The 282,574-nt window shown below is 46.4% G+C and overlaps 10 protein-coding genes and 1 non-coding gene across 23 annotated transcripts in view; 6 read left to right on the top strand and 5 right to left on the bottom strand.

The window, feature by feature from the left end:
- SAMD4A (sterile alpha motif domain containing 4A) overlaps positions 1-58,304 on the top strand; it is a 98,824-nt gene extending 40,520 nt beyond the window's left edge. The window contains exons 3-14 of one of the 5 annotated variants that reach the window (XR_008840577.1): positions 21,820-22,338; positions 37,313-37,576; positions 42,381-42,490; positions 43,260-43,346; positions 45,900-46,191; positions 47,563-47,648; positions 48,981-49,099; positions 50,342-50,543; positions 51,272-51,398; positions 52,852-52,935; positions 54,820-56,966; positions 57,140-58,304. Coding sequence is in view for 4 of the 5 variants with exons in the window: in XM_056492168.1 (XP_056348143.1) it covers positions 21,820-22,338; positions 37,313-37,576; positions 42,381-42,490; positions 43,260-43,346; positions 45,900-46,191; positions 47,563-47,648; positions 48,981-49,099; positions 50,342-50,543; positions 51,272-51,398; positions 52,852-53,051 (2,006 nt within the window). In the remaining variant the exon portion in view is untranslated. Of the gene's footprint in view, positions 1-21,819; positions 22,339-37,312; positions 37,577-42,380; positions 42,491-43,259; positions 43,347-45,899; positions 46,192-47,562; positions 47,649-48,980; positions 49,100-50,341; positions 50,544-51,271; positions 51,399-52,851; positions 54,015-54,819 lie in introns of those variants that run through there. The other 4 variants (XM_056492170.1, XM_056492172.1, XM_056492168.1 and 1 more) reach the window with 4 other exon arrangements.
- Positions 58,305-64,745: 6,441 nt separating this feature from the next.
- Positions 64,746-166,153, bottom strand: GCH1 (GTP cyclohydrolase 1). Its single transcript, XM_056492006.1, has 7 exons — positions 166,140-166,153; positions 85,453-85,775; positions 74,557-74,666; positions 72,401-72,456; positions 69,392-69,423; positions 68,434-68,518; positions 64,746-67,004 (listed from the first exon to the last, which is right to left on the bottom strand). Exons 2-7 carry the CDS (start codon positions 85,739-85,741, stop codon positions 66,878-66,880), a joined length of 699 nt encoding a protein of 232 aa, XP_056347981.1. The 5' UTR covers positions 85,742-85,775; positions 166,140-166,153; the 3' UTR covers positions 64,746-66,877.
- On the bottom strand, positions 93,938-120,284 carry WDHD1 (WD repeat and HMG-box DNA binding protein 1). The gene is made up of 26 exons (XM_056492001.1): positions 120,241-120,284; positions 119,371-119,469; positions 118,301-118,412; positions 116,213-116,364; positions 114,163-114,274; positions 113,574-113,624; positions 112,365-112,460; positions 110,971-111,063; positions 109,959-110,065; positions 108,863-108,998; positions 108,511-108,700; positions 108,145-108,335; positions 107,365-107,549; positions 106,009-106,250; positions 105,432-105,569; positions 104,362-104,518; positions 102,603-102,717; positions 101,226-101,357; positions 100,497-100,735; positions 98,884-99,014; positions 98,179-98,238; positions 97,315-97,358; positions 97,018-97,176; positions 96,491-96,630; positions 95,384-95,519; positions 93,938-94,818 (listed from the first exon to the last, which is right to left on the bottom strand). Exons 2-26 carry the CDS (start codon positions 119,445-119,447, stop codon positions 94,618-94,620), a joined length of 3,396 nt encoding a protein of 1,131 aa, XP_056347976.1. The 5' UTR covers positions 119,448-119,469; positions 120,241-120,284; the 3' UTR covers positions 93,938-94,617.
- On the top strand, positions 120,338-128,634 carry SOCS4 (suppressor of cytokine signaling 4). Its single transcript, XM_056492003.1, has 2 exons — positions 120,338-120,451; positions 126,798-128,634. Exon 2 carries the CDS (start codon positions 126,897-126,899, stop codon positions 128,205-128,207), a length of 1,311 nt encoding a protein of 436 aa, XP_056347978.1. The 5' UTR covers positions 120,338-120,451; positions 126,798-126,896; the 3' UTR covers positions 128,208-128,634.
- On the top strand, positions 149,683-161,995 carry MAPK1IP1L (mitogen-activated protein kinase 1 interacting protein 1 like). Of its 2 annotated transcripts, none has more exons than XM_056492004.1 (4): positions 149,683-149,851; positions 157,554-157,581; positions 158,095-158,808; positions 159,330-161,995. In XM_056492004.1, the coding sequence occupies exons 2-4, from the start codon at positions 157,558-157,560 to the stop codon at positions 159,339-159,341; spliced, it is 750 nt and encodes a 249-aa protein (XP_056347979.1). In that variant the 5' UTR covers positions 149,683-149,851; positions 157,554-157,557; the 3' UTR covers positions 159,342-161,995. The 2 variants fall into 2 exon arrangements, with proteins under 2 accessions (XP_056347979.1, XP_056347980.1); XM_056492005.1 differs by lacking the exon at positions 149,683-149,851 and adding an exon at positions 151,428-151,555.
- Positions 166,154-170,406: 4,253 nt separating the features above from the next.
- LGALS3 (galectin 3) lies at positions 170,407-174,842 on the top strand. Of its 2 annotated transcripts, XM_056493259.1 has the most exons (7): positions 170,407-170,523; positions 172,418-172,470; positions 172,596-172,618; positions 172,860-173,333; positions 173,470-173,558; positions 173,819-173,990; positions 174,588-174,842. In XM_056493259.1, the coding sequence occupies exons 3-7, from the start codon at positions 172,601-172,603 to the stop codon at positions 174,741-174,743; spliced, it is 909 nt and encodes a 302-aa protein (XP_056349234.1). In that variant the 5' UTR covers positions 170,407-170,523; positions 172,418-172,470; positions 172,596-172,600; the 3' UTR covers positions 174,744-174,842. The 2 variants fall into 2 exon arrangements, with proteins under 2 accessions (XP_056349234.1, XP_056349233.1); XM_056493258.1 differs by lacking the exons at positions 170,407-170,523; positions 172,418-172,470; positions 172,596-172,618 and having other exon boundaries at positions 172,685-173,333.
- Positions 174,843-175,783: 941 nt separating this feature from the next.
- On the bottom strand, positions 175,784-194,797 carry DLGAP5 (DLG associated protein 5). Of its 3 annotated transcripts, none has more exons than XM_056493255.1 (20): positions 194,726-194,797; positions 194,408-194,465; positions 192,074-192,323; positions 190,663-190,871; positions 190,096-190,200; positions 189,587-189,671; positions 187,809-187,907; positions 186,972-187,042; positions 185,152-185,438; positions 184,663-184,781; positions 184,459-184,579; positions 183,996-184,081; positions 183,307-183,467; positions 182,481-182,573; positions 180,906-181,125; positions 179,699-179,921; positions 179,283-179,340; positions 178,059-178,212; positions 177,653-177,702; positions 175,784-177,009 (listed from the first exon to the last, which is right to left on the bottom strand). In XM_056493255.1, exons 3-20 carry the CDS (start codon positions 192,312-192,314, stop codon positions 176,887-176,889), a joined length of 2,505 nt encoding a protein of 834 aa, XP_056349230.1. In that variant the 5' UTR covers positions 192,315-192,323; positions 194,408-194,465; positions 194,726-194,797; the 3' UTR covers positions 175,784-176,886. The 3 variants fall into 3 exon arrangements, with proteins under 3 accessions (XP_056349230.1, XP_056349232.1, XP_056349231.1); XM_056493257.1 differs by having other exon boundaries at positions 178,092-178,212; positions 194,726-194,775; XM_056493256.1 differs by having other exon boundaries at positions 184,459-184,576; positions 194,726-194,775.
- A 6,599-nt stretch (positions 194,798-201,396) lies between these two features.
- Positions 201,397-239,866, top strand: FBXO34 (F-box protein 34). 5 transcript variants are annotated; one of them, XM_056492519.1, is made up of 6 exons: positions 201,397-201,510; positions 214,873-214,951; positions 226,780-226,879; positions 227,686-227,736; positions 229,270-229,464; positions 237,172-239,866. In XM_056492519.1, the coding sequence occupies exons 5-6, from the start codon at positions 229,388-229,390 to the stop codon at positions 239,264-239,266; spliced, it is 2,172 nt and encodes a 723-aa protein (XP_056348494.1). In that variant the 5' UTR covers positions 201,397-201,510; positions 214,873-214,951; positions 226,780-226,879; positions 227,686-227,736; positions 229,270-229,387; the 3' UTR covers positions 239,267-239,866. The 5 variants fall into 5 exon arrangements, with proteins under 5 accessions (XP_056348494.1, XP_056348493.1, XP_056348495.1 ...); XM_056492518.1 differs by lacking the exon at positions 227,686-227,736; XM_056492520.1 differs by lacking the exons at positions 214,873-214,951; positions 227,686-227,736.
- A 4,638-nt stretch (positions 239,867-244,504) lies between these two features.
- Positions 244,505-263,758, bottom strand: ATG14 (autophagy related 14). The gene is made up of 10 exons (XM_056492522.1): positions 263,541-263,758; positions 258,900-258,962; positions 258,722-258,764; positions 258,232-258,313; positions 253,861-254,098; positions 252,363-252,592; positions 251,036-251,153; positions 249,871-249,961; positions 249,671-249,756; positions 244,505-246,567 (listed from the first exon to the last, which is right to left on the bottom strand). The coding sequence occupies exons 1-10, from the start codon at positions 263,756-263,758 to the stop codon at positions 246,258-246,260; spliced, it is 1,479 nt and encodes a 492-aa protein (XP_056348497.1). The 3' UTR covers positions 244,505-246,257.
- Positions 263,759-266,414: 2,656 nt separating this feature from the next.
- Positions 266,415-275,211, bottom strand: TBPL2 (TATA-box binding protein like 2). Its single transcript, XM_056493265.1, has 7 exons — positions 275,161-275,211; positions 271,963-272,351; positions 271,142-271,229; positions 270,817-270,908; positions 269,564-269,731; positions 268,508-268,602; positions 266,415-266,494 (listed from the first exon to the last, which is right to left on the bottom strand). The coding sequence occupies exons 1-7, from the start codon at positions 275,209-275,211 to the stop codon at positions 266,415-266,417; spliced, it is 963 nt and encodes a 320-aa protein (XP_056349240.1).
- On the top strand, positions 275,023-275,094 carry TRNAG-UCC (transfer RNA glycine (anticodon UCC)). The gene has a single exon. It is a non-coding gene; the product is annotated as a tRNA-Gly (tRNA).
- Positions 275,212-282,574: the final 7,363 nt, after the last annotated feature.

The following is a 282,574-nucleotide window of genomic DNA, read 5'->3' as shown; positions in this document are numbered from 1 at the left end:
CCAGGCTGGACAAACAGACTTTTTATTTTAAGAGCTGGGAAAAAAAGAAAACCTCCTTGAATGCAAACTTTGCACAGAATACAGCAGCTGCTGGGGCTTTGGGTACTTCTGATTCAATGGATTTACCCAGAAAATGCCTCCAACAAAATGAAAGTAGAGGTGTTTTCAGAGGCTGTCTTGTTTTCATCTAGCATTTAAATGTTGTTTTCCTTTCTAATCCCAAACCACCCATGTCCCTTTGCTACTTTTGCATTCTTCTCCTTGGGTAGATGGTTTTTGGTCCATGGCTGGAAGGGATGAGTTGCTGCAGGAGCAATTTTGGCTGCTGAGCACCTGTGTTAACCTGGGCAGGGAGGCTGCTTCCCAATCCCAGTGAAACACCAGTGGTGAGTGACACCATGGCCAAGGGGAGCTCCTGGATGTCACCCCCCTGGAGACAGGTCTGAGTCACAGGGAGATGATTCTCCACTGCCTCCTTCCTTGCACTAGGGAAAGTTGGGCTGGTTGGGGGTGAGGGGATGGTTTTTTAAACCCAGTTCTAATTTGTTTGGTGTAGTAGAAAATCATTGGGGTACAGAGCAGTGGGAGATGTCAACCTTGATGTCCAGGAGGACAGCAGGGCTGGAAGAGCTCTGTCTCAGCCACTCATCTTCCACTAACAAGGTGTCCTGCCACATCCCCTAAAGGTGCAGGAAGCTTTAAACTCCTGTCAAAATTCCTTGGAAGAGAGGAAAGGCCAGGCTGAGGATAAAGGGAATGCTGGGGAGCTCCAGCCTTGCAGCTCCATGGCTTTTGCAGAGGGATCTGTCCATCTCTGTCAGCTCCTGCAAGGAGGAACCCTCCCTGCTTGTGCTGAGCTCCTGGTGTGGTGGAGGAGAAAAGACACCTGGAAGTCATGCAGGGAGTAAAAGAAAGTCCTCTGGGATACTGGGAGAAAACAAATTCTATTCTATTCTATTCTATTCTATTCTCATTCTATTCTATTCTCATTCTCATTCTATTCTCATTCCTATTCCTCATTCTCATTCTATTCTATTCCTATTCCTATTCTATTCTATTCCTCATTCTCATTCTATTCTCATTCCTCATTCTCATTCTCATTCTATTCTCATTCTCATTCTATTCTATTCCTATTCTATTCTATTCTATTCTATTCTATTCTATTCTATTCTATCCTATCCTATCCTATCCTATCCTATCCTATCCTATCCTATCCTATCCTATCCTATCCTATCCATCCTATCCTATTCTCTACCTTGCATTCAGCATCCTGATCCCATGCAGGTTGGTGTCAGTGACACAGGCAGGCACTGTGTGACACAGAGGGGCAGGAGAGGGGCAGCAGGCAGTGCCAGCACTGTGGTTCAGGAGCTCCCTGGCAGCTGCATCCCAGGGAGAGCAGTGAGATGCTTCTCCTGGCCTTTGTGCTGCTGCCCTGGGAGCTGATCAGGTTTCACCCCAAAATGATTTCCTTCTGCAAACAGTGGTGGCTGTTGTAAGGCCTGAAAGCTGAGCATGGCCTCACATTGGTTGCTTTATCAAGCCAGGAATTTACTGCATCTCTGATCTCTCCCCCAAAAACTGTTTTCCAAGTTTTTCCCAGGGGTGTGTGGTGTGACTGGGAAGCCAGGGCTTCTCACCACCTCCTCCCTGTGCTGCTGTGAGCTGGTCCTGCTGAACCTGGGGAGCTTTCATGCTCTGAACCAATTGCCAGCATCTGATGGAGGAGCATCTCTGGGAATAGCACTCCTTCCTGCTGTGTTTCCATATAAACCCCTCAGTGTTTACTTTGCAGCTTTCCTTGTCACGCTGTTCACACTGAGAGCTGCAGTTTGTTGTCCCATATTCCACAGTGGCAAAGGGGCTGTGGAAAGTGGCAGGGCAGGGAATTTGTTCCTGGTGCCCAACTTTCTGCCTTTAACAAGTCTCTTGCTGTGTTGCTGCTTGTAAAATGGCCCAGAGGAGGAGCAGAGGCTTTGCAAGCATTACCTGTGTGAGTGTTTGTCTCTAACACATTGCCAGAGCAGCCTCCATTCCTCTCTGCTTAAGACATTTCCCTTCCTAATACCAGGAGGGGACACAGTGGGGAAGTGGAGGAGGCAGAGGATAACTCAGAGTTGTGTAAAACCCAAAATCCTGAATTTTCCCTTCACACCACACAAAGAGAGTTGGAAACTCAGAGTGTCTGAGCACTTGCAGGAATCCTTTTGAGCTGGGGACTTCACTTTTCCTGTGGGGAGCTGGGATATAAAGCTCCCCCTGCCCTGGAGGTTGCAGATGTAGTGCTGAGTGGGATGATGCTGTTGGTGTATCATGATATTCAAGCCTTGTCCAGGCTCTTCTGTGTTGGATGGGTGCAGTTTGCACCTCTCCAGACAGGGTTTGAATTGCTAGAGGTATTCAGCAATCAGGTCTTTCTGCAGGATTTACCTGCAGCAGAGCCCAGATGCATGGGGTTCCATGAGCATGGAAAAAATGAAATAGAATAGAATAGAATAGAATAGAATAGAATAGAATAGAATAGAATAGAATAGAATAGAATAGAATAGAATAGAATAGAATAGAATAATAGATTGTTTCAGTTGGAAAGACAAGGAGTAATGGCTTTAAAGTAAACAAGGTTTGAATTAGATAATGGGAAGAATTTCTTTGTAATGAGGGTGATGAGGCACTGGGACAGGGTGCCCAGAAAATGTCCCTTCCAACCCAAACCATGTTGTGAATCCGTGATTTCTTCACCAAGTCAGTGGTCAAACACTGGGACAGGCTTCCCAGAAAGGTGACTAATGCCCTAAACCTTTTCAGTGTTGAAAATGCAGTTGGACAATGCCCTTAACAACATTCTTTTTCTTTTTATCATCCCTGAATGAATCAGGCTGTTGTACCCCAGCCAGTGCTGTGTATCTCTCCAAATTTACTGGATTTCTGCACACTTATTTCTGTGTTGCTGTTGACTGGCTCAGAGCCACTTGAGGCTCCAATTAGCTGGAATCAGTAGCCTGGAGGGTGAGAGAGGGGTCATCATCTTCCAGAAATCCTGTCACTCTTCCTCTCCTCTGAGTTGTGGAGGTGAATCCTTCTGTGTGAGTAACTGCAATGTGTGGCTGCCCTTCAGAGCAAAATAAGATGCAGGGGAGAGAATTTTCTTCTGCAGGGAGGTCTGTTCCTCCCCCTCCCTCCACAAAAAAAAACTCAAATCACAAGGTTTTCATTTTGTAGGAAGATTCTTCCAAAGTGAAATCTCAAATTCTCCTTGTAGCTTTTTTTGATAGCTGAAAACAGATATTTTAGCCATCCAAGGGGAGGATGATGATTTTAATTTAGAGAAAACTTGAATTAGTTGGGAAAGCTTTTCGTGTTTCAAGCACTAAAAAGTGTCAAACTCATCATTGCTCAGAGCTGGGATACTCAGCATAATTTTGGTGTTTTTGATGGGCACCAGCAATTATGGGAGAGGAGCCAGGCATGGCCAAACCACCCAGGCAGGCAGTGGGAATGTGTCATTGCCAGGACCTGTGTTCTTTGTCCTTTAAGTTCTGTGTCCACATTCACCAGGTTCTCAGTGGAAAGGGATCATGAAAACCTTCCCAGTGAAAAAGCTGTGACTGGGACACATCATTTCTTTACAGCTCCTAGGATGTTTTTGTGAAATACCAATAAAATCTGGGCAAACAGGGGTTTTATTCTGCAGGAACAACGTTGCTCTTTGTTTCGAGGTCCTGCAGCGCTTGGTGGGTATGTGAGAAACAAAATGTGAGGCTGGGAATAAAGGAAGGACAAGCCAGCTGCTGTGGGCAGCACTGCAGCACAGTGAATTCCACAGGGAAAGGTGAATTACCCAGGGAAAGGTGTGTTTTAACTGGATTTCTGCCTTAGGAGTTGGGAAAGACACAGCTGAGTGTTACTGCTCTGCTGCAAGCTGGGGAGAGTCAGCTCTATGTGTCACTTTTTTGTGGGGCTTTCCTAAAAAAAGAGAGGAGTTTCACTTTGCTTTGAATGTCTCTGTTGTAGATGCTCAGATTTTCCTGTCCTCCCTGACTCAGCCCCAGCTCTCCCCTCCCTCCTCTTTGACGTTGGCACTTCAGGGCAGGATCAAAGGGGTGAAATTAGGAAGTCTCCTCCTCACAGTGACTCATCACAGGCTTTGGTCAAGTGCTTTTACTCTGGGTGATGTGAGCAGCAGAAAAGGGAGAGGGGAGGGATGTCTGCATCCCCTAATTCCTCCTGGGAATTCACCCCAGCCTGGGGGTGAAGCTGCTTGTCCTCACTTCACAGCTACCGGTGCAGTTTTCTGTTCTTTGTACCTCCAAGCCAAAGAAAAATGGGTCTGTTTTTCCCCAGGCAGAAAATCCTGTCAAATCTGAGATCTGATCAGATCCATTAAGTTCCTTTTTCTTTCATTTACTGCAGAGAATTTGAAGCAATGAACAACCAGGTGTTTCCCCAGGCTCCTGCAGGGCAGAGAGTTGTGGCCAGCCAAAGCCAGGGCTTGATTTTAACACCTCAAATATTGCACAGAAATTTTCTTCTTTGAATTCCTGGGTATGTTTTCCCTGTGAGGGGCTTGGCAGCATAACAGGCTCTTGCTCTTCAGCCTGTGGGGTGCTTGCAGTGAGGGGGGCTCCCCTGTACACGTGTTCTTTGGTGTCTAACACTGATTTCCAGCACATCCTACAGCTCCTGGAGGTTCATAACAGATCTGAGAACTGGCTCAGACCTCAAACTGAGTAACAACCTTCCTTATCTTTGAAAAAAAAAAAAAAAAGGTAGAGCTGCACAAGCTTTGCACAACCTGGATTCGTGCAAAGAAGCCACATCTGGAATGGGTTCCTGCAACCATTCTTCCCACCTGTCTCAGACACTTGTGAAAATCTCAATAAAAGGAGGAAAATCAGTGATTTTGTGGCTGGTGGATGCACAGATTCAGCCTGTTAGCTCACCCTGCCTGCATCCTCCCAAGGGATGCCTTTGGCTGGGATGTGCACACATTTATCCCAAGAGATGGCTCCAACATCCATCCCCAGAGATGAGCTGAGCCCCTGGCGTGCTGGGGCTGCCCATGGCCTTGCTGGGATCTCAGGAATTATCCACGTGCAGCTTTGGCTGGCAGCACCCAGCTGGCCACCCCAGCCAGAAGCATTTCTCTCAGCATTTCTATGCAGCATTTTGCTAATTACTGTTTTCCATAATTGTGACAGTGACTTTCATTCATAGCACTTAGATGTGTATAAAAGCAAAACTTTCCTCAAAACTCCCTTTTTCTCCAGGCATTGCTTAATACGTGGAAATTACACTATTGGCCACTGCGGTTCCAACATTTATTTTTATTTTTACCATTTCCATGTCTGCTGTGGGAAAGGAAGCAACAGTAGCAGTCCTCAGCATCCAAAGATAGGAACCACTTTGTTTTAGCTTTACTTTGGCCATGTTGAATTTTGCTGAGCACATCTTGGCCCAGCTCCAGGGTGCTGGACCAAGCCCACCATATTCAGAGAGAAGTGAATAATTACTGCTTGGTGGTGGCAACACTGGGGAGGAAGGAAAAAAGTGTTTGCAAAGTGCTTTGAAGATAATGACACCCCCAATTTGATGAGTGACAGCAGGGCAGAACATCCTCTAGATAGCTCATTAATGCCTGGTGATTAGAGGGCCAGACAAGGAACAGTGCCTGGTTTGGACTTCCTTTAAGGAGGGAGTGGTGAAAGGGAGGGCTCAGCCAAAAATAAACCAGCATCTCAAAGGCAGATGGTCCTATTCACAGACCTAAAATTACACCAGCAGAGGGGCAGGCAGGATGAAAGGAGTTAGCATCTGGTGGCAAAGGGAGGGCAGTGTCACCCAGGGTGGGTGACCAGATGGCCCCTGCACAGTCGGATGTCCTCCTGCAGGCAGTTGCAGCTTTCCCCACTTGCAGACCTCAATATATTATTTTTATGTTGGGTTTTTTGGTTTGTTTTTGGTTGTTTTTTTTTTTCCCAGGGAGGTGCAGATTCCTCCAGAGCAAATGTAGGCTTACTGGCAGGAGGCTCAAGTCTCCAGTTCCCTTTTATGGACCTGCTCACACCCTGTTCCTGCAGCCACTGCAGGCTGGAGTGAGCCACTGCTGAGCTGGAATATTCCAACAGCACAGCACTGGGGATAATCCCAGGGACAGGCACAGTTCCCTGAAGGGAGCTCCAGAAAGGTTGAAGCACCCAGTTTTCCAATGAATGTGGAGCTGGTCACTGGATTTCTCCTTGTGAGAGAGGATTCACTTGGTAGCTGAAGGGAGGTGCAATGGCCACAACTGGTTGTGGCCACTCTTGGATGCTTGGGGTACTGTCCTCCTGCACCCCAGGTGGGTCATGGAATCACCAGATTGCTCCAAGCCCTGTCCAGCCTGACCTTAAACACTGCCAGGGATCCAGGGGCAGCCACAGCTTCTCTGGGCACCCTGTGCCAGGGCCTGCCCATCTTACAGGGAAGAATTGCTTCCCAATATCCTATCTTCCCAATCTCCTGGCAGTGGGAAGTCATTCCCCATTGTCTTGTCACTCCATTTTTTGTCCCCAGTCCCTCTCCAGCTCTCTTGGAGCTCCTTTAGGCACTGGAAGTGGCTCTGAGCTCTCCCTGGACCTTCTCCAGGTGAACACCCCCAGGTGTCCCAGCCTGGCTCCAGCCCTTGGAGTATCTCTGTGGCCTCTCTGGACTCTCTCCATGTCCTCCTTGTGTTGGGGATCCCCAGGGCAGCACTTTGGAGGGTGCAGAGGTGCCAGCTCTTGTTTCCAGGTTTGTTTTCCCTTCTTAGGTGAAGCACCAAAAGCCTTTTGAGAACTGTGCTGTGACTCCCAATCCAGGTTAAAATTACCTTTTTAAATTTATTCTTCCCCCTCACATTGTTATTTCTTGGCTTGAAGGAGGGCAGTGACCTGGTTCATGGCACAGAAGGGGTTCATGTGTTGAAGGGGTGGGATGCAGCTCCTGGTGCTCATCCTGGCATAAGGGGAACCCCTGGCACCCCATTCCCTGTGAGTTATTCCAAGTGCATTCCTGTAACATGACTTCAGACAGTATTTGAGAATATTAAAGCACTGTGGCAATGCAAGAGCAAACCTGAGAGCTGAGATTTCAATCCCTCCCCGTGTACACGGGGGATTTGGGGAGGGACTGGATTTAGTCCAGGGTTTCTCACTGTGAACTCTCCAACATCTCCTACCATTCTGCAAAGAGCAGGACAGAAATCTCTGGAAGAAAACGCTGGCTGGTGGAGGGGCTTTGCCTTGCTACGTAGCCACATTTATTTTTATTTTACTTTGGAGCTGGTGTTCCAGGAAAGCCCATTAAAATCTGGCAGCTGCTGGGGAGCCACGATGAGGGTTGGGATGACTGATGGTGTGAGGTGTTGGTGGGAAGGAGGGGAAAAGGGGGATGTTCTCACTCCCCTGAACTTCCTTCCTTTGTGTTTCCTATTAAGCTGAGGGAGCCACGCTGATGCTGCTGCTTTTTGCAGCTTTCCAAGCTCCCATTTCATTGTGGATGATTTCATCCCTGCCTTTTTTTCATGCTGAAGCCAGTGGCCCGCGTCATGCAACAGTGAATTTAGGCAGATTTTATTTGCATGTGAGTCATTGAGCTTTTCCAGCTGAATGTCACCAACTTGGAATTTTTGTCTGATTTTGTTGTTGTTTTTGTCTCTTGGTGTTTTTCCACCAGTCTTTTTTCCCCTGCCCTTTGCTGCCTGCACCCCCTCGTCCCTCCACGAAAAAATAGGAAAAGACTAAATGGGAGTTTGGGTTGGCAGTGCAAAAGGACAGGATTAGGAATGTTCGAGGAGAGCAGGGGAAAAAAGGATGCTTTATGTTGCTGGGAGGGAAGGAGCAGAGCCAAGTCAAATTGAGGGCTCTAATTTGGGAGCAGTGTTATTACAGGTCAGAGGGAGTCAGTTACTGGCTAAATTGGGAGAGCTGTCACATGCCAGGGCTGGAAATGCTGCTCACATGGCTGGGGCACACAGGCTCCTGGGCAACTTGGTTTGATTTTGTTGACAACATTTAAAAAAAAAAATAAATAAAATAAGCTTGTTTATTTTCCCTCAAGTATAGGCTCCTTAGCAGTATCCCTCTGCCTCCACTGCAGGCTCATCCTGGCCCTTGCTGCCCTTTGCACAGAGAAGTTTATAAATAGAGCAACTCCTCCATTATGTGCAGCTTCAGTCTCTTTATTTTTATACTGGAATCTGTTCAATGATTAACAGTTTAAACCATGTGCTGTATATCAATACCTTGCATACTCTTCATAACTTATTTTTAGTAGTATTTTTCCCCCTTCTAAATCCTTTATCCATTTTAGGCAACACCGTTATGACATTCAGATAATTTTTTATATATTTATTTTAGCCTTTGAAGGAACTTATTTGCATTTCAATTAAGCTTTTGGTAAAAGGCTTTTTGCAATTGAAATTAAGAAGTCAGAGGAGTGTTTCCTCCATGCCTGTGGTTGTGCCTGTAGTCTCCTCATGAAAGTCAGGAAGATTCAGGTGTTTTTATGGATTAGGCTCAAAGAAGAGATGCAGAAACTGCAAGTTTTATTTCTTTGGCTTCCTGCATCCTAGGAAATTCCACTGGAAATCTGGATTTGAGGGCGTGTGGAGGCATGTGAGCAATATAACCCTGGTGTAAGTGAAAGCAGGCAGTGAACTCAATTCCCACCTTAGCCCAGGTCCCAGAAGCAGCAGAACCAGCAGCATTTTCCCCTGGCTGAGCTCACGGGCTCCAGGGAGTGATGGGGTTCTGGAAGCAACCTGCAGCCCCTGTTTCATTGTGCTTTTAATCCTTGCTGACCCATCCCGTGGCCATGGGCCGGGCTCTGGGGCTGGCTGAGCTCAGCTGGCTTTGCACAGCTGCCAGCAAAAGCCACTTGACCCAGGATCTCATCAGGATATCTGTGTCCATCAGACCTGGCAGGGCTGCTCTGATGTCCCTGGCTCCTCTCTGCAGGCACAGGGGCTGATGGATTCCCCTGCACAGGGGACAGGTTTTGGTGTTATTTCTGCCCTGAGAGCCTTCTCAACCCACCCTGCTTTCTCCTGCTCTTCTGCCACAGTGGAGCAGCACCTCAGCTGACAGTGTCCACTGTGCTGATGGGGCTTCTGCACCTTGGCATGCTCTCTGTGGTCAGGTGGGACCCTGCCATTGTTTTCTTGGGCTTCCCAGAGCCCATCCATCCACCCATCCGTCCGTCCATCTGTCCATCCATCCATCCATCCATCCATCCATCCATCCATCCATCCATCCATCCATCATCCATCCATCCATCATCCATCCATCCACCCATCCATCCATACACATCCATCCATCCATCCATCCCTCCACCCATCATCATCCATCCATCCATCCACCCATCCATCCACCCATCCATCCATCATCCATCCATCCATACACATCCATCCACCCATCCATCATCCATCCATCCATCCCTCCACCCATCCATCCATCCATCCATCCATCCATCCATCCCTCCACCCATCATCATCCATCCATCCATCCATCCATCCATCCATCCATCCATCCATCCATCCATCCATCATCCATCCATCCATCCATACACATCCATCCATCAATCATCCATCCATCATCCATCCATCCATCCACCCATCCATCCATCCATCCATCCATCATCCATCCACCCATCCATCCATCATCCATCCATCCATACATCATCCATCCATCCATCCATCCATCCATCCATCATCCATCCATCCATCCACCCATCCATCCATCCACCCATCCATCCATCATCCATCCATCCATACACATCCATCCATCCATCCATCCATCCATCCATCCATCATCCATCCATCCATCCCTCCACCCATCCATCCATCCATCCATCCATCCACCCATCATCCATCCATCCATCCATCCATCCATCATCCATCCATCATCTACCCATCATCCATCCATCCATCCATCCATCCATCATCCATCCATCCATCCATCATCCATCCATCCATCCATCCATCCATCCATCATCCATCCATCATCCATCCATCATCCATCCATCCATCCATCCATCCATCCATCCATCATCCATCCATCCATCCATCCATCCATCATCCATCCATCATCCACCCATCATCCATCCATCCATCCATCCATCCATCCATCCATCCATCCATCCATCCATCCATCCATCCATCCCATCTGAGGTTTGGGAACAGGATGCCCGTGGTGCCCAGGAGTTTGGGTGCTCCAGTGAGTAAAGGGAAGCTGGCACTGGGCATTCTTGTGCAGTGTCAGGTTGGCTTCACTCTTCAGGACAGCTTTTGTAGGAGCTTGGTTGGTTTGTCTGCCAAGCATCTGTTCTCCTCCTGAGCTTGGGGTGAGGAGCAGGAGGTGGCACCTCATCCTTGTTCTGTCTCTGAGCTCTCATTTCTGACACTGAGCCATTCCCCACATTTCTCTGAGCACTTGTTGGGTTTTCACTCTCATTTCCCACCCATTGGGCACTGCTGCCATCAGTGTAGACATCCCTCCACGCTGGCTGGACTGTGGCTTGTGAAATCAGTGAAGCAAATCCCTGTTTCCCAAGGTGTTCTCTGTGCCATGTTGTGTTGAGAAGCTCAGATGCCATCATTCATGTGCTGTAGATTCCCTTGGCACCCGTGGGGCTTTTGATAAGGTTTCCCAGCGTGTCATCTTTGCTCTGAGTCAGTGAAATGCTCTCAGCATTGGAAATCTCTGCACTAAATTAAAGTCCTGTTGCTAGGGAGTGTTGTGATAATACAGGGTATTATACTCAGTAGCAAAAGTGTGCAACAGTACAGCCTAGAAAACAAATCCATAAAACCTCCCATCGGATGCACTGTGTGAAATTCGAGTGTGCTTCAGCTCAGTATTAAATATGTCATGGAAAAAGGCTCCCTCTCCTCCTGAATTTCCTGAAAGTCTGCTTTGGGCTGAAAACTGTAGTGGCTGGAGCCAATTTAGAGAAGGAAAAATCCCTGCTCTTGTTGCTGTCTGCAGAAGCTCCTTAATGATCGTGCCATGCAATTCTCCAGTGCTAAAAATACATCACTTCTGGGTTTGTACAAACAGCCTCCTAATGACTGGAGCTCTGGCAGGCTCAGGAGGCAGAGGGGGAAAATAGTGGCAAAAATATGAAAATCTTACTCATTTCTACTCACAGTGGAGCTGGGCTTTTCTGTCCTTGTGGATCTCAGTGGGAGTTAAGGGATGTTTTGGTGAGAGATATTCCAGTTTGCTCTGCATCTGACCAAAATAGTGGGCATTCTGCTCCCATTTGGTGTTTACAAGTTGGGTGGAGGGTGCTGAGCTGCTCTGTCTGCTGGTGGGGTTTCATCAGCCTGTTTGGGGTGACAGGATGGGAAGATCTGATTGAATTCCCAACACCTGCTAACTCTTGATGGGGCTGCTGTTGCTTTGGAGAACAAAATGGAGAGGGGAGCTGGCAGTGGTAGACAGCTGTCTCACTGCCCAAGGAGAGCTGCCTTTAAAAGGACAAGTAGTGCTTGTGTCTTATCCCACACAGGGGTTTTGGAGATGGGAGCAAGGGGTTGTTTGCTTTTTTATTTCCCCAGAACTAATATGTCACACAGTCACCTGCCCCTTGCCTGGCATCCCAAGAAGAATTGGGAGAAACTGTTGAAAGAGTTGCCCAGAGAACTGTGGCTGCACCATCCCTGGAGTGTTTAAAGCCAAGTTGGATGGGGTTTGGAGCAACCTGGGATAGTGGAAGGTGTCCTTGCCCAAACCAAACCATTTCAGAATTCCATGAAACCAGCTGTTCCTCCAAAAGGCAGTGCAGCAGCCCATGTGCCTCCTGCCACCCAGCTGTGCTGACAAACCCATCCCTCCTCCTCAGCCCTGGGTGGTGAAGGACTCACCTGTGCACACAGGGAGCCATTGCAGCAAGGTAGTGTCTTTGGGACAGAATTGGTTTTGGTGGTTAAATATTCACTGCTGCATCTAACAAGGAATACTGTGTAATTTACATGGAGCTTCTTAATCTTGGTAATTTAGGAATGGAGGAGATGCTCCTTCCTGAATTCTTCTGTGCTCTTGTCAGTGCTGAACCACAGAATCACAGACTGGTTTGACTTGGAAGGCACCTTAAAGATCAGCTCATTCCAACCCCTTGCCTGGACAGGGACACCTTCCACTCAACCAGGTAGCTCCAAGTCCTGTCCAGCCTGGCCTTAAATGCTGCTCTGTAATGAGAAACACTTTGATTTTCATGGTCATGTGGCTCTTGCCTTCGTTTTTCCAAGGAACCAGTGTTGCCTGCAGTGGGGATTTCCCCAGCCTCCACCTTTTGCAGGACGTGCTGTGCTCATTGCTCCTTTTTTTTTTTTTTTTTTCCTTCCCTGCATCCACTCTGCTCTGTTCACCTCCCCTCCCACTTGGAGCTTCTCTGCAGCAGCCGCTGGGGTGGAAAAGAAACATTAAGTACTTTCCTAATGTATTTTTAGCCTGTTAGAGTGTGATGTAGCTGCTGGAAACACGGAGGGGAGCCAGCACCAAGTGAACCCAGAGGCTGCTGTGCATCGCTGGCGGATTTTCCATCACGCTCTGCTGCTCTGCCAGGGTGTGAGGTGGGATGTGGCTGCTGGAGAAGGGAGATGGTGCATGTGCCTTGTGTGATGTCTGTCTGTCCTCTCCTCGTGGCTGCTGGTGGGCAAAAGGTCCATCTGTCCATCAGAGAGGTTGTCCAGCCTTTAATCTGCCCAGGAAAGGAAAATATCCAGTCAGGGAAAGGGGAATTCTGTGGTTGCCTTTTTATATCTGGTTATAGACCAAAGATGCTGGGGTAGCACTGAGTGTGTTGGAGGCTCACAGCTGTGGGATGGGGTGCTCCAGGAGGGGAAGTGCAGAGCCCTTAATCCCACACACAGCAGTCCCCAAGCCCTCCTGGTGCCCAGGGCTTTTTTGCAGGCTGTTCCCAGCTCCTAGCAAAGGCTTGTTCCAGGGCAAGAGCTTCACCAGTGCTCCCCAATTCCTCCCAAGCTGGGCTGTTAGACCTGAATGGAAGGGAGTGACAGCAAAAAGCCATCCACTGGGATTTATTGGCTGTTCCTCTGTCTCATCCTGCATTATCCAGTGGGGTGAGCAGTTTTGGTGTCCTGTGAGGAAGCTGTTCCCAGGATGCAGAGCTGGGAGCTGCAGGAGGTGCCAGGCAGCAGTGGGTCCATCCAGCACAGTGCTGTTTGGCACAGCTCCTGCTGCCTTCAGATGTGTGGGATTAGGTCCTCCTGCCCCTCTGAGGTCAGCACCAGCACAGGCATCAATCCAGCCCTGCAGCAGGGGAAGGCTGGTGGGGTTTCCACAGCACATTTCCCTCCAGCCTGGCGGGTGTGGAGAGCCTGGAAGTGTCATCAGTGTCTTCTACCCTGGGGTTTTGCATCTGGAGTCAGTGAGTCAGGGGTCTCTTTTTTTTTTAATTTATTCTAATAGGTTAATGAATGGTAGTCCAAGTTTGCATTTTAGCTTGTTAAAAAAATCCTATATAAGAGTTAGTATTGGGGAGAGTTGTTGCTTTTAGCCATCCTGGCTTCTAGCCATTCACTTATTGCTACTGCTTTTGCCATTGCTTTGCCATTGCCTTTTAAGACTGATGTGCTTTGTAATAAATAACATTTTTAACTATAGCTGCTTTGGTTATTTAGAAGATAACCCAACAAAGTAAAAGCCAAAAGCTCAGAGTAGAAGCCTGTAAAGCTCCAGAGTTGGTTCCATAGAGCACCAGAAGTCCAGGAAGCTCACAGCATCCATCTCAGGGAGATGAGGAGCAGCACTCAGGCTCTCAGTGCCAGCCTGCCTCTCTGCCTGCTGCAGTTGGCAGCTCTGCAGTAACCTTTATCATCGAGATGTTTTTCCTTTTAATTAGCGCCGGTTGCAATAACGAGGAGGAGCACGCTGAAATTCTGATTATTTCGCCTCTGGTGGAGGGAGGAGGCTGCCAGGTTTAACAGTGAGGGTATTGATGTGCTCTGGATGGGGTACAGAGTGTTTCCAACAGGGTTCTTGCTTTGTTTTCCTTAATGTTGGCCTTTTGAGTGAGGCTGATTTACAAAGGGAATGATGTAAATTCGCCCAAACAAAGTATTGTGACTGGGCCAAGGTGCAGGTGCTAATTACTGCAAATAATAATTTAAATCCCTTTAGCTGGAAACACTTTGTGCTTCACCTTCAATCAAGCTGCTGCAGCAGGAGCCAGGGCAGAGGTTTGTGTCTGCAGTGCTGTTGGAGAGTGGGTTTCTGTGATGGCTGGTGGGAGCTGGACCATCTCACACACCAGTAAACCCAGTTGTGGGAATGCTGGGACTGGCAGCAGCCTGCCCTTGGTTGATACACTCAGTGCAAATTCAGACTTGTGGGTGAAATCTCTTGATTTTTTTTTGCTCTTTTGCTTCCTCTTTGCAGCAGACTGCCCTGTGTGAGGTGGGGTGTGGTTTCTCCACCCCACTCATAGAATCACTGAATGGTTTGGGTTGGGAGGAGCCTTAAAGATCATCTAGTTCAGAACCTGAAGTCAGATGAACTCAAGCATAAAACCAGATAAATTTAACTTGAAATGAAGTGCTTGGGAGAAACTGGAGCAAGTAGATAGAGAATTCAGGTTTGTGTGGTGGTGGTCACTCACTGGGGGATGATGTTGTGGCCAAGCAGAGGTTGTTGGGCTGTGTTCAAATGCAGGGTCAGGTTTCTTGACCCCTTTTGCCCTGGTGAAGGCATCCAGGCTGCTGGATAAGGGTGAGATCCCAGGGCTGGCTGGAGATGACTTCAGTTAACTCAGATTTGTGGATTTTGGTGGAAGTGCAGCATCTCCCATGGATGTGTGGAGCAGCTGGTGGCCAGGATGTGCTGCTGGGTCTTTGCACAGCAGGAGGAGTCCACTGCTGATTTTTCTGCCTCTGACAATAAAAAGTGGGTGCCCTCCACATAGCTCTGCCCATCACCCAGGTTCAGTTTCACATTCATAATCCAGGAAACAGCAAACAATGGGAACCTCTTCTGGGAGCTGCTGAGGAAGCCTCTTGAAAAACCTTCCTGCAAACCCAGAAATAGCCATCTCTGCTCTGTGGCCACTGATTCCAGGCTCACTGAAGCAGTTGCCAGCTGCCTAAGCATGGGTTGGATTTCTTTTTTGCTGTTGGCCATCCAAGACATGAGAACCTCAGTGTTGTCCACCCCTAGAAATGCTTGATTGCCATCCAGGAGCCTCTCTCCAGTCCCTAATTATGCAGTATGTCACTTTTACAAGGATCCCAGCCTGAACTTTTAGTACAAATTCCTGTTTTTTCTCCCCAAATACATCTGAGACTGCAGTTCATATCAACCCTTCTGGGAGGGTGCTTGGTGCCCTTCAGATTTGAGCATCTGGTTAATGGTTGGACTCAATGATCTTAGAGGTCTTTTCCAATCTTAATGATCCTCTGATTCCCTCTCTTAGTCATTTCTTGCTTGGGCAAATTATCTGAATGGGCTTTTGAGAACTTTTAATGGAAAACTGAAAACAAGGGCATAATAAAACAGTAATTTAAGAGCAATTTGCTGACAACTGGAGCCCTTAAGTGCACTGACTTAGCTTTGAGGGGCAATGATACCAAGCCTCCTGTGTGAATGTCCTCTTTGTCACTTGGAAGATCTTTGGGCAGTTTTTAAAACACTTCTAGTCTTTAAATTGGTGTCCTTGTTGCTCAGGATAAGCTGTTGTCTATTTCATAAGTTACACATCACTCATCTCACTGGCTTCACCAAAACCACAGTCAGCAAATTCATGGAATCCCAGGATGGTTTGGATTAGAAGGGACCTGATTTCTCATTCAGGGACACCTTCCACTGTCCCAGACTGCTCCAAGCCCTGTCCAGCCTGGCCTTGGACACTGCCAGGGATCCAGGGGCAGCCACAGCTCCTCTGTGCCAGGGCCTCACCACCCTCACAGCCAGGAATTCCCAATTCCCACTATCCATCCATCCCTGCTCTCTGGCAGTGAAGCCATTCCCTGTGTCCTGTCCCTCCATCCCTTGTCCCCAGTCCCTCTCCAGCTCTCCTGGAGCCCCTTTAGGCTCTGGCAGGGGCTCTGAGCTCTCCCTGGATCCTTCTCCTCTCCAGGTGAGCATTCTCAGCTCTCCCAGCCTGGCTCCAGCCCTTGGAGCATCTCCATGGCCTCCTCTGGACACTTCACTTGGGTTGTGCTTCACTGTGAAAGAAGCTGTATATAGTAACAGGAGGAAAACCCAATTTCTGCTTTCAAAGTGAAATGGTTTGTCTTGGAATGGGTTTGGTTGTTTTTTGGGTTCCTTCAAGTGCTTGAGAGTTACTTGGCATTGTCATTGTTCCTTGAAGAGTTGTCACCTGGTGAGACCCACTCTTCTTTCCCTGTGCTGACAGCTGCTCTTGGCCATCCCTCTCAGCAGGGGGGGTGTTTTTAAACGGGAATCTTCTAGCCCAGAAGTCTGTTTGCAAAAATCAAAACCAGAATTAAAACCCCTGCAGTTTGGTCCTTCAGAGTTTGTAAATGCAGGCACCAGTGTATTGCTCATGTTGGTTTTTGCAGGGTCTGTGTCCATCCCTGCCTTTGTCCATCTGGTCTGGCTTTACATTTGGAAAACTGTGACGGTTCCCAGGACATCATAACCATGAGCCCTGCTGGTGGTTGAAATAACCCCTTCATCCCTCAGGAAGCAGGTTCAGAGTAAAGGCAGGACACATTAGAGGTGGATCCATCACTGCTGGACATGGTGGCAATTAAAGGTTTGCAGGGATCCAGCAGTGATTAAGCAGATTTGTGACAGAGAAATCCCTTAATAACTTAATAAATTTACAAACATCACCTCTTTTTTCCAGCCAGAAAGTGCCAGTTTTGGGGATGGTGTTGGTCCTATTCATAGCACAAGCACAGGTTTCAGTCTTGGAAGCAGGACCCAGCTATATTTGGAGCTGGATTTATCCACAGGCATGCTGCACATGCATCAGCTGGGCTGTCTAGCAGCAAAATCCTCTCAGTTAAGTAATCCTTCAGCAGAAGGTAGTTTCACATCCCACCTTCATTCAGCTTCTGTGCCAAGAAAATGTCCCATCATGAAAACTGGGATTTTCTGCTTGGGGGTTTCCAGCAGCTCCCATCCCTTCCCAGTGCAGGGCTGGTCAGTTGTTATCTGACCTCATCTCCAAAAGGGATGGCAGTTCAATGGCAGCAGTGGCTGGGCAGGGATTTTGGGAGGGTTTCAAGGCAGCAAAGGGAGGGGATTGTAACTTTGGGGCTCTCTCTGTGCTGAGATTTGCCAGTGACATTCCACAGAGCAGTGAAATCCTGGTGGTGGGAAGCACCAGGCATCCCTGCAGCAGCATCCAGGGGAGCTGATGAGGCTCTCAGGTGGTCAGAGCCTGTGACCACCACAGGTATCCTGTCAGGACCCTGGGGTGTGGGATCCCAAAACACATCCTGGTCTCAGCTGCCCTAGAGTGCTTGTTCTGGCAGTAAAGGGTGAGATATCCTAGATGGCCAGGAGTGCCTGGGAGCAGGTGAGGGGCTGAACTGGGGGCTGCTGTGCTCAGGGAGAGGGTGGAGAGGGGTTTTGGGGAGTTGCCAGCCCCTCTCCCCCTGCCCACAGGCAGCTCCAGCTTTCCCTCTCCTGCACTGCCCTCTCCAGATCCCTCAGTTTTCTGGCAGAGAGGATTAAGCCTGACCTTCTGCCCCATCTCAGAGAGAGCCAAACCTCTTTCAGATCTAATTATTTCCCATTTTTGTTTAATTGTGCACATCCTGCTGCTGGCTGAGAAGGAGACCAGCTCCTGCCTGGGCTGGGCAGGGAAGGGCACCCAGCCCTTCATCAGCCACAGGCTTTTGGGTCAGTGCTCCATCTTTTGGGGCTGTGGTTTAAACCCCCAGATCTCTTGGAAATCCCAGGCAAAGCTCCCAAGAAGCAGCTCTGGCGCCATCCTGTGTTTCTGAAATTGGGACCTTCGTGCTCAGCTCTCCCCCATGAGAGGAGGAGGAGTCCAGCCATGGCCACCTGCCTTCCTCCTCCTCCTCCTCCTCCCCTCCTGCACCCAGTTTACACCAGGCTCTGCTTTTTCTGCATGTATTTTCCTCTTGTTTAAGTGGCACCAGCTTCTTTGAGCAGTGCATTGCAGGACTTCTTTTTTTTTTTTTTTAATGATCTTTGATTTCTCAGTTTATCTGAGCTGCTACAGAATCCCAGCTGGTGCCAGGCTGGGGTTTGGCTGTGCCAGCCTGGAAGTGCTGCTGAACCACCATGAGAGTGATGATAAAATATCAGGGGGTGACATCCCTCTCTGCAGGAGAATGGGAGAAAATAAGACATATTTTCAGCTCACCAGGCAGCTGACTAAGAGAGAGGGGACAGATAAATCAGATTCATCCCAGCAGGAAGCCTTGCCTGGAGCAGGGACACCTGCATATGGAAAATATGGATATGCTCTGGTGAGCCTTGAGTCCTGCCACGCTCGTGGATCCTTTACAGCATCACTTATGCTGAGTGTTGCTCTCCCAAATCCCATTTTTTTAGCATTCCCACGGGCACAGGAGCACACCCAGAGTACCAAAAGTCTCCTCTGCTGCCATGCAGCAGTTCCTTCTCCACCAAAGCTGTGCCATGTCATGTCCTTTGCTCCTTTCAGCCCAGGGCACACTGTCACTGGCTCAGGAAGTGGCTCTGGAGGAGGGGCAGGTCTGTGGAGAAGTAAATACCAGTGCAGAGAGTTCCAGGGAGAGTTGGCAGTGTTTCCAGCAAGCCATCTAGTGGTTCCCTATTGAAGCAGCTGCATGCCTTGGAACTGGGCAGGTGAACCTGGAGGGGTGAGTGCTGCTCAGCACTGCAGGTGTGTCAGGGCACTGATGTCCAGAGTTTGGTCCTGGCTGGGGGAAGGTGCTGCTTTAACAACCCTCTTCTGGTCAGGGGTGGTGGGAGGGTTGGGTTGGCTGCTGGCCAGCAGCATGGGTCATACAGAATCACAGAATCATGGAATATCCTGAGGTGGAGGGACCCATGAGGGTCATAGAGTCCAATTCCAGGGTCACAGAATATCCTGAGCTGGATATTGATTTGCTCTTGTGCCTTGCCTGGAGCAAACCTGATGGATGATCCTACAGCTGGAGATCTGGGTCTGCATTTCAGTGGTGTGGGTTCAGCTGCCCTAGCTCACAAACACACAGAGCCACAGGGATAATCAATGATTTAGAGCAGCTTCCTGTACAGAATGGGTTGAAGACAGCAGAACAGGCACAGAGAACATAACATTTTGGGGGATTTTTTCAGCATTTCACCTGATGAAGTTTTGGCAGTGTGTTTAAGGCAAGCAGGAGGGAGTGTTCTCCACACATGGTTCAGTTGTGGCTCCTGTAGCACAGCCTAAGACAAGGGGCTGAAAGTTTGAAGGCTTTGCAGAGGGGCTTGGCCAGCACTGGAGGAGAGACTGCCCTGGGGCTGGGCAGTGTCAGTGGCTGCTCTGGGTAGGTTTGGTACATGTTGGAGTTTGTATCAGATCTTCAGAGAGAGCTCTGGTGATGGAGATCTCACAGTTTTGGTACATGTTGGAGTTTGTATCAGCTCTGCAGAGAGAGCTCTGCTGATGGAGATCTCACAGTGTCCTAGAAGGCAGTTTCATCATGTCCAACCTCATTCACCTTTGCTGCAGTTCAAGTCACAGATTTATAGAATTGTTTAGGTTGGAAAAGCCCTCCAAGATCATTGAGTCCAACCATTCCCCAGCACTGCCAAGGCCACCACTGACCCCTGTCCCCAAGGGCCACATGGCTGTTAAATCCCTCCAGGGATAGGGACTCCACCATTTCCCTGGGCAGCAGCAGATGTGGAGAGCATCAGTGTTCACCTCTCAGCCAGGTGCCAGGCTGGCTGTGCAGCTTTTTTCAGCTCTCAGCCAGGTGCCAGGCTGGCTGTGCAGTTTTTCTGAGCAGCCCACTATCTGACTGACTGGTGCTTCCCAAGCCAGGCTCTTGCCCACCTCGTTTGTTCCCACCTGCATGCAGATGTTTGCACCTGCTTAATGCAGATGTTCTTTCACATCTCTCCAAGTCTCATACAATCACAGAATATGCTGGAAGGGACCCACAAGGACCATCCAGTCCAGCTCCTGGCCCTGCACAGACACCCCAGCAATCCCACCCTGTGTCCAAATTCTCCTGGGACTCTGGCAGGCTGGTGCTGTGTCCATTCCCTGGGGAGCCTGGGCAGTGCCCAGCACCCTCTGGGGGAAGAACCTTTCCCTGATACCCAACCTAAACCTCCCCTGACACAGCTTCATGCCCCACCTTGGAGTCCTCAACACTGTTTGACCTCTAGTGCAGTTTCCTGGAGTGTTTTGATTTCTCTTAGCACAGTCCCTGCGTGCTGATCACGTTTATCACATCACCCTTATCACCAGTGCCACACTGGGGGTGTCAGGGCCAGGACAGATCTCCTTGCCCAGCACATCCTCCCAGTCTGACAGTGAATCAGCACCACCAGCTCCCTCCCTATGTTTTTCAGATGAGTTGTGTGCCCACATTAGAGCAGTTTCTCTGCTGTGCTGCTGAGGGAGCCATGTGCAGCAGCACCTAATGAATATCAAGATACACAGCACTGCCTGTTCCTGCAGCTATTCACAGGCCAGTTGCTCTGTCACAGAAGGAAATCAAATTGCTCTTGACAAATGGGTGTCAGCAGTCACTTATCATCTTGTTATCTTCTAAGTGCTTACAAATAGGTTGTTTCATTATTTGTTCCATCAGTTTTCCAAGAGTTCCTGTTAAGTGACCGGTTTGTAATTCCCTGACTTTTCCTTCTGCATATTTAAATCTGACCCCTAGGTTTCCTTGTTTCTCCCTGGTCTTCTGAAACTTCTCTATTTGCTGTGATCTAAGAGAGGAACAGGAGCTCTGGGGCTGCTTCAGCTGATCCCCTCCCTCCTTTGGGGCTGGTGGATGCACCAACACCTTTGTTGGATGAGTGTGTTCCTGCTGGAAAGCTTCTTCCCTCTGTGGCTCTCACCTCTGTTACCTCCTTTGAATCTTGACCTTTTCAATTTTCCAGCCAAGTTCTTTTGAAAGGTCAGCTTCATCCACCGACTGCTTTTGTGTGCTATTTTCTGTAATCTGCAACAATACAAAAAATTTGGACCAAATCACGATTTTGATTAAAACAAGCACAACAGCAGTGGAGCAGAGTTGGGTGTAATTTAGCTTTTTTTAGAGATTTCCAGGAGCATCTGGTAACTTCTGGTATCCAGTTTGCACACTTTACTGGCAATGGTTTTGGAGGGTGGTACCACACATGTGGAAATCCCTTTGGCACCACACATGTGGAAATCCCTTTGGCACCACACATGTGGAAATCCCTTTGGTACCACACATGGAAATCCTTTTGGTACCACACATGTGGAGATCTCTTTGGCACCACACATATGGAAATTCCATTGGCACCACACACATGGAAATCCCTTTGGCACCACACATGTGGAGATCCCATTGGCATCACACTTGTGGAAATCCCTTTGGCACCACACTTGTGGAAATCCCTCTGGCATCACACATGTGGAGATCTCTTTGGCACCACACATGTGGAAATCCCATTGGCACCACACATGGAAATCCTTTTGGTACCACACATATGTAAATCCCTTTGGTACTACACATGTGGAAATCCCTTTGGCATGTTGTGTTTACCCTGCCAGGACCCTGTTATTATTATTATTATTATTATTATTATTATTATTATTATTATTATTATTATTATTATTATTATTATCATCACTTATCTTCTTTCTTTTTCTCCCCGCTCCCTATCCCTTCAACAGGAATCATTAACCAGTGGCAACAGGAATCCAAGGATAAAGTGATCTCCCTCCTGCTCACCCACCTGCCTTTGCTGAAGCCGGGCAACATGGAGGCGAAAGTCGAGTACATGAAACTGCTGCCCAAGATCCTGGCGCACTCCATCGAGCACAACCAGCACATCGAGGAGAGCAGGCAGCTGCTGTCCTACGCCCTGATCCACCCTGCCACCTCCCTGGAGGACAGGAGCGCCCTGGCCATGTGGCTGAACCACCTGGAGGACCGCACCTCGGGCTTCGGGCAGGGCCGGGGCCGCTCGGACTCGCTGGACTACGCGCAGCCCCACTACTATCACCAAAGACAGAACTCGGACGACAAGCTCAACAACGGGTGGCAGAGCTCCTCCCGGGACTCGGGCATCAGCGTCAGCGCCTGCAGCTGGCAGGACAAGGGCCTGGCCTGTGAGAACGGCCACCTGCCCCTCTACTCCTCCTCCTCCGTCCCCACCACCATCAACACCATCGGCACTAGCACAAGCACCAGTGAGTAGCCACTGGCACGCCACTGACAGTCCCCCATCCCACCAGGAAGCTTATCTGGGCCATAGCAAATTCCTTGATTTAGTTATTTTTTCCTTTCCTCACCTGCTTTTTTTATTTCCTGCTTGCCTTGTTGGGTTTGTTTGTTTTTGTTTTTTTTTTTCCTTTAGTGCTGTGAGATTTTAAAAACCTGGGAGGTGGAGAGAGGGAAAAAGAGCAAAGAGTAAGAAAAAGACCAAAATTGTGTTACTGAAGGGAGCCCCATGTATTTCATGTAGCTTTGTGTTTCAAGAGTGCCTAAAGCAAGCAGAAAGCTGATGCTTCATGTCCAAAAGTGAGCTGGCAACCTTGAGGCAAGTCCAAAGTGTGCTGAGGACTTCCTGAGAAGAAATGGGATTGGGACCCTGAGTGCAGGCATAAGTTTTGGAAGCAGAACTGGAATCCAGAAGCTTCAGGGTGTCTGAAAATGTTCCCTTGTGTTTGCAGTGCAGAGGTGAGGAGCTGGTGGTGGTTGAGGGTGCTCAGTGTTTTCCAGGAGAGCTGGGTTGTTCCTTCCCCATGGAGACCTTGCCAGGCTTTGATGGATGGTGCAGAGCCCAGCCCAAGGCTTGGACACATGGAGAGCTCCATGTCTGGAGATCTAATACTGATTTTTTTTGTGAAGCTGTAGTGCAGCTACAACTGGTGTTCAAAGCAGCCATTGATAGCTGTGAGCAGGACCTCAGCATCTTCTCAGTGGGATTCAGAATGGAAATCCCATTCTGCCCACCCACTCACCCTGTGGAGGGCTGTCACACCTTTGGGTGTCACCTGCAGGGCTGCATGTCCTCCTTCACTCAGATATTCCAAGATGCTTTATCAGCATCTCCTAGATATCAGGGATGCAGAGAGCACTTTGGGGAGGGGAGGCTTCTTGTGGCAGCAGCGCTGGTTTCTTTGTCAGAGTGTGGAAAACCACAATTAAATAGCTGAAAGCTTTAAAATGGTCACTTAAGGCTTCTGGGCTTTTCTCTCTCCTGTAAGGATTGCTCTTTTTTTAAAGTGGTGTTTCAAATCAGGAGAGAAACAAAACACAGCTCAGGGTTTATTGCTGTAGCACCTGGGTCCCTGCCTCTCCTCTCCATCCTTGCAGGCATGTGGGGATTTAGCAGGAGGGTCTCAGCTTCTCCATAGGCTCTAAACCATCATTCCCTTCCAGTCCCCTGTCTGTGAAGCCCCCAGACCCTGCTGCTGTGAGATTGTGATGTTCAGCTTCTCTGAGAGCCAGACCCTGTGCTGTGAAGCTGTTCCAGGGTGACTGAGCTGCATGGGAAAGGTCTAACAAGGAAGCAGGGTGAGAAAAACCCCATGAATTCACTTGCAGTTGATCTGTTAAACTTCTCCAAGGATTATTTTTTTGGGGGTTTCCATGTGGTTATTGCATGCCTGGTGGTCCAAAGGCTTTGCACACCATGGAAGCAGTGGGAAGAGAGGCTGCAGAAGGGCTCAGGTTCCTCATGTCAGGATCTGGAAGCAGGAGGTGCAGCAGGTTCATCACTGACAGTGGCTGGAACTTTGCAAGGGTGTGTCAGGTCTTGAAGGACTCTTTCCACAGAGAGCCCCCTTGGTGGTTTTTTGAATTTTTCTGTGCTCAGACTCAGCACTCAGCAGCAGCATTGACCCACCCCTTGCCCACTGTGATCCCCAAGTTTTGGCACAAGATGGCAAAAAACTTAGGCAACAGCTGAACTGCTCAGCAGTGCCTGAGCTGCTGCAGTGCTGTGGTTTTGCCCAGATTCTCCCAGAATTTGGTGTGTTCAGCAGCAGCTGTACAGGAACACCTGTGGGTCTGCCAGCAGCCCTACACTTTACCCAGTTTTGCTTGAATTCCTCCTCAGTGTCTGCCCCTTGCTTGGCTGCATCCTCCTCTGCCCATGTGTTAAGCTGCTCTGACTCCTGCAGACATATTCTGGTGGCACCAAGCTCAGACAGCCGTGGGCTGAGCTGGAGGTGACCCAACCACACTTCATGTGTCAGTTCATAAACTTCCTTAACACAATATTTGGCTTGGGCAAAAGCCTGGTGAGTCCACAGATAGATGCTAAAAAACAAACACGGCTGTCAGCCTTTGTCCCAGCCCCTTGACTCAATCAATATGTTTATTAATCTTTTATTCCAAAGCAAAGCCCTCAACTCCTTGCTGTTTGTTTAGGTTTTAGCATTGTTATTAGTTTTAAGTTCTCCCTCTCACTCAGAGGTGTTTATCTGTGCAGAGGCTTTAATCCAGCACACTCAGGGAAGGGCACAACCTTCCCTGAGCCATCCCTGCAAAGGCACTGCCTGTTCCTGACACCAGAATGGGGCAAAGTCTTTCCCAGAGCAGTGGTGTGGTGATTTTACCTGAGCTGAGTTCTGCTGCTGCTGTGGCACAATGAGGTTTAAAGCTGTCAGGCTTAAACATGGGTGGCTGAAGCTCATGTGATGTTTTGCTTTGTGCTGTCCTTGACTTGGACTCGACCCAGACTCCAGTTTCGAGATTTGGTTCAGGATTGGTTCATCTCCAGCTCTCCCATGGCTGCACTGACAGGGTTAGCCCAGGCTTGAGGAGATGTTGCAGGAGGCAAGTCTGGAATGTTCTGAGGGAGTCACTCTGGATTTACCACATTAGTGGTGCTCCAGCAGTGGGAACAGTGTCCTAAGTGATGAATTTGTGTCTGGAGTGATTAGAGGATATGGACTCACCCCAAACAATGGAAGCTGGCCAGAGAAGCTGTGGTGTCTCATCCTTGGAAGTGTTCAAGGCCAGGCTGGATGAGCCTTCAGTCTGGGCTAATGGAAAGTGTCAGGCCCATGGAGGGGAGTGGAACCAGATGGACTTTAAGGTCCTTCCAACCCAAACCATTCTGGGATTCTGTGATGTTCATGTGCTCCTTCCCATCACTGCATCAGCAAATCCTGCAAAGCTTGAGATGCAGCTTTAAGCCCAGCTTGAGCATGCTGGGAGTGCAGGCAGCCTTGGCAGGGGCTCAGCAGAGGCTGGAGCTGCTCCAGCCTGGGGATGGGGTGAAGCCCAGAGCCCTGACTCTGCAGCCAGGGCAGGCAGCAGTTGCAAAATGTTGGGGTTGCACAATGCCTTTGTGAGGAAGACATGGCCTGGAAACTGTGAAAGGACAGAGGAAAGCAGCTGGTTTGTGTGGGGCTCCTGCTCCTTCCCTGCTGCTGTAGCTGGCTCACCTGAGCACGGGCTGATGGCATGGCAGGGTTTGTTAAATGGAAGCACAGCTCAGCCCTGTGCTTCCACCCTCCTGGAAGGGAATCTGTGCAGAGAGGCCAAGGAGGGTCTGTCACCAGCTGTGCTGAGCAGGAGGATTGGAGAGTCACTGGTCTCATTTGGACCAAAACATCTCAGGTCAGTGACAGTGATACAGTCAGAGACCTTGCCAGGGGATGTCCTGCAGAGCAGGAATCCCAGGTGTTGGCACTGTGCTCAGACTGGAGGGAGTTACACTCTTTGGTGTTTCAGTGCCTGGGTTCCCTGAGAGAGAACAGAGAGCTCCTTGGACCAGCAAAGCTCCAGTCTGGAGCCACCCTTCCTCTCCTGCACAAATTCAAAAGATGCTGGGTGCTCAGGGCTGCTACACCCTTCCCATGGGAGTGCCTGCCAGAAAACTGGAGTGTGTGTCTGCAAGGAGGAGGAGAAGGAGAAGGAGAAGGAGAAGGAGAAGGAGAAGGAGAAGGAGAAGGAGAAGGAGAAGGAGAAGGAGAAGGAGAAGGAGAAGGAGAAGGAGAAGGAGAAGGAGAAGGAGAAGGAGAAGGAGAAGGAGAAGGAGAAGGAGATTAAGCAGAGCAAAGGAGGAGAAATATTCACCTGTACAATTTCTTGTCCTGAAAAAGAAAAATCTCCAGTTTGTCCTAGAGCTGAAGAGGAGTAAATCAGGTTTCTTCCTTCCATGCACCCCAGCTCAGGTTCAAACTGACAGAGGGCAGGGTTAAACTGGATATTAGGAGGAAATTCTTCCCTGTGAGGATGCCCTGGCACAGGGTGCCCAGAGAAGCTGTGGCTGCCCCTGGATTCCTGGAAGTGTCCAAGGCCAGACTGGGCAGGATTTGGATGGCAAGGGATTGTACTAGATGACCTCTGAGGGCCCTTCCAACCCAAATTCTGTGTTTCTGTGATCCTGCCCTACAGGCAGGTCTGCATCTGCAGGACTGTGTGTCAGAACATGCGTGTGACATGGCTTGCAGGATTTTGGCAGCATTTGCTCCAGTTGTGGAGTCCCCAGTGAGAGGGCAGATGAACCTGCTGGAGCTCTCCCTGAAGCATCAGGGAATTGAGGTGGAACAAACAAGAAGAAGAAATCACTTGCCATGAGCAGAGTGTGGGTTTGACTTTTCCTCCCCTGCCCTGCTGTGCAGCAGCTCCCTGCCTACCACTGGAGACAGCCCTGCTGCCATTGCTGGTACCCAAACTGAGCTGGGTGATGGGATAACTGCACATTTTAACTCTCAGGACCACCCTGATCTGTGATGGGTTTGATGGGCAGCTTGAAAGTTGTTGTCCTGTGTGTAGATTTCAGCAACACCTGAAGGGAGGGCACTGTGTGTCCTCAGCCTGTGTTTGCCTCACACAGGGGAACACATTTCCTCCCATGCAGACTTTGCAAAACGTGGCATGAGAAAATGAAAAAGTCTTGGTGAGGTTACAGCAGTGAAGCAAACAAATGTGCTGTTCTTGCCACGAGTGGATTAGCTTTTGGAATTGCCTTCAGAAGATTGCTCCTCAGTTGGCCTTGCTGAGACTTGGCACCCTGGCACTCATCCTGCCACCTGGGGCCACCTCTCTGCTTTTCTTCTCTTTTACTGATAGACTGAGAAAAGATCTTGGCCTTTATTGCACTTGAGCTTCTCAGTGGTGGCAGACAAGGGCATTTGTTGTCTTGCTCATGCCCTCTAGTGTCACTCACCATGGGCAGAGAGCACTTCCAGAAGCCTCACACTTTGTCAGGTTCCCAGTGCTACAAAATCTTCCTAATCCTCTAGCTGGAAATGAGAATTGTTGTGTGAGAAGATCAGGTGTGAGCTGAGTTATTTGCTGAGATCCACGTGCATCAATACAGCAGCAAACAGGACTGTGAGTGAGAAAAGCACAGAGTCATGGAATCACTTGGGTTGGGAAAGACCCTTAGGGTCAAGTCCATCCATAATCCCCTATTCCAGCACATACAGATTTTCTGCCCCTCTGTAGATTCAAGCTCTTTGTCCCTGGGAGGTGCTCTTCAGACCATCACTGAGATGAGTGGTCACCCACCTCATCCTGGAGGCCATCAAGCACTGGGGGTGGATGTGGTGATGGAGAACAAGAGCAATGTCCTTTTGAGGTGTCAGCAATGCTGGGAAAGATCTGATGCTGCTCTTGGGTGTGTTTTATAGCCAGTGACCTTTCCTGTTCTAACCTTGAAACTTCAGGTTAGCTGAATGCTCATTTGGATCCTCCTTTGAGCCTGTTTGGCACCTTCCCTTCACTTCTTTGCTCCCAAAGGATCTCTTTTCTCACTGAGTCTTTGGCTGAGTGACAAAGGTCCATGTGAGGGGAGGTCCCACCTCCAGTCATCTCCACAGGGTTTCTAGGCTGGCACCCAAACTCATCAGCCTTTGTTGTGTTCCAAACATCAGAGCCTGCGCTGGAAGGGAAGAACAGACAGATTCTCAGGGTGACTTAGAGTAACCCATCAAAGACTGAAGAACACTCTGCTCAGGATATTTGGGAGGGTGATTCTCCTGATTTGTTCATTTGGACCTTGCAGATCACAGGGATGCTCATAGGGATGCCCAGCCATGGGGCAGGAGACTCTTTCCAGCAGCTGCTGGCTCTCAGGGCATGCAGGTGGCCCTGGGGATGTGGATGGCTCTGGGGAAATGTGGGTGGCTTGAGGGACACAGTTGGCTCAGGGGGATTCCAGTGCCTCTGGCAGGATGTGGATGGCTCTGGGGAATGTGCTCAGGGAGGGTGTGGACAGCTCTGGGGGGGTGCAGATGGCTCTGTGGGGATGGGGTTAGCAGGGCAGAGCTGATTTACCTGCCTGTGATTCTGTGCTCTTACAGAGCACTGCTCCCAAATTCACTCACCCTACTGACAGAGCCATGGCTCTGCAGCTTCCTGCCTGGAATGAGCCACCCCATGTGGGAGTCTCTCTTCCAGCAGCACCCAGGGATGTTCCCACCCTCCCAGCCTGTGAAATCCCAATGCAATCACCAGCTGGGCACTCAAGGCAGGGAATGCCTGCCATGGTTTTGCTGTTGATGTGTTGCTGTCCCTTGACAAGAGGGATTTGCAAGTTGGGATGGGGGGAGATTGAAGCTTGTGGCTCTGATGCCACCTCCACTTTCCTTACAGCAGCCTGGGTGTCTCAGGGATGGATGTTAGGAAGCAGCAGCAATGGTTTAGTGTGTATCCTACAGTCCCTGGGATTCCTGTCACCAGTGAATGGTGCTTCTGACCTGGAAGTGGTGCAGAAGCCACCAGGGCAGCTGATTGATGCTCTCTGGGTCGTGGAGCAAAGTCAGACAGCCCCAGTAATTCACTCAGACCCCTGGGCAGTCTCCTCTCTCTGGGAGGTTTTGCTGATGGGTGGACCCTCCCAGACCTGGCTGTATTTTTCCAGCTGCCCTGGAGCCTGTTGGACACAGGCACAGACCACAGCAAGCTCTGGTCACTCAGTGCATGGGAGCTTTGTTCTTCCAATCACCCCATGAGCATCTGTGGGTTCCTGTCTGCACTTTGCATCACCCCTGGAGCCATCAGCAGGGGACTGAGGGTCTGTCTGGGAGCCAGGGATGTTCCTCAGCACCTCCACTATTAACTTACATCTGTTAAGGGCCTTATGAGTAATTCCCTGCTCAGACCTTTCTTGCTTCTCCGTGACCTCATCCCAACACCACCATTCCTTCTCTCAAAGCATGGCTAAAATCACATTTGTGACGTTTTCCTGAGCATCTTCATGCAGCAAGAAACCCCTGGAGAGAATCCCCTTCCCCTTGCTCATCCTTTGAATCTGTGCAACCCCAGGCTTTGCAGGTGGAGGAATGGAAAAAGATGAGCTCTGCTTCCCCCAGCATCACACACACACATCTGCAGAGAAATGGCAGGAGGGCACAGGGGGATGGCAGTGCTGTGGTTTGGATTCATCCAGAGCATCTCCAGTCTCCTTCCCCTCTGCACTGGGACTTGCTGTGTTCTCCTGACTCAGTAACAGGCTGCTGTTTAATTAACTTTTGACTTCTGGTTTAAAGGAGCAGTGCACAAAATAGTTATTTACTTCATTTGGAAATTCTTTTATTCGTTACCATAATTATAGCTTCCTCCCCCTTTTTTTTTCCTTTTTTCTTTTTTCTTTTTTTCTTTTTTGGATATTTTAATTAGCAGGGGAAGGGAGGGAGGGAGGGGGAATATCTGCTGCTCTCCTTGTGGTTATCACATCCTTCAAATTACTAAAAGAGGCTGGGATAATAGGTCTGGTGATTATATATAGGCACCATCTGCTCTGTGGCTGCTTCCTATCAAAGTGCAGTTAGGAGAGTGCAAGGAGGATATTTTCTCTCCAGCTATATTAAGACTGTTTCCATCTCAGCTCCAAAGCAAAGCTCTCTGCATGCAAATGGATCAAATGCTCTGTAATCAATGGCTCAGTTTTGGCAGCCTTGAAGCTGATTTTTTTAATTTTTTTTTTAAATTTTGTTTTATTTTCCCCTCAAGTTTTGCTGTTCCCATCCGTTATGCAATTTAATTTCTGCATTTGATGTTTCCTTGTAACCACAGTCCCCTGTTTGCTGAGCAATGTGGTCTCATGTTTGCTGGCACAGGGATCTGTGCCACAACTCGAGTGCAGGGCAATATCTGAGCAGTCAGGAATGTTTTGGAGGATGATGAAGGCAGATTTTTAGGATGCATCTGCTGTTGGCATGTAGAGGAGGTGGAAAGCTGAGCTAATTTGGAGCAGTAATGGGAAAGAATTAGTACTTGGGTTATGATACCAGTGTCTGTCCCACTGCTGCTGGGAGCATTGCAGGGCTCAGGACTTGGGAGTTATAAAATTGTAGAATTCCAGACTGATTTGTGTTGGAAGGGACCTTAAAGAACATCCAGTTCCACCCCTGCCACAGGCAGGGACACCTTCCACTACCCCAGGTTGCTCCAAGCCCTGTCCAGCCTAGACTGGAACAGTTCCAGGGATCCAGGGGCAGCCACAGCTGCTCTGGGCACCCTGTGCCAGGGCATCACCACCCTCACAGGGAAGAATTTCTTCCCAATATCCAATTTGACCTTGCCCTCTGTCATTGAGAAGCCATTCCCCCTGTCATGGGGTGTCCCTGATGGGCACCATATTTTACATCTTCTCATGGGGAACTGGATGCTCCCCCTTGGCAACATCAGAGACCCAACAGGCTTCTCTTTTCTCCTGGAGCTGGTAAGATTTTATACTTTTGAAAGAGAAAGAGGAGAAGGAATAAGGCATGGCCAGCCCAGGTGGAAGGGGAAGGTGCTCAGGATGGGGTGTGTGAGTTCCCAAGAGGTGGAGGCCAGGGGAAAGCTGAAATGCTGAGGGATTTGTCTTGCAGAATTTGTGCCATGGTGCCTACAAGAAAGGGGGATTAGGTGGCTTTTTTCAGTGAGTGAAAGTGGCTAAAAAGAGATCAGGGAGGAGAAAATCCAAAATGAGTTGGCAAAGATGGAAAAGGATGCAGGTTTTCAGTCTGGGTGATGACTGTCAAGTAAGAAGTTCATTGTCCTCATGTATTTTGCCACTGCTGAAGACACTCTGCCTTCCTGCTCTCACTCCACAGCTTTTTATTGACTCTGGGGATTATTGGATCCCAGTTTCTTGGGGCAGTTCCAGAGGTTTCACATTCACCCCTTTCACCTGACTGGTTTAAGGCCCTTCATTTCCCACTCCTGGTTTTCCACAGGTTGTACATTGCTGTGTAAAGGATGCACATCCTCCAGGTTACCTCCTGAAATGGCTGTGGGGGGTGGGGGGTTTCTCCATCTGTAATGTGTGGTGGAAGCTGATGCTGTTGGAAGTTCAGCAGGGAGATCCTCCCAGACCAGGGATTGAGGCAGTGGGGAGCCCTGGCTGCTGAAAATGTTCAAAGCAAAGAAAATGTTCTTGGACATCCCTTTTAGGTGGAAAAGGACTTTGGGAAGGAGAGTTTCTGCATCCCAGTGCTGTTTATCTGGCTTCATTCGTGAGCAGGGGAGGAATTTCTCCCAGGAGCTCATAGCAAAAGCTATTTTCTGGGATAATTAGGGAGGCTTGGTTCAGCACAGCAGCATTTGATATTAATGGACCAGGATTCCCCAGGGACAAGCACTGATTTTCTGTGGTTTGTGTGTAGATTTAGAAGAAAAAAATCATTTATTGATCTGGACATTGGGGACTTGTAGTTTAGGGCAGCACCTCCTTGCAACACCTCCCTGTGCCACCATTCCATGCACTCTTTTGTCTGTGAGTTAAATCCTGGTTGGATTCACATCTATTCTGTCCTGCTCCCACCTTGCTGGATGCTCTAGAGGGAATCAAGGACCTTTCAGTACTTAGAAGGGGCCATAAAAAAAAAAAGGAAGGGACTTCTTACATGGGCTGATAGTGACAGGACAAGGGGGAAAGGTTTTAAATTAAAAGAGGGGAGATTTAGATTTAAGAAATTCTTGGGTGTGAGGGTGGTGAGGTTCTGGCACAGAGAAGCTGTGGCTGCCCCTGGATCCCTGGAAATGTCCAAGACCAGGCTGGATGGGGCTTGGAGCAACCTGGGACAGTGGAATGTGTCCCTGCCATAGCAGGGGATGGAACTGGATGTTTTTTAAGGTCCCTCCCAGCCCAAAGCATCCCAGGATTTTATGAAGAAGCTTGAGACAAGCTGGGCTCCCTTCCAGAAGCACATCCCATCGGATTGCTGCAGCCACCAAGGTCTGAATTTACACATCCTCAGATGCAACCCTGCTCCTGCTGCCACACAAATGAGTAAATAACAGCCCCAGCAGCTCCTGCTGGAGCCAAACAGCAGGTCCACCTGTGTTTGTGCCATGCAGGGAATTTCCAAACCCCCTGTGAGGTTTCCTTCCCTGCTGAGCCTGGATGGAGAGAGCAGCAACAAACGGGTTATTGTTTCTCTCTCCAGTTTCTTGAACAGGAAACTGTGTTTAAAAACACAATTTCTTAAAAAAAAATTGCCTGACAGTCTTTTCTGCAGTCTGTGCTTCTTCCCATTTCTCTGCTGGAGGCAGCACTCTGCTTGTATGGGGTTTTTTCCTGATGCAGGGGGTTAATACCACTAATTTCCTAATACCACTGTTGTTCTTGTACCCAGTGGCTTCTTGCATTTAGGAGCCTGAATTTCACCCTGCATGGGTTATATCAGCCAGGACATGGATTATCCAGCTCCTGCAAACACAGAGTCACAGCCACAGAACACAGGGAGATTAAAGGAAAAAAGGCACAAAGAAGCTCCAAGGGTTAGGGGATGTTGAGCTGAAAAATGTTGCACCAGGTTCTGCTCTGGCCGTGCTGGAGCTGCCTGGGGCAGCGTGGGGAGAGGGTGAATGAGGTGCCCAGGAAGGAGGCTGGGTGCCAGCTGGGCAGTGTGACCCACTGGCAGCTCTTTCCAAGGATTCTCAGCAAAGGAAAGCTGGAAAAGCCCTGGGCATTGCTCTGCCAGCACGGGGAAACCTTCCTGGAGGAGAGGATGTGCCGTGACTGGGATGGCAAGGAGCAGGCTGAGGACTGAGCTGAACTTGGGGTTTGCTTTGTGAGGGGATTGCTCAGTGTTCCCTCTCATGGGGGAGCTTCCAGGCTGCACAAAAACCTTGTGTGGATTAAAGGCATCCCCACTTTTTGGGGTCAGGCTGCTGCTCCAGGTACCAACAGATCAGGAGAGGAGCTGTGTGTGATCAGATGCTGCCTGAGGCTGCACCATAAACAGCTCTGCAGCCAAGAAGTGCCATTTTAAAACCAAACAAAGAAGTTCCCAAAGAGTTCAGTATGCACCTTGCAGTGTATTTTCCTTTCTGCAAGCACGAGGAGGATTTTATTTGGAATTGTAACCTGATGGATGGACCCTGTGCTGGTCCTTTGGGTGTCAGGGGCATGGTGGGGACTGGAGAGATTCTGGAAGCTCCCAGGGGTGGGTTTGCTTCTCACTGGAAACTCACAACTTTGTCCTGTCAAAGACTTTTGCAGCACTCTAAGCCAGATTTCATGAAAGGCAGAGGGAGAGTGAGCACCCTGTCACCCATCCCATGCTGTGTGGAGGAAGGTCTGCCTGCAGTGCCCAATTCCTCAGCTCTAATTACAGGAATGGGTGGCTTTTCCCTTCTCAGGCTGAAAAAAAATTGGCCCAAAACCCTGAGAAACCACAACACAAATGTCTGACGCTGTTCCACATGGTCCTCAGTGAACAAAAACCCTCTTGAAATCAGCCCTTGCCTCCCAAAATAGGCAGCACCACTTCAAAAGGGAAGAGGGGGGGAGGAAAAAATCCCAAACCCAAGGCTTCAGGGGCTGAGAGCACTTGCAGCCTCAGAGTTTCTATAAGTGTGTTGTGGTGCCTGCCAGCCCAGGCAGGGTTTGGTCTGAGATAAATCTGGATTTGCCTGGGGAGGTCCCACAGGGATGCTCCCAGTGATGGGATGCCTCCTGTGATTGGGAGCTTTGTTGCCATCACTCCTTCTCCATCCTCTATTTTTATTTTTTTATCTGGGAATATTACCCTGAGCTTGATCCCAGTGTGGAGGTCACGGAGAGGTTTCTTGCAAGGAAACCTGGTCTGGCAACACCAGCCTGCTTATTCCAGGGAAAACCCTGATCTGCTCCATCCCTGTCCCACTGACACCAGTTTGGAAGGAGCTGGACCAGGCAGTGCCTGTGGAGTCCTGCAGCACATAGAGGGCAGGAAAACACTTCTAAACCAGAAGTGGGACACACTTACAAGCTGTAGGGGATCTGTGTGCCAGTGTGGGATGCCCTTTTGAGTTGAGGTTTCCCCTCTTTATTTGCCCAGCTCACAGCACTCAGAACAGCAGCTGTGCCCACCCACGCCCTGAGAGCTTATCATGCCCAGAATAACATTTTAGATTTCCTTTTTAAATTAAAGCTTAATATTTTTGTAGTAAAAGAAAAGGAGGCTTGAGTGTGAGGTGATAAACTCACTTGGTGCTCTTCTGCTGAAGTTAAAACCCATGTGGACCATTTATTTTAGCCAGGAGCAGCCCTGGGTTCACCTTGGACCATTCAAAAAGCACACAGAATGGTCAAATTCAGGTCAGGACCTACAATATACTGGTGCTTGGGAAATAATTAGCTACATCCTCTTATTCCAGCATTAATAAATAGTATTAATAAATATAATAAATATGGGCATTTATTAACACCCTGGGGGATCACAGAGTAAAAGAGAGTTGCCATCCCAGGATTCTCAGTGTTTTTAGGGCTGGTGGAAATGGGTAAGAGGGTTTACAAAAAAACACATTATCACCAATGTCTGTTAGAGGCAGAAAGCAGAGCCTAGAGTTAGGCAGTGCTGAGATCCCTTAAATCATCTCAGGTCCCCAGAGTAGCTGGGGGGGTGTCAGAGCTGGGGACTCACAGCATCCTCTGCAGAGGGATTATCCCTGCTGCAGCTCAGGGGGTGTGTGCACTGACTCACAGCTCAGTAAAATCTGCCTTAGTAAAATGTGTTCCCTTGGATCCAGCTCTGCTTTATCCCAGGGAAAGAAGTGGAACTGATTTTTTATCTGTTGCACTGGATGGTTTCTAATTGTCCCTGGCCATCCTTTGGAGTTCATTATTTCTCCTTCAGCCAACACCAGCTTCTAATTAGGGGACATGAAATTAAGATGGAAGAGCAGCAGTTTGCAGGGGTATTGCTGCTCCTGACGGAATCTGGGCTGGGTTTATGCCAAAAATTCTCTCTAGTGTGCAAGGTTTTGGTGGGGAGAGGGTGATGTGAGCTCTGTAAGTGCAAGTGCCTGCACACACCCTGTAGGAGCTGGATTAGCAGAGCAGCCCTTCACCCCCTAGAAGGGAACAGTTAGCTCCAGTCCTCCTTGTCCCTTCTCCTGCTTCTCTCCTTCATCTGAGGAATTTTTCCAGAATTTTTCCTACTCCAAATTCAGGGTGGATTCTCTCCCCATGGCTGGGGGCAGCAGGCACAGAAGGGCTCTGGGTGATGTGGAGCCCATGCTCAGCCCTGGTGATGCATTTTAACCAATTTATCAATTTTCCCCCTATATTTTGGAGGTTTTAAATCCAGATATATTTTTCTCCTGGGAGGGTGATGTGGCAACTACAGATGCTGCTTTGGGGGTACAATTGCAAAGCCAAGAGCTGAAAAAGCCTGGCCAAAACCTTCTGAAATCCATGTATTTCCTCACCAGGATGCATCACATCACAGCTTTAGGAAGCATCACACTGCTCTGGAAGCAATCTCAGAATTTCATTGACATCTTTTCTGCCAGGGGACTTCTGGAAGATGTTTGTATAGTTTTTAAATGGGAAGGGAACAAATTCTTCCCCATGAGCCACCCCAGTGCTTCCCTGCAGAGCCTGGTGTCAGTGCTAGGTGTTGGCACAAGAAAACCCTTTCAGAAGAAGGAATTATTTAAACATTACAGAAATCCACAGGTTTTTTTGGCCTCATCCAGCAGCTGCCTGTGGTACCAGCTGCTTTTTGCAGGTGGTTAATAAATGCAAATGTGCTCTGGTGTTTCTCTCTCCCCTCCTTTTGGAACCCCACTGCTGCCCCATTTTCATCCCCCCCTGGTCAGCAAGAGGGCTTTGATGGTGGGTTTTCCCCCAGGCTTGAGCTGGGAATTAAGCCTGGCTTAACCTTTACAGCACAGTGCACCTGGCTGGGGGTTTTCCACCAAGACTCATTTATATTAAATAATAACACCAGAGCAGTCTGAGTGGTTTTGGTGAACTGCTGTAAATGCTAAAAAAGGGGATTAAAGAGCTTTAGGGCTTTGGTGCTTTAGATGGAAAAGCCATGAGAACAGTGAATTTCCCCCAGGTTTTGTACAGTTTAAAAGTCTGGTTTGGGGGAAAGAAAAATTGAGAAGTTTTTGCTTCTGTTTCTTGTAGGCTGAAAGGTCATTCTAACCCCTCTGCCCTCAGATTTTCCTGGAGCAGGGAAATTTTCCCTGGTTTGCATCCTAAATCTGTACATTAAATTACATACACTGTGTTTCTGGTTAAACCAGTAGTTCAGTGACTCTGAGTGATGGAATTTGAATTTTGTTAAGCAAGCAGAACAATCTTTTAATCCTTTTTTCAGTACTTAAAACAGATATAGTCCTTGCAAGTGTTTAAGGGCAGGTTGGACAGGGCTTGGAGCAACCTGGTCTAGTGGTAGGTGTCCCTGCTCATGGCAGGGGTTTGGAATGAGGTCTGTGAGGTCCCTCCCAGCACAAACCATCCCATGATCCTGTGATTTCAGTGGGACTCAGACATTCCTGTGGATGAGCAGTACCCTTGCAGTGATTTTGGGTGATGTGCAAGTGCTCCTGCTTCAGAGCACAAGCCAGGTCCTGGTGCCTGGAAACCCACAGGGAGAGCCAGAGCTGTTTCCCTTGGATCTCTGTGGGGACATCCCCATCCTGGGGATTTTTACTTTTGCAGAGCTGCTCCAGTGATGTTTTTTCCCTAGAGATGGAATCCACAGCTCCTTCCCCTGAGCAGCCCAGTGTGTCCCCATCTCCCTGCAGGTACTCCCATCCTTTTTGCTTCCCAGAGAGCTCAGGGCAGGGCTCAGGGGCGCTGCAAAACCATCAGCCAGGCACCATGGCCAACCACCACCACACATTTTATAGTTTCATTTGATTTTTTAATTTTTTTTCTCTCTCTTTTTTTTTTTTTTTTTTGTCGGGGGACTCTGCTGCATCCCGGGCCGCGAGGGGGGAATAACCTCTTTGATTTTATTTATTTATTTCATTTTTTTTTTTCAGTTCTCTCAGGCCAGACACACCACAGCCCTTTGAAACGCTCTGTGTCCCTTACCCCACCCATGAATGTGCCAAACCAGCCTCTAGGACATGGATGGATGTCTCATGAGGACTTACGAGCTAGAGGACCCCAGTGCATCCCTTCTGACCATGCCCCCCTGTCTCCACAAAGCAGTGTAGCCTCTTCAGGAAGTGGTGGGAGTGAACATTTAGAAGATCAGCCTTCTGCTCGTAACACATTCCAGGAGGAAGGGAGTGGGATGAAAGGTGAGTGACAAACCAGACCCCGACCCCCCAGCACCCAGAGCCAGCTGGGGGCTCTCCCTGGGTGGTTTTGGGGTGAGGATCCTCCTGACCAAGCCTTCCCAGCCTTTCCTTCCCTCCTGAGCACTTTAGGTTTAGGGGAACACGTTGGGTTTTCTTTTAAGCTGGTCCCAGTCTGGTGTCACCCTTGGGTGCCAGTGGGCTGCTTTTGCCCCAAAATCCTGTGAGCTGCCAGCTTTTTCCAACAAGCTGGATTTTTTCCATAGCCTGTGGCTTTTGCTGCCAGTGGTGCTCTTTTTTTTTTGTTTTTCTTTTTTTTTACAACAGTAAAAAATAGCTTAGAGCAAGCTTAGCAAGGCATGTGTGATTTACCATTGCAGTATTTGGTACCCACCAAGTATCTGGGGAAGTTTTGGCTTGGGATAGTTGTTTGCAGTGAATTTAACCTTGTTAACCTTGTTCAACCTTGTTTTGGTTGGTTTTGCCATTATTACCTACATTTCACAGAGATTTTGCCAATAAATATATGTGGTTCTGGTGGTAAGCAAGGCAGAAATTAACCCCACTTGCTGCAGTCAAAGATGGAGGGCAAACTTTAGGCTGAGGAGGAATAAATAGGTAAAAACTGGGCAAACACATGGACTGTGTGTTCCTGGGAACAGACTGAAAATGACCCTGCAGCTCTCAGACTGATTTAAACAACTCCAATTTACATTACTGCAAAGCAGCTCGATTGTTTACAAACCAGTGGTGTATCAGAATAGGGAAATAATTGTATTTTTTAACTGTCACAAGGTCTGATTTTAGTCTAATTGCAGACAAATTGAAATATGGATAAATCTGTGTGATGTGGGGCTGTGTTTGGCTTGGCTCTGGATGGCTTTGATGTGCATGAAATAAATGCATGAAAACCCCTCACGGTTCCAAGGAATGTAACAGAGGCAGGTTGGGTCCTGCAGTCTGTCTGGCCAGGGAGAACTTTTTGGGAGCAGGTATTTCTGAGGAGAGGCTGTTTAACACTGCATTTCTCCAGGTTTCTACCAGAGGAGCTGGGGAGGAGACCATGGGGAGCTTGGCTGATGATCCACAGCTGCAGCTCTGGGATCTGCATGGACAGAAACTCCCCAGTGCTGTGCACTCAACCTGTGTGGCCAAATCCACAAAGCCCACAGGCTGATCAATTAGATAACCCCCACATTTTAACACATCCCCTTGCTGGGATCTGGACACCCTTCCCAGACTTCCAATCATGATCCCCCCATTGCTAACTCAGCCAAATGGCTTTTGTCCCCCTGTCCAGGGACGTGCAGAACAGATGTTCACAACCTCTGGTGTCTAAGCCTGCCATGTCCTCCCCCCTCAGCTGGGTTTTCTTCAGGCTGAATCGACCCAGTGCCTTCCCAGATGATGTTTTCTAAACTTGGGGTTGTTCCTGCTTCTCTGCCAGGTTTTTTTTTTTTTTTCAAAAAATCCGCGTTTTATTGAAGGTGTGTTGCCCAAAACTGGATTTGGAAGCAGAGCAGAGGCTTGTTTGCCTCCAGACAGCATTCCTGTGGCTGTGTAGCTCATGGTCCTCAAATAACAAAGCACTCTGGGCTGCATATGACCCATTGTATCCCCACAGCTTTCCTGAAAAAAAAAATAAAAAAAAAGAGGAGGAGGACTGCCCGTTCCCTGCACTGGGATCGTGCTGTTTGCTGTTCCTACAGAAACACAACTCGCTGCATTTTTATTGGGTTGCCTCCTATTCCATCCAGAGCAGCTGCTCTGGCTGCCAAGTCCCTTCTGTGAATTGCAGCCACGTCTCCCTGAGTGCCTGCAGGCTCTTGTGTCACCCCTGCTTCTGCTCAGCTGGTTCCTCCTTCAGCACCCTCCAGGGCACCCAGGAGGATCCAGACCCATGGAGGAGCCCATGGCAGATCCCCACCTGCACTGCCAGTTTATCTCCCCCACTGTCACCTGTTCTCTTTATCTTTATGCTCTCATGTCTCCCATTTATTTTCTTCCCATCTCTCTTCATGCTGAGGGGAAAATGCCCTTTGGCTTTGTCTTAGCTCTTGGTTTCTCCAGGGGAAGATATGGGCACTTGGTTCTGCATGGAGCCTGTCTGTCTGTCTGTCTGTCTGTGCCTTCCCATGTCCCTGCCCATGGCAGGGGGTTGGAATTAAATAAACTTTAAGGTCCCTTCCAACCCAAACCATTCCAGGATTGTGTGATTCCTGGGGCACAGCTTGGGGAGCACCAGGAGGAAGGTCTGGCTAGAGCTGGGGCTTTCTGCTGGGAGTATATCCAAGGTGTCCTGTGTGTAAATAAGGCAGGGTGAGCTGTTTGCCTTCTAAATTTCCTGACAGCCGTGCCATGACTTTGCAATTAGCTCCTGGTAATTGCTGATTAAAGAGTAGCTCTGCAGGCAGGTGGTTCACCCATCCGTGGAGAGCACTGGGGAGTTTGACTTTCCAAGGACCATGGAATCACCCTGGATGTCCTTGCACCTCCTGGGTGCCTCTTCCCTGTGGGAAAGCAAAGAGCTGCTTCTGGAAAGGTTGGAGATGGGTTTCTTGCAAGATTCAAGTCTGCATGAAGTTGCATCTCTCTTCTGGATCTATCCCTGTGGGCTTTGCCATTGGCACAGATCAGGGAGATTTTTAATGTGCTGTTATTACAATGGTGTGGTTTTGTGTTAAAATTATATTGAGCTTTGAGCCTGTGCTGGAAATGGGGCTTTTTATTTATTTTAAACAGAAATCAGTTTAAGAGGGTGCTGGTAGCAGACTTCGGGACTGTTGCATGTCAGAACTTTTGGAAAATGGTGAATTTCAGCCTATCTGTGCTCAGTAATTGCTTTTCCCCATGTTTGGTGTGGAGTTGAATTGAGGAATTTCACTGACACATGAATCCCTGTGTGTGTCTGGGATTTGGAGAGTGTGGGCAAGACACAGCATGTTGGGATTGTTTGCATCCCCTGCTTGGCTGCAGGGTGGGTTTGGGGTCAGCCTGGGCAGCAGGAGACTTCTGGCAGATGTGTGGATTCCTCAGGGAGCCAAACCAAGGTCCCTCCTGCCCCTTCTAGTGATGAGGTTTAGGAAGAGGTCATGGGCAATCCTTGGTTGCATGTGACACTCAGCAGGGTGGGACTGTCAGGACCCACACCATGAGAAATATGTCCCAGCAGTGGGAATGAGCTCCTGAGTGTCTCACTGGTAGGGAAGGGAACAAGGACTATGGACAAGGGGCTGTTGGCATCAGAGCATGTCAGCTGGAGGGCAGAGCTCCTGTTGGGTTGTGGGTGCTAAATAAAGCAGGTCTTGATTTGACAAAGCATTTGAAGCCTTTACAAAGGAAAAGTGTCATCACAGACACCTGCAGAGCCTCCCTCCCTTGTGGGGTGTCACCCCAAACCTGCAGAACCCTGCCTAGCTGCTGCTTGTCTCATTGCCTTCTCCTTGGAGGACACCCCATGGTGGAGTCTGAGGGGTTTTGAATGTCACAGAGGAAGGATTCCCCTCCCAGGTTCCTCACTGAGAAACCATGTTGATGTCAGGAGGATAAATGTATTTTTGGGTACCCATCCAGCTGGGCATGGAGGTGCTGCACTGCAGGTAACAACTGGGAAGGGAGAAGTCATTTCAGTCAGTGCACTTTAGGTCCCAGGTCACCCTTTGAAGCAGGGTGTGGGGCCATCTTATGGCACATCATTTTTCCATCCCAGACCCATCTTTCTGTTCAAGCAGCTGGTTCCATTTTCAGCACATGCCACCATCCCTCATGCCATAGATCAGTGTCTACCATCCACAAAACAGCCCTTTGCTTGTCCTAAGCTCAACCACTCCACGAGCTTCAGCAGCTCCCATGTTCCTGGGAAAACAGCACTGAGGAGCTTGGTGTGTGGTGGCACAATGGCAGCTCCCCATGGGCTAATTCCCAGTGGCTTTCCCACAGAAACCTGGCTCCTGAGGAAGAGTTCTCATCCAGGGGCTGGTTCCCTGTCCCATCCACATCCACAGCCTGTGTCCTCACCCAGGGGCTTGTTCCTTGTTTCATCCACATCCACAGCCCTATTTCCTCACTCAGGGGCTGATTCCTTGTCCATCCACATCCACATCCCTATTTCTACACCCAGGGCTGGTTCCTTATCCCATCCACATCCACATCCCTGTTTCCTCATCCAGGGCTTGTTCCTTTATCCCATCCCCATCCCCATTTCCTCACCCAGGACTGGTTCCTTTATCCATCCCCATCCCCATTTCCTCACCCAGGGCTGGTTCCTTTATCCATCCCCATCCCCATTTCCTCACCCAGGGCTGGTTCCTTTATCCCATCCACATCCCTATTTCCTCACCCAGGGCTGGTTCCTTTATTCCATCCCCATCCCCATTTCCTCACCCAGGGCTGGTTCCTTTATCCCATCCACATCCCTATTTCCTCACCCAGGGCTGGTTCCTTTACCCCATCCCCATTTCCTCACCCAGGGCTGGTTCCTTTATCCATCCCCATTTCCTCACCCAGGCTGGTTCCTTTATCCCATCCCCATTTCCTCACCCAGGGCTGGTTCCTTTATCCCATCCCCATCCCTATTTCCTCACCCAGGGCTGGTTCCTTTATCCCATCCCCATCCCTATTTCCTCACCCAGGGCTGGTTCCTTTATCCCATCCCCATTTCCTCACCCAGGCTGGTTCCTCCTCCCATGCCCCTGAAGCTCAGCCAGGTGTCCATGGGATGCCCCTGGTGTCGGTGCTGATGCTGTTGCTGGTGGCTGTGCTGTTGCATGGACTCAGCAGAGCTCTCCTGTCCTTGCTGTGTCCCCAGATGTCCCAGCCTGGCTGAAGAGCCTCCGGCTGCACAAGTACGCCGCCCTCTTCTCCCAGATGACGTACGAGGAGATGATGGCCCTCACTGAATGCCAGCTCGAGGCACAAGTATGTCCCCTCTGTGGTCTGGGGAGCAGGAAAAGGGAAACTGGGTCTTGGGGAGTGAAAACATCTCAAATTGCACCTGAAAAAAGTCCCCATGTTCTCACTGGAATCCTGGCATGGAAGTCCCATCACTGCTCTTGGGGTTTTTTCCCATTCAGGAGTTTCAGGGGTGCAGCCAACTCCCTTAAAGTCAGTGGGGCTTTGATGGCTGACTGCCTTTGAAAATGCCATAGAATCATAGAACATTGCTGGTTTTGCAGAGTGGGCCCTGCTGCACCTCCCACACCTCACACAGCTGGGATGGATGTACCCTGTAGGCCTGGCCAGCTCCAGGGTGCTCAGAAACACTGGAGCTTTCCTGGAGTCTCAGGGGTGCAGCCAACTCCCTTAAAATCCGTGGGGCTTTGAGGCTGACTGCCTTTGAAAATGCCATAGAATCACAGAACATTGCTGGTTGAGGTTGGAAGTGACCCTAAAGATTATCTGGTTCCAGCCCCCATTGCTCTCAGCTTCACCTCTGCATTATCCTTGGGATAAAGAGGAATGGGAGCACTGTTGCTTTCCATGTGTGAGGTGCACCAGGGAGGGACAGCCTAGCTGGAAATCTCTATTTCAGCAAGTCTCTGGGTGATTTTCTATGTCCCCCACAAATCCCTGCACTCAAAAATGTGATTAATTTCTAGCAGTCCTTTCTGTTTAGGAGAGGAAGGGTTTGGGTTGAGCCAGCTGCCCTGTGGAAGTGTTAACACCAAGTTTTGTCCTGTTTTTGCAGAATGTTACCAAAGGTGCAAGACACAAAATAGTCATCAGTATCCAAAAGCTAAAAGAAAGACAAAACCTGCTCAAATCTCTAGAAGGGGTAAGTATTCACAACCATTTCTGTATTTCTTGTGTCTTTAAGAAGCCAGGAATTAATTCTGGGGTAAAGAACTCATTGCTTACATGTATTGTGGGGATCTCATGCAGGTTTTATTTCACAGAAAACCTTAAAAACCATCCAGTTCCAACCCTCTGCCATGGCTGGGGAGACACCTTCCACTAGACCACATTGCTCAAAGCTGTATTTTGCAGAATGGGTCCTAATGTACCTCCCACACCTCACACAGCTGGGATGGATGTACCCTGTAGCCCTGACCAGCTCCAGGCTGCTCAGAAACTCTTGAGCTTTCCTGGGACATCATCTGGGCACCCTGTCCCCAGATAAAACACCCACATCAGTGCCTGAACAACATCTTGAATTTCCAAGGAGAATAAATAGAACTTTTTTATCACTTCAACAGAAGCTTAAACCCTGCAGAAAGGGCTTTTGGGGAAGTAGCAGCACCACAGCCCAGCTGGGAGCAGCTCACCCAACCTCCCCCTATTTATTATCACTGTATTATATTATATTTAATTGCACCATCTTCAAACACCAACTTGCAGAGCCTCCCACTAGGGGCTTTTAAATACTTCTGTGGTGTGCTGCTATTTATTGGTGTTTTCCTTAGCTCACTGCTTCACTATTTATTTATAATATGGGCTTGTGCTCAGAGTATGGCAGGAGCTAATAAAGCCATATTTACCTCTGTTATTAATAATAACTATTAAATCCAAGGAGCTGGATGGAGCTGGCTGCAGCTCTGTGTTTTCCAGGCCGTTGCACAGCCTCTTCCTCCACTCCTCCACTGGGATTTGGGAATGTGGTATTGATTGAGTGGTGCTGTGCAGGAGCTGGAGCCCAGCTCAGCTGGCCCAGCCAGCCAGGCACGCTGTAAAATTCAGGAGGGGAGTGGCAGGGACTGGTTTGGAGCCCTCCAGGGGTGGGTTTGGGCTGTGGCACTGTGACCCTGTCCCACTCTGCTGGGGCTCAGAGCTGCCTGTGAGCTGCTTTCCCTGGGAGGAGGTGTCTCTGGTTTTCCTGGCTTCCCATCCAATTTTTTGCTAAACAAGAGCATGTGTGGGACTTGGTGTTTTTGGGCAGTGTCTCGCTGCTAAATGCTGCTGCTTTCTTGGAAAGAGCTGCTCCACCCCTCTCTGTTAGTTAGCAGGGTAAGATTTTCTCCCAAAAAAATAGTGCCCAGCAGGCTGACATCAGATCTTTGAGAGAAATGGAGCTGAGATGTCCAAGAGTGAGCTGGGAATGCAGCAGGAATGAGAATCAACAGCTGTTCCAGGGCTTGCACACAACCCATGTGCCCACTTAGTGTCCCTTCCTTCAGTGCATCAGGATTCATTCCAAAAGTTGCCTCTTTCCAAGCAGTGTCCCATGAGCCAGGAGCCTGCAGTGAGCTGCTCTGGTCCAGGCTACATTAAAAACAAAATGCAGTTATTTCCCATCAGTGGGACAAGGATCTGACCATAGAACTGGAGTTCTTGATCCACACCAGGAGCAAGGCTGGGGTGCACACAAATTCTCTCCCTCCTGGGTGGATTTGCCCCAGGATCTCCAAGCTGAATGGTTTTGCTGTGGGAGTATCAGTTCACCTTGTGGTGTCCCCTTCTGTATCTGACCACAAACCACTGCTCCCCTTGGAACCCTCCCATCTGCATCCACTCCCCCAGCCCATCCCAGAGTGACTGGGGTGTCCCCACTGCTGCCACAGGACAGGCTCCTGCATCCCAGCATGGTCCTGGGCTCCCAGAGAATGAGGATGCCATGGAAAGCAGTTTTGGGGCAGAGCAGTTAATGGGAGCCAGGCTTGAAGGCAGTGCTGGAAATGGAAAAGGAGCCCATGTTAATGTAATTCCAATGAAATAGAGCTGAAATGTTGGGATTGTAGGATTGCTGGGGAACAAACAAGATATTTGCTGCTCTGGGCATTGAAAATTCTCAGGCTCAGTCATTTTCATGGACTTGCCATTTTCCTGGTGGAAATGTGGAAACACTGAAGCTGGATCCCAGTGGTTGATGGGGGCACTTTTATCTCTGGTGATTCTTGTTGGGTTTGGGTCCCTTTGGTTGATGGGGGCATATTTATCTTTGGTGATTCTTGTTGGGTTTGGGTCCCTTTGGTTGATGGGGGCACATTTATCTCTGGGGATTCTTGTTGGGTTTGGGTCCCTGTGGTTGATGGGGGCACATTTGGCACATTTATCTCTGGGGATTCTTGTTGGTCTTGGGTCCCAGTGGTTGATGGGGGCACATTTGGCACATTTATCTCTGGGGATTCTTGTTGGGTTTGGGTCCCAGTGGTTGATGGGGGGCACATTTGGCACATTTATCTCTGGGGATTCAGGTCTGAGCACATCCATGGATAATCAGACACAGTCCCTGCAGCTCTCCCCTGATACAGGGAAGACTTGAATGAATGAAACGTGGCTGTTGAGTGTGGAAGCAGGAGCAAAGCTGGGAATTCTCAGGGGGTCAGAGGGGAGGATTCGCAGCTGATGCCCTGCAGAGACAAACCCTCTCCTCTCCACTTCCACCCCTCAGGACATCCTGGAAGGCGGCAACTTGCGCGTCCCGCTGCAGGAGCTGCACCAAATGATCCTGACGCCCATCAAAGCCTACAGCTCGGCGAGCTGCAGCCCGGAGGAGGCGGGCCGGGCCGGGGACTCGCAGCACGCCTCCTCCCTGCTGGGCTCGGCCGGCCAGAGCTCGGGCTGCAAGGAGCCCGCGGCGGCCGGGCTGCAGCAGCACCTGCCGGGCTGCGAGGGCGAGTCCGGGGGCGCCCCCCTGCCCGAGGGGGACCTGCCCGGCCAGTTCACCCGCGTGATGGGCAAAGGTGAGCGCTGCAAAGGTGGTCCCTGCGGCTGCTCTGGGGCAGGGCTCTGTGCAGCCTGGGCTCCTGCAGCTCCCGCTCGGAGGGGGATGGTTTTTGGAGGTAGGAACCCCAGGCAGGTGGGCTGTGGTTTTGGGGAGGGGCAGCAATGACCCGAGCTGCCTGCCCAAGGTTCAAGGTGGATGGCATGCGTTGCAAGCCCCAGGTCCAAGGTGGAAAGCATCCTCTCCCTGCCCCAGGTCAGAGGCAGAAATCACAGGTTTTCCTGAGGTCAGGGAGTGGAAGATGTCCTCTCTCTTCCCATCCGGAGCCCTGGGATCATCCCACTGCTCCTGAGGGGTTTTGAGCAGCATCCCCTGGACTTACTCTGCTTGGAGCAGGGTAGCAGTGGTGTGTGGGCTGGACATGAGCCATTTTGAGTGCAAATCAGTGGGTCCAAGCCCCTTTTGATGCCCCAGTTTGGATGCAGGACATGCAGAATACTCTGGTGCCATTCCATGTCTAGTGCAGGGTGTGTGGCTTTGCATCAGGGATAGCACACTGGGAGGTAACAGGACTGACCTCCTGTGCAATATTCAGGGCTCTTGGAGCAAATCTCTGTGAGCTTGGCTGTGCCCTAAGCCTTGCTGGAGGCACCTGGGGTGTCAGTGCTGGCTGCATGGAGGGAGATCTCTCTGGGGAAGAGGGAGGTCTCATCTGCAGGAGTCTGGGAACAGAAAGAACCTCCTTGGGATGCCACGAAGAAATACCAGCCTTGTCCCTATTTCCAACTTTTTTTGCAAAAAAATAGCTGAAAAAAGTTTTCTGTACAGAAACCTGGTGCAAAATTTGTCCCCAGCTGATTCCCTGCAGAAAAAGCCACATGTGGGGCTCCAGCCTCATTTTATTCCTGTGACAGATGCCAAAGTGTGGCACAAGCCCTGCCAAGATGAGGTGCCCTCCTGGACCCCCAGGGGGTTGCAACAGGAGAAACTCATTCCTCTGTGAGCTCATTCCCACCTCCTTCAGTGACATTCATTCCAAAAGAGGTTAAAATTCATCAGGGAAGGTGGGAATCTACCACTCTGCAGTGGGGGCAGATTTTGGCCTATGAATAGGGATTAATCCTGTGCCCCTGAGCTGCTTAGGTCTAATTTTGGGGACTCCAGTGGTGTTACTCTGGATTTGCACCATCATAACAGAGAACAAAGTCTGGCCCTAAATATAGGAAGGCATGGCAGGAATTGGGGAAGGGCATTTTTTCTCACTGATGAAAAACCTGCTCGTGGTTACAAGGGAAACAGGATGTCCAAGGTGTTTGTGGGACCCCTCCTGGGCCCCATCTTGCTGTCCCCATCCCCATTTCCCTTCTGTTGTTTTTTGTTTTTTTTCCAGTCTGCACACAACTTTTAGTTTCCCGACCCGATGAAGAGAATATAAGTTCCTATTTACAGCTCATAGACAAATGTCTAATCCACGAGGTGAGTCGTGTCAGATCATCTAAAGCTGTTGTTCTCATCACTTGGAAACTGTTTCCAAAGTGTCTGTTTATATAAACCTTTCGGTTTCTAACACAAATATTTTTGGGGGGTATTAATAGTAATTGTGACAGAGCAGGCTTGGAGCAGGCAGTAGCTCCAATGCAAGTGCATGGAAATATTGCTTCCCCCCACACATTGGTTTAATTGCCAGCTGGGAAATTCATCTGGCTCATGACAGTGCCATCAGCAGCTGGATGAGAGAAGGAATCCTGGGATGAACGTGCAGGCAGTTTCCACCAGACAGAGCCTCCTCCCGTCCTGCACCACGTGTCCTTGGGATTTTGCAGCAGGGATTTCACATCTGTGTCTGCTCCCAGCGGATCTGCCTGGGCAGGGTGATGCTTGGGATGGCCCAGGCTGTGCCACAGGGCTCTGGCACACTCCTGCAGGGAAGGATGGCTGGTGTCCCTGGTGTCCTGGAAGAACGAGCTGCTTCCATCACCTTCCCATGTGGTCAGTGAGCAGAAGTGGTGAAGCTGCATCCTGGGACCAGAGAGCAGAGCCAGGAGGACATGGAACTTTTCCCAAAGTGCCAGCACTTTTCCCACCAGAGCCAGCCCATGTCCCAGCACCACCCTCTGCTCTGGCTGCAGCATTATCAGCACCAGGAGGGAGCCTCTCCTCCAGAGTGGTTGGGAGCAATCAACTCAGGCACTAATTAGCCCCAGATTGTCCTCTGGAGACTGCTCCTCTCCAACAGAGACCTTGGGTGTCTAAAGTTAGCAGTGGTGGCACGTGGGTGTCCCTGTCACCCACAGCTCCTGCCTGGGAGCAGGTCTGTCCTGCCAGGGTGACCTTTGCAGGGAGCAGGGTGGGTGACAGGCTCACCCTGGGTGACACCCACAGAGCCTGTTGGTGCCAGGATCACAGCCCAGCTCTGCCCAGACCCAAGAAGGGGGATAACATGCAAGATGCCACAGGACAGCTCAGCTTTCCAGATCCCAGCTTTGCCCACCCTGGCAGCATTTTCTAGAGCCACACCCAGGTGACAAGTGTCACCACCCGTCAGGACCCACTGTCAAACCCTACTCTGCCAAAACAGGCAGCCTTGAGACAGAGCTGGGCTGTCACTCTGGGCACAGGGAATGCTGCCAGAGCATTTTCTCCACCTGAGATGAGTAAATCCTGAAGGAAGGCTGCTGTTTCCCCCTGGATTTTTTGACAACATCACCTGCTCCAGCTGCTTTTCTTTACCCACACACCCACATTCACACCTTTGCCCAGAAGAATATTCATGCATTTGCCGTTTCTCTCTGTCTGTTTTTTGGGCAGGCGTTTACAGAGATCCAGAAGAAGCGGCTGCTGTCATGGAAACAGCAGGTGCAGAAACTCTTTCGGTCTTTCCCTCGGAAATCCCTCCTGGAGCTGTCAGGCTACCGGCAGCAGAGGAGGTATGTGGGATCTTGGGAGGGATCAGAGCACAAGAGGGAACAGTGCCTCCCAGAGGGTCCTGCTGGCTCCAGAGCCGTGTTTAGGGAAGGCAGAGGGTTGGAAAAGTTTCAGCACAGCAGTGTCCTTGTCCTCCTCCGATCCCACCCTGTCTCCAAGGCTCCAAACCCAGCACTGCCCAGCTGTGCAGTGTATCCCCAATCCTGGGCTCTTTCCCTGCTGCCCTTTGATGATGGCAGCAGCACTGGAGTTTCCTCAAAAAGCTGTCAAGTGGCAGAAAAAAATTCAGGAAGCTTTCAGGAGGTGCAGTCAGAGAACCAGGCAGGGCTGTGTTGGGAACACCACGTTTCCTCACTTCCAAGGTGATGCTGGATTTCAGGTGATCCTAGAAAGCATAAGGGTTGTGCCAAGAAAAAAGATTTTAAAATCACTTTTAACAACATCACCCTTTGTTTCGTTCTACTTTCATTCCCAGTTTGTTGCAAGTTCTTTATTCCCAAAAAGGACGGTGTTTTGGAGATAACTGGGAAAGTAGGAACTTTAAGGATGAGATTTCAGGAAAGCACCTTTAGCTCAGCTCTCCCTAATAAAACTTGGATTTGTTAGGTCATTCTAACCAAATTCTACAGAACTTGAGAAGTCTCAGAGGTGACCATTTTTGTAAAAATGAACCTCCTGGAAGGGGAAAGAGAAAACCCAACAGCATAAGCTGAACTTAAATTAGACACTAAAGAATCCACTCATGAGAAATCTCAAAGAAATCAAGTTCCTGAGGCATTACCTGAATTCTTTTAGATTGTATTTAAGAACAGACCCATTTTTCAGTAGTAAAATAAGCTTTAATGAAAACAAGTGTGGCTCTGAGAACTGCAGAAGGGCGGGAAGGCACTGGCAGATGGGAGGAAGAGAGGATGCTGCACATCCAGACTGCCCCCTTCCCACTGCCTGTGCAGGATGCAGGGACCACCTCTGGGTGGGATGGGAGGCTCAGGACCCTCCCAGGGCTCAGTGTCTAATCTTGGGGTGGGATGGGAGGCAAAGGACCCCTCCCAGGGCTCAGTGTCTCACCCTGGGGTGGGATGGGAGGCTCAGGAGCCTCCCAGGGCTCAGTGTCTCACCCTGGGGTGGGATGGGAGGCTCAGGACCCCTCCCAGGACTCAGTGTCTAATCCTAGGATGGGATGGGAGGCTCAGGAGCCTCCCAGGCTCAGTGTCTCACCCTGGTGCTCTCTGTCTCTCCCCCAGCCGAGGCTTTGGCCAGTCCAACTCGCTCCCCACCGCCGGCTCCGCGGGGGCAGGGCTGGCCCGGAGGAACCCCCGCCAGTTCCAGATCCCCTCCCGAAACCTCCCCACGGCCAGGCTGGGGCTGCTGGGCCCCACGGGGCTGCTGGGCACCCCCCAGCGCAGCCCTGCTGCCAGCCCTGCCATCCTCAAGCAGGGCAGACAGGTTGGTCGACATTTGTGGCATTTCCAGCTCTTCCATCCCTTCCCCGTGAGCATCACTTGCTTTTCCTTCTCTAACTTCTCCAGATCCCCTCTCTTCCAGCAGTTTGCAGGCATTTGGGTTGCTCTCCCCCATGATTTTCCTTCTCTAACTTCTCCAGATCCCCACTCTTCCAGCAGTTTGCAGGCATTTGGGTTGCTCTCCCCCATGATTTTCCTTCTCTAACTTCTCCAGATCCCCACTCTTCCAGCAGTTTGCAGGCATTTGGGTTGCTCTCCCCTCTGTGCAGTGGGAGGGGGATGAGCCAAGCAGCAGAAGGGGAAAAGCTGTGTCCTTAAAGTGGTTTATAGAATAGGAAGAGGGGATTTTGACAAGAGCAGATAGTGATAGGAGAAAGGGGAGGGTTTTAAGTTGGCAGAGAGGAGAATTAGATGAGATGCTGGGAAGGAATTCTTCCCTCTGAGGGTGGTGATGCCCTGGCAAAGGGTGCCCACAGAAGCTGTGGCTGCCCCTGGATCCCTGGAAGTGTTTAAGGTCAGGTTGGACAGGGCTTGAAGCACTCTGGGACAGTGCAAGGTGTCTCTGCCCATGAGAGGGGGTTTAAACAAGATTATCTGTAAGGTCCCTTCCTACCCAAACCATCCTGTGATTCTACAAGCCCAGAGAGGTTATAACCCCATGGCACAGAGGGCTCTGCCTTGCATCCCACACCTTGTGTTTGCTGCCCACAGAACCTGTGGTTTGCCAACCCTGGGGGCAGTAACAGCATGCCCAGCCGGAGCCACAGCTCGGTGCAGAGGACGCGCTCGCTGCCGGTCCACACGTCCCCGCAGACCATGCTGATGTTCCAGCAGCCAGGTAGGCAGCACAGCTGCTTCTCCACTCACCCACAGCCAGGTGAGGTGAGGGGAGGTGAGAGGAGCCGTGCTGGTGAGCCTCCCCACAGACAGCAGGGGTGTCTCTGAATTCCTGGGTTAACCACAGGCATGGCTTGGAGGGGTTTTTTCCCGTGTTGTGCCATCGTGACTCTGTTACAGTGCTGCTGCCTTGCCTAGCTCACTTCTGAGGGGCTCATGGCAGGAGGGAAGGCAGCTCTTCCATTACTTTTCCCCATGGATGGACATGGAGCCCTGGTGCAGAAGGACTGCCTTCAGGCACTCTAGGGAAATTCTTTCCACAGTGCGTGTGAAGGGAAGTGCTGCTGTGTCAGTGCTTCCTTCCCCAGCACTGCCAAAGTGCTCCTGTACAGAGGAGCATCCTCTGACTCAGGGAGGATCCTGCTGACCTTGGACCCTGGACTTGGAGCATCCTGGCCCTGAGGAAGCCTGTTTGTGTATCCCTTCCTCAGCCTCTGAGCCTGCCTTTTCCTCCCAGCACACCAGAACCATTTACACCTCGGGACAGGGAATCCATCCCGAGTAAACTCACCCTCATCCCCACACTGCTGCTGGTCTCACACACCCTGAGTGTTAAACTGCAGCATTTGGGCAGCAAATGTTCTGTGCAGCAGGAGCAGCAGCTGTTCCTGGGTATTGATTAAACACCAGCACAAGGGCACATTTCTCAGGTGTTGCAGGAGAATAAATGGGTTTCTCTTTGCATGTCAGCCTGTGGTGGATGAGGGCGTAGGAGGGTTGGGGAACCAGAGACGTGGGTTAAGTCGCAAGGAAAATAAGCAATGATGTGATGCTGGCCTTACAACTAGTGTTTGCCAGGCTGTGGGGGGCCCTCAGCCCTCCTGGATCTCATCCCCTGTTCCTGTGAGCCAGTGGGAGGCGGGAGATGCCGTCCAGCACAGTAGCACAAAGCTGTGTTTGCAGGTTTTGCTGCAGGGTGGGGAAGGTTTGCTGCTGTTTAGATTAGGATGGAGGTGCTGGAACACTCCAAACTTCATGTGTGTGTCCCCTTTTTTGTGCTCATACCTCCAGGGATGTGGTGGGTGACTGAGTGGGAGCCAAGCTGTCCCAGACAAGCCAGACAGTGGCTCTGCTGGTCTGTGCTGCCATCCCATGTCCAAGCACTAGCCCTGCCTGCACGGACAGTATCCATCCCCAGGAGATTACCAGGGCTGCCCCTCCCTGGGTGGGGTTCTGCTCTTGCTCCAGCTGCCCCTTACAGCTCTTACAGGCGCCTGAACCCCCTCACATTCATCCCTTATGGGTAGCAGGGGGTGATGTCTGCTTTTGTGAGTGTGTCTTGCCGAAGATGAGTCCTGTCAGACCCTCCTGGGCCATTTCTCAGATGCTTTTCCCACACGGAGCAGGCAGGCAGGGTCCCTGACCAGGATCTCCTATTCCCTCTCTCCCTGCAGAGTTCCAGGTGCCGGTGACTGAACCTGACATCAACAACAGGCTGGAGTCCCTGTGCCTGAGCATGACGGAGCACGCGCTCAGCGGTGAGCATTCCCTCCTGCTGGGGCTCTTCCAGCACGTCCACGCCGCCTCTGCTGAGCCCCCCAGCACCTGCCCCTGCCCCGTGCCCCCCAAGAGCTGGGACAGGCTGTGGCTGTGAGAGCGGGGATGTGGGGGTGCTCACCTGGGAATTTTGGCTTCTCTGGGCGAGGTGCCCGGGGCAGGGGGTAAAGCTGAACGCAGGGATTGCACCAGCACTAGTGGAGTCTGTGCTAATCAGCCACTCGTCAGCTTGCTAATGATCATTAGTGTTAGCGCTACTCTCGTTAGCTCGGTAAAGCCCCTGCCGGATGGGCACGGGCTTCGGAGTGTTGTGCCCTTCTGCCACTGGATCCCCGCAGCTGGGGGCTGAATCCCTGCCAGGGGCTGTGCCAGGGGCTGTGCCAGGGGCTGTCAGTCCACACACAGCCGGGGGTGCCAGCGGATAATGGGCACGGGGAGGGAGGAGGACCGGGGCAAAAAGAAGCAGGGAAGATGGAAAAGGCGGCAGCAGCAGCAGCAGCAGCAGCAGCAGAGCGATGGAGAGGCTGGTGCAGCACAAAGCACCAGCACCAGAAGCTCCCAGTGCCCCTTGCCACACCCTGGAGCCCCAGGCACGATGGGATGAGCACGGCCGCCGGCATCGCCCGGATCCCAAATTCCTCCTGCGGAAATCCCGGACTGACGGATGCTTGAGGACAGAGCCCTCGGGGAGGACCAGTGCCACCAGGCTCCCTGCAGATCCAACAGCCCTTCCCAGGGACAGGAGCAGGAGAACAAGGACTGTGGGAGCAGCAGGGCCCTGGCAGCATCGCTGGTTGGGAAAACAAGGACACTTCTGTCACCCGAAGCGTTTCTCCGGCGTGTGCCCAGCTGAGGCTTAGCTGTCTTGTTCCTCTGCAGGGTACTGTTCCTCCAAGTTATTTTTTTCCAGGTCGCATTCCCCGAGCCTCTCCAAACCGGTCGTTGCTATAAATAGCTCTTAAAAAAATAAACCTTTCGGGGGAGAAAAAAAAAAAAAAAAAAAGGCGTAACAAACCTGTTTGTTTTTAGTGTCCAGGAGGGAGGTGGCTGTGGTGCCCCAAGTGGTAACAGGGAATTCTCTGTTCCACAGCACTCTGGGAGCTGCCTCCTGCCTCTCTGCATCCCTGGGATGGGGTTTGGGATGGGGGCAGGGGGTGGGATCAGGGCTGGAGGGTTGGAAGTGCTGTTGGGTGCTGATTTCTGCCCCGGGGGTGGGGCAGGGGCTGCTGGTACTGGGGTCAGTTGTGAGGCTTTGGGGTGGGTCAGGGACCCCTCGCTCCTGGGATTGGGCTGTGCTGGATGCGTCCCTGCTGTCACAGGGTGCTGGGAACAGGGGCTCTGGGGGGACAGAAAGGACTCCTGGGGGCTTTTTGTCCTTCCATGATCCTCAGATGGAGGAAAATTTTGCATCCTCTGCGGTGCAGGTGTTGCAGGGCTGGGTGAACTGTGGGCAATGCAGCCCCTGGGACCAGCTCTGTCCCTATCCCCTGACTCCTGGTCAGGGGCACATGAACTTGTCCTGCTGTAGGGGAGTCCCAGATTGTCACCTGCCTTGTGCCCAGAAACCCCCTCTGCCCCTGGGAAAGCGGTTGTGGGTGGTGGCAGAAGGCCTGGACCAGCGCTGGGACAGAAGCTGCTGTGGGGTGGGGACAGCTGGTGGCACAGAGGGACCAGCAGAGCACTGACACCCCAAAACCCTTCTGCACCCCTTGGGGACATGGGAGGTGGTGGGGGCGGCCCTGACACCACCTCTCTGTAGGGGCTGTGGGTTGGGGATGCTCTGGGGGGGTCCGTCCTCCAAACCCCCAGCTTGGGGGGTACCAGGCTCACTGGGGCTGCTCCTAACTCTCCCTTCCTGCTTGCAGATGGTGTGGACAGAACCTCCACGATCTAGAAGGCGTCGCCACGGGGACAACAACAACTGCTGCGGGTCCAGCGGCGAGGTCGGGGCTTGGGGGAGCCTCAGCGATAGCTTGCATCCTTTCTCCTCTCTCCTCTCCTCTCTCTCTCTCTCTCTCTCCTGTTTTAATTTTGTGAATGTGTAGATTGTCCTTGTGAACATATCATTAGACTTGGAATTTGTGTTGTCATTTATTACATCCATGCTAAAAGGGGGGGATGGGGAAAGATGGCAAAAAGCAAAAAAAAAAATCTCAGCGACGATGATGAAGCAGCATGGGGAGGTTGGGGGGACATGGAGGAGGAGAGTGCTGACAACACAGGGTTCACCAGAGCACCGTGGCAAAGCCTGTTCCTGGAGGAGGATACCAAGGAGCACGGAGCACCACGTGGGGCTGTGTGACCAAAAACCCTCTGGGGAGGATTTGCCTGCCCTGCCAGGAGCTTCGGGCACAGACTGACCCGGCGAGCCCAGACTGAAACAGAAATAATAAAACAACCCCAAAATTCCCTTTCAGTTTAGCCAAGAGATCTGCAGTGTGGAGGCAGCGTTGTGCTCAGGGCAGTGGAGGGTCAGTCCCATCCCTGTGCCCCCCTAGGACCAGGAATCGGGATGGAGCGGGGGCATCTCACCCAGAGGAGGGTCCAGGGGGAATCTGCAAATTCAGGGACACTGGGAGAGTTTCAGTGTCTCTTGCCTTGCCTGTGCAGGTGCTGGGAAGCTGCTGCATCCTGGCTCCACACATCTGGCCCAGCCTGCCCAAATCCAGCTGTTGGAGCTTTTCCAGCACAGCCAAAGAGGGATGAAGGAAACCCCAAATAAAGCCCAAGCTACAAAGGGCACCAAAATGCAGCTTCACAGCCTTGTTTCCTTGGCATTAACCTGTGCCAGCAGGAGATGGGGATGGCTGTGGCTGGGCTGCCCCTCACCTGCCACTGCTTTTTGTAACAGGAGCTGAATTTGGTGTTAAATTGGTGAGTCTCAGATCTGCAGTGATGCTCCCGCCCGTCCTGATGCTGCCCCGAGTCCTTTGATGGTCTAATAACAAATGTAAAATTAATTAATTGAGCTGATGGGTTGCAGCAATATTTCCAAAATGGGCTGTGAGGACATGGGCAGGATCAGAGGGAGCAGGGCTCAGGGGGAGCCCGAGCATGGGCAGGGCTGGGACATGTGTGAATCCTTTTGTCATGCAGCGTTTTTAAGTTGTTTTTCTAAAGAAAAAAAAAAATATATATATATATATAATTATATATATATATACACATACACGAAAACCCAAGTGCCAAATGCAATGTTTTATGTTTGCTGTTCCTTGGTGTCCTGCTTCCCAGCAGACAGGAGGTTGAGGGGGGTGATGGGGAGGGTGGAGAAGGGAAAAGCTGAAGGCCAGGGAGGTTGGGAAGAGGTGTGAGGAGGTGAAGGCAAATCGGGGTCAGCGCTGGGGACCTGGGTCACCCCGAGCACCCCCAGCTTGTGAGGTGTGAGCAGAACCACCGTAGCAGGAGCCTCCCTCAGGGAGACTCCAGTGTATTTACAGAGCTGAAATTCTATTTATTCCTTCGCTGACTATGGGCACGGAGGTTTTCTGATTGTTCAGAGAGATTATTTTGGATATTTTACCTATTAACTTGCTATGGCTGGGAACCATGATAATGTCTGTTATTAACAATCACCAAATAATTCAATTGTTTTATCCTTTCGATGTTTAAAAAAAAAAAGCTTATTTTCCATTGACAGTGTAGAGGTTAATAACGACTTAGTTGTGTTTGCTGTTTCTTGTTTTGGTTTTTTTTTTTTTGAGTAAAAACAACAAAAAAGTGGCTTCAGTTGCGTTCGGGAAGTGCTGCCTGGCTCTGGCTGCCGGTGCTAAGTGCGGGCGGCAGAGCTCCAGGGAAAGAGGCTTAAAAGGGAAAGAAAAAAAAAAAAAAAAAAAAAAAAAAAGCTTGAATCCTAAAAGAAATAAAAATTATTTATAGAAAGAAAAAAAAAAAAAAAAAAAAAAAAACCAACAGTTGCATGAGCGAGGCTGTGAAGTCAAATATTCAGTAATAAAGCGGCAGTGCCTTTCTTTTTGTATCCCCGCTCGCCCCAGTGACGCTGTCCTGTCCTGTCGGGATGTCCCCTCGCTGTCCCGTCTGGGATGATGTCCCCTCCCTGTCCTGTCGGGATGTCCCCCTGCTGTCCTGTCGGGATTTCTCCTCGCTGTCCAGTCGGGATGAGTCCTGTCGGGATGTCCCCTCTCTGTCCTGTCGGGATGTCCCTCGCTGTCGTGCCGGGATGAGTCCTGTCGGGATGTCCCCTCGCTGTCCAGTCGGGATGTCCCCTCGCTGTCCCGTCGGGATGTTCCCTGGCTGTCCCGTCGGGATGTCGCCGCTGTCCTGGCTGTCGGGCGGGCGAGTTCCCCGCTCGGGCTGCTCGCCCAGCTCCAGTTCGGGCTCCCCCAGCGCTGTCGGGGATTTTTTCCCGGTGCTGTTGTCCCCCGGCCCGGGGAGCCCGGCACACCCACCATGCGACACCCACGGCGACACAACCCTGTCCCTTGTGTCATCCCCACCCCAGGGACAAGCCCCGAGCTCGGCTGGGCTGGGCTCAGCTCGGCAAAACCCCCCGAGGGGTTCAGCGGGGAAATCGGGCAGCACCCGGCAGGAAAACCCCTGGGTCAGCGCTTCGGGAAAGGATTTTTGTTGTCACCTTTTCTCCATGTCGGGTTTGGCTTTCGGAATGTGCCTGGTGGAAAGTGGGTCCCGCAGACGTCTATAATTTGCACACAGCGACGATAACACTAAAGTTGATTTTATACGAGTCATCAGAGTTTGCAAAAGTGAGTTTTATTTTTTGTATTCCTTTATCTTTACTTAAAGGTGAATGTGTATTCCTCTGGGAGGAATAGGAAGAAAAAAAAAAAAAAAACAAAGAAAAATACATTAAAAAAAACAGGAATGTTAATAATGTTAAACAGAATACTTCCTCCCTTATTAATATATATAACCCTGATGTATTTATGCCTATTGTAAGCTGACTTTAAAGAGCTTTGACCTCTCTTCTGTTGCATGCCGTTCCCGGGCAGCCTCTCCTTGTCCATGCATGCCTTTTGTCCTGGTTTTTCTGTACAAATTTAGTGCACAAAAGAACTATTTTTGCCTAGTTAATGTTGCCGAGCAATGCCTATTTTTTAAATTTTAATTTTTTTTTTTGGTCATATATGGCAATAGCATGTTTGTTACATGTAAAAGCTTCCTGATATAAAGAAATACTAATGTTTGGAGATGCCAGTCTTTGCAAGTGTACAGTTTTCCAATGTTGTTCCCAGTGAAACACCCTCGTGATTTCCACTTGCTCCGATGTATTTATTGCTCATTTCCTCCCGTGTAACTAGGAACCATGGCTATATTTCATATCTGCTATATTGAAAGTGAAGGGAGATGATTAATACAAGGTTTTGTAACACTGGGGTGTGGCGCCTCCTTATTTATCCCCTTCTTGGCAGGCGGCTTTGGACTTCTTAAAGCAAAAAAAAAAAAAAAAATTGGAATTCAATAGATGTTCGTCCCGTGGGCGAGAGGGGAGGAGCCCTCCACACTTCCACAAGGGTTGGGGATCTTTATTTAAAGCCTGTGGCACAGCTTCCACATCCCTGGCATTCCCCATGCAGCTGCTTCACTGTCCCTTTGGGATGCCCCAGGAGCTGTTTAGACACAGGATTTTCCTTTGAAATCGGCAGGAATTGGGGCTGGAGCAGCTCAGAGGCTGCAGAGCCTCAGAGTGTGTGTGGAGACTTTTGGGATGGATTTAAGGCAGGGTTTAGAACCTGCACGTTTCAGACCCTCCAGGGGCTGGATCAAGCAGGGAAGGATGCTCAGAGCTGGTGCTGCCACTTCTTGTGGATCCTCTGTGCCAAGGGCAGGACCTTCTGCCCCTGGTTTTTCCTTATTTTCTCAAACTGAGCCTCCACATCTCCAGGCTGATCAAGCCCAGCTCTGCAGGCTCTTCTCTGCCTCATCAGCCATTCCTGATTCAGGTCCAGGGATGCCCTCCAGAGATGTCCTGGGTGTCCTGCTCACTGTCCCCCCACAGGGTGGCTCAGGTCCCCCATGAGGAGCAGGACAAACAAACACAGAGTTTATTCAGGTTGTTTGAACACTTCATCTGCTGCTTCTCCTAGGATGAGGCTCCTGGTGAACTCTCCAAATGCTGATGGTTCCCAGACCCCAAAACCATGTCCTCAAGCTCCTTCTATTTAGGATGCTCCCAGGTATCTTGGGCTTGGCCACCCCACAAGGAAAATATTTGCCATGGAGAATTTCCCTGTCCATGAGAATATCCACATCCACAGCTGGCCATGGCTCCCTGCACTCGTGGGGAATTGGCCGCCCAACACAGCTCAGACAAACCTAAATCCCAAAAAAAGCCATTTCCTTCCATGAACAGTTTGCCTTTCCAGGTCCCTGTGCTGCTGTCAGGGTCTCACAGCACAAGGCTGTTGCACTAACACAGAATGGAAAGAAAAAGGCAGAAAAACCTGGGTTGTAAAATGGAGTTGGAAGAGCTGAAAAGGCTCCAAGGAAAAGCCCATGGCAGCCACACATTAGGGAGAGTCTGTGGCAAAAGGAAAAGAGGCTTCAAAAAAAAAGGAAAAGCAGGAGGAAAAAAATATAATTTCCATGCTGCCAGAAGCTGTTGGATGAATCCATTCTGGGCACTAAAGGCTTTACCTGCTGGTGCACCCAGATTCCACCAGAGCTCAGCCCTGTCCAGCCTGGGGAAATCAGGTCCCTTCTCCTGCCTGGCAGAGGCTGCAGCCCACACCCAGCTGGGAGCAAAGCCAGCAGCTGGTGGCTGCTGCTCCAGCAGCTTCTGGGCTCTCATGATCCCAGCAGGGGCTGGATAACCCCACATGTGTTAACATGACCTTTTATTCCATCTCTGCCTATTCCAAAAGGTGATGGAGAAGCAGCTCCAGCCCTGGGGATGCTCCTGTCCCTTCTACCTGACCTTTAATTCCTAGTGTGGGGACAAATTCCTCATTTAACAGCAAGGGGAATATCCCAGGGAACAACCTCTCAGTGGCAGGAGGCAGGGATTTCCCACTGCAGGGAAGTTTTTGTGCAAGATGGAGAGGGCTTTTCCAGCAGAGCTCCTCGGGATCAAGGAATAATTCATTCCCCACGTCTGCTGGCTGCTGCTCCTCCAGAGAGGCTGAGTGATGCTGCTGGCCTGGCTGCCAGCCAGGAATGCTCCCAGCATGGACAAACAACCTGATCCTGCTGCCCTGGCCAGCAGCGTGGCCACCTCACCCAGGCTGGGAGCTGCTTTAGCTGGGATCAGCAGTGCACACCTGGAATGGGCACTTTGGGGCAGGGATGGTGTCCCTGCAGATCAGGGATGCTGGCATGGGATCAGCTGGGGTACCTGATACCCACAGAGCTCCCCATGGCTTCTCCCAAAGCACAGGCAGAGCTGTGGCTGGAGGAGCAGAACAGCAGGGGGAACGTTTTAAACTAAAGGAGGAGATTTAAATGGGATGTTATGAAGAAATCTGTTATTCAGAAGGTGCTGAGGCCATTGGCACAGGTTGTCCAGAGAATCTGAAGCTGTCCCATCCCTGGAAGTGTTCAAAGGCAGGTTAAACAGGGCTTGGAACAACCTGGGGTAGTGGAAGGTGTCCCTGCCCACAGCAGGGGACTGGACAGTAAATCTCTTTTTTGCAGCCAAAACCATTCTGTGTTTCTATGATTTTCCCTCTTTTCTCCACTACAACATCCCACTGACAGAGCCTGGTCAGAGGAGATGTGGTGCAGCTCAGCCAAAATCCACACTTTTCTAAAGAAAATAGATTTTTGGACTAATTTTAAATAATAAAAATAATTTTTAATACCTCATCCTGGCATGTAGCCTCTGCTTTTGTACAAACCAGCATCCCTGTCAAGAGGCAGCACAGGGGGGTTTGCAGCATCACCCGGCAGTGGGATGCAGTGGAGGGGCTGGATGCCCTTTTCCCACCCCCTCGCCCCCAGTGTGGTACCGGGGTGATCCCTGGCACTCTGGAAAATGCATTTCCAGCCCCACGGGAGCCCCTGCTCCTCCTGCGGCCGGCAGAGCTGGGGGCCGGGCTCGGCAGAGGGAGCCACAGACTGTGCGAGCCCCGAGCCGGGAGCAGCCGAGCCCCGGCATCCCTGACCCGGCCATCCCTGATCTCAAACATTCCTGACCCCGGGCATCCCTGACCCGGGCATTCCTGATCTCAAACATCCCTGACCCGGGAATTCCTGATCTCAAACATCCCTGACCTCGAGCATCCCTGACCCTGGGCATTCCTGAACTCGAGCATCCCTGACCCCGGCATCCCTGACCCGGGCATTCCTGATCTCGGGCATCCTTGACCCCGGGCATTCCTGATCTCAAACATTCCTGAACTCAAACATCCCTGACCTCGGGCATTCCTGAACTCAAACATCCCTGATCTCGGGCATCCCTGACCCGGGCATTCCTGATCTCGAGCATCCCTGACCTTGGGCATCCCTGATCTCGGGCATTCCTGAACTCAAACATCCCTGACCTCGGGCATCCCTGACCCGGGGCATCCCTGACCCCGGGCATTCCTGAACTCGAACGTCCCTGACCCGGGCATCCCTGATCTCAAACATCCCTGCCCTTGGGCATTCCTGATCTCAAACATCCCTGAACTCAAACATCCCTGACCCCGGGCATCCCTGACCTCGGGCACCACCAGCTGGAGCAGAGCCTCTGCAAACCCCCTGCCAGCTCTCACTGCCTCCCTCCCACCCACTGCTGCTTCCCTACAAATCCTTTCCTCCAGCTCCAAGAGCATTTCCAGCCTCCCAGTGATGAAGAGCAATGGGGAAGAGGCTGGAGAAGGTGAGCACAGACCTGGGTGCAGCCCCCAGAGCCCAGGGCTGGACCCTACACAGCAGAGATCACAGAATGAACTGGAAGGGACCCACAAAGACCACCCAGTCCCACTCCTGGCCCTGCACAGCCACCCCAAAATTTCTCCTGGTTCCTTCTAGGAAGGTGTGTTATGAAAAGTTCATTTCTCAGCACCTTTTGAACTCTATTCCCTATTTAAGCAGTCATGTGGCATCTCAGTGCCTCTTTCTAGAGCTCTTCAAGACTTCTTGAAGCAAATGACATACCCAGAGCATCCCCTTCCTCAGCAACCTGAATCATTGACTTTCTGCAGTAGAACAAGCCCTTTACATTAATGCTTTTATAGCCTGGCTCTCTGTATTGCCTAATAAATTCCTGGTGCCTTTTTAATACTCAAAGGCTGCAATAATTTTCTGGTTGCTTGTCTGGGATGTTCTCCCTAACTACAGCTACCTGTAAAGTCATCACATTAATAAACGTATAAGTTGTCCAAACACTTCTGCTCTTCTGCAGGATTGGTGCAGTGACCATTTCCTTGGGGAGCCTGTTCCAGTGACTGTATCCTGAATTTTTGCCTTTTTCCTACACACTGATGCAGTGTGTCCTGGCTGGAGCAGTGGCTGTCACCTCCTCCAGACACTGCTGCAGCTCTCCAGCAGCTCCTGCCTTGTTCCAGGACAAGGCAGCTAAAGAAATGCCAGCTGAGGGATGAGCTGGGGCTTCCCTGGTGGCAGCAGGGGGTGCTGAGAGGTTCCCAGGCACCCACAGCAGGGCAGGAGGGAGCTGGAGCACAGAACCTTCCCACAGCACCTGGGCAGGGCTCCCAGGAATCACCCCCTGTGGCCAAAGCAGCACCACTGTGTTTTGCCTTGGCACCTCCAAAATCATTTTCAGGCCTTTGCAGTGGAGTTGGTCCCTCTTACAGTGGGTTTTTCACCTTTGCTTCACTTGTTGCAATCCTGGTGTGGAGGAGAAGAGCAAACAGAGGGAATGTGGTGCAGCTCACCTGCCAAAACCATCCCAGCACCAAAAACACAACACAGAGTTGTTAAAAACTACAAACAAATTCCTTGTGGATATTCTTTGTGCATTTTAGCAATATTCTTTTGAATACTGTGATTTATTTTCTGTCCCTCCCAGGCCAAGACTTATTAACAGCAGCTTTAATATTTTATGCCCCCTCAACTCCTAAATCATGAGTGTAACTTTAAAAACAATTGGAAGGCAAAGCTTTTCCTAGAAGTTGTTTCCAGGAGCTGGACAGAAGGGCTCAGCCAAGGCTCAAAGGGCACAGCTGGGCTCTTTCCCAACTCCAGCAGAGCTCCAGGGAGCAGGGGCAGCTAAAGGGCTGGTAGAGCTCATTAATCAACTCTCCAAAAATGTGGAAGGTTGTGAGGGCTGCAGGAAGCCTCTGGGATGATCCCAGCTCTTTCCTGCAGCCACTCAGTCACTGGAAGGCAGATTTTTGCCTAGAAATAACCTAATTTGAGGTCCAGAGCTGGAGGAATTGCCTGAACTGAAGCATCCTGGTGGGCTTGGCAGTGCTGGGATAACTGCTGCCCTCAGTGGCCAGGGAGGGCTTTCCCAAATTTAATGATTCCATGATAAAAACCTGCACTTAGAGGTGGAACACAGGACCAAAGGCTGGATATGGCACAGGGATTTATGGGCTGGTCACTCCACAGCACAGGGGCAGGAGGTGATGGGAGACACCCAAAATAACCACAGTGATAGAAAAAAACCTCAAAGAAACTGCTCAGATGTGGGACCCTTGAGAAAATAAAACTGATAAGCAACACACAGCACTGGAGAGCATCAGGAAAGGAATGGAGCACAGGATAAATTGAAAGGAATGGAGCACAGGAAAAATTAGATGGAATCTTGGGATATAGGGCAGTTCAGAGCTGGGAGGATGTCACCTTATTTAACAGGTTTGGTCTTTCTGTCTCACTTTTTTGTTTCAGATTTTTGGGGGATTTTTTGAGCTATTAACACTTTGGAGCTGAATATTTTTTCACCCCAATGACAACAGATTTTCCCATGATTGCAAAAGCAGTGAGGCTCCTTCCCAATCCCATACCCAAAAAAAAAAAAAAAAAAAAAAAAAAAAAAGCAGGGAATAGATAATTTCTTGCAGAAGAGCCTGTTTTCCCAAAGAGCCCATTTCCCACCACGAGCAGCAGCTGTAATGCACAGCTGTGAGAAAGACAGAGCTCAGCCTCACCACAAGGACAGGCCTTGCCAATGCTCCTGGGGCTTCCCAGGAGAATAATTTCCAAATAGTTCAGACCATTTGGATAAAAAAGACACCAAGGCCTGGAGGAGACTTCATTCATCATCCCTTCTCCCTCCCTGACCACCACAGTGGACACAGACCCTGTGGTTCCCCTTCCCTCTGCACTGGGGCTGCTCCTCAGGAGTCTGGGATCCATGCATTTTATGGTTTTTTTCCCCAAATCCCAGCAATTTCTGCTTTCTGGGAGGCTGGAGGACAGCAGGAATGTCTTCAAGCCAGCCTAGACACCCAACAGGGCAACCCAACCCAACCCAATCCAACCCAACCCAATCCTGGCTTCACCTTCGAGGTCTCTCAGCTTGATGGGATTTATTGGTTCAGGTAGCTTGAGCATCTGGCCATGTACCAGATATTTCCTCAGGTCAATAGGGTCTCCAGGACAGCTCAAGGAGGGCACAAAAAGACTGTGAGACCCCCCAAATTCAGTGCCAGGAGCAGCCACCAGCACCCACCGCCCCTGCTCCAATGTGCTCCTGATTCCTCTGGCTCCAAGGAGCAGCAAGAATGTGAAACAAATCCAACAAATCCTGGAGGTTTTTTTTTTTTTGCTTCCCAGTCACCAGGTGGGCACTCAGCTGTGGGTAACAGCACCACCCACCCCAGAGGAGCATCCCAAGTCACCCATGAGTGCAGGAACCATTCCAGCTGAGGGCTGGGAGCTCCTGCTGTGCCAGCACCTCCAGGTCCCCCAAGGATGCTCCCACTCCAAAGGATAACACTGTGCTTTAATGTTTCAGAGACAATGCACTGGTGAGCAGTACAACAGGGGCTGTACATCCTTTACATATTTACACACAGGGTGTAGTTAAAGCTCGTGGGTTTGAACAATGCCAAAGCTCCAAAAAATGCACCGAGACTTACAACAGCAGAAATGGGAACAAAATCCAAGGCCACGAGTAGAGAGAGGTGTGTTTTAAGGACTGCAGGTCACATGGAAATAAAAAACAGTGGTGGTGCAACGTGAACTTTACCCTGAATAGAGATAAGTGGTTAAAACACAACTTTTTTGGTGCCTCAGGAGCAAGACAGTGTTTTACAGAGACTTAATTTCCAAACTAAAGCAAGGAAAGAGAAATAAGTGCACTGCTGTGTGCCCCTTTGGTCCTCAAAATCTCCTTCCAGTTGAGTTAAAAGAGAGGCTTACTGCCAACTTCAGGCAAGAAAGATTTAAGGCTTTTCAGCTGGATATTTGTAAGATACTGAACTGAAAACTGGCAATTTTTTAGGAGAACAAATGCCAGGGAGTTGGTGTTCAGCAATGTGCAGCACAGCTTGTTTACACCAGAAACACTGGGACAGCACCTAATCCTACAGAATCCAGGACAGAGGATGTTATAAAAGTTTTTTCCAGTAATGCTGTGAAGGCCCTCAAAGTAAAATTAGTGTAATTAAACACATGAGCTTGTTCTGCTTGAACAAAGTTCTTCAGGCCCAATCTGACCAGGCACAATTTTCATTTTATTTCCACCAGGGGCTGGGGCAATGTTGGTGAGATGGAGCTGCCCCTGTGTACAGGACATTTTGGGTTGGTACCCAGCAAAGCAGAGAGAGCCCTGGGAACCTGTGGGCATCCAACCCCCCTGGCTGACATTTGTTTTGCAAGCTCAGGGTGAGGAGGGTGGTTTTCATTTGCTCCTCATCTTTTCCCAATTAAGAGTTACAAAACACCCATTAAAATGGTAACAAAGCAGAAGTTCAGCCAAGTCCAGCTGGACTGAAACTTTTTGTACCAATTCTGCCACTTACACAAAAAAAAAAAAAAAAAGTGGTTTGATTCATTCTGGTGGCCCTGGAAATGCTTTTCTCAGCTGCTCTTATGAAATGAGCTGTTGTCATTCCAGGTTACTCTGCCCTGAAATAACCCAACCTGTGGGCAGGGAGGGGAGGTACCATGTGCTGTGCTCAGGATTTCGTGCTCACCTTTGGTCCAGCATTGGAAATGGAAACCTTGGAATGCTTGCAAATCTTCATTTTCACATTATCAGACTGATTTCAGCTTCTCAGTCTAACCCGTGGAAATCCAAGAAAGAAAGCTCAAGGTATAAATATCATTAAAAATCTCTTTGGATACCTCAGTACTCTGCAGACAGACTCTGCAGGGATTTTTCCTCTCTTGTGTCAAAGTTGCCTTAAAAACAGTAAGAAACTGACAGTTCAAGTGGTCAGACATTCTGAGGCACAGAGAAAAAGGTGCATAAACCCCTTTGTACAGAGACAGGGCTGTGCCCCAAATAATTCAGAAGTTAATTCCCTGCCTGTTAAGAGGATAGGAAAAATGGAGTTTACACATTTCTCAAACAAACAAACAAACAAAACCCACAAAAAAAGAAGGTTGATACTAGCAAGGATGTAAAACACACCAGAGGTAACATCTCAGAGGTATAACACACATATCCAGAGATTGAAACAGCCACTGCAATAAAACAAAGTCCAAAAATTTGGGATAATCCCAATCCTACAAAGATCCACATCCTTTCAGCTGTTTCCTGTGCTGCTCCACATTTATTCTAATAAACACAACTATTTCATAAATATCCATTTCACTCCTAAGCCCCACTTCTCTTCTGACAGTTGGATATTCTGCATTATGAATGGAAAAACATTTCCAAATTCCTATTTGTGGCTTGTAACTCTGTGACATCAGCATCAGTGGAAATCCAGGAGGATTTCCCTCACCCCTACCTCTTCCATTTTCCATTTGCCACCAGAAGCCCTTCACTGCACAAAGACTATGACAACAATTCACGACAAGTGAGTTTAGGATTGGGATGTGGGACAAGGACAGACAGTGACACGGACAGAGCAATCCAGAGGGCATCCAGAGGGTAACACAGTTTCAGCTCCTGATGAGAGTCAGGAATTCCTCTCGGGTCTTTGGATCCTCCCGGAACACCCCCAGCATTGTGCTGGTTACTGTTTTACTGTTCATTTTCTGAACCCCGCGCATTACCATGCACATGTGCCTAGGAGAAAGCAGAGGGGAGTCAGTGCATCAGGAACACTCCTGGGGAAGGAGAAATCCCACAGGGAAAGATGTTTTGTACAGTCACATTCAGTTCTGGGAAGGGAACAAAACCTCCACAAGCAGAAACCAAATCTGCAGCAGCTCAGCTGGAAGGGTCACATTCTCAGCCACTGAGTGCTGCCTTCTCTCCTGATCCCAGGAAAATCCACCTTCCCAGGTGCATTCTGGTCACAGGGACATGCCTGCTGCTAGTCCTGAGCTCTGCTCTGCTCGAGGGGCAGAAGGAGCACAGGGCATGGACCTGCTGCTCTGGGACAGCTCCTCACTGCCACATCTCCACACAGCATCAGCCAGCACATCAGGATTATTCATTTTTTATTACTACTGGTAATATTATATTATTAATAGGGTTATTGTTATTATTATTATTATTATTATTATTATTATTATTATTATTATTATTATTATTATTATTATTATTATTATTACTATTATTATTGCTATTATTATTGCTATTATTATTGCTATTATTATTATTATTTATTGCTATTATTGTTGTTATTGTTATGAGTAATCTCTCTGCCTGATAACAAAGCATAGCACACAGCTACCACAGCTAAAGGGGCAACATGCACCAGCCCTGCAGCACAGAGCTGGGATCTCACCCATGGAACACCTGGATCCTATCCCTGGAACACCTGGATCCCCCTCCCCCCCAGAACACCTGGGATCACACAGAGCTGGGATCCCAGCCCTGGAACACCTGGATCCCCCCCCAGAACCCCTGGATGCCCCAGAACCCCTGGATCCCCCCAGAGCCCCTGGATCCCCCCCCAGAACCCCTGGATGCCCCAGAACCCCTGGATCCCCCCAGAGCCCCTGGATCCCCCAGAAGCCCTGGATCCCCCAGAAGCCCTGGATCCCCCAGAACCCCTGGGTCTCCCAGAACCCCTGGATCCCCCCAGAACCCCTGGATCCCCCCAGAACCCCTGGGTCTCCCAGAACCCCTGGATCCCCCAGAGCCCCTGGATCCCCCCAGAGCCCCTGGATCTCCCCAGAGCCCCTGGATCTCTGGAACCCCTGGGTCCCCCAGAACCCCTGGGTCCCCCAGAACCCCTGGATCCCCTAGAGCCCCTAGATCCCTGGAACCCCTGGGTCCCCCAGAACCCCTGGATCCCCTAGAGCCCCTGGATCCCCCAGAACCCCTGGATCTCTGGAACCCCTGGATCCCCCCAGAGCCCCTGGATCCCCCCAGAGCCCCTGGAACCCCTGGATCCCCCCAGAACCCCTGGATCTCCCAGAACCCCTGGATCCCCCGAACCCCTGGATCCCCCCAGAACCCCTGGATCCCCCAGAGCCCCTGGATCCCCCCAGAGCCCCTGGATCCCCCAGAACCCCTGGATCCCCCAGAGCCCCTGGGCACTCACGTGGCCTCCACGACGACGCCGACCCCCGCGGGCTGCAGGGCCTCTGTGATGGCGATGGCAATCTGCTTGGTGAGGCGTTCCTGCACTGGGGAACAGCAGGGAACTCAGACCCCAGAGCCCCAGGATGGCTTGGCTTGGAAGGGACACTAAAGCTCATCCCATTCCAAACCCTGCCGTGGGTTGCTTGCTGCAAGCCCCATCCTATTTTCCATTCGTATCCTGGAACAGACCTTTTATTTTCTTGTTCATATCTGGAGCCATTTTGCATTCCACCTCTCCAACCACAAATTGTTCTAATAGCTCCTCCATTTCCTATTTTGCAGTAAGATCTTCTTGCCTCTCTGGTTTTGTTTTTTTTTTCAGTTTTTAGTGTGTTTGTTCCCAACGTTACTGCTGCACCATTTATTCCACACACCCAATTTCTCTTCTCAAGGAGAGGAAATGGAGATAAAAAATGAGCTTTATCCTGCAAAGCTTTACTTCCTGCAGCTGTAGCACCCTCCATTCACCAGCCTGGTGGTCACTGAGAATTCTCTTGCCAAGACCAGGCCAAATTTAACCACAGAGGCAGCAGGTTCAGCCCAGCCCAAGGCTTTGCAGCTTCCTCCCCTTCCCAGGGACAGGAGGCTCCATTGCCTCAGACAAGAATTCCTGAAGGCTTCTCTCCAAATCTCTGCAGGAGAGTTCATCCCCAGCAGCATCCAACTGGTCTAGCTGTTCCTGGCAGCTCTACCTGCTAGCACATTTATCCTTGGGATCAGTTCCAGCCTCTATTTACTTTCCTAGGCAGAAGTTACCCCTCACTGGGAATATGTGTAATAACATCACCTCTTCAAGAAGAGTTTTTCTCATTTTTCTCCCCTCTTAAACTGCACATCTACAGTCCACCCCCAGTTACCGGCCCCCTGCACTGACTAGGAGAGGAGTGCACACAACAAACACCAAATTTTGTCTTTACCTTGTAATCTTCTACTGTATATTTCCACGATCCTAAAAGAGAAATGACAGAGACAATATTATAGTTATTTCCAGCTGGCCACTGACTGATCTTCACAGTTAATTTGATGCTATCACAAGATATCCCTGTACTGATGTGTGTCCTTCCTGGAAATCCATGGCCATGCTGCTGCCCAGGTGTTCCTCACAGACTTCCCTTGGCACATCCCTGTGTTGAGTTCCCCCCACCTGCAGCACCAGGGACAATTCTAGGGCAAACCAGTCACTCTTCCTGTGGTCCCCTTCTGTTGGTTTTGTATTCCTTGTATCCCCACTCACCTGCATTGCATGGTTGTGAGGGAATTAGTGTCCAAAAACTCCCTGAACCCTAACTCCTGAGCATTTCCCTGTGCTTCAGACTAGACCTAATGCTGCCTTAAGGTCAGTGCAGATAATGGATTCCCAGAATGTAGAAATTGAGCAAGAAATGGTTTGGATTCTTGCATTTAACCACAAATTTAGCTGAGAACAATGAGACAAAATTGGTCTTATTTGAAACAGAATCTCTCCACATATCTCACCCCATCCTTCAATTTCAGTGCAAGGATCACCTTAATGGTCCCCTCCAATATGACTCAAATTGAAGCCTTTGGTGGGCAGTGGAAGTGACACTTAATGACATTTCTAGAATCCATGCATTTAAGAAAATCCATATAATTGCTCTGTAACTCCAGGGGTTGTTCATGCCAACCTCAAATGCTTAATTACACTTCAAGTGGCCACAAAAAGGAGTTGCCATAGCAAGCTTTGATACCTGTCTGGTCACACCAGACAAAAGCCAGACACTGGCTGGCAGCCTGAAGCATCACTTACAAGAATCATCCCTGACAATGAGACTCTCCTGCTGTTTTGGAGAGAGAATTAAATGCACAAACTCCCCTCCAGCCATGAAATGGTTGTGTTACAGCATTAAACAAAGCAACACAATATTTAGATTGACTATATAGGTAGGAAACATGCTCAGATATTGCATAGTCCTAACAAGGTGTTTATGTAAAAACAGTTTTTTGAAATAGCATTTTCAAGCCTGAGCTTAAAACCCAGAGAAAGATGTTTGTTTACTGAATGCAGGTCATCCACAACTACAGAAACTCACCACATTAGACTAATCCTATTATGAAAGATTAGGCCTAGAGCAGCAAGAGCCTCACAAATCTTTGTTTGAACACTGGTTCCATTATATAGGGCACGAAAGGGAGGCAGGATTCCACCCCCCAACCTCTTCATGGCAAGCACTCAAAAGTGAGAACATTTTGTTATACAAGAATCTAATCTTTTCATTATTGCAGTCTATGGGATTTTACCCTCACTCTAAAGAGGCAAGATTTAACCTTTGAGCACAGTGCAGGAAGCCTTGCACATATTGATGTGCAGGTTTCCATTTTGAGAATAAATAGCAGGAAAATTGTACATATCTAGCACCATGTTGCCACAGGCATTTAAAAAAAAACCTAATCACTGAAAAGCATTTTGAGCTTCTTTTTACAACTGCAATCAGGAGATAAATAGAGACCAGAGCAAGCACAAACCAGTGGATGCACATTTCAAATGTGATCCTTAATCCTGCATTGGAGCCCTGCAGAAATTAAACCACACTAAGGAGTTTGTTTAGGAAGGATGGGTTCTCTTCAGAAATCCAACTCCAAAAACCAACAACAAAATAAAAAACAAAACCCAGCCATGCCCTGCACCACTTAAAGACCCTCCCAAAGCCAACCCAAGCCATGGGATGGCACACACCTCCCCAAGAACAGCAGCTAACAGCAGATGAAGTCTCTAGCCCAGCAACTGCAGTTCTGACAGCTCAGAACCCCAGCCTGCAATTCCAGCAGCTCTGAACAGCCACAGGAAAACCATGCAGGATAAAATTTACACATTGAACAACCTCTTTTAATCAAAGCCCGCTCCCAAAAGCCCTGCTGGGGACTGGGAGGTGCCTCCCTGCAATTCGAGGTCACACAGCAGAGATGTGACCTCCAAGGATCTTCCCACTTCCAAACCTTTCCCTGATGTCCAAGCAGAGCACAGAACAGATCTGGCTCACTTTAGGACACTTTGCTGTCATGTCCTACACATTCCTTACCTGCTAAGAAAACCCAGCAGGCAGGCAGATTTGCAGGGCTAATTTCTCATTAGTGCTGCTGGAACTGCAGCAGGATTAGCAGATCCATCAGGGAAAGCAGGACCTATGTGGTGTTTCTGAACTTCAGCCAAATCTTTAGTTTTGTTTCTCCAAAAGGGACCCTTCCACTCTGATCCCAAATAATCTGCTTATTGAAGGGATCTGCCATCATCTTCCTCACCAGCACAAGAAAATGTCATTTAATAACAAGAATCAGTGCAACAACTGACCCAAGGCACTTGCTGAGGAAAAAAGCTGTTTTACATAATAAATGGATTTCTCAAGTGTATCACAATTGCTTTGTTTCTTAGGCTGAACTTTATCTATAAAATCTACCCCACAGCAATCTCAGCACATCTTCAATGAAAGAAAGAAATGCCAAATTTTTCTGCAGGGTCAGATAAGAGATAAAAGCCTTAGATTTAGCTTATATCCTTAAAATGTATTCATTTACAGTTTGGAAGTTTTTAGATTTTTCTTCTTATTAGTCAATCTACACCCAAGTAGAAAGAGCTGGAAATTCTCATTAGTTTTTGTGGCCTGCCTTAGAATAACCAAATTCTCTTATTCTTTGCCTCAGAGCTCCCTGCAGGTCCCAGTGCTCTGGGAGAACCTACAAAAGCATAAGGACTCCACTGCAGCCACTGGTGAGAATTAACACAGAGCTCCAAGACTCATCTGTCCTCTCCATAAAAAACCCCAAAACAATGCTGAGGATTGGTCTAAACCCAAATCCAGGACACAAAGTGGGCTGAGCTTTAGGGGGAGAGGAGATTAAAAAGATTAGCACAGCTAGCACAGCCTGGAATCTTTTTTACAAATTAGCATCACTTTCATTAGAACACTTACCTAGCAAGCTTGCTGAGGCCAAGCACTTGTTTGTTGGGGAGATAACCAATGTGTACCTAGACAGGAGAGAAGAACCATTAACAGAGCAACACCACCCTTCCAAAGGCACATGAAACTCATGCACAGACAATGAGATGTGCCCCAGAATTAACTCTGGGACAGCCCAGAGGTCTCAGCATGTGGGAGGAACATGGCACCATGCAAGCCTGGGGGATTGTGGAGCTGTGAATGCCTCATGAGGTCCTGGTGGAGAACAGGTGAGTTTTTCTGAGGGGGAGAGAAGTCACAGCTCTTCAAGAGTCAAGGCTCATGTTCCAAGTCTCAGGAAAGCCACAGAGCTGCTGCACTTGGGTGCAAAGGCAGCCCATTGCTCATCTTGTGTAAAATAAACATGATTTTCTTTCTGGACCTTAAATGGATTTAGGGAGTGGCAGGAAGAGGGATTGTGCTTTCCTTCTAGTGAAAGTCCTGATGGCAAGAAGTACTTCACCACAAAAAATCAGGCTGCACTTCCTGATTTGATTTAATATCTTGTTTTAGTATCATAGACTCTGATGATTAACTCAGCTTCCCTCCTGCTCAAATATGGATTTGCTGAACATGTACTTGAACTAAATTGGAGGAAGTTCAGCAGAAAAGTGCTCAGATATGAAGGGAAGGACATTTAGCTCCTTGTTTGCAGAAAGCCATGGGGGTTACTGAATTCCAATATGTTTATAGTTATAACAGATTATAATCCAGGACTTGTGCCACTATACCAGAGACTTGAAAAATTAGCCAAGATACAGCAGGGGAGTGTCAGTGGGGGATTCTGGCTCTGCCTGGAGGCCCCATGTCAGAATCCTGTGCTGCTGTACCTGCAGGAGAGGTACCACAGTACACCTGATTACCTGGCTAACTTGCTCATTCCTACCCCTTCTGTTAGGCAATCAACCCACTGACACCTGAAAAGACATGGAACATTTCAGACAAAGTGAGACACACGACTTAGAAATAAGCTTTGAATCCTGTTCTCCATATTTTTGCAGATTTCTTGATTATCTTTAAGATAGAGCTGCAAATGCAAGAGCTACAGGTGAGTGCCTGTTTGGGGCACCCAGCAGGGCAATGGTTACTCTGAATATTTAGAGCCATACCAAGTTATTTGTAGGACTGATTCAGTATTTGTGAGGAGATTTCCCCAAACCACACAGGCTAAACAGCTGGATGTAAAAAAAAAAAATAAAAAAAATAAAAATGCACACATTGCCACAAGAATAATGGAGAGAATACACACAGTGCACACAACCAAGAGTGACGCAGCAGAAAGCTTGCACAGAAAAAGAGATTATCCTGTTCTCCAGTATAAAACACTAACAGCAAGAAAAGAAAGCAGACAAACCTGAATTGTCTCAACTAAATAAACAGCTAGTTTCTGCTCATGTATTTTATTTTTGGGAGGCACTTTGCTTGGAACATATGTGGCACTGATTGAATTTTGTAGACAGCACAAGCCTGTGCTGCTCTTGGACCTGTGAGCACTTTATGGTAACAGATGGACCAGGCTAAGCTCCATCCTTCTGTGCTGATAAGGGAGTGAGGAGCCTGAGATGTGCAGCTCCCACTCAGAACTCTTCATCACCTCTGCAGTGGTTAGCTGGAGAAATTTCCTTTTCTTACAGTTGTTGCCATTACAATTCCAGTTTTGGCCATCCTCTCCCTGACTTGGCTCACATAATTAAGGCAGGGCTGCTAATGAGTTTGTTCCACTCACAGGGGTTTCAGAGATGAGTGTGCACTGGATAGCTCCGAGCCAGGAGCTAAATCCATGGCAGAGGCAGTGTGCAGGGTGAGCTGGTTTAATATCGAGATGTCTGCCCTCAAGGCTTGCTGCTGCTCCATGGAGAAGAGCTTTGATATGAAATGTCAGAAACCATTAGATTACTTAGACTAGGAAAGGTTGAGCATTATATTTCAGGAGCTTAAATTCAAATAGAACCTCACATTAAGGAGACCTTCCTTATTTGTATTCTGAAGTTTAAACCTCTGGAACTGTAGCCATAAGCAGTGAGTACTTACAGCCTTAAAAGCTTTGTAGCTACAGCTGCAAAGTCTTTTACATGTACTTAAGGTCTTTTATTGTGCATTCCCACATTTGTTCTGGGAGGGAGAGTTACCTTTCCAACAAATGGAACGAGGTGATGCTCACACAATGAGAACATGTCTATGTCCTTCACAATTACCATCTCATCATGGTCTTCATCGAAGATGGCGTCGTTCAGGACATCTGAAATTAAACATTTCCATTAAAAATCAATGCAGCCAGTGCCTGAGAAAGCCTGTAGCAAGAACAGGACCCTCTCAGGGCGGTAGCTTTTAGGATTAAAGTCTGGGAGGGATGTAAGGAGTAACATCACAAGCACGTTTTGGTTTGTGTACAATCTCACATTTGTCACCGTGTCTCATTGCCTACGTGCTGCACCAGCAGTCAGCAGGAGTGGTTTATTTAATTAATAGCCTGAGCGTGGGTCAGAACAGGTCTGGTCCCTGCAGAATTACTGACATCTTAAGAGCAATTAAACCTACAGCTGACAAAGAGAGCTCCTCTCAAAAATGGGCTTCCATTGGTGCTTCCACAGGCAAACCAGCCCAAGGTCAGGGAAAACCTAAATTATCACAGGGCTTCCTCCAACCCCTTCAACACCAGCATTGCTGTCTGCAAGGAGGCTCTGAGTGCAAATTTCATCCTGTAACACACCAGGCAGCAGCTGTTTAGGTACACACAGATGTCAGAGACACATCTGGGGAGAGATTTGCTGTCCTGATGTGAAGCAGGCACATCCACACTCCAGCCTAATTCTGTACCTCAGAGTTAGCAGAAAAGTGAGGTGCAGAAACCCCCCAGAGACAGAAGGGAGAAGAGACAGCTCAGTAAGAAAAGGAAGATCTAATATAGCACTTGGCTAATCTCAGAGCTCATCAGAATGGATCCTCAGCTGATTTTCCACTTTCAGCAGTCCCTTGGCAAATCCCCAAACAATCCTGGCACAGGTTACAGCACATCAGACTCCACAAAGATTGCAGGCACCTGGACTGTGCTCAGAGAGCTTGAAAGTAGAGTAGTTCCAAGTCAAGGAACCAGGTCTTTTGAAGAACAAGAGAGAAAGTTGTGTGTGAGGGAAAACCAGCTGCACAGATGGGCTGATGACAAGGACAGGGAGTTCTGCAAACAAGTTCAGCTGGAAGCCACGCTGGCTCCTTGGGGTTACTGCCAGGAAAGCAGAGCCCCACACACCACAGCCAGAGCAGGGCACTCAGGGACTGCCCTGCATGCACCACAGAGCAGGGATGGGGCAAAAATAACAGGGGTGGTGGCACAAACCTAACAGCAGTGGTGACACAGATCTGACAGGGGTGGTGGAACAAATATAACAGTGATGGTGACACAAATATAACAGTGATGTTAACACAAATCCAACAGTGATGTTAACACAAATCTAGCAGTGGTGGTGACACAGATCTAACAGTGGTGGTGACACAAACCTAACAGCAGTGGTGACACAGATCTAACAGTGGTGGTGACACAAAACTAAGTGGTGTTAACACAAATCTAGCAGTGGTGGTGACACAAATCCAACAGTGATGGTGATACAAATCTAACAGGGATGGTGGCACAAAACTAAGTGGTGTTAACACAAATCCAACAGTGATGGTGGCACAAATCCAACAGGGATGATGGCACAAATCTAGCAGTGGTGGTGACACAAATCTAACAGTGGTGATGGCACAGATCTAACAGTGATGTTAACACAAATCCAGCAGTGATGGTGACACAAATCCAGCAGTGATGTTAACACAAATCTAGCAGTGGTGGTGACACAAATCTAGCAGTGGTGGTAACACAAATCCAGCAGTGTTTGCTCTGCTTGCCTTGGTGCCTTCCCCTGACACGTCCAGCTGATGGCCACCATCTGCTGTCGATAAGGGATCATCATCACACGGAGCATTTTAATTTCCTGCCTGCTATCAGCTCTGCACAGGTAACCCTGGAAACTGTGCTCAAGGAGTTCTGCTGCAGCATGGGCTCTGTCCTGAGGAGGGCTGGCAGCCTGCATGGATCCCACAGGGGTTTGGATGGGGTCAGACAGCAGGAGCAGGGGGCATGGAAAAGCAACTCTGTGAAGGCACATGATTGTTCCTTCAAATTTCTGGGTTTGCACCAAGCACTGCTGGAGTGGGTGCTGATTGCACAGGCAGCATCATGCAGCTGTGTAATTATGAATCCAGCCAGGCAAAGGGAGAATCCATGGCAGAGGATCTGAGCAGGCTCACAGGAGAGGGCAGGGCAGGCAGAGCAGCTGTCTGGGCTCTGAGCTCCCTCCTGCAGCAGTGCCATTTCCACAGCAGAAAGGCAAACAGTGGTGGCACAAAACCTGCTGCTGTGGCCAGAGTTATTAAAATAAAACCCAAACAGATCCACGAAGCATCTCCAGAGTGACTGCTGCTGTTATTAGACCCCAGACTGGCTCACACCAGCCCTGCCAGGAGCATATCAGGGCCTGATGTCAGATATGGATTTACGTCAGCACACTCGCAGGGCAGGGTGTTCAGAGCAGCCAGAAGTGGCCAAATTCTCATTAAGAGTTGTGGCAATGTGTGACAGAGCAGGGCCAGGTACAACAGAAGGTACCTCACCCATGCAGCCTCATATCCACATGCACATAGATGCATATACACACTAATTATCATATAAAATATATATTGTATTCTTACAAACTTCCTCTCACAGCTGGGTTGTATCATGGAGACAGCTCAGCCAAAAAGAGGTTTAAGTGACCTCAGAAACACCACACAGGCAACTCTAGGAGCAAAGAGCATCCTGCATCCTTCTCAAAGCAGTCAAAGAGGAGCACAAAGTGCATCCAACCCTTCCTGCACATCCCCTTATGCCACAGCCCAGCCAGCAGAGTGGGCAATGCCCCTGCACAACCAGGGGAGTTTTAGAGGTAAGAAAACACATCTGCACATCAAGAGTGCAGCCACAGAGCTGTGGGGTGCTTCATGGTTCTTATTTATAGTGGTCTTGCCATTTTTGCACCTTTTATTTATTTAATATTAGCAACAAGGTCACAGTTGTGCCTGCAGCAAGATGTGCTGATTTTGTCAGCTACTCCTTGAGAAGAGGGGCTCACAAAGGAAGAAACCAGCTCAGTGTTAGTCCCTCCAAAAACTCCTCCACAAGTGCCAGGTGATACAAGGACACAAAGATAAAACAAAGTGTGAGGCTGAAGGCCACCAGCTGAGTAAATGGCCAGCCAGGTCTGGAGTGGCCATTCAGCCTCCTCTGCTCCTGCTCACACTTCACAAGTGTCTCTTCCAGCAAATCAGCACAGCTGGAAGCCTGCCCATCCCTACAGCTCCCTTTTGGAGCCCAAGCCCCGTGTTGGCAAAAGCAGAGTGAGCAGAGCATCTTCTCACAGCTGCTTCTCCCTGTGTCCCCCTGCAGCAGCTGTTTGCAGTAATTACACAGGAGACACTTCCCTGCAGAGACTCAAACACCCTGTGCAGGGAGGCAACACCATTTTATCTAAATTTGTCAGGGTTTTCCAGTTTCTTTAGAAGTTTTTTGAAGTTTTTTTCTAGTTTTTCCATTTGCAACAGCATCAAACAGGGTTCTGACAAGCTCAGCCTGTGTGCTGCAGCACACGTTCTGGAGAATTTAACAGAGCTGAAAGGAGAGAGGAGAAACAGCCTCAGATTTAACCAAGCCAGAAGCAAAGCTGGGGACAAATTTTTGCCCCTTTTTCTGTTCTTTCACTCTACCTACTTAGCCATGCTTTCTGCTTCACTAGTTTGATTTCATGGTTTGTACAGTCAAAGTGCTCTCTAAATTATTCCAGCTGATTTTTCCTTCAGCCAAAAGTTCCATTCCTGGTGCAAAAACTTTGGTGAGCTGTTGAAAATAAACAGTCACCTGTGCTGCAAGTTAACTCCTGAAACAGAGCAGAATTAATTTTGCCTTTATCTTCAGAAAGAGTTGATAAAATGAAAAATCAGAGCTGGATGAAGACAGAATGAGAAAGACCTTTCAGGACTTTGCGTCAGAGCTAAGCAAAGATACCTGTTGCTATAGAAACTATTTGCATGGCTTTAATGTGACACAGGGAAGCAAAAGCACCTCTGGCAAGCAGAGAAGGCAGAGCCCACCCAGAATGGGCTCAGGAGGTGAAGGGGATGGAGGATGTACTGCAGCAGCCTCACAGCACTTCAGAGCTGCCTTCCTTGCTGTGCCTGGGACTGAAGTGGTGCAGGTTGTTCTCACCAGGAGTTAAAGCACTTCCCTGTGCTGTTAAGTTGCCTCACAGCTCAATCTAAGTGCTAGTGGGATGAAGGCAGCCTCAGGAACTCCCTGACTCTGCAGCTTGAGCTCATCCATCCTGGCAGAGGCAAAAGGCACAAGGTTCTCCTGACACCATCCCAGGTCCAGGCTGTCCCCTGCTTTCCATGGTGACCCCCAGGTGCCACAGGCAGGGCAAGAATGGGCTCAGGCCAAGGCAGGGTGACATCCCAGGGACAAGCACCAGCAGCTGGAACAAATAAAGCACTGGAGCTCAGACAGCTCCAGAACACAGAGCTGCACCCAAAGCACTGCAGGGACCTTGCAGGAACCAGGAACAGGTTCCTCAGGGTTTGGAGGGTGCTGCAGAAGAGCAGTGCCATGAGCCAGCTCAGGCCAGCTGGTATTTAAGGTATTTAATATCCTGGGGAATGCTGGCAGATATTTCTGATTGTCAGAGTTCCTCCCCAGCTGGGGACAGATGTGAGTGGCAGCAGGAGACACGAGCTAACAGACCCCACCAGACTGCAGGGTCAGGATGAAATCTGGAAGGAAACTGCTGCAAAAACCTCTCAGCTACTGCTGGGTAAGCAGTAGAATCAAACCTGACTTCTTTATTTATTCACATGATGACTTCACAGGTAGCTGTAGTTAGGGAGAACATCCCAGACAAGCAACCAGAAAATTATTGCAGCCTTTGAGTATTAAAAAGGCACCAGGAATTTATTAGGCAATGCAGAGAGCCAGGCTATAAAAACATTAATGTAAAGGGCTTGTTCTGCTGCAGAAAGTCAATGATTCAGGTTGCTGAGGAAGGGAATGCTCTGGGTATGTCATTTGCTTCAAGAAGTCTTGAAGAGCTCTAGAAAGAGGCACTGAGATGCCACATGACTGCTTAAATAGGGAATAGAGTTCAAAAGATGCTGAGAAATGAACCCTTTCATAACACACCTTCCTAGCAGGAACCAGGAGAAACCTTAGACACAAAAGAATTTACAAGTTCCTGGCTACTGTTTCAGATTTCACCACCAAAAGACTGGAAACAAACGTTAAACTTCAGACAGGAACATTTGCTCCAGAAGCAAAGCTTAACCCCTCAGTTACCACAAGGGAGGTGAACCAGATCTGTGATTCAAATGACATTTCACAGAAGCAAAGATAAAGGAGAAGCATTATTGCTGTTCAGCTAATTCTGGCTATGGTTTGCACAGATTTTATTATTTTCCTGTAAGATACCCTCCATGTTGTAGTGAGGCTGGAGTCTATTCATAACAGACCAGCTACTGCAGACAGATGAAGCCAAGATTAGGTTCTAGAAGTTGTCCTCTGCCAGGAGGTTTATTAATATGAGGGAAAGCAGCATTATGGAGATGCTCATTAAAATGCATCAGGATTTCAATAACCACTTCAATGCCCCATGTCACAGAAGGTGCTCATCCACACTTCCCTCTGAGACTGAAACAAAAGAAAAATCAAAGGCAAAACAGTTTGGAAGAGCAACATGGAAGATCAGAAGCCTGCAACAGTTCAGGTACAAGAGATTACAATATTTAATAAATTAGCAAGAAAAGCCAACCAAGTTTAGTGTTATTTGAGCATTAACAGGCGGGGGAGATGATCCAGGAAAATCCCAGTTCCCTGAAGTTTCACTGCATTCAGTGTGTGATCCAGCATGGTAGGCTTCCCTTATGTGGGGGCAGAGGTTGAAGAAACCCCAAAAACCTCCCTCTGAACATTCCCACCCTCTGCTTTACAGGAAACAAGCCATGGCTGGGGCACAGCAGGGCTGAGGTTTCAGCTGTTAACAGGTTACAGTGCTGCACCCCTGTCCTCATGGCTGAGCCAGCAGCACCTCGATTCCAGGAAAACACAGCAGCTCCCCAGCTCCTGGCAAAGGGCAGAGCTGCTGATCAAACAGCCTTGTTTGCTTAAGGCACTGTGTGTTTTGACAGAGCAATGCTTAGCACCTCAGCCCAGCAAACAGAGCAGGCTGGGAAAATTTATCAGCTTACACCACGGCTGTCCTCTATAAAAATACCAAATCCACACAGACTAGAAGAAAAGATTATTAAGGCTGAATTTTTTCACCCATCAGTGTAGGAAAAGCATATAAACTAATGAGGGAGGAAATGATCTAACTAGCTATTTGCTCTGAAATAAAAGCTGTCCATCAGAGTCACTTGGCTTGCAGGTAAACAAATGCAGCCTCTTGAACCACAGAGGTCCAGGAAGCAAAGTTATCCCCTCCCAGCATTTCTGATTTCCATTTCCCTGTTAAACACACTGCAAGGACAGGAGAACCTGCCATGCTGACATGAATAAATCTGGCAGATTTCCCTTTTAGCAGCTCCCACCCTCCCCAGTTTTGGGGAGCATGTTTTGCTTTGAGTGTTTGTGGCTGAGGAGAACAACTTAATTTCCTCCTGCAGATGCAGGCAGCCTGTCCAACCCTGTGCCTAATGCTTCCTGCAGGATTACACAATCCAAACCAACTCATTTGTGATTCACCTTTCAAAGGCAGAACCATTGACACTGTTTCTGTAACCTACCAGTTGCTTGGGTCTGAAACCTTCAGCTTCAGTTGTTAGTGCTGTCTGCAGCCTTGTGTTTCCATTTATTCACTCATTTACTGCCTTTGCACACACTTGTGCTTTGTAGCTTTATTATCAGACCCTCAGACAGCAACTCTGAGCATGACATGAAGCCTTTAGGAAAAGGAGGGACAAGGTTTAACCTTTGTGGGGCAGGTTTTATCAAAAGGTTAAAGGCACCTGGCTCTCACAGCCTTGCTGTTAATCCTCACCAGCCAAGGGGGATGCTCTGAAATACAATTTACACCCAGGAGTAAGAAGCTGATAAATCTGACCATGGAAAAGAACACATGTTCTTGGTGTTGGCACAGAAGCACTGCATGAAACTGGAAGTTACCTTTTTGGTGGCTTTCCTACTCTGCCATCCTTCCCATCACATTGAGAGGTTTCTGTTTCAACAGCTGCCAGTCTACACCAGTGCTCAAGTGTCTGCACTGAGCTGTCAGGATTTTTAATCTGGTCCCCAGGTGGATTTTGTTTGAAATCACTAGAGGCATTCTTGCCAAGTGTGATGATTGCTACTACAGAAGTGGGAACAGCACATTTGAATACATCCTGTCAATGAAAGAGGTTGAGGCCTTTAGTAAAGCCAGGATTAATAAATGACAATCTGGAATTAACAGAAAGAGCCAGATACACATATTTAACAAGTAAACTCTGCTAATAGCTCTGCCACACAACACTGAGCAGCTGCAGAACACAGATAGCAGAGACAAACAGGGGATAAGGCAGGAACACTGTCACTCTGCACAGCTGAAAACAAGTGAGGAATACACAGAGTAGCAGCTGGAAAGCACAATCAGCTTGTCTGCTGCTCACAAATCTGAATGGAGACAGAATTTGGGTGTTATCTTCCCAACAATACTACAAAGTTAATCTGTGGTAAATAAAAACATACAAACACAACCAGGTGTCATGGAAGCAAAGTGACAACACCCAGGACAGGGGATCAAGTGACCAGCACATTTAACCATGCTGCAAGTGTATTGCGTTCTCAGACACTCAGGAACCAAAAAGATCATGGAGTGGCTGGGGCTGTTAGGGATCCTTTAAAGCCATCTATTCCAACCCCTGCCATAACACAGCAAGGGGGGCTCAAGCCAACCACAGAAAACTTTACACTCCCCAGAAGAGAGCAGAGCTGGGGAAGGGTCTGGAGCACCAGGAGAGGCTGAGGGGCTGGGAAGGGGCTCAGCCTGGAGAAAAGGAGGCTCAGGGGGCCCTTGTGGCTCTGCACAACTCCCTGACAGGAGGGGCAGTGAGGGGGATTTGGGATCTGCTCCAGGAACAGGGACAGGACAAGGGGAAATGGCTTCAATTCACACCATGGGACATTTAGATTGGATATTGGGGAACATTTTTCCACAGGAAGGATGGTCCAAGGATGGTCCAGCCCTGTAGAGGCTGCTCAGGGCAAGGATGGAGTTTTCATCCCCAGAGGGATTTAAAATCTGTGTGAATGAGGCACCTGGGGACATGGGGCAGTGCTGGGGGAATGGTTGGACTCAATCTCAGAAACCTGCTCCAACCTAAACAAGTCCATAATTTGGATGTATATGTCACATCTTTCTTTGTGCTCCTTTATGGGAAATGAAAACTCCAGACATTAATTGCTTTCCCTGCCTCCCCAGGCAGAAGCTGCAGCAGACAGGGTCACAGGGCTGATTTTAAAGCTGTCCCTGTTCTGACATTCACTGCCCCTCCTCACCTGGGTGGCTCTGGAGCTCAGCAGGGACCCAACAACACACTTTGCCTCTGCCCAGGTTGTAGAGACACCACCAAGCTTTTACCTGGGGAACCTTTCTTGGGCAGAAGGAACTTGCAGATATTGTAACAGCCCCTCATCTTCTGCCTGTAGCAGGGATAAAATGGAAACACTCCTGAAAACACACCCTGCAAGTCACTGCTTTAACCCCTGCCTACCCAGACAGCTCCACAGGAGGAGCTGACTAAGCTGCAAATAAAAAAAAAAAAAGCCTGAGAAAACAGGAGGTCAGGGCTGATTTTTGTCATGTTTTTGGGGAGAGTTTGGGCTTGTTTTGATTCTTTTTCAGTTGACAGCCTGGCCAGACAGAGAGCTGGGTTATTATAATCCAGAGAACAGCTCAGGATGCTGCAGCAGAGACAGCAGCAGCCCCACAGCTACTCTTGTGCCCAAATATTCTGTTGTTGTTGGCTCTAGGGTTCATGGAGTATTTAAAACTCTCTAAAAAGAATTTACTCATCCTGACTCTCCTAACAAACTCCTCATTCTCCACTTGCTTTGCTGTCTGCTGTTGGCTTGTCCTTCAGCTGCAGCTCTTCCTTCTGTTTGGCTGGGAAGAGTGAGAAAAGTGGAAGCTGAGCATCCTGCAAGAAGAGGAGAGTAGCTGGAAAGTTAAAGGATTCCCCACCTGACGTGGGAAGGAATGTTAATATCACAGCTCCACATGATTTCCTAAAAAGAAAAAAGCATTCCAGGAGTAGAGCACCCAACAGTGACATTTTTTACCCTAGGATAGAATACATCTCTCTCACAGATATGGATAATCAGAGGAGGGGAGCATCCAGAACTGCTCTGTTTAATTAAATTAATGTGAGAGATTAGAAGGAACCCAACTTGGAGCAGAAAAAGTAATTTTAAACATTACTTCAGGTAATGTGTACATACAAAACTGGCAGCAAGATAAGAGAGGGCTTAGGGGGGGCAGCAACCTCATCCAGGTTCTGCACAGAAATTCAAATTATCACTAAAAAAAACTTCCTTCTGCCAGAGCCTGACAGGATGGCTGAGAGACCTCCTGTGTTTTACAGCAGTAAAATTAGGAAAGTTAATCCCAGTAAACAAAAGATGAAACCCTGATGAAACCTCACCTCAAACACAGCAGGACTAAGAGAGGAGCAAGGATGGCCACTGCAGCCAGAGCCTGCTCCCAGATGTGAACCAAAAACCTGGGTTGATCTGAAAGACAGAACAGCTCCCAGGACAGAAATGCTGTTCCTGGGGAAAGCTGGGACACAACACTGGCACAGGAGTTTAAGCTGGACATGAGTAAGTGAATGCTGGAAGTTGTGGTAATCTGATTTCAAAAGAGCCAACAGCTGAGAAAAGAAAAAGAAACTAAACACAAAACCAGCCTTAAATTTGGAGCACAGTGCACCTAGAGAAGGACTCTGCTGTGCCAGCAGGAGCTCCCTGCTGCCATCAATCAGCACAGCTCAGCCCTTGCCTTCAGCTACAGCATCCTGGAGCAGCTCGGGCCGGCTCAGCACAGCAGCTGCATCCAGGGAGCAGAGCAGGAGCAGCTCCTGCCTCAGCCACTCTCAGGCCCTTGCTGGCACTGCTTGCATCCCTTACTGGCAGGAACTCGCCTTTTACTGCAAGAAGGAGCAGAAAGGGGAATTCCCAAGCCCCCCAGGCTGTTTTTTACTGTTTGTGCTGGGTACAGCCCGTAGTCAAGAGGCTGAGAAGAGGAAAAGCGGTGTGTAAAAAATACATTTTCAAGCAGTATTTGCCCTGTAGCCACGAGTTGTTGGGAAGAACATATCCCAGCCAGATCCTTTCCTCACACCCTCACCCAGCAAGCAGAGACACTCAGCTGGGGCAGGGATGTGAACCTGGGATTCCTCTCCCGCTTGCATTTCCTGCTGGGACCCTGAGATGGGGACAGGATCTCCCTGTCCTATTCCTTTCTCCTTACCTCCCTTCCTTAAGTTTCATTCCCACCTTTGAAAAACCCTCACTTGATTAAAGCATCGGCAGAACAGGACTTTTCCTGAGAAAATTCAAACCGTTTCTATCTGCTAATAGAAACCAATATTCCCACTGTCTGAACACAGCCTCGCTCAGCCGGGAAGGGACGAAGGGGAAACCCGCAAGTTCCTATGCCAGGGCTTGAAAAGTTTCCGTCAGAAGAGAGAAAGCAAAAGCACTTGCTCTGCTCACCCAAACGAGAATGAAAACTTTAGCTGCACAGAGTTTAACAAAAGAAATTAAAAACTCTGAGATATCTGGGGGGGGCAGCGAGACACAGGTGATAACAAGGGTGGGTGATGCCGCGACGGGGCTAAGACGTTTTAAGAGATTTATTCCCAGGAATAACGCAGCCCCTCGGCCGGTACCCAAGCAGCACGATCCATCCCCGAGCCCCGGGAGCTCTCCCTACCCGCGATGGTCTCCTGGTAGCCCTTGGTGAAGAACTGCATGGCCGTGGCCGCTCTCCAGGGCGTCTTGAGCAGCCCCTGGCGCTGCGGGTCCTCGCCCAGAGCCCGCAGGATGGAGGTGTAGGCGGCGGCCAGCCCGGGCAGGCTCAGCTCGTTGTCCTCCTCGCTGCGGGGCCGCTCTCCCCGCCAGCCATCGGCGCTGCCGGTGCCGGTGCCGGTGCCCGGGGCTCCGCTCGGGGGCTGCGGCCGCTCCTGCCGCTGGAGCCCGTTCCAGCGCCGCGCCGGCTCCATGGAGCGGGGCCGAGCGGGCAGCGCAGCGCCGGGGCTGCCCTGCCCGAGCTTCGTCCTGTCCCTGCCCGGGCACTGTCCTGTCCCTGCCCGAGCGCTGTCCTGTCCCTGCCCGAGCGCTGTGCTGTCCCTGCCCGGCCCCAGCGCTCCCGGCCCCGCCAGCGCCGCCGCTTTTATCCCGCCCGCGCCGCCCCCATTGGCCGCTCCGAGCGATGTCACCGCGGCTGGGGAGAGCGGCGGCCACGGGCTGGGGCTGCCCGGGACAGGGCACGGCGGGGAGACCTCGGGGATGGGGATACTGGGAATCCGAGGGGATCCCTGGGGTGAGACCTGGGGTGGGGATATTAGGAATCCGAGGGGATCCCTCAGGGAGGGACCTGGGATGGGGATACCGGAGATTCCAGGGATGGGGATACGGGAGATGGAGGAGACCCCCGGGCTGAAATCTGGGATGGGGATACTGGGAATCCAAGGGGATCCCTCAGCGAGAGACCTGGGATGGGGATACTGGAGATGGAGGGGATCCGCGGGCTGAGATGGGGGATGGGGATAGCGGACATTCGAGGGGACCCCCGGGCTGGGATGGGCGCTGGGGGTAGAGGCGGGGCACGGGGGGAGCCAAGGGGATCCCCGGGGTTGGGACCCTGGCTGGGGGCACGGGGGGGTCCCTGGGCTGAGATGTGGGTCGGGGGAGGTACGGGGTATCCGCCGGCTGGGAGTACAGGGGATGCCCGGAGCTCGGGGTACTGAGGGATCTGAGGGGATCCCCCCGGCTGAGATCCGGGCTGGGGGTGCAGGGGGCTGAGACTCAGGCTGAGGGTCGGGGGATCTCTGGGCTGAGTGAGGGCAGGGCTGTGAGAGCATCCCAAGAGATCTCCAGCTCTGCAGATACGGGATCCTGTAGGATGAGGTGTGTGAGCAGGGGGGATGCTCTGGGCTGGGGCTGTGGGAGGATCCAGAGTGATCCCCGGGCTGAGACCTGGGCTGGGGGTTCCGAGGTTCCAGGAGGGAATCCCACAGGCTGAGGTGTGCTGGGGTGTGTCCTGGGGCTGAGGATGTGGGGCACCCCGAGGCTGAGAGTTTGGGGGGGATCCCTGGGCTGAGGTGTGTGATGGGGGAACAGGGGGACCCCAGGCTGGGGAAACAGTGGGAATCCCTGAGGCATGGGAGGAGGATACAGGGAGATCCCTCAAGCTGGGGGTATTGGGGGTCTCCAGGCTGAGGGGTGGGCTGGGGTTATGGGGGGATTCCCTGGGCTGAGGCACAAGGTGGGGATTCAGCCCTGAGCTGCTGTAGGGTGCTCCCTTCCATCACCCCACTGTGGGGGAGAGCTGTGGGGAGCCCAGGGTGAGTGACAAGGGAATGGGGGTGCATGGGGCAGGTCCTGTTTGTGCCCTGCACAGCAGCTCCCACCACCATTCTCCATGTTCTCCGCTCAGACTCCTGGGGCTGGTCCCTTTCCCACCAGGGTGGTGTTGGCACATCCTGCCCAGTCACTCCCTGGCGCTGCTGGAATGGCACCACCACCATTCTGAGGTGCTGTAGGGTTGGGGTGCAGTCACCAGAATGATCCCAGGCATGGACTGACCCTCCTTGCTGACCATTCCCACCACCCATCCCAGCTGGGCTCCCACCCCTTCAAACCCCTGACCCCTGCAGACACCTTCCTGCAGGACTGGCATGTCCCAATGTTTTCATATTCCCACCCAAGATTCTGCAAATGTGCTAACTCTGATGACCAAGACCAAATACTTTCAAGTTTCTGTGGGGAACTTATTGGCATGTCACCCCAAAAGTTGGTTTGAACCTCCTGCATCCTCCTGGGCACTTCTGGGGCAAACCCAGCAGACAGAGCCCAGCTTGGGTTCAAGTGTTGGTGAACAAATAAATGCTGTGGAAGATTTTTTGGAACACAGGTCCCCTCCAGCTGGAGCTATTCCATGGTTTTATGAGCTAGAAACTGAGTCTAAAGGCTCAGCTGAGCATTGGGTGAATGCTCCATCACCCAAGCACAAGCAGGGGGACTCATATTTTCTGATTGCAATCAAATAAATCGCCAGGATCTAAAGGAACCACAAACCCTTCTCTTCACACCGTCGGTCCTTAAGGCAGCAGGGACAAATTGTCCCCCTCTTGTGCCTAGGAAATGGCAAATTGCTGGGGAGATAAGGAGGGGAAGGAGCTGTCAGAGGGTGGGGTGTGACTCACTGGCTTTCCTCCTCCTCCTCCTGACACAAGAGCTGCATTTAACTAAGAAAAGCAAGAGGAAAAAAAAAAAAAAAATCCCCCAGCAGCTGTAACACGCTCCACATTTCCACATTTATCATTTGGTTTCTGATCACAGGTTTTACCAGAAGAGTCAGGATGACTCAGGTGAAATCCAGGGCCCTGCAGCCAGCCAGGCTTTACCCGGATTTATTGCCCCAGGCTCAGATCAGGAGCAGGAACTGCTCTACCAGGAGGATTTGGAGCCCTGAACTGCATCCCTGCTCCTCCCCAGACACCCAGCTCTTTTCCCAGTCCTCTGAGGATGCCCAAATCCTCTCTTTGAAGCAGACAAGTTCCCTCACTAAACACATCCATGTGCAGGAGGATCAGGCTGAGCAGACACGGTTCAGGGGCTGGGTGAAGTTCCTGAGGAGCTTCAAACCACTGAGACCAAATCATCCATCCAGAAAAGGGGCCAGCAAAGGGCATCTTAGCATCCTGGCCCTCCCTGGTCTTTGCTCTCTTTGTTTTCTTGGAAAAGAAGAAGATAAGCTCCCTCTGGAGTCAACCCCAGCTTTGTGACCATCTGAGCTCAGCTGCTGGGAGCTGGTTGTAGATTTTCTCCTATTTATGGGGCAAGAAGGGCAGTTTCCAGCTTATTTAGCAGCATGATCACTGCCTGGCTGTGCAGAAAAGCACTTTTTCTGAGGGTGTTTGAGCAGAGGTTGCACACATGGGAGCTGATGCCAGCAGTGCTGTTAACAGCCTTTGCCAAGATGGAATTAGTAGGTTCAGGTGATTGGGATTTGTGCCAGGATGTGGAAGGACACAGCCCAATTTCCAGCCACAGTGGAGTCCTCTCCCTCTGAAACACAACTCCACATCAGCTGTGCAAGAGGGAAAACTAAGACTTGGCCTTTTTATGATGAGATTTTATTGATAGTTCCCTGTTATTTACACCCCATGTTCTCATTAAGCTTTCACAAATAAGTTTTTCTTAGCTATTTCTGAAAACATACCAAACAAGTGAAATACAGACTAAACCAGAGGAATCAATGAATATTTAAGGTTGGAAATGACCCCTAAGATCATCAAGCCCAACCATTAACCCATCAAGGCCACCACTAACCCATGTCCCTCAGTGCCACATCCACACCATTTTTGAACATTCCCAGGGATAGTGATTCCACCACTTCCTTTGGAATCCTATTCCAATTCCTGACCACACTTTCAGTGAAAAACTTTTCCCTGATATCCAACCTAAACCTCCCCTGGCTCAACTTGAGGCTGTTTCCCCTTGTCCTGTCCCTGTTCCCTACAGCAGATCCCAAATCCCCCTGGCTGTCCCCTCCTGTCAGGGAGTTGTGCAGAGCCAGAAATTCCCCCTGAGCCTCCTTTTCTCCAGGCTGAGCCCCTTCCCAGCTCCCTCAGCTGCTCCTCACAGGATTTGTGCTCCAGATCCTTCCCTAGAGGGAATGTGCTCTGTTTTTCTCTCCTCTGCTTGCTTAGAGCTTCAATGGTATTTTCACTTTAAAGTGAAGAAATTGTTAAAGATCAACAAAACGGGGAGTGCCAAAAAATCCTGAGACTGTAGCTTGAATTATTTTCAATTGTAGAATAAGGTTTAGAGGAGGTAAAAGCCCTGTGCACCCACTCAAGGGTACTGGGGTGCCTGAGAGAGCCAGGGGATGCTGCTGGGGTCTATAGGAAAGCTTTTCAGAGGCCATTTGTCCTTGAAAGTGGGGAAAATATCAAACAGGGACAGGATGGAGCAGGTCTGTGCTCAGGCTCCTGCTCCTTAACCTGTTGATCTTCCTCATGGCTTTGTGGCATTGAGTGGGAGCCTGCTGGGAAGGGCTGGAGCATCATTCCCTGTGTGCAAAAAGTGCTTACCAGGGTTGGAAGAGTGGAATCCCCAAAAGAAACCTCTCCATACCAAGGCTAAGGAGGAAACACCCTGGGCAGTCCTCACTGGGGCAGATGAAGCCATCAAAAAGGTGTTTCAAAGGGAATTTCTGCACCACCAGCTGCTAAAAAGCTGTCAGAATAAACAGAAATCATGCACCACCTGCTTTCCTCTGTTGGCTACAAAGTGGGATCATTCAGGGCTGGGCTCAGAGCTAAAAGTTAGAGGTGATGGATTCCCCTCTCTCAATCCAGCTGTGCCAACCCAGCCCATCATTAACAGCACCAGCAGCAGAAGAGCACAGCAGATCAATCCTGCTGTTAACAACGAGCCAGGACATGGTCCCAACGTGCTCCTGAAATTAAACTGAGCCCACAGAGGGATGGATGGCAACATCCCAGCCTGTGGACATCCTTCCCATGCTCTGGAAACAGGCTGAGGTTTATCAGCCCCTGGATCACAGTGCGTCAGTTCAAAGAGTGAATCAGTTTCAGTTTAATTCTATTACCCAGAATAAGGAGCAAAATTGATTACAGGCTCCTGAAATGTTCATCTGTTACAGGAGGATTTGTTGCTCCATGAGGACAGAGGATCCCCAGGGTCTGAGGGGTTTTCTTTCACTTTTACTTCCTAGGTGGGGCCTCACATTTTAGGGATGAGACTGGAGGTGGAGGCAGCAGTTTTGCCCTGCCCCAGTTTCCTTTTCCTCCCCTAGGACAAAGGATCTCTTGCCAATTGGCCTTTCCTCCCCAAAATTTGGAAAATTCAGAAGGATTGGTGCAGGTAGGCTGCAGCAGGTGAATACATATTTGTATTAACATAACATATACAACATATATAACATATATGAATACAACACAAGTCTCCTGGCTCTCATGGACCTGTTCCCAACAGAAGCTGCCTGACATCACCCAGGATGATCTTTAGGTCCCTCCATCCCATCCCATTCCCCAACCAAGGGTTATGGGCTCACAGCCCAGGCAAATGGGAGCAGCAGCCGTGTCCTTGCATCACTTCCCTCAATTGCTCCTCACTGTTGTTACCCCAAGATATTGATAATGTGATTTGGAGACCAGACTGTTCCCTGGCAACACATGGCTTGAAACTATTCCTGCAAATTTTCCCTGCCATTTGTGTCCAATTGAGTCAGGATCAAGTGTCTCTTTTCACAGCCTGGGTCGGTATTTGTGTTTTGCCTGCCTTTAAGTAAATTATTTGCTATTAAATTTGTTTGGCAGCATTCAGCTGAACACGTTTAGTGCAACAACCAGGCAGAGGGAGAAGCCAGATCTGCTGTTGTCTGTTAAAAAACTCCATGAGGCACACAACTTCCTCACAGGTAAATCTCACAACCCATCTGCTCCCTGGATTATCCAGCCAGGACCAGCAGCTCACTCCATGACCAGCACAGTTACATTTTTGGGAGGAAGCTGAGGTACATTTCATAGCCAGAGGAACTCTGAGAGAGGAAATCTTTTCCAAATACAGGTTCTCCTTTGCTCAGCTCCACCCTGAGAATCCAAAAGTGATGGATTCATACTGACTCTCCCACTCCACAGAATCATAGAATCATCTGGCTTGAAAAAGACCTCTAAGATCACCAAGTCCAAATATCAAACCAAATCAGTGGGATTTCTAGCACTTCCAAAGAAAAAACATCAGGCAGATTCCTTGGCACAATTTCCAAGTTACTGGTTTTCTACCAGAAAGGTGGCAAATTCAGGACAATTTCTGAAAGACTTCAGTGAAATTCTCCTGAATTATTGTTTTAAAAAAAAAAAAAAAGATTTAAAAAAACCAACCAAACAAACAAAAACCAAAACCAGGTAGTAGAGATTTACCTGTTTTCATGGAGAATCCATTCCACATTTTCTGTTTCTTGGTCTGGCATTTCATTTCCACTCGAATTAGGATTTATCCTCATCCCTGTCCTGCCAGTGCTGCTGCTGGATGAGTGCACCCTGTTCCCACTCAGCACAGCTCCCTGCAAGGCTCCAGGTGATGGAGGATGTATTTGTAGCTCTGCCTGGAGCTGTGTAACAGAGCAAAACCCATCTTTGATGATGGAAATGTAACAGCAGCCTCATGGGAGAGGATCCTCCCAGCACTAAGCAGATGGAATATTCACTGCCATGGTCTCAAGAGCCCATTTGCTGTTTATTTTATGGCCATGGACAGCCATCACCAGGGAACAAGTCCTGGGAGGAGAAAAGGAGGCTCAGAAGGGACCTTCTGGCTCTGCACAACCCCCTGACAGGAGGGGACAGACAGCTGGGGATTGGGCTTTGCTCCCAGGGGACAAGGGACAGGAAGAGAGGGAACAGCCTTCAGTTGTACTGGGGGAGTTAGATTGGATATTAGGAAAAAATTATTCATGGGAAGGGTTGTCAGGCACTGGAACAACTGCTCAGGGCAAGGGTGGAGTCCCAATCCCTGGAGGGATTTAAAAGCTCTGTGGATGTGGCACTTGGGGACTGGGGTCAGTGGTGGCCTTGGAGGTCTTTTCCAGCCTTAAAAATTCCATGATTCTACCCACAGTCACACAGCTCTGATGCAAATTTTCAAACCTGGTGTTGGAAGCAGCTCTGCCAGCTCTATCCTGCCTTGAGACCCAGACTGTGACCCAGGGCTGGGGACATTGGATCTGATGAAACCCACAAATGTTACACTGCAGAAAGTGTTACACAGGGAGAAAAACCACATGGAAATCAGGGTCCTGCAGGATGGTGTCCAACACCCCCAGTGATTTCCATGAAACCACCCCCTAAATCCAGGAACCTCCTTTCAAACCAACCTTTGGTGTGTTTGTTCAGAAGAGCTGCGTGACTGCAAACACCCAGCTCCCAGAAAACTCCCCTGGAAGTTTATTTTGGCTGTTTCCTCCCTCCACTGGGAGCCAAAAGGACTTTGGATGCTCTGCAGGACCAGTTGTTTGCAGCAGCTCCTCCACAGCTCCCTTGGAATCAGGTCTGTAGAAAGGGCTCTGGACAGGCAGCCCAAATATGGATTTTGGATGTGGATGACAAGAATTACCTGGAAAATCTCCCAGCACACACTCCCAGGAGAAATAAAACATTTCAGTTCAGCAAGCCCAGTGATTTTTCATCAGCATGTTTTCTTTACCACTGCAATCCCATTTTTTTCCCCAATACATCCAAATAGGCTTTATTAACTAAAAATAAATCCCAGTCTCTGATATGGTAATTTCTTCCCAAAGAATGTAGAAAAATCAGAATGCTTCCTGCATTATGTAAGTGCAAAAAATTATTATTTATGTTAAATATTCCTTGCTGTCCACTATCAGCTTAAACAAATAAAATGTGAAATGATAGATAAGAACTGTAGATGACAGAAGTATTGAAGTTGTCAAATCTTCAGGATTTTTTGTTTGTATTTCCCATCCCTGGTTGACATCACAACCCTCTTTTTTCTGTTTTCTCCAAAATGAACAACAGCCATTGCTAAAATAGTCTAATGAAACCCTTCTTGTGGTAAAATTTAATGGTTTTTAGTGAAATCTCAGTCTTCAATCTGCAGATTTCAAGGTTTAAAGTGTGTTTTGAATGAAAAGTCATTTGCCTTTTATAGAAACAAAGAATTGTTAAGGTTGTAAAAGATCTTTGAGATCATCAAGTCAGTAATAATCACAGTGGTTTGGGTGGGAAGGGACCTAAAAGCTCATCCAGTTCCACCCCACTATCAACCTTCCACTACCCCAGGTTGTTCCAAGTCCTGTCCAACCCAGCCTTGGACACTGCCAAGGATCCAGGGGCAGCCACAGCTGCTCTGGGCACCCTGTGCCAGTATGAAAAGGATTGAAAAAAGAAAACAATGAAAGGCTGTGCAAAAACAGGAAAGAAAAAAAAGAGAGAGAACTCTTCAGTCTCAGCTGTTATGCTAAATAGTTAAATTATTTTAACTGATCTTAAAAAACATTTCAAAATTTGAGTTTGCTTCAAATACTTTTATTAGACATAGTGCTCTGTCTCCAGAGCAGGGCAAAATCAACTGACTGCCTTAGGGCTGGTAGGTAGAAATCTGTTTACTTTAATTACAAATGCAAAGAAGAGTCTACCACCTTAAAGAAAGAAACAGCCACATTTTATTTAAAGAAACAAACACTACAGAAACAAATGTTAGAAACATTACAAGTTCTGAGCAGCTTCTGGATCCTGTTGATTGGGAAAGCACCTTTGCACAGTCTAGAGTGGCTTGGCTTTGCACACCTGACCTTCATAACTCTGATTCTGCCCTGGTTTTCTATCCCTGCCCCTCTCAGGCTCTGCCACTGCCACAGATGTTGAAAATGCAGTTTAACATGTTGCTGGTGTTCAGCTTTCTCCCCCTCACATCCATTTCCTTGAGTGTCTTATTCTCAGGGCTGTAGGGATGGTAGGGAAGGCATTATTTTGCCTCTCTGAAACCACAGGGCAGATTTTGGCTGTAGTTTACTCTCCCCAGAAGGATTAATCTGCATTTAGCACCCAACACCACTGGTACCAAGGCACACAGGGTGTACCACAGCTACACAGCACTGCTCAGGGCTGTGCTGCCAGGAACAGGCTCATGAGCAGGAACTTGTAAAAGACAGAGGGGATTCATCATTCCTCTCAAAAATTGATAATAAAACATTTCCTATCAGACTATTTGGAGCCAGGCACTCCTTTTGCCAGTGCTCCTTGAGCATGGCAGCCAATTCCTCAACACAAGGAATTTCTTCCATGAATGCTTTCAGAACACAGACACTGAGAAGGCACCACTTCATTTAGCTCTGCTTGAAGGCAAAAGCTGACAATCTGTTGTTTGTGGATGGATCTAAAGGCTTGGATTTTTTGGATGCATTTGTGTCCTCAGATTTCTGCTCCTGGCTCTTTTGCACTTCTTCCTCCTCAGCCGTGGAACGCTTCCTCTTTTTGTCTTCTGCTAAGTCACTGACTCTTCCTCCTCTGGCTTTCTCAGTCCACACCTTTGAAGGAGAACAGAAAATTACAAATCAGGCCACAAAACTCACCACTTTGTTTTATACAGATTATTACTCTGATTTTAAGGTACTGAAACAATTCCTATGAAATGAATAGGGATTAAGTAAGGAACATTTCCTTCCTTTCCTTTCTTCTAATGACATTCTCCTTCAAAACTGGAATTTTTTTGAAACTGTGTATGAAACTGAAGTTCTTAATTGTCTTTCTGGAGAAATAAGAAACCCAAAAGGCCCAACAAGTTAAATTACAACAAAATTAATCCCCCAGTGAACTAAGCCTGGCTATGTGACTTTAAATTAATTTCTTTTGTTATTTGCTCATTGATTACATTCCTCTAACTTTGGAAAAACTGCTTTGTGATATTGCTTATAATTCAGTTCATATTTTCATAAATTATATGCCATAGATCATGGCACAATTTAAAATTGAAATCCATAAAGATGGACAGGAGTGTGATTTCAAGAAAAAATTTCTAACTGAAAATAACCCAGGGATTCACTGGAAGGAAAAAAACTATCAAACCCACAGAATTAGAGAACGTTTTCTTACCATCCTTTCCTCTGATGTCAGCATTCTAAATCGACTCATGCCTTCTTTTATTACTTCTGCTTCATTCAGATCAGGATTATCTGTCAAAATGTTTGCTCTGTTCTCTTCCAGCCACATCTGGAAACCTGTCTTGGGTCTAAAGCAAGCACACAAAAATTGTCTGGTTAAGAAGATTATAGGAAAACCACATCCTCCTAAAGCAGCATTTCTGAGCAGCACCTAACTGGGTTTTTTTGTTCTCAGAAGAGCTCTGAGGGCAGCAGCCTCCTCTCTCCCACTGCAGGATGCTCAGAGAACCTGCTGACAAGGCAAGACTAAGTCAAGCATTTTTATTAAAACTGTGATATAGATATGGAGATTAACATTCCAGTTTTAGAATGACAAAGCATAATGGTTCTCTTCCTTTTTGACAGGGTCCCATCAACCTAAAAATTCACACATTCATTAGCACAACTCCGCTCATCCTTCTCACAGCTCTCCTTGCCACTTGTAGAACATCATCTGTAAAGGTTAGCAAAAAGAATGCCAGGCCAAATGAGTAATAATTACTTGCATCTTCCTCAGCTAAATGAAGCCTAAATGAAAGATGATGTAATAATGCAGGTTTCATGAAACTGGGATTGTTAGGATCTGCTTCACAGGAACAAGACAGATCAGAGACATAGCTAGAAGAGATTAGCTCCTCAGGTGATTGAAGGTTTTGTTGACCTTCTCTTTTAAAAAAAATAACCAAAATAAAGCTTTTACTCTTTCACATAAGACCCTTAGCTTTGAGACTTTGAGATTTTCTAGAGCTGCTGAAACTTTCAGTATTTCCTATATTTGGAGCTGACACAGCAGCATGGTTTCATTAATCAAAGGCCATTACAAGTAGTATCAAGGCAAAAATTATTGCTTTGAGCCCCAAAATTGTATTTTGAACTTCTCATTTATTATTCCTTCCCACATTTTTCAAGTAGGTTCATGAATGTGAAAACTTGTGAGCTAAACTTTAATCTTCATGTTATATTTCTTTGGCCAGTCCAACAGATTTAGAAACAAAATTGCTTTTGGACTTGCATTTCTATCATAATTGGAATATGACACTGAGATGCAAGTGTCTCTCACCTTCTGTTTTCAGTGTTTTCCTGTGCAGTGACTTTGGTTTCTTGGGACTCATTTCCTGCTTTTTCTTCTATTTCTTCCACTATTTTTTCACCAGGATTAATTGCAGGTGTGCGAGGCTGGAAGAAAGAGGCTGCTAAAGCCTGCAGAAATGGAGAATAAGAAAGGAAAAATTAAAAACAGCTCACTCTCAGACAACATGTACCATGTAGCCTAACAAACCCCAAGCCTTTCCTAAAGACATAATAATCACTTGCATTAATAGAGTCTCTAGTCCATCCATTTTCATCACAGCAGATGTTTACATTACTTAAAATAAAAGTACAAGGCTCAGTACAGAAAGTAATTTCTACAATTGATTTTTTTTTCCTGCTGTTTTATGTGCTGTCATAGTTTTTGCATTATGCTTAAATGAACTCTGCCATCCAAGCTGCTTTACTCACAGGGTTTCATACTTGATAAAAGCTGGTAAAATTCCATTTTTTGTTCTTTCTTCAATGAAATGATGCAAGAAAGACTCCAAACATTACCTGCTTGGTCTTGGGTCTGGGAGTCAGAGGCTTTATAACTGGAGGGTTCTGCTTGTTTACAGCTCGACTGCCAGACAAAGATGTTTTCTTGGAGTATTTGGTCATATTGTCTAAAACATTTGCTGAGGGAACTGCTGGGTCCTTTTTGCTGGATGACACCTAGCAAAACAAAAAAATGGGTGTTTTATTTATTTTCTGTCATGTTCCCCTCCAAGGTACCTGTTATATTGGCAACTCCAGACAGAATCTGTTGTGATTTTCAGAGCATCACAATCGACCCAGCTGCAAAATTCTTACCTTAAATGGATTCACTCGTCCACGGCTGCTGGATGCAACCAGAGCTATTTCAGAGGAGAGAAAAGAGAATGTAAAAATGTGTGCACTCACACATATATCCAAACCTTTGAGGCAATGTGCACATTTTATGTGAGTAGAAAGAGACTTTAATAACTCTGTGAAGGTTATGCTGTACGTGCTCAGCTATTTTTAGTTATCAGAAATGCCACACAGGACCAACAGCTTAAAATACAACCCCAGAGGAAGACCCAGTACTTCCTCCACTCCCAAATCCGTTTCCACTCCTATTATTCTTGCTCAAGGGTTGGCAGGTTGCTGGAGGTCACATTCTGCCCCTGCCTGCCCACACTCACAGTTCTACCTCAGGATTTCTCACTCTGCCTTGCAAGTAACAAATGTGCCTGTGATTGGTGAAACAAGTCCATTGATCATTGCTCTCATTTCTCCCTTGTCCCAAAGAGTGCCTTCATGGCACAGCCAGGCAGGCACTGATTCAGCATTTGGCACAGCTATGGCAATCAGAACAGTGTTATGGAACATCATTAGGTAGTGAAGACAGGAATAGGGAACCTCTTAAAACATGAGAACAACAACCAGTGTGACCAGGCCAGCTTGGAGAGGCCTTGGAGCACCCTGGGTATAGTGGAAGGTGACCCTGCCCTTGGCAGGGGGTTGGAATGAGATGAGCTTTAAGGTCCCTTCCAATCCAAGCCATCCCATAATTCTGTGAAGTACCATTTGACAACACTGTTATGCACCAAATTTAAATAGTAATAGGAGAACAAAGGATAAAAACCAGGAGCAGATATTGTGAAGAATGACAAAGGTGTCATCCTTTTGCCCTGGAATAAATGATTTACTCACCAGGTTTTGGAGTAGTCACCTCTGCTGAAGTGACACCTCTGGAGAAGCGACTTGGCTCTTCTGAAAAAAGAAAGGTGTACATATTTAAATGCAATAAAATATTGTAACATAAATTCTTTTAAAAAATCAAACCTAACAGACAAGTAAGGAAGAATGGGGCTGGTGGAAGGTGTCCCTGTCCCTGGCAGCAGGGCTGCAACTGAATGATCATTAAGGTCCCTTCCAACCCAAACCATTCTGTGATTCCATGATTACAGTAAAATTATCTATATTTTAAAGCATGACTTTTTATTTGCAGACAGTACAAACACTTTCACAATACCATCTGTCACCTCTACCTAGATTTAGAGCTGTAAATTTATTTCTTAAACCTTAAGTTTAGTCCTAAAAGTGTGCCCAGCAAACTACTCATCTATCACTCCACCTCCTGCAAGACTGGAGCTGAAACCAAAGTAATTGATTAGAAGGTGAGGCAGTCCTTCAGGAATAAAATCAGGCAACAGGAAAAAGTCCCCCAGGGCCCCTCTAATGGATACTGAGCACAGTGCACACAGAGCTATGGCACAGCAGATGACACACAGTGAACTTCTCTCTCTGCAGCAGCTGCAGGCACAGGCTGGAATATGGAGCCACTTAATTCCTTATTAAGTCTGCAAGAGTTATCTGGATAACTCCCAGTCTATCCAGAGAATATAGTTTTCTTACTCTCTTTATGTACTTCTGGGGTTTCTTCTGCTTCCTCACAGGCATCAGTTTCTTCAGCATCTTCCACTTCTTGGTCCTGCTGAACATTCCTGCCTGGCAGCCGGCCCCAGTCCGTGGCAGAGCTGCTGTAACTAAAAGGAAGGAATTCAGCAGAAAGGAAGTGGTCACCAAATTCAGAAGGAGAACTGAAATAACAGATAGCAAGCTCACTTACCCAATTTAGGCAATAAGAACAATAACATTTGGCATTCATGTGCATTATACCTTGATTAAACTGTGATGATTAAAGATTCATTAACCACTCCATAACTTTATTGCCAGAACAGTTTGCAAATATAAATGCAAATATTAAAGATCTTCTGTAGTCTCCATGTAAACACAAGCATCTCCAGTACCATCAGATTACTTTTCTGCATCCATGAATATACACACAGGTGGTAATATGGATGTATCATTTCATACTGAAGGCATCAAGTTTCAACATTTAATCTGATTATTCTCTAAATTCCCAGTATAGTAGGATGCACAATTCTTGCATTTTCCTTCTAATATCTGCCAATTACCAAAATCTGTATAATTATACATAAACAAAAGGCCCATTTCTTTCAACCAAAACAGTCAGTATTAGATTACTCTGGCACTCAGAACAACATAGTGTTTGTGATGGATTTTAACCCTCAGAGTGGTAGAAGCTGCAGACATGGGATTAGGGCTTCCACACACGATCCAGAAGAACAAGCCAGAATATTTAGAAATGAGTTTTGACTGTGCAATTTAACACAGAAGAATAAGGGAAAGGCTGCAGATAAGTTCAGGGACTTATCACTTCCTATTGCTTAATTAAGTCCCAAACTTCATAGATAAAATTGCTATAGGAAGACATTGTTTCCAAAAGTATGACATAAATGAATATATATATATATGTTATTATATATATGTATATAATATATTATTATTATTATAGATTTAATATGTTAAAAAACAACCCCATAAAAATTTTTTAAAAACCCACCAAGACACACACACACCTTTTGCCTCACCATGTTATACAAAGCAGATGCAGGTAGGAGAGGAAAGATTGATAGCCCAGAGAGAAAAGGAATGCAAAGGCAATCTGTAGTATGTTCTACTTTGAAGAGATGGGATTAGCTAGGAGGGAGTAAAACTAAATAAAAGAAACTGAGAGAGGATATTGAAAAAACTGGATAGGTGGAGAAAGACAGGTGGAATGAATCAAGATTGAGAGACTGAGACAAAGATGAAAAGAATTAGGTGGGAGTCAAATAACTAAAGGTAGGGAAAGGTGGAAAGAGAAAATTCCAGTCAGAGCAACTTAGTATTGAGCCTGCTTTGGCTCTGGGGCTGCTGGACACAGGCACATAGGAAGTGAGGAGCGCAGATATTCCCTCTGTGCTGCTATCCTGGGACTGATGAGCCCTCACAAGACACCAACAAGGATGTGCCATTTCCCAAGTATCATTTACAGCCAGAGCAGCTAGAACTGCCACATCACCCACACACACCCTGCAAACTGTGGGCCAGAGAAGTGCATCAGAACATGAACAGAGCAGTAAAAACCATCCTGGTTTTTCAGCCACAGAAATTCACGTTACCCGGCGTTCGAGCGCTTTCGGAAATCCTCTTCCTCCTCCTCCTCCTCTTCCTCCTGCTGCTGGTGCTGCTGTGCTGCTGCCAGCTCTGAGGCTTTCTGCACAGCCACCTCGCTGAGGCGCTGGGCTAAGCTCAGCTTGTGTGAACGGGAGGAGTATTTGATGGCCAAGTTCACCACGCTGGGGGTCATGAGCTCAGCCAGCTCCACGCAGCGGAACTCGCGCTCCAGCTTACAGGAGAGCTGCAAGAGAGGAAAGCTGGGAGTCACACACCTCATTTCCACAGCTCCCTCAAGACTCCAGGAGTGGAATATCATGGTCTTGGTGGAGTGAGTGAATAAAGACAAGCCACCAATAATCATGGGCTACAGGTGAAAGAAAAAGCTTTTTCATTTCCTTCTCCCCCCCACCCTTCACACTGATAAACAAGATTATCTGCAGCCCACCTGTTATCACAGTCTGAATAGCTGGATTGCTAATCACTAGTCAGATTCCTGATAAGAGGAATCACACCAGCATTTACATCACATGCCATCTACAAATAAATTATAGAATTATAAAATGGTTGGGATTGAAAGGGACCTTAAAGCTCATCCCATTTCACCCCCCACCATGGGCAGGGACACCTTCCACTACCCCAGGTTGCTCTAAGTCCCGTCCAACCTGGCCCTTAGCACCTCCAGTCTCACAGATAAATCTCAGGGACTCTTTCTATGATGTATTTGTACTTACAGCAAACAGCTTCATTAGCAGCTCCTGCTGTTCTTTCACTGCCTGATTTTTAGCATTTTCATCAAATTCATAGCCATTTTTTGACAAGTAATCCACATGGCTGTGAAATACAACAGAACGCCAGTACTGTTCCTGAAAAAAAAGGGAGAAGGATGAGTGCTGGAATTCAGAGGGGAAGAACAGTCCATAACATAATGCATAATAACTTACAATGTATTTTACCCACTTAAATGCTCCTTTCCTCTGACAAATCTTCAAGTCAATGCTTACCAAGGAAAAGATGGATAACAACCACATTGACACAAACTGATCCAAGCACTTGCCATATATGTTGAATTCCATTTATATTACAGGCTTGCAGCAGGATGAAACCTACATGTTAACCAATATATCAGGATAGACAATTCTAGAACATGTTACTTTATCTGCTGTCCCAGAGCAAACTGGAAATATTCCAGAATAACTCAGTAAATTTAGGAGCTTACCTGAGAAACACATAAATTATAATGCAAGTATGGCTATTAGACCAGGCTAGCCTTGCTCAAAATAATTGTAAACTTATTCAAAACCAATATGTTTTCATCAGATGTAGAAGAATAATTTTTCTTTACCTACATATATTTCCTTGAGCCAAATTAACAGTTCCTGGCATTCTCATCCCATTATTTTGGGTAGAAGGAGGAATGGCAAACACACTCCATCAGACAAAGAACAAAACACTTAACCAAATGAAGGAGAATTCATTAAAAATTACAGTGTGCTCACAACTGAAACCTTTTATCTACATTTCTATCAAAGAGAATAAATTTCAAATAGCATTAAACTGTTCAAAGGCTGAGGTTAGAATTTTATGTTCATCTCTCTTTTGTGCACTACAGCTGAGCATCACAAGTTTGAAATACTTAAACCAATAAAAATTGAAGAATAAATAGTTATTTTTTTAGAAGTTTTCCACAGGCACATCTTGCTTCAACCAGCCTCTAAACAAGCCAAGCCAGAAGACCTATGATTTCAGTGATTATGAATTTGGATACATCTACCAAAAATTTTGTTATCCCTAAAATAGTAAAACTCAGACATTTTCAAAGGCATCTTGGCTGGGATCCCCAAATCTGGTATCACAACACACTAAAAAAAACAAGAGTCAGAAAGACTTCACTGGTCAGAAACAGATCATGTGTAAATAAAACTTTGCATCAGCTCTGCCCATTTTATTTTGTGTTCACTTAGAAACAGCTGTGAACCAAACCAGAAAAGCTCCACAAAACACCGAACCCAAACAACCCCCTTGGCCACTGTTTTACTCAGGGTTTGCAGGGGTCTTGTACAATCCCCACTCCAGGGTCTCCCAGCTGTGGACTCCACACCATTCCTTACCTCCATCTGCCCCTTCTCTGTTGCAGCTTGGCAGTAAGGGAGTTGAAAAGGCAGGATGGCCACAGCAGGCCGTGGCAGGGTGGGAGGGAAGCGGGCTCCCTTACAAGGAATGCACCTGTGCACAGGAAACAGAGCACAGCCACACTCACCACGTGTTCCACATCTCAACCAGGTCTCCTGAGCAGCAAGATACCTTAAGGGGATTTGCTCTTTGGGAAGCAGCAATTAAATGACTGGCTGAAATACAGCAATGTGTAAGATTGCATGATAAAGGGTTATCTTTACATGGCAAGCAAGAAAACATTTCAAAACCAGCAAAGCACACACTGCTCTTGTTCACACTTTCAATTCCAAATGTGGCTCTGATCTTGATCTCACATAATGTTTGATTTAACAGCTGTTACAAAGAGTAAATGCAATATATTAAAATCAGAAACCACTGAACAACTGGAGGCACAGACTTATTGTTTCATTATATTTAAAGGAGTAATTTCTGGTAACAATCACTTAAGCAAACCATTGACTGGGGAGGAGCTGTGTTTCCTGCAGCACCAATGCAGCATTGACAAAAACATCTGGGTTTCTAAGCTGCTGTTTCAGAAACTTGAAAAAAAAAAGAACAGGAAGCATCAGTGTTCTGGCTATCTCTTAATTAAGGCATATGGTGTTTGTACAACAACCCTCCCCCCTCCTTATCTTCATTATGCTGCTGGCTTTGACTAAAATGTTCTCTGCAATTCAGAGAGCAGAACTTTCTTTCTTGGAGTAGAAGGAAAAATTCAAGATGAGATATTCATAGTTGACTATCTTAAAATGTGTTGTGACCTACACATTTTTGGTGAATTTTCTGGAGGCCAACATAATGATTTGGAGGGAGAAACAGCCAGGGAAGTGACATTTAAACAGAGGAATCAAATTATTTCCCTTATTCCAAAAAAGCACAGTATTATGAAGAATGCCACATAAGTTTAAATAAAATACAGTCTCCCACCAAACTCTTCAATTATCTGTAATTTGCAAAGTAAGAGAGTCTAAATTTCAGTAAAATATATGAGGTGATGGATTCTGCCCTGGTAGGAAAAGCACACAGACCACTGAATAAAAAAGGCTACAAATAAAGCTTAGCAACAGAATGTCCAGCATGCAGGTGACACTACAGAGAAACAGTTATTTACACCAGTGTAACATTTTATAAAGAAATGGTTAGATTTCAGCTAAATATTTGAGCAACTTTACATCCAAAATGGTTCTTCAAGGCCACAGTTTAAATATTAATATAATAATAGACAGCTCTGATTTATCTCTGTCTGATGATGTAGATGAGTCATAGGATTAGATTCTTTTCAAAGTCCAAAAAGGGGAAAACACAGGGGGGAAAAAGATACCAAGAACTACAAAAACTTGGGAAAAAAAAAGAACCAACCCAAAACCATCAAAAGCAGAAGTAAATTTGTAACAGCCACTGTAACTTTGCAAAGTTTCTCTAGCAAAATGCAGTTTTATGAATGTGCCAATAAAGTGCACACACACCTCTGAGCCAATTAATCAGTTACAAATCATAAAACTCTGAGTGACTCAAAACCAATTTAATGATGAATCCTCCATGTAGAATTCTATCTGGGGAGTTACCATTTGCTGTGCATATTTACCAGGCTCCTGATTCAGCACCAGCTGAAGTTTGCAGTTTCTCTCTGTAAAAAGGGATTCTCTAGGATTGAAAACCAAGACAAACAAAGTGTTTCCTTGTGAATTATCTGACCTGAGCTGCTGGGGATTTTCATGGATGCCAACCACCCAATAATGATCATATTTCCCTTTGCAATGCTCTCTGGTGTTGCACACTGGAATCCAGGTGTTCCCAAGTGCCCGGTTCAGCATGCGCACGACTCCCTCGGAATCCACGTAACAAGGGGTACCTGGTTATAAATGAGAGCATTTTAAAATTACAGCAAACTACAAGCCAGCAAGATGGGAGTGGTGGGTACAGCTGGGAAATGATGGTTTACATATTTCAGAGAGGACATCCTCTCTCCCAGGCACAGCACAAATGAGTTTGGAAAAGGCAGTTTCCTTGGAGAGACGCGCCACCTTCTGTCAGCCAGCGTCACTGCTGGTCAACTGACAAGTTCAAAATTAAAACATTTTATGGACAAATCGAATTTATACTGCTTGGGTAGATTCCCAAAGGAAATCAGCTATTACTTTTTATGTTTATTATAAAAGGTCCTCCCAAGCTACAAACTTTAGGGGGTTGGGGTGATCTTATGATGTATTAACACAAGTTTATGTCTTTTGGCTGAGCAGGAAAACCAATCAGGAGAACAAGTTCTGATAACATTTGAATGGGATAATATGAAAGATTTCTGACAAATATATTGAAATAATAGAAAATAGAATTTTGTTTATTGTTGAGGAGACTGGAAGAAAAAGTTCAAGTTCCAAAACCTACATTATTGAAAGAGCATTAATTAGCCAAACTTCACCATAGAATAACAGGATGGTTTGGAAGGGGTGTTAAAAATCATCTTGTTCCTCCCCCTGCCACAGGTAGGGACATCTTCCACTATCCCAAGGTGCTCCAAGCCCCATCCAGCCTGGCCTTGGACACTGCCAGGGATTCAGGAACAGCCACAGCTTCTCTGGGCACCCTGTGCCAGGGCCTGCCCACCCTCAAAGGGAACAATTCTTTCCCAATATCCCAACTAACCCTGCCTTCTGGCTGTTTGAAGCCATTTCCCCTTGTCTTGTCCAAAGTCCCTTTCCAGCTTTCCTGTAATCCCCCCAGCAGTGTCAATATTTCCCAACACCTCTCATGCAGGTGTTTCATACCTTCTGCAGAGAATCCAACCCACACCAAATAGGATTTCATTGTGAGACAAAGAGGATCTCCGTGCAAAATTTGTCTTTTCTTCATTCCGAGCTCCATCAGCTGTACCCCGAGGCACTGGTCCCCAGCAAACCCAGTACCTAGGAAGAAGTTGTTCAATGCTTGTGTTAGAAAACAGAAGAATTGACAAAATTAGTTTAGAATCAAAATTAATTCTAATGCAGTGTTACAGACACAAAACTATTTGATATTTTGGACACACAACATGTGCATAACAAATTCCTTAATTTCCTGTAGTAATTCCTTCTGGCACATCTGAAACCCACTGTTGCAAAATTCTCCCTTTCCCTACTGTTTAATCTCTCAATATGAAACACAGGCTCTTCTGTCAGAAGTCACAGGTCAATGGGTTATGATGGATGTGCTTATAAAAGCACCACCCAGAAGAGGAAAAGGAGAAACACCATGAAGAAAAACACTCTCTGGTGATTACAAACAAATTAATCAGTGTGTGAAGCCAGTGAGAGGTGAAGATTGAAAACAATCCCAGTTCAAAAAAAGACAAAAGAGAAAAAATACCTCTGTGATAAACAACCATCAGCTGCTCTCCATGTCCTGCCATGGACACCACAGGGCCTGGGAGACTGAAGATCTCTCTCTGAACTCCTCCAACTGTGAACACACGGACCAGCAGGGCACTGGTGGCACAGGCAGCCCAGCCCTGACCTAGACAGATGGCCTCAATCTCTTCATCCTTTGGCATATCCACAGTCCACTCCTTGTTGGCATCCCAGGAGCCAAAATGGATGCAGTGGAGCTTGCTAAGGCAGAGACAAAGAACCAACAAACATCTCCACATGAAGTAAACAAAATATCTGAAAATATACCAGTATGTTAAATTTTTATCAGAGATCTCTGATGGAACTACAGATTTCAGATGGAAGATGTAGCTCTCAGATGCAACTACAGAAAATTTCAAGTGGTAATTTGCAAAGCTGTTGCTCTTATTATTCAAAAACTGAAGAGCCAGTTTGACCTCCAGTACTGTAGATTTAAAATCTCTAAAGCCTGAAGCAGAGACAGTCAAGAGGCCTGAGGGGAGATTTTTTTAGATGGGAGCAGGTAAATGTCCTCCTTGGCACTCTGAATGTCAGCCCCCATTAACAGTCAGTCATGTTATCCTATCTTTCAAAGAGAAAAAATATCAGAAACTTCAGTTCTTAATAATTGAAAACTGCCTATGACCAATCCACAGACATCATGTCTTTTGAGAGGTTACTCACTTCCATTGAGAAAAAACTGACACTTTCAAAATCAGACAACCAGAATGTAACAAACAATACTTTTAAAGGGTGCTTTTCAACCTACCACAAGGCTGTATGTGTGAAAATAAGAAGAAAGCTTTTTCTTCAAGATATTTCCCCATAAACCAACAATAAAATATAGTTGTTTGTTCTTAAATGCAAGAACAGAGTTTAGCTGGCCCAGCTGCTTAAAACTTTCTGTGGTTTTCATAAACTTGTGTTCTTCACACTTGAAATTCTTATGTGTATCTCCAAACATCCCCTTAGCAACAGTGTGAAAAGAAATAGCTGAACCCTTATGATTGATCTCTGATCTGAGCAGACTGAAAAACTATGGTTCATGTTTACAGCTCCGTTTGAGCCTGCAGTGTGTGAAGTTTCAGTATATATATATTTGAAAAGGCAATTAAGAAGAAATTCTCAAGAAACAAATGACATTTTTCAATACTCTTGAAGTCTTCAAGTAGGTGGAGGCTAAAATCCTCCTTGAAAGTGGTCCCATAAATAAAAAGACTGATCAAAAGCCAAAAAGCTCAAAATTGATAGAAGCTGATAATAAAAGCCGAAATACCTGAAACAAGTGAAAAGCAGCTCCTTATTATGGGTTTTGCAGAGCAAGGCCATGACTCACCTTGCAAGCTCCTCTGTACTCTCACAGGCCAGCAGGATGGCTTCAGTGGAGAGGTCAGCCATGGTGTGGCTCAGGGAGTTGGGGAGGTGTGTGGCGTGGTGCACAGAGGTGTCGTGGAACTCGATGTCGATGGCGTTGTCCTGCTCGTCATTGTAGCAGCGAATGATTCCAACTGAATTCCACACCTGACAAAAGGAACCACACACACCCAAAACAACATCAAATCCAGTGCTCTAAATCTCTGGCATATACTGCCCTAAACCAGTCTGCTGTAATTCTTTTATCTGGAACCAGAGCTGGAGAAAGATTGAAGAGCTTTGTGATCAGGACTCGTGGCTCCTAAAACAGCTGGATTGGGCAGAAAGTAGTTTCACTCTCACTGCTCAGCCACCTTTCTCCTTACCAAATTAAGTGTATAGAATTTGCAGATAGAAAGAAATAGTGAATTATTAACATACAAGTCTTAATAGCACAAAAATATCCACAGTTCTGACTTAAAAGAAATTTTTTAATGGATTTGCTAGAATTGAGTAGCACAAGTACAAACTGCATAGATTGCTTTTGTCTTAAAGCAAAGTATTTATTTCTATAGCAACTGAAATGTAAACCAAAACATAATGGAGTCCTTGCATGAAAACAAAGCTACTTTCCATTATTTAGCTTCACACTGCAAAGTACTAAAAAAAATAATAAATCTTGGATTAGGTTAAAACACAACACAAAAAAGACAACATTAAATATAAAAGAAGCATCCAAATCTAAATAACCACATGAATTTACCATGAAACGATGCATGAGATGCACAGGAGTGGAGCCAGACTGGAAGGGCTTTTGCCTGGGGGTTGGCATTGGCCCATCATAGAAAGGCTGCTGTGTAGATGATGCTGGCAAAGCTGGAAAGCCACCAGTCTGATCATCACCATCATCCTCCTTTTCAAGAAGGCCAGAACTAGCTTTTATCAACCCAATATCTAGAAGTTAAAAAAAAAAAAAAATCTTACACACAGTGTTATGACAGAATACAGGTTTAAAAAATTAAAAACAGTCTAGATTTCTCTGCAAAAAGAAAGCAGAATATATCTGAGTAGAGGATGCTAAATGATTATCCCAGTAAAAGAGCTCTGGAAAATAAAATAAATTGTGTACCTAGTGAGTTATCATCATCATCAATTACTGCCCGTCTCACATGGCCTGGGACTTGTATAAGGTCATCAGCATCATCCTCATGATCTCCAGTTTTTGGGGAAGAAGGTGGTTCAATGGTATCCCCATTTAAATAATCATCATCATCTCCATCAAACAGATCATTGTAGTCTTTGGCCACTGCACTGGCAACCTACAACCAGATCAGCTATCAGCACAAAACTTCCTCTGGACATGGAACTCAAGAAATAAATTAACACACAAGAGGGAACTTGCAAAGCACAAAACAGAGTGTTCCACATAACTTATAACCTAAATAATGATATTAATTCAAGAGGTCATTGGTACTGAGCACCTTGTCATTTGGCTTCTCTACATCACCAATATTCTCCAACAGCCCCAGATTTCCTTCAGTGTCTGTGTAAGCAATTTGCTTATATTTAGGGTGCCATGCCAGTCCACAAATTGAGTATTTTTTCTCATGTTTCATCCTAAAAGAATATGAAAAGAATGGATTTTAGTAAGCTCCTCAGGGCAGAATGTTCCCCTCCAAGAGTTATTGCAAAAAGTGGCAAATTTAATTAGTACAAGAAAGTGATATTACACATAATAAGATAATTAATAGGTCACCTTCAGAGTAAACAGCTGCTATAAAAATAGAGCAAGTCTTCCTTTTCTATGAAGAAAATAATTTAAGGTTTAAAAATCAATCAGAATCATATTCTTAAAACAACAGCTTCCTGATGCACATTTGGAAGACAAAGGAACTCCTCAACACTCATTTATTTCACAACCATTCAGTTATAGAAAGAACATTATTTGTTTCTCTTGAATAAACTGAAAAATTATTCCTCTATCTTTTCCAACCTTTATCCTTACAAAAATCATACATTAATTATTTACAAATTATTTAAAGTCTCTCTATAATTCTTAACATAGAGATTGCAGTTACAATCATGTTTCTTACACACAATATTCAGACAATTCTCTTCTTCTCTACCTCATTTAATAATATCTTTGATTTTAATTGGGGGGAATATTTAGGGGGTTTTAAGAGCTTTAATTAACTAAACTGCAATTTGCCAGTCTGTCCTGTTCGGCCTACAGGTGAGAATGGCTGACTGACTGACCTGTGTTTCCCTCTCCCTCTAAAAAATATATTACTGGTGTCTGGTGAGGAATATTTGTTTCCATCAAAACTACCCTTTAATCAATCATCAGTTTAAAAAATAATAGCAGATAACACACAGAAAGATTTGAACAAAATCCACATTCAAGTCCCTTCCTTAAGGTGCCTGACAGGTTAAACCAGAAAACCCTGTCAATCTCATCAGGGTTTCTCAAGAGGCAGAGTTCTACATTTGCACAAAGAAGTTTTACAGAAAAGACCATGAAATTCTATTTTGAGAAAAAGGGATGAACTTGGGGATTTATGGAACAACACTGAATACCTCTCTATGCACTGCTGGGTTTCCACATTCCACACCACTATATTCCCATTCACACTTCCAGCTGCCAGAAACTGCCCACAAGGAGACCAGACCACAACATTCAAGGGCTAAGGAAAAAAAATAAAACAAATAATAATCAAAAGTGACCAATGGATGCACAGAATTCCTATTCTGCAGCTTAAAACAGATAATCTGGAATAAAAAAATTAATAATCATCTTTAGCAGACCATATTCAGCCTCCTGTATATGGGCTGGAGTTAAGTAGCTTTTTTCCTTTGAAAACTATTATAAAAATGGTTGCTTTAAAAAACTCTTTAAGATAGCACACCTATTTTTGTTTCAGACTATGCATCTTCTGTCATTGAACAGTGCCATGAGGCAAAACAAAACCCAATTCTAGACATGCAGAAAGAAGTAGAATGCATTTTGCAATCTCAGCACTAAACATAGCTTTATTTATTTTGAACTTAATACAGTCCCATAAATTAAAATCCAAGGCTGTGTATTCTGCATCTTAATAACACTAGAAGGTGATTCTCTTCAACCCAAAGATTCCCAAGCAAATAGTGAGGTCAAAAGAAAGAAGGTGGCACAGTCAGGTCTACTAGATTTCAGCTCAATAAAATATAAAGTGAACAACTGACATCTCTGCCCTGTACAGAAATAATAGTCCTAACATTTTCTCTAAAAAGCTCTGTATTTAGAGCAATTTGTGAAAACAGATGTTCTTCAGCTGCAGTGGGTGAGTCACTGGGAGACTTTAGAGACCTGGTGGATTATTGTGAATGAAAGAGGGGGATCAGAGCCACATGAAGGTGTTTGACACCACTCAGTATCTCTGCTCTGTTTCCAACAGAAAATAACAGGATCAGAAATTAAACAGAAAATGTGAACAATCATTACCAAGAGAAGGGTGCCAGGGAAGGGAGAGGTACTGTGCAGAAGACAGTTTCTAGCAGAATAACATTTAAATTACAGAGTATTTCACAAGCCCCTGGTTTCTGCACCTACCTCTGTGATGGAGGAATCTGAGAGATTGAATTGACTATCCCAGGTTTCTCTTCTGAACAGTTCAACAACTTTATCTACAGGAACTGCCAGAAGCTGCTCAAAGGGAAAATATTACACAATTTAGAACAAGTTACCTGTCAAACAGAACACTCAAACAGCACAGTTCCTTCATTCAGAAGCCTCACAGATGTGACTGCCTCAGGATTTAACAGCTCTCTAACATCCCAGCCATGCCAACTGAGAGAAGAAGCTGAAGTAATTTAAATTACAAGGTCCTTTAATGCTTTCCACATGCAACAGAGCAAAACATTCCTGTTTTTACTGTAATCTTAATTTCCTTCTGGCAGAAAACTGCACCATAAGGTTATAAGTTTGTATTTATCAAAACATGACACACACACATAGTTTTCAAAGCCCTGAGCACAAGGCTTAGCTGATTCTATGCCCTCCCTCCCCAAACTCCTTTTGATCAGATTACAATTTCTCAATAAATCTGATTTGAACAGCTGATTCCTAAACCAGCTCATTTCATCTTCCATAAAACTACATAAATGCTACTGGCTGGTTATTTCTTTGGGATTTATTTTATTAGGATTCTAACAATTTGTTTTGTAAGAGAAGCAAGACAACTGCTTACATTTCAAATACATGTGTGTGAAGAATAAGCCTAAAGATGGAAAGTATTTGGTTTTATGCAATATGGATAATGAAACAATGTCCTGAGGGTGACATTCATTCTTCCATGGAAAATTGATACATAAAACACTGTCATAGCAGCCAGGGATTTTGAAGAATCATGGAATCACTCAGGTTAGAAAAGGGATGGGGACTCCACACTGCTCTGGGCAGATGCCAGGTCTGACAATGCTTTTGGTGAGGAATTTTCCCTAATATCCAATATCCAATCTAAACCTCCCCTGATACAAACTGAGGCCATTTCCTCTTGTCCTGATGTTTGTGACCTGGGACAAGACATCAACCCCCACCTGGCTACACCCTCCTGCAACTTTGATCTTCAGGTGAAAAGAAAGGGAGCAACTTACTGAGGAAATATTTACTGACCAGGACAAAATTTACCTAAAGCAGAGAAGGACAGGACTCCTTTGATGCTCTGCTGTGAACAATTTGATTACTTTCCTCATGTACAATGTTCCTTCCTATTCAACACACCAAGACTGTTTAATGCTGGTTAGGGCTGACAGCAGGACTTCTGCCAAACTCAGTCTGGAGCTTAAACAAGGAGCCATCTCCAGCTTTTTTTCCCAAAAGGAAACTTCACCCCAAATATTTTCCTTACTCCCAGGAGGTGCAGTTTGGGCTTGCCCAGATTGAATTCAACCATTGGACTCAGAGGCAAGAGAAGGATTAAGATGTGATAAAACAATGTCACTTACCCTGCCAGTGCCAGGTTGCCAGGCAAGCCTGCAGATTGATTTAGCATTTATCACATCATTACATTTCTGCAGCAGCAGCCAGCTTGTCGTGCATGTCTGAAAACAAAATTTAAAAAAAATAAGTGTTATAGCTCAGCAAAAATCTGCTGTTTAGTACAAATTCTTAAAGGAAAAGGGTGGGGGAAAAAAAAACAAAAGGAAGAAATATATCTGAACTGAAATAATCTCTTTCATCAAAATACAGTAGTACATACTGCCTTAAAAATAATTTGTCAATGTAGCCCTGAAACTATTTTAATGACAATAAAACTACTTGTAACAGAAATAAGATCACAGAACATGTATTTTTAATCAAGTCCAGAACAAATGAGCCCATCTATTTTTAGGTTATAGAGAAATGTGGCCAAAAAGCATTTGTCAAACCCAGATCAACTGCAGCAAGGTGACACACAGCAGCCTGAATATGGTCCCAGAAGTATAAAGAATGAATGGCTGTAATCTCAAATCACAGCACAGATTCATGCATCAAACTGCCCAAATCCTGGAACATTCCCAGTATAATTTCCCCAGAAGGCACCCACTGTCAGTCTGAAACATGAGATTTCACAGAACTATGCTTGTGTCATTTTAAAGCAAGCCACAAGTGTGGGGGGTATATTTTCAACTGTACTTACAGGAATAATTCCACAGGGATTCTTATTCCAGTCAGTGGCATTTAGCAGAACTAATGCCATATCCATATGCAGAACTGCCTCATTAAAGCCTTCACCTGAAATTCTCAATTTCCTAAGAGTTCTAAGAGCAGAGGCTAAATGTGTTTGCTACAGTTAATAAATTGTTTATTATAATCAAAATTCCTCAGTCCTGAAAGCAAGGAGCTGAAATTCTGAAATGAGGAATCTGCTGTCTGTTGCTATCCTCATTTTGTCCTTGGCACTCACAGTGTTGGCCAATTAGGAGAGATGAACGGAAGGAATCAGGGATTTCACAGGCAGGAAGAACAAAACACAGCTACCCAGGCAACATTTCATAATCAGGTTTTGGAATTTCTCCCAGAAGCAGATACAAGTATTCTGTGAAGTGCAGCTAGATTTCATCCCCAAAAGGAAAATCCTACTCCAGGAGGGTTATTTCAGTCCAGCTCTTCTTGCTGTCTGTGAAATGCTGGATTTCTTAAGGAAGATTTCCCATGGAAAGGGCAGCCTTTACCTGATCTGCAATGTTCCAGACTCTGACAGAACCATCACAGCTCGCCGAGGCCTCGGTAAGAGAATGGAGTAAACAAATTAATAATTAAAGACATAGAGAAATTAATGCTACAAAATGGAAAAAATCTCTGTAACCAATGCCACAGACACAGGATACACATGCAGCTTTAAGAAGAAAGCCTCCCTGTTTAAACCACTTTAAGATTTAAAACTTTCCAATGCTGTCATCTCGATAATTGTACTCAGCCCCAAGCTGCTGTAATTACAAACCCTCATATTCTAGTGAGCTATTTATTTGCCAAAGAGGCTCAAAATTATTAAATTTCTTCAGTGAGGCACCTTTTCTCCTCTAAATTAGATTCCAGAAGAACACAGACAGTAACTGATTAGTAGAGCAAAGACTGAGTTCTCCTGGGAGGCAACAAGTTGTGACAGACTCCATCACCAGCAAGGTCAGATTAAATGAAGTTGTCTCATCTGCCGAGTCACTGGTTGCTTTTTTTGGTAAAAAATACATTTCAATTTTTTTTTCCCCCCAGAGAAAATGAGATTCAAAGCAGAATGCAAATAAGAAAAGGGTTTTTTTTTACCAGGTAAACATCCTTGGGGTCAAAAGAAAGGCTTAAAACAGGAGCATCGTGTCCTCGGAACGTTTTCTGCTTGCTGCAATCAGCCACCTCCACAACTTTGATCATAAAGTCACTGCAGATCACAATGACATCAAATTGTTAACATTGCTATTAACAATGACAAACTAGGTTTTTATGGCAATAAAAACTGGGCATTAAAGATCTTTTGGGGAAGTTACAGCTCTCAACACTATATGATGTAATGGAAAATGAGAATCTTGAGGCTTGTTACAATAGAAGTCAGGCCAGACTGTTTTTATCAGAAAATTATTTTTGTTCATGTCAAAATTCATAAAATATGGTTTTTTTTTGAAGGAGATATTATGCACACACAGACCATATACTTCTTCAATATAATATTTTACATGAGCCAATAAAAATCTCTGCTCAGATAGCAGAGAGCTGATGACTTAACAAGAATTAACTGCTGAGTGGGACCAATATTCATTACTATAATTATTTGGCCAAGTAGCTTTTAAAAAAAAGATGGTGCAAGTAGTTTATTTTGTGTGACTTTTTAACAGGATTTTTAAGACTATTTAATGTATTAGATAAAATAAGAGAATTTTTACAATTTCATTCCTGCTTCCAAAATTGCAGCCATTGCTGCAGTTTAACTCAAAATATTAACTCCTAAAACAAAGAGCTTCTGTGATAAACTTCCAGTAGCACACCCTCTCAAATCTCATTGCAATACTCTCAGAAATTTCATTTTAGGATCTAATTCCATAGGGTTAACCATTATTTTTAACCTTTTTAGTGTAGTTCATACGAACTTTGGCAGTCAATTGGATGTTAAATTTACATACAACTGAAGTTTGAAGATTTCATATAAAAATGGAGAAATCTGGGACAAATAAAAGCAATTCTTCTCAGCTGCACTCCTTCACTTCATGGCTTTCACCATTCTCCTGCAGTATGAGACAGAAGACCTCACTGAGGGGTGGCCTGACAGTCTTGTGAGCTCTTTTTCCTAAAACTGTGGGAGCCCCAGCCAGGCTGCATGAGTACTGAGGGGTTATAAAAGTTTTAGAACCAGCAGAGGGTTTGCTGTCTGCCTAATCTCTCTAATCAAAGTCAGATCCTGGGGCAGAGCTGTTCTCTCAAAAACAAGCACTGGCAGAGGGCCCAGAGCCATGATCCCTGTCAGATTTGGAGATTACAGTGGTTACTGCCCAGCCTCCCAGTTTTGGAGGAGCTGCTGCCAGAGTTCACAGTCCAGCATGTTCATCCAAAATGCTTTTCTGGTTCAATTCACACTTAGAGGAATCAGGAAGCAGATCTCTGCCATCTCCCCTGTGGAGCAAAATTCCAGAAGAGAGGCAAGCAGACAGCCTGAATTAGCTATGACTGCCCAAAGAGTTCACCAAATCCAATTAAGAATCACCTGAGCCTTAAATACATGAAAAAAACTCACAAAAAACACATTGCCTGCTGGCAATTTTGCCTCCTCTGTTAAAGGACTAGAGTATATTCTGTAAAAGCACACGTGCTGCTCAAAGAAAAGAACAGAACTACATATTAAATTCCCCTCAGGCAAGTCTTGAAAGTGTCATCTGTTATCATTTGGCAGATCAGTGATGCTTATGCTAGAGAATGACTCAAAGCTCTCACACAAATCAGAACCAATCTAACTTTTAGATGTGCACATTGATCTGCAGCTCCATGATCCTGAGCAGCTGGGACATCATCCTCAGCTCCCAGTGACAAAACCCTCAGTGAAAGGAGACATCCATAAGGATGAACACTTGTGCTTCAGACTGAGAGCTAAAAACACTACAGCCTCCTAAAGAAAATAAATTATTTCACAACACCAGACTTCTGTATAAAACTACTTGGTGGATCAAGTATCTCCCACAGCATTGTTTCCTTAACTCCTCTTCATTCCTTTCTTCCCCTCCACCCCTGAAGGCATTTTCCAATTCTTTGCAGCCCTCAGAGGTTTGTGGGCTCATGACCTCGTTGGTAACAACCAGCCTGTGAGGAAGTTTCTGAGTGGTGCCCACATCACCTGGATCCAGCAGCAACCTTGGTGCCATCAGGACTGAAGGTGACGTGGTTGACGTGCATGGGGAAACGAGTGAGGATCCCATCTGGAGCTCCCTCAGGAAATGTGTGGATCTGGACAGTGTTGTTGGAGACTGCTGTGATCAGCCTTCCATTCTGACAACAAAATCAGTCATAAAATCTGTCAGTTAAAACACATTTATGCCACAGAGACAAAAATCCAGCTCTGATGTCCCAAATATTTTGGCAGATTAATTTTATTCATTCCAAAAAGGTCTGACAGTAAGAGTAGTAAGGGAAATACTCTTTAACTTGTATTTTTTCTACCCAAAAATACAGATAAGCACAGTATCTAACTCTAACCAAACTGACTTTCATGTTACTCAGATTCATCTCCTGCAGCATCAGGAGAGGGCACCCTTGGACTGGAATTCTCAGTTAAATGCCACCAGAGAAAGATGAGAAATTCATGAACTATAACTCAGCTCTTTGCAGAAAACAGAAGGTAGACATTACTAAAAATTAATCCAGATTTTAAAATAAGTGCAAAACAAAAGAAACTATTATCCCATACTTGGAAAATAATACCCCTTTCAGTGACAGTACTATTCCTCAGCTGTACACAGCAATAAATATAAAGAAATGTTTCATTTTCTTTTTTATTGTGTGGATTTTTGGGGGGAGGCAGTTTTGTTGGGGTGGGGGTTTTTTGTTAAAGTGTATAAAATTATAGTAAAAATCCTGAATGTAAAGTAAGCAGCAGTCAGTAGTGAATAAACTAAAAAATAAGTGATTAGATTTATTACCTAGATTACATCAACATCTCAGAACAGTCCCTCATGACATTTCACTAATGAAGAGTAATTTTGGAAAAAGGACTTCCTGACATTTAAGCCTCTCACTGTTTAAAAATAAAACATCCCTCAAAACTAGGAGCACCCTTTTCAATTTTTCCAAGTAGTTTGCTCACCTATTCTTAAATAGTTTTATTAAGACCTGGCTCTGCCACTGATTTGCTAAGAGAACCCAATCAAGTCAACTCACTTGGTTTGTGAAACAATAATTAATGTGATGGAAATATACAGCAAAATACTCTAAAAATCAATGATGAAAATAGATTTTACAGGTGTTGAGGAATAGATACATGAGGTTTGTTAAAAAGTACGTAAGAAAGAGGATTCAATTAAGGCAGTAATTCTGAATAAGATCTCAAATGGTAATTCTCATAACACAATACAAATATGTTAATACTCATTTATTTCCTCTTTCATACTCCTCTACAAAATCACAAGTAGTTGAAAAGCAATTTTAAAATTTCTCTTTATCACTGCCAGGTTAAATACACAATATTTGTAAAATATGTAAGCCTGTGATGTAGGCTTCTGGAAGTCTTCTAAAATTGCCACAAAGACCATCTTTTAGACCCACTGCAATTAAAGTAATATTAAAAAAAAATGGACATGAAGGAAATAATGTGACAATTCTCAAGCTAAATATATGAATATGCATAGTAAAAATAATTATTTTCTATTATATAAATCCTCTTCTCACTTTGGGGACACTGGGTCAGAGGCACCTTTAGGCCAAACAATTTTGAGAGTGAAACATCAAGCAATTATTAAAAAAAAAAAAGTGTTATCAAACAATTACTTTGTGAAAGCAAGTTTTGATTAATACAGATTATAATTCCTTGGACTTTAACACAGGCCCACATAAAACAACCTCTTGGCTTTCTTCCTAATACTTGATGATCACATCCTATGCTGGGAAAATTCCTGCAACTCACATGGTGAGAAAACACTGAAACAGCCTAAGAAGTTCACTGCATAATTAGCTTAATCTGCTGGGTTTATTTCTCAGAAAGGAGATCAAAGTCAAAAAGAAATGAATATAACTGAATGTGAAGGAAGAGGAGGGGAAAAAACATGACAAAAGTTTAGTTAAGTGATAATTCCTCTACAGATGTGTATGGGGTAGAATGAATTGTCAGAGGTAATTCTTGTTTATTGTTACCCACAGAAGCAGCATCCCTGAGCCGTCAAAACTAAACCTGTAGGTAAATCCACAACTGGGAGGAGTTGTGTTAACCTACCTTCAGAGCACATGAGAAGGCCTTTTCTCCCACATTAATGGACTTTGGATCATCATCATCCAGGTTTTCCCAAATCCTAACATCTCCATCACTGCCACAAGTCACAATGCAGCTGTGGAGAGACACAGGATTTGTTAACATCAGGAATCTGCTTCCTTTTGTAAGAGTTTGCTTGTAATACCAAATGAGGCTTTTTGTGGTTTCAAGGGAACCAGACCATCTCTTATGAACAGTCTTTGCAATAATAATGAACTTAAGAAAAGAATAAAATAATGTGGCTTTTAACCATAACCAGTATATAAGTTGAGTATACCCTTTGAGTGTGTTTTGAGAGGGTTTGGGTTGGTTTTTTTTTTTCAGTTTACCTTTTAGTCTATAAAAAGGTAATACCAAATATATGGTTTGTATTTATACACTCAAAAACTAGCACAAGGAAGAGATGAAAATATATCAATCCAAATATTTCATTCCTTCAACTATATTTTTAATTTCTTAGTGCATACACAAACGTATTTACTCCCACACTACCCTGATTTCTGCTAAAATCTATGAAGTCACTCTCATAAAATATGCATATAGAATGTTTTATATATAATACTTACTATATATATATATATACACATGGGAATATATATATATATATATATATATGCTTGACTTTAAGTTATAAATCAATCACTTCTAAACTCAGAGCACCTAAATATGTCACACAGCCAGTTCTCAGCACAGGCAAAACCCAAAGGATTTCTTGGACCATGCCAGGCCATAAATCCATCCCAGTATCTCACACAGCAGTGGCTGATATAGAAACTTACAGAATCATTAAGATTGAAAAAAACCCTCTCAGATCATCATCCAACCATTCCCCCTGCACTGCTGAGGTCCATGTCCCCACGTGCCACATGCACACAGCTTTTAAATCCCTCCAGGGATGGGGACTCCACTGGGCAGCTGTGCCAATGACTGACCACTCTCTTAGCAACAGAATTTTTCCTAATACCAAATTCCTGGGAAAGCATCAGACAGAACAAGCCCATCCCTCTCTCAGTGCCTGGGAATGGGGCTGTTACCTGCCAGTGTCATCGAAGCAGACATCAGTGTGTCCCTCACTGTGGCCATACCGCATTGGCCTCTGTGCTGATGGCATCTTTGCTCCCACCTGTCTGCTTCTGGAGAGGAAAAAAGAGGAGAAACAACCTCAGTTAAAAGGAAACACTTCGGGAAGAGCATCAGATGGAGTGACAAGGTGAGAGCTGCTGGGACACTCACCTGTAGGGGTGGGGACACAGGGATGGGGATACTGTGGGGATGGGGACACCAAGGGGATGGGGACACGGCATGGGAGATGAGGACACTGTGGGGATGGGGACACGGGGATGGGGACATGGCATGGGAGATGAGGACACTGTGGGGATGGGGACATAGGAATGGGGACATTGCTGGGAGGGGAGCACGGGGACGGGAGAGGGGGACACCGCAGGGATGGTGACATTGCAGGGATGGGTACACAGAGCTAGGGGGAGCCACAGGGATAGGGGCAGCAGGAAAAAACCATGGGGATAGGAGATGGAGACATTGACTATTGCGGGGATGAGGGACATGCTGATGAGGCCACGGGGTGGGAAGTGAGAACACTGTAAGGACGGTGACATTCCAAAGATGGGGATATCACGGTGATGGGAGATGGGGACACCGTGGGGATGGGGACACGGGGATAGGGGCGTGGGGATGGGGACACCGCGGGGATGGGGACACGGGTTACCGAGGCCCGGACGGGCCTGGCATGCCGGGGCCTCTCCCTCGGCCATCCCAGGGCAGGCCACACCAGCCGCCCGCCGGAGCCCGGCAGGGACCCCCATTCCGCTCCGGAAAGGTCCCGCACCGCCAGCAGGGTCCCGGTGGGGCCGTACCCACCACCCCTCCCTCCCTCCGCCGCTCACCGCCGGCCCGCCGCCCGTTCGAGCCTTCCCGCGCCCGCCGCCGCCGCTCCGCCCTCAGCGGGGCCGGGCCCGGGCCGTCAGCGCGGGGCGGGGCGGGGCGGCCGCGGGGATGGCGGCGGCCGGCTGAGGGGCCGCGGCTGCCAGCGCCGAGCCCGCCGAGCGCCGGCACCGGCTGGGGGCAGAGCCGAGAGAGCCGGGCCCGCCGCGCATCGTGAGTTGGGGTCGGGCTGGGGGACGGGGCTGAGGGGCGGCAGGCGGGGGGGGCGAGCAGCGGTGCTGGCGAAATCGGGGTCTCCTGTCAGCGGGGGGACGCGGGGTCCGTGTCCCTGTCGGTCACCGGGGGCTCGGGCCGGGGTCCCCTGTCAGCGGTGGGGGGTGGCCTGGGGTCCGCCCTGTGTCACCGCGGTGCTCGGGCCGGGCTCAGCGCTCTGTCGCCCGGGGGACTCGGTCCGGGGTCTGCTGTCACCGGGGACTGAGCCTTGTCACCGTGGAGATTCTGTCCAGGGTCTGCTGTCACCAGGGCTGAGCCGCTGCCAGTGACCGGGGGGCTCAGGTTCTGCTGGCACCCAGGGCGTTCAGTCCTCCTGTCACCGGGGGGATTCGGTCCAGGGTCCTCCTCTGTCACCGGGGGTTCGCTCCGTTTGCTCCTCCTCTGAAAAACGCCGTGCCCGACGTTTATATCCTAACACAAATAGGGCACACATTTATCCTTCTGTATATGGATTTAATGGCAGCTCCTCCAGAGGCACAGGAGCGGCAGGGAAAGCCCAAATGAGGGGCTGTGCCCTTCACTCTCCCCCTTGGGCAGCACCCCCATAACAGCGGGGGGCTGCAGGGTCAAACCCCTTTGGAGATCCTTATGGTCATTATGGAATTACTCTGGAATTCCAGCCATCCTAATGCGTGTGCGAGGTGGAGTTGACAGCAGTGGTAGTCAGGCAGGTAGCGATTGCACTGCAAAAATCATTAAGCTTTTTGTTTGTTTGTTTGTTTTTTGTTTTGTTTTTTGTTTTGTTTTTTTTTGGCTGAAAAATAGGAAGAAAGCATCCTGGCTGATCTCTTGAAAGATTAAAAAAATGCTAGAATTGGACATACCTGAAATAAAGAGGAAAAAACAGCGTTGTCTGTTTTCCCTTTATGTAGGCTTAATGATCTGGCCCAGTTTATTCCTGTTTCTAAGAAAAAATTGCTTCCAGGCAAAACCCTTTTATCTTCAGTTCTGCTCTGCAGCAGGGTTATTGGTGCTTGGGGTGAGCAGAGTGATTTATTTATATTGGAAATGTGTTTCTCTCTAACACTCACATTGCTGGTAGTTTCATGAATGAATAAGTGACAGGATTACAAAGCAGGCACACTTCTTTTTAAAAAAATACAGAAATATGGCCAGATTTCATTATTAAACCTCGTGGAAGCTGTGTAGAGACATGTTTTCCATGGGTGTATCCTACATATTTCAGTAAATCGTGATTTCTGGCGAGGATAATGTGTTCTAGAGAAATGATTCGGAGCTGAACTGCTTATCAAATGAGTGGGAAGACCAAGCTATTCCTGCTGCAAGCCACTGCCTGGGATGGAGACAAATGCCTGTCAAATGTGTTTATTTTTCTTAATCACTTTAATTTTTGGAGGCTCTGATAGAAACTGCACCTAAAGTGTTTTGCAATATAAAAGCCATTTTACATTCTGTTCTGTGTAACAACTAATTTCCTTGTCTGGAGGTGCTGCCTGCTGGGAGAACTCTCTGAACAGCACAGGAAAATTGGGGGGAGGTTTTTCAGGGGGGTGTCAGGACCCCGTGGTCACTTGTCCGAGGGACTGCAGGAGCTGTGGCTTTGTCGCGTCCGGGGTGACACGGCACCAAATGCAAAGTTCTGCTTTGAAATCCGGTTGGGAACTGGGGCTGGCTTGATTAATAGGTGTGAGTGCTGCGAGCGGGGCGGGAGCCGGGAATCGCTGCTCTGCTCGGTTTCTGGGTGGAGCACGGAGTGTTGGTCATGGACCATAAAGCTTTCACTGATTCCGTGCTGGAGAGGCTGCTGAGGTTTGCCAAGCTGCCTGCATCTCTCCTGCCACACATGAGCAGAGCTTCATTAAGGCAGGAGATACGAGCAGCCCTCACCTTTGGTACCTGCTGCCAGCTCAGTTCCACCTCCTGGGAGTGAAAAAAATATCCCCCGTGTTGGGGTTAGCTGGGCATGGCCCCCCTCCTCCTACAGTTCCGGGGATAAATCAAGGGTATTTCCAAGGAAGAAATATTTAGGTTGACAATAGTACCTTTAGAAAGTCTTTCTCTTTTGTGTGTGTGATAATTGCTTTAATTTGCTGTAAAGGCCTCTGGAGTCAAGCTTAGGTATTTTTAGATGGTGTCGTAAATCAAAGTAAAACCAAAACCGAAGAAAAATAATTTAGACAGAGGAATTGAGATTTATTGTTATCCTTAGTAGGTTAGGAAGGTCAGATTTTAAAATGTGGTCTTGTGGCAAAAATCTAATTGAGTGAAATTAATGAAAGCAGCTTGTGACTGGTGAGATTTTGTTTTAAAATAACTTTTATGTAAGTTATGAAAGAAAAGTACTCCAGTTTATTGCAGCTTGCTCTTCTCTCTCAGGATTTTATCAGCTCTACAAAATCAACTTCTGTAACAATTCCAAAATTGATTCATTGTTCTTTGTGAGCCTTTTTTTGTTGTTTAATTAGAGGCTCAGTACAGCAACGCTTCGTGTGCTTGGGCAGAAAACTTTCCAAGTACTTCCTGCACCAAGAGGGTTGTGCAGCTCCTCTCTGGGAGCACCAGAAAGATGGTGGGACCTTCATCCTGGGAGGTTTTCAGGACATGGCCAGGCCATGCCATGGCTCCCCTGAGCCCAGGTTGGCAGCAATCCCATTCCAAGTGGGAGGTCGGGCTGGAGACCCCCCACCATCTGCTCCTTCTTTATACAGAAAGGGAAGCAGCTTGATGAAGGGGACTGTTGGGCTAGAGGCAAGGATCCAGCAGCTCAGGACATAAGTATCTGGTTAAAGCAGTTCAGTATTCAAGTATTTATTGAACTTTAATTTATTTGAATTTAGTTTATTTGAATTTTAAAAGAAAGGTTGTCTACAGTTATGGTTTTGATTCTCCTATTGATGTTATGGATTAGACATAGGATGAGGCTGTTGCTGTCTTATCACAGCTGTGGCTTGCAGCCTACCCCTGGCTAGGAGGGAATATTGTTATCCCTCCAAACAGCAACTGGATATTGTTTTCAGTCTGGGCTTGAAGTCTCAGGGTAGAGGCATCAGCTCCTGGAAGAAAAAGCACCTTGTCTGCAGACAAGAGAGAAGAACCTCTGAAGGAGGGAGCTGGGCACAGCACAGATCCAACAGCAAAAGCCACCCAGCTCTCTGGCTGTCCTCAGGGACTGTGGCTGTGACAGTGTTGGGTAACCTCACACAACCAGCCGGGTCGGGTGGCCCGAAGTGAACTCTGCTCATCCCCCACATGTCTTTATCTTTGCTCTTCCCTTAGGGGAAAGGGTTTCCAGCATAAGGGCTTTGTCAAAGCTGCCATCATCAGAAATGCCTGAGTGTCCCCGAGCAGGACAAGGCCTCTGCAGGCAGGACATTCATTATTTCTCCCAAAAGGAGCTCAGACCTGATGCATGTGAGCTGCTGGACTCCTCCATTTAACCTTCCCCTCTAGGGAAAAGTACACTCTGTGTTCCCTCTCTTTTATCCTTGCCCTCCTGTCCTGCCCTTCCAGCAGCACTCCTGCCGTTAATGGAAGTACGTGGCATTTCCCTTGGATGCTGCAGTGAAAGGAAGAGCTGCTTTAGATGGATGGCCTGAAGTGGTAATAGAGCACTGAATGCCTTCCCTGGCCTTTATGCCTTTTTCTTTCTGACACTTTAATTATTTTTGGTCCCTGTTTTATTGGTGGGGCTGTGAATCACTGGTGCAGAAGGGTGTGAAGGTGTGATCCCTCTCTGTAATGCCAAGCTGTGGCGTTTGGGTTTCTAACACATGGTCAGGTTCAAACCTGGCTTTAGTAGGATGACATCCCTTTTTTCTTCATTTGTTCCCTGCTCTTTTCACAGCTCTAGTGCTCTGTCTGATTAGCAATTCCTGCTCTGACGTGGCAGAAGCAGTGCCTGGGCTCCAGCAGCCCTTCAAACCCCAGGGAAGCAGCTCTGGCTAATGGTGCGTGGCTTTGCAGCATCACGTGCTGCTTCCCCAGCTTCTCTTCCAGGGTTCAGGTACCACTAATGATTCATGACAGGAGAAAGGTACAAAGGAGAAGGTGGCTTTACAGCTCAATACAACAGCAGCCCAGAAATTCCATAAAACCCAAGCTTCTTTCAGTTGGGAGGCTGAAGTCAGGAGATAACAGGCATTTTTGGGTTTTGTATGTTTTACAGTTTTTAATTAAAACCCCAAATTCTGTATGTTCTTATTCCTTATATGGGCTGAATAGCAGAATGAGGTAATTGAAGGTTTCGAAAGCAATTACAAACTGTTGTATCCTAATTTTTTAAGTACTTGACTTTGTAACCTCAGTGATACCTCTCTGTTCAATTAAAAATCCCATATATAGACAATTAATGTATTTTACTACAGATTGAATCTAAAAATTTTTTGTCTTCAGTGACTTCAGATTATCACTAGGGTAAATGAGATTGATTTTTTCCCCTCATTTTTTTTGAATTGTGGAGAAAATTCAATGCTTCACTCTAGGTATTTCTGGATGAAAAATATCAATATTCCAAAAAGAATCAATGAGTCCTGGTCTAAATAAAGACGTTTTGAGTCTCATATGCAAATGTTTCCTTTCTCCTGTCTTCATTGTGTCTTGCCATGCTTTCACTGAAAAGCAGTTTGCAAAACCCAGAGAGAAGAAAAATAAATTTCTAGTTAAATCTTTGATTTGTAATTGCTGAAATATGGACCCTTTCCTGTGATTCCTCTTGGTACCAGTGAGGTGAAATTCATCTTGCATTACTTTAATGCCATTTTTCTTCCCACCATATTTCCAATATTGAACCTATCTTACCTTCATTCTACATTTCTATATCTCCTCCCTTCCCCTGCTGCCTTTTCCTTTCCCCCACAGCTCTCAGGTCTGTGGGTTTTAAATAAGGAATGCAATGTGAAAAATTCCTGGGTGAAAGTTCCATCTGGGATGCATTTGGCCCACAGATTGCATGTGAGCCTTTTGGCAAGGCTGCCTTGTTCTTTTACTGAAAGCAGAGGCTCGAACTCAGCCTGCGCAGCCCCGGGGGACTGCAGAGAGGTTGTGTCATGCTGGCTAATCCTGATGATGAGAATGGATTGAATGGAGAGAGGAAGTGGATGCCCTTTTCTTTTCCTGCTTAGTATTTGCCATGTCAATTAGTTGTAAAAAAAAAATCCAAAACCCCAAAACAACACGACAGAAAACCCACAGCCAAAAAGAAAAAAAAAAAAAAAAGCCCAGTGCAACAGAGGAGCTGTGCATGGTTTTGGTGCAGGAGCATCACAGAATATCCTGATTATTGTAAGTGATGGGAAATATTTCTATATCCTGCCATGCCTCAGGGGGTATAGCATCCATACCATATTGCTATCTACTGTATCTTGAAAAAATCCTGCTCCACTTTCAACTGAGTAATCAAAAGAGAATTTTTTTCATATTTTTTCAAAGTGCAGCAGTCAAAAGGAACCCTCTTATCTATTTGAGAATTCAATATACCTTTAAAAACAAAGGAAAATGAAATCAGCAACTGTAGGTCTCAAAGCAACACTGATTTTAATAATGTAAACTTCCTTCTCTAATGAGTAATAAGCAGTTCCATCTTTCACAGCCTTTTAAAATTGCTTTTAGTAAGGGGCTGGATTGTTTTAATCCTTTTCAGTATGTAAAGCCCCAGATATTTCAATCCCTTAGGGCCTCAGTATTTCCTAGCTCCCTTCCTTTGAAAAGGCAGAGGAAAACAGCTTTCAGAAACTGACAGAATCTGTGACTGATAAAATTTAGGGTTGTTTCTTTTTTTTTTTTTTTTTTAATCCTGAAAGTGACCCAAAAGTGTCAGTTAAGAAAAAGATCTCTGGCATCCCACCCTGTGGATTAGTAGCAAACAGGCATATCATCTAGGTACAGTAGCTCTTTGTACTCTGACCTACTTGTTTCTGTTCTGGTTTGTTCCTTCTTGAAAGGTTATTTGGAAGAGATGCAGAATTTGCTCCATAAACAGCTAAAGCAGTATCACCTGCCCCAGGAAGGGTTTCTTTTTGAAATGTGCCCTGGCACAATGGGCTTGCCAACACCTAAAACGTTCTGCTCTGCTGCATAATCAGAATGAGAACTCAACAAATCTCTTAAGATAGTTTTTTCAGAAGGATGCTTTTCCCAAGGGAAGGTTAAGAGAGCTTTTTCTGGGATCAGGCTGGTGTTTGTGGGGTGTGCTACTGAATTCACCTCAATCACGTGATTTTTACATGGTCAGCAATTAATTGTCACTGTTGTCCTGTATCCACCAGCACTGTTGTTGCATTGTGTGTGTGCATAGCAGTTAACTGAGCTGTGTTTTCTTTTTCCTTAGATATTTCCAGAAAGTGCCTGGAGGAAGCTTCCTTATGTAGAAGAACCCCACAAGAAACACCGTGTGTTTCCTGGCAAGTTGTGAAGCCAAGCTGTCACAATGGCAGAAAACAAGGACAGCAGTGCGAAAAACGCAGATGTGAGGCCCAAAAGCAGCCGGAGCAGAAGTGCAGACAGAAAGGATGGGTATGTCTGGAGTGGGAAAAAGCTCTCCTGGTCCAAGAAAAGCGAACATTGTCCTGATGCTGAAACAGCAAGCGCTGCAGGAAGGTCGGGGACTAATTTAAGGAGCCAAGAGAGGAAGTACAGCTGCTCATCCATCGAGCTGGATCTGGACCGGTCCTGTGGGCACAGGTTTTTAGGGCGCTCTCTCAAGCAGAAGCTGCAGGATGCTGTGGGTCAGTGCTTTCCCATAAAGAACTGCAGCAGCCGGCACGGCTCTGCGCTGCCATCCAAGAGGAAAATCCATATCAGTGAGCTGATGCTGGATAAGTGTCCTTTCCCCCCGCGCTCAGAGCTGGCTTTCCGCTGGCACCTGATCAAAAGGCACACGGCCCCTATAAGTCCAAAGGCAGAAGAATGGATAATTGCTGATTTATCCCAGCACGAGGAGAGGGAGGATCAGCTGAGAGATGAGGAGATTGTCAATGGGGGAATGGACTCTCCCTCGCAGTCCTGTGACTTCACTGACAGCAGCTCCTCTCGGGGTGATCCGAGGCCTGAGCTGGTGACAGGTAAGGTGGCAAGGAGCAGTAGGGATGAGAGTGACATGGACTCTGATGATGAAGTCATAACTCTGTGCACAAGCTCTCGAAAACGAAACAAGCCCAAGTGGGAAACGGACGACGAGCTGCTACGGATGGAAACACCCCCGAAATACCACACCCAGATTGATTATGTCCACTGCCTAGTGCCAGACCTCCTCCAGATCAATAACAACCCCTGCTACTGGGGAGTCATGGATAAATATGCAGCTGAGGCGCTGCTGGAGGGAAAGCCAGAGGGAACATTTCTGTTGCGAGACTCTGCCCAGGAGGACTATTTGTTTTCCGTGAGCTTCAGGCGCTACAGTCGCTCCCTCCACGCCCGGATAGAGCAGTGGAATCACAACTTCAGCTTTGATGCCCATGATCCCTGTGTCTTCCATTCTCCTGACATCACAGGACTCCTAGAACACTACAAAGATCCAAGTTCCTGTATGTTCTTTGAACCACTTTTATCCACCCCCCTGAACAGGACCTTTCCCTTCTCTCTCCAGCATATATGTAGAACGGTCATTTGCAACTGTACAACTTATGATGGTATCGATGCACTTCCCATTCCTCCCTCGGTGAAGCTGTATCTGAAGGAATATCATTACAAGTCAAAAGTTAGAGTGCTCAGGATTGATGTACCAGAGCAGCAAAGCTAGAAAATATTTTTGTGAATGAAATCTTCTCCAAACAGACAATAGTATGTTCAATCTATTTTCCTTCTAGGTTTTTTTTAAATAGCGACTTGATTATTCTTTCTTTTTCTGCGTATTATTTACCACCCAAACTTGTCTCTGTTTAAATGTACTTTTGACTCTTCACAGCTCTCTTTTTTAGGAATTATATTTGTTGTGGGCTTTTGGTACTGTCCCTAGGCTAGAGTTTTATGGAATTCCAGGTAGGCTTTCTGGTATTTCTATAGATGGATAGTCGTTAGATCTAAACCCCTCTGAAAATCAGTTTTGAACTTGATCTGTCTTTTCTATTGTAGTTGACACGTGTTGCTGACATGATTGAAATAATGCACTGTTAACTAAAGATTGAGTCATCTGTATTTTCTGCATTTCTTTTAAAATGAGTGCTCTAGCCTCTGTGTGTGTGTGTGTTTCCGTCCCTACCCACTGCAGTAAATTCGCCAGTCTATTTCTAACATTACTATTCCAAGCAAAATGAAGTTTGAAAGAGGATATGATCTTTCTATAAATATATCAGGGGACTAAATACCAGGGAGAGGAAAAACAATTCAAGTTAAGGACAACACTCAGTGCAGGAACAAACATGTATAAACTGGTCCTGAAAAGATTTTGGTTGGAGAGGAGGAAGACTCATCGTCGTCAGAGCAGCGGGGTTCTGGAAGAGCTTTTCATTTTGTATAATAGCAGTAAAAAGCAAACTGCTCATAAACTGGGATTTTATCAGTGTCTGGAAGAGATAATCATGTAGTTACTTATGATAGATGGTGCTTGGACTTGGGAGCTCTGTTTCTGTGTTACTGTTGCATTATATGAAATACCCAGTTTTTGCTGTAGGAGCTGCCACTGCTTAAATGATAAAGCATAGGGTGGGAGAGTGGGAAGGAAGATATTTCCTTAAAAATCTGCATATTTAACAATCTGATTCTGCATGGTTGAGCCTGAGGTGATGGTGAATAACTTTCTTACTTTGTTAGTAGGGGGGTTGGTTTTTTTTCACAAGTATAGTTTAAAAAGAAAGCAAGTCTGCTGATTTTTCTTGCAATGTGAAGCATTCGGTCGAATGGCTTCCTGCCAAATTCCATGTACGGGAAAACCATGCATGGATAATGCCCCTAAAAGCATTACTTACATTACATGGACAGGCAGATCTGCTGCTGAGTTGTTGGTGGAATCCCAGGAGACTCAGTGGATATGGGTTCAGGCAGGAAACTCCAGGCTGGCCTCAGGGTGCAGCTCCAGGAGGTGCAGCAGTGACCTGCAGCTCTGTTCCCTCTGTGCGCTTTATCTCCTGTCCCAAACTGGGCCCGCAGCTCCTCTGCCAAAAGAATGTGAGATGGTGTAATTGTAACTCAAACAACCACATTGTTTCTTCTCCTTTGACCACAGGGAGCCTTTGTATCCTCTCAAAATGCTTTTGAAACTGAGCCCCAAGCCTGCCAAATTACACATGTGTTTAATTTCATGCATGTGAAGGACCCTATCAAAAAATCAGCAATGACCTGTGGTGAGGCTATCACTGAATGGTTGGGATTGGAAGGGAGCTCTGGAGAGGATCTCATCCAAGCCCCCTGCTCAAGCACAAGATCACATCCAGGTGGGTTTTGAACATCTCCAGAGTGGGAGACTCCACAGTCTCCCAACACAGCCTGTTCTAGGCCTCCATCCCTGCACAGTAAAGAGGATTTTCCTCATACTCAGATGGAACATCCTGTATTTCAGTCTGTGCCTGTTCTCCTTGTCCTGTCTTAGGACATCACTGGGAAGAGTCTGTTCCCATCCTCCTGACACCTGCCCTTTAAGGCAAATCCATTTGTATGGATTGATTGGTTGTCACTTCACTCAGCTGTCACTTCTCCAGAGCTGAGGCCCAGCTCCCTCAGCCTTTCCTCATAGGAGAGATGCTCCAGTCCCCTCCCCACCTTCACAGCCCCTCTACTCCAGTCATTCCTTGTGTTTCTCGTACTGGGCAGCCCAGGACTGGACACAGCAGTCCCAGCTGAGCCCTCACCAGGGCTGAGGAGAGGGGCAGGATCACCTCCCTCCACCTGCTGGCCACACTTTTCCTCATGCAGCCCAGGATGGGCCTTCTTGGCCACAAGGACACAGTGCTGGCTCACCCCAGGTCCTTTTCCACAGTGCTGCTTTCCAGCAGGTCAGCCCCCAGCCTGGACTGGTGCTTGGAGTTATTCTTTACCAGGACAGGGTACCAGGACTTCTTGAACTTCCTTAGGCTCCTCCCTGCCCATCTCTCCAGCCTTTCCCAGTCTGGCTGAGTGTCAGCACAGCCTGTTGGTGTGCCAGCCACTCCTCCCAGTTCTGTATCACCAGCAAACCTGCTGAAGGAACACTCTGTCCCTTCACCCAGGGTGGTGAATAAGCTGAACAAGACTGGACCCATCACTGATCCCTTGGGAATCTGTGTGCAGGCAAGAAGCAGTAGAGCACAGTGCTGTAGAGTCTGGCTCCAAGACTGTAGACTCAGAATAAGCAATACCTCCATTTGAATATTTTCATTTTACTTTGTACAGAATTCTGTAGATTTGTGGACATCAAACCCATCCTGCATGGAGTTACCAAAGGAGCTCTGCCATGCAACTCCAGCAGGACCTGCTCCCTGCCCTTACCCCCAACCTGAGCAGATAAAACCCTTCCCACTGAGCTGCTGCCACTGTGATGATGTACACAGATTTCCAGGGACATCTGCCTAGAGACCAGCCCGTTTGTTTTCACTGGGTTTTAAATAGGTTTGGAACCAAAGTCTCCAGGGAGAAAATGCTAACACATCAATCCATGGCATCACACATGGATGAGCGCGCTCCAGGATGAATTCTCAGCTGCTAGAAATCAGTGTGGCTTTATTGATACACTTGGAGTGGCTTATCCCAGCTGAGATCCTCCCTCCTCCATGTCCAAATAGCACTGATGTCAGAAAAATGACCCTGTTTTTTTTCTGTAATTTTTATCTTGTGCTGCTTCCATTCATTGCCTTTTGCATCAGCTGTATTTTATCAAGGGCAGCTTTCTATTGCTAAGTCTATTTTACCCTGGCACTGCCATTTTCCAGATGCAACATAGAGATCATCATTGCTCTGCTCCTGTCCACTGCCCATCGTGGTGGGATGGTGGGCTGGGATTTGGGTGGCTGCAGTATGAAAGAAAAGCTTCTGTTCAAGATATGAGTGACAAAGAGATATTTGCAGTCTGTATGATGAAAATTCTCTTGCAGAAACTCCTAATTAGGGCAAAAAGCTCATAACTTTAGATAGGGATTAGCATTATTTTTATGGCAGGACCATAAAAATTAGATTTTGACCAAAAGCTGGGCTTCAGAAGTTACTGAAAGCCACCATCATTAATAAAATCAGAAGGTTTTGTCCCTTCAAAATGAATGGCCAGGAGAAAACCTTTTTTGGGGTATCATTCCCCAACACATTGCATTTCAGTGTCATTTTGGATGCAGCCTACATTGTTTTGACATGAGTTGATGCATCACTTACCCAAAAACATCTTGAGCACTCCAAATTTAGGAAACCTATATAATACAGCAGTTGGGGAAAGAAGGTGTGGTACATAAAAATAGTGTCTTAAAAATTAGTGGGGCAGCTAATTGCATTAGTTTAGAGAAAACATATGTGGAAAGTATTGATAAATGGGATTATGTGAAAGTTCCCACTATTTTTTCCTGATTTTTGTCCACCTGTGTGACATTTGTCCCTAATGACAGAGTTGTGTCACACATGCAGTCTGTGCAAGATCCATGGCATGAACTGTACCTGTTTTATGAAACTGAATAACTCAAAAGGTCTATTTTGTTTAAATAAATTCTTTTTCTCTTCTTTCCTTCTCTACTTTAATAAACCTACTAGGACTGGTTTTAAAAATGCCAAGAATTGTCATCCTAATGTTTTCTTCCCACTGCTGTCATTAACAGCCCTATTAGTGCTGCTCATTCCAGTACCACCTTAGAACACCTCGACCCAAGGCAAGCAAGTCTTGAATTCAGTTTTGAAACCCTCTTAAAAATTAGCCTCAAAAACATGGTAAGAACTTCCATTTTTCAGACTCACAGCATCCCAGGATGGTTTGGGTTGGAAGGGACCTTACAGATCATGCAGTTCCTCCCCCTGCCATGGGCAGGAAGAATTTCCACTATCCCAGGTTGCTCCAGGCTCCATCCAACCTGGCCTTGAACACTTCCCAGGATGAGGAGTCCACAGCCTCTCTTCTCAGCCCAAATCCTGCCAAGACAGAAATCCCCCATTCTTCAGGATGAAGATTTAAAGAGGAACAAGGAAAGGTGCAAAGATGTGCCAAAATCACGTGTTCAAGATTATGCAGCAGCCCAGTGGCTGAGCAAGATCATAAATCCAGCTGGTGACTCTGGCCATAGTTTTGGGGCACCCAACCAGCTTTGCATCAGGAATTGTGTCTGCAATATGTGCTTTGAATTGTTTTGAAGGTTGTCCCATAGCAGCACAGTGGAAACAGAGTGCATTGAATTGGTGTGGACAGCTTCTGGTTAAAAAAATATCTGATTTTCATAAATTATTTTGATATAAGGGGGGGAAAATGGTCAGACTCTTGATGCACACTGGGGAAACTACATATACAAGTTATTTTTACAGGATGGTTTAGAAAAAAATTAAACACTCTTTCCATTAATTGTGCCCTCTGGAGTTTGCTTTTGCCTGGAATGACTTTTTGCAGGTCTGTAACAATGTCACTCATTGTCCTGGGGCCATCGATACAGAGTGACTTCAGCTCCAGCAGAATCATCGATGGGCTTGGGGTAGTTTGTGTGTCTGATAATTGGGAATACACATTTCTTCTTGATTTTCCTGTCCTCAGCATTTGTCTTGATGAAATCCAGGGTTTATTTGGAGCAGGGTAGGTATATTTATAGCAGCACATTCAACTTAAAAAAAAAAAAAACAAACCAACAAATTATCATGATTTAAATGCTTTCCTTTTAAAGATGCTGGTGGGCTTGCAGTATAAGGAAGAAATCCTTGTATGATGCAGTCATACAGGGCCTTACTATAAAATTGACATGCTCTTAAATAATTAAAAACGGGGATACTTTAATTTTGAAAAAGGATGCTGGAGGAAGGAGGTTAAAGGAAGCTTTTAGTCAGATCCAAGGTTAGATTTATTGATCTAGTGATCAATCCTTTTCTCTTTCCTGAATTTAAAGCTAATGGGAGACTGTGGTCAGAGATGAGTGGCTTTTAGTTAAGGTTTTTGACTCTTATAAATAATACAACAAATGTCCTAGTAAGTAATAAGAAATAAGATACTCACTCATTCTTTTTAAATAGAACAAACGTGGCAAACAAGACTCAGCTGTAATTTTTGAAGTCATTTATTAGACAAATTGCTCTTCTCTACTTCTTTTACAAGAGAGACATAAACCATTATATTATTTATTCATGAATCATAGCCATTAAGATGATAAATCAAATTATCAGCTTCCTGTCTCTCTTCAATTTTAATCATTTTTTATAGTTCATGCACTATAAAGACGGCTTCCTTCCTATGAAACAAGAGACCTTCAGAGACCTTTTTATTGTAAACGTACATTTCCTTCCCATTTTTAAGTATATCCTTGTGATTTTCCCTGTCAATTTTATCTGCAATAAAAATCCAATAAGGAACTTGTTCATTGATTCAATATGGCAAAGTTAGCCATGAAGTAAGTGATTTTGGTTAACCTCTGAAACAATGGAGCACTGGAAAATGCAGTTAGGGGACTTTTTTCCTGTCACCCCTAAATGTGCATGGTGTTAATAGATAGAAATATTTAATAGAGAGAAATCTTGACACAAGCTCACCTAATGATAACCAGACCATTCACAAAGGGTTTAATGTGGTCTTGGCAGTAGTATCACTTTTAAAATGTGTTGAAGCTTCTTTTTTTTTCTGCGCTACTCACACAGGCAGCACTGAGAGTCTTCTCCTCTGCCCATGAGGTCAGAGAGTTGAGATGCTGTGTGAGCTGTGATGCTGTGTGAGCTCAGGTTGCTCGGTGTGAGCTGTGATGCTGTGTGTGAGCTGTGATCCTGTGTGAGCTGTGATGCTTTGTGAGCTAAGATGCTGTGTGATCTGAGATGCTGTGTGTGAGCTGTGATCCTGTGTGAGCTGTGATGCTTTGTGAGCTAAGATGCTGTGTGATCTGTGATGCTGTGTGTGAGCTGAGATGCTGTGTGAGCTGTGTTGCTGTGTGATCTGAGATGCTGTGTGTGAGCTGTGATCCTGTGTGATCTGAGATGCTGTGTGTGAGCTGAGATGCTGTATGTGAGCTCAGATGCTGTGTGTGAGCTCAGATGCTGTGTGTGAGCTGTGATGCTGTGTGAGCTGTGATGCTGTGTGTGAGCTCAGATGCTGTGTGTGAGCTCAGATGCTCTGTGTGAGCTCAGATGCTGTGTGAGCTCAGATGCTGTGTGTGAGCTGAGATGCTGTGTGTGAGCTCAGGTTGCTCTGTGTGAGCTGTGATGCTGTGTGAGTTAAGATGCTGTGTGAGTGAGCTGTGATGCTGTGTGAGCTGAGGCTGCTGTGAGTGAGCTGAGATGCTGTGAGTGATCTGAGATGCTGTGTGAGTTAAGATGCTGTGAGCTGAGGCTGCTGTGTGTGAGCTCAGATGCTCTGTGTGAGCTCAGGCTGCTGTGTGTGAGCTCAGATGCTGTGTGTGAGCTCAGGCTGCTCTGTGTGAGCTCAGGCTGCTGTGTGTGAGCTCAGATGCTCTGTGTGAGCTCAGGCTGCTGTGTGTGAGCTCAGATGCTCTGTGTGAGCTCAGGCTGCTGTGTGTGAGCTCAGATGCTGTGTGTGAGCTCAGGCTGCTGTGTGTGAGCTCAGATGCTCTGTGTGAGCTCAGATGCTCTGTGAGCTCAGATGCTCTGTGTGAGCTCAGGCTGCTGTTTGTGAGCTCAGATGCTCTGTGTGAGCTCAGATGCTCTGTGTGAGCTCAGGCTGCTGTGTGTGAGCTCAGATGCTCTGTGTGAGCTCAGGCTGCTGTGTGTGAGCTCAGGCTGCTGTGTGTGAGCTCAGATGCTCTGTGTGAGCTCAGATGCTCTGTGTGAGCTCAGATGCTGTGTGAGTGAGCTGTGATGCTGTGTGAGCTGAGGCTGCTGTGAGTGAGCTGAGGCTGCTGTGAGTGAGCTGAGATGCTCTGTGTGAGCTCAGGCTGCTGTGTGTGAGCTCAGGCTGCTGTGTGTGAGCTCAGATGCTCTGTGAGCTCAGGCTGCTGTGTGTGAGCTCAGATGCTCTGTGTGAGCTCAGGCTGCTGTGAGTGAGCTGAGACACTTTCACACATCCTCCCTCCCCTCGCTCTCCGCCCGCGGCTGTCTGGCCCCGCATCTCTCGGCGGCCGTGGGTGGAGAAGTGTCCATTCAGGAGGAAATGCACATTGATTTCCATTCCCAGCAGCCTGCTGGCTGGTTTTAAACTTGATCATCCTCGGTAAAGGATCCTCCTTGCTCAGGAAGCACCGATGAGGTCAGAGGTACCCAGGGTGAAAGAGGAGCCTCTGCATCACTACAAGTATTCATCTGTGCTACAGTGTAAAAATCAATACTTGTTTACTCAACTCTATGAATAATAGAGTTTTGAACGTAAATATATAATTTATGCATCTAAAAATCTATAGCATGGGGCTGACAGGAGGTGCAATAACTTCCCTCTATCCCTTTTAAAAATCCCCTGGGTGTCTGGCTGATGCGTTATCTGGACAAAACACATCCTCAGCCCAGCCTCCCCACAGGCAGGTCCTTGCAAACATCTTCCTGTGGGGATCCTTTAGGAACGACTGCCAAGTGCCCCATGGATGGCCTTGTGTGGGCATTCCAGATATTTTATTGCTCTGGAGAATCCCTTGAGCAGGGTGGGGCTGGGAGCAGTCTGAGGGATGCCTGCAGCAAGCACAGCTCCCGTGGTTGCCACAACGTGATCAGAGGGCTGGAGCAGCTCTCCTGGGAGGAAAGGCTGAGAGAATTGGAATTGTTCAGCTTGGAGAAGAGAAGGCTTCAGGGTGACCTAACTGTGGCCTTCCAGTACCTGAAGGGAGCCTATAAGAAACATAAGAGGAACTTTTTTGGAAGAGCATAGAGTGACAGAGCAAGGGGATCAGATTCAAACTGACAGAGAGTAGGTTTAGATGAGATATTAGAATTAAATTTTTCCCTGTGAGGGTGGGGAGGCCGTGGTAAAGGGTGCCCAGAGAAGCTGTGGCTGCCCCTGGATCCCTGGCAGTGTCCAAGGCCAGGCTGGACAGGGCTTGGAGCAGCCTGGGATAATGGAAGGTGTCTCTGCCCATGGCAAGGGGTGGAATGAGATGATCTTTAAGGTCCATTCCAGCCCCAACCATTCCATGATTCTGTGAGGAACATTCCCACAACATAATTACCATCATTTCCCAGGAAGGATGTCTGGCCTGTGGAGAGAACCAAAGCCAGAGTCCCTCTGCTAAAGCTGGGCCTTGGGAATATTCCTGTGGTTCTTGCACATCAAAATAATACAGGAAAAACACTGGGCCCACATTCCCAACATTGCTGGGAAGTGCCAATTTAAAGATTTTAATCCAGATTCAAAGTAGGAGATTGTTTGGCTGTCTAGAAGCTCTTCCATCTTTTTTTCCTTAATTTTATTTTTAATTCTTTGGGGGGAAAAAAGTCTTAATTATTTCTTAAGTCTGATGTTGAGCCAGCAGCTGGGAGCATCCCTTGAGTTTGTTTCAGATGAGCAGGTTCATTGCCAGACCTTTTATTTTTAATGTGTGTCAACTGGACCAGACCACAGTCCATGCCTTGTGCTAACTGGATTTTTTTTGTTCAGGAAAAGGCTGGGTTTGTCCTTCCTAGCAGTTACATGATTGTATTTCTAGGTCAGGTCTTTATGTGTAGCCAAATGAAGTTTCAAATTGGACAAAACACCTAGTAAGGGTCTTGATGCTTGATGCTGTTATGATTAGAAAGTTGTCTGATCAAATTTTGTTTCCAATTAAAAAAAATTGGATTAGCTTTCAGATTGAGACCTTCACTGTTATTTTTAGTCTACAACTAATGAACCCCTGAAAATAGAGTGTATAATGAAAATACAGTGATTGGTTCTGCTAGGATGGTTGAGAAAATACATTAGCAGATCAGAAAGGGTAATAAATCTTCCATCACAACCTTCCTCATTAAACTAGATAATTTGAAATTGCCTCTGGTGTATTAAACAGTTCATTATTTTGAGGGGAGCAACACACAAGACAAAAGAGTTGTGTTCTTTTAATTGATATCCAAAGCCTGAAAAAGAAAAAAAAATTAAGCAAATTTAGTCAAGAATAACCAATCTGAGCACTGGCTGTGTTGTTTGGAGCCATCCAGAACTTCTCATCTTCTGACTCAGGGGAAGGAGGGAAGGTCTTTATGAATACTGGGGCAGTGAAAAGGGAGTAGCTCTATTAAATATAACATTTGCACAGCTGCAAATTGAGGTAATTTCAGGTTTATGGCTATTTTTTGGATGGTTTTAGCATATTAGAAATTAATCCACCCACACACCCCCAAACTTAATTGCTTTATCAGCATTGTGGTATTATTCCAGAACCCTCTCATGCAACAAACACACAATGGGTGCTGTCAGCCTGAGGGAAGGGTGTCTGCAGGAGCAGGGAGGGTAACCAGACTGGGGTAAAGAGGAGCAAGAGAGGGGAACTGGGTTAACAGCTGGAGCAAGGAAAAAATTCAGTGCTGGGGTGCAACAGAGCCTCTTCTCTGTGGGGCTGGCCATGACCTCACAGCAGTGGGAATGGGAACCTCCACCCTGGTGGGTTTTTTGGTATCTCTGACCTGCCAAGCTGGAAGCTGAGGACAAGCTGAAGGCTGATTTTGTCCCTCTCTTCCCAGCAGAACCTCTGGGATCAGACTGGGAGCTGCTGTCACCACCACCAAGGTCCTGCAGGGCTGGCCATGGGGATATCCTGTCATTTTTACACTCCTGTCATTTTTATACTCTCTGAGACAAATTATATCCCAGTGTGATGCTGCTGGCTCTGGTATCCTTGTACAACCAGGAATCTGGGTCCTGTGCCTAGGGAGAGTGCACACATGAAGGGAAAACTGCAGAATATTTTATTGGGGAAGATATGGCCAAGGGGGACACTGAGTGGGAGTCTGAGCACCCAGAAGATGAGGCACTTCATTGTCTCACTAGGAACATTTATTAAGGTAAGATTAAAAAAAGTTCCCTGTTTGAGCAAAAGCCTCTTCCCAAGTCTTCCCCTCCTCCAAAGGAGTTGGAAAAAAAAAAAAATAATCTCCTCCCCTTTGCAGCCAGCCTTCCTCACACATGAGCAATGCCTGGTTTCTGCTGGATATTCCCTCCTGACAGGATCTTCTGCTACCACAGGTATGATCTGTTGGTACAAATTACCTGAGTGGGCGGCAGATTCTTGACTAAGACAAAAGGCCAGCCAAGGAATAAAAGGATCCTTTCTTTCACAAGGAGCTGGGAGGATGCATGGAATACTTTGATATTGTGCTTCATATAACAGCAAAAGCACAAGGAAATAATCCCTTGCCTTATCTGATGCTCTCATTCATTGATTCCAGGCAGGCAGGATTATCGAGGGGGAAAGCAAGGGGAGGAAGGAGACAGAAAGAGGAGGCAGGGAAACTGAGGAAGTGGAGTCACCTCTTTCCAAGGGCTTCCCAAGCTATGAGTTGTGTCCCTGCTCTGTAATCTTCTGTCCTCCTTCCCCCAGCCTGCACTACTAATTATGTCGATACCCACACACTGTCATCAAATACAACTCCCGGGAGCACACTTCAGAACTTTGTTTGCCAAATGTTTGGCCACGTTAGGGTGGAAATTATTCCAGATAAATTCATTCAGCACTTTATGAGCTAAAAATGGCACATTTGTTAGCACACAAATAACATATGGCATTAGCAAATGAAATTTAATACTGTAACAGCTGAAATCACAAGTGGGTCTTACCCACCTTAACCTGAAATGCTCAGTGGGAGGAGTAAAGCAAAAAATCCATGTACACTTCCCTCCATCACCTGCTGGCTGGAGTGCTGTCCAAAATTCCTTCCTGTACTCTAACACAAGGCTTATTTGGTTTTCTCTAAAAGTAGAACACTCAATGGCCACGCCAGGCTGGGCCAAAAGTCCATATGGACAAGTCCTCTGTATCCCACAGTGGCCACAAGTGAGGGCTCAAGGAAGAGGAGCTCAGGCTATGGTCAGTCCAGTTTATCAATCTGTGTTTTACTCATCCCAAAATTAGAATCAGCATTATTGTATGAAGTTGTTTCAAATTAAGCACTGAATTCTTGCATTGGACAATGGGCTCAGGGATTCTTGGGGTTGTGTGTCCCTCCCAGCTCAGGATATTCTGTGATTCTCTGATTCTGCATTTATGGGCTAAATGTTATAAAGTGTCTGAATTTCTGTCAGTAGGAAGAGTCATTGCAAACAAGTGACAGCAAATCAGTGAGTGAATGAGAGTGGATCTCCACAAAAGTGCACTTAATTAATTTGCTAATTACAGCTGGTTTTCAACTATGAAAATAGATTTTAGCACACGTGTAATATGTACATTGTCTAAAAGAAAAGTAGTTCCTAGCAGTAGCAGACCTAACCTCGGGGAAATCTTTGCTGAGGGAAAGACTCCTTTCATTTTTTACTGCACTTCAGCATAATGGTTTTGCTGGAGTTTTATCCTGCAATCCTAGCTCCTACCTACTGTTCCTCAGAAACAATGTGTGTGAGCAGGAGCTATTCAGACATGTAAAGAGCACTGCACTGGTTGTTTTTACCTCCTGTTACTTCATTAAACCCCGGTTCAAGCTGGGGGAAGGCCTCCTGTTTGGGGAGTTGGTTCTCTCTGCTATTTTGGCAGCATATCTTGTTTTCCCAGAATGTATTTAGCTGCAGTGGCACTGAGGGAAGGAGTGTGACATGGGCCTGAGCAAGACTGGTTTTCTCAGGTCACCAGCCAGCCTGAGCACTGTGACACTGTCCTGGTTTGAAGGACAGGAGTTTGCCAATAAAGGCAGAAGCTTCTCTTTGAAATGGAGAATGTAAAACCCCTTCCTCCAAATTATTATAATTTTGAAATTAAGGAGCTCTCAGGCAAAGATAGGGGAATTAGGAATAACAGTTCTTTACTAGGAAAATTAAAATAGCAATGCAGTATTACACAGAACAATCCCAACCCTGCCAGAGTCAGAATCCAAGCTGACACCCGTCAGTCAGTCAGGGTGTTGGCACAGTCCCATTCAATGGTGGCTGCATCCTCCTGCAGGGGCAGATGTGGTTCAGCTGGAGCAGTGCTCCTGGAGAAGGTGCAGTTTCCTCTGAAGCTCCAGGGATGATGTGCAAAGGTCTGGCTTTCCTCTGGAATCCAGTGGAAAGAAGGTGCCTTGGTGTCCAAAATCTCAGTTTTTGTCTGGGTAGGAAAGGCTTGGCTCCTCCCCTGGCTGGAGCATCTCCCAGTGGGATGATGGAATTTTATCAGTCATGCCCTGGGACTCACTGGCCATGAACAGGAGATATCTCCTGGAGGGAGGATGGGCTGTGGGAAGATAAAGATGATTGCCCAGCTGGTTTAAAGATGGCCCATGAGCAGATAATGTGTGCCAGGAGATCAGGGTCACTGCCCCAGCTGGGTTAACAGATGGGGACAGAATTCACATTTCTGGCCACATCCTGTATTGCAACCCAAGACAGACACCGGGCTGGGATATCACCCAGCAAGTGTCATTCACCTCATTGGTGTTGCAATAGGCACTCGGGGCTGCAGACCTCGGAGCCGAACCCAGGAGATGCTCCAGGTCCCGAAGAGAAATTCCGAGTGGGAATAACAATAGATGGCTCCAGGAGCGGCTCTGCTCACCACGGCCGGGGCTGCAGTCATGGGATGGGGAATCAAAGCACGGGAATTTCCCGGAGGAGGAGGAGGAGGAGGAAAACGAGCTCCTGCCAAGCGGAGCAAAGGCAACGAGGGATCTGGGAACGCAGGCAGCGCGGAGCGGAGTTTGCTGGAGGCAATTTTTAAGTGCCCGTTCTGCTAAACTGCCTCCAGCACAGCCCTGGGGAGCACGAAGATAACAAGGCAATTATGTCCTCAGATCCCTGCGATGCTGTTAGAGCTCAGCCCGGGATGTTTTGCCGTGCACTTCATCACAACAGTCAGTCCCTTTGCTTTCTAAATGGCTGTAGAGAGGAGTATTCCGGCTAATTAATCAGGATGCCTTCGCCCCTGGTGGGGGGAAGAGTTTCCAGTTACAGGGGAATTTGAAATCTGTTTCTTCTCCTGGCCCCAGGCAGGGAGAGCTGAGGTAAAGGATGATGCTCACTCGCAGCCTGCAGCTGTAAGGCTCTGCCCTGGCCAAGGAAGAGCAGCCTGCCTGCTGGGAAGGCTCGGGATGAATTCTAGATGGAGGATTTCCGTGCCAAAAAAAAAAAAAAAAAAAAAAAAAAAAAATCCAGTGCTGAGTTGACATTATTTTGCCCTGCTTCAACGAGAACTCCCCAGTGTAAGCCTGCACAAAGACAAACCTGCCACTCAAACTCAGCGGGGTTGAGACTTTCTTGTCTCAAACCTCATCCAAAAAGCCCTGAAATTAGTGAGGAAACTTGGAAATGAAGTTTGGATCAGGCTCACTCCCAGCCTTCCGTTATCTCACTTGCAATTTATCACCGAAATGGCTGTACTTCTCCCCAGGGAGAATTTCTAGTATTTAAACAGCTACTACCCTGCATAATTTCTTCCTGTTTTCATAAGAGAAAGAGGAACTGAGAACATTATGCTAAATGCCTCAAGAGTCCAAAGAATTGAGATTTTCATGGAATTTTCTGAATTTATTATCACTTTGAGAGATGTGGCTGGAAACAAGCCCAAGGTTAAAAAGTTCAAATTTTTGTTTTCCTTCTTTCTTTTCTTAATGACTCTGGAAATGATCTTGACTCCAGTTGATTCCAGCTCTATTTGCACTTTAAAGCATCTCAGGAAGATATTAAAAATATATAAGTCTCATTTATTTATAGAACTCCTTCATAGTTGGGCGACTATTGACTTGACAAATCCATTCGACCTAAAATATGACTAAGAAGTGTATTTGCGGTTTGTTTATTAGTTGAGAAGTCCGTCCCGGGCTAATCTGTTTTCTGGCTGTACTCTTCCAGCAGGCTGATGGAAAAAAAAGACCCAAAGAAGGAAGCGGATTCTTAACAGCGATCATGAAAACTGCTTTATTCTCAGGACATTTTTGCATGGCATTAGCAACTAAAAGGCACCACTTCAGCCTGGCACTTAAGCTATTTGCTTAATCAGAGCCTGAAAGCTGAGGAGAAGGAGGAGGAATAGCATGGGTGTTATTCCCACAGAATTTCTTGGAGCATTAAATGGCTATTTGCTGGTGGGACAAGATTTTACTGTATGAAGTTGCAGTGGGTGAAATTCGGGGTTTTTTAATGAGGTAATTCAAAACTGGCAAAGGAATTGCAGCCATCAAATCCCTGCCTGGAGCAGGGAGGGTAGAGGTAAGATACAAAATTCAGTCCTGAAATGGAACAAACTCTCTTAGCTGGCATATGGTAAATGTACACCTCAGCTTAGTAAAGAAACGCTGGGGGAAAATTCTCCCACCCTGAAAGATTTCTAAAACTACTGAAATTGTCAGAAAAAACACCAGGAAGGCAGAGAATGCAGCTCAGCCCACACTGTGACACACCCCCAGATCAACTCTGGATGTAACACTTGGCACAGAGTGTTTTTTACTCGATACTCTTGTCGATAATTCATCACATGCCCTTCAGTAGCACCTTTGTCACATCAATGACTTAGAGATCTTTCACGAGCTCAAACGATCCTTCTGTGCCTCATTCCCTGCATTCCTACAAGCCATCTGCCTGTAAATGTGTTCTTTGGCAGCCATCAGTGGATCATTGACCTTGCCAGGATGGCCACACCATCAATACACATCTGAACTAGAGACATGAACAACTTGGTATCGAGCATTTCATGTCATGGACAAAATCCTAGAATCATTTAGGTTGGAAAAGATCGAGTCCAATTATTACCCCATCACTGCCATATTCACCACTAAACCATGTCCCTGAGGTTGTGCAAAACCAGAGATCTCAAAGCCCTCGGAGGTTTGCAAAGTGCCTGAGCACAGAAGCATCTCCCAGTGAGCATTTGGATCCCAACACAGAAAAATAAAAACGAGGCACAAAGATACAGCCACAAATGGTGTCATGGGGAAGTGAGGAAAACCGGAGTGATTGAGATTTTAGCAATCCAAGCACATCCTTCCTGCTGGGAGCTGTTCACTGGAGAGCAGAGATCACCAGCAGCCATCCCACGGCACAAATGACACACAGCCCTAGGTGGGTCTTCATACTTCATCTTGCTGCTGCAGATGTAACCCCAGAGTGACAATCACTGGAGGCTTGGCAAGGGAAGGATCACTCCACATTCCTTGTCTTTCTCCTTTTCCTGAGGAGCTGGTGTTGCCCACAGCCATGAGACCAGCTGGATCTCTGGGCTGTCCCACTGTGGCTATTCTAAAATCTCTCCCCCAGGGATGTGTGAATGTGGCTGTGAGTTTATATCTGTCACAGCATCTGGGCCACGGGGAAAATCAACTCTGCCCTCACTGCCAGGGCAAAGCCTCCACAGCCAGTTATTCCTCACCTCCTCCTCCTCCCTCTCAAAAAAAAAAAAAAAAAAAAAAAAAAAGAGCTTTGTTTACAATTGCAACATCAGAGTGAAATAAAATAAGGGGTTCTTTTATCTGCTTTTCAAGGTTTTGGATAAAGAAATTTTGAAGCTTTTCCTCCACAGCACTGAGCACTTGCAAACATGATCCTTCAGAGAAGGAAGGGCCATAATTCTATATTATCATCTGCCTGCTGGAGCCATGGCTGTCAGCCAGACAGCAAATGTCACACAACTCATTGAGAGGCTGTGAGGATTACAACACCATGCTGGGAGCCACGCTCTGGGATGGGGCATGTGGAGCAAAGGGGAAGGGCAAGAAGGGGTCAGAAGGAGGAACCAGAAGGAATTTTGGACATCAGAAGGAATTGCTTCATGGAAAGGGTGGGTAAACACTGGAAAGGGCTGCCCAGGGAGGGTGAAAAAGTCACAGCCCCTCAAGGTGTTCAAAGAATGACTGGAGGTGGCACTCAAGTGCTCTGGTCTGGTTGACAGGGTGGTGACAGTCACAGGTTGGACTCAATGATCTTGGAGCTCTTTTCTAACATAAATGATTCTGAGATTCCATGACAGAGAGTAGTGACAATGGTTTGGGTCACTCCAGGAAACTGTGGTTCTCAATTTGGGGGTGAGGACAACGTGAGCACCTCTCTGAGAGCACAGATTCTGAGGTGGGTTCCATTGCTGTCACCCACAGAGGAATTTCCTACTTCTTATTCACTAAAAAAAAAGAAAAAAAAAAAAAGGTGAAGAGAGCTCTGTTTTCTGCTGCCAGGCATAATCACTAACTCCAAAACCTGAAAACAAACTCATACAGTAACTTGACACATGATCAAAGCCTTACATACTCACCACTGTGGGAAGAAAATGTACCCAAAAAATTCACTCGTTGTCACAGAAAGCTCATGTGTTAGTACCAAAGTGATTGCCAGAGTGTCTTTAATGACAGTTCACCTGCTCATAATTTCACAACAAGCAGACAACTATGCTTCCTTTCCAGTTCAATCCAGTTTATCTCCTCTCCTCAATAGGGTGAATTTGCCATCCCCATGCACTTTGAACCAGTTTTATGATTTTATCTTCATGGCAACAAGCCTCTGCTTTGAGGAGAGCACTTATTAACTAGAGACAGCGTCGTTTTCAAAGTGATTTATTTTATGAGAGTTTTGAAATAAATGATCAGTCAGTGATTGGCCATAGGGGAAAAGCATATAAAAGCTTGCCACATGCATTGAACATACCATCTGGTATCCTTTAAAATCTAGCTTCAGGGTGGCTCAGCTAATTCTTCAGAGCACTTGATGTTCACAGAGCATGAATTGAAAAGCGAGTGACATCGCCCTGTAAGAATCAACACTGGAACTGAAGATTAATATCTTATATCTCACTGTTCCAGCTCATCAGCGAGAGACTGGCATTTCCTTAATGAAAGCTGATGTTACATTCCAGAATTCTAAACTTGTTTAAAAAAACCCTTTTATTTTCAGGTTGGATAGCAAAGTGAAGCCTCCACTGTGTGCTGTTCCTCCTGGCTGGCTGATGTAAAAGGGAGGTACAACAAAGATATTGTTATTGTTCCTTTGAATTTGCTGTTCATGGCATGAACAGCCCTCTGGGTGTGATAAAGTTCCCTGCCTCTGATGCCTGTCACAACTCAAGAGTCGTGTTATTGTCCCTGAAAAGTACTGAATCAGACAATTTAAGTATTGTCTGCTGGTCTTTTACCCCAAAACAAAGGCTGAGGCAGGCAATTATGCCCAATTTTGTCACTGAAAGACAAGAGGGATGCTGAAACCAGAGGGAGTTCAGCAGGGGCCACTGGCACAGTTGGAGGCCAGAGCATGAAGAAAGGCTGTGGAAATTGTATTTTGGAGCTGGGAGAGAGGGTAGGAAGGAGCTCACAGCAGCCTCCAGCCATCCAGGCGGGTGGTACTGAGTGGGCAGAGGTACATGGCAGCAGGACAAGCCACAAGTACAGCAAGGGAAAGTCTGACAGGATGCAGGGAATAATGGCAGCACTCACAGGGGCTGTTTTTAGGGATGGAACATCCAGAGAGGTTGAGCAATCTCTGACTTTGGAGACACTCAGAACTCATGCAGACAAAGTTCACAGCTATCCCTGTTTTGAGACAGAGGTTAGACCAGAGCTTCCTTCCAACCCAAATATTTACATGAAACTGAGCTAAAAACAGAGTGGCCAACACTTGTAGCACACAGGGAGCAGCTCAAGCCCTGCAATGCAGAACTACTCTCACATTATTACACCAAATAGCCTTTCTAAATAATTTAAATTCACAGTTTCATCCCAATATTTCTTTCATTACACAGTTTAGTGTGCAAAGTAACATCTTCCAATAGGATGTGGCCAGGGCTCGGTTTTAGCCCCTCCCAAGACCTATTCCTGGTACTAAAATGAATTAATTGAATGTAAATTCCACACTGGCACAGGCTGCCCAAAGAAGCTGTGGCTGCCTCATTCCTGGAAGTGCTCCAGACCAGGTTAGATGGGGCTTGGAGCAACCTGGGACAGAGAAAGTTGTCCTTGGACAAGATGGGCTTTAAGGTCTCTTCCAATCCAAACCATTCTGGGATTCATCTTACAGCTTCAGCATATACACATACACAGCTGAAGAACTGCATTTCCCCAGGGAAGGGGAAAAAATTTCCAAAATTCATCATGCTTTTCTGCTTCTACATATTGTGTGATTGGCGAGGTTGGCTGGTGAGATTATTGATTAAAAGTGCTATTGCAGTCCCAGTCTGATACTTAAAATGAGACATCACCATCATTGTCAGCTGCATGTTTGCTCATTAATTAGGGTTTCTAACTACCAGATTGCTCAGGAAGAAACCTCAGGCTCTGGGGACTCCTGCTGTCACCACTGGCAGCCCAGGACACGGCAGCAGCCGCCCACAGGGCTGCCCTTTCAAGCGTGGAAAAGCAAAGGTGCCCTGAGCACAGCTGGGAGGATTGATTTCATTCTTATTTGCTCATTTCTCCCAAGGAGGCCATGCCAAAAGGGCTGCTCCTACAGAAATTCCCAGTGATCACTGAACTCAGAAAGGCAATTGTGAAAGAGCTGTGAAGTCAGCCTGAATTTTCCATGGCTTTTATTTAAATTCAGAGGGCAGGTTGTCACGTTCTTATGGGATGTTAGCAAATGCCCATTTAGTTTTGGAAGCGATTATTTAAGAAAATTAGTCAATAAAAACATTGCAGTTTCATGCCTGTTACAGCTACCATAGAATTTCAGAATGGTTTGGGTTGGAAGGGACCTTAAAGATCATCTCATTCCACCCCCTGCCATGGGCAGAGACACCTTCTGCTGTCCCAGGCTGCTCCAAGCCCTGTCCAAGCTGCCTTTGGACACTTCCATGGATCCACAGCTTCTCTGGGCACCCTGTGCCAGGGCCTCCCCACCCTCAGAATCAGGAATTCCTTCCCAATATCCCATCCATCCCTGCCCTCTGGCAGTGAAGCCATTCCCTGTGTCCTGTCACCCTTGTCCCCAGTCCCTCTCCAGCTCTCTTGGAAGCCCTTTAAGCACTGGAAGGGGCTCTGAGCTCTCCCTGGAGCATTTTCTCCTCCAGCTGAACACCCCCAGCTCTCCCAGCCTGGCTCCAGCCCTTGCAGCATCTCTTGGATTTCCTCTGAACTTCCACCTCCTTCTGATTTTGGGGTCCCCAGAGCTGTACACAAGTGGGGACACAGGAAAATGGAGAAGAGAGGCAGATTCCCCTCCCTCCCTGCTGTTCACTCTCCTGCTCCTACCACTGAATCTTCCTCCTGACTTCAATAATGACCTTGAAAAGCACAAATAGATGCTCACTGCCCAGGGAAGGGCGCCAGGCCGGGTTGGCATGTGCTGGGCATCGGCCGTGCCCGCGATTCCGCTGAGCTGAACGGAATGATCCGGGCAGGGGGAGGCTGGGGATTAGTGCCATAGCTGGGCAGGGCAGGGCAGGAACCACGCCACGGGGCTGGGGACACGGAGGCCACACACAGAGGGCAGAGGGAAAACGCAGATTTCAGCTTTAGGTTTTGTTACACACGTGATTCGTGCTAATTAAATTGTAACTATGTTAGCAAAATCGTTGCTTTGTGATCAATAGAAAAATTGCATTGAATTGTTGAAAAGCAAAAAGGGATAAAGGAAATGGGTAAACAAAGCAGATGGAATCATCCTCCAGATGTTTGGTGGGAGTGAGGATAGTAAGGGTACAAGTCTAAGAACAGGATCTAGAAACAGGTTTTTGACCTTGAATTGGGCCAAATTGGGATGATCCCATTGGACACTGGACTAAGGCCTGTTGTGGGAACATATATTTAATTATATAACTCTAAGCCTAGTGCACCTGTGCTACCTGAGAGGTCAAACAGTGAACACTGAGGAAAACCCAGAGCCTTCATCGGAAACAAGACCCCAAAGGAGGAGAGACACCCGAGCACTGATGCAGCATGTGAAATACAACACAGTGACATAGATTTTAGGAACAGAAACGAGGAGGGGCTTTCTAGAAGATTTTGTATTAATATGTATTAGTAAACAGGATATAAGTGAGATTTTAGCTTGACTGATTTGGTACTTGCAGAAGGGAGAATCCCTCCCTGTATCCCTGGTCGGTTTTGCTTATGCTTTATTCAACCAAACCACACCCCTATTATACTTAAATTGTTGCTAAATTTTGTATTCACTCAAATTTATATAACTCATATATTTTTGATTGTATTTTTTATATACAATTGCTATTATTAATAAATTACTGCTAAATTGAACCTTGTTGTTTCAATGAATTAGACAAATTGAACATATCCAAATAGCCATTTATAACAGTTTGAAATGTGCAAATTGGATGATTTGGGATAAGTTGAAATGAAAATCTGGTGGGATTTTGTGCAAGATGAGGTGAAATCCTGGCCGGTGGTGATGGCCCCAAGGCTGACAGGGCTGAGAGGGAGTTTGGACAAAGCTCGGGAATGTGGTGAATTGTTGGAACTGTCAGGATTGCCTTCAGACCTTCCTATTGCAAGAAAAGAAAATCAGAACAGGGTTTTCAGCAGCCATATAGATCCATGAGAAACAGCTGTTGATATGATTATTAATTGCACTGTTTATATGAGTGTTAATTACACTGTTAAACACGACAGGAGTTGTGCAGCTTCTGCTGAAGTGCTTGTGCGGGCGGCTGTAGGTCTAAACAAATCAATGTTCTTGGAGCTTTTACTGGGACCATCAACGGCAATTCACCTTGTATATAGAAATAACAATTTGGTTTTTTAGTAGTTATATTGTTTTGGGGTTTTTTTTTACACTAAGAACATTTGGAATTTTTCCCGTTGAAGGGACAGAAATGTAAGCACTTTGCCGTTTTCTGCTGCTGGCGCAGATTTTGATTCCCGGACGAGGGGGGAGATAAATCAAGATACCAGTTTATATTTTTATTTAATGAAAGCGGTGAGAACGGCGGTGAAACGCTGTTGAACAGCAGCGCCGGGGCCATCGCGGGGGTCACCGGGCCCGCTCCCCTCACGGGAGGCGTCACGTGACCGCAGGGGGCGCCGGGCCGCGCTCCGTGTCACGTGACCCCACCACAGCGCGCGGGGATGGGCGCGGTTTATGACGCACACGTGTGGGCGGGGTTATGGGCGGGGCGTGGTCAGATGTGGGTGCGGCCTGCGACGCGCGTTGCGTCGGTGAAGGGGCGTGGCCACGCGCGGGTGGGCGGTGCCGGTGACGCACCCGCCGTGCAGGGGCGTGGCGCAGCGCGCGCCCCTCCGGTGCGGCGGGGTGGGCGTGGCCGCCGTGACGCCATTCCGGTTCCGGTGCCCGTCGCGGTGGCGGTGCAGCTGCGGCCGCCGCGTCCCTCCGGGCCTGCGCCGCCTCCCCCCGCACAGGTACCGCCAGCGGCCCCGCCGCCAGCACGGGCCCCGCGCCGCCGCGGGGAGCGCGGGAGGGCGGGGGGGCAGCGGCCGGGCCGCGCCTCGCACATCCCGGAGGTGCCGCCCCGCCTGCGGGGGGCGGGCGGTGCTGCTCCCTGCAGAGCGCCGGGGGTCGCTCGTGGCGGGGCCTGGTGGCTCGGTAGCGCTGTCTTGGCTGGGTTAAACATTTATTCGGCTTTTTTTGTGTGTGTTGTGTGGTCGTAGTTTATTAATGAGCGTGGATTGCATATAAGTGATTTTCATTTAAAGCTTCCTCTCGAAAGAAGGGCTCGGGAAAGCCAGTTTTTCAGAGTTGATGAGAAGTTGGTTTATCAATTTTTAACGTGTTTAAGGCAACTGGCTGTGTGGTATCAGTTCTGCTCGCCTGACAGGTTCTGGTTTTGATGGAAAACTTGTTTCCAGGTGAATTCCGCAGCAATCTGCTCATCTCATGGTACTCAGCCTTATCGCCAGTATGTAAGAACAAAAGTCACTGCTTTGTCTTTTGGAAATTAAAATGACACGCCCTGAAACTGCCCTTCCCGGGACCTGCGGAGATCAGGGCTGAAGGAAAAACTGTGTGAATGTCAGGCCAGTCCTGGAAAGCATTTTGGGTATTCTTGAGGCTTGAGTTCATTCAAGTGTATTTTATCGGTGCCAGGTGTGAATCCTGAAAAGCGGTTTTCCTGGGAAAGGTGTCTGGGTTTGTGTCAGAGGTGGGGTTACAGCTGGAATGTGACACGTGGGTTTGATGTTTTATTTGGGGATGACACACCAAAAACCTGCGAAGCTGTTTGATAGTCACTCCTCAGAGTGAGTGGTTTTTTCATCCAAAACAATTGCAGTAATTAAGCTGATAATGCTTGAGAGGAGAACAGAGGCTGCCCAGGAAAGCTGTGACTGCTCCATCCCTGGAAGTGTTCCAGGCCAGGCTGGACAGGGCTTGGAGCAGCCTCGGGTAGTGGAAAGTGTCCCTGCACATGGCAGGGGGTGGAACCAGATGGGCTTTAAGGTCCCTTCCTACCCAAACCATTCTGGGATTCTGTGATGTGGGGCTCTGTAGCTCAGGATAATTTAGAAGCATCTCTAAAAGATCAGTTTGAATCATTCCAAGCTGCTGGACTAATTGATCTTTTTCAGGATTCCCAAGGCTGGGTGGTGTGGAGAGGAGAGATCTTTGGCAGGAGGGATTGTGTTGTGCCCTGACTTTGTGTCACAGCTGGCACACAAACAAGGCACCTCCTTGTGCTCTGGGGTGGGGGACAGATGGGCTGGGTTTGGGGAGCAGATGAAGGGATCAGCTCTGGGCCTGGTGGGGAGGCAGCTGTGAAACTGAATGGCCTGGCGAGGGTGAAGAGCTGGCACAGACTGCAGATCCTTCTGCCTTTGTGTTTTGCAGGTCTTGGAAAATGCCAGGAACTCTGTTTTGAAGAATTATTTTCTTTTGGTAGTTGGCAATTTGTAACAAATGCCACATTTTGGTCATCCATCTTAATGACATTTGTCCTGAAAAATCTGAAAACTGACTTTGTCATTTTTTCATTTATAACAGACAGGGAAAGGAGCAGAAATATCCCCAAACCTCTGATAGCCACTGATGACATAGCTGCTGGTTTCATTTGTCAATTGACTTTATTCTCCCAATGGATAAACACCCAGGGCACACCAAATTATTTTATGGTATGTGAGCACTGGGGAGGCTTGAAAGATGGGGAAAGGGCCAGAGGAGGCCAGCAAGATGATCAGAGGGCTGGAGCAGCTCTCCTGTGAGGAAAGGCTGAGAGTTTTGGGATGGTTCATCTTGGAGAAGAGAAGGCTTTGGGGTGATCTAATTGTGGTCTACCAGTACCTGAAGAGAGTCTGCAAGAAAGATGGAGAGGAGCTGCTTAAAAGAGCATGGAGTGATAGGGCAAGGGGGGAATGGCTTCCCACTGCCAGTTGGATGGGATACTGGGAAGGAATTCTTCCCTGTGAGGGTGGGGAGGCCCTGGGGTGCCCAGAGAAGCTGTGGCTGGAAGAGGATGGGGCTTGGAGCAGCCTAGTCTTGTGGAGGAATGTGTCCCTGCCCATGGCAGGGAGTGGAACAAGATGAGCTTTAAGGTCCCTTCCAACCCAAACCATTCTGGGATCCTTTAAAGGCTCTGAAGTGTTGATATTTAACGCCTGAATCTGCAGAAATTTGCATATTTTAGAAAACATTTAGAAGCCGTCAAAGACTTGGTGTCTCTTCCATTTTCTCCGTGTGCTATGTTGGGTAGTTACACTTATGTGGGCAGAAATCCTGTTGTGGATGAGGTTATGCTGGTAGGAATTAGTCATGTTAGAGTGACAAAGGAACCTCTCTGCCGAGGCAGCCGTGCCACCCTGTGGAAATGCAGCACAGCCTGTTGCATATCCAGAAAACCTTTTTCTGTGTCTGAAAGATGATCTTGGAGACAGGAACTAAATCTGGCACATCAAGTGTTGGAAAAATGTCATACAACTCAAAAAAAAAAAAAAAAATAGGAAAGTGGTTGATGCTTAGTTTTGGGTAAGGAAGAAAAAATGCTTTGGACAGCTCTTGCTAACGAGGGTCTGTAAGGACTGCTGGTGGATAAAAGCCAGGAAAGGCCAAAGCATGGGGAAAATTGCTACTACATCATAGTTTCAGTGAGATGGATGCAATCCAAGAGGGTTTAGAGCTGAAAAAGCAGCGTGGAGCTGGTTTGTTGTGGAAGCTGTTTAGTAGGACGGATTTAGCACGGCACACGTAGCACCACGCTTCCAGAGACAGGCACAGAGCTCTGGGAGTCACCACTCGCTTGTGAAGGCTGCTGGAAGGACTCTCCTGCCAGAGCTGTGCTGGAATTGTGCTTCCCAGCCCTTCTCTTCCCAGTGCAGCCTCAGCCCAGCAGCCTTGCTCATCTCTCCTACCTGCTGGTGAATTTTGGGAGCAGCTCGTGGATATCCAGGAGGCTTTGGTGTGTGGCCTGAAGGTTTTGCAGGGTATCATTTCTGGGCAGGTGCAGTGAAGTCCCTTCTGCCTGTGATGGCTCTTCTGGATAAGGGGTGAGAGGGATGCAGATCCTCACAGCTTTTTTTTTTTTTTTTTTTTTTTTTTTTGCAGGCATCGATTATCTCTCTCCATCCCTTATTTCTGTTTTGTGCTTCACACCCTTTGTGTGCTCCAGGGTGGCTGAGAGGTGATGCCCTGCCCAGCAGAGCTGGAGCTGGCAGGCTCTGGGCTTCTGGAAAGCCAGAGATGTTTCCAGGGGCGTTGGCCTTCAGAAAACAAAGGGAATCTTATCTTACAGCACAGGGGATGCAAGCAGGACTTCACTTTGAGTGCTGCCAGCTCTGTTGTCTTTCTGCTCCCTGCCAAATGACTTTAACTGAACCCTCCTTCCATTTGTTCTTTCTTCATCCCAACTGCAGGGAAGATAATTTGGAGTAGAGTTTAAATGTGGCAGAATGAATGTCTGTTCCATGGATGGGTTTCTCTCTGCTGATATCACTGCTTGTGCACCAGCAAAGCTTCAAGAGATAATTGGTTAATTCAGGAGCCCATTGGTTAAATCTGGTGATTCTAAAAATCCCATCAAGCCACCATTCAGTGTGGGGGTTTTTTCCTAAAATCTGAGCCCATGTGTGACCAGAAGAGACTTTAAAATTTAGTTACTTGGAGGTCTTCTGTCTGACACTGTCTCTGAGTTTAATTAGTGAGCATGTGAATGCCTTGGGCAATAATTGTAATAATATAATTGATATTCCTGTAAGATTTTGACTGGAATTCTTTAACTAGTGTTGAACAGCCTGAATGGAATATAGATTGCAGGTTTAAGTACAGATGAGTTCATATGTTGTCTGAATGTTAAGGGTAATTTCAGTTTCTTTTTTGTGAAATGAAGGTGGCAGTACCCAGATTAAATGTCTGTTTAAAAAACATCCCTGAAATAGGCCATCCTGTCTGCAAGAGGATCCTTGACATGCTTGGCATGGGCTCAGTTATCCCAAATGTTGCCAACAAATGTTGCTCTTGTCTGCTTGCCAAAGTAAAAAAGCCACTAAATCTCATTATAAGCTATGCTTAACTACTTTTTTTCCCTTTTTTTTTTTTTTTCATAAATCATGCAGCAGAATTGTTCCCTTCATTTTCATGGCACAGAAATATTTGGGAATGATCTGCTAACAAATATTGAGGATATTGATATTTGGGGAGCAGGCCTGTTTTAACAGTGTTCACCCACTGCTTGACTTGAATTTACTCCTCTCTGACACTTTTGTGACAGATCACAGGATTTTCTTCTGAGTTCTCCTTTAGTTTCATTTCTTCTCTTCCTTCTCTCCCTCGCAGCAAATGTTCCAACTTCTTCTGTGAACTTTTTTTCAATCTGTTATAGATCTGGTTTTCACTTGGTCTTATCCCATCTCTCCATCTGCTTAAAGAAATGAGGATTCTCTTTACCTGTTTTGGTGCTGTTTTTTTGATAACCTGTTATGATGAAGATTATTATCTGTGAATTTATGTAGAATCTTTTTTTGTCCTTGTCTGTATATTAATGATTGTTTTCCTTTATTTTTGGTGTTATATTAAATAGCTTCTCTGCCCATGGAGGTGAATTGAACTACAGTACCACCAAAAAGCACCTGCCAACTTACTGAGTGTGGTTAATTGCAAAAATGAATGATTTCTTAGCAGAAGAGCTATTTCTTGAAGAGAAATTGAATTTCTGGTAGATATGGCTCAGACAGCTGAGCTGTTAATAACAGGAGCAGAAACCACTTCCCTGATGTAGTTCAGTTGGTTTCTCAATTTTAAACAAATAGTTCTTGATCTGAACATGTGAGACAAAGAGTCCTTGCTTGAAAGAACTACTGCTGTTAGAAATTAATACTGGAGTTTTAACAAACCTTTGTATTCATGCAATTAGGCACTGAATTCCATCAACTTTGTTGATACATATTTCTTAAAAGGTTTGTTTAAATTTTTAGGTGATTCTTGAAAGGTTTATTTAAATTACAAGTATTTCTTGAATGGGTTATTTAAGTTATTAGGTGTAACTTGAAAAGTTCACTGTGTTTCCACAGAGGTCTGGGTTGTTTCATGTGGTCATAAATAATTTGGGAAATGAGATGAGCAGTGTCTTGTTGATACAAAGCCATTCAGGAAAGTAAGGATTAGGTAATAAATTGGCAGAAATAATTCAATGGCAATAAATCTGCTGTGATTCAGAGTAGATAAATGTAGAGTGGTGCATATAATTTCACATATAAAATGCTGGGCTGACCCTTGACACTGAGGAGTGAATTATTGCCACAGAAGTGTCAGTTCCATAGGGATCTAAAAGCAGCTGAAAAATTAAGAAGTATTAGGAAGGAAATAGAAGACAAACCAAAGCATAATTATGGTACTGCATAAATCAATGGTTATCCCACATCTTCAATTCTCTGTGGTTCTTTCTTGTCATTTATCCCAGAAGATACAAAAGACTTGGAAAAGCCTTAAATTGAGGCAGGGAGAATAATCAAAGGTAGAAAGAGCTGCTGCAGAAGGGTCAGGGGAGATCAGCCTGGAGAAGGGAGAGCTGAAAGAAAATGGTAAAAATTTGTAGGATCATGATCAGCATGGGCAGGGTGGATAAGAATAGATTTGCTGATTTCCTCAGCTGCAAGAATGGAGGAGCAACAAGTGAAACTAGTAAAATCCAGGTTTAGAACAAAAAAAGGAGGTGGCTTTTGTGCAACAAATAGCAGCCTGTGGAGTTCCTTGCCAGTGGGTGTTGTAGGAACAGCTCTGAAGTGGGCAAATGAGACATCCCCTCATCTAAGTGAGGAAATTGGATGTGTTTATGAAAAAGGAATTATTTGAGGGTTATTGCTCCATGGAAATTGCCTACAGCTTAGGAAGTGTCTGAGCTGGGAATCGTTGAACTGTTGGGGTGAGTGTTGTTCCTGTTCTTGTTCTTCTCTACTGGTCATTGTTAAGATTAAATGGGATGCTGACTAAATGGCCCCTTGGCTGATCCAGACCTGTCCTGAGATCAGGAGATTGTGTAGATAGCAGCAAAACTTTCAACACAGTTTCAGAGAAGACTGTATAAATAATATAATGTAAATAATGTGGATATATATTCATCTAAGGGAGCTTATAAACCTATTTGATCTGGGCTTTCTGTACAGACCTCCATCCCTGAGACCATTCTCTGTCTTAGAAGTCAGTTCTTCACCATCAGCAAGGGAAATACAAGGATTGAGTATTGTGGGAACCAACTTTGCAGTAGTGTTTGTACTCTTGGCTTCCATTTTACATTTTTTATCCTTTTACATTACTTTCTGGCTCTTACACTCTCCCCTAAAACTTTGTGGCTGCTCTTGGTCATCTTTTTAACAGTTCCTCACCTCTGGTTATTTGTTAATGTAGTTCATTGGTCCCTATTTTTTGGTGCCTGTATTTTTTGGATGTTGAAAGTTGGATACTTATTAGTGACACCTCTGTAGTCAATTGCTGCAGTTGGTGAATGTAAATAAGAGCATCCTCTGCCCTTGGTGTTATTATTTATTCTGAAATAATAGGAGGATAAAGCATCAGCAAGCTATAGTTCTTTTTATTTTTTGCAATAAGATCTGTGTGGGGATTCTAGTTCAGGTCCCCAATATCAGAAGGACATGGACCTGTTGGGACAAGTCCAGAGGAGGCTGTGAAGATGCTCCAAGGGCTGGAGCCAGGCTGGGAGAGCTGGGAATGCTCACCTGGAGAGGAGGAGGCTCCAGGGAGAGCTCAGAGCCCCTTGCAGAGCCTGAAGGGGCTCCAGGAGAGCTGGAGAGGGACTGGGGACAAGGGATGGAGGGACAGGGAATGGCTTCACTGCCAGAGGGCAGGGATGGATGGGATAGTTGGAAGAATTTTGAGGGTGATGAGGTCCTGGCACAGGGTGCCCAGAGAAGCTGTGGCTGCCCCTGGATCCCTGGCAGTGTCCAAGGCCAGGTTGGATGGGCTTGGAGCAGCCTGGGACAGTGGAAGGTGTCCCTGCCCACATCAAGGGGTTGATCTTTAATGTCCCTTCCAATCCAAACCATTTCATGATTCTCTGATTTAATCATGTTTTGGTTTAGAGGCATTGACTTCAGCCACAGGAATCCTTCTATACCTTTTCCAAATCCAATTTCCAAGTTTAGAAAACACCTGGAATCATTCCCAGACATCCCTGTCTGGGCAGGCTCCATATGCTCAATATGAATGCTTAAAATATTTTTTCCAATTGCAGTGTGACCCATTTACATCCTATGTCACACCTGTCTGAGAGGAGGCAGGTGGGGGCTCAGGACTTCCCTGTTCACGGGAGCTTTATCCAGAGAAAGATGTTTGGGTTGCTCTGTGAGCACAGGGAGGCAGCTGGGACAGCAATAAATCCAGGGTTAAAACACAAAGAGTAAATTTATTCCCATTATCTCACTAACTGGGGATCCCCTAAGGAACACCTGGCACAGGAGTGCCAGCAGCCACGGGCACTGATCACCTGATCTGTGCTCCAGGAGCTGGTGTGGGCCAGAGGCACTGGAACCAAGGCACCAGGAGGTGCTGCTGCTCCAGCACCTGCTGTGCTCCACATGAGACAAATGTAGATGTCTCATGAAGTCTTGCTTAAAAATACCTTTATTATTTTCAACAAATTTCACTTTATCTTACCTTACTTTTCAGCACAATGTCTGGAACTGATGATTTTTCGGTAAGTAACAGTTTTTCTTTCCTGAAGATCAGCCAGTTGTGTTGATTATTCCAAAAGCTGACAGTTTTTTGAAGGAAGAGGGGAGCTGAGAGCTGAGAGATTTCCTCTGTGTCGCAGTCGTGGTGTTTTCCTTTTGGGTAGATGTAGCAATCTCTGGACTAAACATCGGAAGCTGCCTCGTGGGTTCTCTCCTGTGACATTAACAAAGGAGCTGTGCTTTCATGGCATCAGGGCAGTTGGAATGGAAATGTAGGGAAATGGTTGCAGGTTGGTGCTGCAGTTGCCTGTTGTTCCGTGTGGAGGGTCGCCTTTTATCTCTGCCTCTGTAACTGCGGCCTGTCAGAATGCCTGTGCTGCCTTAGTGATAGGAGCTGCACAAAAATGAATGTAATCATCTCTGTGCAGCCCCAGAGCTCTGCTCCTGCTGCTGGGATGTGCCCACGTGGTGGGGGGATGTCTGCAGCCGGCGGTTCCGCGGGCACGCTCCCTTCTCACCGCCGCTTTGTCTTTCAGTTGGCAGATGCTTTACCAGACCAGTCGCCTGCTAAAACCTCCAAAGTGAGCAGCAGCAAGCCTGGCCAGCAGCCCGGGCAGCCTCCGCAGGGCTGGCCGGCTTCCAACCCTTGGAATAACCCCAGCGCCCCCCCTATGACTCCAACGGGACTGCCACCAAACACCTCGGCTTCCAGCGTGCCCTTCGGACCTCCTCCCACGGGAATGTATCCTTCAATGCCCCCGGGACCGCCTGCTCCATTTCCTCCTCCTCCTACTGGACCCTCCTGCCCTCCTCCTGGTGGTCCATATCCACCCCCAACTGTGCCAGGTCCTGTCCCTCCAGGGCAGTACCCTCCACCAAATATGCCCTTTCCAGAGCTTCCACGACCTTACGGAGGTCCAACAGAGCCAGCTGCACCTCCTGCTCCTGTTGGGCCATGGGGATCCATGCCCTCTGGAGCATGGGGACCAACAATGGGAGGGCAGTATCCTGCTCCCAGCATGCCATATCCACCCCCAGGGCCATATTCTGCTCCTACCCAGACTCCGGGGGCTGCGCCGACGGTACCGTGGGGTACGGTGCCGCCCGGAACGTGGGGACCGTCACCGCCCGGCCCATTCCCTCCACCCACAGGATCATACCCAGCTCCAGGACTATATCCTACGCCCCCTAATCCTTTTCAAGTGCCATCTGGTCCTGCTGGTGCTCCATCAATGCCTGGTGGTCCCCATGTGAGTATTTCACTTTGGTCTCAAATGACTCTAAAGGGTTTGACTTTTAAAGCGGGGAAATTCAGTAGTAAAACCTGTTAGTGCAGGTGAGGAGTTGCACACCTGTTTTATTCCTCAAGTCAGTGGGAAACTTGTTAAATATTAAATACACTAGGGGAAAGATATACACTAGGAGTATACACTGGTAAATATACACTGGTAAATACACACTAGAAATACACACTAGAAATACACACTAGAATGGCTAAACTGTTAAATTGGAGCATGTTTCTCATTACAGTAGTCTTCCACTCCTTGGAAAGACTCTAAAAGCCAAAAACAGGGGGGAAGGCATTGTAATAATTCTGAAAAAGAAAATATTCTAGTCTTTTTAATCTAGAGAGATTGCTGATAGAGCAATAGGGAGGGAATAACAAAATATAAGGGTGAATTTGTGATTAATTGTGATTAAACAATATTTGTAACTGAATGAACTGCTGTGTGAAAAGTCTGTACTGACCATAACTTCTTGTCTCTTGCAGCCTTACCGCTGAATACATTCTGGGCAACAAAATACTGTAGTTTACCACCTTCATCCACTACTACACAGAGATTTTTACAGTTTTTGTTTCAGTAATGTATGGGGCTATGAAGAATATTGCCTCTTGTATGTGCATTTGAGGTATGAAGGAGCAGTTTACATCAATTTACCTTGCTCATGTGCTGGCATAATTATTTGGTTTAATCAAGTGAAATACAAAGAGAAGAAATCAACTAACACACCTGTGGTTCTTATGTTGGCAAGCATTCCTTGGAAAAACAGGAGTTGCCATGTAAGGATTATAAAGAATCAGGCCCATGGAATTAAAACAAAGTTAATTCTTAAATTTCCATTAATGCTTTAAGTCTCGTTGCCAGACTCCTGCTGGTCATTGAACAGATGGATAGTCATATTTTGTCTATTTTCAGGTTATTCTAAAAAGTCAATAGAGAAAGTGTTTCAACATTTTAGTCAAGAAACCTAATTTTTGAACGTGCTACAGTAATTCAAACTAACAAGACAGAGCATGTGAACTGGAAGGTTTTCTCAGCATTTTGTACATACTCAAACCAATTGCTCGGTCTGGGACTACAGAGGAGAAGAGCCACGTTTGGAAGCCTTGGTGTGACTTGTCAGCACACTGTTGGTGTTCACAAACAGGCATTCCTGTGCAAGTGAAATAACCTGGATGTGCAGTTAACTTTGAATCAGCAAAATGTGAGTTTTATGCATGCCAATGAGGACATCCTGTTGCCAGTTCTCATTCTGTGGTGGTTGGAAGTTTGGCTTGGTCTGTGTAAAGAGAAACTGATCCCCACGTAGGTACTTCCCTATTTCTGACCTGGGTTCTAGTCATTTCAAATTTGACTTGGCTGCTGGGTTGTGTAAACCTGGCAGACTTTTTCAGAGTCCCTGGAAACTGAACTTGAGCTTAAAACCCACCCTGAGCATTCCCTTCCCAGCAGTTTTTGGCACAGCTGTGTCAGACAGAGATCCTCTGCGCCATTGGGCGTCAGGGGATCTCGTTTGCTGTCCCTGTGCCCAGCTGGGTGTCTGCATACCTCACAGAGCAGGTGGAATTTGGGAGAAATTGAATGTCAGGAAGCCTGTGCACTGCTGTGCAGCTGCCTCTGCCAGGGGCACTGCCCTGAGTCGTGTTCTTGCCGTGCCTGTGCCCAGCACATCGAGGCTCTGCCGAGACACAGCCGATCTCTTGGTGGTGCTTCATGGCCTGCACTTGGACCACGGACAGCTTGTTTCCTCCCCAGCTGGGGGTCTCCTAGCTTAGCCTCTGTGGGTAGAATTAGGAACAGATTTTGCTTCACATGGTAGCTCATTAGGGAGTCTTTGTATCATGGAACTGTGAACACGAGTTAATTCTCTTCCAGTACCTTTGTGGCTTCCTGCATGCGTGTGATGGACACTCTGAGAGCACATGGGGTGACCTGGTGGTGATGCTCCTTGGTAGTCATAGCCTTTATGGCAAAGCCCTACTGTATTTTTGCAGGAGAAAGCCAGCTGAGCTGTGGCTGCTTTAATCCAACATCATGAAAGCTGATAGCAAAGGAATGTCTATTTTTTGTTTTAGGAAGACAGTACTGGAGCTGAACAAAAATACTTTTAACATTTCAACTTAAACCCCAACAACTTAACCCTTGGAATAAGAACCAAAAGTGCAAGTCTTCACTAACCTTAAAAAAAAACCCCAGTTGCCCCCCAAGCAGACTTGGCAAGACTAATTAAAAATTAACATAAGCAACATTGACTGCATTTGCTCAAGTGCTTTTTTGATACCTGCAGCCTTAGACTGTAAATCATTGTAATGAAAAAACATTTATTCCAAATGAATGGATCATGCAGTAGCAGCACTCCAGTTGGAATTGCACTGGCCATATGTCTCTGCAGGGAATGGGAAGAGATAGGAAAGGATAAAGCAAAAGTAGCAAGTAATGATTTTTGGAAAGGGGTTTTGTAAAAGTAACTAGACTTCTAGGTTCTTCCTGAAATAGGCAGGATTTATTACTGGAACATTTAGGCTAAAATTCAATATATATGGGATGTTTTTCAATGTATATTCGTATTTCTTGAGGTCATGAAAACTGTTTCATAACCCCTTTGTTTTTGTGAGCAGAGTTCTTTGCATAGCAGTGAAAAGGGTATTCCTGTTAATCTATTGTGTAAAAACTCAAGGTGTCACTATATACCGTGTAGTAACTTTATCACATGTTATGTCAAGTGTGAGCAACTTCTGGCCTGAAGCTTTTGCAATGGAATTTGTACATTTCTATGCATCATTTTGAGTTCAATTGCTGAGGAGTTCGTTTTGACTTGTGCTTTGAGGTTGACATACTGCATTTGTTTACAATACAAAATATAAGCAATCACATCTTTAAAGTATAGATTATCACCTGCTGCTGTATTTTCTTTAGATGAAACAAATATTGCTGTATGATAGTGAGAAGCTATAAATACAGGATTTGATATTTTTTTGAAAATGCTGTCACTTTTGTATAAGATTAGACATTAAACGTATTTTCAAGACTGTTGTGTTCACTGTTTTTCAATTCCTGCTTTTGACATGCCTGTGTAGACTTTTGCCTTGAATGAATAGTAAAAATAGGACATCCTTGATTTGCAAAGCCTGAATATAAAATCAGAATTACTTGACTTCTGTGAGTGTTTTTCCTCTTCCTTTTGTGATATTTGCAGCCTGTACTTAAGGGATATTAAATGTGGATGCAACCATGGCTCTGGTGTAGCATGTCAGCCCCAGGTTCTGCCTGTTCACAAATTCCTTGGTGATCAGGAGAGAAAAGATTTGGTCTTGCTTGTTCCAGAGGAGGAGTGGGACTGATTTTTACCTGTGAAGAGTTGTGTGTTTTCCCTGCCTCTGAACAATTCCTGTGCTAGATTGACACATATGGATGTGGTAAGTGAACCCCCAAACCACTCTTCTTACACACTTCCCAGGAGTTAGGTGGGATAAAGTGAATTACAGAAACTCCAGGGATGGCATCAGTGTGAACTACTAAATTTGTGCATCACTTGTGGCTGCACTTCCATATATTGGCTTGCAGAGCAGTTCACACTGAGCTGGCCAATGCTGCTGCCTTGATTCACACCTTCACCCCTCCAGGGAAGGTAAAAATGGCAGCAGTGAACAGGAAAGACTAGAAACAAAAATATTTATCCACTTTAAGGCTTGAGAAAAGCTCTTTTTAGGCCATGGTCCAAAAATAATCCTTACATCTGTTAATAGAACAGTGCAGTGTGTGGGCAGTGCTTTATCCTGGCTGTTCAGCTGTGACATTGTCCCTTCCTCTGGATTTCTCAAATGAATTCTGTCTGCAACTCCTATGCATCAGCAAAGACACAGCCATACAGATCCAATTAGGTTAATTGCTGCCCTGCAGACTCAGAAAACTTCAGTTGAATATTTTTAAGGGACCAAGTCCCACGAGGAGCAGCTGAGGGAGCTGGGAAGGGGCTCAGCCTGGAGAAAAGGAGGCTCAGGGGGAACCTTGGGCTCTGCACAACTCCCTGGGTGCAGCCAGGCAGGGGCCAGGCTCTGCTCCCAGGGGACAAGGGACAGGGAGAGGGAATTACTTTAAACTACACCAGGGGAGGTTTAGATTAGATGTTAAAGAAAATTTTGTCCTGCAAAGAATGGTCCAGCCCTGGCACAGCTGCCCAGAGCAGTGGTGGTGTCTCCATCCCTGGAGGGGTTTAAAAGCCCTGAGGATGTGGCACTTGGGGACAGGGTCAGTGGTGGCCCTGGCAGGGCTGGGGAATGGTTGGACTTGACCTTAGAGGTGTTCTCTAACCTGAAGGATTCAGTGGTTCTAAGTGATATTTATCTATGTAATTCTTATGAGAGTAAAAGCAGTTCCAGGATATTGCAGAGTAATCAGTGCCTGGTTCATCCCCCTCTGGATGTGTCAGTTCTGCTCCAGTCCTGTGAAGGCAGGTGCCCAAACTCCTGTGGGTGAGTCCAGATTCATTGCTGTGCCCAGACATGGATTCACTGCCCAACCAGGCCAGACTGACCCAAGGGAGGGATGGTGATTCCAGAGTGGTTTGGGTTGGAAGGGGCCTTAAAAACCATCCCATTCCACCCCCTGCTGTGGCAGGGACCCTCTCACCTTGATGGGAAGGGTGTCCTGAGCCTCTGCAGTGAGAGCCCTTTGGCATCTGTGGCAGGATGAAACATCCCATGCTTGTTTTTGTTAATATTGCCTGCCCTGTTTCTGAATTTAAGCTCAGAATTCCAGTTCTAAGAGGGCAATTCCATACACACCAAACAGCCAGAGTTCCCCAGGCACTGGTGTCTGAGTGTCACTCAGGAAATTAAAAACCACAGGTATCAGCTTTCACACAGAGCTTCCAACCAACTCATCCACGCAGCAGGAATAACTCCCAGTGTCCCACCCTGGGGTCTGCTTATCCCAGGGACAGCAGGAGGATCCCCAGAGGATTTGGACCAGCTGTGCCCTGGTGGGTGTTGTCGGTGTTTGTGCCATGAGGGGGGTGACTCTGCACCTGCAGCCCATCCCTGGGCACCTGTGCTGCTGCTGGGCAGCCCCAGGCTGTGCTCTGGGAGGGATCCTGGCTCCACTCGTGGGGTTCTCCCCTGTTCCATTTACTGGTGGCCCAGTTTTCCCATTTCCAAGGTTGATCTAGTGGGATGAGCTACTGTAACTTCTCCTCTGCACTCACAGGTCAGTGGAATGAGTTAACTGAAAATGCCAGCTGATAACTGAGAGAATGTTATTTTGGTCACTCTTGCCTGCAGAATCTCTCAGGATTGTTGGAAGCAGGGTGCCCAGAGGAGCTGTGGCTGCTCCATCTCTGGAAGTGTCCAAGGCATGGTTGGTGGAGCTTGGAGCAGCCTGGTCTGGTGCAAAGTGTCCCAGCCCATGGCAGGGGTGGAATTGGATCATCTTTAAGGTCTCTTCCAGCCCAAACCCTTCTGGAATCCTGTGATACTCTGTTTCAGAGATGCCCTGGTTGGTCAGGTTGTCCTGTGTGATGACAATGGGACTTTGTATCCCCCGAGCAGCAGATCAGGAGCTGCGATGAAGTTACAAGTTACACCCAGGTGAGTGACGAGGGGTTGTCAGTGGAGCTGCAGGAGCAGCTCTGCTCCCTGTCATCCCTTTCCAAAGTGAACCCTCCCTGTTAAATGAGAGACAGATAAAATCACGGTGCCTGTGTTCCTGTCCTCTTCCCAACTTTCTCATGACAAGACAGGGAAGGGCCGTGTTGAGCAGCCCTTGGCACACCTCGGGTTTCATTCCAGGTCCTCCTGCTGTCTCTGCAAGATCTTACCTGCTCTTGCACATTCATGTTCTTGTGATTAGAGGAGGGAATTCCTGTAGCAATTAACCCCTAAACTCCTACATCAGCTCAGTTTTATTCCAGGTGAGAACTAGGAACCTCCCAGTGTCCCTTCCCACTGGAATCAGACATCACTCTTCAGAAAGTAGTGCTGGTTTGTGGCTGCTTAAAAGCAAATATGGAATTTATCCATTCTTGAAATAAATTCAGAAGATGACAAAAGTCTGGATTTCATTTGTGAATTCCTGGCTTGGCATGAATGGGGAATGGCATGAAGCTGTGTCAGGGGAGGTTTAGGTTGGATATCAGGGAAGGTTCTTCCCCAGAGGGTGCTGGCACTGCCCAGGGTCCCAGGGAATGGGCACAGCCCCGAGGCTGCCAGAGCTCCAGGAGAGTTTGATAACACTCCCAGGGATGCTCAAGGTGGGATTGTTGGGGTGTCTCTGCAGGGATCCTCATGGGTCCCTTCCAGCTCAGGATATTCTGTGACACCTCTGGCTCATGAATGCAGTGTTGTTCTGGGTAGATCTGTGGTGAGAGCCCCAGAAGTGTGTGATGACAAGGGTGTTCTGTCAGGATACTCCCCTTTCCTGAGCCATTAAAGGATAATGAAAAGTAACTCTGTGCTGTGCTGCCTTTTCAAAGAAATGTGCTTAATTTGCATGATGTGAAAACTTTACATCACAGTTCTTCCTGTGACAGAAATGGTTCAGAGGGGTGCTTCCCTTCAGGTACAGGCAACACCCCCCAGCAAAGAGAAGGTGACAGAATATCACAGTTTAAATTAATTTAAAGTGGGGGAAATTAATGCTTTAATCCCCTGGTGCTGCTCTCACTGCTCTGTAAAGCCAGGGTTTGCTGGCACTCCTCAAGGAGACAGAGTTGTTTATCTTGAAAGTTTTTTAATTCAGACACTTCGAAGTCTCATCAGCTTCCATGCCAGGCTTTCATTTCTGCATTTCTGCCTGGATTCTGCCCTGTTTTCCCTCAGAAAGCAACACCCCATAAACCTGGAACACTGGGGTGATCACATCGTGGCTCTGAGCTGCCACTGTCACCATCCTTGTCTTGATGCTACTCTGCTGGGGCTGTGCCCTGGCTGTCAGGGTAGGGAGCTGCTAAAAGGAGAGTGGGAGTGGAGTGACATCAAGCAAAAACTGCTCTGAGTGGGTAAATAAAAATAAAAATATCAGGTGTTGGAAAAAGGAGCTTTTGAGTGTTGTGTAAAAGCCAAGCACGATGTGGTTCCTCTGGATTTTACTCACAGTGCTGGAGCTGCCCCTTCACCACCCTGCTCATCAGCAGAGGGCTCTGCTGCTGCTCCACTCACCCTGCAAAGCCTCAGGGAGGGGTGGCTGTGTCTGGTATTGATTATTTTTAACACTGAACTTGATAAAAAATTGGGGAAAGCAGCATTTTAGTGGCATATGGTGCTGCTGGGAGAGGTTGTTATAACCTGCACCTTAGCACAGACATAGCACTGCCTGAGCTCTGGCTGCTGCAGGAAAAACAGACTTAAATCTGAGCCCTGATTAGTGTAAGGCTTCACAGCAGAATGAATTTCTGTGCTCTGCAAAATCCAGGGCAGAAAGAAGGAAAAGGACTCCTCCAAAGCTCTTCCCTTTCCCTCTCCTCTGAGGGAGATATGGCAACAACCACACATTGAAGTTGGATTAAAGGTGTTTCCCAACCTCAAAGATTCAGTGATTGCTGTGTAGTAAAGTTGTTTTAAACTCTTCAGAGTGGTTGGTACCGAGGCTTTCTGCTGGGTGAGGCTGAGCTGTCCTGCCTTCCTTTGCCCTTCATGTTTTTCCAACCCCCTGTGCTCAGTGTGGTGTCACACAAGGATTTTATTCTCCTTATGGAGAACCCATTCCAGAGACAAGGGGGCTCTCCCTGCCCTCAGTGAGGGTTGCCATGAACTGATTAAATCCCTTCCTTCAGCACAGCCCTGTTCTCAGCTTTTTAGGCTGGAGCAGTTTCTGGAGGGGTTGGCTGGGCAAGAGGGTAGAAAAGCACCAAGAAAAGCACCAAGAAAAGCACCAAAGTCTTGGATTTTGATGGCAATGAGCCATGGGGGTCTTTGGCCCCATCTCCACCAGCATTTGGGGTGCTGCAGGCATTTCTCCTGCAGTTATTTAATAATATTTGCATGAAGGATGCTCCTGGCACCAGGCTGCAGAGGAGGCTGGAATTTCTCTGAAGTTCAAAGCCAGGGGGAGTTTGAGGACTTTCATAAAATCTCCATTGACACAAATTGCTACAAGACTCATTTAACGCTTGAAAAGCAGCTTATGCTCAGATCTGAATGTCAGGCTCAAAGTGCTTCTCTTTCCCTCATCTTTGATAACAAAAAAGCTTCAAACCTTAGCAGGGTTCTGCTCATCCACAGCCTCAGCAGGAGAAGCTGGTGAAGCTTTTTGGGGGGACTTGCAGCTCTCCTGGTGCTGCCAGAGCAGGAGGGGACTGGGTGAGCTGCACATCTGTGTTTTCCAGGAGCAGGAGGAAGCTCCAAAGGCAGGAATTCTGCTTTGGTGCTTTATAAAAGGAATAAAAGGAAGATAAAGAGAGCAAGTGCAGACCTGCTGGTGCACACGAGGGTTGATGTGAGCAGCAGGGGTGGTGCTCCTTATCCACTGATTTTCCTTTTTTTGCTGAAGTTGCAGAAGTTCTCCACCTTCCTCTCGTGGAGTTTGTTCCCCCAGTGCTGGGGCAAAGTGATTTTGGGGAGGGGGAGATGGTGATGCAGCCAAGGAATGTACCAAGCCCCAAAATTGCTGGAGGAGGAGGAGGAGGAGGAGGAGAGGGGCTCTTCAATCCCTGCTCTCAGTCCTGGGAGGAGATTGCTCAAGTCTGGCGGTCACAGAGGAGATTCCTGTTCCCTGATTTTTCTATTGCTGAGGTGACTCAGCCACTGGAATGTGGGGCTGGAATTGCTGTGACACCCCAGGGAAGTGCATGAGGGGCTCCACAAAGCTCCTCAAGCCTCATCCCCAGCTCTGAGAAAGGAGGGGAGGTGCACAGGGAGGAAGGATTTCAGAGGTGGCTGAATTTAGCACTTTGGGATGGTGCCAAGCACGGCCCCCGTGGCAGATCTGCAGCCCAAACCCAAACATTGCACACTGTGGGTGCTGCCAGTCCCACACAGAATCACAAGGCAGGGAAACATGGGCATGTGGGCTGTTCTGCTCTGGCAAGGGAAGAGGATCTCTCCTGCCATGGAGCTTCTTGCCCTCTAGATTGATTCCCTCCACATTAATTTGCCATCAGGAAAAGAGGAGCCGTTTTCTGTTCATTATTTTCCATTGAGCAGTTTGAAATTACTGCTTTAAAGTTATTTAACTCTCAGAGATCAGTTATATTTTGCAGTGGGGTGTTTTTCCACAACCAGCTGCAGTGAAGAACATCAACCTCTCCCAACCAGACACAGACACAGTCAGATATCACCAGGTTCTTGCCATTGGGGAAATGCTGGGAATTCTAAAATTGGGAAAATAATTCGTGCTTAGAGTGTTTGGCTGCAATAAAGAGCAAATTGAGAGCACATCCCCAAGATATGAGGTGGTCTCATGGCTGATCCACCTCCCTGGATCCTCCATCTCCCACCCCCTGGATTTGCAATTTGGGAATTTAAATCATCTGTGGTACCAAGGAGGGTTTTGTTTTACATTAAGGGTTCTCTAAAACAAACAAGATACTTGGGAGTGCTTAAAAAAAATTCAAACCCACAGAAAACATTGATTTTTGGGGCATGACCAATTCTTTACCCACTTTGGAAGAGCCAGGGTTGCATCACAAAGCTGTGAGTGAGGAGATCTGTGTCTTCCATCTCCCCCAAAGCCGGGGTGTTCCAGCCCTGCTCTGCTGACTCCTGGCCATAAACCAACCTTTCACTTCCCTGCATCCCAGGAGGCAAAACTGGGAAGCTCCGTGGCCACACCTCGGTGTCCTGTGAGTCACCGTGGGGTGACTCATGGGGAGCATCGCTGGCTCTGTGTGCAAAGGGCTGCAGCACCCACCCCTGGATGCTGAATCACGGAATCACAGAATGGTTTGGGCTGGAAGGACCTTAAAGATCATTTCTAGCCCCTCCTTCCACCAGGTCACGTTGCTCCAAACCCACCCAGCCTCACTCATCATCCTTGCTGCAGCTTGGTTCATTTAAATGAAGGAATTAGATATTGATTTCTGTATTCACTGACTTTTGGCCAAATATTTTTCTTTAACATCATCTGTCTGTTGCATAACTGGAAGTACAAACCTTGTGGCATTGGAACAGGAATAAAACAAACCAAAAACCAAAAAAAGCCATGCAAACCTTTCTGGTTATTTGAAACCTCTGTGTAAATTCCTGAAAATAGCAATACACGTTTTCCATGGAAATCTTTCTTCCCAAAGGTTTCTTAAGGGAATTCTAGGGAAGATGGGAAAAATCTGTGCACTAAGGAATTCCTACAGCCTTGTTTGTGTTACAGGCTCAGGAAGCTCCAGCTCCTCATGCCATGGATGAATTCTCTCCAGGTCCCTTTGCCCTAAAACACCTCCAAAGACATTGCAGTGTCTGTTTACTCTGGGTTGGGTGCTGTGAGAGGCAAGTGAAGCAGCACTCCCTAATTAAGTGCATTTCTGATGCACTAACATTATTTATATATATATTACTTAATACATATTAAGAATAATAAACATATTTCCCTGAAATACTTAATTTCCAGCCACTCCCATGGGCATCCCTGGCATTTTTACACCCTCAAGTTTGCTCTGAATCCCTGACAAGTATTACATGAAGCTGAAGGGTGTCAAAATCCAGGCTGGAGCCCTGATGGAAAGGAGGCTGCCCTCTTTTAAGCCAGATCTTTTAGATAAGCAGAGTTGAACCAGAGGAATTTATACTAAAATTAATCAGAGTTAAAATCAACATATTTTGCCCCTTTTTCATTATTTTTATATCAGCTGCAGTATCAGCTGAGCCCTTGAGCCGAGCTGCTGCCTAAAAGAAACAGTTTCTACATTCTGCATTCTACACTGGTGTAATGGCACCAATTAGAGAGTGAGTCCCTTCATAACCTTTGCTCAGCCCTGAATTGGCCAGAGAGGTGGATTAGGTGGTGTTTGTGGGTGTTTTCCAACTGAAATCCCCTCTTCTGTTTAATCCTAATCTAGCCCAGCCTCTTCCATTCCATTCCATTCCATTCCATTCCATTCCATTCCATTCCATTCCATTCCATTCCATTCCATTCCATCCCATCCCATTCCATTCATTTCTTTCCCTTCCCATCCCCTTCTCCCAGCAGATCAGGATTTCAGCACAAAACCACCTTGTTCTTTTCCACAGCTTTTGGCCGTGGGGCCCATGGAGCAAACCAGAGATGATTCACCCTCAACCTCAAATAAAATCGGGCTTGTTGAAATTCCAGCTGCCTCCAGCAGCTCCCAGAGCCCGTCCTCTGCCGGCCCCGCAGAGCGGGATGAAAGCAAAACTCTTTTTCGGCTTTTATTTTCATCGTGGGGAAGGAGAAAATGTTCAGAATTTAAAACCCAATTGGGTGTTTCACCGAGCTGCACTAAAGCTGAGGGGATGGAGCCGTGAGACACACGGGCAAACATCTGGCAAGGAGAACATCTGGCAAGGAGAACATCTGGCAGCGGCTCCAGGTGGGCAGGGAAACGGGAACCTCCGTGCGAGGAAGGCACAAACAGCGAGAAAACCCAAATTATTCTCTGTTAACACCCCCGCCGGTGATGTCACCGCTGGTAAGGGGAAGCACAGCGCAGCTCTGGGCTGTCACGGGTGTCCCGGTCCCGCCCCGGTCCCGCCCCGGTCCCGCTGCGGGAGCGCAGAGCCGGAGCCGCCGCGCCAGGTGAGGGGATGCGGCTCCGCGGGGTCCCGGGGATCCGGGGGACAAAGGCACAAAAATCCTCGGGAAGGGAGGGTTTGGGGTGCCAGCGGGACGCGCGAGAGCTGCCGGGGCTCTGCGGGTTGGGGCGCACGGAAAATCCCCGCTGGTTTAGGGATAATAGTGGGATGGGGGCTGTGAGGAGCTCCAGGGGTGTTTGCAACCCCAAAATCCTTGTGGGGGGGATGGGAGTGGGAACACCCAGGGGGACACCCAGGAATAGCATCCAAGGAGAGAGAAATGGTGTTTCTTTCCTGAATAGAAATTTTGGGGCTTTTTCCCCACTTGGTGTGAACATAGGGAATGTTTGGGGTCAGCTGTAGGATGTTCCCTGCAGCTGATCCTCTGCCGGGGCAGGGAGAGCTGAAGTGAGTTGGAGCTCAGATGCTCAAATGCTGATGGAAAATTAGAGCTCAAATGAGGATGAGGAGAGGCTGAAGGAGCCGGGGGGTTCAGCCTGGAGAAAACGGGGCTCGGGGGAACCTTCTGGCTCTGCACAACTCCCTGACAGGAGGGTGGATCCGGGAGGGATTCAGGCTCTCAGGAACAAGAGACAGGATGAGAGGAACTGGCCTTGTGTTGCACTAGAGGAGCAACTAGAGGAGGTTTAACGGGATAACAGGGAAACTTTCTTCATGGAAAGGTTTGTCCAGCCCGGGCTCAGCTGCTCAGGGCAGTGGTGGGGTCCCCATCCCTGGGTGGATGTGGCACTTGGGGGCACAGTGCTGGGGGAATGGTTGGACTCGATGGTCTCAGAGGCTTTTCCAGCCTCACTGATGCTGGGATTCTCTGCAATCCACCATGGGCACTGCTGAAGAAGGTGGGAGAAACCCCCTTCCCATGGCAGCTGGTGCATAACCCAGAGGGGCATTTCCAGAGAGCTGCAGTGACAGAGAGAAGGTGACACTGGCCTCACCCTTTGGTGCCAGAGGATTAGTGGGATTGGGGGATTTTGGTTACAGACTCCAAAGTGTCCAGAGCTGTCCCCATACCTGTTCCTGGGGAGACACAAGGCTCTGGCCTAAGGGAACAAAACTGCAGCTCCCTGAGGTATCCCAGGGGAACAGGGGGCTCGTGCAGGACCCCTCAATGGAATAAACCTGCCCTGGCTGCACCCAGATGTGTGTGCACCTCTGGCTTCACCTGCCTAATGGCAAACCCAAGGGCTTTAAAAAGAACCCAGCAGGCAAATAAAAGCTTTGGTTGGTATGGGCTGCACAAACACTCCGGGCTACTGGATTCTGCTGGGAATGACTCCTTAAAAACCCCGTGGGCTCAGGAGAGACAGGAGCCATTTGCTAATTGTGAAACTTGGGGTTTTGTCATTCCTGAGGCAGGGCAGCCACACCTCCTGCTTTATGCACTCCAACGTTTCTTTCAAAGAGAATTTGCCTTCTCTGTTTTAAATTTGGAATTTTCCTTTTCTTTCCCCTCTCTGGCTCTCCCTTTTCCCTTCTCTTATGAACGTCCCTTTGATGGGAGGAACCCAGCTCGGGCTGTTCCTGTGCACAGGCAGGTGTGTGCTCGGCCAGGCCGTGCTGTGGACTCATAAAACTTGCAAAGCAGCTTTTATCTGCTGGCCCGGAGCCGCTGTGTCCCTCCCACGCCGGAACGGGACAATTACGGACCTGCATCCCCGGCTGTCCCCCTCCTCTCCCCATCCCAGGCCATCCCAGGTCCCCGATGTGCCGTGATGGATTTGCAGCTCCCGCGCAGCTCCTGCATCCCCGGGGATCCCGTTTGGGGATTTTTTATGGAAATGCTTTCCCGGATGGTGCCTCAGAGCTGGGGGAGTGAGTAACGCTGGAGCGTTGTGAGCTCCCAGAGCTCTCAGCAGTGACTCCCGTTTATCCCGCAGGTCTCGGACCAGGATTTGCTCTTTGGCACTGAGCTGTCAGCTCTGCTGGGCAGGTATGTGATGGGAGCTCAGCAATTCCCATCAATTGCCTCTCTAAACTGTAACTCCCCTCAAAAAAATCTCTTGTTTGCATGGTGCAGGTTAAACATGACTGACACTTCCCGTTTTACTTTTTTAGGAAAAATGTCGGACGGTTTCTCTGTAAGTATGAATTCCTTTAAACAACTGTGGGGGCTGTGACTGTGACCTTTGGCTGGGATGGGAGGGAGCACATCCTTGCTAACCTGTGTAAACCCCCAAACCCTCTCCAGTCAGGATTTTTGAACAGTTGAGCTCTTGCCCTCAGCCATGCTGCAGGCTACCAGAGATGAACTTTGGAGAGCTCAGTGTGACCCAGGAGGAATCTCCCCCAGCTGACCCTTGTCCTCTCCTCTGTCCCCAGTTATCTGATGCCTTGGCCAACAGCAACAACCCAGCCCCTTGTGCCCCCCCAGCCCAGGGCTGGCCCTCCTGGGGCAACCAACCTGCAGCTCCTGGGGCATTCCCAGGGTATCCTGGAGCACCTGGAGCTTATCCAGGAGCACCTGGAGCCTATCCTGGAGCACCTGGAGCCTATCCTGGAGCACCTGGAGCATACCCTGGAGCACCTGGAGGATACCCTGGAGCACCTGGAGCTTATCCTGGAGGACCAGCAGGACCAGGAGCGTATCCAGGAGCACCTGGAGCATTCCCTGGAGCACCAGGAGCAACGGGGCCGTTTCCTGCCCCAGGACAACCATCCAACCATCCTGGATTTGGGCCTTCTGCTCCTCAGGGAGGACCAACTCCTCCTCAGGGAGGACCAACTCCTCCCCAGGGAGGACCAGGTGCTCCCCACGGAGGACCAGCTCCTCAAGGAGGACCGACTCCTCCAATGGTAATGGCTCTGTCATCATGAGGGTTCTGGCTGATTTTGCTTGGCCAAGGAAGGAGCCTGGGCTGGCTGTCCCCAGGGGTGGCATTGGGCTTTTGACATGGTTTTTTGCTGACACCAAGTCCCTGTTGTCTCCCAGAAAGTCCCCTTTGAGCTGCCCCTGCAGGCAGGACTCGTCCCTCGGCTGCTCATCACCATCACTGGGACTGTGAACCCCAACCCTGACAGGTACTGGGGTGTCCAGCTCTGAGAGTGGGGGGGCTTCCATGGGCACTGCTGGGTGGAGCAGGGGGGCTGGAACTTGCTTTCCATTCCTGAATAACACCTGCCTGGTGTAACATCAAATATTACACTAAATAAACGTGTAAATGTGCTGTTGTTGCCTAGCAGGGTCTGTGGGGTTTTCTTTCTGCTATTTTTGGGTAGCCCTGTAACAGAATCCAGGGCTTTTGTGGCAAAAGCAAATAATTCCATTATTGTTTTTGCAGGTTTTCACTGGATTTCAAGCGAGGGAATGATGTTGCCTTTCACTTCAACCCCCGCTTCAAGGAAGACCACCACAATAAAGTCATTGTCTGCAATTCCAAATTCCAAGAGAACTGGGGGAAGGAGGAGAGGACAGCTCCCAGGTTTCCATTTGAAGCTGGAAAACCCTTCAAGGTACCAGAAAAATCCATCCCAGCTCAGTCTCAGTGCACCAAAAGGGTTTGGGCAACAAGACCTGTGTAAGGACATGGGTGTTTCTGCACAGGAATCAGCTCCCAGGGGTGTTTCTGGGGCACCCACCCCATGTGCCATCCCCACAGCACTTCCCAGCTCTTCTGACCCCCTCCTGCAGCTCCAGCTGCCCAGGGCTTAACTTCCCCCTCCTGCTATCCCCAAGGATTATGAAACCCTCCTTATTTACACTGTTGTTCTGCACAGTGGTTGGACAGGTTTCTGTAACGTGTTTTCCCTGCTGGCAGCTCTTCAGGAGGTGTTTTTTCCTACATAGGAGGTTCACACTGTGGAGTCTTGCTTTGAGGGACTGGCATAGGGATGAGGAGGCAGAAACTGGGCTAAAATATGAAGGGAGAGCACAGAATTTTGGGAAGGCAAAGGTCACTGGTGTTGCAGCTGCTCCTCCACATGTCCCAGGGCTGGACTCAGCTGGCAGCAGCCTCCAGCCAGCGCCAGCCTGCTCGAGTGTGGGGCTTAAAACTTCTTCTAGAATAAATCCAATTGGCTTTTGGGTCTGATGTAGGGTTTTTATTTCAGCTCCAGATCCTCTGTGAGACAGATCACTTCAAGGTGGCTGTGAATGATGCTCACCTGCTGCAGTACAACCACCGTGAGAAGAGGCTGAACGAGGTGACCAAGCTCTGCATTGGGGGGGATATTGCCCTCACCAGCGTGGTGCCCACCATGATTTAACTGGGGGGAACTCTGGGCAATCCCTCTGTCTTTTATGGTGTAACACAAGTGCCTTCTCACCACGTCACTGTGAGGTAATAAAACATTTAACCTGTAAAATTTGGTTTTAGTTGTATCTCAAAGACACAACACGCTGTGGGCAAGCTGAGTTCTGATTTGGAAGGAGCCGGATTGCTGCTGGATTCCTGATTCCACAGCAACAAGGAGTTTGATTTCTGTGGGGAGGAACTTGGGAAAGCAGCCTGTGACACTGTCCCTGGTCCTGTGAACAGGGGCAGCAATCCTCTAGGAAGCACAGGGAAAACCTGACAGCCTCTGAGCCTGACCAGGATGAAGCACTTCAGGAGAGGGTTCAGAGCTGGAAGAAGCAAAATCTCCCTGCTAGAGTGTGGCTGGAAAAGCCATCCCTGTCCTTCCTTTCTGCCTAGTGGATCCCAGGAACATTTCCCAGCCCAGGGAGATCCCATCCCATCCACAGAACAGGTCACGAGCCTTGTGCTGCTCTCCCCACTCATCACCTCGTGTGAGTCAGGACTGGTTTCAAGGGTGGGGAGGTTTATTGGCAAGTTCACCCCGTGAGTCAGGCTGGTAAAAAAAGAAAACAGAAGTATGTTCCCTTTGCTGTGAGTCACTGCAGTCTTGTCTGGAAAACAAGAACAGTGCAACAGCCACCAGTGAAGTTTCCAAAGCTTTCTCTGACGTGGCTGATGCTGTTTTATAACAGTGACTCCTTTATACTTTGAGTGCCAAGTTAGAAGCAGAGTCCTTAAAATTTCCAGCAGATGCAGCAATTTAGAGCAGCACACTGCTACCAACAGCATGGAGAAGCTGTGGCTGCCCCATTCCTGGAAGTGTTTCAGACCAGGATGAATGGGGCTTGGAGCAATCTGGTCTATGGAAGGTGTCCCTGCCCATGGCAGTGGCTAGAACTGGATGGGCTTTGAGCTCTCTCCCAACCCAAACCATTCCTCAGCAGGAAAGTCATTAAAAGATACCTGAAAGGACCCCTAGAACTGGAGTTCAGTAATGAAGAAAATGGATTCCAGCACACACCAGCTTCCTCTTTATTCAGTGTAATCAGTACACAACTTCCAGTCTAAAACTTAAGCCAGACAAGCTCCCCTGGCAGTGGTAGCAACACTTTCTGCTGAGGGACTGAAATCTTGGCTTGGTTTGGGATCAAGGCTGGTGGAAGGATGTGTGTGTTACACTCAGGTCACCAGTACAAGAAGCAGCCCAGTAAGGTATTTGTTAAAAATATAACAACTGGTGGTACTGTAAAGCTACTTCTCAATTCCAGAGTCTATAGAACTGGTATGTTCCTTATACACAAATATGTTACAGTCTGGATGGGGAATGCACAAGGAACAAGATGAGAGAAGACACTGAGCATAAACATGTCAAAAACCAGTAGAAAACATGGGTCCTTAAGATACTCAATAGAAAACTGCATCCTTAAAGGAAATAATATCAATGCCTATTTCAATACATCACCAAGAAAAAGTCTTATCTGACTTAGAAATCCTTGTTCTGAGTTAGTTTCTGGTATTACCAACTCAGTGGTTGTCAAATACCAGGAAAACTTTCCCAGGAAAGAACTGCATGCATCCAACACTGCCCTAGCTGGTGCTGAGGCAGGTGTTAACACAGAGACACTGCAGCCTGAGGGTGCAGAGGTGCCCCCAGAGCATGGCAGAGTGTTCTGGGGAGGGAACAGCCTGGGGCTCACCCCAGAAGGTGCCCTCCCAGCAGAAACAGGGAACAGGCACAGCTGGTGGGGTGGGCACCTTGGAACAACAATAAGCCATGAAGTCAGTCAGGTCAGGGTAGAAAAGTTTAAAGGTCAACAGCTTTACAACCTGGAAGAGACAGGAAATACATGAAATGATACCAACATAAAAATGCTTCAGGCTGTAGTCAGAATTTACAGCCAGAGGATACAGCAGAACACACCCCACTACTGATGTACAGCAGAGCTTGGTGCATCACAACTGCACCACAAAATGATACAAACCCCATTATCAGATCCATTACCACAGGCACTCTTCCTCAACACAGCTCCAGGGTAGCAGATTGTGTTCCAGATACCCTCTGTGGGCTTCCTGTTCATAGAATTTACATATTTTGCATTTAAAGTCTCTTTTCATTGATCCCCAGAGGGGCCAACAGGAGAAAACACGATGAGGTCACTGAATACTTCAGCTGCTGCAAACTTCTGGGCTTTGGTCCTGACAGGAGTGAAGGGAAGCTCAGCACTCAGCATTGGCTGTGGGAGGAGACAGAGTGTGGAGTCAGTGTTTGAAGAACACCTAAACCACAGAGCACTGGAAGGACTCTGATTTCCCCAAGAGTAATTTTTAATTTTGCAAGATTATTTCCCAGGCATAAAATGTGACTACACATGGTCTGTGTTGAAGACAGACATTCCTTACTGAAGTCAGTAATCCATATTTTAAAGAGGATTTTTCACAAGAAATCCTACACTCAAATTCTATTAATTCTATTAAGTGTGAAAGCTTTTGCACACCTGCTTTTCCCTGCTGAATGTTACTTCCAGCCCTAAATGCTAAGGTGATAAAAAAAAAGAGTTGGGGTAGACTTCAAAAAATTCAGGAAGGGAAAAAAAGGCTGTTAGTGAATACCTACAAGGAAATTTGTAAGAAACACAATTTAAAGGCTCAATCTGATAAGAATCAGACATTGTCCTGCTACAAATGTCTTGATTCATCCTACACTCATCATGTGCAATAAGGAACAGCAGTGTGAGCCCAAGCAAGGAATGTGGTTTATATTTTAAAGTTATGTTAATTGACTCAATTTCTTTGCACAGTAACTGAGTCTGCAGCAAAGGTGAACAGTCCTGCAACATGCCGCTTGTCTTAGTCAAATAAACTTGAAGGTCAACTTACCATATCAAGAGGATTTTTGTCAATGAGAGTCAAATCACTGCATGAAACATCTGAAAAATAAGTATATGATTAAAAAAAAAGTTAGTCTGGTGCTGCCAATTCTGAAAAAACAGTATTGTTTTCTGTATTTATTAAAAGAAGAAATCCAAACTCTAAACTGTATTTATTTCTTTATATTAGCTTTCTCCTTCACATATCACTCAGAAATTACAGAGAAATCCAGTGTGCTCAAGTGCAATGTGTGTTTAAGTCACACCAGCTACAGGAAGCTTTTCTAACAGCACACACAAACCAAGCTGACATTGATTTCAAAGAGTAATATTCAGATTTTCATAAGTCCTTAGAATAACCAGAAAAGCCCCAGCAATGCCACCCAAACTGCACCATGCAGCTCTGAGATAAGCACCTGTCTGATGCATTTGTGGCTCTCCAGACTGACCAAAGTTTGTCTCCTTCTCTGGGCTGCACATGATGATGTCTTGCTCTTGTTCTGCAGCAGACAGCTCCATCTCTTCCATGCCATCCATCGCTTTTGATTCACTGCTAGAATTTTCCAGAACCTGAAAAACAGGGATTTTCTCTGTTCCCAGTCATGTCCTTGTTATGTCAGGCCAAGTCCACACATCTAACCTACAGATTTAAGGACAGTTCAGGAGAGATGGAGTTTTAACTCCAGGCACTGTACAAGGCTCAGGGTTTAAGGCTGTGACTCATATCCCAAACACTCTTTAAAACCTGGAAATCCCTCTGGCAGTGTAAAGGAAGCTCTTCCACAGGAAAGAAGGTTTTGAACTTCAAGTCCTATCTGTTGATTTTTCCTCCAGAAAAACCTATCAGCAACACTGAAAGGTTTCCCCAGAGACTGAAATCACCAATAAGTGATTTCTCATTTTGATAGAGAAAGGATGAAGTAAAAGGCATAAGAAAAAATTAGCAACCAGGATTTTTAAAATATATATGTAGGGATGGAAGAGAAAATGACTACTGCCATCATGCACAGATCCAAGCAGTAACAAACAAAATTTAAGGACTCCATTTCCAATTAAAATTACTAAAGTATATTTGATTCAAAAGCACAGACTTCCACTGGCAGCACAGTATCATCTAAATTAGAGGCCACATTCCTGCTTTTTAAAGGCTACTCTAACACAGGCAATGTCACCAAGTCTTCAGACATTTCAGGACATGGATTTCTCACACTTGGATTAGTTCTTGCTATACCCTTAAGGAGATTAAGAGCCCACTCAATGCTCTGCTGTGGAGGATGCTCTGAGGACTGAGTGTTGTTTTTAGTCAGGGCCCATCAATGCACAAGCATTTTAAAAATCCACACCAGAAAACAGGAGGTGGTGAACTTCTAGGAACACTGCTTGTCCAAGTGACAAGTGTTCTCCTGGAGCAGCCAGGACCTCCAAAATACAGCTCTAAAGAGCAAGACAAAATCCCCAAACTGCAGCAGGCCCTACCTTTGTCCACCCAGAGGTAAAAAAGAACTGCCCTGAGGAATACACAGGATTTCTAAGTGAGGATTTGATCAGAAGTCCAAGTGTCTAGGGTAATCAAAAGAATTTTTCCTCTGCTACTAAAGACAGAGTATTTAAAGCACATCTAAGAACAATGCATGACTTACCTTATTTCCCTCTGCTGTGCCAGCAACCAGACATGTTTCTTCTGCAACCACAGAAATACTGGAAGAGAACACAAAACATTTTCATTCTTCTCAATCATCTTCATCAATCACCTTCAAAGATCTTCTGACTTGTCCAACTAATCTTACAATTTGTTCTGCAGTTTTGCTGCCTTGGTTGGCACAGGTGAGCTACATCAAACTTCCTGGGCAAACAAACTCCTACCCCAGCAGCAAAATTACATTTGGGCAAAGCTCTTAATATTTGCTTAAGGGAAGGAAAAGTCAAAAGTACTTTGCAAATTTTATCACTGCCAAATTGAAAGGCAACATTTAATAGGTTTTAACATCATGTCTTTCAGTTCCAACTCTACAATGATTTGTAGAAGGTTAATTAAAAGCTGCTTTAACACACCTACCTTTGTTCAAGACCATCAGGGAGTTTATCCAATGGGGGAGATTTCTCAGTGGGAAGTTGATCTATTTTCAAACTTTCTGCTGGGTGGAAGCCTTTGAGGCCTGATGGGGTTTGTTCTGCAGGTGCATCCTCAGGGTCACAGAGAGGAGAAGGAACATTCAAGGGCAAAGATCTAACAGATGATCCGGGATTTGCCAGTTTTGAAGGGGTCCTTGGAAGAAAACCTGGAAAATGTGTTTAATGTTTCACTCATATAGCAGTTTCCAGAAGCTGAAATGAACTGATCATTATGATTCTAACCAGGGACACAATTGTTTTCTGCTTGCTGAATCATCTTATACAAATATTAGATGGAAATCTTATATACACTTGCAAAGATAAATTGAAATTATTAACTTTCATCTTTCAAATTAGGCAATTTTAATAGAGTTTAAAAGACACAGATTCAGAACTGATGCTTATAACATATTCTATGCTGGAGTTGGCTTAAACCCAGTGTTGCTCAAAGCTTTTCGGGAGTTCCCCCCTATAAAAAGAGGCACATGAAAAAAATTGTGAGTTTTGTGATGAGAAGAGAGATCTGGGCCCAAAAAAGGGAATTTAAAATCAAATTATGAACTAGAGATGTGAGAGAAGCAGAAGTACTGGAAATACTGACTGCACGTAGATGTCAGTAAGATAAGATGGTGAAAATGAAGTTATATTTTGAGCACCCATTAAAGAACCTGAACTATTAAACAGCTTTTATAGCAAACTGGATTATGTTACAATCTTGTTAACCATGAACACAGATTATGGGTAGACTTTATTTGCAGCTTTGAAGACAGCACTGCAAGAGATTTAGTTAAAAAAAAAAATCCTAGTTCCTGTCCTACAATTAGAGGATGTGAGCTGGCACTGACTTTGATGAAGAGACTCATCAGCTGAATCTGGGAACACTCGGATTAGAATTTCATTATTAAATTTATGCTGGAAAAACATGAAGCAGCTATTTCACCTTTGTCTAAGCAGGGATTTCATGCTGCCATAGCCACTCAAATCAGCACATTCATGTACAGCAGTTTACTTTGGAGCCCTGATGGAATTAGTCACTGGTTGAAACTGTGTCCAGTACTGGAGTTGTAGCCAGTACAAACAGCACAACTGAAATGGATTAAACTGTCTCCAGTGCTCTCAGGTCACAGAAATCATGATTAAGCTTCACCTACCTGAAAAGTTTTTCACAGGGCTTTCAATCCTGAAAAATCCTGCATCAAACACCACTTTTTCAGCCTCTGGCAGCCTCTCCTGCAGTGCACCCTCAGCAGTGTGCCCCTGTTTCAGTTTGTCCCTCATGGCTGCTTTCACAGACGCCAGGCGGCTCCGGGCCGCAGTTCTGGCAGCTGCTTCCACCTTGGGCCTGGCCACTCCACTTGGAACTGCCTTTTTCTGGAATGGCAAGAAAGCTGGGTCACACCTGGAAATTCTGGATTGGAGCAGTTACACACAAACCTCTGCACAGGTGCTGCTGCCACAGACACAGCAAGGAGCCAAAGGAGGCTCAGGGGGAACCCTCTGGCTCCGCACAACTCCCTGGCAGGAAGGTGCAGCCAGGTGGGATTCAGGCTCTGCTCCCAGGAAACAGGATGAGAGGAACTGCACTTAATTTGCACCAGAGGAGGTCTGCATTGGATATCAGCAAGAATATCTTCACTGAAAGAGTTGTCCAGCCCTGGCAGTGGTGGAGTCCCCATCACTGTAAGGATTTAAAAGCTATGGAACAGTGGTGGCATTGCCAGTGCTGGGGGAGTTGGACTTCATGACTTTTCCAACCTCAACAATTGTACAATTTTCTGCATCAAGGCCTCTGCTCATCCCCAGCATCTCTGGAAGATGAGATCCAGCTGTTAAGGTACGTCTGTGATGACAACATTAAGAATTTTTTTCAAGTGAATCTGCAGTTCAAAAATCCTCAACACAACTTTTTCCTAATAAATTCAGTAAGATTTTGGAAGCACTGGGATGCAGGGACTCCTAGTGGCAGGGACATAGTGTAACCACAGGAGAGACTCCTGGCTGCCAGTGAAGCTCTCTTAGCATTCAGTTTTCCAAAGGAAGTTTTGTTTTGTACCACCTGTAGGGTTCTGGTATTTCTGGGCAGCTCCCACAGACCACATTACCTGTTTTCCCATGCCTGGAGTTTCTTATCCACCTTCATCTCAATGTTATGATTAGTTAAGCAGTCTCAAGGAACTGCACAGAGTTTAGGCAATGCAAATACAACTTGATACTCAGAAGCAATTATATATTTCAAACCAAAGAGAGATAAAACTCACATTACAGCTTATTTTGCAATAACTACTAACTTATTTTGGAGAGTATCAGATCCATTTGTGCTTAGAGAAGCAGCAGTTTAAAGCCACCCATAGTGTTGGCTTAATAGGAGATCACTGTAATTGAGCACTCCCTGCCCAAAACTGGCAGTCATTCCCAAATTCCTGTGTGGTTCACTTTCCTGTTAAGTCAGTGGCACAGATAAATTGTTTTACATCTGAAGGGTAAGTTTATATCCTAAATTTAAGAGATTTGTCTTACTAGCACAAATCCAATGACTCCAAAAAAAGTCACTGTCAATTCTTTGTTCTAATTTTACCAGCCAAAAGAGGCAACTAGGACTAAACTCACCAAATAATGCAAGTGCATATGGGAGAGTGAGGGAGAAGGGTGCACCTTGAGAGGAATTTAACTTATATTGAATATATCTAAAGAAGCCATAGAAGATGTGCTTTAGGGGCTATTCATACCTTGACAACTGCTTTGCTTGGGACATCAAGAGGTTGCCACTCATTGTCTTGAAGCTTCTTCAGATTATCAAACTTTTTATTTACATCTTCAATCTATTGGTCACATTTAAGGAAAGCAAAAGAACACATTGTAAAATAACCTTTATCCAAACAAGCAGAGTCTTCCACCCTGCAGGAAACATCTCTCAAATACCTCTGAAGCAGCAAATCAAACTCTTATGCTTTCTGCAGAGAAGTGAAAACCTATGACTAGGACCATAAAAAATTCATCTTTGTATTTCATTTAACTACTTACAAACTCCTTTGTTGAGTGCTGATTTACAAGTACTGTTGAGAGCCTAATAATTGAGATTATATTTCATTTTGAAACTAAAGAAAGCATCAACAGAGGAAAAGATATGAAGGTTTTCTACCACCTAAGCTCAGCCCTAAATAGAATTATTGTAGTTTCTGCATTATTCTCACACTGAAGCATAGAATCCCTACTTTTCAGATGAGCTTCAGGAGTTTTCCAAGAACTGTGAGGTAGACATTGTGACTGTATCCTCACTCTAAAACAGAGTAAGGTTAGGCCAAACATATTCATTCCAGAAACAGACAAGATACACAGGCCACAAGAAGACACAACAGAAGAAATGGTCCATGAATTATAAGTCATAGTATCCCAATTGCAACTATTCACTGTCACAAAGCATTAAAACAATGACCTGCATTTTTTTACATTAAAGATAAAACACAGAACCTGAATATTAAAAAAAAAAGTTTCAATACTTGGTTCATAAATAATTCCATCAGTTTTATCCTAAGTTAACATGCAAGTACATACCTGGAAATTAACCATATCCCAAAATCCATCCAGGTCTGTACACGTTGTTTCTTTTTCACCTCGTTTAAATTCACAGTTATCAACCAGTCCTTCAAACTGTTTGAACCTTTCTCCTATGAGCAGCCTTGTCTGACCAACTGTGCTGCGAATCAGGTCTTTAGCTGGTAGCAACAAGAAAACAAATACAGGACATTTTGGATATATAAAGTGTTTGAGGAGTCTGGAATTTGTTTTCCAATCTATTGCAAACCTGCAATCCAATCCAGATGGAGCTTTCCTGTCCACTGAAACACTCTGAAGTTGCTTCTTTCAAAAAAAATTAAAGATTAGCATTGCTGGAGTAATCTATATTTTCCCAGATAAGGGCACTTATTCCACATTAAAAACTAAACTTATTTTTAAAAAATCAGCTTGGTTAAAGCTCACACATTGAAATACATTTCAGACTGGCATCAGAACAGCTATTTCAATGTGCACTTTGTTCACTTTATTAATCACCATCACTGAAAGTGCTACACAAATTTTAGGAACAGGAGACTTTTTGTATCTTGGGGCAGATACACCTCCTCCTAGAACAGCTCTGCCGATTTTTTTTTTTCTATTTTGCAAACAGCAGACACATGTCCTTCCCTCTGTCCCATTCAGTTCCTATAACCCCCCTTCTAGTGCCTATTGCAGCTCTTTCTTACCATCCTCTGGAATGTCCAGCTCAAGGTTTCCTTCCCACTGCAGGCACTGAGACAGCAGCCTCTCTGTCTCAGTCCGAAGAACATTTCTGAAAATATAGGGAGAGAGAAAAAATAAGGATTTGGAGAATTTCCTGACTTGTGGCTGTTAATGGTTACTATTCTTTTGCTCTCAGAGAAGCTACAGTCTTTGAGCTGAAGATTAGATTGTTTTATTTTGCTGAGTGGCTGAGGTGCAATTTCTTTTTTACTGCTCTCAAGCTCATGATCCTTAGGACAAGGTGTCTCTAGAATTCTTTCCTTGCACTTAAAGTACAAAGAGGAAGAGAGGAATGTGTGCTTGCTCAGGTCACAGCTAACAGACACCAATCACCATTAAATCAGGCTGATCTTTAGAAGAAGTCTCATTATTCATATTAAAAGCCTTCAAAGGGACATCAAGGCAGTGAAACAAGTGAACCCAAACCTGAAATAGGGCACATCATGCTCTTGCTCTCTTGTATCATCTGACTTCACTGCAAGTGCTGTTGAGACAGGAGTTGTTTTGTTTAATCTCTGAGTGGAAGTTCTCTCATCTGATTCACCTGCTGAAAAACATGAAAGGAATTTCTTCAGAATCTGGTGATTATTAATTAAGAGCATTAAAATAAACAAAATGTGAACTTCCTACCTCCTCCTTTCAAACTTATGGTCATTGGCTGTTCCTGAATGCCTTCAACACAAGGTGAAGTTTGATTTTTTAAATTAGGCTTTTGTGCTTTAGTTTCACTGCATTTTTCAAATATTTTGCTGCAAACAAATCAAAGTGCATTTAGTTAAGACATTGAGAAACTGACATCAAATATGGCAAATTTCAAAGAAATGCACAGTTTAGAAGGTAAACCTCCAGACAACACTAGAGAGCTCAAATAAATCTGTACAGACAGATACAGGGCAGATACTTGACAGCTGCTCCTCAAGCATGGACAGAATTATGGATTCTATCCACATCTGCTGTTAAGTTCACATTTAAACAATGATAGAAACTATGAGGATCAGGTGTTACAACACCACAACTCTCTGTATCAAAGTAAATCTTTCTATAGAAAAACAGGGGTTTTTTTACCCCCACAGAGAGGTTCACTTGCATTTGAGGCCCCATTAGAAGGAAGAATCTTACACTGGAGATTTTGAAAAATTCCAGACAGCACTGGGTGTCAAAAAAGCATTTGCCCTTGAAGGAGACATGGGTGTCACAGTGTAGGTTGCCAATCCACTCAGAGGCTGAAACACAAAGTTTTGAGGTGCAAAGGAACGTGTTCTTGGAGAAAAATTGTTGTTTTCCACTGAGGTTTGCTCTTGCTGAGGTTCTACTGGCACTGAGTGCTTGGAATCAGTGACTTCAGAATTTTTCACCCCTGGAGCCTCTCCAGTATTTGTCTCCACTTCATATTTAGAAGAAATAACCTGTAACAGCATGGATAGACAAAACAAATCATCAAATCAATCATGTGTTTGCAATAGACATGGACTGAATTATGAGTGTCTGAATCCCACAAGGAACAGAACAGCTTAAGGTAAATCAGCTCCTAAAATAGCACATCTGGACAGAAGTGATGAGTTACCAACAAATCCAACCATTTTTGACACCTGCAAATTATTCTAGAGACAGAAGTAACACTTCACTACAAAGAATGCAACAATCCACTCCAGGGGCTAAAGCAGAACACCTCACCTATCAAAACAATAACCAAAATTGGCAAAAGCCTGCTCCCATTGCTAGGAAAAAAAGCTTTAAGGTGATAAAATGCTCAAGAGCAGAAGTCCTGGCTCCAAATCCAACTAGGCCTGTTGAATAATCATGGTTTATGCACATACTCAACCCAAAGACTGAAAACAAGCTGGAATAGGCTGATAAGTGAGGAATGCAACCCAAAACAAGTGCAGTTAGTACTACAGAATGTCATTAAAAGAGGAGGAAAAATTATTATATAATTCCCACTGTTATGAGATGAGTGACCAGATAGCCATACAGATCACATTTCTGAGAAACCTAATTGAGATTGTTAGCTCAAGCCAACCAGAAAACTCAGGGTGTTTTTTAAGAAAATATGCATCTTCAATCCACTGAAAGTCTTGTTATACTTCAGTCACCTCTGCTAGGAATGTAAACTTTGAATTTTGCTTTTAGCCAAGCTTTTCAAATGAGCTGCCTGTGGTTACAGAAAGAGTTTACCTGGCAGGGACTCCTGCCTGTGAAGAGGTGCTTGTCCAAGGAAGATACAAGGGCTCTTACCTCCTGTTTGGGTGTGATTGCACAATCTCAAACACACTAAAACACAGCTGCAGTTACAAGAACAAGGTGGAGATGGGAGGTGTGAGAGGGAAGAGTGGAGCAAAAGGAGGAAAAAATCATGGACAGCTCTTGCACAGAACTGTCTGTACACAAATGAATAAAAAGTTCTGGAAGTGATGACACAAATAACCACAATGACTGCCTTCAGCTGTAAATCATGCAGAGAATAGTATTCTATCTTGTAGAGAACAGCATTTCCAGCTTTAATTTTTTGGTGGATCAAAACTTAACAATGTGTTTATTTCTTAGCTTCTAGAATCTCATATTGTTACCTAAGCAGGAAAAGGATCCATTCAGAATACACTTCCAAAAGGAATGAACTGCACAAAATTTACAGCTGCTTGATTAAACCAGCAAAGCAGGCTTTCTTCTTTTTGACTAAAGAAATTAGAAATCATGGGGCTGGACTGAGATGATCCCTGTGGGTCTCTTCCAAGTCACAGTATTCTGTGATTCTATATGAGCACTAAATTTAATCTGAATTTTTAAAGTATTGCAGTATAAATACATACAACTCCTTCCCAAATTCTGGCTTATTAGTGAAATTACTACTTTTATGCTTGAGCACTTCAGTTACAATGACACAGTTATTGACTCTTAAATCAGTTTTACAGCTTTTCCATTTCAACTGTTACATGACCTACCTTTATGGGATCAGGTTTGACAGCTTTCTTCTGCTTTCCTACGTTTGCTGTCTTTCTCTGTGACTGGTTACCTACAAAAAGAGACACTCCCAGAGGTCAAAAAGGCATTTGATTAATGCAATCTTTCACCAAAACACTGCCATAAAAATCCAGTTGCTAAAGACAGGGAGAGACTGTTTTTCTTGAGTGGGAGGTGGCTGGAGAGAAGAAATAGCATTGCAAAAGTTCATTCAAAAGAAAACCAGGCCTAGGATTTAACAGCCTAGTAAAAGATGTATCACCATGAAAAGAGATTCATTAAGTCATCAATCTTTAGATGTCATATAGTAAAAAAAAAAGTCACCTTATTTCCTAAAAGGTTGGAGAGAGAGTGTCAAGCCAGTTTGAGTTTAGATTTTTAATTTCTATATGGCATAGGAATTCTGTTGGTGCATTGAATTCCAGTAAACAGGCAAATAGAGAAAGAGAAACTTCTAACCTGAAGAAGAAAGGTTCTCATCTCTTCCAGAGCTGTTCCTGCTCACACATTTAATAATTACATGGCCATAAACAGCAACACTTTAAAGTGCCAACCTTTGCCAGTGGTGGCTTTGTTCTTTGAGCTTGTAATTACCATGTGGACATGGATGCTCCACACAGATGGATTTTGTGGGAAACTGATGGGTTTTGTGAGAAACTGTCCAGTGTTGGTTTCAACATGTTGATGCAGATATTGCACTGGAGCTCCAGACAAGAGTCTGAGTGATCCAGCATTCAGTTCTTTTCTTAGATGATAATCTGACATGACTTAAATGCAGTCCAAGGTACAGCTGAGCTACACAAGTCTGTCTCACTTACCAGTAGTAGCAGCAGTTGGTTTCAGCACTTGCCTGGCTGCAGAGGCAGCTGCTCTGGTGACTCTCACACTTGGGGCTGGTTGGGCTGCAGCTGGCAACACTGCAAGAGAGATTAATCCCAGAGATTCAATGTTCAGTAAGGAGCTGCACTCAAGTAATAACTGAAAGTTTGCATTTTATATAAATCAGAAAATTACACCAGCAATTATCAGTTGCATGGGTTTGCCAGAATGAACAGGGTTGGGTGGTTTTGGTTAGTCCAGTGCACAGTTTGGCCTTGGCATCCAGCAATGCACTCAGGGATCCTGACTGGAGGTGCTTTTACTGTCCAGGTCCATCAAGGTCCCAGTGTGCTTGATGCCATGCACAAAGCTTAAGGAATGCTTCCCAGTGCTCCCTGCAATCAGAATCAAGGCCCTCCCTGTTTTGCAGATCAAGTTTTTTAGAGCAACATCTTTGCCATGGTTGTTTGCACAGCTGGAAGCTTAAGCAAACCATTGCTGTAACAAAGGGATGCCCTGGCCATTATATGAAAGATTTCCAAGGTCAGAAATTAATGCAATCTAACAAAGTACTCTTAAGACTAATTGGCTCTGAAATATTTTATCAAACATGACAAGTTCATGCATCATATTAATGTATCTTAATCATTTTCATCTCTGTATTTTAGCACTGCTTCTAATAGGTTTTTAAAATGACAGCATTTTCCTGCACAGACAAATTTCATGGGAGCTCTTTATTCCATTCCCTGCCTGTCTGAAATCCCCACTTGGTTACTGTTAATGCTATTCGTGTCTTTAATGTCAAGCTGTGATTCTGTAGAAGCTAGAATGAAAAGTTGGGGAAAAATTACTGTACAAATAACTACAACACTGGATTTATCAAACATTCACATCCCAAACGTTTTTATACTGGTGTTTCACAGAATCAGAGAATGGTTTGGGTTGCAAGGGACCTTAAGGATCACCTTATTTCAGCCTCCCTGCCATGGGCAGGGAAGTTTAATTAGTTATAATGTATATCCTTGATTCAGTGCAAAAGAAATAATCAATTTTAGAAAGAAATAATCAATGGATGACCATTCTGCAAAAATTAAACATTTTAATTGTTAGATCAAATACTAATAATACACCTTTTCAGTATTCAAAGGCACTACTGAAATTTATTTAAATAAAGGTCCACTGCTTGCTGATTTAATTAGATTAATGATGTGAGTCATTTCCCTCAGAATTACTGAATATCTTGCATTAACATCAACATTCCACATGACTTTGTTGTATCTACTTAAGGATATCACTGAGCTATGAGGAAGTTTCCAATCCAAGATATTCTAATCCCTTAAAGGTGGAACAGGTTGTTTTTTATTTAATTGCTGTTTTAAGAAATACCTGTAATTGTGGCACAGAAAGTGACAGACACAGAAGGCACTTGCTCCTTTCTAAGAGCAGTCACTACCTGTGATGTTCTTCTTGAGGCAAACAGAAATCTCTGCACAGCTCCAGGAGCAGTTGTGCACTTTGCCTGCTGACTGTTTCTTTTCCCTCTCCCAGGGGGAATAATCATAACCAGGACTGTGAGGATCCTGCATTCCATTTCCCCCAGCCTATGGAGGCAACAAGCTCATGTGACCCCTAGAGCCACACCCTTGATAATCTGCCAGCTGCTGACCTTGGTAGGAATGGCCATCTTAAAAATCTCCTTCACTCCTACACCCAAAAATGTACTGTGGATCTTTTCCCCCAAAACCCCCAACCTTCAGGTTCAACTGTATTTCCATACCTTTCTCTTTTTCAGCCACTTTGACTGTACTCATCTGTTTACGTCCTGCCTGTGTAGAGCGCACGCTCTGCCCATAGGCACTGACCTACAAGGAAAAAAAAAAACCAATATTTTTGTAAAATATCAGATTTCCAGAAATCCAGCAGCCCAATTTCTTTCCTCATCTATCTATCCTAGATTACAGTAAAGGAAAAAGTCAAATAATTTGGCACAGGGGGATTTAAAAAGTAGAGACACATGAAGGCTAACTTAAAATAGATTGGTTTAGGGATATGTTATTGTGCATTATCCAACTAGGTAATAAATTGTCAGAAAAAGAATGAAGAAAAACATTTAAGCAACAGTTTAAGTATCTTGAAAAGCAGATCCAAAAAATCTGTGCTCTTTTCTGCTTGTAACAATCTAATCAAATTTTTAAAGACACTACCCTGAGTATGAAATTGCATCCTTTTCCCTAAATTTATTTACTGAAGTTATATATATATATATATATATTATAAAAAACAAACCGTAGAGGACTTAGATGCAGTGGGTATCAGAGTTGGTATCATGGTTTTTCCTTCTTGGATCTTGGCTTTTGATCGAGTAATCCTTCCAGAGAAAGCAGGAGCTGCCTAGAAACATCCCCAAGGAAATGAAAGTTAATAAACTCCTTTATGCCCTTGTCACTGAGAGACTGAGCAAGAAGCATAAATGTGAAACATAATATGTCTGTGCAAAATGGCTCAAGTGTGCAATGTGGAAATCTTTCAAAGCTGAGTTGACTAAATATGAACAAGTTACTAGCTCTAAAATAACACAGCTCTTTCATTTGTGGATGAATCATTCCAGTTTTTGAGCTGAACATAGTCACAAATACAAAATTCCATGTATCATTAGTACTATTTCCAGCTTTGTTTAAAAAAGAGAATGAGTCAAATTACTCCCTTATTATTCCTTATCATAACAAACATTAATAAAGCATTTGCAAAATAAACAGCTTATTTGGAATAACACACCCATCCTGTACACAAACAGCAATTTAAATGGCGTACACAGATGCAATTAATTTAGATATGAAATATTATCCTTGTTACCTTCTCTCTTGGCTTTGCTACTGCTGGTTCCTCAGCAGCAAGACCAAGAAACCCAGGTGCAGCTGGTCTGTACAGCCCAACCTTGAACACCCCTTTCTTGGCTTTCTCCCTCTGCTCCTGCAGCCTGCGAAGCTCCTTTTCCTCCTTGTAGCGCTGCAGCATCTCCCTGCGCTCCTCCATCCTCTTGGTGGCTGCATTTGGGGCTTGTTCTGCAGCACACACGGAAAACAGACATGTCACAAAATCATGAAGATGTTTTTGAGCCAACAAGAAGTCAGAAATTTCCCATAAACTTTCCCAAGCTAGAAGAGGAATGTAAGTCAAAGAGCAGAACTGACTGGAATCTCTAAATTCTTTTCATCCTTCCCACTAAAGGGGAATACAGTATTAAATTTCAACTTACAAATAGACTTCCCCAAGTATCCACCTGAGGATTACTATAAATTCACTCCCATTTCACAGGCTTGCAAGGTTAATGATATGAATATAAACATTTAATTTTCTTATTTGGTTTATTTGTAAGTTTCTCTACTCAAACACTTGCGATGTCAGTGAAAACTGAGCTTTAGGTCAGGTTTAGATACAAAAGTCTGACTTAGGCTGAGAATAAATGAGGCAGAAATTATATGAAAGAACTAAACCATAAGACGATGCCAAACTTGAATTATGTCTACCTGAAAAATCATTATCCACTTCAAGCTGAAATTTAAGAAAGATAATCAAAACAAAATTAAATTTCATATTGATATTATTTCAGAGATCACACTCCAATAATCTTAAAAAAATTACTATCCTCCAATAATTTTCTGCTATCAAATACTAAAGGTGAAAGTATTTCTAAAAAACCTGTTAACATTTTAAAATATTAACTTAATTTCATAGACCACAAGCATCCAGGAGAGCCAGGGGGCAGAATTCAGCATAAATGCAGGCCCTATTTTCCGAGAGGAAAATAAGCTGTCAAAAACTAGCCATTTTCAAAATAAAATCATACAATGCATTTTCCCATTAATTATTTTATATATAACATAAAATTGCCCATTGCTAAGCACACTTTAAGCACATGACAGGCAAAGATGGTATTTTAGATTGGAGTTTTTAACATCTGAAAGGACAAAGCAAACCTAAAGGCACTTCGTATTGAATATTACTAACAAAATACACTCTTCCTTTAGCTGCTGCAGACAAATCAGAGCAAAGCTTCATTCATACCACTGGAACAGTGAGGAGGGTATAGCTATATTAAGATTTTATTGTCTTAATTGTAACACTTGGAAAGGCTGATCGACTTTTAAATCTTTTTTTGTCAAATTAGAATGTTGACTGCTATTAGGTTTCTAGGATAATGCTACTAAACCTCTTTAAAGTTTTAACATTCAAAAAAAAAGGTCTACAGCAAGTTTTTACTTACTCTGTTTCACACTGCTGTTCTCTTGAGAGCACAATTCCTTGGTTTCCTTGGGCTCAGAAATTCCCCTCTCCTTGGAGAGCTGAACATTGACATCTGCCAGCCCAAACTGGCGGCCCTTTTCGAAGAGCTTGTGCCTGTTCTCCTTCTGGAGGATGGATTTCCTGCGGGCAACCTTGGTCCTGAGGGCTTCTGTACTCAACTGCTTCTTGTAGCGACTGGCAAACTGGGAGGTTGCAGCCATCCTGATGACCTTACACAACAAGCACAGTGATCAGGAAAACTGTCATGGTTTGTTTTTCATCTTTGTTAATGTTATGAGCAAAGCCCTGAATTCTTTATTTCTGTATGTGACCACAGAAAACTCAAATGACAATTTCAGCAATGACTTCTTCAGCAATTTCTCGTTATTTTTATTCATTCCAGGGACCAGTTTGGTTGTTGAGTGGTCCCCAGACCTGACACAGAATTAGGAGGGGACACTGCACCCATGCCTGGGATTGGCTGGGCTGCTTTCTCCACAGCTGCTTTCCACATTAAGGAGATGAGCAAGTAAATGACAAGGCTGTAGGACAATACTTGGAAGCAACATTCCATTTAGATTAGACCTTCTGATAGCAAGGAATTTTGTCATGCAGCAGAATAGTTGGAACCAGGATGTTTCCAGGATGCAACTGCAATACAATAGTGTTTATTTCAAGCAGCATTTTTCCCACTTTTTTAATCTGAGGAAGCCTTAAACCAATTGTCAATTATTTTGCACTTGCTGTGCTAACTGCACCTACAGGGGCTCCAGGAGAGGTGGAAAGGGACATTTTACAAGGGATGGAGGAAAAGGACAAGGGGGAAGGGATGTAAATAGACAGAGGGCAGGATTAGATGGAATATTGGGAAGAAATTCTTCTCTATGAGGGTGGGGAGGCCCTGGCACAGGTTGGCCCATCCCTGGAAGTGTCCCAGGCCAGCTTGGACAGGGCTTGGAGCAGCCTGGGATAGTGGAAGGTGTCTCTGCCCGTGGCAGGAGGTGGAATGAAATGGGCTTTAAGATCTCTTCCAGCCCAAACCATTCTGGGATTCTGTTATCCTCTGCATCCCCTGAGACCTGTATTATCCAGGGTTTTCCACCTCAGCCATGGTCTTTCACACATCTCATCTTCCACCACTAACAGGAAACAGCTTTACAGTAAGCAGGGTGACAGAGCTGAACTAAACACCCAACAGTTATTAATTCATTGGTAACTTGATCATTTACTGAGGTTCTTCAATTCAGGACAGCATGCTCTGATCAAACTGAAGGAACCATCAGTGAACTGAACTGAAAAGCCTTAACAGATGCACAGGATTTCTTAAAGTCCATCCCCTTCCCATCTATGTGCTAACAAAAGCCAAAATCTCAACCAGCACCCTAGCTGGAAAACTGAAATATTAGAAGGAAAAAGAGCAGTGAAATAGAAATAAATTGAATATTTTTATGAGAAAAGCAGTCCAGGAGAGAACCTGAGCTGTTGGAAGAAGGAATACAGCCCAAGCCTGTTCAGATGCCATCAGTGCTGGCAGTGGCAGCTCCCTGTTTCCCACTCCATGGAAGTGCTCATGGAGGGAGAAACTTGCACAGCACCAACAACACCTGCACAACCTCCTGGAATTGCTTAGAACAGATACTGGAAAGAAACTGAAATTGGTGCATTTTGCCCCCCCTTTTTTTTTTCTGATATGTTCAGTACTGCAGGAAAGAAAAATGGTCAGTGGAATTTGGAAAGCAAAAGGCAGTAAAAATCAAAACTCAAATCAGGGACTGGATCTCCTCCATACAACCCTGAAAAAGCTGGTTCATGCTAGCACCACCTGATTTCTGAATATCTTTGGCTTCACACTGCGTCTTGCATTCCAGCTTTCAGAAATTGATTAAAAATGTCAATTAATGATGAGTGCAAAAAAACTCCACTGCAGCTCATAGGTCATATTTGCCCTGGTTTACATTCAAGTGATTAAGGGAGGTTAATTCACAAGCATCTCCAATAACCATATTTGAACTGATCCTAGTAATTACAGAATTGTTAGTAATTATATGGCATTACAGAAAGCTATAAAAAAACAGTGGGAATACATCCCTGCTATCTGTATCCTAAAAGCAGCAGGCTTTTGAGCACAGTGGATGATAAATATTCCTCAAAGCAGCAGTTTAGTTTCTACACTCATTATTTTTTAGGGCAAGGTTCCTAAATTTACCTTTAGACATGTTCTTTAAGTTCAGCAAGGTTACCAGTGATATTTATGGGCTCATTAAAAACGGATGTCATGCTCAATACCCCAAAGATGTGTTTAAAACAAAAATACCTGTCTCCTCTTCCTCCCAATTTACTGTTCCCGTGGAGTATCTTGCCCAAACAGGAGCCTAGAAGATTAATTGGTATTTAAATTGGCATAAACTATTAGCCCCAGACGCCGCTGTGTGGGGCCGCCCCAGCATCGCCCCCTCAGCCCCTTCCCCGCCAAGCGCCTCCTGCTGCTCCCATCCCGACTCACAGAAGCGCCGCTGTCAGCCCACCGCCAGCGAGACCCCCACCCCAGGCCCCCTTACGGAGCACACGGCCGGGGAGCCAAGATCCCTCTGACCCCTCAAATCCCGCCCGGTCCCCCCGGGCCCGCCATTACCGGCCCCGGCTCCGCGCGCCGCGCAGTGCCCTCAGCGCCGCCCCGCCTCGCTTTCAAATCTCACGCGCCAACGCTCATTGGCCAAGCCCGGAGCGGAGGCTCCCATTGGCCTCACCCGCGGCCGGTGATTGGCAGCGCCGGAAACACACAGCAGGCTGCTTATTGGTAGCCCGATGGCCACCCTTAATTTCTATTGGCTGTTCTGGACATTTCCCCGCCCATGCTCGCCGCTGACTGGCTGGTGGTGTGAGGGAGGTGGAGCCGCTGAGGGCAAGGGGGCGAGGCCTGGCCGTGGCCTCCCGCGCGGTGCTGGGGCGCTGAGATGGCGGAGGGGGTCTCCTGGCGCGGGTTTGGGGTTGCAAAGCCCTCACTCCCAGCGGGACTTAGGGACAGTAGTGAGCCTTCCCACCACCCACAGAATCCCAGAACGGACAAGGCTGGAAGGGACCCCAGTGGTTCATCTGGTCCAATCTCCCTGCTGAGATAGGGACGTTCCTGTGCACAGGGCAGAGGATTATGTCCAAACAGCTCTAGAATATCCCCAGTGAGGGAGGCTCTACACCCTCTCTGGACAATTTGTTCCAGTGCTCGGTCACTGCACAAGGAAGTTCTTCCCCATGGTCAGGTGGAGCTTGTGGGCTTCAGTTCTGCTCGTTGCTCTGGTGCCATTGCTGGGCCCCCAGAGCAGAGCCTGGTCAATCTCAGCCTTTCCTGCAGGCAGGGACAGACAAGGATCAGCTCCTCTCTCGAGCAGCCGCTGCTCCTTCAGCCTTTCCTGGGCACAGAGATGCTCCAGTGCCGCTGTCATCCTCCCCTGCGCCCGCTCCAGGAGCTCCGTGTCCCTCCTGAACCGAGGCGCACACAAGGTCTGTGTCCACACCTTAATATCTGCGTTGTGCCATTCCTGAGGAGCCCCACCCGGGTCTCCACATATCTGAAAGTGCCACAAACACATTATTAAAGTGTTTTTTATTTACGACCCTTTATTTCCTGCCATACACGCATCGCACCAACCCCGCGGTTTGTACGCGGTTTAACACCATTCTCAGCTACTGCATAGTTCCGTATTTCTTTATCAGGAGTAACCTGGGAAATTCAAATGCTGACGGGGGAATCATCCGCTTGGTGGCACTGCAAAAATGGGAGTTTGGAGAAAAAAAAAAAAAAAGTGTTTGGAAACGAGAAACTGCTGAGCAGCAGGAGCGGCGGTCAGCGGCAGAGGACAGCCCTGCCCTTCCACAGCCTGAAAATGCGGGATCCCCTCTGGCGTTACACAAATATATCAGTAATTTAGTATATAAATGCGATTTTAAGACAGTAATAAATGGATTAAGCACCACAGTAAGAGCACAGAGCTGTTCCCCACGGCAAAGATCAGAGTGAGTTCCCAGAGCAGTCTGAGGAGAGTCACCCTGTTTCTGTGCAAAGGTTACAGCAAAGGTCACAAATATTGACCATCCAGCCTAATCCTACGGTCATTTATGTGCTAGAGGTAATAAAAGACCAGCATGGAGGTTATTGAGTCCTGCCAAAGTGATGGTTTGAAAAAGATCCAATTAAACAGAACCACAGGAGCTCAGATCTGTGGAGTGTACAGAGTCCGATCCCATGCAGTCCTCGGGGCTTGCTGATTTTTCTTACTTCACTTTTTCTTTTTTCAGTGGAATTCGAGGACATTCAGCAATTCCACCTTATATCAGCATATACTTTTTCTCCTTTGGCAGTGGAATTTGAGGACATTCAGCAATTCTACCTTGTATCAGGATATAGTCCAATGATGTGAGCCATGCTGAAACACAAGTTTTAGGGAGAAACTGAGTACAGGATTGTCATAATTTCAACCAAAAATCGGGCTTTTTTTTCCTACTGCATACCTGAATATGCTGAAACAATACTCATTTGCTCCTTGGAGTATCTGGACTGGCACCTTTGCTCATTTCCACTCTTGTGGGTGTCTATACAGAACTTAGGAAGCTTTGCTACAGCCTGGGCTTAATCTCAGGAGCTCAGGTAACAACAGGAGTGATAACACAGCCATGAGCCCTTGAGGAACCCAAGTACCTGCCCTGAGTTGGCTGTTCACCTCTGCAGGTGTCACCTGAGCCAGGTAGGTTACAGCCAGAATGGATTTCCTTAATGTGCTGCAGACACCTTCCACTGACAATATTTAGGTCACCACAAGGGTCTCAGTGTGTTTGAATAATGCCAAGATTTTAAAGTGTTGCAATGTCACTTAAGATAAAACACACTAATCAGGTGTTTTCCAGACAAATTCCTGATTGCTACTGGGTTTATTGTGCTAAGAGAAATATTGTGTTAGGAGGAATAAACATATTACCATTTAATTAAAATAAACAAGGGATATGAATTTCTAAACTCATTATCCTGTGCAGATATTAGCCAAGCCTGAAAAGTTAAACTCCTTGTTCTCATACAGACCTGATGATTTCATGATAATATCCCATTTTAGCCATAGAGCTTTGAGAACCAATTTGAATTTTTTTATTTCTTGGCAATATAACTGCCATTATCCCGTACATTTTGTACTGAGGAGATCATTATGTGGCAATCTGCTAACTTGCTCTTTCTGTTCTTCATTCCTTCACATGGAATATTGTTCTTTGTGAAGGTGATTCTCCCCACCCCTGCACAAATGAAGAACAATATAGAGTATAGGGAAAGTCAACCTCAAATTTAGCCCTGAAATAATTACATTTTTTGATCATGTTTTTGGTGAAAGTATAGGTAAATAGAGTTATAAAGCTGTTCTCCACAGCCACTTGCATGCAGTCACAGAAAATCCTCTGTAGGCAAAATATGACACTGCAGAGGGCACAGGTTGCCAAATTTAATTGATAAGCTCACAATCAAGTATTGAACAGCAAATTCATTATGATGCATTGGCTGATGTTCCCACTTCTGCTCAGGCTTTTCATCTGAAGTGGTTGCTAGTTTAAAAACCAGAACAAATTCTAGGAGCTGAAAATAGAAGTGAAATTCATGTCTTTGAGCAGCTAGGGAACACAGTTAATCCTCTTGCTCTGTTCTATGAGGTTTATTTTGCTCTGCAGCCCATATTTTACCAGGAATGGGAGGAAGCCACTCCCCAGTGCCTCAGTCTCTCACCTGGGAGGAGGGCATGGTCCAAGCAGGTAGAGAGAGATGTTTGGGTTCTCACCTGGGAGAGCCTGGAGAGTGTCTTCACTTTCCTGGGTATTTATCCACCACTCAGACCAGCACATACAACAAATAACATCAAATGCAACCTTTACACCCACGGTGCTAAACAGAAAATGTTATTGCTCCAATCCTTCAAAGAGCACTGACAGATTCCTAAACCCCAATGTGTGGGCCTGGGATCCTGAGCTGATGGAAACACCAACACTGGCTGTGCAAAGGGACTCTAATCCAGCCCTCCTTTGATGTTTCCTTCTCCCTGGTCTCTGCTCCCAGGTGGGAGTTTCCACTTGCCCTTGGGAAGTGTCTCTCTCTGGGCTATAAATAGAAGGACAAGGTACCTGACTCTGGAGATTCTGTTGCACTCTGGCAGCTGATACCCAAAAGCTGGATGTTGTAGCACATTTATAAGCTCTTGGCTTTCACAAAAATGCAAACTAGCAATGTCAGCATGCAAAGTGCAGTTGGGAACACAGCCTGAGTGGTTTTATCTCAGCATATCTGTACATCCTCTGTTATTTTGGGGTGTTTTTACCAAATGTTCCCTGCTGCTACAGATTTCACTCACAAACCTGCTCCAGCACTGCAGGTGAAAGCGTCCTCAGCTGGCTTCTTTCTTCAGAGCCCAAGGCCACATTCTTAAGGATATCACACTTCCTTCCAAACAGACTCAACCCTTCTTAGTTTTCTTCCATGGCAAAGAGGGGAGTGGGAATTAACCCCAGAAGAAATGCTGGATTCAAACATAAGCCAACCATAAGCTGAGTTGAGACCAGACCTTTTTTTGTTTGCAGAGACTTTGAGTGGGTTGCTTTAGGGAAATTGTGTTTTTATCCCCTTGAGCAAAAGCAGATGAAGAAACCACTCAATGGGGTGGGATTAGATACAGTATAAGCAGCAGGAAGTATGTTTCTGAATTAGGCCAAGACCATTACATTTCCTCTGAAATGAGCATCCTTGCACCTACTTGCACAGTATTTCCAGGTTTTTGTGTTTGTTTGTTTGTTTTGATTTGTTTGGGTTTTTTGTTTCTTTGTTTTTGTTTTTTTTTAATTTTGGCTGAAAACCTGTATCTTTTTTTGGCATGTGCCTCCATTATGTCTCCATTGCCCAGGAGCAGAACACCTCCTGTGGAAACTGCATGGAACTGCTGGAGTTGTGTTTCTTGGTTAAAATTAATACAGCCAGTAAAGGACAGTTTCTGCTCTTGGTTTAGAGAGTAGAACACAAACCTGTGAGGAATATGACTGCTAATTAAGATGGAAACAATAGAAGATCTGTAAGGATTTGGTAATCCTCTTTGCTCTGACAGAGTTAAACTTCTCCAGGTCTCCGATAAGATAGGACTGGTTTTCTTTATCTATTGTTTTTTTAATGTTCAAGGCTACTGAAATCCAGAAAGGGCCAGAGGGCCATTTAAGCTAAACAATGTGCAAAATCTTTCTTATATTATCACTAAATGCCCCGAGGGTGTGGGAGGAGAAAGGTTGTTTAATCATTAGAAGTCACTTAGCAGCAAATGGCAGTTCACTGTCTTTATCAATTTACTACAAGAGATTGGGGCCATATCTTTGTGGGGCCTTTTTCTAATATGACAGGGCACATATTTCATTCCCCTTTAGGTCAGCTGGGCATATCTTGCACCTCACTGCATGTCACCAAACTGTGGGGCTGTGCTAGTAAATAGGTTTTTTTCCATATGCATTAGGTCCTATACCAAAATACAGATTTTTTTCCCTGGATCACAGGGAACTACTGTGTCAGCAGCAGCAGCTAAATCCCGTTGTTGTTCTGTGGTTTGTTACAGCTCAGAGGAGAAAGTACTGGAGGGGTGAGAACAGTAGGGTGTTTTCTGTCCTGATCTAATATTTGACCTTCAGCAATTCAACTTACCTCTGTCTTCCCTCCCACCATCGATTTTTATATAGCAGCAATAAGTCAAAAGGGGTTCCAAGGACTTTGGGAGGTTCATCTCAGCCGTCTGAGCCACCATGTAAATGTGATCCTGGGTAATTGGCTAATTGGCTCTGCCCCTCGTCAGGACTGCCATGGCACTGTGTGTGCTGACACACTTACACTGCTTTTACATGGAGAACAGTCTCGATGATCTCCTCTCAGTAGTGTACAGAGAGTAAGTAGTGCTGCCCTCCAGGGAATCATGGAGTCAGAGAATATCCTGAGTGGAAGAAAACCTGCAAGGTTCTTCCAGTCCAACTCCTGGCCCTGCACAGACACCCAACAGTCCCACCCTGTGCCTGAGAGCGCTTCCAAACGCTTCACGAGCTCCGGCACCCTTGGGGCTGTGACCCTTCCTTGGGGAGCCTGGGCAGTGCCCAGCACCCTCTGGGGGAGGAACCTTTTCCTGATGCCCAACCTAAACAACCTCTGAACAGCTTCTTGCTGTTCCCTGGGTGGAAAGAAACCAGGTCTTTTCAGTTTGCTGCCTGCTTCCGTCTAAGTGCAAACGATTTGCCAAAATCTTTTAAGGAGGGAAGATTGTTCTTTGTAGAAACCCTTTTGGGTTCAAACTGCCATCTGATGCCACCACTTAATTCCCTTTTTCCCAATGCCTCCCTTTGTGTTTCTCTTGTTCTCAATACCTTTGGTTTCGGATGATTTCTCCAGTGCCCTCCTCTTTCTCCCTGCAGGCTGAGACTTCTTGAGCACTGCACAGAGAGGATGGCTGGGGTGACACTTGCGTGACAAACCACTGCTGTGGATACATCTGCAGCAGGAACAGCAGCTCATGTTTTCCTCTGTCAAGGACAGATGACAGCAAAGGGTATGTAGTGATTGTGCTGGGGAGGAAACTGGCAAAACAAGCTGGCGAGGCTGGCACCACGCTGGTGGGGTTCCAGCAGGGAGGGACACTCCCAGTGACCTCTCTGCAGCTCTTTTGGGATGGACTGCCCAGGGAGATGGTGGAGTCACCATCCCTGAAGGTGTTTAAGGAAAAACTAGACGTGACACTCAGTGCCATGATCTGATTGACAGGGTAATGTTCAGTCGTGGGTTGGACTCGATGATCTCAGACGTCGTTTCCAGCCTAATTGATTCTGTGATTCTTCTGGCTCTGCAGTCGGGAGTTCCGTAGGTTTCAAAAGCCAGGAGGTTTATCGAACGACTTCTTGGCCTCCCATAGAGGACCTTACAGATTTTTAGCCCGTTATCACCAGACTAAATCCACTGATAAGATGCCTGTGCCCCGCCGCGGGCTGGGAACTGGCACCCCCGCGGCTTCCAGTGCCACGTTGGTCGCTAAACCTTGTCGGTGAGCTGCAAGCCCGGCACACCGAGACGAGCGGGGTCGCCAGCGCCGGGGGCTGCCTCGCAACTCGCTGGCCTCCAACAGGGACTTGCGAGGAGGCCGGGAAGCGCCCCGAGCCGAGCCCCCGGTGCCTGGCGCGGCGGGGCGGCCGGTGCCTGGCGCGGCGCGGGGGCGGCCCCGCGTCCCTCCCCGGCGGCTCCGCGTCCCGCCCCGCTCCGCCCCGGATTGGCGCGGCCGCCCGGCTCCTCCCGCCGCCGCCGGGCGCAGGGGGGATCCGGCCGAGCCGAGCCGAGCCGAGCCTGGCGGCTCCGCCACGGCCCGTCCTCCGGCCCCGCTCCAGGTAGGTCCCGCGGGCGCGGCGGGGCTGGGTGGGCGCTGCGTTCGGCGCGGTGCGGGCAGGTGGGCGGCGAGCGGCCAGCGGGGCCCGCCCGCAGCGCCCGCGCTCCGCCGGCCATGGCGGCTGCGGGGCCGCCGAGGGGCCGCTGCCTCCCGCAGGACGGGGCCGCGCCGAGGGCACCGCGCTCCGCTTGCCTTTATTTCACCCTCTCGCTTTATTCTGTCCTCGCTGCTCCCCCAGCGCCCGCTCCCGGCCTGCCCGGCGAGGTTTGCGGCGCTCCCTCCCCGGCAGCGCTGCCGCGGCTCTCCCTGCCGCGGTTCGGGCAGCGGCAGCCCGGGAGCGGTGCCGTGTCCCCCGCGCCGTGCGGGGCGCGGAGCATCCCCGCTCCCCGCGGTTGCGTAACGCGGCCGTCCCACGCGTGCCTAGAGATACCGACCCCCCTGCGTTCTGCGGGTCAGCCTTTTCGCCGACCTTCTTTGAAAAGCAACCCCGCTCCCAAACCGCGTGTTTTTCCCCCCAAATTTTGATCTCCCGAGTTGCGGTCACTTCCTGGTCATGTTTTTTTTTTTTTTTCTACACGGCTTCCCCCGTGGTTCATGCATCGATCTGCCGCCCTTCAGAAGGGAGGGGTTGTGAACTCGCTAAACATAAACAGTGACCTGAAAAGAGCTTTAATGGTTATTAGATATTGTGATAATTCTTGAATAACGCCTTCACATGGGGATGGCGTAAGAACCTACGGAAAGGTTAAGAGTACAATTACAGTGGAAGTGATTTCTTCTCGGAATTACTTCCTCCAAGGCCTTACTCGAAACAATAAGCGTAGCTTTTAATTTCTTTAGTAAACCGAGATTATTGACTTGTGCCATGCGGCTCCCAGTTGGAAAAATCTGCTTGGATCAGCCGGACAAGTGGGTCTAAGGCTGGTCCTGCGATGAGCTTCGTACAACGCCCAGCAGCCGCGTGTGTCTCTGCTCTGTTTTTCAATACCCGGCGCGGATGGGGCTGTGAAGCTCAGCCCCAGCAGCCCGGAGCGTGCTGCGGGCTGTAAAACCCCGTGTAAGTACTCCAGGGCTGGCCCTGCCCTGCTGGGCGCTGTCCTGGCCGTGCCACCAGGTTTGGTGGCTGGAGATATCCAGGGGAGCTGTGGAACAGGCGAACGTGCGGCGCAGGCTCCAGCCGAGAGTCTTAATGAGTGTTTGCGTAGTGCTTCGTGTTTTCTCGGATGAAAGGTTTTACATAATTGGCCATTATAATTGTCTGTCACCCCTAGAGAGGAGCCAAAAAAATCCCCTAAAAAACAAGCGTGGAGGTAGGTAGTTGTCTTAAAAGTCTACAGTATAAATGCCTGTGGGTTGTGAATGCTGATACTGCTCGGTGTGGAGATAGCAAAATGACTGAGTGAAAAAAAAAGAATTAATCTAATTCTGCCCTCCTTTTGAGCCATTTGATCAGCATCATTGGGACAAACGACATCCTGCTTGCGTTTCAGCTGCTTGTTCTTCGCTGCCCAGAATTCCTAGTGTGACTCTGGTCTACCGGTGTTAATGTTGGGTTTTTAATTTTTTTTTCCCCTTGAAATCTTAACTGGAAGCCTTTTACAGTGTTTTGATTCCTTTTTAATAAATGGCTAATCCCTTGCTGCAGGGGATGGGAGTGTTTTGAACGCAGCATTTTTGGGTCCTGAGGGGAGGGGGAAGGGAGCGCCTTGTGCTGCTTTCCAGCAGCCAGCCGCCTTCCCCCAGCCGGAGTGAAAGGGCCTTATTGACTGATTTTTGAAGGTAACCTGCCCAATTCTCCTCTTACATGCTAAAACCCATAAATTTGCTGTAGCACAGAGCCTTTGAGGGGAAGAAATGGAATGTCAAGGAGCCTGGGCTTCATCACGAGCAGCCTGGTAACAAAGGCACTGTCTGTTAATTGCATCGTGCTTATCAAAATCTCCCCTCCTAATGACAAAGTAACAATTTAATAGGTGTGAAAAAGTTGTGGGATTTGATTTAATACCACTGTCTTAAAATCATCCTGCATGCTCAGTACGACTAAGTTGTCGCTTTCATATTTAATTGGGGAGCAAGCAGAGGCTGAGGAGAAAGCTGGGGTTGTTTCACTTGCACTAAATGCTCTTTAAAATCTTTTCTCCATTTGGAGAAGGATTTGTGAGTGGCTTTTTAAGTGCTAAGCAGCAGCTGAATGACTTAAAGGTTATAAAACATCTTTCTGTGTCTCTTAAATTTGGAAGTTCATTTTGAAGCTTGTGCTGCGGGTGTTTATCACAGCGTTGCCAGGCTGGTCTGCAGCTCCCGTGTCAGGCAGGACTGTGGTTTTGGGGTGTGGAGGTGCCAGGTTAGGTTTGGGTGATGTGAAGGTGAGCACTGTGTAGTGGATGCAGGGTAATAACGCTCCCTGAGGTTCCAGGTGTCAACACCTTCGTCACGATGTGTTATTTTCACTTCTGGGTGCCCTGTAGCATAACCAAACCAGCATTTTGGTATGATCCTCACACAGAGGTTGTTGTATTGCCATCAGACAGGGCATATTTCAGTATTCTTGCTGCAGGTTTGATACCAGGTCTCAGAGAAGAGAGCAGCTTTTCTTGGACCTGATGGTTGAGCCTATAAAGAAAACTCAGGACTGATCCTGAACCTAGCATGGGAAGCTTTCTTGCCCTTGTCTGCTGGGAGTTTTTTGTCTCTTGTGGATTATTTGGTCATTGGATTTATCACTGGATGTTCCTATCCATAAATTTGAGCTTTTGAAGGAAATACTGGTTTAGGGCAAGTTATGGGTTAGAGATCCTTTTCCCAGCTCTGTAAGCTCTGCAGGAAGGAGGGCACAGGAATGCTGCTTTGGTATGTCTGGCTGCTCCATTTTTATTTGTACCATATTTTACTGGCTTTGTTTTCTAAGCTATTTTGATTCTATTAACTTATTAAACTTAGAGTCTATTAAAGTCAGTGTGACAGTCTTTCTTTAATGTAGGAATGTTGTCCTTTTTTCACCCCTAAAATATGAAACAGAGTAAATGTCCATAGTTCAGATTCTGCCTGTAATTATGGGATTTGTGTTTGAAATTCACATTGTAGTTGTGGATTTATTGTTTACTCCCCAAATAACTTTTTTTTCTTTGTTGTGGAAGGGGAATATCTGCTGTATCACTTGCTAATCCTGCTGTTGCAGTTTTATGCCAAGAGCATAACTGGAGCTGTATTTACCACTGTAGGCATGGTGGTGTTTATTGAACTATTTTGGGTACCAAACACAGAGAAATCGCTGCAGGACTGTCTGGTGTAGCTGCAGGATGAGCATCGATGGTACCATGACCTGGCAGTCCAAATTTGGGTGTCTGCAGCGTCATTGCAATGGGAGTCAGGGAGAGATGGATTAAATTTAGCTCGGGTGTGCCCCAACATGTTGCAGCTGCTCCTCCTGTTGCAGTACAGGGCTAATAGGAATGTTTACATAGATCACCTTCCTACACATCCCAGGTTCAACCACCTCTTTGGTAGCAAAGAGCTACCAAAGGGCAGCCACATGACTGCTTAAAGCTGTTTGGAGAGTAGAAATACACTCCAGAGGGACACAAGTGGCTGCTAATGAAGTGCCATCTTTAAAATTTAAAAAAAAAAAAATGGAAATGGCTGACTGGTATCTTGGGGTGCAGAAAATAGTGCTGGGTTTTTTTTCCCTGTGTGATTAAAAAATAATCCTGCTTTAGAAGCTGCTCTGTCTGCAGTTCACAGTGAAGTGATGGCATTTGGGTAGCAGGGAGGCAGAAATCCTGCCAGTTAAAATCTTGCTGTCCTAAAGTGCCATTCTGTGCAGTGCTTGGAAGCTGATATACAGTGTTCTTCTGCCTTGCAGCAAAACAACTAGTGATTAAAAATTCAGTAGATGCTGTGGTTCACTTAACTACTTGTTCTTGCATCATTCAGGTCATATCACACAATTAATGTTGCTAATGTTCAATCTAGCTTTTTTTTTTTGCTCTGAGAATGGAAATTATCTGAACTACCATGGGATTTACAGAACTGTTTTGGCAGGAATTGGGCTATGCAAAGTAAGTTATTCAGGACTGTTTTTGCCCTTCCCCTAACTTGAAGAATCTTCTTTTGATTTCAGAAATATTATTTGTTCATGCCAGACAGGGCTGTAATTTCTGCAGCTTTTCTGATTTTAAAAATCAAAGTGTTTTCTTTTGATTGCTTTGAGATAAATGAGACTCCCTAGATGAGAAGGAAGAGGGGGAGAGCACGATAGGTGTAAGTGCTTGCTTTCTTTCTTAAACTCTGTGTTTCATTTGGCCACAGAAGTATTTTTGTAAGAGAATTCTCATTTTGTTGCGGGCAGGGTTTCTGCTGCTTTCAGTACATCCACTTTTAACTTGCACAATTTTGGTTAATAGTATTCAATCCAGGGTGTCACTTACTTGACTTTGAAATTAGCAATAAACTTTACCTTCCCCTCCCTATGTTTGTTTAATTATGTAAGTTTTGGGTTCTTTTTGTAACAACACAGATTCTAGAAATCCTTTCTGGGCTGCCTGAAAGTAATATTCATGTAGGAAGAGACTTGTAGTTTGTTTTTACTTCTTTTACCAGTTTTCTGCTTGGAAGCTGATGTTTAGGAAGAAGCTCTGTGATCAGATCAGTAACTTGGTTTTGGTTGCCCTCCCTGCACCTTCTCAAGACTCTGCTGCTGCTGCAGTGGGAGATGCTCCTGGGTGGTGCCCCCTGAACTGGAAGGGTGTGTTGATATGAGCCTTCATGGCTTGTGCTGTTCTAAGAAAGATAAAATGCAGCCTGAAAACAGAAAAATTGCTGGGCCTTTCAGTGTCTTTGAGAGGAACTTGCTGTGGTGGGGCAGCTTTGGGCTGCAGAGCTTGGGAAATTAAATTGGGGATATAGAACACAGGTGGGATATTTTGGTCAAGGGCACACACAGGGTTCAGCCCTTGCTGGAGAGCTTCAGGGCTGAGGGGAGGTTGTGTCTTTTTAAGTGTGAAGCAAGGGGCAAATCTATACTAGCGATGGAAAAGGTGAATTTGTATCACACAGTGTATGATGGATATAACTGTGAGCCAGGTTTTGGAGAAGTAATGGGCAAACCCAGGAGCCTTTGCTGACACATGTTGTTTGGACTTGCAGTTTGAGTGACTTTTTGTGATCTGTCAATTAGCACATCAAGAGGATGTAGTTTTAGTCAAGGCAGACATTTTTATTTGGAAAAACCTGTTTGGACTATTAACTCTAAATGTACTTTGAGAGAACTTGTCTCAAGCAAGTTGTCAGCAATCAGTTTGAAAAATGAAGTCTTAAATATGTAAACCCTCCCCCAGCCTCTTCAGTGTCCTGTTCAGAATGATGGAAGAGAAGGATTCAGTCTGGCTTTTGCATATTCTTGCTTCCATGAATGCAATGTTCAATGTGCTCTACTTGCAGAATTGATATTCACGATAATATGTTTAATCTTCAATTGCAAAAAAATAGCTTCACACATAGCTAATTCCATCTGCTGGAGAAATGAGAGCGAGGCTAACTTCATCACTTATTTGGGACCTGCTTTTTGCTGTGCTAATTACTATGTATGAACTTTGGAAATTTGCATAATATTTTGGCAAACCTAAGCGGCAGCCATTTAATTTAGAATTTTTATTAACTTTAAACATTCCTAGCAACTCCTAAGCTACTTGTGGTTCATTTTGTGGTTTTGGTGTTTTACAGGGTTTGATTTTGAAAGCTTCAGTAGCTTCTTTTTTCTTCTCCTTGCAATGACTTTATGTAAGCAACAGCAGCTTGTTGCCATTTCCAGTAACTTTCAACCTGCAATGTGACACAGAATTCCTTCTGTCATTCAGATAAGAAAAGTGTTGAAGTTAAGTTCTGGTAAAAAAAAAAAAATCTAAAAAAGTAAAATTAGAAGGTAGGTTTGGTTGCTCTTCTGCAGTGTGAGAACACCACTTGAAATATTTTAAGAGTAGATGCATTTCCAAAAGTAACCTTGGGGAAACTGGGGCATGTCAAGTCTGGTCCTAATTCTGGTAAAAGCTGGTCTTATGATGTGAATTTTTAAGCTCCAAAGAGCTTGGATGTAAATTAACAGTTGCAGATAGCTACTAAATGTTCTTTCTTACTCGAAGGCTGTATTTTGACACATTTTCAGCTTCCCAAGGTGTCTAGCCATGCCTTTTCCACTTGGTTTGCTTTTGTTTTTGTGACCTCCACCTTTCACTGATTTTGCTGGTTGGCAGTCAGTGGAGGCAGATAATCTGTAAAATATTGAAGCAGTTGGAATTTTATAGCAAAAAATACTGTCTGCTTTATTGGAATGCTGTCATTTGGAGTCAGCTGTTACATGCTGATTTTCTTTTGGAGGCAATAGACTGGATTAATTTTAAAATTTGAGTTATTTGTGCCTACTTTCTCTCTCAGTACCATCAGGAACTTCCTCTGTTGGTCTGTGCAGTTGCACTCCTGAGTCTTTGTCCCTCTTTTCTCATCCCTCTTGCTCCGTTGGCCACTTAAAAATGCAGTTTTCTTCCTCGGGATGAACGGGGTTATATTGCCAGACTCTTTAATTCCTCTCTAATTGGCAGAAAGCCAAGCATAAAATCTTCTTCATAAGTCACCCTAGAGGTTTCTTTCTATGTGCTGTTATTTTCTTTGCGTGCTAACATCACTGAAAATACTTTTTCTTTTTTCTTTTTTCCCTCCCCCCAAGTCTAGACCAGGCATAATTATGTTCGTGTGTATGTGTAGGCTTGGGTGTTGCCACGCTGCAGCCCAGTGAGCAATTTGAAGTCCTTGGGCAGTTTAAGACCAAAATTTCTTGTAGCATCAAAGGCAGCACTATCCCTTCTGCATCTAGGGAGGTGAAGTAATTTTCTGGTGTATCTGAACTTCAAAGACAAGCTCGTGGCTTGTGCCTGTGGTCTGGCTTTCTGAGATGTGTCATACTGGAGGCTATATTTAAAAAAAAAAGAGTTTGGACCCTGGGTTCAAGCAGGACTTGTACATCAGTGATAGTGGCTCATGTTGGATTGTGGATTATGTTCATGTGCTTCCAGAGCACGCCAGTTCTCTTTTCATTTATGAAACTCTTCATTGAGGTTTTTGTTCTGAGCCTCACCTTTATTACAAAGCCTAAAATTCCTTTCCTACATGAAGCCTTTGCTCTTATGTTGGGCCTCTTAATGTTTTTGTCTTCAGAGCTCCTGTGCTTCTTCCCACCCTGACTCCTGAAGTTGAGACAAGCTCCCTGTAAACGTACATGCAAAACTGCCTCTTTTTTCTCCTGCTAGAAGGCAGCTCTTGCTTTGCCATGGTTTTTGCCATGTGATTTTTCCTATTCATTTCCCTTCCTGGCCTCCTGCATTTGTCCTGGTGCTGGGGAGAGGAGGATTCACTGCTGAGCAATGAGGGCATGCAAGGCTTGGTACCCTGAGACAAGTCTCAGGCACCTGGTAAGGAAATTCTAAAAAAAACAAAACCATCCTTAAGGAAATCTCCTTGCTTGAAAATGGGTTTATACACCTCAATTTAACCATGAGGGCACCTGCCAGCAGGTGTGGGACAGACTGTTAGTTCCTTGCATTTTTTCACTTTATTTCCTCTCTTTAAAGAGGATAGCACTCTACCATTTTTTAAAATGAGGTAACTTTATCTTAATAAAACAGATGAATGAAGTGATGCAAAGAGTGCTTGTTTTCATGGCTGAAATCTCTGTGAATCTGCTGCTACTTCTGAAACTGGGGCTGTGGGAGGATTACTGATAGCAATGAATCCATCTTCCATGGTGTTAAGGAAAAAAAAAAAGTCCCTGTACTTCTCTTAAAGTGCTTATGGATTTTTTTAGATGCAGTAGGACTGCAGATGTAGTCATATTAAAATATGAATCAACTCACTTCGAATTGGTCTCGCAGCAGAAGGAGTTGGAGACGTGACTTTGGTACAAGTTCCTGGGAATTCTCTTTTTAGTGCAGCTTTGCAGCCTGTGCTGTGGATGGGAGCCCAGAGCAGTCTGAGTCATGCTTCCTCCATGGAGAGGACATGGGATGCCACCAGCAGTGGACTAAACCAGTTTTCCTAATGATTGCTTTGTTCAGCTTTAGCTACTTATGGGGTTGTTAAGATGGTGTCAGCTGATGTATCAGCTGGAGGCCATGGGGTAAATTGTAGGATAAAGAGCAGTAGTTTACATGCCTTTGTAGCAAATGTCTCTGCAGCATTTTGCACCCTCTTCTTGCCTTAAAAGATTTTTTTTTAAGCCCTTTTCCCTTGTTTGGATCACTAGATGTATGGAGCAAGGAAAGGGTTGTATGTGGATTTTGTTCACACTGCTTCATCCCTGACCTGAGTCCAACAAAGTGAAGGCACCAATGCAGGGATGCTCAGGAAGAACTGAGGAAAATGTCGAGGAACAATTAGAAACTGAATGAAATTCACTCTCAATTGAAGGAATTCACTGAGTGAAAATTGTTGCATCTCTAGTGGACCTATACAGAGCAAGTTTGTTGATGTTGCTTTAGTGGTGGTTGTAAGGTTATTTTAATTTAATATTTATATTTTTATATTATTTTAAGGATTTGGGGGATGCCCCTATCCCCTAGGTCTCCCTGTGCTCCTTGGGTCACAGATAGTGACTTTACTGGGATATATGTAAGGCAAAGGCTGCTGAGAGAAGCCTTGTCTTTAATTAGACCAACGGGTGTCACTGGGGTGGAGGGGAAGAGATGAGTGAGCTTTTGAGCCTGAATAAATGTCAGATTGTATTTTCTCAGAGTTGCAGTTTGGAATCAGGGATTCACTGAGTTTCATTTAGCTGTGGGCTGTCTGGGGCCTTTTTGCATCTTCCATCTCTTAGCTGCAGTTATGGGAAAGCTGCATATACCACTTTACAGACATAGAGCACAGCTCTTTAGGGGAAGGAAGAGTAAATGACCCAGGTAAAATGAGCCAGGCTGGAGTCAGTAAAACTACCCAGAGTGCCAGTAAGTGATACCTGTGTCCCGAGTTTTATACATTCCCTTCCCAGTGCTCATGCCCAGGAGGATCAGTGAGAGATGCTTTAACCTAAATCTACTAGGATCAGCAGTGCTTTTTTTTTATTTCTTCTCCCCTATCAAAAGTGGTTTGCTTTTACTAAAATAGCTAAATACAGGCATGTTAAGCTTAATATATATGTGTGTGGGTACCTGAGAAAGCATCCCATTAGGTAACCCTGTAACTTTCTCCTGGGGAGATGCTGAGAATATCACCTTTGCTGCCAGTCAGGGCCAAACCAGGCTTGTTAGCAGCTTGTAAGTGACAGCCCTACTTTGCTTTGCGGGTATTTTAAGTGATGAGGGTAGCAGAGCTCTAGGGAGAGGTGATAACGTCTGTGCTGGTTTTCTTCTTGGTATGGGGGTGGCAGAGGAGGAGGAGATAGGACTAATTGCATACCTTCCAATTCCAGTTACTTCATTACAGAATAATCATTGGAGCAGCCCTGCAATCTGCTCTGATAGCAGATAAGTGGCTCACAGCACTTCAATCTAAACAAAACTTAAGTGCTTTTTCCTTTTTCCCTGGAGTGAAACTGTAATTTCGTTATGTGAATGTTAGCCAGGACAAAGTTGTTTTTGCAGCTGTCATGATGATTCTCTGGGCTTTGTGTTAGAGGTATGTCCCCAGTGCATGTAGCAAAAATATCCTCAAATACTGCATTCCCTTACCTGGAAGCCTCAGTTGAAGGCTCTCCAAATGTTTGCCAGGTGAAGATCTGTTTAGCTTTGACGTTAGATGTCTCAGAGGGTTTAGATATAAAGCAGTGAAGGTTTGGATTATATTCCTTTCCATAGCAATACATGTTAATTAGCTTTCCTGTCTGCATTAGGCCCTGAAATAGTCAAGTGAAAGAGCCTGAGCACATCTCTGCTGCTTCAGAATACAAGTCCCTGTGGTGAGGGTGGTCACGTTGAAGCATTGCCTCATTTTGGTTTTCTGGTGTAGAAATGGTGTTAAATGCAACCCATGTGATGCAAAAGAGAATTATTAGGCAGAGCTTGGGAGAGAGATTTTGCCTTTCTTTGAGGTGGGGTAATTGTGAATTTGTACTCCAGGCTGAACCTTGGGAAATCATAAAATCCCAGAATGTTTAGGTTGGGAGGGACCTTCAAGCCCATCTCGTTCCAACCCTCTCCCATGGGCAGGGTCACCTTCCACTATCCCAAGTTGCTCCAAGTCTCTTCCAAGCTGGCTTTGGACACTTCCAGGGATCCAGGGGCAGCTACAGCTTCTCTGGGCAATGTATACTAGGACATCCTAAAATACCTGGAACTGCTGTTGATGATGATGACTTTAAGGTACTAATTTAAGGCCACAAGAGCACCCCAGACAAGTGCCTGGACTTTACACAGTGCAGTACTGGCCAAACCTTAAACTCTTCAGGCTCATTTTTTCTGGCCTGCCATAGAACCATTAAATCTGATCCGTTCCTAAAAAGACAGCTGACTGTGCAATCTGAGCCACATAAAATTCTTTGTCTCTGCTTTGGACTTGAATGGAAAAGTAGTTTGTTTTCCCATTAAATTGACCTCAACTGTCGCTGCCCCAGAGGGGGTCTGTTCTTGCAGGCTCTGCTTGGCTGGGAGCAGAGTGTGCTTGGCTCTCCCTGTGTTTTGCTGCAAGCCTGCTAACTCACTCCAGGACAATGGGAGGATGGTAAAGCACTGAGGCAGGTATTTGTTAGCAGGTTAAATGTTTTGGGAAAGAAAATGTAATATAGTTTTGTAAGTTCAGGTTTGGTTGTGTTGGTTGTAACTTTGTTAATAGGGTTGGTTGTGTAGATCCAGCTGCAGTGTTAAGCTCTGGGAATAAATAAGGTGAAGTGGTGTGAATTTTAAAGGAACAAAGAGTACAAGGCCTCCTTAACTGGGGCTTACATTTTTAGGGTGGTTTTTAGAGATAAAGGCCCAAACACACTTTGCAAACCAACCTGTGCATTGTGTACTGTGGTGGATCCATGCTTTGATCAGAACAGTGTGATTTACTTAATGAGATGTACAGCATCACCTTCTTTGATAAAATAGGTATTTATTTATTCATATTTCCTGAGGGTCTGTAGCTGATCTGACTCCTGCATCCCTTTCTAGACATAGATGTTGCAGGGACAGGAGACTGCAGGTTGGATTGGGTATTGCCTAAATAAAAAAGAGGAGTGTTTGAAGTGTCCAAACTTCAAGCCTGGAGTGTTACCTGGCAGGGCTGCTGACCCCCACCTGCTGGGGATGTTGACTCCCAGTGCTCTTTGCTCATGGTTTGTTCAGGAGGAGGTTTTAGGGTATGAATCTCAGGTGGGAGCACAGGTGCCACATTGCCTTTTTAAGAGGTTGGGTGCCTTGATTTTGTAGGGAAAAGAAGCCAAAAAAATGGGCTGTGATATCTTTCATGCTGGCCAAGCTGCTCCGAGGGTAATCCAGGTGGAAAGGGACACACCTATGGGCAGGAGGTTCAGCTGGGTAGTCAGGAAGCGTCAGCAAAGCACAGCTCCTTCCTCTGAGTGGCCAAAGTTCCTCCATCTGTAAACACCATCACATACACCCACCCTTGGCTCTTCTCTGGCTTCTGTTTGCCTTTTAATGGTCAGAGAATGCCTTGGTGCTTCCTTCCTGTCTTCCTGGTGTTTGGCTCAGGGGTTTGATGGTCCCTCTGATGTTGGAATCAGCACATGGGAGCAGGTGGGCACTTGGTGAATGTCCACAGGATTACACTGGTGTGTTTATGACCTGGGATGGCTGCACTGGGACTTCTCACATGCTTCCATATCCAGTACTTAGTTACCATCCATCTTCACTGCAAAAAATGAATTGAAGGCAAATTGTTACTGGAGACCTTTCTAGGGAAAAAGTTTTTAATGAGTACCTGAAGGGCCACAATCCTATGGATTGTGTGTCGTGTCATGTAGCTGTGAGCAGGTTTTCTTCATTGCAGAAGCTGGATTGATTCCTTGGGCTGGATAGCATCTGATTTTTATATGAGGGAGGGGGAAAAGCTGTCTGACTTTAATCTGAATTTACTAGGTACTTAATAAGAAAGACCTCTGCCCTGAGTGGCTTGCTCAGCCTATGTTATGTTGCAGGAGCTCCATGGAGATGAAGCCTGCTGGCTTTATTTTATTCTGAAATCCGTTTGGCTCAAAGTTGCTTCTAGAATCTCATCCTCCCTGGTACTTCAGACTTGTGACTGGTAACCTGCTGAGTGTTAAGGGTTGTGGCAAAGCCTGGGTGCTTTGGTGGCTGAGAGGTGACACTGGCATGTGGAACTTGTCCTTCAGGTGACAGGCAGAGGCACATTTTTGTGAGCTGTGTGCTTCTGCCTGTCTCATCGCTTTATAATTTGCAAATTTATATTTAAAGGTGGAGGGATTGAAGTTGTTTTCTGTGTAGTTGTGGTCCATGGGAGCAGTTGGTTGTCGTGGTGTTTGGCCCTGGAGCTGCCTTGGTGGCCGATTGCGTAAGCGAGTGAAGGTATTTGCAGCAGTCACTTGGAAACTGGAGTAATTCAAATCTCAATCAAACTCAGGCTCAAACAGGTTGTGGAATTTATTTATACAACACCAGTGGGGTGTGTGACGCTGCAGAGCCAAACAAACAGTGGCTCTCAGCCCCGAGGCTTGTGCTGGGTGTTAGATAAGGAGGGATGGGGTAATTACAGCCAGGGACATGGGTGGAGGGATTAGAAGTGGGTGAGGGCTACATCCGTGTGGAGAAGGTGAATTGTGCCTCGTTAATGGCGCTGTTAAGAAACTCTGGGTGCGTCTGGGGTTATGGGGAGGCTGCAGGTCAGCTCTGCAGAAGGAAGTGTTGACTGAGCTATTGGAGACGCGTGGATTAATAAGGGAAAGCGGAAGGAGGCAAAATGAAACCAGCCAAGCGTACGGGGAGGGGCTGGCTTACATGGGAACTGACGTGCAACAGCGCTGGCACTCCAGGGGCTGGAGGAGTTTGGGTGTCAGAGCAGCCACTGAGAATCCACACCCAGACACCAAAGCATGTGTGCTTGATAGGAGCAGGTAAGGAAAGGGGTCCACTGTGGTTCCTGGGGGCTTTGCGGTCCCTCCTCTCTGCTGTCTCTGTTCCCTGGGCTCTCCTGGTGCCAAATTGGCCTCTGCCCAGCCACCTGTAGTTTTACTGGGCTGTTTTTGGGGTGTACTCCATCAGTCAGCAATGAAGACCTTGAATTGGTGGTTCTCCATGTCAGCAATGCATGGGTTGTTCCCATGTGCCCTTTGCTATGGGCAAACTGGATCTTTCAGGTTTTAGGAGCTGAGTTGTTAACACCACTACTGTGTCACTAATTTCCTTTTTCCTTCCCTTTTGCTCTTCAGAAATGCCATTCTCGTGAGTGTGCAAGGAACCTACAGAACTGTAATGTCCAACCCTACATGGAATAACAACTCTTGGAAGGTACCAGCCTTTTTTAACTACATGGCTTTGTTACAGTTTGGGTTAATGATGTGCTGATCTTTGCTTCAAAGCTTGAAATTGAAGAACTGCGTCTTATGTAATGCTGTCCCTTAGAAAGGGCTGACAGTGCAATGATCCTCTAGTCTCTGATTTCCAGAAAAACTGGGTGCAACCTAACACTTGGTTTGGGGTGCTGAAGGGCCATCCCTGTTTCTCTGTGGACGGTGCCTTTAGGCAGCTCTGGTGTTGCCTTTAGGAACAGATGGTGGTTTCTATTCAGAGAGCTGAACTAAGCTTTCTTCATACTTGGTGGCCATCCTTGGAAACATCTTGCCCTTCTTTTTAGTGATGCCTGATGGTTTGCCTGTTTCTTCAATTCAGTGACCTTCTAGATTGTCTTTCTTGAGGCTTCTAGGCATATTTATGAAGAATGTTGTGATGAAGTGCAGTTACACTTTAACATTTAGATGGAAATGCCTTGGCCGTTCGTGCTGCATTAACCAGCTCTCAGGCGTTGGCTTGTTCTGCTGTCTGATCCCGCAGTGATGCCATAATACTGAATTTTGGACTGCCCTGTGCATTGCCATGGCAACAGACTGATGTCACACGCTCAAGGACATGACTTCAGTGCACGATCATGCAGAGGCACAATCAGATTTGTGGAGGAGAAAGCTGACTAATGCACATCTCAAAAGCAAACACGGGGAATGCAGGTTACAGCTGACCAACCAAGGTGCCTCAGTGTGAAAATTCCCCGCTTAGAGGAGGGGCTGATCCTGTCTCTAAGACAGGAACAGTTGTCTTGATGAGCTTCTCTTCACCATGGAGAAGCAGATGATTTGCAAGTCTCCTTTATCTTTAAAACAGGTGGTGGAACAGATCATTGTTTCAGAGGTGGGGAAATGCTCTCTGCTTTCAGAGCTTTGAACGGACACTGCTTTGTTTTAATTTTAAAGAACCTTTCAGTGGTCTTGGAAGCACCCTGAGAACACTTTAACTTGCTTAATGTTGTTCAAACAGTTTAATTGGTTTTCCAAAGCTTTTATTTTATCCATAACATTGGAAGGTGAAAGGGGAACTCCGCATCTGCATTATGATCACATTTTCCTATATCCTATTAGCAGATTCCAAGATTGTTTAATGTGATCTCCACCCATTTCATTTGGCTGCAACCTTTGCTCCCATGAAAACAAGGCTGATTGTTCTGAATTGCTGTGTGTATGTGCTTTGGCACGGCATGAAGGTACCTATAATAACACAACCATTGTCTGGAAAAAAAGGCAGTTTGCAGTAATAACTACAAATAAAAGGGTGCAGTCCAGGGGCAAGACAGATAATGGTCGTTTTCCCACCCATTGCACAGGGTAGATTCTCAAACATGGTCACTCCTCAGCATGACAGGGCTGTGGGCTTTAGCCTGGGATGTGAATACTGGGAATAAGGGGCTGAAATATTTGCACGTTGTTCCAAGTTTCTCTTTCCTGGCTGCAGTTCCATTGCTCATATCTACGGATGGGGAGACTGAATGACTTTTGCACAATGCAGTGTTTTATTTGCATGCTGTGAGCAGTTTAACAAGTGTGTGTGTGTGCTAAATGAAGCATTCCCACTTTCAGTGAGCAGCTGATGCACCCTTAAAAAAAAAAAAAAAATTAAAAAAAAGTTCCTTTAGGTTGAACAGTGGGATTTTGAGGGGTGACATTGTGCTGTGTGCTCGAGCGGATTGTGGGCTGTGCCAAGCCTGAATGTTAACTAGAAATGCTGTGAGATGCAGCAAATAACCAACTCACTCTCCTTGGTGCTAAAGTAATTTTTGCTCATCTCTGCACTTCATGGCATAAAAGCTGTTATAGTGCAAGATTTGAAAGTAACATAATTGTTTTAAATGCACAGTGTCACAGGAATTGAGGATATTTAACAGAAACTGGCATTTCTTGCAGCAGTTTGGTTGCCTCCCAGGACAGGAAACTGTGGAGTGTTTAAAAAAGAGTCAGAGAAGGAGTTTAACAACCCTCTCTGTAAATCATGATGCTTGAATTCAGACCCTGGCCTTGAGCTGAAAGGACTGGAAGCTCTGCAAGACCCAGTGATTCAAGCTGCTCTGCAGAGAACAAGAAGACAATGGGGATGGACTATCAAGAAGGCAGGCTTGCTGAAAAGAGAGGCTTTGTGATATGGTCAAGGGGAAGGAAGTCTGGAGAACTCAGAAAAGGAACAGATGTTTTTGATGGTGGGGAAAAACTTAACTATCCTTGTAGTTTGCTCTTGCAGCAGAGCCAGCAGGAGGAACTTGATACCAAACAAAAGTAGGCACACCCAGGATTTAGCAGAGGGATCCTGGAAAGCTGAAAAATCACTGCTTTGGTGCTTTTCTGTTTGACAAATACTTTATACAGTGGCTTCTGGCAGATAAAATATGTGTGTGTGCAGAGGGGTGTGTAAAACAGCTCGAAGGTGTCGATGCTTCTCTTTATCAGCAATAAAAAAACTATTGATATATGAAGTGATACTCAAAGTGGGGAGCCAAGAGAGATGCTGTTCCCTGAGAAGGAAATAATGACAGAAGATACATTAAAAAAGAGGGTGAGGTTTTTTCCTAGGGTGTTTTTATGGATGGTGATGACTTTAAGTGTGATAGAACAGTTTGCTGATCCTGTGTATCAAAGTACCAGTGGCAATGATTTTTCAAGCTGTTGAAACTTGCATGCACAAAAAAAAAAAATCTATTTTGTTCTTCCTAATAGGTTAATCCACTTAATTGGCTGTGAAATCAACCTGGGGGAATTTTCCCATCTGTAGGTGATGCACAGCCTCTTTGCTGTCTACTTGGCAACTGTACCTTCTGATAATTAAAAGTTATTTTTTAAATCCACTTTTCTTTCAACTCTTGTTTTTCTGCTTCTTGCTACTTCTCTGAGAGAAGATAACGTGCTTTTAGGAAAGGAAAACTGCAGATCTTTTTAGTTTAATTTTTAAAAAAAAGCATAAAAGCAGCAAAACTAGGTGAATGTGAGGAGCTTTTTAGCATGCATGTCACTGCTGCATTTCTAAAAATGCAGTCCAGTATGGAAAACTTTGACTTTCAGAGCTCTGGTGCCACTTGCCCCTCTAAAATCAATAACCAAGGCTCCATGGTTGGCTTAGGAAGCAGTTCCAGTTACCCAGAAATGACAGGAGTTGTTCAGCACAGGGATCCTCTGGTTTCAGCACATACTTTCATTGCTCTGTAGTGTTTTGAGAGGCCGAAGGGTGGGATGCAGCTTCAGTGAATTTCCAGATTCCTAACAGTGTGAGGGACTGTTTTTAATAGTGATGATAAAAACAGCTATTCCCAGTTGGAGATTTAGTCAGTGGTATAATTATCAGAGCTATGAAATAGTGCAGAGATGGAAAAAACTAAGGCTTGAAACTTATTTTCTTGAGGGAGCTGTTTGAAATTATTTTCTGCAAGCTCACAGAGAATTGGTGAGAGATATCAAATGGTGAGGGCTCAAGATTGGTGATTGTTTTGGTAATTCAGTATTTGGGCTGGCAAGCTGCAGCTGGCTTTTGGGAGAGAGTTGGCTGTTGAAAGCTAGGGTGGTGAGTGGGAGCTCTGGAGTGGCACATTTGGTTTGTAAAGTGAGGATTTCCACAGCAGGGTCACAATCCCCAGCTCCAAAGCTGGCTCACTTAAACCATCCCTCCTAAACCACAATTGTGGGCTCCTTATTTTCTGCTTCACTTCTTAGTAATTTGGTGGGGTTTATTCATATTTTCTCCATTTTGTCCAAGAGGGAGAAACTCTGAGAAGAAAATACTGTTTGTGCTAGAGGGAGCAATGGGAATATTTGGTTTGAGAGCAATGCAGGTATTGTTTCCTTTTCTGTCTTGATTATAAAGCTGTTTTTTGGACCTGTTAGAGCTGGTCTAGAGGAGAGCAGACCACAAAGATGCTCTGGGAACTGGAGCACCTCTGCCCTGGAGCCAGGCTGGGAGAGCTGGGAGTGTTCACCTGGAAAAGAGAAGGCTCTGGGGAAACCTTGGAGCCCCTTCCAGAGCTTAAAGGGACTTGGAAAAAAGAGGAGTGTGACTTTTAATGTGAGCAGATAGGGATGGGACAAAGGAGAACAGTTTTAAAATAAAAGAGGGGAGATTTAGATTAGACATTGGGAAGAAATTCTTCCCTCTGAGAGTGGTGAGGCCGTGGAACAGAGGAGCTGTGGCTGCCCCATCTCTAAAAGTGTCCAAGGCCAGCTTGGACAGGGCTTGGAGCACCCTGGGATAGTGGAAGGTGTCCCTGCCCATGGCAGGGCATTAGAACAGAGTGATCTTTAAGGTCCATTCCAACCCAAACCATTCTAGGATTTTATGTTTTCTGTGTTTTATTCATAAAAAAAAAAGTTTCAAGTCTTGTTAAACAAACCCGAATCTGATGTTTTCAGTGGACTTTAGAAAAGTTCATACTTCCAAAATGGTTATTAATGGAAATAATTGCACCAGAATTATTTCTGGTGTCCTCTTGTAGGTCTGTGCCACTGAATTTTGAAGAGGAAATGTGGAAAGGGAAAGGCAGAAGCAGAAGTTGTCACAGTTCATAAGTGTGCAGAAGTTGTCTCTTACTGAAATTTCAATGCTATTTTGGGGCCTTTCTTTTTTCCCTAAGAACGAATTACAGTGGAATTTGTGCTATGCTTAGGATTTCTGAAATTTTAATTGTCTCAGTTGCTAGGTGTATTGACTACAAAGCTCTGAAAATATCAAACTATTTTTTACTTCAATAATTCCTGAGTTATTAATGGCAAAGAAATCTTTTAAAATAGAGCTAAAAAAAGATTAAAGATCTGTGGAATTGGTAGGTTTCCAGATTAGTTTAGATTTTACACAGTCCTTTGAAACATCATGCAATAAGATACTGTATTTAATGTTGGTCTCTTCTGCAGTTTATCAGTCCAAACCCCTGAGTTTCTCTGAAGCTGAGTTGGTTTAGCAGATATTTTGTGTATAACATTCTCTTGAGGATTTCTATAAACCCAGGTGCTACTTTGTCTGGGAAGGATTTGTAGTGTGTCCTCTTGGCTGCCTTGTGTCTTGTGAGCCCTTTGGCCATGACGTGTCCCAAGTCTGTGCTTTGGGTGTTCAAAGTCCTTTCTGCTCCCTTTAAATGGGTTCTGTGCTTTTTTACAAGCTGCAAAGCACTTTGGGGTAGGAAATACCCAGATGCTGCTTTGGGATCATTCATCTGCATTTGTGTGAGCCCAGCCCTGCTCACCACTGCCCTGTTCCCTCCCTGTTCTGCTGCTGCTGCTGTGTCTGTGCTTGGATGAGCTCTGCAGGTGCCTGATGGATATCAGGGGTCCACTTGGATCACAGCTCCTGTGAGTCTTGTCTGCCTTGCTGTGCTGTTCCTCTGTCACTGGTGAGGATTCCAGCTTTGTGTTGCTGGCTGTGGCACCCTGGTGTCCTGTTTCTTTCCCTTTCCTTGCATGACTTCACACTGCAGGCCTGGAGCTGTAGGAGTGAAGCTCATTCCTGGCAGCCCCAACCATGTCAGAGAGTCCCTCCCAAAGAGACCTGGTGGCAACAGAGCTCAGGAAGCCTCTGGTAGTAAAGAGTGGCTGCTCCCTGTCCAGGAAACTGGGGCTGAGTCATCTCTCCAGAAGCTGTGTCCTCATCCAGGAGCTATGTCACCAGGTCCAGGAGTTGTATGAGAACATGAGAAGGTTGTGTGGCATTCCTGGGCATGAGAAACTTCAGCAAGTTCAGCAGGTGCAGGTGCAAGGTGCTGCTGCTGGGTCAGGGCAGTCCCAGGTGTGAGTACAGGCTGGGACAAGAAGTCATTGAGGACAGCCCAGCACAGGACTTGGATGGATGAAGAGAGGAGTGTGAGCTGCTCAGAACTTGGATGGATGAAGAGAGGAGTGTGAGCTGCACAGGACTTGGATGGATGAAGAGAGCAGTGTGAGCTGCACAGGACTTGGATGGATGAAGAGAGCAGTGTGAGCCAGCCATGTGTGCTCCCAGTCCAGAGGGATAACTGAGTCCAGGGCTGCTTCCAAGCAGGAGTCAAGGGGTGTCATTCTCCCCCCAAAGAGTGCCCAGAGAAGCTGTGGCTGCCCCATACTTGGAAGTGTCCAAGGCCAGTTTGGATGAGGCTTGGAGCAACCTGGGATAGTAGAAGGTGCTCCTGCTCATGACTGGGGGTTGAAACTGGATGGATTTTGAAGTTTCTTCCGACCTGAACTATCAAGGGTTGAAATTGGGTTCTATGAAATGGGATGTTTTCAGAGAGCTCAGAAGTCTGAATTCCCCCCTCCATCAGGGATCCCAGTGAGATCTGCACTATGTCTCACAGGAAGTCAGAAGTGAGTGAGAGATTGGGAAGTGGTCACTCTCCATACAAGGAGGAATGTTCCTGTCCCTCCTGAAGACTTGACATTAATAATAAGCTGTGAGTGACTGTGGTGGGTGCTCCCTGCTGCAGGGGACAGACACATCCATCTGCCCACCTCACAGACTGTCCAGAGGAGGTTGTTGCCTGCCAGGACCTGGAATTGGAGTTGTCACATAAGGACTGCCAAGAGATCTTAAAGGTCAATATAAAGTTCATGAGATTACTGTTTATTGCTGTGGACAAAACAAAAAAGCATCATTTATTGATGGCTAGAATAGTAAAATAATAGTAAGAAACAAGCATAAAACCAAGCTTCTCTCTCCAGTTTCACTGTGGGATGTGACCTGCCCTGCCCTTATCCTTCCCTGGCCTTGGTGCGTTTTTTCTCATCATCTCTCTGTCATGTGTTCTTCCCCCTTTCATAAATGTTTCTTCAGTGATACCAGCTGCTTCAGTGATGGGCTCAGCCACATCCTGTGGTGGGACCTGAGGAGCTGGCTGGGAAGGATCTGGAGTAGTCCTGACCTCCTCCAGTAGAAGCTCTGTTAGAACCTGACACTAGTTAGTGATTTATATTTTTTTTTTGGTCTTAGATTGTAACCTGTTCTTTAGGAGCTTTGTGCTTTATTTTATAAGACACAGCTGGAAAGCCCAGTGAATCCAAAGCTTGTTCAGAGGGTGTGGGTAGTGGTGTGTCTTGTTTGTGGGTGGGTGGGTTGTTTTTAGATATTCCTAGGGAATCTGCTCTGGTGGAAGTTTGCAGATGCAATGAGGCATTTTGTTCCAAAATGTGCTGTGAAAAATGGTTTGAACATCTTTCTGCATGAAATCTGTCCTGAACTTGGGTATACTTGGATAGCTCTTTCCCTAAGTGCAGAGCACTTATTTTTTAGTAAACTGCTGACCTATAAATTTAAAAATTCTGAGTTCAGCATTTTTGCATTGTCCTTGTGAGGTGGAAGATAGTTCTCTGTGAAAGTGTGACATTGAGGCACCAGCAGTGGCCTACTTTAAACAAAAGTTTGAAAAAATTTAAGGTTTTGTGACGATTCATGGGACATACTAAAAATAGCAGAAAATGCTCTTATGTGAGAACAGAGTGTGTTCAGGAATATGATAGGAAGAACCTGAACATTTTGAAAGACAGAAATCATGGAATTAGAGGAGGGGTTGGAAGGGACCTTAAAGATCATCTTATTCCAACCTCCTGCTGTGCAGGAACTTCTCCCACTAGACCAGGTTGCTTAAGGCCTTATCCAGCCTATCCAAATATTTGCAAGTAATGGCACAGTTACTTCTAAAACTCTTTTTTGGTACTGTTGTACTTAATCTAGTGTTTGTGCTGCTGAGTAAGGCTTGCTGAATTTGGATTTGGAGACTCTTAGGAACAATCTGGACACTTTAGAGATGCCCAATGGGTATTGGAACCTCCCAGTCCTGCACTGGACTGGCAGAATGAGTCCATGTGGATGAAACTTGTTCTGCTTTGAGTCTTTTTTGTGGCTGTGTGGGGTTTGGTTTGCTTTGGGTTTTTTGTCTCTGCTGAAAAGGTATCCACAGTGGTATAGGACAGAGAAATGCACAAAATAATCTTTTGGTTGAAGGGTAAGATTCCACAGAAGTAAATAAAAATGAATTCCCCTTATTCTTCTAAACTGTGTAGGTCTGGACCTCTGATCAGGGAATATGGGGTGGTCTCAAAGGAGAATTGGCAACCCAAGGGCTGGTCCAAAGCATTTAGAGCCCTAGAAACCTGTTAAAGCCATATTTCATTCAGTGAATTGGGTTTTAAAGCTGATGAAATTAGTTCTTCAGGTTGGCTAACCTGCTGTGGGGTTTTCCTCATTAGCAAAGTTCCAAAGAAGGAACTGTATTTATTTGCTGGATATTTAGAAGTCAGCTGTAGGTTTGTTCTGCTGTTTTAGAAGCCATTTAATACCCCATGGAGAGATGTGCAGGAGCAATTATTTCTTTGCATTTTGTGCCATGGTGCAGGGGGGCTTCTTCCCTATGTAATGTCTTGCATGAGATTTTTGATTTTCTGGTGACATTTTACTTTGCTACTATTTACCAATCAAAAGGCCAGACCCTTGCTGGAGTACACAGATGCAGAGATACCCAAAGAAACACTTGTAATCAGAGTTTTGCAACTGAGTTTATTTCTGTTGTGTTATAATATCTGCCAGGAAACAGGAGAATCAAACTTCAAGAATTAAAAGGGATCCTTATCCCTTGCTGCTGAATTGCTAACAAACTGTTCCTGGTGAACTGGTGAGGAATTTCTGTCAGGCAGGGCATGTGATGGTCACTTTATGAGGTGTCACAGCAAAAACAGATCCACCCTCTGCGTGCCAAAGTGAGTCAAGTGCACCAGGATCTCTGCTACCACAGGCAAAGCAGGGTGATGAAATGAGTGTTGGCAATCCTAATCTGCCATGTCAGGGTTGTAATAATACTAATACTACTACTAATTATGATAATAATAATAATCAGGATCTTTTTTAGCAAGCTTATGTTGTGCTCTTGAAAAAGATGGGATTCTTCTTACTGGCTTCTCTAAAGTGGGACAGGTTGGCTCTGTCCTAGTGCTCAGGCTGATCTTTCATAGAGGCAGTCTGGGTTTCTGCCTCTGGTGGTTGTCCTGAAACTCCCTTTTCACGTCAGTTCTGCATCTTGCAGTCTTTTGTACCCATCTTTGCATGTGCAGGAGCAATCCAGCGAGACCTCAGCCTCACAAAACCAGGGCACGACGTCTCCAGAGCTCTGGGAGTGCTGCTCTACTATATTTGGAACCAGCTCTATTGCTTCTATAATAGGAAGGCTTCTGAAAGCTTTCTCCTTCCTCTCTCCCCAAGAAAGTAGCCTTTCAGCTGAGCTTTCATTAATTCCCAATCTGCATGGCAAAACAGATATTTTATAGGCTAAATAATTCAGATGTGGCCTCGAGTGTGGTGTGTTCAGGGAGGATTTTTGCCTGTGCCCTGTGAGCTGAGGGTGCAGCAGGCACAGCCCCACTCACAGGAGCTCTGCTACCCCCAGTTTGTCATTCAGGGCATGTGGCAGTGCCAAGGCAGCTTTCTAGAAAGCAGAGTGATGTGTGAGCCCCGTGTGTTTGTCACCAGAGCTGCAGCAGCACTGCCCAGTGAGGGATTTACTGGTTTTGTTTTCCTCTTGGATCAAGCAGAACAAATCTAATGAGCCAGTTCTTAACTTCTTCCCAGCTGAGCAGCGAGTGATGTCCTTGCCCAAATTGTGCAAGGCAGCTGAAACCTTTCAGGAATAGCTGAACAAGGGAAACACTTGTAATATTATTTTTCCCAATACTCATGCAGGGCTAAGAGGGTGCAGCAGAGCTTGTCTTTATTTTTTTTTTGTCTTCTGAGATTTTCCTTTTGAGGGGACAACTTTAGTCCTTCCAATGCTTACACCACCTAGAGAGATAGCATGTAAACCACAAATGTGGAGCCTTTCATTCTCTATTGACGTGATCTTGGAAAGAAAACAGGTTCTCCCTGTAGTGCTTCATTGGAATAAGCATTTCACATGCTTATCAGTACAGCAAGTAGTGCTGTTTGACAGCAGTGAGGAATCAAATGTTGCCTTGGAGCCCTACATGCTCATTTCCCTGCTTCTGAAACACTGCATTTTGCCCACTGTGCATTCAGAAGTGTTTTTTTCCCACTGAAAGGACCTAAAATCCATTTTCCAGCATGATTCCAGGTGTGGGTTGAAGATTGGCTGAGTCTAGTCTGGGTTTTGGAGAACCTTGTCCTGCTGGGTTTTGTGAGTTCCTGCCAAGTCAGGGGTGAGTGGGTTCAGGGAACTGACCACTTTGGGTTAATTCTGTCCTAGTCCAGCTCTTTGAGCAGCTTCAGGTGACAAATCAGACAGGGAGGCAGTGCTGATAAAGGGCAAGGTGTGAAAGACTAAACAGATCCAGCTCCTGGAGTCTTGCCTCATAAGAGAGATGCTCCGGACCCTTCATCATCTTTGTGACCTCTGCTGATTCTGCTTACATGGGAATCTTCAGTTTTCATTTAAATTGCTGCTCTGTCTGGTGTGATCCAGGGATGGGAGCTTGGAGGAGCTTTGAGAAGGAAGGGCTGGAGTGAATTTGGTGGGAAAATGGGCAGAGGGTGATGGTAACCAGGTCCTGCTGCTTTGCCAGCCCTAGTTCCTGGTGCCTAGCAGAAGTGCCATCAGCTGGTTTTGGTGTGGGAGTAGACACAGTAATTCACATAAATTCCAGCTGGAGGCCCTGGGGCAGTTTCATTGCCTTTAGATCAGATAATACCAGATCTGACTGACCATTAAACAGAGGGCAAGCTGAGCACACAGGGTTTCCCAAGGCAAATGATCCCTGTGATGGCTCCTTTAGAGTTAAAAGGCAGTTCTTTAGGTGTTTTAAACACTGAAGGACAGTTAAAAAGAAATAGTTGTGCTCCTGTAGGTGTCTAAGAGGCTGAGGGCCTGGTGTGTCCATCACTTCATGTCAGACCCAGACCTAGCCTGGGAGCTGGTGTGGATCGTTCCCAGTGGGAGTACTGGGATGAGGAAAGATTTTGTGCCAAAGCCTCTTGCTTAGTAGAATCTGGTGCTGTTACAGGTGTCCTGAGGGGTGTTTGATGAGGGAGGGAGGGATGATTTGGCTGGGGGATAGCAGAATTGCATGTCTGGTGAATTACTCTTTTGGAGACAAGGATCATTTAACAACCTAAGCTTGAGCTCCATGGTGGAAGTATGGACATGGAACCTGGTTCTTGCAAGAAAACAAATACCTTTACCTTATTATAAAGCCTCAGCACTGACTTTTTCCACCTCAATGGTTATTCTTGTTATTAACTCCTCTGAGTTCTGCTCTGAAACACTCTCTGCTTCTTTCTGCATCCTGAGTGTGCTGATGCTCTTTGCCCAGCTGATCCAGAGTGACATCCCTGTGGAGCATCCCAAAGCTTCCCCTGCATGGAGGTGGGGTGGTCAAATTTGTTTTTACCAACAGGGTGCTTGTTGCTCAGATCCAGTCCCGAGGCCGTGGCCTCTTTTCAAGAAAGTAAATTTTCTGAGAGGATGTGCCCACCCCTTGAACTGGTTTGTTGATCAGTTACTGTTGCTACAGCTAAAACACACTTGCACTTATCAAAATATCAAAAGCTGTAGTGAATTGCTACACAGATGGGGAGACCTTGACTGCAGCCTGGTTGAGTTGATACATTTGTTTTCCTAAGCTGCAGCAGTTTTCAAACCTGGTGATAAGACAGGGAATTTTGTGGGACCGTTCCCTGAGCTGCTGTCCGCGGCTGAGAGGATGTGCTGCTTTCTGCTGCCAAAACCCGAGTCCTTCCCACGTCTTGTGCAGAAAGGCATATGTTTGGGGGTGGTTTCAGAGAGGGAGAAGAGCACGATTAGGGTTTTAACTTCCTCTTCTGTTTTGTTTCTCTGTGCATCTGTATTTCAGTTTTTCGGGCTGTACCCGACTCTGTGCAAAACTTAAATCGGCTGCAGCTCCTTCTGCTAAGGATCAGCCTTGGTACAGAAACAGTGGTAGTTAAAAGGCAGTAAGTATATCTGCTAGCTTAAATGCTGTTCTTTTTTTTTCTTTTTCTTTTTTTTTTAATCCACAAGCACAGCTTTTTACTCCTCACACAGTAGGAATTTGTCAGGAGCTTGCTGGCATTAATAGTCTATTTCAGCTCTTTTCTATAGCCCAGCAGCTACAGAGGGGGAAAAAGCATGCTTTGTATGGAGCTGTGGTTGGGTCTGTGCTGCAGTGCCCATCTGAACTTGGCTGTGTCTATTTTGTCAGCTTTTGCTTCCCTCTAGTAGTTGCTGGTCTCTTCCTAAACTCACGAAATCCCACCATACAATGCCTGTGCTTGAATCAGGGTTCTGGCTGCTCCTGACCTGAACCACTTCTCTTGATGGATTTGCTTCTCGAGTTCTTTACTGCAAACAAGATATCTTTGGGTTTTAATTCTTTGTCTGGCTTTTTTATCTTTTAATTCTCAATTGATCTCCAGAGGAATGGGACTAGGACAAAACATGTGGTATTCTTGACCAGGGATCCATGGAGAGGGTTTAAGCTATTGGAAAAGTGAGTGGCATTCTTGAAATGGTGTGGTTGCTTTTATTTGGGTGTGGATATAATCATGTTTCTGTGATACAGTTCCTGCTGGGTTTGAAATGCTAGTGTTAGTAAAGCCAGAAGAGAGCCAGACAAAAGCTTGGAGAAAAGTCAGAATTTCAGTGCCTCTTAGTGATGGTTCATGGGAAAGTTACGATTTTGTGTTTGATTTTCCTAAAGCACCGGGCATATGCTTTTTCTTCTCTGTGAATTACTGTTTGCGAATATATATCTTTACAGCATGAGAACATCAGAAACAGCTGGTTTTGTGCCTAGGTTTCACTCATAGAGGTAGGTCCTTGTTAGAGACTCTGGGTAGTCTGATGAAAATGGTGTTTAACTACAAAACTCCAATTTCTGCTGTTGCTGATCATGGCAGCCTAATTCCTGGTCTTCCTGAATCCCTGGAGCAGAGGACATGCTCTCCTCCTCCTGCTCTGCCACTGCCCTACCTCCATCTCCTCCACCCCACACATTTCTTAGCCTTGTGTAGAGCTCAGCAGAGATTTCTTCATGAAGACTGGAATGTGTTTATATAATATTTTATATATTATTTTAGGCTCCTGCTACTCAAATGTAGGCAAATGCTTAACCTCTTATTTGCCATCATTAGGCAAACCATGGAATTGCTGTAGCAGACATCAAGTCAGATGGATCTAAACCAGCTTCTGTTTTTTCCTGTCTGGAAGGTTCATCCTTCATCATTTTCCTGGCAAGTGTGGCTACCAAGAGCAGGTTTTCCAGGCCAGGAGTGTTTAGTGGGAGCACTGATTGTGAACCACACTGGTCAAAGAGTGCTGAGCTGGGCATAGAGGGGATTCTTCTGTGTTGGGAAGAGAGTGATGTGAGAGGGTCAATCTCTGCACAAGCAGGGGTAGGGCAGCAGTAGGAGCACTGGGCAGAGCTGCTGAAAAGGAGAGAGTAACCTGCTGCAGTAAATCACAGCTCCCTGGGGACAAGGTTCCATAGTTAGCATCCTCAAATGGCATTCCTTTATTACGGCATCATTGTGCACGGTCCTCTAGAGAGGAAGCAAACGGTCTCTAAAACAATCTGCTGGCAGCTCAGGCTGGAGTATTTGAGGTTTTCCAGGGCTCTTTTGCTGTGTCACTCTTCCCTTTAATGTTCCAGCTTGAAGGTTGTTGTTCTTTCTCCATCAAAGTGCGTTAAAGCGCCGGTAAGAGTGTCTGCTCCAAGGACAAGGTGGAGAAGGCAGCAGCCCAGGGAGGGAGAACAAGAGATACTGCAGAACAGCTTTGTTTTGGTGTAATCTGTCTTATCTGCATGTGATGCAAAAACAGGGCAGTTTTCACAAGACCTGGAGGCTGTGTGGTGACATGTTTTCTGTCCTTTTATAAAATCCACCACGTTATTTTGATTAGAGCGCTAACGTAACTCCTGGCAGCCTCAAATCTCACTGCTAGCAGCTACTTCCCTCCAAATCCTGATGTGGTGCTAACAAGCAGAGAGATCTTGGGCGTCCTGTTTACATGGAGCTGGGAAGACAGCGTGTTCCGTGGGAGGTGCCAAGGTAGCACTGCAGTTGGATATAAGGTGAAAAAACTCTCTGTGTGCAGACAGGCCATGGTGGGTCTGTTCATTTGTGTTTGGTGGTGTTCAGGAACTCCAGCTGCAATATTGGCATGGTGATGTTAAGTTCTTTTATATCTGAGTATCTTTTATATCTATGCATGCGTAGCATGTTTGTGTTTGTTTACATTTATATTTATATGTATAGCTATTCTCTTTCATGGGAAAGTCCATGTCCTGATCACCTGTGCTTGTGATTTCCTCATGTAGCTCTCTGTTGTTTGGTTTTTTTAGGTGGCAGAGACACGGTGAAGCTGAGTGTGGGGCAGGCAGAGCTGATGGGGGAGCCTGGGGTGTAGCCCAGGATGGACTGGCTGTGACGACGTGCCTTAGCTGGAGAGAGGGCGTTACCATGAAGAGTTCCTGCAGAGCTGGCCTCCACAGGGAACCACTCAATTCCACATCCTCCACCTTCCATCAAGTCAAACGGTATGAACAGACTGCTCTGCCTGCAGCTGGGGATTCAGCACTGATTTCAGCCTTCTCCTTGTCCTCTCCTATTGTCTTGTGCTGTCACTCAAGTGTTTGCTCTAAATTCTGACTTTTGGGTAGTGTTTAAGTGAAACCTTGTAATGGCTTAAGGGCAGAAATGTTCTTTGACGTTTTTGTTTGATAATGACAACTACAGGCTCACTGCAGCTGGTAGTGTACTTGCAGAAGTCCTTGGGTTTTCTAGCAGCAGCTGTAAATCAGTTTGGGAAACATGACTTTGAAGTAAAGCTTAATTGGCGAAAGGCTCATCAGAGTAGGCTTTAAAACATGCAGGCAGCTTAAAGCAAGTGGAAATGCTGGCAGTCATTGTTGTGGTTTGTCTTACTATGGACTAAGTAATTAGATTAGTTTAAGCTCAGATTTTGCATTGCTCACTCTCCTGTGTCTCTTATTAAGGAGAAATGCACAATTGATTTCAAACACTTGTGCTTATGTGACAATTAAGTGAGTGCCTCTCACTGTGTCTCCTTATAGGAACACGGTGCAGAACAGTTTGTCCTCATGCAAATGCGAGGACATGCCAGTTTGCTGGAGTCCAAACTACTTCAAAATATATGTGTATTTTTTTTTTTTAATTCTTTTTCTGAAACCAAGGCTCTTAAACTTCCTCAGTCTGGAGGAAGAGCGCCAGCCTTTTGGTTTCCAAAGGCTGTGTGGGTTTAAAGCAAACTTTTAACCTTTGTTCCTTGTGGTTGTGTAGACAGCATATACTTGCTATGTTAGTCTCATGGTAATTTAGTGCTGGAAAAGACTTCCTGGGTCACCCAGCTCCTTGCTTTCCCAAGCAGGATCTCATAATCCCTTCTGTGAACTTAGTCCAGCTTGAAAACATTTACATCTTTTCTTGCATCTTGTCTTCTCTCCTCCTGTAGATCGAGCCATTACTGAGGATGACAGATCTTGCTGTGCAATTAGGAACTTTCTTTTCATTCCCAGGCTGAACATTCATGGCAGTTTATAGACTCATTTGAGTTTCTGTTCCTTTATTTTCCTTCTGCCTAAGGACCATTGCTTATTTTCAGTGGTTTACCTCTTCTTCTGCATTCTGTAAAAGGGAGTTTTAACCTTTACCTGTGGTTTTGCTAAGTGACCCAAGTGTCCTCTAGTAGCTTCTTGAGTAGCAATTGCTGCTGTTTTGTGTGATGTTCCCCACTGAATATTCTCAGTCCTGGCTAGAAGTGTGTGCTCTGGCTGAAGGGCTTCTCACTGCTGTCACAGCATCACCTCCACTTCCCTGTTTCATGGATGTCTCTAATGGTGGCCAGTTCTCCTCAGTTACTCCCATAATTATTGGTGTTCCTCTTGCTGGTGCATCACAGGCTGCATTTCTAAACTCTCCTCAGTTTCTGTTACTTAGAGCTTTTTGCCTCTGCTGTTTTGGAACTGCCTCTATTTCTGTGGGTGCAGAATTAGTGCTGAGGTCATTCCTAACAAAATCAGATGTTCCCAGGGCTGATTCTTGAGGCATGTCTTTGGTTTCCAGGCTGGTATTTTCTTATTCAGCATCACCTGGGGCTGTCTGCTGCTAAGCCAGCTTCTTTGTCTGTTTTCCCATTTCTGTGCCAATCTGTCTTAACCAGTAAATCTCTTTGTGCTCTCTGAAGACCATGTGAGGAAGATATAGTAGATTGGTGTAAAAAGATGGCTCTTTTGAGAACCTTGAGGTTAGTCTGGCATATTGAACTATTCCCTCTTCCCCTTTTTTCTCTGTGTCACATTAATCTTCTTTGCTTGCAAAGCACCTTTATATTGGAGTCAGAATATGAGCTCTGGAGAGGCTGCAATCATTCTCCTTCTCTTTCTCCCCTGCAGTGCCCCCTCCAATGTGCCACATGTTTATTATCTCCTATTGTTGCCTTTCAAGAGGTTTATAAATCCTGTTTCTTGGCCTGCAGTGCATGAGCCTATCTGGTTTGGATTCTCAAACTGGGATGAGCCAATCCTCACAATTTTTATGAAGCTCTCTAATCCTCCTCCTGCCAATGCTGTTGTTCAGATTAATGCCTGGGCTTTTGCCCTCATCATCACCCTTACCTCCCCTTTTTAAAAAGGTGCAAAGTCAAATTTGGGTATTATGTGTTGTGCTCTTGATTTCTACCCTGCCCTTGCTTGCAGCCCTGTTCCTCTTTCCTCTCACAAACTTTAAAAAACCTTTCACATTTTCTTTGTTGTTAAATATCTCTGCAGTGACTTAACATTGCACCAGTTCTCATGTTTATTCCTGGACTTTTTGATCTCTAAGATAGAAGTTTCCAAGTGATGTGACCTGAAACTTGTGTCTGCTTCTGGTATCCTTCACAAAGAAGGATCACATCCAGTTGGATTTGCTTTAGATCTTGTTTGGGATGTGTTCTTAATAATGAAAACACCACCTGACTCCTGGAGAATGTTGTGTGCAGTGAAATCCTCCCCAGCACAGCTGACTTCAGGAACCAGTTTCTTTGTCTTGATTTTCAAAAGGGCAACCTGATAACTTGCCTTCAGCTCTACTTTTTGCTAGTTTTTCTTTTGGATGCTGAGTCTGTTGCTGATCTTGTGGTCCAAGGTTAATTTCTGCAACCTTTCATGTGTTCTCATTACGTATGCACAAAAATGAAGGCTGTAAATAGCATCACTCTGTGTTGGTTCGTTAACACAGGAAAATTGTTGCACTGTGATATGAGGAAAGGTCTTGCTCCTCTTGCACTTCATAAATCAGGAAACAAATTAATAAAGGTAAAAAACATTTCCAGAAGGACACTTGTCACTTACCTGTGCTGCTTTGGGCACAAGCTCTCTGAAACCAGCAGTTTTTGTCTTGTTTTCCCTCTGATTTCCCCTCATCCTGTCCCCTCACGTGTGCCATCCCATCATTTCTGAGCTACACATTTCTGGAGCAGCTGATAATTTGAATTCCAAATCTTTCAGTTGATTTTGTTCCCTTCTGCTTTGTCATCTCTGTGTCATGTCTGGATGGTTGGGAAGCAGGGCTTTGAGCTTCCTGAGGCTCAGCACTGAATTGCTGCTACAGCTCTCCCTTCATGGTAAGTGCTTTTATACAAAAGCCTGGCAAAGCAGTGGCACTTATTTTGTACAAGATTTAGGAAGTAGCCAAGGCAGCTGTGCTTTACTGAAGGGTGTGGGTGTGTTTAGTGTAAAACATGTTCAAAACATTGATGGGTGGGAGCCCTTGAAGTGAAGTGGTCTGTGTTGGGTTTGGGGGTGCACTCTGTCACCAAAACCTCAGTGTGCTGCAGATGATGGGCTTGGTGGGATGGATTTTCTGGCTGTGCTGTGTGCAGCTGTATTTGGGTGTTGTCTCCCCCTTAGTCAGGTTATCTGAGCACCTGACACAGGTGAACAAGCTGGGGAGGGACCCAGCACTAGGAGCTGGGTTCTCACAGTGCTTTGAGCTCCTCAGCTCTGCTGGGCCAGCTCTCCCCCATGGTTTTGGCATTCTTCCCCTTGCCCCAGGCTGGCCAGTGGAGCAGAGAGCCCTTCTTCAGCAGCCACATGCCTTCTGTTTGCCTTCAAATCCCATCTCATCCTTGCTGGCTCTCCCTTTGCTGCAAGAGGCATTTTGGAGGTGTTGGGCAGTGGGTCAGGAGCAGTTGCTGCTCCAAGGGGAGTGGGTTTTCAGGAAATCAGATGCTTCCACAGCTGCCAGAGTCAAACCCACCCCTGCTCTGGAGCTTCCCAGCCCTCCTTTCTCTGAGCTTGGACCCTTGCCATGCTCAGAACAAACTCCATGAGCAGCAGAGCTCCTTCCATCCCGGGACTTTCCCGCCCAGGCAGAATCCATGGAATGCCTTTGAAGCAGCTCTGTGTCTGCTTTGCCTTGCCCTGGCAGTGCAGAGGGGATGGAAATGGTACTGGAGATGGAGCCCAAAGGACCCACCAAGCCCTTCCAGAAATAACAAGTGGTTGACCGTGGTTAACTCCCACTCAGTGCTCAGTCCTTGCTAATTGTCAGTGTCCTTTATGGAGGGAAACTATGGACAGAGAACTGGGATTCCAGGGAAGAGGAATGCTTTGCTAGAGGTGTGGGGTTTTTATTGTTGATTTTTTTTCCTTCCTTTTTTTTTTTTTCTTTTTGGCTTCTGCCTTGTATTAGTATGTCCTGAGGGGTTTTTCAGAGTTGTAGTTGGCACTGTGCAGTCAGCAACGTGAGGAGCTTTTGTCGACTGGAGTTGGTGTTTACAAGGAGAAATCCATAGGAAACTTGGGGGTTTTGATGGAAATTTTCACCCTCATAAAACCTACCAGTGCTTTGCCCAGAAAACTTGCAGTGTGAATATGCTGTTTGTGAAGATCAGGCTTTTTTGTTATTGTTGTTCTTGCTGGCCAGAGGAAATCTTTTGGCTTCACAGGGCATCATCAGAATCCCTGAGCTGGGAGCTGCAAGGAGAATTAAGGCTGGCTGTGGACCTTACAAAAGAATTGTGAAAACTGAGTCTTTTCTAACAGTTTTTCCTCCAACTCTGGAGTTTGCACTAAAGTAGATATATTATTGTTTTAGGCTGCTGTGATTTAGAACATACATAAATACAAAAGGATGCTGGAAGATTCTGGCCAGCTTGACAAGTAGAATCATGGAATGATTTGGGTTGGAAAAGACGTCAAAGCCCATCTCATTCCAACCCATTGCCATGGGCAGGGACACCTCCCACTAAACCAGGTTGCTCCAAGCTCCATCCAGCCTGGATTTGGATATTTTCAGGGATGAGGAATCCACCAATGGGTTATGGGTCTTCCCTTGGGTGGGGAGAGAAGATGTGTGGGTGTCTGAGCTCATAAAAAGGAATATATTTCTGTATCAACAATGTGTAGTAACCAACTTGATAAAACTGCAGTGGAAACAAGCTGTAGTTAGGACTTGTAAAAACAGCAGTGTCATTCCAGCAGTGCAAGTATCCTGTTTTTCAGACATGGCTGATTAGAAATAGAAAAACTGGCCCCTTTATTTCATCAGCTTAAGGATGGAATAACAGTATAAAGGCAGCACTGCTCATTGTTTCAGTGCTGATCACTCCTGGCAGAATTCTCTCTTATCAGCAATTTAAAACTGCACATTTGGGATTGAAAACCTTTTATGTTTGCTCCTGTGGACTTCTGAAGAGTCGTTGTCTCTAAAGATAAAATTAGAGAGCTTGATAACTTAAAGGGTGGAGGAAAGCAAACAGAGTTATTCTGGAATGAAGTGTCATAGGGAATATGTGACTTCACCTTTTAACAACTATTTTTGGTGGTTTTAAATATTTAAAAGCTTACCTGCAGCTGCCACAACTCTCTGCTTGCCAGCTCTGAGAAACAGGGGAGTCTGTGGGTGGGGACTGGGCTCTGGTTCATCTTCAAAGCAATTTCTGCTGGGAAGCCTTGTTCTAATTGTAGGAGCTAGAGATGAAATGTGCTGCTGACGTGCAGGGAAGAAGCTGTGATTGCCTGAAAGTTCATTCTCAGTGTCCACAGCAAAGGGCTGTGAGGTGGGGGCTGGTTTTTTCCAAGTGACACTTTCAGGTAAGGCCCATTGCTAAGATGGCTTTTAAAATGAAAGTTCTCTTCCCTGCTGCTGGAAAACTCTGAAGCAGGTGGCAGCTGGTCTTGTGGAGTTTGCAGTGCTCTTCATAGCTGTCTGAAGTTATTAGATGAAGGTTTTCTTTAAATCCAGATCCATTAAAACATGTGCAATGAACTGAATGCTGAATTCAAATGAGGCAATTACTCTGGCAGTAAAACTTCTGACTAAGGCATAATTTTGTTATGTAAATTATAACTTTTCAACCTTAAATGGTATTGTTGGCTTAGCCAGGGACTAACTGAAACATAGGAAATATAACCTTAAACAAGAAATCTGTAATAGGTGAGGCAGAACTTTACCCTTTGTCTTTCTCCATAGACCAGAAATAGCTGGGAGCAGCTGAACCCACTGTGCTGGCTGAACATGTCCCCTGAGCCTGTTGGGGAAACCAGTTTAGTTCTGTTTTTATTCATATAATGCCTGGTCTCACTTCCATTTGCAGCTTCTCTTAATGAAGGGTGTTGAGCTGATTGTCCTGCTGGATTCCTGAAAACTGCTTGAAGAAAGGCTTTTAAAAACAAGCTCAGCTCATCTTTCAAACACCTTGGCATGAAAACTCATGAATGAAATTTGATCTTCTGCTCCTGGCTCAGTAGATTTCAGCATGCAAAGTCGTGTTTTAATTGTATTCATCTCTTCTCCCCAGGGTACAGTGGCGAGCAGCCACCAGAGCTTTTTTGTGTCTAGTCTGGGAAATGTCCTTCTGGAAGGGAAGGGAGGGGAAGGCTGCAGGCACTGTTCTCTGCAGCAGTTTGCTGCAGTGCTTCACCTGCTGCTCTTCTGGGCTGGGTTTGGCCAGGTCACATCAGTGGCCTGACCCTGCTTCACTGTGAAGTACAACCAGAATGAGGCAGCTCCTGTGAAAAATGAGGCCAAAGCAAACTCCAGCAGCCTCAATTTCCCATTCTTCTCTCCATGCATCTATTTCAACGCCCCAAAGTTCTATTTTTATGAGATTATTTTAGTTTTTAGCATCCTGAGGAGGCAAACAAAGTAGCTCAGTTGCATTTTGCAGAGGAGACTAAACTGGGAGGTGACCCAATTCCAACGAGCTGGAATTAGCACAGGAGGGGAGAGAATTAACCCAGGGCTGGGTAGGTGTGTGTGCAGACTGGGATCTCTTACCCATAGTCTCTAGGTGAGATACAGGTGGTTTTGACATTTTCTGGTTTCAAGAGCCAGGTGATGAGCTCCCTAAAAAATCCAGAGGGAAGGAACATGACATCTGCATTTCCAGCAGCTGCTTCCTGGCCTTCAAAGCCCTGCAGTGTCAGCATCATCCAAGGGCTCCTTCACAGCTCTGGAGCTCCTGACTGTAAAATCCCATCCTTGGGAGTGAGTGTCCTTAGCTGGATGTCATGCTACTGTCACTTTGGGGGATGCATCTGATGTATAACATCAGGACCCTTATGGGAAAGTCACCAAATTTGCCATTATCAATATGCTAAAGGAAAGATTTCATTGCCCAGAGAAGCTGTGGCTGCTTCATCCCTGGAAGTGTCCAAGGATGGCTTGGATGGGGTTTGGAGCAACCTGAGCTAGTGGAAGGTGTCCTGCCCATGGAAGGGTGTGGAACAAAATGAGCTTTTAGGTCCCTTGCAGCGTGAACCACTGTGTGATTGTGGGTGATACTAGGAGATTAGATATCCCCTGGGATCTCTGGTTGATGTAATTACTCTTGCTAATTTCCCTTTTGAGCTTTAACCACATTTTATCTACTGAAAAGAGTGTGTGTGGTAGCTGATGTCCAGATAAAGCCTGTGACCCGTGTGTGCCTTACAACTGGATTAAGGAAAGAACAGGCACAAGGATGGCTCTAGCTCAAGAATGAACCACTAGCTATGTTTTCACAACTGATACAACTTAAACTGCAGGATTTCTCCTTGCAGCTGCCTGAGAACAGATTTCTCTAATGGGAAGTTCTCTTCTACTGCAGGAAGTTCTTCAAGGGTGGATATTGCAGCCTTGGTGGCTCTTTTCCTTTCTCATGTGGTTGCTCTTGAGGTGTGGGCTGGTGCCTGCTCTGGGCCACCTTCTCTAATTCCAGACTTTTGCAACTATAACTTCTTCCCTCTCTGTTTTTCCAGGGTTTCTGGTATGCACTTAAAGCCATATCTCAAGTTACAGAAGAAAGAGCGATCCCCAGAAATAAGCCAGGATTCCCTGCGAGGCCACCAGGGACCAGCACAAGGAGAAAAATACACCAACTGCACCAAGCTGAGCGTTTTCCCAAAACCCTCCCTCGTGACTCCATCTCAGAAGCTCCTGGGGATTATTTATCCAAATACTATGTGCAATATGAACGGGAAGGGCCCAGCAGACGGTCCAAGTGCAAGGGAAAAGAAGAACGCCCTGTCTGCCACCATCCACCAGGGAGAAGAAGGGGAAGGGCCGCTGGATGTCTGGGCTGTGGTGAAACCTGGCAACACCAAGGAGAAAATCGCCTTCTTCGCAGCCCAGCAGTGCAGCAGCGCCCGCACGGGCTCCATGAAAATCAAGAGCACGTGGGACATCGACGGGAGGACGGCCAAGCGCAGGAAAAAATCGGTGGATCTTAAAAAAGCCAAAATTCAGCTGGAGAGGATGAGGGAGGCGAGCGCCAGGTGCCCCCAGCCGGAGCCTTTCGCCTGCGGCATCGAGCACTGCTCGGTGCACCTGGGCGGCGACGGCGGCGACGGCGCCTTCCCGGGCCGCTCGCTGTCCGTCATCGAGATGGTGGCTTTCCTGGAGCAGCGGGCCAGCGCCCTGCTGGTGGACTGTGCCAAGCCCTGCGCGGCCCCCAGCGGCAGCAGGCCGGGCGGCCAGGCCCAGCCCAAGGCCGGCTGCGAGCCCTGCCCGTCGGGCGAGGCGCAGGCCGAGCCGGTGCGCGTGCTGGACATGGTGGCCAGGCTGGAGTCCGAGTGCCTGAGGCGGCAGGGCGAGCGCGAGGGCAGCCTGTCCCGCAGCAACAGCTTCCGCAGGAACGTGGGCAGGGTGCTGCTGGCCAGCGGCACCCAGCCCGAGGCACGGCCGGGGAAGGGGGCCCCGCCCCGGGGGGACGGCCCGGGGGAGGCTGGGGCGGCAGAGGCCGGGTTCGGAGGCCGCTGTGCCCCTCTGGGTGACACCGAGCTCTGGGATGGCGGCGCCCCTGCCCAGCGGCCCTTTCCTTCGGGGCTGGACACCCGGGTGGGGAGTGTGAATTCGGGACTTGCCCACGCGGTGTTGGCCATGACAGCTGGCAGGAATGACACTGAAACGAGGATTGAGCCTCCCAGGGCTCTGCTGTCCCCGTGCCCTGCTGCTGCCACGCTGCCACCCGATCCCTTGCAGAGCAAGAGCGCGACTGTTGATTGTACGTCAAAAGAGCCTGTGATTTTCCCAAAGCATCCTGCTAGGAAAGAGCCCTTATGCATCAGTATATCAGTGACCAAGACAGAGGAAGGGTGCAGGAAGGAGAAGCTCCCCAGTTCTGGTGAGGATTCTCTCCCTGGGAGGCTGTTTTTCCTCCAGGGTGAGCAGGCTGTTGCTCATGAGCAACAGCCACGGCAGGAGAGCACCCAGGAGAAGGCAGGGGCGGTAGCCCAGAACGAGGATGAGGATGCTGTGGCAGCTGGTAGATTGTGTGTCAGAAGCAGTGTCCCTGCAGAGCCATTGGCCCCTTCTGTCCCTCCCACAGAAGGGGCTTTGCAAGTACTTGATCCTTCCTGCCTAAAGCGGCAGGTTTCACATGACTTTCTGGAGACCAGGTTTAAAATCCAGCAGCTTTTGGAGCCTCAGCAGTACATGGCCTTCTTGCCTCACCACATCATTGTGAAGATCTTTGGCTTGCTTCCCACCAGGAGCCTGGTTGCCCTGAAATGCACTTGCTACTACTTCAAGTTCATCATTGAGTACTACAACATCAGGCCGGCGGACTCGCGCTGGGTGCGCGACCCTCGCTACCGGGAAGATCCCTGCAAGCAGTGCAAGAAGAAATACGTCAAGGGGGACGTGTCCCTGTGCAGGTGGCACCCCAAGCCCTACTGCCAGGCTCTGCCCTACGGGCCTGGCTACTGGATGTGCTGCCACCGCTCCCAGAAGGGCATCCCTGGCTGTAAGCTGGGTCTCCACGACAATCACTGGGTCCCTGCCTGCCACAGCTTTAACCGTGCGATCCACAAGAAAACCCGAGGAGCAGGAGCAGAGGTGGAAGAGGAATATTAGTGCACAAACACTTTCCTGCAAGATTGTTTGGGGTAGGAGGAGGAGGAGATTCTCATGCCTTGTGCTGTTTACAGTGTATATAATTGTCGTGATTTTTTTTTTCCCCCCCACAGGGCTATGAAACTGCACATACTCAAACACAAGAGCCTTTACCTTTTAGATTAAAAGAGAGCTTTTAGTCCATCTCTGTAAATAACACTATAAAAACTAATTGTACATACAGAGTCTACAGCTGGCTGAACAAGGTAACCCCTACAATGCAGCTATCCCAGTGTTGCGGCTATAGGTGTGTGTGTGTTTTTAAGTGTCTTGTTTCAAAATCTGTATATCCTGTATAATATATGAATGTTTCTGAGAAGAAACTCTAAATAGGTAAAGGTAAACTTGTTTAAAGCTGCAGACAACTTAACTGGACAACCTGAAACTTTAGGCTATAGAACAAATCCATTATAGTAGTGTGGCAGTGGATTAAAAAAAAAAAAAAAAAAGAGAGAGAGAGGAATATTATTGTATAGTCAGAATATAAAAAAGTTCTTGTCTACCTTACCCATGTTGTCTGGTTGGGTTTTTTTTTTATATAAATAAAATGTGCATTCTAGATCTGCCTTACCAGACTTTCTCTTGTAAGACTTTTGCCCCAAAATAAAAATGCTGTAAAACACGTGGCAGAAACTTGGTGCTGTGCTGTAGTTCAGATGTGCAATGTGCTTTCTCTAGCAAATCTGTCCTGCTACTAACAAGAAACAAAAGAAACAAAAACCACCCAAATCTTTAGTACTTTGGAAACTCCCTGCTGTAACATTCACAGATTGCAGCTTTTCCTTCCTGTCAGCCCTGTGTGCAGAGGCTCCTTTCATCAGGAATTCTGGTGCTAGGTGTGTAAAGCTTGCAAGAACCAGGCACTTTCTGGTCCTCCTGCTTCTTGGCTCTTGTGTGGGCACCTGCCCTGTTCCCTGGATGCTCTGGAGGACAGAGTGTGGCTCCAGCAGGATGAGTGTGGAGTTGCCTTGGCTCTGTGATGTGCTGGAATCTTTTCTATCTGCTCTGTATGGAATTTTTCCCTTTCAAGAAGAATCCTTGCAGTGCTCTGCTGCCTCTCCTCCCAGCGCTGTGGGTCGGTGCTTCCCAGGGGAATTGCAGAGCTTTGTGTCAGATGAACAGCAATTCCTCACACTCAGAACAGGAACAGAGCATCCCTGGAGCCAGATCTCACCTCCTGTTCCATCCCTTGGAAGGTGGATGGTTTGGAAGCCTGGGAAGGGACCCTGGCCAGCCCAGCAGCAGCATCCAGCTCAGTCAGGGGAGCAGAGCTGCTCTGCAGGGAGCCAGCAGAGCGTGCCAGCCGTGCCTTTGCCCTGGCCACATCCCTCCTCTCCCCCCTCTTGCTGCTGTTGCTACTCCTCTGCCCCTGCTCAGGGCATGGATGGACTCCTGGCTCTCACCATTCCAGCTGGAGCAGCCAGAACCTCTGACCTGGTGCAAGAAGCTCAGGCTCTCCTCTGCCCTGCAAACCCCAAGGAGCTGCTGGAAAGGGCAGGGATGGGGTGGATCTGCACCTGGCTCATCCTGTTCTCTATCCTTTGGTGCTGGAGCAGCAAGGTGTGGAAAACTGCTGGTGGGGCCTCCACCTGCCCTGGGCTCACAGTGACTCGCCTGCTTTGGAGCATCAGGAGGAGAAAAGAGGGCTTGAAGTTGGATGCTTCTGTTCTTTCACAGTGGGAGAAGGAAAATCGAGCCCTTGCAGCCTGGAATGTGGGTTTGGTGAGCTCAGGCTTTTCAGGGAGGTTTAAAGGATGTGCTGGTTTTGTATTTTGCCTTCACCTGCTCCTGCCACCCCTGCTGCTCAGCCTCCCTGCACTGCAGACATGATGACAGCCAGGAGGAATGAAATCAGGAATCTAAAAAAAGGGTGTGGCCACCTTGTAATCGGCTGGGAAGAGGGAGAGGAAAAGCAGGATTCCTCCTTAATCCCTGACTTCATCTAATGGGGTGCAGGCTTCACCCAAACTTCCATCTGCTCCCTGGACCAGCAGCAGAACAACTTCCAGGTTGTTATTTTGCCACAACCACCGGCATCAGAGGCCTTCAGCTTAATTTTGATTAGTGGAAAAGGGAAAGAAGCTGCTTTCCTGCCCCCCCACCCAAGACTGGAAAACTTGAGGCTGACAGCAGCGAGGAAAGTCCCTGCAAGGCTGGAATGGAGTGGAAGAGGAAAATATTTTGTAATTAGATAAGGGGCCAGTGAGGTCATTTTATTTGGAACAGGGTGTGAGATCTTGGTCACTTTTGTTGAACAAGGGGAAAATTGAGGATAAAACAATATCATGAGGCTGTTTTGTTCTTGAAGCAGGTAAATCCAGAGGACAAGTTGCTGTCTCCCATACCCCATCCCTGCCCTCCCCCCAGGCTGCCTGGGGAGCATGGGCTGCTTTATATATCATTTATTACCTTGTCTGCTGGAACTGTCCCTCCTGCACAGCATTGCTGTTAAAAATTGTTTCACAGAGCAAGCTTGTGCATCCAGAAGTGGGTTGGTTCTGAGTGTTGCCATGCTGAGCTGCCTGCAGGCTTTTTTTTCCACTGTAACATTGTAAAATGCAGATTTCTGTTTCCTTAAGGGATGATTCAGGGAGAAGCCAAGGTCTGATGAATGTTAGGGTTTTGGTTTTTTTTCCTAAGAAGCAATTAAAAAAACTAAAATCCAGTGTTGGATTTACAAAGTTCAGTGTTTAGAACTGAGGATGAAGGACTGCACCATGTGCTTGACTTCCTTGCCTGGGAGCATTTGGAGTGTCTGGATTGAATTTCCAGATAGGCCTGCAAAGAAGTTGTAATAACATTTCCATTGTCCATAAGCTTCCAGTTTTCATCAAGCTCTGGGGCTCTCCTGGCATGGACAGCACTGAGAAAGCTGCCTGTGGCTGAGCCTTGTGGTTGGGCTCTTGCTCCATCCTGGCTGTTCCTGCAGCAGCTTTTCCCTTTGCTGGGCCCTGTTCCCTGTGGAGAAATCCTGGGATGCTGCAGCAGAGTTCAGTTCCTTGTGTTGGACCCAGTCCTTCCCTGCAGCATCTGCCCCCGTGCCAGCCCCTGGAGCTGTCAGTAAGGCCAGGGAAGAGCTCCAAGGGCTGGAGCCAGGCTGGGAGAGCTGGGGATGCTCACCTGGAGAGGAGGAAATCCAGGGAGAGCTCAGAGCCCCTGCCAGGGCCTGAAGGGGCTCCAGGAGAGCTGGAGAGGGACTGGGGACAAGGGATGGAGGGACAGGACACAGGGAATGGCTTCCACTGATAGGGTTAGATGGGATATTGGGAAAACATACTTCCCTGTGAGGGTGGTGAGGCCCTGGCACAGGGTGCCCAGAGAAGCTGTGGCTGCCCCTGGATCCCTGGAAGTGTCCAAGGCCAGGTTGGACAGGGCTTGGAACAATCTGGGATAATGGAAGGTGTCCCTGCCATGGCAGGGGTGGAATGAGGTGATCTTTAAGGTCTCTCCCAACCCAGACCACTCTGGGATCTCACACCTGCACAAAACTGCGGTGACAGGTCCAGGCTGTGTCTCGACTCCCACTTCTTGCAGGGTGGAAATGGTGCTGAAGCCTCACCTGAGGCTGTTTCTCCTCCCCAGCTGCCTTGGCTGGTCCAGGCAGTGCTGGTGTAGGGACAGCTGAGGCATTATCAGGCTGCTCTCCTGCCACAAACCAGAGTGGGCAGAGGACAGAAGCTGCTGCTGCTGCTCTGGCAGAATTGGCCTGAGTGTTCTGTCTGCAGGAGCTGAGCTCGGGCCCAGACTTGGCTTTGCCCCTGGCCATGAGCTGACTGTGCTGTGACCGAGGCCATGAACTGCCCCAGCTGCTGCTGCTGCTCCCACTCCTGAGTGCCCAACAGGCAGGAATTGCAGGGCCATCGATCCTCCCCATCCAGTGTGCCACAGAAAATGGAGGGGGAGGGTTGTTTCTCCTCCTTCCTCCAGCAGAGCCTGCTCAGCCCTTTCCCATCCCTACACTCTGCCACTGCTTCACTTTAATAACTCCATCCTTCAACAGACACCTTCCTGCATCCTGAAACGAGCTTGTAACAAGGAGCCTTTGCATGCAGAAGGAATTCAGCACCTGCAGAAACTTCCCCCAGCACAGGAGCAGCCCCGAGCCAGGCTCACCCCAGAGGTTTATCCGTTTACATGTACATAGAGGGATGTGTGTGTGTGTGTGCTGTGCAGGACTCCACCCCTGCTCCCATGGAGATGCAGTTATTTTATGTAAGAGTATTTTTTTAGAATGGGTATTGCTTCTTCCACCGCTGTACAACTGATTGCACTGTAACAGGTCTGGTCCCTGTGATGCTTTGAAGGCTGGAAATTCTTGTGTACTTTGCCCAGCACGGTGAAAAACAAACCACACAGAAGTAACAGTCATAAATATATAACTTTAAAAAAATTACTGTTAAAGATTTATTGCAATAATACAATAAAATTTAGAAGAAAAAAAAAAACAAAATGAAAAAAAAACAACAAAAAAAATCAAAACCATTTGTGTTTAGTTACATCTTAAGTCTGGAAGTTGCAAGAGAGGGGTCATGAGTTTCCCCAGGTGAAAAATCCACCCTGGGTGTCCCACCTGAGACCCTGCACAGGCACCTGATTTTCGGCACAGGGCTGGGCCCCCGAAATCAGGCTCTTCCTTGGCAGCCCAAATTGGCCACCCCAGGTCACTGGTCATGACCAGAACCCAACTGAACTTCCTGTGTTCATGCTACACAAAATATTCTGTAAACTCTCAGCTGGCTGCCTTCAAATATCTATAATTACAGATATTCCTGCCCTCCCTCCCCCACCCCCCCAAACAACCTGGGAAATGAATCCTGCTGATTGCACTCAAGGTTTGGACACAAACAATTCTTTCTCAGCTACACATGTGCAAAACACTTAAAAAAACCACCACAACCTTGTGTTCTGTTACAAAAAAAAGGTTCCATGAAAAGCCCCACCCCAACACATTTGAACACCCTCAGGGTGCCCTTGTGCACTCTCAGAGTATGACAGGGTTGCAAATAAATTATTCTGGAAAACGTGGATAGGAAGTATATGGCTTAGAAAAGTTATTGTGTTGGATTTTCTTTCCCTAAGTTCAGTGACAGTGCTCGAAGCTGAGTCATGGCCTGACCTTCTGGGGCCCAAAGCACAAAGGCAGCAATGAAGAAGAGACTGAAATGCCTATTAAAAAACAACCAAAAAAAGGTATTTAGATGGCGGGTCCAGTGCAAAATCCACAGGGAAGCAGAAGGGCTGGGCTGTGAGCCCAGTTTCCAATACTGGCGTGTGCTGGTTGCTCAGAGCTGTGAGTGCTAAAGTGCTGTGAGCCAACAGAGCCCAAAGCCCTGGGCTCAGCCTGGCAGCAGGGCTGGGGACACTGCTGCCAGCCCCCATCAGGCTGCAGCAGCCAGGGCCTGGCTGTTCTCCTAAAACAAACACAACTCTCAGAGCAGGGGAGCGGCAGGAGCGAGGGAGGTGTTGTCTGACAACGTGCACGGTTGGGGTCTTTGGTTTAAAAAAAAAAATAAAAAAGGAAAATTAGAAGAAACTGCTGACAAGAGATGCCCAAGCTCAGGGCAAAAGAGAAGCAGCTGCCATGGAGGGGTGGGTGGCACAAAGCTCAGCCAGGCCCCGGGCATGGGGCACACGGGTGACACTGCCACACCTGGCTTCCCACCCCTCCTGGGTGGGGACAGCCTGGAGAGGAACAGAGAAATCCACCACAAAACACCCTGTGAGGTGGCTGGGAAAGCCAGCCCTGGGGCTGGGATGGGGCAGGGATGTGGCCTCTGTCACCACATCCTCCTTGGGAGCTGTGTCCCCACGAGCTGCGGGGCAGTGCAGAAATCCTCCCTCGTGGAGGGAGGGCAGGAGGCTCTTCCCTTGGCTGCCCTGTGCAGGAACTGCCCCAGCTCTAATGTAAACGTTGGAAGCTCTGCTGAGCAAACCACCCGTGGGTGCCCCTTCCTGCAAGGCAGAGGAAGAGGAGGAGCCCTTGCTCACTAGGTCACTCATCACCCACCTCCTGGGGTTCCACCAGCCAGCTGTGCCAGGGAAACCAAACCAACTTCTTGGCAGTCAGTAAACAACAAACCCCACCATGAACATACAAGAAAATAGGGTTAAAAACACATGTAGTGTGGAGAGCATGTGATTTCACCAAACTGGCTTGAAATGAGGTTTTTCTAATGCTAAAAAGTGGCAACATGGTGTGGTAACCGATGGATATTATTGCAACAATGCAATTCTGTATCAGCATCGAATGTGGGCCTAGCAAGAGAACGTCCAGTGTTTCTTTGGTGTATGGTATTAAGAGTACAGAGCCTGTGTGCCTCAGCACAACACAAAACTTCTACACCTACCAGTGGAAACAGCATGAAACAAGCCAGTTTTCTATGGCAAAACTGGGTAAAGATTCACAACCAAATCTAAACCGAGAGCAATTTGCTGTGTGAATTCCCTGTCCATGCTGATCATTTGTATTAAAAATATGGCAACAGAGATTAGAAAACATGTTAAAAATGCATAATTTTCATGTCCTGAATGAAAAAAATTTAGAAATACGCATTTTTGCATTATGCAAGACAGATTTAAAACACACACACACACAAAGGAAAACCCTGTAAGGAGTTAAGAAAGTGGGAACTGCATTTGCACCACTGTCCAGACCGTGCCCTGAGCAGCCTTCCCTGCGCTCTCCCTGATCCAAACACTCCGAAATCTGCTTCTTCAGAAAGTAGAGCTGGAGGTTGCTGGGCCTTTAGCAATCCTGGAGCAGACAGAACCAAGACACAAAGTGCCCTCTCGGGGGAGCACGGAGCTCATTTACAAAACGGGGCCGTCACAGTCATCTTGGGTAAATAAAAAGGTTTTCTCCGGTTTACAAAACACAAGTCTGACCTTTCCTTTGTTCCAGGCACTGCTTAACTGAACAGGTGAAGGTTGACTAGAGCAGGGCCAGGGAGGGCTAGCGGTGCCCAGTGTAGGCTTTGAGCCACGAGGTGACGGAGGCGGCGGCCGACGAGATCATCCCGCCCGCGCTGCTGCTGCTGGCGATGGGCTGGGACACCTGGCTGCTCTGGCTCTGCAGCATCTCCACCTGCTGCGAGGGGATGTCACAGAACCTGGGGCTGGGCAGGTTCTCCCAGTCCGTGCCCAGGTCCGTCTCCTCGTCGCTCACGCGCTCGTCGCCGCTCTCGTCCGTCTCGCCCGCCGCGCTGGGCTCCACGAACTCCATCGAGTCCTCCAGGTCGGCGCTGATCTCGAAGGGGCCCGACCTGCGTGGGGACACGGTGCCATCGTCACTCCCTGTGTCCTCCCAGCCCTGCCCTCATCATCAGTTAGACCTGTGACTGGACCCCTGCCCATGCAGAATTCTTAGAACTGGTAATATCTGAGGCTGAGTTTTAGGACCAACGCATCCCATTGAATGGGGCTTTGCAATTCATGGATTATCTGTGCATATGTGGCAATGGGGACCTGAGGGTCCAACTTGCCCTGTCAGGGTTTATTTGCACAGCTCTAAAAATTTTATTCAGTTTGGTAGAAGTGTCTCTGTGGCTAGTCTAGCTCTACAGGGAGCTGAAAAAGTCATATGGCAGAGGGAGCTTTGTGTCAGCACAGATGTAACACTTGGCAGAGGAAGGGACAGGGTTCCAGACCAGGGAGCAGGAACAGTGGGATAGAGAAACACACACACAACAGGGAAAGCTACTGGTGATAACTCAGGGCTCCACTGGTGGGAATCTTGGCTTGATGTGGAGCAGCTTTAACACCAGGCCAAGAGAGCTCAGCTCTGTCAGGATGTATCCTGCAACTCACAGGTCTGGCACAACTCACCAGTGGAGACTTCCCACTCTGCCCTGAGCCACACCTCAACCTCTTTCTCACTCTGAGGTTGGCCAGACACTGGAACAGGCTGCCAGAGAGGCTGAGGGTCTCCCCTGGGGACACTCCAAACCCAGCCACACAGAAACATGGAGTGGGTCAGATTGGAAGTCACCACAGGGGCTCATCTGGTCCAATCTTCCTGCTCCAGCTGGGTCAGCACATGGCACAGGATTGTGTCCAGATGGCTCTGGAATATCCCAGTGAGGGAGACTCCACACCCTCTCTGGTCTCAGGGCTCAGTCATTGCACAGGGAAGTTCTTCCTCATGTTCAGGTGGACCTTGTGGGCAGCAGTTCCTGCTCATTCCTCTGGTGCCATTGCTGGGCCCCCAGAGCAGTGCCTGGTCAATCTCTGAGCCCTCCCTGCAGACAGGGGCACACAGGGCTGGGGGCCCCTTTCAGCTGAGCATCCCCAGCTCCCTCAGCCCTTCCTGGGCAGGGAGATGCTGCAGCCGTGGGCACTGGCTCTGCTCTGATCCATGGGCTGGATCTCCACGGTCCTGCAGGGTCCCACTGCTGCTGTGACTCAGAGTTCCCTGCTGCCACTGCCTGGTGGGAGAAGTGATTGCATCCTGCCCAGTCCCACTGCTTTGGGCTGCCTGGATTCCATGGAAAAAGGCAGATTCCCCACAGCAAGCAGTGTCCCTGACAGAGTTCACTCCCAGCCACAAAACTGCCCCATGAACATGAGCAAGAATTTGATGGAATCATTAGGCTGGAAAAGACCCCCAAGATCACTGAGTCCAACCATTAAACACAGTAACCAGTTAACACAGGCAAGAGTTTATCCAGCCTTAGTGGGAGAAAGAGTCTAAAGCAATGATTTGTCATGGGAAATATTAATCCAGATAATTAAAGGTTGGTAAAATTATAAGCACATGAAAACAGCAGCATATAAAGGAGATTGTCAGGCAACCACAGGCTTAGGTATCTAAAGGAAAACAAAGAGAGCTGCTTGCTGCAAACTTTGCAGCCAGCTGAGAAATTAAAGGCAAACACTTCTCTTTCATAATCTGGAAAGGAATGGGAGTGCTGCCTCCTGGCAAAGCCGTTTGCTTAACAAGGCAGCACAAGAAGGAGTCATCAGGGTTGAGGCCAGAAGGGACCATTAGATCATCTCCAGTGACCTCCTCTCCAACAAAGGCCACTGCGTCCCGCCCGCTCTCCCTGTCTGAGCCCAGCAACTCCTGCCTGATGACAGCATCCATTCCAGAAACTCATCCAGCCTCCAGAGGATGACAGAAGGAAACAGAATCCCCACCTTCATTCCTGTGGGTAATTAATGGCTCTGCTAAATGCATGTGCCTCATTTCAACCAGCTCAGACTCTTTGCTCCCAGTGGTGTCTGTAAAGCCATTCAGCAGCCTGGTGGGTATTTTATCCAACTCTCCTGTAACCCTTTTTTTTACTCTCTGGACCCAGCTGATGCATGTGGAGCTCTGTGACACTTGCACAGTGCCCACTGCAGCCCCTGCACCTTTTAGAGCAGCTGCTTTCCTTTGAGGACACAGCTCTCCACTCTCTGGGTATTGCCAGCACTCTATTTTCAGGCAGACAGCAAGCACAGATTTTTTTCCAAAATCTTTTACAAAGATGTGGCTCCCCACGTCTCTGGGCTGAATCAGCAGGGATATAGCCAGACAGCACAAGGAGATGGGAACAGGCAGCTCCTCTTTGTGGCACTGCAGGTTTTTGAATAAAACCAGATCCATACAAGAGAACAAAGCACAAAAGCAGATTTCAGAACATTACTGTGTTTAAGGGGGGAATAAAACACCAGGCACATCAAACAAATATTTGCAGACAGTCTTGGGCACAAGTGACTTGTGTCTGGGTTATTCCAATGGGGAAATCAGTGTTGTTTGCTTTCTTATATTTAACTTAAAACCAAAAAATTAATAAATTATTAAAGCTGGTGCATGCAAGCCAGAACTGACGTTCTTTTCATCATGTTCTAAGTTAAGAGAACATTTGTTATTAATCTTAATTTACATATAAATGAGTATTATTTAAAGGGTCAACTTTGGTCTAGGCAGTTCATTGACTGGAAGTATTTTGGGAAAGGTTTGCCTGGGATTCTTTTCAGGGTTTGTGTTACTGGATGCTCTCAGGTATTTGCATGTTGGCAAGGCATGGGCAGGGTCACACTTGGAGCACGGCAAAGCTCCCTGGCATTTGTGCTGCTGCTCCCTGCAGGAAAGGAGTTCCTGCTCCTGGGTGTAGGGGAAATAAGTCCATCATCAGCTGCAAAGCCTCCAGCTGAGCCTGTCATGGCACAAGCACAGCAAACACACATCTATGAAATTTAATTCCCTGCTCAGGAGCCCCTTTTTCTGTCCAGTCTTGCCTCCTCCTGAAATTACCCTGATTTCTGTGCTGAGGAATGATCTGTGGGCACAACAGAAGGGAATTTCCCCCATAAGTAACAAGGCAAAGGCATAAATTCCAAAGGGATTCAGCCACAGGGGAGTTCATATTTTGCTTTTCTTACCTGCCCAAGTTCTCAGTGTCTGGGCTGACCAGGTACATGAGGTTCCTGAGGGTATGCAGGGGGTGCAACAGATCTAAATTTACATGCTGACATGGGGAAGGGAAAAGAAAAACAAACATGATCAGGTCCTGAAGGAAACCAGCAGGCACAGTTGATATTTAAAAATCTATTTAAAGATATCAAATGTGCATGCCCCCTACCTGAGAGAAGCAGAGGTGAAGGATATTAGCATTCAGCTTCTTCACTGCCCGTGTGAACCTGTGTCTGCTGAGATTCTCTCCACAGAATTCACTGTTAAAACACCACACACGCAAAAATACACAGAAAGCAAAAAGCTGTGAAAATACACTCACTGGAAGCATCAGCATTCCCTGCCCTGGCTTCCTAACAAACCCTAGAGTAAAAATCCTTGCAGTGAGCACTTGTTCAAAGTCTACAGCCAGTTTTAGAGCACTCAGGAGATTAATTTTAAACCTAGCTGGACTGTGAGCATTTTATCAACAAGCTCTGCTTGCCCTGGCCTCACCAGTTTCCACAGGACAGGTGGTGTGAACTGTAGGGAACTCAGATCCACCACAGCCAAACTGTTTCAGACCTCCTTTAAAATCTTGCATCCCTGTTCCCAACCTTTTCCTTCTTTGAGGGCTGAACACCCAAACAAAATCAAAGAATCACAAAATGGTTTGGGTTGGAAGGGACCTTCAAGACCATCTGGTTCCAACCCCCCAGCCATGGGGTGGGAAAAAGCTGAAACCCTACACAACTTTTGTGCCCTCACTTTGACAACCACTATTTAAAAACACTTAAAAGAATCTCAGCAGCACATTTGGGACCCCTGGGAGTCTGACCAGGCCTGCAGCTCCTTCTGTCTGCTCCACACAGACACAAAAATCCTAACAGTGCTCTTCATCCCAAATGGGGTTTATGCAGTGCACTCCTAGGTGTGTTCCCCATGGCTGTTCTATCCCACTGGGAATTACTCTGCTGCCATGCCATATTACAGCACTTTTCCTACAGCACAGCAGGCAGCAGAGCTGTTCCAGAGCTGCTGGGATCTTGTGAAGCACAGTGGGTTCCAGTAAAATGAAAAGTGCCATCCATGCACTGCCATATTTCATCTCACATTTGAGGATGCTGAATATGTCAATTAGAGAGGTGTTATTTTCAACTGTGAGGGTTGAAACTTTTACTTCCTCACAGGAAGTAAAAAAGGAAGGAGGTTAACTGTGATCTAAAATCCTGCTAGCCCTCCCCTCAAAAATCCATGAGCCACCTATGTTATCAAAAGCTGTTCCAGATCAAGACTTAGTTCATCAGACCAAACTGATCTAAGGTCATTGATTCCCCTGCTGTGTTTTGACTTGCCTGTTGCAGAGCTTCTTGGGCAGATTTACATCAAGTATGAGAGACAAAGTGTTAACAAGCTGAGTTGCATAGCACAATGCAGCACTGATGGTATGAGCAGGGTTATTATGTTCCATATCTGAAAGAAATAAAAACAACATGAAATCTTTGTTTTAAATGAAGCCTTGGTGGGTGTGTTAATATGTTCCTGGAATCTACTCTGGAATATGTCATTTCTAAGTATGAAGAACAGCCTGAATCTAGCAATCATTTCCAGTGAAATCTGTCAGAAGTTGGAAGAAAATAGTAATTCTTGGAATTCCTGTTAAGATGATGACATGTGAACTGTGTCAAAACTGTGAATAATTAACTTAGTCTACTTCACTGTGCTGTGTATCCCAGTGAGCATTTCATGCAAAGGAAGATTTCAGCAGACTAATCACAAAATCACAGAATAGTTTGGGTTGGAAGGGACCTTAAAGACCACCTAGTTCCAACTGGGCAAGGAATCTTCTCCTAAAATCCCTATTTTGGTATTTATTTCTGGCTTGGGGTGAGAATAAATGAACCAGGCCTGCTGGCACTGTGTTGGGTTGATGTGGCCATTAGTGTCTATTCTATCACCATCTGTTGAAGCTGGGTGGGGCAGTGCCCCTGATCTCCTGGCACACATTATCTGCTCATGGGCCATCTTTAAATCAGCTGGGCAATCATCTTTATCTTCCCACAGCCCATCCTCCCTCCAGGAGATATCTCCTGTTAATGGCCATTGAGTCCCAGGGCATGACTGATAAAATTCCATCATCCCACTGGGAGATGCTCCAGCCAGGGGAGGAGCCAAGCCTTTCCTACCCAGATAAAAACTGACATTTTGGACACCAAGGCACCTTCTTTCCACTGGATTCCAGAGGAAAACCAGACCTTTCCACATCATCCCTGGAGCTTCAGAGGAAACTGCACCTTCTCCAGGAGCACTGCTCCAACTGAACCACATCTGCCCCTGCAGGAGGATGCAGCCACCATTGAATGGGACTGTGCCAACACCCTGACTGACTGATGGGTGTCAGCTTGGATTCTGACTCTGGCAGGATTTGGGATTGCTCTTTGTAATACTGCATTTCTATTTTAATTTTCCTAGTAAAGAACTGTTATTCCTAATTCCCATATCTTTGCCTGAGAGCCCCTTAATTTCAAAATTATAATAATAATTTGGAGGGAGGGGGTTTGCATTCTTCATTTCAAAGAGAAGCTCCTGCCTTTATTGGCAGACACCTGTCCTTCAAACCAAGACAGGCACCCAAAGCTCCTGGAGTGTCCCAGCTGCCTAAAACCAGGCCTTGGCCCTTACCAGGTCCCTGTGTAGTCTTCTTCTCCTCCACCCAGCTGTAGTAAGCAGAGTAGTCCCCATTGTTGGGCAGGATGATCCAGGGCCCCGTGATGCTGATGCTGGTGTCCCCGTTGTGGTCGTCACACACCCACCTCCCGGACAGGTACGTGGTTCTCCGTGCTTCTGCCAGCTTGCTCACAGTGCTGGAGGTCATGGCATTGTCACTCTCTGAGGACACATCTGCAGGGTCCCTGCAGGGCCCAGAAGGGGTTGAAAAGAAGTGGTTGGAAAGGGAATCTAACACACACTTGGCAGGTACTGAGCCAGACTTCACTCACAGCAAAATGCTTGTAGGAACGCTCCTGTCAAAGTCCTCAGTGCCAAAAGTATTTTCATTTGTTCTGGGGTTTTTGATTGACTCTTTTTGTAGAATCCAAGAGTGGTTTGGGTTGGAGAGGACCTTAGAGACCACTTCTGCACAACTCCTTATTCCCACAACTATTTCCATTTTCTCTGGGATTTTAAATTACCTGTTTATGTAGAATCCTAGGTTTGGGTTGGAAGGGGCCTTACAGACCATCTCACTCCACCCCTGCCATGGGCAGGGACACCTTCAACTAGACCAGGCTGCTCCAACCCCTGTCCAGCCTGGCCCTGAACACTTCCAAGCATGGGGAATCCATATTTTAAGGAAGTTTAACACTGGACATGCAGCTCAGATCTCTCAGAGGAGATTCAAGCACTTCCAGATTGAGATTCTTTTGTCCTGGACCTCTATCTGTTGGGGAGAACACAACTCCTCCTCCTCCCCAGAGACCCTAAGGGAGCCAGACTGCTGGATCTCAGAAGCCTGGGATTTTTGAGCTTTCTGTGCTTTCTGGCACTGACTCCCAGAAGAACACTGCTTTTGACCTAAGGCCTTGGAGAAGCTTCCAAATTTGAGTGATGGAGTTAAAATCATGGGTGTGTAGTTAAATAGAATTGTGTGCTTTCACATGGTTTAAATGTGAGGTTTTTTTAATATAGAAATAGCTATGGGACAAGATGGAGGGTTTTGGATGGTGTCCCTTTTGGTGTTCATCTTCCTTCTTCATGGTTTCAGGCAGTAGTTTCTGGCTGGACAGTTAGTGCTGCACTGAGAGTCATAGGAGTTTGGTTATTGGGTCAAAAGTATAAATAATATAGGTGTTAATTCTCTATTGGACTGTTTAAAAGACCTTGTAGCTAGCAGGGTTCACCTCCATTTTGCTCACTTCTAGCTGGTGGCTAGAAGTCTTGCTGAACTTTCTGTACTTTAGATACAATTTAATAAACAACCAAGCCCGAACATGAGAAAATTCATTTCCTTCACGTTTTTTAATCCTGGCTCTGAGTGAAGACAGAAGAAACTTCAGACAAACCACTAATGAAGTGGTGCAAAACACCACCCCTTTACACCAGACCACCTACCTTAGACACAACTCCCTCCTGGGTGCCTAAAGCCAAGCAAACTGATCCCAGAAGGACAAGGCTGCCATACCTCATGCTTGTCTTCACCTCCTCCATGGGGAAGATGACGGAGGTGAGCTCCAGGATGTGCGCCCGCCGCAGGTTCGCCAGGTGCTCGTACTGAGTTCTCAGCTCGTAGCTTTTCTTCTCCACCAGGTCTCCCAGCTTCCTGTTGTGCCTCTGGATCTTCTCCTTCTTCTCCTGGTGCCTCTGAGCCCTGCGATAATGTTTCTGGTTCTCCTCTTTAATCCTCAGCAGCCCCTCGGTGTCTGTGAGAACAGCAGCAGATGTTATCCCTTGGAAAAGGAGCTGCGAGGTGCTTGCAGGAAAAGCTTGAGAAAAGCTTTATTAATATTTATGGAAAACAAGATCTGTGGCAGTTTAAAACAGAAAACCCTGCTAAACTATTAACATCTTCCAGCTGCTCAGCGCTACAACTTTTTAATCTCCTCTGAAGATCTCCAAAGAGACTGAAACTGGGATTATTATTTCCCTATCTTTCACCCAGCTATTTTTGGATTTGGAGCACAAAAGCCAAGATTTCCCAGTTTAATTAAACTCCTGAGGTAATCATCCTGACAGAAATAGCCTGACTGTACATGTTTGCATCGTGCTGGCCAAAAAAGCCCTGCCCTGCTTGCAGCCAAAATCAAGTGCAGATAGCATCTTCATTCACCATTTCTGGCACCTCTGCTGCTCTTAGTGTGGGTTATTTGGGCTTCACTCATGGATGTGCTCTCACAGCACTCGGATCCCAACAGTGCAGGCTCCTTGTTCCCACAGGGAAGGCTGGCTATCTCCCTTTCCACTCACAAAATGGGAGTTGTGCTCATGTGCTGAAGTGCTGCAATTGCCTGGATTCACTCCACATCAGGCACGCTGGGGCTTGGAAAAATACCCTGCAAGAGCATCTTGAAGCATCCAAGGCTGGGTTTGATGATCTTAGAGGTCTTTTGCAACCTTGATGATCCTATAATCTGCCAATTCAGGTATAAAATAGGTGGTTGCAGTAATGCTCCCACAGAGAGTCAGCCACCTCTGTCTTTTAAAAGATTTCTTGTGCTCTCCCCAAATAGATGTTTAAAACTCTCCCTGTGCCCTAGTTTGAAGTGTGCCTGCCCCTGCAGACATAGAGGCTGCTCTCTCTGAACATCAGGAATGATTTCCAGTCATCTGATCCACTGCAATCCATGGTGTGTCTGGTAGGAAGGAAGATCTGGTATGTGGGAGATGCAAAGTCCCAAATTAAAGGAGGTGAGAAAAGCTTCTCCATGCAGATAGATAAGAACCAATAATCCTCAGGTTTATATAATATAAACAAGTGACCCCAGTTAGAGGAGCAGTAGAGAAATCCACTTTTCTCTGAGCAATACCAGAATCCCTATGTGTCAGCTGTAATTCCCTTTCCTTTAAGCAGTCCTGTAACATCAACAGAAAATCAATTAACACTCACATTCATATTCCCAAACTCTCCCTTTGCAAAAAGAACAGGAGACAGGAGGAGGAGGAAAAGGTCCATCTGTTCAATTTTCACATTCATATTTGACTTGAAAGGCTATTTTTTCAGAGTGAACTCCCTTCCCTGCAGGTCCAGCAGCAATTATTTGGGAGTAGGGGAGAGTTTCCTCTTTAGCAGTCCCAGTGCACAAACAACTGTCCTGCTCTCTGCACAGCACCTCTGCTTCATGACCCAGTTTATGAGGTGATCAAAAATCTGTCCCCAGCAGTATTTCAGGACACCACAGTGTCCCACACACCTGCACTGCCTGATAAATGCAAGCCCAGGCACACTGATCTCTGCCCAGAGAGCTCTGCCAGGTATTTGCAAGCCTGTCTCCTTGAACTGCTCTGCACAGAAAGAAGGCAAACACACAGATTTTAAAATATTATTTTAAGCACCACCAATTATTGAGGTCTCCAGGAGAGTCAACTTTAAAAGCAGGAACCCAGTGTTCTAGAAATGGTTTTTATTTCAGAAAATTAAACTATGCCACATCCAAGAGCAGAGAAACAACCTTTTCACACTTTTTAACGTGGCCTAAAAGTGACCAAGTTGGATCCTGATCTGTTGGCTACTCACAGCTAGAATTCATTTCTGGTCTCTCTCCAAAAGCAACTGAGCTAACAATAGGTTAGTTGGGCAAGAATCAACTCAGTTTTTAGGCTAAATCTAATCAAATTCACTGTGAATCAAGAGGAGTTGCAAAAGCTGCAGATAATAAATTCCACAGAAGAGTGGGAAAATGGAGAACTCCACTCCCTGGTTGGTCCTAATACTCTGCCACCTTCAGAGCAGAGCATTTTGAGAAAAGGTGACTAATTTCTTAAAGTCACATTGATTTCCTCTTCTCCTTTCTTCACAGGCAAAAGACAAAAAGTCATAATCTAATCTCCATAACAATCACCTCCTACCTACTGAAAAGCTTGTTTTTCTTCAACTTCCTCTTCTCTAAACCAAACATGAATTTTCTTAGCTGTTCTGTTTCATTTCCAATACTCAGACTTTCCCCAGCTGATTTGTATCTTTCTTAAATTGTTTAAATTGGACATCAGACTTGCACTGAAGCAACAGCAACACCTGGCACAGCAGGATAACTGCTTCCATCTTAAATATAGCACTTATATTAGTTAACCCAGAAAGAGACCTGAGCCTTTCTGGAGCAGTATGAGATTGATAATTTTTATTTAATTTGCAATTCCCCAGATCCCTTCCTGCCAAATCTCACCCCCATCCCCCATTCTGAGTTTATACTTCTCTTTACCACAATGTGTACCTTGATTTTGTCCCATTCAAATGATGCTATTTATCTGCATGATTTTGAATTTGGTCCTGGTCTCCACAGAAGTAATTTCACCATCCAGTCTGGCTTCCTCCATTCCATCCTCCATTCTACTGAGCTATTATGGGAAATACTGAAGAGAACTGGGCCAGGAACTGGCTCCTGCTGAGCTCCACCTGTCTCACCTCCTCAGCTTGACCAGTGTCACCACTCTGTGAATGCAGCTTTTCTAACCTTTTGTGGTGACCTTGCAGGGGTTACACACAGAACAAATTTTGTTTGCTCACAAGACAGTCTCAGGCAGTGCCCAAATCCAACTTATGTGCAGCTTCTGCTTCATCCTCCACTGCACCACTTCATCTCCTGATGAGGGCTTGATTTAACATGAATATCATGACATAAATAACAAAACAGAGATTTGACATGAATATCACAACCAAGTGATGCCTATTTTTAGTCACCTTATCTGTCAGTGACCAGCAGAGCCCCCCAGGTCTGTAGCAGGATGTCATCACTTTGAAGTTCTCCCTTCCTGCACCCTTTGAGAGCAGGTACAGTTTTCATTTCCTCTGACACCTTCGCTCCCTCTTGGGTTCCCAAGGGCTCCACAGACCACCTCAGCTTGTTCCTTGGCTTCAATAAGCAAACTAATGTGTAGCTAGGTGTTTCCTTTCCTTAGCCTGCAGACCTCTCATGATGTAAAATCTAACCTAAGCAGCTGATCCCATTTTCTTTGCAGGAAGACAATGCAAAGGCAGCACTGAATGCAATGCTTCAGACTTCCCTGCCCTGTTATTTGCTCTCTTTCCTGTTAACTAACACACTTGTCTGCTCCTTCACCTTTTCTTTAGCATCTATTTATTATTGTTACTACCCATCCTCCTTATTCACTGAAAATAATTTTGCATCTCAGCCTTTTTGATTTTTCACTCCAAGCCCATGCTAATCCTTTATGACTCTTCTCAGGTTATGCCTCTGCTTCCATTCTCTGTATGGCTCCTCTTGAATTTCAAGCCATAAAAATATCCCAGATTCAATCAATATCCTTCTGAATATGCTTCCTCTACTTCTCTTGCATGTAGGTTGTAAGGAGAGCTGCATATTCTCTTCTGAAAAATGACCCTGCAAATTCAGTGTAAAACAATCTAATGGGTTTCAAAAACTGAAATTTCTGAATTGAGCCTACACTGTATTTCAGTGACTCATGCTCAAGTAGGATTTTCAGACAGGTGTGGGTTAAAATTCAGCAGTTTCACAAAATCTGTGACAGCTGCAGAGCTGTTTGCTCCTCTTTATCAAGAGGAAGTGATCAGAAACACTACACTGAATAAAGCCATCTCTAGGGACACAGCCAGAGTCACAGGCTGCTAAGCATTTGCTCTTAAAGCTGTTGCAAAACCATCTCCATCCAGCTGACTAATGTCTGCTGTTTGCTAATTAAAACCCAAGCAATAAAAAGGCAAAAATCCACTCAGAGATTTGCCTTCAGGTTGATTTAGGAAGCGACGGTTTGGAAATTCACCATTTAAAAAAAAAACTGACACTCAAATTCACCTCAATTGATTTTTCACTCTAAGGCACAGGGAGTTTTTCCTCATCACAAAAGCACAGGCATTACTCACGTCTTGTCATTTCATCATTTTCTTTGCAAATGGTCTGTTTCAGCTGCTCAATCCTCATCTTGCAAGACATTATTTTCCATCTCTGAAAAAGAACATTCAGCAACTCTAGGGCACAAATGACTTCAAACACGCTGAACTAATGATTAACAACAAAGCCAGCAGCTTTAGTGCAAAAGTAGCAGGATGCTCTTGAATGGATCAAACAACTAAATATTTCATACAGTGTTCTGTGCACACAAGAATGCCACAAACAAAATTAATGCTTAGTATAAAGTCAATCGGTAAAATAAGTTATTGAATAAATATCTAGTAAGAAATGAAAAATTCAGACAGCTCAGAACACTCTGCTGGCTGAGCCCATTTCAGTTTTGCTTACAACAGGCTCTTTGGGAAAGCAACACAATGCCCTCAGGGTAAACTTGTAACTTTAAACTATGAGATCTAGGAATTCAGAGAGTTTAAAAACCATGGGACACTTGGAGCAACTCACCAGCTGATCAGTTATTTCTTTCCCTTCCATGGCCTTCAAAACACTAGAGGAAAAAACATGATTGAAAGTTTTATGACTGTCTGGACTCTGTCTGTCTCCAGCAACAGTGTGTTAAAAGAGACAGTTTCTTTTTATGAGATCTCTTAGCTTTTATATCAGTTTAAAAAATACAACTTACTGTTTTTGGAATTCTCTCTGTTTGGTTTTAAGATGCATCAGCCTTTCTTTCTTTTCTGAAAACCTGGAAGAGATTAAATTCTTTTATTGATATTCTGCACAATTACAGCACTGTAAGTTGTCTGAGAAAGATAATAAAATTGAAGCTTGGGGATTCTCCAAACCTCAGCTATATGTCTTCATCTTGGGAAGTTAATGGCAAAATGTGTAAAACTCTTGCAGAATTCTAGAGCATGTGTCTCACTGGAATTGCAACAGAACCTCTAAGCTGGAGAAACATCAGAGTGTTGAACTATCAAACAAATAGCAAATTACTGCTATTTCTAAATTTATAGCTTAGCAAGATCAGTATTTTGTATGTTACAAAAAACATTGAGTACTCTAAAAACCTCCAGTCACTGGAGAAATTAATAGTACTATATCATATAGCCCATGACCCAAATCTGCTTCAGCTGGATTCTTGGGTATGGGAACTGACCAAAAAGGAATTTTTTCAGGATTCAACCTCCCGTGTTTTCACCCTTTGAATATAGAGAAGTCATGTTCTGTTCCCCTTACTTTTCCACAATTCATTCTATTTCCTCTGCAACACATAGAACTGACAATTTCATCCTAACAGAGCTGTGATATTTGCAGATGCCCCATCCCTGGAAGTGTTCAAGGCCAGGCAGGATGGGGCATGAAGGTGCCCCTGCCCATGGCAGGGATTGGAACTAGATGGTCCTTAAGATCCCTTCCAACCCAAACCATGTGGTTTTATGATTTTACCTTTACTTCATGAACATTTAAGCTTTATTTAGAAAGAATAATACACTAAGCCTTGGCAGGATGACATCTTGGATTTCCCTCTCTGTTACTCTGTGGATTTGATTTCAGGTAAAACTTCAAAATGCTTCACTTTTTTCCTTCAAGTGCTGAAATCCGAAAGCTTGGTGACTACCTTTGGATTCAGAGCATGTGTAACCACCCTCCCAGATGACATTAGCATTAGAACAACAAAGCCACTGGCTGCTGCTTCTGTAGTCATGCAAAAGAATCTGTTTTCCTTCCAAAACAAACCAAAACCAAATGCAGGTGCTTGGCACAAAAGCCAGAGGCCACACGTGAGCTGGAGGAATGTGGTGCAACTGGAGCCCAGCTGCTCAGCCCAGCACGTCCCCTCTTCCTGTGTGTCCTCACCCCAGGAGTCACCCTGGAAATGACAAAAGGCCCTGCATGAGCCTCCTGTTTACCCCAGAGCACTGCACACCTAGTGCACCCCGACCTTTGGCTGCCACCAAAAATCCCCTGGCCCAGAAACACAAAGCTCAGCAGCCACACAGGGAGAGAGCGCTGGGGTAATTTGGCAATTCTTGGTTTCAGAGCTGACTGAACAGAATTACCCAATTCCAGTCCATCACATCAGCAAAAAGCTGAATGATCTGTCAAAGAACACAGGAATAAATTAAGTTCTGACTGAGGAGGGAAGACAGAAATATTTGTGGGAGCCTGTAGAAACTCCAGCTCACCACGCGCTTCAGCAGCTCCTACCAACTTCTCCAGCAGCCTTCTCCTAAGCAAACATTTCCATTTCTTTATATAGCTCTGATTTCAATTGCATTGCATCCTGCAACTCCTTCTGCTTTATATATCTTTAGCCTTTCAATTTGGCGAAGAAACAAAACTTGGGATGAATTATTATAGGAACTCCCATAAAATGTAAACTGAGAGGAGAGAACATCTTGAATTACCCGTGAAATGTTTCTCTTTCCTCAAGTCTTATCACATTAAGGTGAGATTTTCTGTGGTTGCCTGGTTTATTTCCACATGTTCATGATCGGAGAGAAGCAACCAGAGAGAGGGGCTTCCTAATCTCCAGGAGTTGATTAATGCTGAAGGAGTTGAGGGCACTATAATTTCCTTCCTGAAAAAAGTCACTATTCCTAACCATAACCCATAGCTTGGAGAAACTAGCCAAGCTCAGATGTCACAATTACATTGTCTTTGGCTTTTGCCATCTGCAGACACACAAAGCAAAGCAATTCAGTAGTCTGGGAAACACACTCTGAGAATTTATGCACATGACAGGCTGGATGACACTCCCAGGAGGAGGAAGAACCTCTGAGCTGAGACCAACATCAAGGTGCCAGCTTGGCTTTTGAATATACAACACATTACTCATGAAAAGAAGGATGTCAGTGACTGTTTTACTGGAGGACTTCTGGACTACTCATCCTTAATTGTAGCTCTCCTTAAGTAATTAATCTTAACAGCTCCTCAGTCTCTCCCCCTCACAGATATGGGGTGTGATTTTTGCCAGACTGATGAAAAGTTTCCAATTTTACAGCAGCTCTTCTAAAAATTGGCACACAAAACGGTCCCATGAACTCTGAAATAATTAGAACATGAAACTGTTTGTCTTCATATAAGGAAAATACACAAGAAAATTCTAAAAATAAACCACTGTTGGATACAAGGAGTAATGCTTGGTTTCTTTATATTTAACCAGGAAGATAATGATCCTTTTCCCCCATCTGTAACACTTCAAAAAGACAAATGGGAGGCCCAAGTGCCCCTAAACATTTCCACATTCGAATTTCTCACACTGAGCCACTCAGCAAAGCCCTTGTCATGACACTCCTCCAGCAGTGGCTGATCTAAAATTAACCCAGGTAGTACTAGAAGGCATAAAATAAACAGATAAATAAGATAGCTGTAAACACCAGCTGAAAGGCAGCCAGGGCACTGCACCTGTCCCTGCATGGCTTTGCCCTGATGTGCCTGGTCACCATTTCTAACATCTCCCCCTCTCCCAGGGCTCACATCACAAGAAATGCAGAGACACCCACAAGGAGCAAAGAAAACTGACCTCTTTCCCACTCTTACATCAGTCATTCCAAATATTAATTAGAGAATGCAAACAAAATATTTAAGGCACAGTTTAAACATAATTATCCTCAAAAGCCAAGCTTTTGTCCCTACAGTGTTCCTGCAGCCATTGAGGATATTATGTTGTTAACACTGTGTTATGCAAAGAGGTGTACTGTTACTTTAATTCATTAAAATAAAGTTACCATTTTTTAATGAATTGCACTACTGCAATTCATTCATGGAAAAGTTCTGAGCAGCAGGAGAAACAAAGCCTGGGGAAATGGAATGTGCAGGGAGGCCCCAGGTTAATACAACAGAGATGGAACTGTGATGTGCAGGCAGAGGAGGGGGAAAAAAGACCAAAAAAAAAAAAAAGGAGAGTTTTAATCCTTGCAGTTAAAATACACAACATAAATATACAGGAGCTTTTCCAGCCACAGACAAATGGGGCAGTGAAAGCTTCTCAGGAGGATGCAGTGACAACTGTCAGACAGAAAAGCTGATCCTGTCTCATGTGAGAAGATAAAGAGGGTTTTCTCTTACACTGCTGCTTCTGGTACTTTGGCTAAAGCTGCTTCTTTATGACTTCATTTTTCTGATGGGCAGAAACTTCTTAAGCCTTGGTTAATATAGAACAACAGTGCTTCAACTCTAACAAAGGCTACAGTTGAATTTCTATAATTAAACCTGATCTTTAGCCAAAAATTTAAGGCTGCAAAAGAGAGAGGAAAAAACCCAAACTTGGTTTATGTTCCAAGCTCCATATCCAACTTTTTAACAGAATCTGCAGAATTCCCCAAGCAGTCTCACACAACTACACATTTCCACCTATCTTAGAAAGGCTAAATCTAGTTTGTGATTCCACAACACAGCTTTTTTATATTAAAAACGGGAAAGCCATCCAGTGCCAGACTAAGGTCTCAGTTCTGCAAGCTGACTCACACTGGATGACAGCCTTTCTCCACTCCCGTGGATGTCGATGGGTGAATGCCACCACTGTCCCCTTGTTCCTGGGGACACAAGGAGCCTTTGGAGCCAGGACACCACCACCCCGCACGCTGCCACCTTCCCAAAATAGCCGCAGGCATCGCTCCCAACAGCTGCTAAGGAAGCTGCGATCGAGGCACCAGGAACGCGGAGCCAGCCAAGGATCAGAGCATTCCAGACACGGCACCGGAGACTTTTTAAGAATCTGGGATGGACACGCCGCGAACAGGGGCGATGGAGGAGCCGCCTGAGTCACGGCATGAGTAAATTTGTTTATGGGCACAGCACTCGCCCAGCCGCCCGCAGCGAGCCAGCGCTCCAGCAGGGGCAGGGCGGCACACCATTAACTCGAGTCAAACGTTCTTTTGTAATGCTAAAGGAAGGGGTGCCCACCTTTATGGTATACGCACAATAAAGTGTTTAGTTTCTTTTTTACACACCTTCTAATTTTGCTTAGCGATTTAGAAAACTGCTGTTTCGAGGAGTGTTGACGAAAATAGGTAACTCATCTAAAACAACAGTGCACGGATCTCTGTGCCCTGAACTGCCTGGAGCTTCTGTGGCTACATCGACACGGACATACTGAGTGAAAGTTGGGGCGATTCCTTAATTATCATTATTAAAACTCTTATAATTTCAAGGCTCGCACCGGGTCGGGCCCGGCGGATCCCCCGCCCACACCCTGAGCCCCCCGAGCCCCGGGACAGCGAGAAGGGCACAACCCGGCCCCCATGCCCTGTCCCCCGGCAGTGACCCGCAGCAGGGCAGCGAGAGCCCGGCCCGTCCCCCTCAGCGCCGTCGGTACCTCTCCGAGTCGCGCCCGTCGAAGAAGACGAAGTCGCCGCTCTGCACGCACTTGGCGCAGGTGAGGCGGCGGCGCGTGGTGTTGCAGAGCGGGCACCGCTCCACCGCCACATAGAGACCCTCGGCGTCCTCCTCGGCGCCCCGCAGAGCCCCGGGCCCGGCGCCGCTGCCCCCGCCCGGCCCCGCGGGCTGCGGCCGGCGGCCGCTGGGAGCCGCCATGTTGGGCGCCGCGGGTCACGTGGGACGCTGTTGCCGGGCAGGGCATTGTGGGAAGGGGCGCTGAGGCGGCGGGCGGGAGCGGGGGCCGGGCCGCGCTCCGCCGCGAAAATCCTGATTTTTAATGGGAACTGCGCGCTTTTCCTTCTGCAGAAGGAATGGAATCACACCTGCCCTGCTCCCGGAGCGATGGGGGTGTTGTATTGCGGTTCGTGGGGCCTCACAGCGCGTAGCCGTAGCGTAACCAGTCAGTAACGCTGCTGTGGGGAGTACCAATGAAAGCAGGGCTGTGTATTTACAATAATACCCGAATCGCTTTGTCCAGGTAGCAAATACCGATGTACATCCTTACAGCGCGGGGGGAAGGTTGCCTCAACCCAGCCTCCATCCATGGTGGGGCGACGACGAAGAGTTAAATACAGATGGTGAAGTGGGGTTGAGGAGAAAGGAGCAGCACCTCTGGCTCAGGAACGGGACCTTAAAAATCATCCAGTTCCTGACCAAAAAAGGGACACCTTCCACTAGACCGGGGTGCTCCAAGCCAGCCTTGGACACTTGCAGGAACGGGGCAGCCACAGCTTCTCTGGGCACCCTCAGGGCCTCACCACCCCCTTCTGAGTAAAGAATTTTTTCCTGATAACTAATATGAACCTACTCTCAGTTTGAAGCTATTCCCTCTTCTGTCTGTAGTGGGAAACACCAAGCAATTAGAGGAGACAGAGTCCACAGCAGCCAGAATAGCTTAAGCAATATCCCCATATTCCCTTCCCAATAGAAATGCAACTACAACAAAACATTGCCCTACCTTTTTTTTTTTTTTTTTTTTTTTTAAGAGCAATTCCCAGCCTACATTTTCCCCCTTCCCAGTCTTATCAAACACTTAGCAGGAACAGCACTGTGGAGCTAGAACCAAGATTGTTGTTTTTAAGACAAGAGTTACCATAACAAACATTAACTTAATCAGTAGCTCAGTGAAAAGGCACAGAGCCCATTTCTTATCTCTAAGGCTTTATCCCTACTTCTAAAGAGCACTAATTTTACCACTGAAATCATGTGGCAAGCTCTTAAGGAAAACATGACTTCTTGAAGAGGGCTCGTCTTAGATAAACTTTTTCCCCCCCCCCAACACCTCAGTAAAACCAGGGTGTTTTCACTTACAAAAGATTATTTTAACTGAAGCTCATCAGCTGTCACTACAGCTGCAGTGCAAATAAAAGTCCAGCCCATGGCTGTGGAAAGTCTCCAGCATTAGAAAGCAAACAGAAAAGTAAGCCTGTGTTTAAAATAGATTTGAGTGTGGAAATCCACAGTTTGACAGAGAAACTGATAACAGCTAAGACCAGCTTATCATAAGGAAGTGCACAAAGTTTTTCAAACTCTTTTCCAGAGAAGCAGGGAGATAGATATAAAAACGTGTGAGAGACACATAACAGATACAGAAAATGAAGTCACACCCTCACCAAATCAGAAATAAACTTTTGTGGCAGCAAAATTCAATCCAGCCAGATCCTGTTCTGAGTTGAGCCATAGCTCATCCCGAGTTTTTCCAGCAAGGACAGAGGAGGATTTTGGCCTGGGTTACACTTAAGACATCTAAGAGCAACCTCTAGTGGTGTTTCCAGCCAGGTGCCACACCTTCAGGAGGGAAGGACTCAGCAGGAACTGTTCTGGATTGTTTCCAGGGGCTTTCCAGAACAGCATGGGATGGGCTTTGCACTGTTCCTGCTCCCAGCACCACTCTGAGCAGGGCACCTTCTGAAAAGAGAGGCTCGAGTTCAAACCAAGTACAGGAAACCCTGTTGTTTTTGCTCCAAAATGACCAAATGTTGTGCCATCAGCTGAACTCTGGTTAAATAATACAGATAATTAAGTCATAAGCATCCAAGACTTTTCGTTTTTTCCTCAAATCCATTTTTAACAAAGTTCCAAACCAACATGTTTTTGTCTGCACTGAACCCCCATCATCTGAGGGCACTTCAGTAGTACAAGTGGGTACCATTTAGTTAAAATCTAACTTGTTCCATGTCATTTAGATAATTTAATTAGTTACCCCTCCACCCACAGATTTTCTAGGTATATCCCAGCAGTCAGGACCTGCAGTGTCTTCTCTGTGAAAGGAAATCCTGCACCATCACACACAGCAGTTTGCCCAGCCAGTGGGATCAGAGTGATTTCAGTACATGCCTTCTAAACAGCAAAATCAACTCCTGCAGGATTTTGTAAACCATGTTACAGACAATAATATAAGTGAAGCTTAAACATGGTGCTAAACACTGTAGGAGCAATTCGGGACACTCCAAGCTCAGGATTTTGATTAAGCCAGTTTGAAGTGCAGTGTGGATTCACCTGTTCAACAGGGAAAGAGACACATGGCTTCTACCACAAAATATTTTTAAGTGCCACCTTAATATGCATCCTATTAAAAGTGCATTCATCAAGTGTTTTAACTTGACAAAAGTTGTCAGAACTCATGTGGATTACAGACAGACAAGAACATCTCACAAACTATAGAAAGGCATCAGCAAATGTGGCTTTCAGAAATGAAAAATTTGCTTAATAATCCTCAGCTCCACAACTGGGTGCAGGAATCCCCTTGGCTTCTGCTCCATGCACAGCAACACAAAGCCAGCAGTTATTCTGGATTGCTTTGTCAGCTGTGTCACGATGGTTTCTTGAAACCTCTTAAAATGGGGTAGATGTTCTCAAATGCCTCATAGATTTCAGAACGGTTTTTTGCTCCTGAATGAACATTTAAGAAAAAAAAGACAACAACCCCATGAATTAACAGTGCTGAGAGTAACTGGATGCAGTTTAAACCCACTAAGATTATAAGCCATGAAGAAACCCAGGAGACTGAGAGCACCTTACTATTAAAGGAAGAATTTCTATCTGCCACCTCCATACTGCTAAAATAAAAGGGAGAATTAACAAAAAAGAAAACAAAGGAGTATTAAATTCACAACATAACTGATTACATTCATACATTTGATTTAAGGACGTGTCTGGAGACTTTTAAAAATTTACTTGGAATGTTGAAAGGCTTTAGGTTAAACAGTAAAACAGAAATCAGAATAATTCTGTAATACAGAATTCATACTCTTAATACAATGGTTTTGAAATTAAATACAGAAACTAAATTTGAATCTTAAAAATGGAGCTTATAGAGAAATACTCTTTTCAAAGAACAATTTCTAGCTTACTTAGCTTTAAGACTAGTTTTGTTTCATCTGTGGGACCAGAACAGCAATTTTCTGCTCAACAGGTGCAAAATTACTGGCTTTGAAGAAGGAAAAAAGCAACTGAGCACCACCATGGTGTTATCTGCTTAAGAATAACAGCTCTGCCTGTTCATAAGGTGAGTGGAAAGGTAGAAACAAGAAGTGAAAGGCCTTTATTTCATACTGGAAGTTGTTCTGTGGTCTGAGAACTCTCCTTCTCCAGCTCTGAGAAGCAATTTTAATTTTAAGCTGTGTGTTAAGACACCTTTGATTTCAAATCCCTTTCTGTGGTACTGTAAACAAATCTTTACCAAGTCTTTCACACAAACTGCATTGCAGTAGGCAGGAACATTCCCTGCCAGCAACACTACTCAATGCTGGTCCAACAAAAAAAACTTCATTTAAATGAACCAAAAGTAGAATTAAGCCCTGCTCAGGATGAATGTGTAAACCTTTTCTCATGTCCTCACTTGGACATGAATAATTCATCTGCCTTACCACAACTTTTGCTTTCAAAAGTAAAGTTGCTTTCTTGATTAGGGGGAAAAAAACCCTCCTCACAGCTCAGCAAATTCAGTTTTTTCATTACAGCTGGGCCCATTACTCACAGAAAAGTGTGTGCAGCAGGCCCTGAAGCAAGGGTGTTACAGTTAGTGTACCCCAAAAAATGCAAGCATCAGTGGAATAGAGCTGACCAGTGTGGTTTTACTGACCAGTATAATTTTACTGGACTTGAGAAAATTGTGGACATTGCAGGGGGAAACCTTTAGGCTTTGTCTTGTGTGCTCCATCCTTCAGTTCACTGAGATCATTCCTGATTTATGCTTGTGAGAATCTCTGGCTCAGGCAGGCACTTCTCTTGTTTTCCACATGTCTCAAAACTTGTGTTGTGAATATGAATACTGCATTCAGAGCTTCTGGGAACAAGCACCATTTACCTTTCAGTACATCTGAATAGAAGCATTTTATGAGCTTCACAAAAAGGATGTGCCAGGAGCTCAGGAATTCACCTTTTTGGACCTGGGATCTGAGGTACAGGTATCTGCTGAGCACACTGACTCAGCAAGGCTTTTGCCTCACGATTATTTTGCCAATCAGTCTGGAACAAGCTCTTAGATCTCCACCCTTTCCTCTTATAATCCCTACTAAATGTTGTCAGTGAAGTGTTTTAAGAAGTTTGTTTCCTGTCCAAGCAATTTTAAATTGCTTATTGTGAGGTTCCTATTTAAGTGCCTGAGTAGTTGCTGGCATGTCAGCATCCTGTTTGCATCCTCTGCATTGGCACTTGGCATAAGGCTTTGAATTAAAAAAAAAAAAATACTTAACATGGAAATGTGAGACTCTATATATGAAACAATACAAGATTCTAGTGCAACAATACTGATGTTATCTGCAGAAAACACAGATAAGCTGCAGCAGCCATTGAAAAGATCCCTGAGTGGCAAGATACTGATTTTTAGTTAATGTTTAATTTAAATGCTCTCTCAGAAAGTGAAGTAGCAGTGGGCTACAGATACAGAGAGGCACCACTTACCAGTCAGCACAACTTTTCCAGACACAAAGATAAGCAGCACTATCCTTGGTTTGACCATCCTATACACCAGGCCAGGGAATAGTTCAGGTTCATAGCTGTTCAAAGCAAGCAGGTAAGATTAGTAAATGCAAATGCTGTTTCAGTATTGTATGAATAAGGTGCTCTTTAATTACAGTAACAATGGGGTAATTAACCATCTGACCTGAGAAAGGCAGGTCAGGCTTTGGAGAGAAAACCTGTTCTGTTAAACCCAGCTGGAGCTGGTGAGGGGATCTTCATGCTGACTTTGAAAGACCTGTGAGCCACTTTTGATTTGTCATAGCATTGGAACCTTTACTGTAATCCTCAAACAGTCCTCAAGTCATGGAACAGCCTGGGTTGGAAATGGCCTTGAAAAATCACCCAGTTCCACCCCTGCCATGGGCAGGGACACCTTCCACTGTCCCAGGTTGCTCCAAGCTCCATCCAATCTGGCCTGGAACACTTCCAGGGATGGAGCAGCCACAGCTTCTCTGTGCCAGGGCCTCACCACAATCAGTAAATCTTTCCTAGGCTGCAAAGAGCCCTTATCTTGTGCAACTAAGACAACATTAACAGCCAACATAAATATTTAACGTATGTCTAGTTCCTAAATGAAATGCAAACTATTAGCTGCAGTGCTAATGAAAGACAACTGAATTCTGGTTTTGTCAGTGCTGAAATCATCCTTTCCTGATAGCAATAGCTAGTTTTGAACAAGCTGATCTCACAGGCACAACATGCCCCTCGCTCAGCTACAGCTTTACTTTCAATTCCTGGCTAAAGACCATCCAAACAGAACCAAAACACTATCCCAGAAAAACACAATATAGCTGCAATTCTGTATTTTGAAAATGAGTTTTAGCTTAATGTGTGAAGGTTGGAAACCTTATCCCTGCAGACAGGAATCTGCTTTGCTGGGAGTTAAGAGGGTAACTTGGTATTAGAAGTCCACAGTGGAGCAAAGGCATGGAGCAGGCTCAGGTGGCTGCAGACTCTGCTGTGAGGTGAACAGGGCTGTACCTGCTTTCCCCATACCTGCTGAACTGCTGGTGGGTGAGAACCAAGCCTTCCAGGCGGATGGGGAACCTCACATCACAGCTCCCCACCATGTTCTGGATCTTGAAGTCCAGGAACTTGGCAGGGAAGCCGAGCTTCTGCACCACCCGCGCGTATTTCCTGGCTGCCAGCCTCGACTGCTCTTCACTGAAGGAAAAAACCTGCACTGAAATCTCCAAACAGCCTTCAAATCATAGAATCCCAGAATGGTTGATGCTGGAAGGAGCCTTAAAGCCCATCTTGTTCCACCCCCTGCCAGGACACCTTCCACTATCCCAGGTTGCTCCAAGCCCCATCCAGCCTGGCCTTGGACACTTTCAGGGATGGGGCTTTTCACTGAAGGAAGAGCAGAGTGGAAAAAAGAAAAAAAAAAGTCAACTTTCATTAGTGCTTTCCTCTGCTCTTGAGGTAGAATTCAGTTTATAGCCACCACAGTGCTAATCTGCACTCCAGAAAAAAAGAGATCCTGCCACTGAAAATAGTAAGGCTCCATCCCCAGAACTGCTGTAGGGAGCTAAAAGGAGTAAAGGACTTGTTTATTCACCTTCCTGTGGTCTGGTTGAACCCACTGGATATGTTTCATCACTCAGAGGTTCCCCTTTTATAAGGTTTCTCAGTTCCCCAAAACTGCTTCTCAGTGCTGATGCGGTAGTTAAACTGCAGGCACCAGTACAGTCACCTACCTGGGGTGGTGGTGGGGCTGGAGAAGAGGTCTCTTAAGCATCAGTTAACAGTCAGTTAATTCTAATTGATTGTTTTGGGATATAAAAACCAAGGCAGTCTCTGCTGGACTTCAGGGAAAAAAGGCTTCAGAGTACAGAAATAAACTTTTGCTTTCCCCAATTCCCTTTTCCACTAGAGGCAGATGTGTTGACTGGTGAACACAGACACTGAAGAGAGACTTGACAGACACAAGTTATGTCCTAAACACTTTAAAAATCAGTGAGAAATGCAAATAATCCCTTAACAATTTCTGGGAATGTTAGCAGCTTTTTCTACTGATGTTTGCTCAGCTCAATCTAAATTCAGGGACAGAAGTACACAGTTCAGAAATTCCTAAGGTGCCATCATGAAGAGAGCAAGGTTTTCAATATCAGTGCTTTGCTTTTTCTTGCAATTAGTCCTTTGCTAGATGTTTTAAATGAGACTTTTCAGACAGACATTCTCCATCAGAATATATGCATAGCTGCAAAACCCAGACCTTTAGAGGAAGGGAAAAACCAGAAAAATACCTTTTTGCTCCTGTGCAGACCATTTTTCCTGAACTGAAGATGAGGGCTGTTGTTCGTGGTTCCCTGATTCTCATGATCACAGCAGCAAACCTCTACAAATTCAAAGGAGGACCTGACAGGAATTTAGCTGTATTTCTGTTCAGTTTTGCAGCAATTAACATTTTCAAAGCTTGTCACAACACATATTTGCTTTTTAAGTTTCTTTACCACTCTAAAGTTATTTTCCACCCACCTAAGAGCAGGAGAGTTAAGACCACACAGACCATTGGGATCCTTCAGCACTGAGAAAGGGAAGTGAGGGTAAAGCTTTGTGTCCAAGATTTACCTTTGGGTTATACTCTGCATTTCTGGCATGCAGAGCTATGTTCTTCAGATCCAGTTTACAAGCCAAGTTTACAGTTGACACGATATTCCTGAGGAATGAGGGAAGAATTTTCTCATTGCAAACCCCAGCCACTGCAGAGCCACCCCCCAGCAGTACTGGCTTAATGTGGAGTCACATCCCAGTTAATAATTGCCATCAACTGATTTCCTGCCTGTCTCTTCCCCACTCTAGCATTAAGCTACTTCTGGCAAAACTTGAATAATTCAATCCCAAAACTGCACTCTGAGATAGAACAAGGTATGAAATTATTAGTCTGTGAATTATAAGTTGTGTGTGTTCCAAAAACTGCACCACTGAATCCTTTCACAGCTTTGGACTGAACCATTATTTAGAGTTACTACAGCACCTAAGGTAGGTAAGGGTGGGCTATTTTCTACAAGCATAAACTATTCCAGAGTTGCTCTATCCTAGACAGGACAGCATCTTTTAATGAGGCCAGAGTTTCTCACTCTCAGTTCTGTTTCCCCTTTTGAAAAAGCAGAGTGATCTCTTTAAACCCCTGGAGTCTTCTGTCATCCTTCACATTCTCCTTCCTGGAAGAAATCCTCCTTTTCAAGTATCTTCATATTTTTGTCCAATATTGTCAGTTCATTTTCCCCACCTTTCCCCTTCAAGAGGAAGAACTGCTCCTGTAGTTTTTTGGCTTATTTTAGACCAAGCCACACTTGCTGTATTCTCCAAGTAAAAAGTCAGAGCAACACCTTGCAGTTTAAGCCAAACTCTAACTATGGTGTGTGCTATATAAATAATACAGAACTTACTGTAGCTGAGGGACTATTCCAGAGCTTTCTGAAGCAGATGTTGCTGGGGTCAGTGGAGTCATTGGAGTCAGGGGAGGACAGATGTCAGATGCTTCAGGAGATGGCTGAGCTGCACCTGGATGTGACAAGCTGCTTTCATCCATGAGAGCACCACTGTCCTCATCACTTGGTAGTGACCCATCGAGCTCTTTTTGTGTTCCATGGCCATCCTCAGAGAGGTTTTGTTCTTTGTTATCTTGGGTGACATCTGGGAGAAAGCTGAGATCCACAGAGGAGAAGTCTGTAAGGAGCTCCTTGGACCGACTTAACTGGGAAGCTGTTTGAGTTGGAAGTTCTAAATCATAAGGACTCATAGGAGTAAACAGATGAGGACTAGTGGAGAAGTCATCCTTGAATTAAGAAAAAGTGCCATTAAGGGTCTTGTATTAAAACAGTTAGTGTAACTGGGAGAGTAAATTAAGATTCATCTTCAGCTAGGAGATTTCAATAATTTTTCCCCAATATATATTTCAGCAAAGGCTAGTTTTAAGATGGAAAGTGTGTTCTTTGCTTCTTTGTGTATAAAAATCCAGACAGCTTGTATAATGCATTTTCCCACCACAGCCCATGGGCACTCTAGAGAACTCCTAGGATAGCATAAATTGAGAAATGCAGGTACAACACTGACACTTCCCCCTTCACAACCACATTATCACACTCATGAGTTTTTCCAAGGATGACAGACAGCCTTTTCTGGCTGTCTTTATCTCCCATCCTGCATATTGTTCCATTTTCTCTCCCTGATGGCAGGGGAAAGTGTCAGTGTTGCTTTGTGCAACAGAGGGCAGCAGCTCACAGAACCAGCAGCAGTTCATTCCTCAGCTCCTGGAGGCCACCAGCCTGATTGAAGCTATAGATGAGAAGATGGGACTAAAAAAAGCCTCACCACAGTCAGCAGAAGCAGCATCCTGCCCTGTACTAAGCACACAACACACCTCCAAGTAAGCTCTTTCATACTAATGCCCTCCTTTATCAACTATTTATTATTAAAAGCTGTTTAAAGCTCATCATCATGTCGATGAGGCAAGAGTTTCAGGACAGGATTTATTCCCTCTCCATTGGTACTTAAGCCTCTTTCTGAAGGTAGTTCCTGCCAACATCCACAGCAGGTGACAGCTTGGACTAAAGAATCTATAACAAGAGGTTTTGTGTTTAATCAGGCATTGTAAAGTTCAAGAGCCAGAAGGACTTGAAAAGTCCAAGCACAAATCAGAGCAGGGAATGGTGGATAAGACTGAGGCCCTTGAGTTGGCAGCAGCTGCCTGACCTCCAGCAGGAGCAGGATTTCCAGATCAATGCTTCCCAGCCCTCAGCTAGTGCTGCTCTCTTCTAGTCAGCTCACTTGGCAAGCCAGCCATGCACATCTAGGAGATCTCTGCTCCTACTTTGCAGTGGATTTGCCTGCAGACACTTGGAAAACTCTGACAAAGTGACAGATCCTCCCAGAGAACCCTCACTAGCCTGAATACAGATGCAATCAGGGAAGCATTGCCAACACTTACATTTAAAACTGCTTCTAAAACTGACTTCTAAATACAGAGCCCCACAGAAGATCTGGAAAGGCAGGGTGCTGTTGAGTAAGTCTAGGTACTCCTTTGCCCTTTAGAAAAAAGGAGTCAAATACATAATTAACAGTTATAAATAAAATATTATGGAATCACAGAAATGTATTTATTTTAAATAGGTAGTTTTCCAGTCAGCAGCAAGGGGAGGAAGTCACAGTCTCTGCAAGAATTCCTGTGGAGTAAGGATTAGCTGTACTGGAGCTCATTAGGAAGGTTTTGAGTGAACCACAATGAAGAGAAAATGGTACAAAAAGCTCCCTGTGAGACTACTCACATCACACTAATGGGCATCAAAGAATGAACATAACAGTAAAAAAACCACCCACAAACAAACAACCAAAGTCAGTTGTGACATATCTTTAAGAAGCTGGTGGAGAAATGAGTGGTACATGAGACTGGAAGTATCACACAGCTGGTAAAGTTTTCAAAAAGCTTCAAAAATTACATAGAGCAGGTAGAAACAGCAAATTTTCATTTCTGAGAAGGTTTAGACCTGAGAGGTGTGAGGAAAAGCCCTGATAGGGTTAAGTGCTGGGGAATATTTCCTTCATGTCAGACAGATGCTCAGAGGCTGTGAAAGGGCCACAAGACCATGTTTGCATTGGGCTGGCTGCCAAGGGTTATTGCTATAGACTCTGGGTTAATTAACCTCACCAAGGCCCCACCAACTGCATCGCTTTGGAAATCTCCCAGCAGCTCCAGGGAGGAGATTTCACACACAGATCTTGTCTGAGATCCCTTGGTTTGGGGCAGCTTGAGGGGAAACAGCCTTGTTCACTTCCACTGCAAAATCTCTGCCACTCAGGTAGACACAAATCAAACCTAGCTGCCTTAAGCAACAGACTTGGATTATTTTTCTTCCTCCCTACAGTGGTATCATACATCTGCTATTATCAGGTGTCCCAGCAAATCTGAAATATGAAAAGCTCACTGGCATTTGTAAAAGCTGTATTATACCTCAACACATTTTATACTTTGTGAGGGCACATACAAAGAGTTTTACCCACTGTCACAGGACAGTCTCTAGATTTAAACAGCTCGTGCTAAGCCTGTTTTCTGAGCTGAAAAGTAGTTTACAACAAAACGTGAAGAAGTTTTGTCCTTTGAGTAATGATGGTGTTCAGCTGAGGAGTGAAACCCTCTCCTCATCGCTCACCCAGTTGTTCCTGAGATCAGTTCCAAATACCAAAATAATGGATTTTTGCAGACATTTACTAACCAGAACGAGGAGACGCGAGCCTCCCGCCCTCTCAGTGCCCACCCTGGCAAGCAGCATCCCACCACAAGAGTCTAAACAGAGCAGCATCATCCCTGTTACAGGCAGCAAGAGCGACCTCCCGCTGCAGAGAGCCTCTGCACCCCGGGACAGGGAGAGATCAGCGGAATTTGGGGCTCAGCCCGCAGGAACGCGGTAACGACGCGGTTGGGGCGCGGCTGCGGAGCGCACGCCAGCCCAGCGTTGGTGGTATAGTGGTGAGCATAGCTGCCTTCCAAGCAGTTGACCCGGGTTCGATTCCCGGCCAACGCAGCTGCCTTTTACTTAGATTTATTTTCTTTTTCTCCGTCTCACTTTATTGCTCCCTTCCTCCCTTACCTGCCCGCCGCAGCTCTCCAGGTACCGCTCCAGCGGCGACGCGCCCTCCATGGGCACAGCCAGCGACACAAACCCCCCAGCTGTGCTCCAGGTCCGCTTTTAATCCCCAGGGACAGCCCCGGGGCCACCTGCGGCTTGTCAGGAGCAGAACCCATCACAGCTGGGAGTTTTACCCTCCCCAAGCTGCCCAGGAGCCTCTCGCCTGCCTGCATGGCTAGTCTGAGAGGGTTTGCCCCGTCCTGCAGAGATATCGGGGTGCTCTTCTCGTGTGTTTTACGGGAACTAAAAACACAACTTGTCCCCGAGCTCCTCTGAGCCTGCTTTCCTCTGCAGGGTTGAAGAGAAATGGAGTTGGACTTGTAGCTTAGACCTTGCACAGGTGATGCTTTTTAGCAAGTGTCATGTGCCCCTTAATTTCTCCCACCTGCCTCATCGAGTGCAATGAGGCACATCTGGTCCTTCGAGAGGAGCCCCCCCGAAGCCAAAAGTGTAAACTTCAAACGGAAGGCATTGTGATGAATTGGTTTATTCTCAGTCGGGCTAACACTGCTTAGGCAGGGCGGGGAGAAGCCTTTACTCTTTATATCCACTGTCCTCCCCGTGCAGGCATTTCCCTCTGGAGTGTACTTCTGCGGTCTGGAAGTGATGATTTAGGGCCACTCCCTTTCCCCATGTCCCGGTGCGAGGCAGCACGTTCCCAGGGAGGAGCTCACGTTGTGCCTGGCTGATGGATGCTGTGGGAGTCTCACACTGCTGGCACAGTTTGGCTTGGGCACTGCTTGAGTCAACACCAGCAGTTGCTGTCTGACTTGTTCCTTCCCTCCTGGATGGATGGATGGATGGATGGATAGATAGATTTCTGTGGAGGCACAGCTGGCAACACACCCCTGTGCCTGCCTGGGCTGCTGGATGTGCTGACTGTTGTGATCACTGCACCTGTTGCTCTGCCAGACATGACTTTGCTGTGAGATTTGCTTATAAACAGCAAGTTGAGCTGAAGAAACCCTTTGGAAGAAAATGTCAAAGCTCAGACATGCAGCAAGGCCTTGGGAGGTGCTGCCAGGCTCTTCTCACTGCCCCAGAGGTGCAAAGGCTTAAATTAGTGCCCTTTATCCAAGGAACAGAGCATCCATGGCTGATGAGCATCCTTCCCTCCTCAGCCAGCCTGCTGGGCTTGTTTGTGGTATTTCTGGGACTCATCTTACAAGTGAGTAATAAAACCTGCCAAATCCTCCCAGCCCCAGAAAAATCCAGCCTCAAGCAGCTTGATTTACATCACACAGCCTGTCCTGCAGCACCCAGGAGGCAAATCAGGCAGTAAAGCAAGGAGAGGACTCAGAGAGGATGTACTTTGAATTAGGGAGGCTGGTGGAGCTAGCTTGGGTCAGCTTAGGATGGTTAAATCTAAAATGTCCCATTTAGGGCTGGCAGGTGATTGGGGTGCTTACAGACAGCTCCATGGTCTCAGCTGCCTTTGTGGGCACAACAGGATGGGGGACTGGGGCTCTGCTCCCACCAGCAGTGCAAGCCCAGCCCTCACAGCTGCTTCCTGCCATGGGCCTGCCCTGCCCACAGAAATCATGGAAACGAGGGATTGTGCTGAGCATTGCCCTTGCAGTGACATGTCAGAGAGCCAGGAGGTCGGTGCCTCCCCCAGTGTGTGACACTATTGCTGTGCCTAAATTGGGCAGCCAGAGGTGCTCCCGGGGCTCCCCTGGTGTGGCCCTGCCTGTAGCATTGCAGCTGTAGTGCTGTGAATTTCCTCAGCTGATTGATCCTTCATTGCAGAACCCCCATGTTCATCCTGCAGCTCCTGGGAATTGATTTGTCTGCAATTTGTGAACCTGGGATACAGAAGGTCAAATTATGGTGTTCAAGTGAGTGAGGCTACATCAGAGAGGAACATAAAATACAAAATCTCTTGATACTGGTGTTTCTTGCCTTGAATAAGGACAAAGGGCGAGGGCAGAAGGAAGTGTTGAGATCTTGGGTGAGTCATGGAGTTTGGTTTCTCAGGTTAAATGGGTGAAAGATTGTATACCCATTTGAAGAAGGGGAGATGTTTAGAAAGTTGAGAGAGCATCTGAGGATCCAAGAGTCACACTGTGTGTGCAATTCAAGCTCTCAGGGTGCTTTGCTGTAGGGGAAGGGTCTTTTGGCACTGCCCAAAGAAAAGGCAACAATTCTCCCATGCCAGTTTAAGAAAAAAACATAATTTATCTCTCAAAGTGCCTGGGGTTCCACTCACCCCCTTTTTTTCCCCCTCTCTTCTTTCCCCCCACCTTTTAAGCTCCTTTGGAAAGCAGCAGCCATCCAGATCCCGGCCCGAGTGAGTCATGGCAGGAGCGCTCAGCGCTGCTGGAGGAGCCCTTCCCCATGACCAGGTGATGAATCACTCCGTGCAGAGTTACTGTAATGATGAATTGTCATGAGCCTTAATTAGCAAATTGGTTAATTTTACTTAGAAAGTTGATGATTAGCGCAACAATAAGCGCTTTGTGTATCCTTTGCAAGAGTCATTCAGTATCGCTTTTCCTCGGTAACTAATTGGGAAAGATTGTTCCACAGAGCTCCTGCTAGCGCGGCTCCATCAGCCTCTTAAACATTTCTGTAGCAGGCACTGCTGCATCACCTGGATGCTGTAATCTCGTCAGGGGATGGGACTAATCACAGGAGACTTCCAAAAACCTGCAAGGGACAAGGAGCAAGTCATTAAGGAACCTCTACCTGTTTAATTCGTCAGTGCTCTGCACAGCTGCATTCTATTCTAGCATGCCCTAAATGCCTTGCTGCTTGCTTTGAAGTTGGTTAATCTGGTTTGGCTTTATCTTATCTTTTTTAGGAGCCAGTTTGAGAATTAAAAGCTTGTGACTGACAGTGTTCTGCTTTCTGCCCTCCTGAGCTTTATGCTAAACCTTTATAGGTGTAATTGTCTCAGAAGAGTGTAGCTTGCCTCAGGTGTAGCTTCCATCTCCTGCCTGCAGTGTTAAAGCTCTGCCTTTGGAGCATGTAGAAGAGCAACTGAGAGCTGGACTGTGTTCCAAGGATAAAACAATATGTTATGCACAAGATGCCTCCAAATTCAGCACTTTCTAATTAGTGCAAGAGCCAGCACTCCTCTGTCAACAGCAGAATTCAAGTCCTGTTGTGGAGGTTGTTCCTTCTGTCTGATTTAGCCTTGTTTTGGTCCCTGTGCCTTGATTCCCATCGGGTCAGGGATGTAAACAGAGTGAGGTGCTGAGGGGGACCCTGGAGAGGGTCAGGGAGAGGAGCAGGTGAGCTGCTGTCAAGTCAGTAGGAGTGAAGGATCTGCATGGAGCTGGAAAAGCTCTTGAGAAATGCCTACAGCCCAAAAGGCAACTCAGAGAGAGATACTGGAGTGCCTTTGGTCTGATAAGTGTGACCAGCACCCTCATACTTGTCTGTCCCATAATATTCCATTCCAGACCTGATCAATGCCTGGCATATCAGCAGATACTGGATTTATTGCTAGGGAAGGAAGAAGTTGCCATGACTACTCACAGAGTAATAGTGAGTAATTTGACTTTTATTTGTGAATTATTTAGTGTCATCATCAGGTTGTGCTGGTGCAAACATGAACAGAATCAGGTCCATTAGAGTTGATACCTGGGTCTAACTTGCCCTGTGTAAATCAGGAGTAACCCTCTGGCAGAAGTGAGGTTACAATGGTTGGAAGCTGAGCCAGGATCCAGTGTAATTTCCCAGGTTTGCTGGGTGATGGGAAGGGCTGTAACTTCCCATTTACTCTCTAGTGCTATGTGTCCCTCCCTGCAGCCCAAATCACACAGTGGTAAGGCTGCCTCTTTGCTCTGCCTAAACTGGGGCTCTCTTATTCCTTGAGAAAGGCACTAATGTGGGAATTTGATACTTTTTGCAAACATTAGTGGACTCTAGAATTTGTGTGTTAATGCCTGTGCCTGCCCTGCTCACTGGCAGAGACCAGGATGTGTTGGCTTTTGGATCAGGAAAGCAAATCACTTCTGTCAGATGGGAAAGGGGTAAACTGGCTAGAAAAGAGCCATTTTTTTCTGGCTTCTACAGCTCTATTATGTGCAATGGAGACACCAACTGCCCCCTTGTCAGAGAGTTGCTGAGAACCAGACCCAGAGAGGATTGCCAAATTCTCCACTGAATGCCAGAGGAAGAAGCACTGTAAGTAGAAGTCATCTGTCTCAGTTGAAAGGCTGAATGGTGACTTGAAAACTGTACAGTTAACTTCATTTAATTTTCCTATCTGTGTTAGGCAACAAACTGATTAAAGGAAGGCATTCTGTGTGCTGTTTGCATAGAAATCCACTCATCCTGGCCCAGCCTCCTGTGGGGCAGGGCACAGCAGTCTATTTTTATTTTTTGTTCTGTGTTGTATTTAAAATGTGGCCAGAAAAGGGGGGAATGGGATGAGGAGAGTTTTAAACACTGGCTGCCACCTTAATTGCAGCCTAGCAATGAATGGCTGCAATTCTTGGACAGCTCCCCTGTGAATGTCACACACAAATCCATCTGACACCTGGGGTCAGAAGTATTCTTCTGTGCTTTTTGTTAAGTCATCTTTCCCACTTTCATGCCAAAGGGTCTGGCTAAATTGAATTGCATTTAAATGAGGTGAGTGTGTGATGGATCATCCGAGTGCTGCTGTTTCCCTCCAAGTTTTGTGACAAATCTCTCTAATGCAAACACTGCATCTCATACCTTGAACTCACTGCTGCAATTAAATACTGATCCTTTAAGCCTTGTCTGGAAAAACAATATAGTAATAGCAGTCCTGTGTGTTTGCACAGCAAAGGAGAGGTGTGCAGGCAGCAGATGCTGGCAGAGCTCTGGTAATTCAGTTTGCAGGGGTCACAGTCACATTGGAGACGCCAGCAGTGACATTAGCACGTCCAGACCTTCAGTGCAAGCTCTCCAGGAATTAAGAGAGAGTAGGTACTGTGATGCCTTCACTGCTGTGTCAGCTGAGCTGTGACACCACCACGGTTTTTATCAGCTTATTGTACAACTAAATGCAAATACAATGAGTCAAAGAAGGATGCTGACCAATCACTGAATTCCCCCTAAAACGGAGTTTTGTCTGAGTGATCAGCAAGATATAATGACTGACACTGGAATGAGTCTGCAGGGCACACAGCTCGGTGATTAGTCAGTTCTCATTACCTCTTCCTCCAATTAACGTCAGCAAATCACTGCTCCTGAATCAACAAGGACCTCAGGAGAAACGAAGCTTCCCCAAAACGCTGCCAGATGTCAGCAGAAGCTGCAATCCCCTCGCCTTGATGCTTCTGTACTTTTAGCACACATAATTAACTGTTAACACCGTCCTGTTTCTGTCACTGCAGCCCTTCACCCGTGCTCTGCTGATAAATGCTGTTAGTTTAGCTGTGATGGAGGAGTCTGTGCCCAGCTCTGCTGCCTCATGCTCCTGCACTTCATCTCATTTCCATGCTCATCCCAGCCAAGCAGGAACCCAGCCCGAGATCCCTTTTGTTACAGCTTCATCACTGCATTTGGATCTTCCTCCCTCCTCCTCGCTGTCTTTGCAGTTTCCCTCCAACAGGTTATGGCATTTGGCTTTTATGGTTGGTCTCTGGAAGTAGAATATGGGTTAATTTTCCCTATACTATCCAAGATACTATAGAAAATATTGTTATATATTTTTGGTATCTGCAGGCTGTGGAGGCAGCTCACTTGTCACAGTGCCCTTCACTGCAAAGGTGTTATTTTTTTCCTCTTTTTTTTTTTTTTTTTTTTTTTCTCTGTGACTTGTCAGGGATAATTAAATGCTGTGATTGCTTTGGCCTCCCTTCAATGGGCACTTACCCAACTCATAAATACAAGAGTAGCTTCCCTGAACTTTGTTTCCACTCAGGTAGAGTTGTGAAGGTTTGCTCAGTGATGCTCTGAGGAAAACCAGGAATCCAGATGGGCTTGTGTTCTGAGCTGGTTGTTCTCTAAAACCCAAATAGTGTTGCTCAGATAAATTAAGATTTGCTTATTAACATTAAAAATATATTCATCCCCAGGTAATTTCACATTCCCCTTTGCTCCCAAATTGGTATGGGCAGTGCTGCTGTCCAAAATAAATGAAGTGTGTGAAGACAGACAGTTTAAAGTCAATGAGGAATTTCAGACCTTTTACATCTCACTTGGCTTTCACCTAATTTGTTAATGGGTATGTTTTTCCCTGTGGGAAAATAAAGCTTTTCTCTCTGACATTTCATGAAGGATCTACTAAACCTTCTTTTGTCCCTTTGGGAAAAATCAGTTGAATTGGCTTTTCTGGTGCCTTTTTCTGTTTTCCCTGGAGAATCTGAGTTGGTTCTTAACTCTTTCTGCCCCCCAGGCCTTATGAACAGTATGACAAACCCTTAGATACCTTAGAAGCCTAGGCACAATGTAGGCAGCTATAGGTTCACTAGGGAGAGGCTTATTATGTAAAAAAAAATTGGATATATAGGTGAAGAGATGAATATTTGCTCATTTTAGGTGTGAGCTGAAATAGAACCTTGCAGAGGGATGCATGGTGAGTTTGTGATATCGCTGGGAATTCCTGGATCTCTTGGGGCACCAGAGAAGAGGATGTGTCCTCAGACCTAAGGATTTGTGAATGTTTCCAAGCCTCCAACCACCTTGGGACACAGGTGTGTGTCACCACCAGGGATGGCAAAATGGGGACCTTGGTGTGAGACTCATTGCTCCAGGCAGGCGGGCACATCCCTTGTAAAGCCTCAAAGCACTTTCATATTAATCTACTCTCTGGTGGCCAGAGCAGCTGGGATGGCTCCTGTGCTCTTTGATTTATCCAGACAGGCTACCAGGGTGTTTGCTGCATGTTTCCTTAGAAGTTTGTCACAGCCTGACACACACCACCCATTCCCGTGGTGCCTCGCAGAGCTCAATCAATGTCCTTCCCTGCTGCAGGAGGAAAACATGCTGAGCCAGCCTTGCAAGCTGCTCCAGCCATGGGATACCTGATCCTCAGCCTGAAAGAGCCTTCAGAGCATGAGGTCTGTCTGACTCTCCATTTCTTTTTTATCCCCATCTCTCACTTCATGTTCTGTTTGATGTCCATCCTGCTGTGTTTCAGGTGAACGACAGTGGGACATGGTTGTGTTGGTTCCCTTTTTCTTAGCAAAGGGAAACATCTTCATTCCATAGGTATTGATGAAGCAGAGTATTAATTTAAAACTTGCCCTAGATTAGTGTAGAACAGCATAAATAACAAGCAGGTGCTGTGAATGATTTGGATTTGTGAAGGATTTGGACTGTCACTGTTCCACCACACAGGGAGTGTTTTACAGGAGACAAAGTGTTTTCTGTGTCATTTCTGCATTTGCTTTACTTAACAATAACCATTAACCATCCACTCTTAAAAAATCATCTTCTGCTAGGATACTAC

The sequence above is a fragment of the Oenanthe melanoleuca genome, chromosome 5, assembly GCF_029582105.1.
Source record: "Oenanthe melanoleuca isolate GR-GAL-2019-014 chromosome 5, OMel1.0, whole genome shotgun sequence".
Classification (NCBI taxonomy): Eukaryota; Metazoa; Chordata; class Aves; order Passeriformes; family Muscicapidae; genus Oenanthe; species Oenanthe melanoleuca.
This window is presented reverse-complemented; position numbering and strand designations above follow the sequence as displayed.

What these genes read in the sequence shown, in the direction of transcription:
- GCH1 (XM_056492006.1), bottom strand. Translation starts at nt 85,741, where the DNA reads ATGGAGCCGGCGCGGCGCTGGAACGGGCTCCAGCGGCAGGAGCGGCCG. An exon ending in CTACCAGGAGACCATCGCGG is followed by an intron (nt 74,667 to 85,452) that starts GTAGGGAGAGCT and finishes GTTTAATTTCAG; the next exon opens with ATGTCCTGAACGACGCCATC. An exon ending in TCGTTCCATTTGTTGGAAAG is followed by an intron (nt 72,457 to 74,556) that starts GTAACTCTCCCT and finishes TCTCCTGTCTAG; the next exon opens with GTACACATTGGTTATCTCCC.
- WDHD1 (XM_056492001.1), bottom strand. Translation starts at nt 119,447, where the DNA reads ATGCCATCAGCACAGAGGCCAATGCGGTATGGCCACAGTGAGGGACAC. An exon ending in TAGAGAAGCCAAATGACAAG is followed by an intron (nt 108,701 to 108,862) that starts GTGCTCAGTACC and finishes ATCTGGTTGTAG; the next exon opens with GTTGCCAGTGCAGTGGCCAA. An exon ending in GGTTGGATTCTCTGCAGAAG is followed by an intron (nt 104,519 to 105,431) that starts GTATGAAACACC and finishes ATTTATAACCAG; the next exon opens with GTACCCCTTGTTACGTGGAT.
- SOCS4 (XM_056492003.1), top strand. Translation starts at nt 126,897, where the DNA reads ATGGCAGAAAACAAGGACAGCAGTGCGAAAAACGCAGATGTGAGGCCC.
- MAPK1IP1L (XM_056492004.1), top strand. Translation starts at nt 157,558, where the DNA reads ATGTCTGGAACTGATGATTTTTCG. An exon ending in CTGGAACTGATGATTTTTCG is followed by an intron (nt 157,582 to 158,094) that starts GTAAGTAACAGT and finishes TTTGTCTTTCAG; the next exon opens with TTGGCAGATGCTTTACCAGA.
- LGALS3 (XM_056493258.1), top strand. Translation starts at nt 172,785, where the DNA reads ATGAACTTTGGAGAGCTCAGTGTGACCCAGGAGGAATCTCCCCCAGCT. An exon ending in GAGGACCGACTCCTCCAATG is followed by an intron (nt 173,334 to 173,469) that starts GTAATGGCTCTG and finishes GTTGTCTCCCAG; the next exon opens with AAAGTCCCCTTTGAGCTGCC. An exon ending in GTGAACCCCAACCCTGACAG is followed by an intron (nt 173,559 to 173,818) that starts GTACTGGGGTGT and finishes TTGTTTTTGCAG; the next exon opens with GTTTTCACTGGATTTCAAGC.
- DLGAP5 (XM_056493255.1), bottom strand. Translation starts at nt 192,314, where the DNA reads ATGGCTGCAACCTCCCAGTTTGCCAGTCGCTACAAGAAGCAGTTGAGT. An exon ending in TCAAACCTGATCCCATAAAG is followed by an intron (nt 185,439 to 186,971) that starts GTAGGTCATGTA and finishes ATGCTGTTACAG; the next exon opens with GTTATTTCTTCTAAATATGA. An exon ending in ACAAAAATCCTCTTGATATG is followed by an intron (nt 177,010 to 177,652) that starts GTAAGTTGACCT and finishes CTCCTCCCACAG; the next exon opens with CCAATGCTGAGTGCTGAGCT.
- FBXO34 (XM_056492521.1), top strand. Translation starts at nt 229,388, where the DNA reads ATGAAGAGTTCCTGCAGAGCTGGCCTCCACAGGGAACCACTCAATTCC. An exon ending in ACCTTCCATCAAGTCAAACG is followed by an intron (nt 229,465 to 237,171) that starts GTATGAACAGAC and finishes CTGTTTTTCCAG; the next exon opens with GGTTTCTGGTATGCACTTAA.
- ATG14 (XM_056492522.1), bottom strand. Translation starts at nt 263,758, where the DNA reads ATGGCGGCTCCCAGCGGCCGCCGGCCGCAGCCCGCGGGGCCGGGCGGG. An exon ending in AAGAAATAACTGATCAGCTG is followed by an intron (nt 258,314 to 258,721) that starts GTGAGTTGCTCC and finishes GTTCTTTTTCAG; the next exon opens with AGATGGAAAATAATGTCTTG. An exon ending in GAGGTGAAGACAAGCATGAG is followed by an intron (nt 252,593 to 253,860) that starts GTATGGCAGCCT and finishes TGGGCCCTGCAG; the next exon opens with GGACCCTGCAGATGTGTCCT.
- TBPL2 (XM_056493265.1), bottom strand. Translation starts at nt 275,211, where the DNA reads ATGGAGGGCGCGTCGCCGCTGGAGCGGTACCTGGAGAGCTGCGGCGGG. An exon ending in TGGAGAGCTGCGGCGGGCAG is followed by an intron (nt 272,352 to 275,160) that starts GTAAGGGAGGAA and finishes TCTTAATTCAAG; the next exon opens with GATGACTTCTCCACTAGTCC. An exon ending in TGGAAAAGTTGTGCTGACTG is followed by an intron (nt 266,495 to 268,507) that starts GTAAGTGGTGCC and finishes ATGTTCATTCAG; the next exon opens with GAGCAAAAAACCGTTCTGAA.